This window comes from Neodiprion lecontei, chromosome 1 (assembly GCF_021901455.1).
Source record: "Neodiprion lecontei isolate iyNeoLeco1 chromosome 1, iyNeoLeco1.1, whole genome shotgun sequence".
Lineage (NCBI taxonomy): Eukaryota > Metazoa > Arthropoda > Insecta > Hymenoptera > Diprionidae > Neodiprion > Neodiprion lecontei.
In genome coordinates, this window is record NC_060260.1 from 38,019,287 (window position 1) to 38,278,625 (window position 259,339).

General features: G+C 40.8%; 22 protein-coding genes and 2 long non-coding RNA genes across 59 annotated transcripts; 10 read left to right on the forward strand and 14 right to left on the reverse strand.

The window, feature by feature from the left end:
- The first annotated feature begins 2,989 nt into the window (after positions 1 to 2,989).
- LOC107222491 (GMP synthase [glutamine-hydrolyzing]) lies at positions 2,990 to 10,238 on the forward strand. 5 transcript variants are annotated; one of them, XM_046745342.1, is made up of 9 exons: positions 2,990 to 3,146; positions 5,116 to 5,384; positions 5,511 to 5,723; positions 5,807 to 6,104; positions 6,194 to 6,659; positions 6,775 to 7,016; positions 7,122 to 7,292; positions 7,584 to 8,015; positions 8,257 to 10,238. In XM_046745342.1, the coding sequence occupies exons 2-9, from the start codon at positions 5,164 to 5,166 to the stop codon at positions 8,356 to 8,358; spliced, it is 2,145 nt and encodes a 714-aa protein (XP_046601298.1). In that variant the 5' UTR covers positions 2,990 to 3,146; positions 5,116 to 5,163; the 3' UTR covers positions 8,359 to 10,238. The 5 variants fall into 5 exon arrangements, with proteins under 5 accessions (XP_046601298.1, XP_015517365.1, XP_015517362.1 ...); XM_015661879.2 differs by lacking the exon at positions 2,990 to 3,146 and adding an exon at positions 4,161 to 4,244; XM_015661876.2 differs by lacking the exon at positions 2,990 to 3,146 and adding an exon at positions 4,251 to 4,433.
- LOC107222492 (DNA repair protein REV1) lies at positions 7,681 to 14,748 on the reverse strand. 8 transcript variants are annotated; one of them, XM_046744992.1, is made up of 7 exons: positions 14,054 to 14,542; positions 12,459 to 13,962; positions 11,937 to 12,378; positions 10,423 to 11,857; positions 9,185 to 9,327; positions 8,795 to 8,968; positions 7,681 to 8,078 (listed from the first exon to the last, which is right to left on the reverse strand). In XM_046744992.1, the coding sequence occupies exons 1-6, from the start codon at positions 14,135 to 14,137 to the stop codon at positions 8,812 to 8,814; spliced, it is 3,765 nt and encodes a 1,254-aa protein (XP_046600948.1). In that variant the 5' UTR covers positions 14,138 to 14,542; the 3' UTR covers positions 7,681 to 8,078; positions 8,795 to 8,811. The 8 variants fall into 8 exon arrangements, with proteins under 8 accessions (XP_046600948.1, XP_046600887.1, XP_046600842.1 ...); XM_046744931.1 differs by having other exon boundaries at positions 7,681 to 8,085; XM_046744886.1 differs by lacking the exon at positions 7,681 to 8,078 and adding an exon at positions 14,556 to 14,748 and having other exon boundaries at positions 8,412 to 8,968; positions 14,054 to 14,170.
- Positions 14,365 to 15,554, forward strand: LOC124295467. The gene is made up of 2 exons (XR_006905407.1): positions 14,365 to 14,416; positions 14,507 to 15,554. It is a non-coding gene; the product is annotated as an uncharacterized LOC124295467 (long non-coding RNA).
- Positions 14,893 to 18,556, reverse strand: LOC107222496 (mitochondrial 2-oxoglutarate/malate carrier protein). 2 transcript variants are annotated; one of them, XM_046745503.1, is made up of 7 exons: positions 18,309 to 18,556; positions 18,174 to 18,275; positions 17,421 to 17,636; positions 16,942 to 17,072; positions 16,545 to 16,715; positions 16,080 to 16,179; positions 14,893 to 15,962 (listed from the first exon to the last, which is right to left on the reverse strand). In XM_046745503.1, the coding sequence occupies exons 2-7, from the start codon at positions 18,230 to 18,232 to the stop codon at positions 15,761 to 15,763; spliced, it is 879 nt and encodes a 292-aa protein (XP_046601459.1). In that variant the 5' UTR covers positions 18,233 to 18,275; positions 18,309 to 18,556; the 3' UTR covers positions 14,893 to 15,760. The 2 variants fall into 2 exon arrangements, with proteins under 2 accessions (XP_046601459.1, XP_015517372.1); XM_015661886.2 differs by having other exon boundaries at positions 18,174 to 18,554.
- A 1,179-nt stretch (positions 18,557 to 19,735) lies between these two features.
- On the forward strand, positions 19,736 to 23,154 carry LOC124296625 (IQ motif-containing protein H-like). The gene is made up of 6 exons (XM_046746686.1): positions 19,736 to 19,893; positions 19,990 to 20,448; positions 20,533 to 21,034; positions 21,100 to 22,270; positions 22,341 to 22,792; positions 22,846 to 23,154. The coding sequence occupies exons 1-6, from the start codon at positions 19,736 to 19,738 to the stop codon at positions 23,152 to 23,154; spliced, it is 3,051 nt and encodes a 1,016-aa protein (XP_046602642.1).
- A 185-nt stretch (positions 23,155 to 23,339) lies between these two features.
- On the forward strand, positions 23,340 to 24,823 carry LOC107222484 (mitochondrial 2-oxoglutarate/malate carrier protein-like). The gene is made up of 6 exons (XM_015661869.2): positions 23,340 to 23,419; positions 23,696 to 23,905; positions 23,974 to 24,107; positions 24,206 to 24,376; positions 24,462 to 24,561; positions 24,628 to 24,823. The coding sequence occupies exons 1-6, from the start codon at positions 23,340 to 23,342 to the stop codon at positions 24,821 to 24,823; spliced, it is 891 nt and encodes a 296-aa protein (XP_015517355.2).
- An 89-nt stretch (positions 24,824 to 24,912) lies between these two features.
- Positions 24,913 to 26,583, reverse strand: LOC107222487 (mitochondrial 2-oxoglutarate/malate carrier protein-like). Its single transcript, XM_015661872.2, has 7 exons — positions 26,544 to 26,583; positions 26,351 to 26,469; positions 26,059 to 26,274; positions 25,852 to 25,988; positions 25,583 to 25,753; positions 25,387 to 25,486; positions 24,913 to 25,314 (listed from the first exon to the last, which is right to left on the reverse strand). The coding sequence occupies exons 2-7, from the start codon at positions 26,440 to 26,442 to the stop codon at positions 25,122 to 25,124; spliced, it is 909 nt and encodes a 302-aa protein (XP_015517358.2). The 5' UTR covers positions 26,443 to 26,469; positions 26,544 to 26,583; the 3' UTR covers positions 24,913 to 25,121.
- Positions 26,584 to 26,833: 250 nt separating this feature from the next.
- Positions 26,834 to 29,443, forward strand: LOC124296626 (CAP-Gly domain-containing linker protein 1-like). Its single transcript, XM_046746687.1, has 9 exons — positions 26,834 to 27,058; positions 27,160 to 27,345; positions 27,413 to 27,565; positions 27,640 to 27,738; positions 27,855 to 28,163; positions 28,231 to 28,390; positions 28,452 to 28,912; positions 29,006 to 29,302; positions 29,396 to 29,443. The coding sequence occupies exons 1-9, from the start codon at positions 26,834 to 26,836 to the stop codon at positions 29,441 to 29,443; spliced, it is 1,938 nt and encodes a 645-aa protein (XP_046602643.1).
- Positions 29,444 to 29,736: 293 nt separating this feature from the next.
- On the reverse strand, positions 29,737 to 33,344 carry LOC107222483 (trichohyalin-like). The gene is made up of 9 exons (XM_015661868.2): positions 33,300 to 33,344; positions 32,036 to 32,372; positions 31,737 to 31,910; positions 31,363 to 31,557; positions 31,086 to 31,270; positions 30,892 to 31,012; positions 30,252 to 30,809; positions 29,982 to 30,149; positions 29,737 to 29,892 (listed from the first exon to the last, which is right to left on the reverse strand). The coding sequence occupies exons 2-9, from the start codon at positions 32,117 to 32,119 to the stop codon at positions 29,755 to 29,757; spliced, it is 1,623 nt and encodes a 540-aa protein (XP_015517354.2). The 5' UTR covers positions 32,120 to 32,372; positions 33,300 to 33,344; the 3' UTR covers positions 29,737 to 29,754.
- LOC107222482 (uncharacterized MFS-type transporter C09D4.1) lies at positions 33,330 to 36,232 on the forward strand. Its single transcript, XM_015661866.2, has 6 exons — positions 33,330 to 33,864; positions 34,231 to 34,700; positions 34,832 to 35,043; positions 35,308 to 35,411; positions 35,548 to 35,658; positions 35,765 to 36,232. Exons 1-6 carry the CDS (start codon positions 33,614 to 33,616, stop codon positions 36,096 to 36,098), a joined length of 1,482 nt encoding a protein of 493 aa, XP_015517352.1. The 5' UTR covers positions 33,330 to 33,613; the 3' UTR covers positions 36,099 to 36,232.
- A 934-nt stretch (positions 36,233 to 37,166) lies between these two features.
- LOC107222480 (uncharacterized MFS-type transporter C09D4.1-like) lies at positions 37,167 to 40,235 on the forward strand. The gene is made up of 6 exons (XM_015661864.2): positions 37,167 to 37,679; positions 37,800 to 38,269; positions 38,328 to 38,539; positions 38,725 to 38,828; positions 38,932 to 39,042; positions 39,137 to 40,235. The coding sequence occupies exons 1-6, from the start codon at positions 37,408 to 37,410 to the stop codon at positions 39,447 to 39,449; spliced, it is 1,482 nt and encodes a 493-aa protein (XP_015517350.2). The 5' UTR covers positions 37,167 to 37,407; the 3' UTR covers positions 39,450 to 40,235.
- Positions 40,236 to 41,384: 1,149 nt separating this feature from the next.
- LOC107222493 (mitochondrial carrier protein Rim2) lies at positions 41,385 to 68,238 on the reverse strand. Of its 4 annotated transcripts, none has more exons than XM_015661882.2 (6): positions 67,768 to 68,238; positions 65,307 to 65,492; positions 64,070 to 64,329; positions 54,065 to 54,183; positions 47,291 to 47,513; positions 41,385 to 44,145 (listed from the first exon to the last, which is right to left on the reverse strand). In XM_015661882.2, the coding sequence occupies exons 1-6, from the start codon at positions 67,806 to 67,808 to the stop codon at positions 43,877 to 43,879; spliced, it is 1,098 nt and encodes a 365-aa protein (XP_015517368.1). In that variant the 5' UTR covers positions 67,809 to 68,238; the 3' UTR covers positions 41,385 to 43,876. The 4 variants fall into 4 exon arrangements, with proteins under 4 accessions (XP_015517368.1, XP_046602761.1, XP_046602760.1 ...); XM_046746805.1 differs by having other exon boundaries at positions 65,307 to 65,397; positions 67,768 to 68,231; XM_046746804.1 differs by having other exon boundaries at positions 65,307 to 65,563; positions 67,768 to 68,231.
- LOC107222494 lies at positions 54,537 to 57,084 on the forward strand. Its single transcript, XR_006906426.1, has 3 exons — positions 54,537 to 54,659; positions 55,226 to 55,331; positions 56,854 to 57,084. It is a non-coding gene; the product is annotated as an uncharacterized LOC107222494 (long non-coding RNA).
- Positions 68,239 to 68,698: 460 nt separating the features above from the next.
- LOC107222486 (pachytene checkpoint protein 2 homolog) lies at positions 68,699 to 71,439 on the reverse strand. Of its 2 annotated transcripts, XM_015661871.2 has the most exons (6): positions 70,911 to 71,438; positions 70,571 to 70,727; positions 70,291 to 70,494; positions 69,974 to 70,201; positions 69,485 to 69,832; positions 68,699 to 69,386 (listed from the first exon to the last, which is right to left on the reverse strand). In XM_015661871.2, exons 1-6 carry the CDS (start codon positions 70,952 to 70,954, stop codon positions 69,117 to 69,119), a joined length of 1,251 nt encoding a protein of 416 aa, XP_015517357.1. In that variant the 5' UTR covers positions 70,955 to 71,438; the 3' UTR covers positions 68,699 to 69,116. The 2 variants fall into 2 exon arrangements, with proteins under 2 accessions (XP_015517357.1, XP_046602759.1); XM_046746803.1 differs by lacking the exon at positions 69,974 to 70,201 and having other exon boundaries at positions 70,911 to 71,439.
- Positions 71,440 to 71,484: 45 nt separating this feature from the next.
- LOC107222489 (A-kinase anchor protein 9) lies at positions 71,485 to 88,191 on the forward strand. 8 transcript variants are annotated; one of them, XM_046746789.1, is made up of 23 exons: positions 71,485 to 71,941; positions 72,274 to 72,411; positions 73,208 to 73,975; positions 74,062 to 76,440; positions 77,114 to 77,254; positions 77,625 to 77,932; positions 78,013 to 78,722; positions 78,819 to 78,946; positions 79,350 to 79,406; positions 80,312 to 80,479; positions 80,867 to 80,944; positions 81,635 to 81,949; positions 82,016 to 82,387; positions 82,469 to 82,675; positions 82,843 to 82,995; positions 83,133 to 84,828; positions 84,934 to 85,279; positions 85,361 to 85,511; positions 85,591 to 86,151; positions 86,307 to 86,597; positions 86,680 to 86,847; positions 86,933 to 87,315; positions 87,401 to 88,191. In XM_046746789.1, exons 1-23 carry the CDS (start codon positions 71,891 to 71,893, stop codon positions 87,513 to 87,515), a joined length of 9,684 nt encoding a protein of 3,227 aa, XP_046602745.1. In that variant the 5' UTR covers positions 71,485 to 71,890; the 3' UTR covers positions 87,516 to 88,191. The 8 variants fall into 8 exon arrangements, with proteins under 8 accessions (XP_046602745.1, XP_046602746.1, XP_046602747.1 ...); XM_046746790.1 differs by having other exon boundaries at positions 80,870 to 80,944; XM_046746791.1 differs by having other exon boundaries at positions 79,353 to 79,406.
- Positions 88,192 to 88,338: 147 nt separating this feature from the next.
- Positions 88,339 to 91,990, reverse strand: LOC107222485 (2-phosphoxylose phosphatase 1). 2 transcript variants are annotated; one of them, XM_015661870.2, is made up of 3 exons: positions 91,567 to 91,990; positions 91,241 to 91,408; positions 88,339 to 90,966 (listed from the first exon to the last, which is right to left on the reverse strand). In XM_015661870.2, the coding sequence occupies exons 1-3, from the start codon at positions 91,655 to 91,657 to the stop codon at positions 89,654 to 89,656; spliced, it is 1,572 nt and encodes a 523-aa protein (XP_015517356.1). In that variant the 5' UTR covers positions 91,658 to 91,990; the 3' UTR covers positions 88,339 to 89,653. The 2 variants fall into 2 exon arrangements, with proteins under 2 accessions (XP_015517356.1, XP_046602757.1); XM_046746801.1 differs by having other exon boundaries at positions 91,530 to 91,634.
- A 4,698-nt stretch (positions 91,991 to 96,688) lies between these two features.
- Positions 96,689 to 127,861, forward strand: LOC107222497 (neuropeptide-like 1). 3 transcript variants are annotated; one of them, XR_006906425.1, is made up of 4 exons: positions 96,689 to 96,910; positions 122,195 to 123,491; positions 124,312 to 124,678; positions 125,576 to 125,690. XR_006906425.1 is itself a non-coding variant. In XM_015661887.2 (4 exons), the coding sequence occupies exons 1-4, from the start codon at positions 96,833 to 96,835 to the stop codon at positions 125,772 to 125,774; spliced, it is 1,728 nt and encodes a 575-aa protein (XP_015517373.2). In that variant the 5' UTR covers positions 96,690 to 96,832; the 3' UTR covers positions 125,775 to 127,861. The 3 variants fall into 3 exon arrangements, 2 of the variants coding, with proteins under 2 accessions (XP_015517373.2, XP_015517375.2); XM_015661887.2 differs by having other exon boundaries at positions 96,690 to 96,910; positions 124,312 to 124,465; positions 125,576 to 127,861; XM_015661889.2 differs by lacking the exon at positions 124,312 to 124,678 and having other exon boundaries at positions 96,690 to 96,910; positions 125,576 to 125,783.
- A 284-nt stretch (positions 127,862 to 128,145) lies between these two features.
- Positions 128,146 to 133,256, reverse strand: LOC124296646 (glucose dehydrogenase [FAD, quinone]-like). Of its 3 annotated transcripts, none has more exons than XM_046746800.1 (8): positions 133,163 to 133,240; positions 132,848 to 132,959; positions 132,433 to 132,642; positions 132,177 to 132,306; positions 131,546 to 132,098; positions 129,293 to 129,755; positions 128,818 to 129,188; positions 128,146 to 128,680 (listed from the first exon to the last, which is right to left on the reverse strand). In XM_046746800.1, the coding sequence occupies exons 3-8, from the start codon at positions 132,638 to 132,640 to the stop codon at positions 128,585 to 128,587; spliced, it is 1,821 nt and encodes a 606-aa protein (XP_046602756.1). In that variant the 5' UTR covers positions 132,641 to 132,642; positions 132,848 to 132,959; positions 133,163 to 133,240; the 3' UTR covers positions 128,146 to 128,584. The 3 variants fall into 3 exon arrangements, with proteins under 3 accessions (XP_046602756.1, XP_046602754.1, XP_046602755.1); XM_046746798.1 differs by having other exon boundaries at positions 131,546 to 132,102; positions 132,178 to 132,306; positions 133,163 to 133,238; XM_046746799.1 differs by lacking the exon at positions 132,848 to 132,959 and having other exon boundaries at positions 131,546 to 132,102; positions 132,178 to 132,306; positions 133,163 to 133,256.
- Positions 133,257 to 134,301: 1,045 nt separating this feature from the next.
- On the reverse strand, positions 134,302 to 142,266 carry LOC124294743 (glucose dehydrogenase [FAD, quinone]-like). Of its 3 annotated transcripts, none has more exons than XM_046741645.1 (8): positions 142,136 to 142,266; positions 138,345 to 138,507; positions 137,257 to 137,466; positions 136,994 to 137,122; positions 136,363 to 136,919; positions 135,800 to 136,262; positions 135,325 to 135,695; positions 134,302 to 135,187 (listed from the first exon to the last, which is right to left on the reverse strand). In XM_046741645.1, the coding sequence occupies exons 2-8, from the start codon at positions 138,505 to 138,507 to the stop codon at positions 135,140 to 135,142; spliced, it is 1,941 nt and encodes a 646-aa protein (XP_046597601.1). In that variant the 5' UTR covers positions 142,136 to 142,266; the 3' UTR covers positions 134,302 to 135,139. The 3 variants fall into 3 exon arrangements, with proteins under 3 accessions (XP_046597601.1, XP_046597591.1, XP_046597595.1); XM_046741635.1 differs by lacking the exon at positions 142,136 to 142,266 and adding an exon at positions 138,878 to 138,936; XM_046741639.1 differs by lacking the exon at positions 142,136 to 142,266 and adding an exon at positions 138,878 to 138,936 and having other exon boundaries at positions 138,345 to 138,514.
- Positions 142,267 to 143,335: 1,069 nt separating this feature from the next.
- On the reverse strand, positions 143,336 to 149,728 carry LOC124294742 (glucose dehydrogenase [FAD, quinone]-like). Of its 4 annotated transcripts, none has more exons than XM_046741610.1 (8): positions 149,469 to 149,728; positions 147,373 to 147,535; positions 146,290 to 146,499; positions 146,027 to 146,155; positions 145,396 to 145,952; positions 144,833 to 145,295; positions 144,358 to 144,728; positions 143,336 to 144,220 (listed from the first exon to the last, which is right to left on the reverse strand). In XM_046741610.1, exons 2-8 carry the CDS (start codon positions 147,533 to 147,535, stop codon positions 144,125 to 144,127), a joined length of 1,989 nt encoding a protein of 662 aa, XP_046597566.1. In that variant the 5' UTR covers positions 149,469 to 149,728; the 3' UTR covers positions 143,336 to 144,124. The 4 variants fall into 4 exon arrangements, with proteins under 4 accessions (XP_046597566.1, XP_046597572.1, XP_046597583.1 ...); XM_046741616.1 differs by lacking the exon at positions 149,469 to 149,728 and adding an exon at positions 148,746 to 148,791; XM_046741627.1 differs by lacking the exon at positions 147,373 to 147,535.
- A 589-nt stretch (positions 149,729 to 150,317) lies between these two features.
- On the reverse strand, positions 150,318 to 153,506 carry LOC107227683 (putative uncharacterized protein DDB_G0286901). The gene is made up of 2 exons (XM_015668899.2): positions 153,362 to 153,506; positions 150,318 to 153,241 (listed from the first exon to the last, which is right to left on the reverse strand). Exons 1-2 carry the CDS (start codon positions 153,392 to 153,394, stop codon positions 150,368 to 150,370), a joined length of 2,907 nt encoding a protein of 968 aa, XP_015524385.1. The 5' UTR covers positions 153,395 to 153,506; the 3' UTR covers positions 150,318 to 150,367.
- An 825-nt stretch (positions 153,507 to 154,331) lies between these two features.
- LOC107227678 (protein gooseberry-neuro) lies at positions 154,332 to 176,696 on the reverse strand. Its single transcript, XM_015668894.2, has 6 exons — positions 176,380 to 176,696; positions 173,872 to 174,185; positions 170,285 to 170,396; positions 155,271 to 155,467; positions 154,762 to 155,143; positions 154,332 to 154,676 (listed from the first exon to the last, which is right to left on the reverse strand). The coding sequence occupies exons 1-6, from the start codon at positions 176,429 to 176,431 to the stop codon at positions 154,432 to 154,434; spliced, it is 1,302 nt and encodes a 433-aa protein (XP_015524380.2). The 5' UTR covers positions 176,432 to 176,696; the 3' UTR covers positions 154,332 to 154,431.
- A 22,208-nt stretch (positions 176,697 to 198,904) lies between these two features.
- Positions 198,905 to 211,936, reverse strand: LOC107227676 (protein gooseberry-like). Of its 3 annotated transcripts, none has more exons than XM_046737719.1 (6): positions 211,440 to 211,936; positions 205,371 to 205,684; positions 205,087 to 205,252; positions 201,987 to 202,158; positions 201,603 to 201,890; positions 198,905 to 199,856 (listed from the first exon to the last, which is right to left on the reverse strand). In XM_046737719.1, exons 1-6 carry the CDS (start codon positions 211,492 to 211,494, stop codon positions 199,625 to 199,627), a joined length of 1,227 nt encoding a protein of 408 aa, XP_046593675.1. In that variant the 5' UTR covers positions 211,495 to 211,936; the 3' UTR covers positions 198,905 to 199,624. The 3 variants fall into 3 exon arrangements, with proteins under 3 accessions (XP_046593675.1, XP_046593689.1, XP_015524378.1); XM_046737733.1 differs by having other exon boundaries at positions 198,906 to 199,856; positions 205,087 to 205,213; XM_015668892.2 differs by having other exon boundaries at positions 198,906 to 199,856; positions 205,087 to 205,216.
- Positions 211,937 to 224,194: 12,258 nt separating this feature from the next.
- LOC107227677 (enhancer of split mbeta protein-like) lies at positions 224,195 to 232,560 on the reverse strand. Its single transcript, XM_015668893.2, has 4 exons — positions 232,030 to 232,560; positions 231,447 to 231,536; positions 226,764 to 227,036; positions 224,195 to 226,375 (listed from the first exon to the last, which is right to left on the reverse strand). The coding sequence occupies exons 1-4, from the start codon at positions 232,081 to 232,083 to the stop codon at positions 225,914 to 225,916; spliced, it is 879 nt and encodes a 292-aa protein (XP_015524379.1). The 5' UTR covers positions 232,084 to 232,560; the 3' UTR covers positions 224,195 to 225,913.
- Between the last annotated feature and the right edge of the window lie 26,779 nt (positions 232,561 to 259,339).

Consider the following 259,339-nt stretch of genomic DNA (forward strand, 5'->3'; position numbering starts at 1 on the left):
CGATTTTTAATAATGTCTGTACACGCATGACACGTAGGAAAAATATATATATATACATATTTTTTTTTTTTTTTTAAACGTAGGTTGAAGATATATAATTATTTGTTTGGTATATTCTTGTCGGAAATCTTGCGTTTATTCGGAGTTGACCTTGAGTATCTACGTAGGTTATACAAATTTTTTTCTTCTTCCACCATGTATTTATCCCGCACGGCACTTAAGCGTATAGAAAACAGCTTACTCTCGCCTGATAAAAGGCTTTGCAGATCTTTTGATCAGCGCCTTTTCAAAGCCTCGTCTCTTATTGAGTACCGCACAGCAGCATAAATTTTCAAGGATCGATATACACGCGCGCGGACACGTATACATGCATAACAGTAAGACGTAAACAGGTATGCATCGATTTCCGGTTCTGAAAGAAATAGCTGCTGGATATTTACTTGATTCTTTCACTCAATTATAGATAGCGGCATTAGAGATTCTCGGAATCTGTTTTTTCGTACACGCTGCAGTTTAATCGTATTTTAACTACACCGTGACGTGAGTTGGAAACTACCTGTCGCGCAAACTAGGGACGTTACGATACGACACATTCGAATACCGTGCGATCAGGTGGGTTAGTCACTCCAGGAGATTCGAAAGGCTTTCCAGGAAACTCTTCATTGCAGTAATTCGCCACCGCCGCTACCAATAAGTTTTATACCCTCGGCTGCACAGCGACGCCGAAATCCGATTAGATCTCGTTTTCCGGAATCGGTTACCAGAAATCAGCGATTCGAGGAAAATCCTTGAGCGCTCACGGAGAACGGTTCTGAATCGGTATCGATTGATCGATTTCAGTTTTCTCAGCCGGTAATGTCGCGGAAAAATAGACGCACTCAACAAACACTCGCAGAGGATTAATATCTTGTTCTATCGATGCACGAAAGTTTCTCATTAATTTCACGATACGTGCAGAATTACTTTTGTAACGAAGCTCAAGTTAAACATTAAACTTTCAAACTCTGTACTCGGATTCTGTATCGAACTTTTACCGACCGAATTCGAGAAACCGGGAAACTACTTGGGTAGAACGAGATTAGATTAGGGAACCTGTCGAATAACGTTATTGGCGTTGATTTAGCACGAGAAAAGGCTCCAGAATTAAATTGCATCGTTTGTTTCAGGGGTTTTTCAATTGAGGACAACTTTCAGGTATTGGTACATAATAAACTGAGAATGAATGAAAGTTTTCAAGATAATTGAAACATCGATGTACCGATACACAGAGATTTTTGCCCACACTCGCGGACATAAATTTTGTTTTCATGTCATGCAATGGTTACGTACGAACTACATATAATAACAGCTGCTGAATCCAAATCGATGGATCGTTCCGATGACCAATACAATTTTAATTCTCAACCCGTTCGTAAAGATATACACATAAAATCTTAAACGTTGCCAGCATTGCGATTAGATTTATGGATAGCCTGCTGTACACCTATCTGCATTTTATACTCGTGTATATATTTATACACCGATCGGCTGCAAGCGATATTCCGCAATTCATATCTCATTTGGGCCAAATCCGGGTTGAACGGATTTAAACGTTCACCTTTCTACGGACACTTTGCGAAAGAATTGTGTATAATATTGTAGAGATCGGTTACTTGTGTAAGTTTTGGAAATCTCCAAAGGTCGATCTAGTAGCTACAATCGCGATACATGCCACCGTACACACGTTTTATACACTATATGTCATACATTCGAAGAGCATTCACCCTACACGGTTGTCTTTATGTAAGCATCGCGAACCTCTTAATTGAAAAATTGAACGCCGATACAGTGCGGCAGAGTTCAAAAGTAAGCCGAAGACACGAGTTGTTATCTATAAATGATCTGATAACAGTAATAATCATTAACTATTATCGTAAAAACAGTGGTCAGAGACCGCATGGCAAGTATTTCCTTCTCTCTCATTCTCTCATTCTCTCTCTCTCTCTCGAAAAAAAAAGTAATGGATCAAAGTCCGAATCGAAACAGGTGATAAAATTTGGCAAAATGTAATCAATTTTCGTCATTGGTGAGATAAAGTGATAGTGAAAGATTATCGTTCGAGTTGCGAGGCACATAAGCCAATTACTAAGATTTCTGTAGCAAACAAACGATCCAGTTGAGCAAAGGGGAAGATAAATAGTTTTTTGAAGCGCGATATCGATATTTAATACGCATAATTGTAAAAATTTCTTTCCCACACTGGACCTATGAACAGGTGTTATATAAATATATCATATGTTCAACATTGTACTATGTGGCTGAAATAAATAAATAAATCAATAAGTATAGGCGTCGTTCTTAACTTACCGTAGAAACGTAAATACAACAAACACGCTGTTTGCCTGTAGAAAGATTTGATTAACCAAATGTAAAAATAAAACAGTCAAAAATGCGGTTTGTCCGCTTTTCTCATTATCATAACTGCGCATCAAAAAATTCAAAGCCAGTTTGCGGCATCTGTGGTTTGCGAAATCGCCACTGTGAACGGCATAAATTGATCAAGTTCCTAGCGCCATCTCACAGATAAATCTATAACTACGATCTCATGCTTGAACCGAGGTGCAAGTGGTTTAACACAAAATTACCGACTAATGTTCATAACTTTACAGGATAGTATCCGTCGACTTTTTATATACGTGCTCTCTTAAACGATCAACAATATAAGCAGACAAACATTTTTCTGCAGGAAACAGTGTGGATGGACAAATCTTTAAACAGAAGTAAAAATTTAATCGATTTCACGTGAAATCTAGAGGTCCTATATTTTATTCCATACAAAAGAATTCGATATCAAAAAATAATCAATTTCACGTTCTCTGTTAGCGGTAAATTCGAAAAACTGGAGGAAGAATTGTTTCGGTCGATAATGAAGGCATGCCGCTGAAAGGGTGTCGGCTAACTAAATAGCTAGACAGTGGAAACTCATCTAATGGCGGGATTTTTTTTTTTCGTGTTACGCAGTCGCCCAACTCGGTATGCAAGTAATCATCGCACAGTGCTGAATTAATGGCCGCCTTGTTCCGAGAGTGCATATTCTGTTTTTCTCTGTTTAATTTATCGTTACACAGTGACTCGTGAGTGAAAAACCGAATACTTGAAGACATACGGTGAGTATCGGTTCAACGAAGAAAAATCACTCGACCGCAAACGCCGAGCGCCCGTAGCTCGAGACGTGGGCAATAATAAACGGTTTTCGAAACGTGGTCAAATATTCACGGCCGGTGATTTGTTTTCGTCAATACAATCCAGCGCGTTCCTTCTTTGTACAAAAATTCTACTAATCATCCAACGGAAATTACCCCGATTGAACCAGCATGCCCGACGAAAAATAGCCACGACGCTTGATCGGCACACGTTTTCACCCTGGAACCTCTTGTCAATGATCGGCTGCATCTTACTCCGAAAAAGAAGAACAGAAGAAAGACAAGAAATTACATGCACATAGATTTACGCTATTTTTTCCTCCACGCCGCTCGTTCATTCGAGTCACTTTCCTCGGCGATCTTTCGTTTTTGTCACGATATTCCGTCGAGACTCTGTATTGTTACGAAATGCGTAAACACGGAATTGGCCACATTTTTCCGCGAATTTTTACCACCTCCACACATTCCACCGTCGGCTATGTGTGCGTGAAACTTTTTAGGACGATACCGCGCTCGCCGCGGATTTTCCGAGTATAATAGAAACAAAGCAGAAGAAAACCGACTGGTAAAAGTAGCGAAATTGACGAGACCTCACTTAATCGATATGTCATTCGATTCGAAATTTATCAGTGGGGCAATATTGTCTATGATGAGGCCGACTCTACTCCAGGGACACAATTGTGATAACCTATTGAGCCACAGCTGGTTATCTGATAATGAATATTGTGACTTTTATTAGTTTCATTCACTCCTGACTGACATAGTAAATCTCACGTTTATATATGTGCCATTCAAAATACACTTCACATCCAAGCAGAGTCATTCGTTTAATTTATTAATGTTATAAACTTTTCGTATGATTTTTTACTAAGTAACCAATACTTGGGAACAACGTCAAATGATACCAACATAATTTGTTGCTCGTGTACTTACAGCACTGCATCTCGGTTGAAGATTCAAGTTGCTTAATAATAGCAACTGTGCCGCAAGCTTTCTCGCAAGTCTATTTTTGGACTAGTTAGAGGTAGTATGACGTTTGGTCGGAGTGTCGGAGTTTGACAGGTGTTGAAGAAAATTGCAATTCACTCTAGATTATCCACCTATTACATTTCTTTAAAAACTACTTGGCTTGGTTGTTTCTCTTTTGTTCTCGTTCACGCCATATTTATTCCAAAACATCACACGAGCAAGAATTTTTCAACACGAATCATGCCCAGGGTTGTGAATATATTTGTCGAGGAATGTCTGTCGGTATTTATTTATTAATACACTCTTCATGTTTGTCGTTCCTTACTTTAAACTCGCGTCAAAGTTTCAACACTTGTAATTGCACCGAACGAATTAATTATCATCAGAATTACTTCTGTCGTTATCATTGATTATATACAGCAGTCCAAATTTATATTATTTTTCTATTGATTTAGAAACCTGCAGGGGAATGTTTCTTTCACAATTTAGAGTAAGATAGTAAGACAAATGCACCGAGTGAAATGAGAGCGAGATATAGTTTGTCAACTCATTTGTCTATTTTCTGAGTGATCACTGTAGTCTAGATTAGCAAGTACTATCATTGAAATCTAATCTGAAAACGCAAGCATTTGATGCCGATGATAAGTGGTAGTAAAGTCAGTATCGAAGCATCACATGCTCAAGTGGGGTGTGACATCAGTTTGTCTACAAAAATGCATTTTAAAAATTTGAATAAAGTAAAGTTTCTCGTATCAAACGGATGAAATTCATTCAACCAGAGATAACAATGCAACGAGCAATGCACAAGTGCTATATTCTGGTATAATAACGGAAGAATTATGGGAAAAAATCCCAATTTCATCATATTGTAGAGGATATTTTGTAACTTGCAAAATGATTTCCAACTGCTCGAAATTGTATATACATCATTTTTTACACACTAGTATTTACGCTTTGGTTATAGTGCTGCTGTGGCGATAGCAATAGCGATACCAACAGCGGCAACACCGGCATGGAAAAAAGCGCAGATGGGCTGTTGATTCGCACAGAGAGAAACAACGGAGTCGACGACGGCGTCATGGGGGTGGTGGGGTTTGACGAACGAGTTGCTATTCTCGACGCGGGTGCTCAGTATGGGAAGGTGATCGATCGCAAAGTTCGGGAGCTCTGTGTTCATAGCGAAATAATGCCGCTTGACACGCCTGCATTCACCCTTAAGGAAAAAGGATACAAGTAAGTATCCGCTGCATTCTGTCCACTTTATACTTTGTACCAAATTTGATACGATACCGACCACCAATTATACATTTTTAGTATTTGCGTTGTATTTGTTTTTCATACACCAATTGGATTTTTCAGAGCTATTATTATCTCTGGTGGACCGAGTTCTGTTTATGCCGAAGATGCGCCTCGGTACGATGCGGACATCTTTCGAATAGGTATTCCTGTATTGGGTATATGCTATGGTATGCAGATGATGAATAAAGAATTTGGTGGAACCGTTATTAGAAAAGAGGGACGAGAAGATGGTCAATATTCTATTGAAGTCGATAGCAAGTGCCTTTTGTTCAAGTAAGTATTGGGAGTTCTAAATTTTGTAGCATTTTCTACTATGCTGATTATAAAATATGATGATTCACTATTCGTTTTTTCAGGGGGCTGGAAAAGGAACAAATGGTATTACTCACGCATGGAGATAGCATAGACCGAGTGGCAGACTGCTTCCGATCGACTGCTGTATCGGGAAACGTTGTGGCGAGTATCGCGAGCGACAAGATGAACTTGTATGGCGTGCAGTTCCATCCCGAGGTAGATTTAACACCAAATGGAAAAACTATGCTGCACAACTTTTTATTTGGAATTGCCGGCCTCACAGGGAATTATACTCTTCGAGGTCGCGAAGCGGAGTGCATTCAGTACATCAGGGATACTGTCGGCAACAACAAAGTCTTGGTAAACATACAATAATGCGATTTCGTACGTAATCGAAGAAATTGATTTGGACACTTTGTACTCAAATGAATTTATCTTACTCTTTGCAGTTGCTTGTGAGCGGCGGTGTTGATTCGACGGTGTGTGCGGCGCTACTTCACAAGGCTTTGCGTAAGGAGCAGGTCATCGCTGTGCACATAGACAATGGGTTTATGCGAAAGGGTGAAACACCATTCGTAGAGCAAAGTTTAGCTGAGTTGGGACTTAAGTTAAGAGTAATAAATGCCGCACATCAGTTTTTCGAGGGTACAACGACGGTACCAATGGATAATGTCAATCTAACCAACAGCAGTGCTTCCACTAACAAAGTCTGCTTAGGAGGACCAAGAACCAGACTAACTAAGATGCTGTGCGCCACTGCGCAACCTGAAGAGAAACGTAAAATAATTGGCGACGTTTTCGTAAGGGTTGCTAATGAAGCAATGATGGAAATGGGGCTAAAACCTGAGGAGGTTTTTCTAGGCCAAGGCACTCTCAGGCCCGACCTTATAGAAAGCGCCAGTAGTCTAGTAAGCGGTGAGTTGAAAAAAATAGCCTAAAAATTCCTCAATTTTACAGCTTTTGTCAGCTACCGCTTAGTTTAGTTTTATATCTCATTGGTAAATACATGATTTTTAAAAATTATTCACAGGTAAAGCAGACACGATAAAAACCCATCACAACGATAGTGAATTAGTAAGAGCCTTGAGGACGCAAGGCCGCGTAGTCGAACCCCTAAAGGACTTTCATAAAGACGAAGTTAGGCAGTTAGGATGTGATTTAGGATTACCGTCACCGCTTGTTACACGGCATCCCTTTCCCGGACCAGGATTAGCAATACGAATTCTTTGCACCGACGAACCCTTCATGGATAAAGATTTCTCAGAAACGCAGGTATCATGGCTTGTTTGTGTAACAAAACAATTAGGTATATCTCATTACCTTTCTACTTTGATGGAAGTGCGATAATCTGATTAAATTTTGTACAACGTTACCCAGGTAATAGTGAAAATAATGGCGGAATACGAGCAAATGCTACAAAAAAAACATGCACTGCTTAATCGTGTTGAAGGAGCAACTGGCGAGGCTGAGCGCCAACACTTGAGACGCGTTTCAAGTCGGCATCATGTCGCCGCAACGCTCCTACCTGTTCGTAGCGTTGGCGTTCAGGTATGTTACATAAACAATTGGTTATATTCCTTAAAATGATCTGTTAAAATGATGAAAAACTTTAATTTCGTGATTCATTCATGCGAAAGCAATTCAATTTCTGCCCATGTAGTCCATAACTTATTCGATACCTCAGAAACATCTATTTGTTTTTTTTTTTTTTTTTTGTTTTAGTCTTTATATAGAAGAAAAGTAAGACACATTTTCCAAACTTGGTTTTCTTAACCTAAGTACAATTTGGATATCCTGAAACGGGTTCATTACTAATTTCCACAAATTAAAAATATTTAGGGAGACCGACGAAGTTATAGCTACGTAGTTGGATTATCAGTAAAAGAGACTGCTGGAGAAGGAGTAAACTGGGAGGACATGTTATTTTTGGCAAGACTTATACCGCGCGTTTGTCACAATGTGAATCGTGTTTGCTACATATTTGGTGAGTTGGTTCATCACCCGGTGACAGACATTACCCCAACGTACCTGACTGCCAACGTCGTCGCTACTTTACGACAGGCCGACCACCTAGCCAATCAAATTTTGGCTTCTAACGGATGTTTACAAGCCATCAGTCAGATGCCAGTCGTTCTGATCCCGGTACATTTCGATCGGGATCTCGCACTTCGAGCACCTTCGTGCCAGCGCTCCATAGTCTTAAGGCCATTCTGTTCCAACGATTTTATGACTGGCCATCCAGCAATTCCTGGCAACGAGTTACCCATGCATGTAAGTTCGTCGATTTTAAATATTCATTCGTTACATTGGGATTTTGTAAAACTGTATTCTGATCTGGAAACTTAAGAAACAAAAGATAGCAATTTTAACAGAAAAATGATACAGATCGGTTCGAACATATCAGACCTAAAGAAGAAAGAACTCAATCTTGGAATTGAATTCTTCCCCAAAATCTAGTTTTCCTTTATACAAAATAAAACAGCCAAATAAATATAATGTTTTCTTTTTCTAGGTGGTGAATAAAATGGTAACAGAAATATTAAACGTGCCTGGTATTTCACGAGTTCTTTATGATCTGACGTCTAAACCACCAGCTACAACCGAGTGGGAGTAGCAACGTTGATTCGACTTGAACTTCTACCCCTTTCTATTTTTTCACCACCCTTGCGCGTAACAACAAGAAAAGCAACAAAGAAAGAAAAAAGAAAAAAAAATACTAAGAGAAGAAAGAAATGAAAAAAATCCTATATTTAAAAAAAAATATATATATTACAAAAACATATATACGAAGTTAACAACTTCCTGCCAATACATAGCAAGCAATTCCCGTTTTTCTTTTTTTGTCTTTTAAATTAATATACATGTATAAAAATATCGTTCATTACAATAACTTATGGCTGACAGAATAACGTTATCGCGTTACCTTGAAATTCGTACAGTATTCTGCAAAAATATGCCAGGTAAGTGTTTCTTATGTATATGTTTATATCAAATTTGACTTTCTTTATTAAGATCTATAAGCTACTTTGATTGATCTAATGATAATTCACCTATATTTGACATAATGTTATGTGTCTTCACCGTTACTGCAAGCAACATGTTCACACTCGATTGATGGTACCATTAAACTGCTGTCATAAGTAGCCAACATGTGATGCTGGACATGTTCGACAGTTTTTCTGTATGCTCGGTGCCAAACACAAAGTTTGCTTTTGCTGATGAATCTATGTAAACAAATAGAAGTTTAATCGTTCTAATACATTTTTTTAAATAACTGGACAAAGTTAGTAAATAATATCAAGGCTTAACAGTTTTATTGACAGTAAATTTTTATAGCATCTAAACGCATCGAAATATTTGTAATCTAGATCGGGTGTATCGGAAAAATGTTCGAAATTTCTTTTCAATTGTTAATTTTTTATCCATTTGTTTTTATTTACCTGTGCATGGTCTTCAATAAAACGTGCAAATCTTCAATACGTTTTTCCTTGGGTAGACTGCTGAGAAACGTGGTAAACGCTAAAAAATCTACCTCGTTTACGGAATCTGATTCAGATATCCAATTTTGAATCTGGATCTTGACCTGAAAGATTTTCCTGAATTAGTAATCATCAATAAGTTGAATTAATATTCGATGTTTTACATCATCAAATAATCTGATTGATAAAACGTAAAAGAAATCATCAATAAATGTTGATCATTGGATTAGTCAACTAGATGATGTTTTCATATATCTATTTTTTCCATTTGTGGAGATATTGATTGAAATTTTAAGTTCACGAGCTAAGATGGTGACAAGAAGACTCTAGCAATGAGTGAATTGAGTATTTTATGATGATAACATATTTTTCTCATGTTTTTAAATTTATTTATCGGTTGCTTTACGTTTCCTAGCTAGATCTATGACCGTAATATGGTAATATATAAAGTTTTGTGATAAATTTTTTGGTTTTAATATTATAAATGTGTAGATCGTCAAAGTACGTTTTCCTTTTAGCTTACTAGTTAATTTATATCAATAAAACTGAGTAAGAAATATTTTCACTCAAGCAGTTTCTCTCTTACACACTTACAGAAAAAGCCAGCTGTGTATTGACAGTCGCTTTGATTTTCTTCGAAAACTGTGTTAATAATAAAATAGATAATTGTATGCATGGATGCCTTGATATTTGTATTGCTATTATTACGAAATTATATATTCAACATAGATATTGAACGAGACTTCGAGATGAAAGAAAAAAAACTTGAATATACTACAAATATCTGATAATCCAGTGTAAATATGTAGAAATTGAAGGAAAAAAAAAATAATAATATTTATTATACTGCAACGTAATCCCATTGAATACTGATATAGTCAGGCCAATATTAGAAAAAACAATTTTAACTTATTAATTATTATCTATCACATCACAATTATTGTACCAATATTATTTTTTTTCTGTCATAATGCATTAAACATATTAAAAATAGATGATTATTACTCTTTGTCTAGCCAAGTGTATCTTCTTGTTTACCTCTAAATATCTATCTCCTAAAAAATCTAAAAAATTTAGTTTGAGAAGTTCCTAATGAAAATTTTGAAATTCCTTGAAACAATGCTATTCAAGTTTGAAAAATATTCCCAATAGATACATACTAGTTAAATTATACCTATTCTTATATTATTCATAGTTACCTCTTTTAATGACAAATCCATTAATTCCTCGACTAAAAGTTTCAGCAATGCTTTCTGATCTTCAGGATCTCCAGATTTTGCTGCCATGCTCAATGACATAATATTATCAGTCGCATTTTCCTTAATCTTACTCTCAATGTCCGGTGTATCAAGTTTTAGCAGCTCTGCTGCAGGGCCAGGATCGTTATCTAAAACTTGCTGTTTTGGCTCGGGAGACTTTTTCAAACTTTTAGTATTATTTACTAAGATGTTTTTCTTATTTTTACTAGTCTTACTGCTCTTTCCATTATCACTAACTTTAGATTTAATTGACCGTGTGGCTTTCTGATTCACTGTTGATCTGCTTGTTGCCGTTCCAAACCGTTTAGGAATCAAAACATTCTTGTTATTCATTTGTGCAGACGTCGTATTTTTCTCCAGCTTCTTGGAAGCGCAGTAATCTTTAACGTCATTCTGTATATCTTTTGGCAATGCTGCTAGAACGTCTGGATCAACTTGTGAAATCGATAGATTAGCCTCATCGATTGGTGATTTATCACGAACTTCGTTATTGATTGCGTTTGCACTGCACCCTGGAATTGCAAGTTGTTTAGATTCGTTTGCCTTAGCACGATATTCGTTCAATATTTCATTTCTAATTTCATCTGGAAGCTCAAGCAGGACAGCAAGATCAACTTCTTGAATTGGAGGCATCTCAGATTTCTTCGGTTTTTCTATATTCGGTTTCGACTGCTTAAAATAAGCATCCTGTTTTTTCTGAATTAGAGGAGGATTTTCCCGACTTTTTGGAATCGCGGGTGAATGTTTCTGGATGGGAGGTAAAATCTCTTGCTTATTCTTTACCTTCTTTACAACTCGAGACTTGGCAGCATCCGTTATCTCCCTTTGAATTTCTTCAGGCAGTTCTGCCAGCACAGACTCGTCGATCTCCTGCATCAGCAGATGATCTTCAATATTATTAGGTTTACTTTCAGGCTTACTAGATCTTAACTGTTGATCAATAAACTGATTGCCATTTTCACTGATACTAGAAGTTGCTTGTCGCAGACTTTTATTTTCTTTACTGATCGCAGATCCTCCACTTTCAACTGAGTTGGAAGTTGTAACTGCCTTTTTTTCACTAGAAATTGATGGAGTACTCTGCAAAGAACTAGCTAAGCTTGTTGAATTGACCGTACTCTTAGCAATTGGCGTGCATTGCTTAGAAGTAAGGAGAAAACCATGCAATCTTCCAAGTTTAGATTCTTTTGGGACGTTTTGTATACTCAAAATCTCTGGTTTGTTTTTGGAACCAGGCTGTTGCGTTTTATTAATGAATGCCATTAGATTAGATTTTTCACTACTTTTGGTGGATTCTAATCGAGAAATTTGTATTCCAACTCCCCGAACATCCTCTGGTATTTGTTGAAGTTGATTCCATAGAGTGAGAACTTCTCTACAATAAGAAATATAAAGCTTAATTAGATTCGGGCGGTTTATTACCACGGATTAAATGAAAATTATTTTAAACTTACTTAGCAATGATGGATAAGTCATTAACAGGTGAAATGAGATTTTTAGACCTAGTTATATGATCACAAATTCCATGGCCCATATATTTTGCCGTTTCAACGGGGGCGTTCTTTGATCTAATCATTAGCTTCAAAGTGACGCATCTACCCTTTACATTGGCTTTTATAAGCCTATTGCAAACTTCTTCAGATAATTGTTTCAAAAATTTATCAGCATCTGTCGCACTTTCAAATCTTATTCCGTAATTGACTTCGGCAGAAACTGACTTTCTTACATGCTCCAAATTCAATTTTGTATTATCTATACCACGGCACATATTGTAAACCATTTCTCCAGTTTTTTTACCCAGCTCTTTCTGTAACTCCCGTATGGCTACGCTCTGTAACTCGGCACATGTGAAGACTCCCATTCCATTCAATTTGTGGGTCATTGTAGCGCCAACACCTGAGTGAAAAAAATAAATAAAATAGTGTTGTTATGGTTTTGAAAGATAGAAAGTCACGCTGCATCGTTTTAATACATGCCTGGCAAGTCTCTGATATTAATGGTGCTCATGTATCGTCGAACATCTTTATGCTCTAGGTAAAATTGTCCATTGGGTTTAGCTTTCTTTGTTGCTAGTCTAGCCTGTAATTTATTCCCACCAAATCCAGTAGAAACGGGACATCCAGTTTTTTCAGTAATCTGTTTTCTTATAATCTCAGCAAACTCCAACGGTCGCAGGCCGGACTCAGAGATGATTTTTGTGCAATCGGCATACATTTCATCGCAACTCACCGCCTCGATGTCCAAAGTGTAAGTTGCCACTATGTCGTACAAAGCGTAAGAGACTTCTTTGTAGCCTTCGAAGTCATAAGGAATAGTTTTAAGATCTGGACAGAGTTTTAATGCTTGTCCCAAGAACATTCCATTCTTGAGACCAGCTTTCCTTGCTTCGTAAGAACATGACGCAATTTCAGATAGAGAAGCATTTTCGTAATGTTTATCGGCCACAGTGCTCGACTCCTGATCCTTCTCTTCTATCTTCTGCCCCTTGTTCAATTTCTCTTTAAATCTCTCCTTGTACATTTTCATTTCTATCTCACGCGAGCTTGCATTCTGGGGAGCTTTGTTGCCCTTCGCATGCGTCACGGCCACAGGGAGACCCTTTAATTCAGGCCTATTTCTCAGCCCAACAGAAACAAAGAAGCAGTCCATATCAATGTGCATTATGACTGGTTCCTGCTTCGCAAATTTCTCATCTAAGGATGAGTCGATCAGATCTTCATCAGAGTCTGAATTCATTGGATCCAAAGTCTCTGGTGTTCGATTAGGTCTTTTCAATTTCTTGAGACTCTCAAGTCCCGGGAATGACTTGTCACTCTTATCTCTGAGCTCGTTAATGTAATCCTTAAAGACGGCCCCCATTGTAGAAATATGATGCAGCCTTGAATTATTGTAAAACTCTGATAAGAACTCAGGATTTTTAGTGGAGTTGACGGACCGACTTCCGCCCTCTTTTGTAGGAGAGACTTGTTTAGAAACTGTATTTGGTTTAGAACTCTCTGGACCTACCTCCTTACTCTTCGTACTATTATCATCCAGAATTACTTTGTCTTTGTCGGTATCCAATTCTGGTGCCAATTTGGCAGAAGTTGCTGCAAAGGCCAACTTGGGCTGGGTTTTAGTGTGATTAGAGTACAGGAGATAATCCTGGTAGTTGAGCAGTTTGCCAGCCTTAATGCTGTCTGTGATCCACTCAGGTTTGCAAATTGGCAACGGGTTTTGGCTTTTTTTATACATCATGATCTTTGAATACGGCAAATTTGATGCTATTATATGCGTCGTTATGCGTGGGCGCATGTAGTGGTGATAGACACCGTTGTGCTCCATCATAAGAAGCCGCAGTTCATCAGCAGACGGCTTTGTGTAGCCATTAACGAATATGCAAAGTCCTTGGAAAAGCGTTGAGTTATTTTTGAACTCGACCGCTGCTCTTTCCTGAAACTGTTCTTCCAGCTTCGCCTTTTTAGCTGCCATGTACCCACCCTGAAAAATGTTTGCAAATAATAGATGATGGAAATGTGAAAGGGTTTTTATCGAATAACGGAAAAAATTGACAAAGAATTAGTTTGCTCACCCATTCTTCGAACCCTGTGGGAGCCCAGGCATCCCTATTTTTTCGCTTTGAAGTCATATTCTCGTTTCCAGTGTGATCTAACATGACCCAGCATAACCATAAGCCTGACGGTACATTCTAGTTTTACGAATAATTACAGGATTTGATTAACTTTCCACGCATTCTGTGTGGGTTTATTTATAGCTACGATATTTAATAATTTTAAAGCGTTAATTGCACTAGCGGGAGTAGTTTTATGGTTAGTGGACCTGACCAAACCTGACTTGTTGAAACTAAATTATCTACATAACCTCTTTATTTACAAAGTTTCAGAAACTGGTTATAATACGTCAGGAGGCACAATCCTCAGACGTATTTACACGTGTAGGTGATAATTCGAGTAACTTAGCGCTGAATTCCATCATGCGATAGATTAAATAACATAAATATAACGTACGCATACTTCGTTTCTAGACGCATGACACCTGACAAACTGACGTTTCACGTCTCACTCTGTTCTCACCCTCAGGCAGCTGTTCGTGAAATGAATAACACGACGTAGGAATATGGATCACAATTCTTTTGGGATATCTAATATTTGTTCCTCCGTTTTCCACACCACGTAGAGCAGATCAAAGAGGATGAGGGAGCAGATACCTAATGGAGTTTGATAAATTGATTTATCCACATTTGTCATTCTATTTTATGAAGTGATAAAAAATCGTCCGTAGGATGGAGTAATTGGTAGAAATATGTTAACTTTATCAGTTTACATTCACCCATCATACATTTTAAAGACTTTCTTTACAATTCATAATTTTATTTACGTGGTTGTGCGCCAAATATTAGCATTCACGAGGTTTTCTAAATGAAATATTTATTATATCTTTAACATCCTCCAACATATATGAACATCATGTGTATGCACGCATATAATATATCTGTATATGTACAACAAATGGAAGCCACACGTCTCCCGACTTTTTTTACAACATTGAAATATTTAACATTACATAATATAACGATGAACTAAAAAAATAATCATATACAAAAATTATATCATCGCGTTTTACGCGATATAAATTCTGAGTGGGTAACATTATCACGGGTATATATGTATACATCTAGGCGTTTCTAACACCTAGGCAGTAGCTTATGGTTACAGAATGTATTTGCTTGAAATATATGTGTGCTATAGGATAACAAACATTATATCAGTGTACAGTATATAAATTCAATATGCGTTCACGGAATATAATTGCAACGGGCTTGGAAAATAGTGGATATAAGACGAGTGTGCAACCTTTACCTCCCACCATTCATATCTATGTTGTCAATTGATAAATATATTTGACACTGATTATAAAATCATTGTGTAACTGTATATTATAAAATTCTATTTTTGTGCATAGGAAGTGCAATCTGTATATATATACAGAGAATAGGAGATGATATTGCAAGAAATTAGAATGGAAATCGAAAATCGAGACTGTTTTGTTTCCGTTTTGGTTGTACATCAAATGATCACTTTGAAAAAGGTAATTACAAATGTCATATGGATGTAATGACATGAAACAATCAGCAAAGAATGAGACATGATATTTAAAAACATACGAATTTCAATGTTCTACTCGTTCAGTGTGATCGATAATAACAGGTGAAGAGGAACCGGAGTTTCTAATTTCTGAGTATGTACGATGCACACATACTCAGCTATTAAACACTAAATTACGATAATCTAGATTTGTAGGCAGCAGTCATTTGTTCTAGGAAAATAAACGTTAGAACCGTGTGTGGTCCTAGCCGAGCGTAGTAAGGAAAGAAGCCTTTCCAAAGTGCCAAAGGGCCTTCATTTCGTACAACTTTACCAAGGACATCTAGCGCACCTTTGAATTCCGGCTTGCCATCCACAATCTTCATGTTTTGAATTCTAGAAATAACAAAATATTGAATAAGTTCTGTAAATAACATTAATTAATGTTCATAAATATATCACAGCAAGTAAACTATTGTTATAAGTTCTCCAAAGATTAGATAGATTTTTAACCTGGTTTTCGCTATGTCGACAGGCATCGATGCGGCTGTGGTAACGAGTCCAGAAATCATTGAACTAGCAAAATGAAGCGTAATATTTTCTTGAAAGTAGCCTGGAAAGATTCGGAGAATAAATAAACGTTATTCAAATTATAGTGGCAAAAAAAAAAAAAAAAAGTTTTGAAAAACATAAAGAAATTTGAGAAGTATTATATAATGAAAAAAACAGATTAACTAAAAATAACGTTTCAGGCATTCAACGAGTAGAAGACAAAACTAAAATTAGATTGCCTGAACGTTTCATTCAGCAAACACAATATACTTAAGGTCAAATACTAGTTGAGATAAGTAAATTGATTGGGTAAACTTAAGTTGAACACCTTTGTCAATATAAATATAAATATTGAACCGAATCGCGAAATATCAACACAAAGTGTAAATACACATATGTATTTGCAACGACAGCAAGATCGCTTACCAGTGTCTAGTAAAGCCTGTTTGGCTTGTGAATATGATGCCAGTTGAGCTGCATTTACAACCATAGCTCGCCCCATTGTTGGAATAGCTCCACGCCATAGAGTCAAAATACCTTCGTCTCTGATTATCCGAAACAGAGCATGGAAGACGTTTTTGTAGTTACGTCTTTCGGCTAATGAAAATTTAAGATAGTAAAACAATTATAAATACAACCTAGAATAAAACACTTCAGAAATATATTAATATTACTCTTTTCAACATATATCTCAGTATTACAATCTGAGTCAGGTGCAACATGGACAATTCTAAATCTGTTTCAGGTGATATGATATCAAATTGATATTGAACTTGGAACAGCATTTTGAATTATAGCCTGGGAATCGTTACTAAAGAATTACCTAATGGTAACCTTCCATCAGCAGTCATCCTGATTAAAGCTACTTCAGCAGGTGTTCCAACAAAGGCACCTACGCACCCAGCAGCCATACCCAACGCAGCTTTTGTTACAAAATTTGGTTGACCATCTTTTCTGCAATAGGACGATATTTTTGCTGAGTTGAAAGTCAAAGTTTGTTTAAATGAAAATACTAATATTCCCGCCAAGTGTACTTTGATACAATTATACTTCGATTAAAATACTGTACTAGAAATAGTTTGCAGAGTAGAATGCTGAAAAAAAAGTCATTGAAATAAAGGAAAACAAATAGAATCTAGCACAGCTGATTATCAATAAAAACTTCATTGCAAGTTGTGAGTATATGATTTGTCATTGAGCGTAGACAACAAGTTTTCTGTATCTTTTACTCTCGTGATTAATCAAGCCAGGTATCTTTTATTATCTAATGTTAATCCATCAAGTTTTAATCTCTACACTTACGAGGCTAGTTCAAAAAGCCATGTGTATATACCAAGCCTGGTAGTAGTATAAGTGGCCTGTCTCATTAAACCGGCGGACAGGCCTGCATAGAACGAGAAAAAACCTTCGTTCTTTATAATTCCAGTCACAACTGACATCGTGGAAACTTTTGTGCCGCTTAGCTGCATACGATTTTTAATCAGGTCTAGCGGCTGCACAAAACACGTGGCACCCATTCTGAAATATGAAAATATTACTCAATTTTCTTCATGAACATTCATTTATTATATGAAAATTCAATTAAAGAATTCGAAAAATGAGAAGATGGATTTTAAAACCGAAAAAATAATAGTTGAATAACAGATAATAAGAATAACGATTCCAAATTTTCATAAATATTACGTAAAAACTGAAAATATAAATATAGGATTTATGTTCTGTCCTTGAAAAAAAAAAAAAAAAAGAGTACTGGTTTAACAGTAGTTTTTCAAACATAATATCTTCTTTAGTTCTGTCCAGTCAATTTAAAGTTAAAAAGTTCTTGGCACAGTATTTCATATCAACATAATTGCGTTAACTGAAGCAAAAAACGGTTCTTAGAATATTGTGTAACGTGGAACAGACATATCTGTAGCATTTTGAAGAATACATATTACGTATGAAAAGTTACGAAATCGTACGACGACGATTTGATCTTATAGTTACACGTCACGAGATAATAAAACGTAAGAAGAAAAGATAAGCAGAGAAGCCAAAAAATGAATAAAAGCTAACCCAGAGACACCACCGATTAGGAACTTTATTCCATTCGGTATAGTCTTCTGATCGCCCATATTGATGTGTGAGGTGAAGTATCTCGCTTTAAAAAGGCGAAAACGACGAGTCGCGCAGTAGCGGGAATGCCAAAATAATGCTCGATGGGCACACTCTGTATGTCAATGTGACGTCGGTGGGCAAGACGGAGACGAGACGAAAGGGCCAGGGCCGAGACTCTCACAATCAGGTGCACGGAATTTCTTGTGGAGAAATATTCGACGTGTGAATGTGTAGGTATATGGCAGGGCTATCGGACCATCGCCTTGACTTTCGACACACTCAAAACTACCGGCTGACTGGCTACAAAGCCCGCCCACAACTACTTGCTCGGTAACCGGCAGCACGCGGCTTGCCCACTGAAGTTACGCACACATGCGCAAGCTGATGTGGAAATATGGAATTCAGACCGCCGAGTGGCGCCAGCTTGTTAATACTTTGAGAACTAAAAAAAAAAAAAAACAACTGCCAATTTGAAACGTTCTATTTTCAACGACTCTCATGAATATATGCTTAAATTTTCATTGAATTGAATGTATAATTTGTAGGAAAGAAAATAATAATTAAAGATACAAATAGGTTCCTTCTTTATCTATGTATTATTTCTTTTATTGTTTACCACTACAATTTTACCTTTGTAAATTATTGTACAACATAATGTAGACGCAATAAAAATCTATCTATCTATCTATTCGTGCTCAGAGAGCCAGAACCGTTGCGAATTAACTTGTATCAAGAAAAAAAATTTTTTCACTAGGCTATGCAGGTTATTCTAGAAGGTATTGTACTGAGGAAAAAAAAATCGTTAAGTATCAACGAAGGTTCGAACCTTCTGAAACTAATTTTAGTCGATTGTCCTTCAATTGCTCCATAACCTACTTTTTTGATTATGTACTTGAATAGTTCGTGAAAAAATAATAGCTGATGCGTTGGATAGAAAAAAAACGAGTTTGTGACGTCACCTATGCTAAGAAACATGATCTATTCAGTCGCCTATTGTTACATTCGCAATTGCAACTTTTAATAAAGAAGAAAAGATATGACATATCATTATTTCAACTTGCTCCACCAGATACGCATATTTTCATACATGTTAGGATAAAGGAAAATTAAGTATGAGAAATGTATTTTTTTAAAGATAAAATCCATTAAAGGTTATTGCGCAAAAAAAGACGTATTCATTTCACTCGTTTATTTATCCCTGGTCTACATGCATAGACTTGACGTTTCATAAACGTAATTTGCATGTATTTCCAGTAACGTATTTAATCTACCGTAAGTGATATGTCTGCTGTTTACCGGAACTGGTTCATTGTTTCATATTGTGTTTATAAAAGGCTAAAGTTCATGGCTGTCGGAAACATCACAACTGCAGAGTGCATTTGTTCACTTGGCGAAAATCATTAACCTACTTTACCCTTAACACCGTGTTGGCAAATATATAATTTCGAAATAAAATTATTTTTTTCTCTTCGCTTATTATTTTCCGAGTTTTGAGACCGTGCACTTAAAATTTGTAGAAAATGTTCCGAGATCACGATCGTATCGATGTAACCGAGCTGGAAACGAACGCGGTAGAAATGTTGCTGCAAGTTCTGGAGGTGCTAGATACAGAATTCGTATCATCAAAACAGAACGCGATGGGCCAATGCAAAAAAATGTGCGAAGACTACGAAAAGAGGTAAGTCGATTGGCTCGTAGGCAAAAAAGTCACGATGAAACCGCTTTTGTATAGTCGTAACATCGCTACACGAATCGACTGATTAAATTTTCTCCCACTTGGCAATAGTTGTGAACTTGGCGAGCCTAACACTGCGGTGTACAACACCATCCAAAGATTTTATCGCCAAATAATAAACGATCTCACGGAGATACAGAAATTGTGTGCAGAGTACAAAATCCACGAACAGTTAGACTTGGGTAAGGAGACAGATCTGCGTCAGAAACCGGTCGGCTACAAGGAGTACATCAAAGATCTGAAGAAAATTGGTAGATGCTGGAAACCGCCTGACGAAGATGAAGGGGAATCGATTGGAGAACCTAAAACTTATCAAGCATGTAATTGCAAGTGGACCAACGTCCCGGAATCCGAATTAGAACCCACTCAGGATATTCTGAAGAGACCGATCGTACCGCGAAAAACGGCCTTCGATCTAAGCGATTTGAGATTCAAACAGGAAATGACGGTACTTCGAACAAAATTGTTCACCTTGCCTGAGATGATTCCAAAACGAAGGTAGAGTTAATTGTAATACGCGAAACATGAAACACATCTCGTTAATTACATCATTTATAATTAGTTATAATTCACCTGTTTCAGAAGGATGAGTGGATTCGACCGAGCTTCTTCGCTGCTGGCAGGAATCAAGTCGATGGGTAGTAAGATAGAGTTCAAGGATTCTATCGAGGAATCGGCACCGTGGACAATAGCTAGTGTTGAAGAGGAAGCGGCGAGGATAGGAAGTTTGAAATTCGTCGACGGACAATTTACGCATTGCGAATTATGGAGGAAGCTTCTCGACGTAAGCGGCAATCAACTCAGATCAAAATGGCTTCTGGTACTCTGCCCACAGATGGAAGCGAGGCTAAAAAAGCATATCGTGCCCTCGGCTCACTTCAGTCCCAAAAAAGTCTTCGCTCTGCTCTCTCGGATCCCCGAAAACGGTTCAAAGTACACCCTGTCAAAGGAGGAGATGATCCACATGCTCCACGACGAATCGGAGGTAGCCGAATGGCTCTACGGATGGAAAGTCCAGTTCAAACTACTCGCCGGAATACAGATCGCCGCCACAACGATACAGCGATACTGGAGAGGCTACGCGGTGAATGAGACCAAAAATATTCACCGCCGAGAATATCGAGTAAACGTGTTGATTTCAAACCGCAGGTTCGGAGGGACATCCGCAAATCGGAGTGCAGGTACGTAGCAGCGAGCATAATCTGGATGGCCTGGATGTGCGTGAAAAAACGACGAGACATGCATGCAAAGTACTTGAAAAAGATGTTGGTGACGCTGAACGAGACTGAAGAACTTAACGCGAAACTGGCTGCTGACTATTACGAAATAGTGAAAGAGGCACACGTGGTAATCCACTTGCCATCCATCGGTCATCCGCCTGACGTGAGAAACTCAATATCACCGCCGATATTCCGCATATATCAGAACATCCTGGCGCTGAAGATGTCGTTTTTGAAAAACCGTCACGCCGAGGTGATTTACATCCTGCCCGTGGAGCCCTCGGACAGTCTTCTTCGAATGTATTTTGACATACTAGAATCCGTTAGGCCAAATGAAGGTATACAGAACCGCGTGACTTTCCTCGCGTTGTCAATGAGGCGGGCCTTCAATCAGTGCTCGTTCAATACCGCGAGGACTTTGTACTACTCGAACACCACCGTGACTGCTCTGAAGCAGGCGATCGCTGGAAAACCTGCCTACCTTTTGCCCTGGGTCATGGACGAGTGCGACGTATGGGCCGCTGGTACCCTTCGCGTGCCTTGGCTCGGTTCGTCCATGAGCCTCCAGTCGCGGCTGTTTAACAAATCGGCGAACGCTGAGCTCTTGACGAGTTTGGGTATCGATCAGCCCCCTTACAGTCCGTACGTAAAGGACTACACGACCCTCTGCACGAAGCTGGCGGATCTGATCTGCATGCACAGCGAAGTCTGCTTGTGGCTGATAAAGCTGAACGTTGGTATCGACGGAAATCAGACGGGAGTTTTCTTGATCAATAATGTAAGCGTGCCGTTCATGCTCGAGCTTAGAAACGAGCGAATGAAGTGCGGCGAAGCCTGGACCACTACCGAGGAGCTGAGGAAACCCTACCTCGATCTACTTCTCGAACATCTGCCCAAGGTCGTTTTCACATTGACCAGATTGGCCCCGAACTACAAATGCTGGAAAGACTTTTACGGCAGTCTGACCAAACATGGATGTCTTCTTCAAGCTGTTCCTGACAAAAAGACTTACTCCATACTCAGCGCTGCCATTTTTATCCCGGGACTTCAGTCTCGCCGAAAACCTGTTTGGGTTGGAACCGCGGATCAAATGCACCTGGGTTATAATTCACGCTTGTTTCTTAACCAGCTTCCAGGGATTTTAAACTGGTATCGGTCTTTTTTCTGCAGAAACCCAGTTCACGGCTTTCGGTTTCATGATACCGCAGACTTCTTTTCCCCACGAAAAACTTCGAACGGTTGTCACGACTCTCGCCGAAGCGTTGCAAGAAATGGGGTACTTCGGATACGCGAGTTTCGACCTATTTTGCTACGTTCGAAAGTTCGATGACGTTCCTGTAGCTCTGATCCTTGATCTCGATGCCTATTACGGGAAGGTTCACAACTTTCTGGACTGGTTCTCATTCACGATTAACGGGAAGTATGATCCCGAGAAAAATATCTTCCAAAGCGACGTTAACGTGTCCTCTCAGGCTCGGAAGAAATTTCGACATCCACAGTCGCGAATTGTTCTCTGGGACGAAACGAAGGAAAGATTCGGTATCGCTATGGGACGGCTTCATCACACTGAACTTTATCGCCATCGGTGGCCGAAGTTATATTATTTTTGCAAAAAATGCAAGGTACGCGCCATTCGATCTTTTACATTGCCGTTCTCTTCTTCCTTTACCACAAGGTTGTTAGCTTCAGAGACAAGTCCCTCTTCCAGATCACCTACGACGCGAAAACGAGAGTTGGATCGCATGTTCTTTTCCACGACGGAGAAAGTCGCGCTCACGTAATGATGAGCAATTGTAACGTCACGATGAAACAGTGTCTGGAAATGGTCACAGCGAACTTGAAGAATCTAAGTCAGGCATTGACCATCAGGTACAAAGGTGTTGCCGAGACTAACATATGCGCAGCTGCTTCGTACCTAGCAACATTAACTGCCACTTATCGACCAATGCATAAAGAGATATGTAATCGGTCAAAAATAAATTAACCCATTTGCAAAACTCCATTCGGTCTTACCGATGTGTCAAATTCATACTAGATGCCTTCCAGGCTACTGCAAGTATCTAAAAAACAGATGAAGCTTAATTCGGCATTTCGTAACGTCACAAACCAGCGCTTGGTAGGGTAATTTATGATTCCTGTGTCGGTAGAAAGGTCATTTTGTCAACGGGTATGTCGACAGATGAAAAATCACCTTTGGTCAGGCACCAGGTACCAATCTACGTAAAATTCGGTATTGGAGGTTTGGCTGGGTGAGTGCAAAGCGAAGGGAAGGCTGGAAGTCTAATTGTTTACTTCTTATTTGTCTAGTTACGAAAAACGGTTTATTTAGAGATTTATATGCGCTTTTCGTCGCAACCACGATTCCTTAAATTCATCACCTCAAGCTGCGTTTCATTGTTCCGTTGAAAAATCAAAGAACCAATTCATTACTTTGGCTCTGAAGCTAGACTGGATAACCTTGCGGCAATCTTATTCACACTATCGTGGAATTATGAAATCTGACATTTACATGATGTCCAAGCTAGCGTGACAGGCCAAGCCCTGACGCATCCAATGGACGTCCTAAAGGTTCGGATGCAAGTCTATAAATCTGAATTATTGAGCACGATGAAGCAAACCACCAGAGCGCAAGGCCTTCTTGGACTTTACACAGGATTGTCAGCCTCGCTGTTGAGACAAATCACCTACACCACCACAAGGCTTGGCATTTTCAACACCATGTCAGAAATATGCGAGTAAGTGAAGTTTGTAACGATCGCCTATTTAATCGACCAACAGTTGTATACTCTTATTTTCCTCCCAGAAAACGCTTTGGGCGTCTGAACTACCCAACTCTTATATCCCTGGGGATGTTGGCTGGAATGATTGGAGCTCTAGTTGGAACACCCACGGACGTTGTGATGGTTCGGATGATCGCAGACGTTGGACTGCCACTTGGTTGTTACGATATCGAATTCCACCTTGCACGATCCAAATAATTCATTACACCGATAAGCGTTCTCACAAATATCGAGATGACATTCGTATTTGCCCAGAGAAACGTCGGAGCTACAAACATGCGATTGATGGACTGTTCAGAGTCTTCAAAGAGGAAGGAATTCACACTCTATGGGCCGGAGCAATGGCAACGGTTTGCAGAGCCGCGATTGCTAATGGAGCTCAATTGGGAACGTACTCAAGGTCCAAGACGATGCTCAAGGACACTGGTAAGCCGGAATTCCAATGGTATTCGGATCTCTCAAGTACTCCTCAGTGCGTGGTTAACTACTACAGCATTTGTGATTTGAAAAGGACACTTCGAGGATGGTCTTCCCATGCAATTCGTCGCTGGACTGATGTCCGGGGTAGTAGCAGCGACAGCTTCGTTACCGATGGACATCGCGAAGACGAGGTTGGTGTTTACCGATTGTTAGGAATAATAAAAATCACTGAAATATCCTTTACCCACATGCCATAGAATTCAAAATTGGAAAGAGTCCGACAAACCCCCGGGCACTGGAAAAATGCTTCTCACGATATCCAGGTCCGAAGGTTTCCGATCTCTCTGGCGTGGATTTCTTCCTTATTATGCAAGACTGGCTCCGAATACCGTTATCACCATGGTCGCTATGGACCAATTGACTAGGTTCTACTTAACGCACTTCCAGAGTTGAATCTGTCTTTCTCGTCTTAACATTATGTGAATATATTACATATACCGTTTTACCAAGCCTGAATCTTGTTTACACTGATTTCCACCACTGATACCATCGCGGAAGTATGGAACGAAGTATTAATTTAAGGAGATGAAATTATTTTTCTCGTTCCTTGTACGCATGTATAAGAAAAATGCAAAAACAAGTATAAGCCGAGTATAAATGTGTGTATACTATACACGTACTTGAATATAAAAAGGGTCAAAATTCGTGTTCCGCATTGAACGACTGTTCGGTTGTACGCGGAAAAAACATTTCAGACAAAATATTGCCTCGATAGTTTGGTCAGCTGTTCGTTTATCATGAACGTAAGGACAGTGTGAGGTCCAATCCTGCAGTAGGTTGGCACGAATCCTTTCCACAGAGCAGTTATTCCTTCCTGCTGTGCGGTCTTGGTTATTACACTCATCATTGACGGGGGTTTCACCGATACCTTGAGATTCTGTATTCTAAAAAAGGAGATAAAACAAAAGGCACATTTTAATTAAGACCCATTAATACGCAATCACGTCGTCAACTACCTGGTTTTCGCAATATCGAAAGGCATGGAGTTGAACGATGTAAGAAGTCCAGATACCATGGAAGCCCAAAAATGTAGAGGAATTCCCTCCTTCACGTTCCCTGTGCAATTGAATTAGATGGCAACGTTCTTCCTTGAATACTCCAGACTGGATATCCTATTTTTAGTCTCTGCATATTAACAAGAATGATACAAACATGTTTTCACTATCATTTTCTTTGCTTGGCTGTAAGTCGCCAATTGCGATACATTTACAACAGCTGCCCTGCCCATTGTCGGGATGCAGCCTCTCCACAGCGCAGTGATACCTTCATCCTTGTAAATCCTGAAGAACGCGTCGAAGACGTGTTTGTAGTTTCTCCTGTGATCTATTCTTTGGTAAAAAAAAAGCCATTGAAGTAGCTTTGAACCTCACAGTTCTTCACTCAGACTTGTACGAATTGTCGAAACTTGAATAAACTCATACCTGGTGGCAGCCTTCCATCAGCCGACATTCTCACCAGCGCTATTTCGGCCGGAGTTCCTACGAAGGCTCCGCAAACTCCAGCAGTCATTCCCATTGTACAGAGGACCATAAAACTGGGTGGGGATGCCTTATTCGCTCTGAAAAATTTTCATGCGTGATTGTAGGCATAATTTCAGCTCATTTCCAGTTCTCCATTTACGTACGTACTTCCACATATCCAGCAGATGATTGTAAATCCCCAGTCTTGTGGTGGTGTAAGTCGCTTGTCGAACCAGGCCGGCAGTCAAACCTCGATAAAATTTAGTCAACCCTTCCTCAGCCATGATAGATTTGATCAACATCACGATGGAAGTTCCGTCACGGTTCAATTGCATACGATTTTTCAGCACGTCCATCGGATGCACGACACATGTCGCTAGCATTCTATAATTGAAATATAGCATAAAGTTGAGAGGATTGATAAAGATGCAGGCATTTACTTTTTATCTACAAACCTTACCCTGATAGTCCTCCATTGATAAAGTTGAATACAGGAGGTACGGACTTTTGCTTCGGTGTCGAGGGTTGAGTTGAATTTTTTTGTTCAGTCATTTTCAATCGTCATACGATTATACTTGTCTTCCAACAAATTTGTTTTTTATTTATTTATTTGTTTTTATGTCAACTTTGGCAGAGAGTAAAATTGTTCTTACCAAAGCTCGTGAAGAAATAATATCATCACTGTATTGAAATTATTCACTTCTACTGCCGAAGGACAAGTTTTCTAGAAAGTCAATTACGTTATTCAAACCTCTCGAAAACCGATCGTGTAACGATATTTTATCGGGATGACGTTTGAAGTCGATTCTACGATCTTGTTATTACGAAAATTTACGGACAACTTCATACACCAATATCAAAATATGTGTCGGTCGATTTCTAGCTGAGTGAAGAAATTTGTACGTTTTATTAGTAACTCTAAATTATCTGGTAAGAGCAGGCAATGTCCTGGACTTCTTTGGACGAAGATGGGACGACATCCTCGAGTGACGAGGAAGAAGATCTCGCGAAAGGAGATAATAATCCCGCACGACGTATGAATAGAATGATCGAAAATATAGAGAAGGAAGGTAAAAAGTTACCGGATTCCGGGCTTGGAGAAGGATTGCAGGTCAAAGAATCTCACAGTTATTTCTCTCAGAACCAGGGCCCGAACCCTTTGATCCAAGTATATTATACGTATTACAAATTTAATTCGTAATCTAACCACGAGAACTTCAAAGCAACCACTTCGAAGTCTCGGCACTATCTAATCCACTGTTGGAACAGAACTCGGACAATGAGATTCTCTCGGAAAAAGCGGCCAGATCCCAGCTGGAATTTCAGACGATTTTGACTAGCAAAGACGAGCATATTCGTACCTTGCAGAAACTTGTAAACGGCCAAAGAGAGCAGCTTTACCATTTCCTGAACATGTCTATGAAGAAAGAAACATTACTCGAGCTAAAGAAGACCGTAAGGATCTTAAACCCGAATCTTTAAGGGCTAATACCGATGATTTGGATAATTTCTTTGATTCCAGTGTCGAGAGACGGAGGCACTGAGTCAAAACGAAAACATGTGCATGGCACTGGACAAGTTCAAATACGACAACAATTTGCCCACTGAACAAACACTGGTCCGGAAAGACGTGTCGAAAACTTTGCTCGGTCTAGAAAGACTCATGAGGCATCAGGTGTGACGTGATTTTGCTTCACAGACACGAATTCGGTCGAACGTAACCCTGCAGTTTTGAAATTTTGTGCTTAGGTAAGGCTTGTGAAAGCTATGGGATTGGGCGTGATTGACGAAGATCTCGAAGGCACGAGTAACTCCGTTCAAATTAGCTGTCTTCGTCGTGAGAACGAGGTAAGATGCATGAGTGTGCAGTCGTTGAAACCCTTTCACTATTTCTGGGACGGTCGGTTTACCTTCGGTCAATGGTCCGGTTTTAAATATACAATGAAAAGCAAACTTAACTGCAGTTCACAGACGTTCAAAGGTTGTCAAAAGGCACGAAGAATATTCAACGCAAGATACGCATGCTGAAGATACAGTTAAAGAAGTTGGCTTTGATCGAGGAAGAGCGCATCGATTTGGTGGAACGTGTTTACTCCATTCCACCTGATCAGCGACAGTATTATGCTCACCTGGCGGTGATTGAGCGTGAGAAAAGTCAGCTCCTATGTGAAATCGACAAACTCAGAGAAAATTATAGAAACCACAAACAGAAGTGTTGCTTGCTGGAAGGAACGGATATGGTCCTAAGCGGAAACAACGATAACAAGGTGCTGGTGTGCAGCCAAATTTTCCAACAAATTTCGCTTGTAAGCGTGCAAACAACTGAGAAATAAATTTCAGATCGAAGGTATTGACCCGAACAATATAAAGACTGGTTCCAGGACGCATTTGGAGCTACCGGACATGGTGAAACGGGGGGAACTATCCATGGTCGCGATGACTAAAGTAGAGAAAGAAAAATTGAGCTCAGATTTCGTCAAGTTGTACAATGAAAACGCAGGTTTATTTTCCGAGCTACATTGCGGTTTATCGGCATTGAACACGCTGACGTTCTTTTCTAGAAATTTCCGAACGGCTGAAGAACTTCGACGAGGTAAAACAGGAGCGTGATGACTTGAAACGCGAAATCGAGGTACTCGTGGAGAATTGTCTTCGACTTCAGGGCGAAGTAAAAGCGCTTCGTATGGCCAGCAGGTCGAATGATCTACTAGAGGAACTCCGTCAGGCTTGTCTGGAAAGAGAACAGCTCAGAACGAAGCTCGACCGAGTGACGAAGGAGGGTCCGGGTGTTTTTAGAATTTTCGGTGAAACGACGAGCAAAGTTGCCGAAGAAAGAGACCAGCTTCGTCTGAAGGTTGCGGAGCTTGAGGAAGTTAGAGCAGCGCACATAGCTTTGCTGGACAGGAGTGAAAAAAATCCCAACATAGTCAGTACCCTTGACAGAGACACGTACAAATATATGTCCAAGCAATTACAGCATCTGAGGGAAACGGAAAAGCAAAGAGAGCGGTTGGTTCTCGAAGTGAGTGAATATTTATAATGCAAATTGCAGGAATACGGCAATTTGTTCGGTTTTTCGACCATGATTTATGCCCCATTCACCGTCTTCCTCCAGATATCTAGATACAAGTACGCTCTTCTGAGGCAAGAAGAGGAGGTCAAAGACTTGGTCGATACCGTCGACAAATTGATGGACCACATAAAGACCCTGAGAATTAACACGGATGTCAATCCTGCGAAAGGAACTCCCGAGGGACCGGAAGTAATTGCGGTATTGAACTCTGCTGAGGAAAAACGGCTCGATATGATTCGAAACAGAATACGCTATGATACTTTAAAAACTGCACCGCCAGATGAAGCAACTTTGTCGGAAAGCACTCCTGAAAAAACTACCTTTATCAATTCTTTGAAGGTAATGTTAGGACAACACTTGACGCAAATATAAACTCGTTGATTGATTATATGACTACAAGCTTGTACTTTCGTCGCAATTGTAAATTTTCAGTCTTTCCTGGGATTGGATAATAACTCGATGGCGAAAACGATCGACTAGATACTTCCTCGGTGAAGTGTTGACTGAAACAAGTTCGAGTCACTCGAGTTGTACACGTAATACCGTGCTTTGCATCAATACAGCGTTTTTTTGTTACGTACTTTTGATACTTGTTGTTTTCGCACCAACTTGACGTGAATAAATTTACCACTGTGTCGTGCCGGTGGAACCGCCTTTATGGCCTTAGAGTCTTTTTTTCACGACAGAAAAAAATCGAATACCGACAAGACGTTGAAATACATGCAGAATGTCAGATATGAAAAACATATATTTATACAAGAGACGTCAGGATCTTATACAGAGCCTAAAATTCATATGTAAACAACTTCGTGTTCCGGCACTGGAGCAGAGCAAACGGGCGTACGTTTCCTTGGTTTTCTGGCCGGTGCCAAAACGTTATTTTCGTCGCAAGTTTTCCTTGGTACCAGTCCGTTTTCTATCTTGAATTTCTGTAACGATAATAAAATTACGAGTCTTTAATTTCCGCAGACAAGTAACGGATTGTTAAATATTTGTAAAACTTGAAACGTTATCAAACCTCGATTGTTTTTAGTATAGGATACAGCGGTCTAACGCCTTTGGATTCGTTCAGGATTTGCTGACCGTATTCCAATACTTTTTTATTAGTTTTTTCGATAATTGCCACTGCCGAATTTTCATCATTCTCGTATCGCTTCTCACGGTTTCGTTTCTCCTCGTTCTCGGACTTTAACCAACGAGTGAAATGAAATGAAATGAATTGATTATTGTTAAAAATAAGAATGAATCAAGAAAAGGAAGAATTAGTCAATTCTTAAAACATCATCACCATTTGCTGTCGCAGGTCTCTAGCATTCGTCATTTTCTGTTCCCACTCTCGTTTCCGTTCATTAATTTCAAACTCTTTGTTAAATTCGTCCCTCTTCAGTCTCTGCAGTGTCTCCCAATTGTTGAGCTCCTTCGTCTCGTAATCTCGTCTTCGCTTTTCATTCGCGGCTTCCTCGCCGAGTTTTATGCACTCCATTTTCAACTCCAGTGCTCGTTGCTTCTTAGCCTCAATCATTGCCAATTCTTTCGCTTCGATCTCTTCCCGGGCTTGACGGGTCAGCTCATCTTCGTTGTCCAACCGTTTTTTCGACGTTGCAGCGGCGAACTTTTTTCGTTCCGAACAAAGCTCACCCAAATATTCAGCGTGGCGCATTTTGGCCTGCAACTCCTCCTGCGCCTTGATTTTCCTAATCTGGGCAATCCGCCGTTTTGATCTCTCGAATATCTCGATGGCTCGGTCGCAAAATTCTTTCTCACGCTTCGACTCAATTTCGAATTTTTCCTTCTCTCTAATGGCGTCCGTCACTAACTTCTTCAGCTCGTTCTTGCGATTCAGCTTCTGAAAATCGAATTATGACGCTTCGATGACGAAGTGTTTACAGGCCGGTGGTGTGAAGTGTATAATTATAATTAACTCCCACCTGTTCATCCTCGCATTCTTTTATTTCTCTTATCTCTCGTGCCATATTGATCAGATCTTGTCTTCCCATTAAGTATTCCTCTCTATCAGCCCGTTTCAAATTATTCCTGTCATCGTCGATTCTGAAATCGAGTTTTCAAATTAAAAAACAAAATTCCTCGCGCAGTAATTGATTCGAAAATAGTGAATGATTACTGCTTCTTAAGCTCTTCTCCGTAAGCTCTGTTTTTCTTCTCCCTTTCGGCGGCCTTCCGACGCTCCGCTTCCTCGAAGTCCTCGGCTTCCTGTTTCAGGATTTTCGCGTACTCTTTTTCCTGCTCCTCGTCGACACCTCGAAGAGTTTTCTCAAACGCGAGTTGGGCGTCTCGTTCCCTGAAACACTGCGCGAAATTGCGACAAGTACGAGACGCGTCTTGAGTCGTTTGAAATTTTCCGGCCCATCAAATTAAGGGTTGAAGGAAAAACATTTCACCTCGGAAGTGAGAAGAGCCCCGTTAAGCAGCCTGCACAGAGGCTTTTTATACAGCAACAACCGCCTCGCTTCTTCCACAACTTTTTCCCTCTCCGCCGCGTTTTGCTCGGCAATTTCCTTCGCGAATCGCGCGCGAATTTCGTCTTCCTGTTTTCTTTTGGCCAGGAGCTCGGCCCTCCTGCGCCTCTTCACGTTCTGTCGATACGCACGGATTTCCAATTTTAGTGGATTACTAATTATCCTATCAATTATTAATTATATCATTGATAATTTCATTGGTTCTCGTCTGGGGAATACCAGAGTTTTCCACGTCATTACAAAGAATTAACAGAACCCCGGGCTGATTGGGACGGTAATTTGAGATAGGTATATACCTCGTTTGTGTTGTTCCAATGCTTCGACATTTCGTAGGTTGCCTTCCTAATTGCGGCCAGCTTAGCTCTCTCCTTTTCAGCAACGACCGTCATTCTTTCCGATTGATTCGTGTAGTCGACGAGCCTCTTGTACTCGCTCCGGGGTGCGATAAGCATCAGCTTTCTCTCGGAGATCTTTAACGGTAAGAATTTGCGTTGCAAAGCGAGAAAAATAGAAGTCCAAGTATTTTGGCGGTTTTTTTCAAACATTCGAGTGATCACCTTCGCCTATCTTTCGCAAAATTAAAATCAGATCTCACCTTCGTGCTACTCAGCTTTTGCCCGGGCTCCAGGTAGTATAACGTACGGATTTTCGATTGAACTTGCTGATTTTTATTCACCATCTTAGAATCGACGACGGTGATGTAAACCAGAGGACGGCGAGGTTGGACAAACGTTGTAACCCGAGCGCGCGAACTTGACGGATCGCTTGATATCTTAACCGAAATACCAGGTTAAAACGGAACGAACATTGCTACGTTTCTCAAAACGAGCGGAAGCATGGCGAGGCAATGAATCGAATCGTTGATCGTCTCTTAGTTGCCGTTAGAGATGCCCGGAATTTGTTGAATCGATATTACACGCTGCATGATGTGACTGCGTATCAAGTGACAACCATGTAGTCGATATGAAGCGATCAAACTAACGTTCTAAATTGAAAAAAAGTGATTACCGAAATCCCGGTATTTACTTTTTTATCACATCTTTCGGCTCATTTCGACTTTTGTCACTTGTAACTGAAATTGAGAATACGCGCCAGAGAATGAATTTGTAAAAACAAATCTCGACCATGAATCATTCACGAAAATTCCTATGACACGATCGTACGCGTCGTATTTGTGATCGTTGTTATCACCATATTCAAATATTTTGCTCTCTAGAATTTTGAATATTGAAAACGACGATACATAACCGCGTACCCATGTATTTAAAAATCCCCCTAAGTCTATTAGATAATATTCTGTTTTTCTTATACCCATCCGGTTTTAGACCACTTTCCCCTACTCAATTACCTTATTACATCACGCACTTCGACTCAATGGCTGCTAACTATTTAGCCTTCGTCGATAGCTGACGCTGAGCTTGACATTATTATACAAAAAAATAAGAAGAGAAAAAAAAGAAAAAAAAAACAAAGAAACAAATTAATGAATAAATAAAAATCACATCGAATCCTCATACGCGGATCGTGAAAAACAGTATAATGATTGAACATTTATTGGTAATTAACCGGAGGAAGCTAAAATCGATCTAAAATAAATGAACGCTCCGAGTTAACGATACAAAATGGAATGAAGTAATATTCATACGCTGTCGTAAATAAAAAATCTGATATTTCGCACCTAATCCCATGGTTATGCGTAGATTGCCCTCACTGTCAATTATCTATGCGTACAAATATCATATGTATGTATATATATACATATATATATATGTATATATGCATATATATACATTCGAACACCGTAATTTTTTCCCCTCCACGATTGGCGTACGAGAAGGTTGTATTATAGTCATGTGTACCGGCAGGTTGTTCAGTGGTTGTTGGTCCGCTTGTTAGTGTTTTGGTAGAATTGAGAACTAGTAAGTCCAGAATAAACGACATTTTGACTATCTCGATCATTTTAACGACTGTTCGATAGGTTCGTGCAGGTAGTTAAACGAAAGAGTCAACACGAAGTCAAGTCCGCAGGAGGGACGGTCTCTAGTCGTTAACGAAACCTTGCTTCGCGTCGACCCGGTGAGAAAGCTCTTCTCTGTTTGAAAATAACTGTGCCAAATCGGGTATTGGTCAGATGAGTAGCGGCACGTTTTACACGTAGAAGTGAATAACGAAAATGGTAGCGGCGATAAACGAGGGTTTCGCCAGTGCTCCGGAAGTGATAACAGTGCAGGAGAATGATTTTCGAATGTCGGCTATTCTCGAGAGTGAAAAAACGCTCGGTGAAGACGGTGAGAAAACCGAGTCCGAGGCCGAGATTAAAGTTTACAAACGCCGTTGGCTCCAGCTCGGCCTTTTTTTCATCTACGGTGCATCTAACAACATGCATTGGATACAGTTCACCATCGTTGGAAATATAATTTCCAAGTAAGAAACCCGCAATCATACACCTGCACGATTATGCGTATTCAAAGACGTTCTAACCGATGGAGGATGATTTATTTCTTTTCCCTTCTCTCTCGACGCTTTGGGCATTGTAATTAAACTTCCTCGCTTACCCGCGTAACCGAGGTTCCCGGTAAACGGTTTAATACATTTTATACTTGCAAGGTGTATAATAATATCCTAGTCAAAACGTTGCGGTCGGCAAAAATTCATGAAAGAGGTGTTAACTTGCTTCCGAGAGAGAGAGAGAGGAAAAAAGAAAAAAAGAAACAAAAATATCCTCTCACTTCTCGACGTATTAACGCTTAATCGTGAATAGAAACGTTGTGAATTTTAAAATATACGCAGGTACTACGGCGTTTCACCATTGGCCGTAGATTGGACCTCGACGATCTTCCACGTGATGTACGTAGCCTTGATGCTCCCAGCTTCCTATGTGATGGACCGCGTCGGTCTCCGATGGGCCTGTCTGATCGGTTCTCTGGGTATCTCGATCGGTTCATGGATAAAATTTTTCTCCGCATCGCCGGACCGTTTCGTCGTCGCCTTTGTCGGTCAAACGATCGTCGCATCTGCTCAGGTCTTCGTCTCGACCGGCCCGGTAAGATTGTCGGCCCTCTGGTTTGGCTCTAACCAAGTGGCCACGGCAACATCGATCGGCTGCTTCGGCCCGTTGATGGGCATCAGCACGCTCTTCCTGATCACACCGATGATAGTGAGGGACCACGAGAACATCGAGGACATCGGGAACGACCTGACTCTGCTCTTCCTGGGAATGGCGATACTCTCGACGATTGTAACGGTCGCGTTGTTCTTCTGTGAGTAGCCTTGCAAAGGCTGTGCGTGCATTCGTAATTTGCTTACCAAAGTCTCGCTGTTTACATCATGTCATTACCATGCCACCTCTGTGCGTATTCCATTCGTTCATTAATAATTTATGACTTTACAGTTTTTCGTGATGAACCACGCTTGCCGCCGAGTGAGGCAAGAGCCCTTCAGAAGGCCAACAGCGAAGCCGAGGCCGGACAATTCTGGCCAACGTTGAAGAGAATTCTCAGCAACAAGAGTTTTCTCATGCTGTGGAATTCGTACGGCATCAGCGGCGGGGTTCTGGACATGATATCTGCCCTGGTCAATCCATTTTTGCTATTTCACTTCAAGGTAACTTCAATTACGAATCCAACGATTCGTATTACACGAGGTCTGTGGAGTATAAATAATCGCGGAATGTCTGGTCTCAAGTGCTACGGTTTCTCGAACGAGTTCAACGTGCGTTGGTCACCCGAAATTTTAGTTTCTAATGCCGTTACAAAGGTATATGCGTAGGTATAAATAATTTGAACCCGACATTCCGTGAAAAAAACGAGAAGAAATTTTTAAAAAATTCGCTCTACCTAACCGTACAAATACATCTTCGTCACTTAGAACGGGGAAGAAGACGCAGGTAGGCTCGGTCTGCTAATGTGGTTCACGGGAAGTTTCGCCTCGATAATCTTTGGTATGATATTGGACAAGACGAAAAAGTTCAAGTAAGTATCCATGTATAAAATATATATATGTGTGTGTGTGTGTGTGTACGGTGGATAAATTTGAGCAAGAGATTCGACGGTTCGGTAAATGAAACGTTACCGCACTTTACAAACGCGCGCTCTTTAACGTTTACAGAGCTCTCAACATTTTCATCTACGCTTTTACTCTCGTCGGGGAAATCCTATTCGCCGTTGGACTGTTGATGGAAATAAGATGGGTGGTTTACCTCGCTATTATAGTATTGGGGTAATCGATTTGTCTACGTTAATCACGTCAATTAACCGCAGGCGATAACAACATCCGACTAATTGTTACCGGTGCTGGGTTTTTGACGTTTACATTATGACTCTAGGGTATTCGGCGTCACCTATGGAAGCATCGGGTTTGAACTGGCTGCCGAGAGTACTTATCCAGAACCGGAGAATGTGACATCTGGACTGCTCAGAGTGGCGAACCAGTTATACGGTGCGATAATGGTCGTGATTGCCGGTGCATTACTGAGGACTTACGGGGATGTCGTAGCTCACGGTTGCCTTATCATTGTTGTTGGCGTAGGCTTAGCGCTGGTCGTATTCGTTAAGACCGATCTTAAACGGCTAAACGCCAAGGAGCACTGCGACCCTAAACGGAATCGCGTCGCGGAATCGCAAGTCGTCGAACCCGAGACTATCCAGACAAAACTGTGAGACACGGAACGAGTGTGCTGGTTAAATTTTCTGCCAGTTTTCTGTTTTTCGTAGAAAAAAAAAAAAAAAAAAAAAATACATCCCGACGGATACGTGCTCGATTGTCGTATTGTTGTACCATGACGCTCCTACCCTCGATAATAGCCAATTGTAAGTGCAATTATCTTACGCCTCGGACTTGCAGCGTACCTGAAATGGCTCTCCATCATTGGTTATTTCTCGTCCGAAGCAGCAGCAGCAGAAGCGCGGAATTCTGCGCACGTCGAAAGCAGCGAATTCTACAGCGTATTGTTTGTTTTTTTTATTCCTCGGAAAGTTTATTGTTATTCATACGAGACATACGACTGTTTAGAGAACTTTCGCGGAAGTTATTAGCTATTTCAATACCAGCTGGGCCAACAACGAACTATATAACATTTGTGAAACTCTGACGTGTTAATGAATTTAAACTCAATAAAAGAACGGCAGAACCGTGATTACTTTGCTTGAAGATAGCAGCTCGCGGCAACGTATGAGTTAATTTGTATAAGATTTAGTGAATTTAGATAAAAGTTTTGGTATATTTTTGAAACGGAGGTGGTTGTACAAAGTTTAAAAACTAACCATAATTTTACGTGCCAATATTTGTTTCTACGGTATTATATCTTACGATATAGTTTCGTCATTCGACAACTGTAATTACGGCTATGAATTTTCGGAATTAACAAAGATTGTGAGAAATAACAAGTAACAAACGAAGGAAGAAAATAAAGAAAGAAAAACATATCTGATGATAAGAATTGGAAATAAAAATTTGTCAAAGTCATATCTTGGGACTGAATTCCTGATTTCATCCGCAATCACTTTCCCGCACTCTACGTTAAATTACCTGTTTAAAAATGAATTCGAACCTATCTTGATCTGTATTCGGAACACGGTATCCGAAGCGTTTTCTTAACTCTACCGCAGCCATTCCACACTTGGTGAATATCTGAACGACCTTGATGTTCTCACTTTGCACGATGCCTGAAATATATTATCGTAAATGATATGTGAACAAAGCGCTGAGTAAACCACGCCTGTCTTCTCTCAACATTTTAATCTTCTTTACTTTTCGATGCTTGATAAACTGTCTTCAACAATCCCTTCGGTCAGAGACGTTGCGATTCCTTGTTGCCACTTTGAAATTAACTCTCAGTCAAGCAGCGTCGGCAAGAAGTAAGTTTACTCGGATAAACGAACCGAGACGAAGATCATCTTTCGTAAGATCGTCGGAGAAGCCAATTTCGTTTACAAAAATCATCGCCGAGTATCGTTAAGTTTAAAGAAGATGGTGTCAATGGACGAGGATCCCAGTGCCAGAGAGTTTTTGACAACGTATAACGGCGCTAAAATAACGCCGATTGCGAATCGCGATAAAAGCTTGTTGTCGGAAAAGGACGTGGAGAAAACAAGGAAAGCTGAGGAGGACGCGACTGGAGCAAAAATTGAGCTTAAAGTGTACAAGAGACGTTGGCTCCAGTTGGGACTGTTCTTCATCTACGCATTGTCAAACGACCCGCATTGGACGCAGTTTTCATCTATCGGCAAAACGATTTCCCGGTGAGATCCAACGTCACGATTACACGGGAATTTACAAAGGATACCGATATAAGTTTTCACGCGAATCCTCCCGTCGATTTGCTCCAGCATTTATAGAACTTTGTTATAAATTTTGGGCAGGTACTACAGCGTCTCTCCAACAACGGTTTCCTGGACCTCGTCGATCCTTCAGGTGACCTACGTCGTCATGATCATGCCGGTTTGCTGTATGATAGATCGCGTCGGTCTGCGATGGGCCTGCCTGATCGGTTCGATCGGGATCTCGATCGGCTCCTGGATCATATTCTGGTCTCTGTCACCGGATCGGTTCGTTACGGTTGTCCTTGGTCAGTTGGTGATCACCTTTTCACAAGTCTTCAGCCTGACCGGACCGGTTAAATTGGTAGCTCTTTGGTTCGGTCCGAATCAAGTAGCCACTGCGACGTCGATCGCATTCTTTGGCGGACCGCTTGGCATTGGTCTGTCCTTTTTCGTCACACGGATGATCCTGAGGAATCACGACAACGTCGAAGACATTGGCAGGGAATTGTCGCCCGTCTTCTTGTCCGCGGCAGCTTTTTCCACCGTGGTGACGATTGCTCTGTTTCTTTGTGAGTAGGCTGATGCTCGCCCTTCGACGAACGTTAAAATGTATGCATAATCCGTCAGTTTTTCAGGACGAACCACTCGTACCGCCCAGCAGAGCTACCGCTCTTCAAGTAACTCACAGCAAAGTCGAAGATACAAGATTCTGGTCGACTGTGAAAAGAGTCATGACCAACAAAAGTTTCTTCGCTGTTTGGAACACCTATGGCATGGGTTACGGGTTATTCAGCACCATGTGTTACATGCTAAACCCGTATTTTCTGGATCACTTTGAGGTATAACGTAAAGAGAATCTCTTCCGAATTCAGACCACTTAGGATAAAGTACTTCCGATCCTAAAGTTTGAAGTTCAATTGCTACCGAATTTCATCTTTGGAGGGATTCGGTGCGGTTGACAAAAGTTTTCGGAAATCGCATATTTATTTAACCAATGTTGTCACTTCGTCTTCGTTTTTTTAAGAACGGGGAAGAAGACGTCGGAAGGCTTGGTATCCTGGTTGTAATCGCGGGATACTTTTGTTCCTTCACCTTTGGTATAATCTTGGACAAGACGAAGCAGTTCAAGTATGTTATAGTAAAGACAAGAAAAAGAGATACAGATAAAACGTAGTAGTTTTTTAAAATATTAACAGCAATGTAAATGATACCACGATTATCATTCTTACAGAGAACTCGGTGTCTTCATCTACATCTTTCTTCTTGTCGGAGAAATCCTGTTTGCCGTTGGACTGAGGATGGAAATCAGATGGCTGATGTTAACAGGTTTCATGATTTTCGGGTAAGAAAATATTCGAAATTCGTCAAAAACTGATCGTTACACAAGGGGATCATTTTCTCTGCAATGGTATGATATATTTTTTTTATCATTTCAGTTTGTTTGCGGCCAGTTATGGAAGTCTAGGTTTCGAATTGGTTGGCGAAGTTGTTTATCCTGAATTAGAAGACGCGTATGCGGGGCTTTTAATGTTCGGGAATCAGCTTTACGGCGGGATATTTTCAGTGATCATTAGTAGCTTACTGCGAAACTACGGAGAAATAGTAGTTCATGGATTTGCTATCGCTGTTCTATCTTTGGGCTTGGCAACCTCCGGATTTACCGAAATCGAGCTCAAGCGTCAAAATGTTGAAAAACACCCCAACGAAGGGTACAATGTCGATACGCCGTTGAAACCACTAAAGTCCTGACTGATACATCCGGAGACAAAGACTCACTTACGGTACCTACTATGACAATGTTCCTCTTTTTTTTTTTTTTTTTCAACTCAAATGTGCGACTTATCTGGTAATATCAGAATTCGACAAATCGTTATGTGCCCGAAAATATCCGTGACCTAATAGTTTTCGGTGCATTAATTGCATACAGATATCGAGGCCTAAGGGAATATTGTGCAACGTATTATTCTATTATTTATTAGGAAAATCAGGAGAATGGAACAAAGCACAGTGGTTTTATAAGATAATTTTTCAACACACGTTTCTTTTCTACAAATCACCTCAAAACGTGAAAAAATTGGGACGAATGATTAAGTATACGTATATGTATATTTGTATATTGTCGAAAATTGTTTTTTTTTTTTATACGGAGTGAGAAATAAAGATTCGTGTAAGCTACGTGCTTTGATACTCGCATATTTATATTCATTGAAATCTTTTCGCCTCAATATCAGCATGTACTTGGCATATTTTATAGCGCACATTTAGTGTTAAGCGAGGGATGGTAATGAATAATAATGAAAAGATCGTTAAAATCTTATAATCTCTACAAAAATATTTGAACTCCAATTATTGATTGTTTATTATTTTTCTTCCGTGCCGTCCCCGTTCTACTTAGTACAATACTTTACATACGGATTAAAAGCTAATAGTTTTCGGCGAATAATTAATTGCATACAGATTATCGAGGCCTAAGGGAATTTCGTGCGACGTACCATTCTGTTACTTTATCACACCGAGTGGATGTAAATTAAGAAATGTGTGTCAAAAAGAATAACTATTTGAACCGTCTTGGAGTGTATGGTTCACTTTTATCTACCAGTTTCAGCGATTCATTTCCATATACTGAATTTCCAATAGATAGTTAGGATCGAATGTTTTGATCCAGACGAAGGAGAATGGAAAGAAGCACAGTAGTTATTATTAAGATAATTTTTCAATACACATTTTCTTTTCTATAAATGACCTAAAAACGTAAAACAAGTGGCACGAGTGATTAAGTATACGTATACATATATCTGCATATTGTCGAAATTTTTTTTTTTTCCTCTTCACTTTTGTGGCCAATTATACATACATATTATACATATATGTACACATACACAGGAACACAATCATCGTTATACGTACATACGAGCGATATTTCAAATTGTAGTCTCAAGTTTATGTACCTTGATGTGAAATCTTGTAATAATCTCTGTTACATGCACCGATAAATCGTGACATCATGGAAAACCGAAGATATCTGAATAAACCGATAATATACGGAGTGAGAAAAAAGATTCGTGTAAGCTAGGAGCTTTGATATTCGTATATTTATATTTATTGAAATCTTTTCGCCTCAATACCAACTTGTACTTGGCATATTTTACAGTGCACATTTAGTGTTAAGCGATGGATAATAATCAATTAAAATGAAAAGATTATCAAAATCTTATAATCTTTAAAAAAATATTTGGACTTCAATTAGTGATTTTTTATTATTTTTTCTCGGTGCCGTTCTCGTTCCAATTAGTACAATACTTTACATACAGAGTACAATAGATCAAAAGTTCCGTCATTTTTACTTCAAGTCTCAAATCACATTAAGGCCATTCTCGTAGTACTTCACGTTCTGTACAATAATTACAAACGGAGAAAGGGGGTAAGGTTGAAAAAATCCGAAGGGGGGGGGGGGGGGGGAACTAAAATTTTTTAATCGTCAATCTTTTTCAAACCAGCTTTCAAAAAACTTATCGCATCGACGATAATTTTCTTTTGCTCCCGTAATAACTTCTTGCATAATCCGCATAGATTTTTCATACTTTAATCCAGGTATACAATATACAAACCTATACCGCATATTTGCATATATAATAATAAAGACAGCAATAATCGTAATAATAATAATATGTAACTCAGTCTTTCGTAAACATACTAAATCATACTCTCACATTTTTTTTACAAATTTTTTTTTTTTTTTTTTCTACCATAAGTTTCTCTTCTCGAAGAATGTTAACCATGTGGTTTTCTTTTCAATTTTTTCTGATTACTCGTTACATGGGAGAAAACAAAAAAAAAATTAAAAAAAAATAAATAAATATGATTTACGATCCAACACGTATATTTTTTAAGGTGGAGTCAGACAAAAATTATTAAACCTAATTCGTAGAAGTTCGATTTCTATGCTATAAGCTTCAAAGTTGCGCTTTTATCATTTGGTTCTTAATTTTAATCACCGTTTTTCACGATTATTTTCATATAAATTGTAACCGGTTATTTGGCACCTTTCTATTTATCATGAAAATTATTATAATAATGAAATGAATATATTTCCTCGACATTTTCATATTTTTCTCTCCTTTTTTTTTCTAATAGGTACATTTTTCATTATTTAGTCTTGTTTTTGAATTCGTTTCATTATCAATGTTTTAAATTAACTAATCTCTGATAAACTAAAATCACAGATTCTCGTTCGTCTCGCTATTTATCATACAATTGTAGATAATTAGATATATGTATATATATATATATATATATATATATATAATATATGTTAATAATTATCTGCAACGTATGCATATAATATTACACATTTCAATTCTCGTCGATTCAACTTTTTCATTCATTTCTTTATTCATTTTAGTAATGTTTGCTCAGTTTTCTTCACTACAATTAAAAACAGCTTTTACATGTAACTACGTAAATAATATTATCATTCGAGGGAACTTCGCTATTGTATCTCTTAAGTCTGATTTTTGTTTTACACAAGTACAATACTTATAGAGAAAATAAAGCACAGCGAGTGTTTCGGGCAGTCGAGGGAGAAAATGCAAAAGAATCAATTCAATATCTGTATAACAAAAACCAGCAAATCATTTTAGGCAACGATTTTGATGTATTTAATTCATATACGATGGATTCATTATCAATTGATGACTTTTACATAGCTACAAATTGCTTTTTCTTTTTCTCCCCGAGTCGCCGTACATCAGTTTTTGCAGAATATATTTTTCGCCGCAGATGCATGCTGTATGGTGGGTATATGTACACGTTGTATATACACAAAGTATACTTATCGATATTGTATTTAACTTTTTTTTTTTTATTTTCCTAGTTTTTTGTGTTTCTCGTTTCACGATTACACAGACTATAACAGGATATAATTTTTATAATCATTACAAGTCTACGTTACAAATTATTCGATTTTATTTACAAACGGAAATCCATACGTTGGTAGCTTTCTATTTAGAAACCGTCAGCGGGGAACTCAAGAGTTATCAAGTTGTGCCCAAAAACAGTCTCGAATCAAATCCAAATTTATAGAGTCAAGTGTTCAAAGTATATAAACAACCGAAGAAAAGTAAAGTGGAGATCTAATTTTAGCGGGAAAGAAAAAAAAGTAATCTGAATAGAAAATATTAATTGCTTCTAGCTCGCTAAGTCAGTGCAGATTTTTTCCATTCTATAACCGCCTGTAATAAACATTCCCAAATTGAATTTATTCTCATATACAGTCAGTTTCGGCACTTTGTAACTTGAGACCCATGTAATAATTTTCCTTTTACCTATAACAGCCTAGTTAAGGAATCTATTTACTTTGCGACAGAGTTGTCGTGACACAATTTGCATTAAATTGAGGGAGAAAGTTGCGTAAAAATTCATAATTTCATATATATACATATTTATATATATATACAAAAAAACAACAACTCATTTTCTGTCTTTCCTTTGTTTTCGTACAACTTAATAAACTCCGATGTTATTATTTTCTATCCAACGTAGCAACATTCATCGAAACGAAGTAGAGAAACTGCAATTTCCTCTACGTTAAGAAATGTTGTATATACTTTGAATGAAGTGAATTGTATTTTGTTAAATATTTGCAGATCTACCATGATCATCGTATATTTCATGACTCGTTGAACGATTGTCACAAAGGTACGAAAAAATAGGAAAAGAACAAAGCATTCGAATAGAAAATGAGATGAAAATTGACTAGTGGAAATAAGTTTGGTTGGTATACATACCATAATTTATACATTATTTTACATACTCTCTTTCTCTCTCTCTCAACAGTAATTCAGCGAAATGGATGTATAATGTTCATCGTATAAAAAATTTTTTTCAATATTCATTACATTATACATTAGGTGTTTGTGTCTGCGGTTCGAGTTCTCTGTCGATTAATCTCACTTTTACACCTCATCTCACCGGATATCTAGCTCCATCTAGGCTACGCACGTGAATGGCCACGCGACATGAACCCGGAGCTAAATATCAGCCCTATATTTCTGCGACGTCATTTTCGAACCGAAATTTTTTCGTACATTCGAAACAAGTCGACGCGGATTTTGACGGTCAAAACGCAAGCCCCCGTCACTCCTGTTTCAGGATTAGTCGGGGGTAACCAGCAACTCCTAGGCAAGCTCTCTCTTAGTCTTCGCTTCCGCGTAGAATTGGGTCGTAGACGAAGGGGCCGAAGGTGCCTGGAACTGACGAGTCAACACGTAGACCACCGCTTCATACGTTGCCATCATTATGGCTGTGTTTGGAATTTGTCGCACTAGCTGAGTCGCCAAACCCCTGTACATTCCTCTGGGACCTTCCTCCGCGCACACCGTAGACAATGTCTGCCAGAATGTTCTGTACTTTGTACCTTCCTCTCGAAGACGTGTTCTCGCCACCTCTGCGCAGTCCCAGAAAAAATTTAAATTAACAAATTAGTATATGTATGACAAAGAAAATAGGTCAACAAATCAGAACGGAGCAAGAAAATCAGGGGTATGATTTAAGCTTATTATATAGTTAAACTTTTTTTTTTTTTTCCACTGTTAAAGTTTATCGGTTGCTATAGAGTATACATGTGTTCAATTTTTCTCATATTTCTAATAAAAACTGTTCATGGTTCGTAAAACGTTGTATGATAAAGTGCAGAAATTGGAGAATCAACATAAAAGTTTCGTATTTGGTACCGGTAATAATAATAAACTTAAGAACCTTAGTTATCTAAAAAATGATTAAAATCCTAAATTATTGTAACCCAATTACGAAACACTGACGCAATTATTTTCATTTAATTTGTTTTTTTTTCTACATCTATAATACATGCATAATCGTAAAAGATATTGCTTTTTAATTCGAATTTCCTCCTCGAAAGCAAATTACTTCTGTATATTAAATATTACAACGATTGAGAATAAAGAATGAATATTTTTCAGTCAAGTCGATAATTTCAAATTTATTTTACAATACTCTAAATTTTGTCACAGGCTTAAATGACGTATGGTCGTGTTTCGGAACTTTGCCCCCCCCCCCACACCCCAGACCGATCAGCAAAAACACAAGAGAAAGAAAAAAAATCAACCGATAATTTTACATACGATACATTACAGCAATATACGTAATAGTTGAGAAATAAAACATCTTTATAGTTATCAGTATAAATGTGTGTGGAAGAAAGAGCTTTTTTTCCCCCACGCGAAGACGGCGTGCTGTACAAAGAGGCATTAATTGTTTTACTGCGCTTAATAGTACGCGACTGTAAAAAAAAAAAAAAAAAAAAAAAAAAAAAAAAAAAAAAAAAAAAAAAAAAACGCGGATAAAAGTAAACGGAGCCGTCACATACTTTGACCGCATCTCCAGCTGTCGGGTGTACGAATATCATATGTCTACATTGTGTTTCTTGGTCTAGACTGTGTGCGATAAGATTTGATCCACAGACGATGCAATGGTAAACATCGTTTTTGGAACGTGTGACGTTTCGTCGTTTTATGCGCATATATAATTATTACGATCATAACACCGGGATTGGAAGTATCGAAAGACGCCATCTGAAGACAGAAGATATAACGCTCGCCAACTGCGTCGCATTAAATTATAAATATATCATTTTATCCCGTACTTTATCTCCGCGTTGATTCACAACGTTGAAAAATGTTTGTCTAACATCTTGCGCGGAACTGTTCGTGGATTGTTGTTAACGCATTTCACGTAAGAAAATCAGCTGATAACCCAGTTCGACGCCATCTTGCCCCTGCACACTTTTGACCCCAGCAACATTTATCCTGATTATACCGAAGAAAACTAACGTAGAGATAAATAAAATGTTATAAAAATGTCTTACATTATTTTCACATATTCATCACGAGTCGTTTTTGCCGCGGTGAATCCTAAATTCTATTTTCAACGAGAGATGTTTGCACAGGAAATGAACTACGGACGTCTAAAAAATTTTAAATCTATATCAGGCTGAAGTCAGTAACGTTATTGTAATGATGCATCATTAGAAAAACTCGGTCATTTTACAACTTTGGCTCTACCTGAAATTTAGCAAACCGTTAATAAAGCATCAAAAATCGACTCGGATTTTTTAAATTCAACTTTTTCGGTTGTTCTAAAGGTACAAAATAGTAGTCTTTGTTTCAACGTTCCGAAACGTTCGCGTTACTAACTTCAGCCTGGTGAATTTATCTAACAGCGTTCTTGAACTCGAATTATACATCGAATCCGTTATACGTCGCGAATTAATACTTGAAATTTTTATCACTAGATTAGAAGAAAGAATCGTTTATAGCTAATCGAGGTAAATAATTGTCGCCCATTATGTCAGGCCGCATGAATTATGCATGAATAAATAAACCACGCGTGGAATAGTATAGTTCTGGCTAAGGCGCCACAGATAAATAGCTTAAATCTATCTTTAGATCAACCGGGCGAATATCTACAGGTCTTGTCGTAACGCAAGCCAAGCAGAAGGCATAGAAGAAGGAAGAGGAAGAAAAGACGACGTCCCAAATCATCCAAGTTCCAGTTTCACAAAAGTCATTGGAATTTCATCAACGATTGAATCTTACACAATCAACTCTCCTCCTCGGTCATCAGCTTAGCTCTACGCTAAATGTGCGAATTTTAATAGCAGCGGTTGATTGGTTCAAGGCCAAGATCAAGGTCAATGTTGAACGTGATCCACACCGCGGTTATTCGTTAATTCATGGATCCTCACGTGCTGTATTTTTCGCACATTTCACAAGCGTTGTAACGTTTCGCGTGTTTGCATTGGCAGTCGGATGCAGAGCAGAAATTCGGTTTTCCGAAACCAGATGAAAAATCGCACGCGGCCTTCAGGATACGTTTATTTTTTTATTTCAAATATTTCATTTACAATCAACCTGCGAGTGAAAAATTTAGTATTCGCTATAAATTTCGACTGTCGATTTTTTTTTTCTCGAGAAAATGGTGTCATTGTCGATCGGCGCAGTTTTTTTTCCCAGTAAAATTGGCCAATAAGAATTCCCGAGTTATATGCGAAAGTGTTAATTTTTTTGCTGTCCGAAAAGAACTCAATAACCGATCAGCTGATTCAGATAAGATTTGTTCCATTGGTTCTCGGCTTAATTTAGCTTGCAACTGATCAGATTTTGAATAAAATCGGCCGACGTTCAAGTTTCCCAAGAAAAAATTAACATCTTTCGGTAATAACTTCTTATTCGCATAAATAACGCAAATATACATATCCTTCGTATTTTTCTTCTATTTCCAACCATAACAATACGGAAGTATAAAACTGGTGGACGATTCGAAAAGTATCGAATTTCCCAATCATTGAAAAGCTGTGGTTGCGATGAAATTAAATTTAGTTTAAAACCGTACATAAAAATTCACTATAAATATAAAAGTACATTTTTTACTATACTCCTCTGCTATTCAATCATCGATTGTTAAGTTCGATCAACTTCTGCGGATTTGAGATGCGAATGTGATGTGATTAACGACTGATCACTATCGCACACACACACGCACGTGCAGATCGTTAATCGTCGATAGTTTCTTACCATGCGGATATGCGATACAGGAAGCGATGGTTTTAGAAAATGCTCCGGCAGCCATGAACTCAAGAAAGTCTCGCGACGTCTTCGAGTTGGCGTCGAAATTTCCTGATCGAGTCCGATGCGTCGTCAGCCAGGTTTTGACGGCCTCGTAAATAACGAAGTGTACAACGGTCTCGCTAATGCCCATATAAGAGGCGGTGATTCCCTTGTAGAAGCCGATCAATCCCTGAAAAATAAACGCAAGCGTTTTAGCGATGCTCATTAAGATGAAAATAATCGATTGCTTTTTATTTTTTTTTGAAACGGAGCGTATGGAACCAAAATTTCCTAAACTTCAGTACGTAGTCTTAACAGTGGAAAAGTTTTTCGATAATTTATAGTTTCATTAAAAATATTTTTCAATTTCAGGTGAAAATCTTCATTCGTCTTTCACTTGTCATATCAAATAGGTACTCAGTAAGCAAGACAATGATGATAATTCGTACTTTAATCACATAAATTGATATTTTATCGCGTCGTTTATGGGAGGAAAAAAAAAAAACCGATTGTAAGGAAAAATAATCGATCATACTAGATTGATCGTGAAAAAATAAGGATTTAATCGAAAATTTTTAAAACACCGAGTTTTAGAATTTTGGAAATTTGATGTGTTCAATTTTCCGAACAAAGTCAGAGTATACTTGTAATATTTATCGGACTATTCTTTTCTTTTACCCACATTTCGCAGATGATTGAAAATCACGTGCGAAGGCAGACAGCAAACAATTACCACGGGATTGTATAGCGTGCCGTTACGTAAATTCTAAAGATACAACCGTGCATGATATATTGTTAAATAAACAAACTATCATATGCGTCATTTGCAATTTTTCCGTTCGTTTATTAAAATAAGACCGGTTTTCAACAACACTCTTTTACGAATTTTAAGCGTTATTATAAATCACGAGCTTAAGGATTCGTTGTACTTGTATTCGTATTAATAATTCATACATTTTGCCGTCTCAGCGTTGAAAGTGCTAAATCGATAATACTTCGACTCTTATTGCGCAAACGTTCACGTGATTCAAGGCTGTGCAATTTTCTATGCATAATTTGACGATCTAAGTTAATGAGGGTTAAAAATAGATTTGGCACAGGAATTATATGTGCAATATTTCGCGAACATTGCAGTTGAATTAGGGATAAAGTATTGATTTACTCCGTCGTCCGAACGATCTTGTTACCATGTAATTATCTACCTGATAATAATAACTCTGTAGTATATTATTTCCCGAATTTAAGAATTGAGAATAAAGATAATGTAAAGAAGAAAATGTACAAATCGCAATTGAATCATTGCATTTACTTAGAACTTACTTTCTTAGCAGTTTAATTAACTTCCAACAATCGCAAAATTGTTGTGACGTGGTATGAAAACGAATTTTGTACACAGGGAAAAAAAAAAAAAAAAAAACAAACAATTTAAGACCGATAAATTTTAATTAGAACATCTAAATTGGAGGTGAAAAAAACGCTGCATAATTTTTTTACGCTGACCGTTATTTCAAATTATCGTTATTCAATTGATTTCTGAGAGTTTTTTGCAACTGTGACGTCACTTCAGCAAATAAATATACTCGAACAAGGTACTTCTATTTTTTTTTCTTTCGAAAAATACGAACGCCAAAATTTTCAATACTACGCCTACTTGACTTGTTAGCACCTAAAGAACGCCTAATTATGCTATAATTCACGTTTGGTAATTTTCAACTCCAGGGTGAAGTTAATACGCGTGAATTTAATTATCGCGATTTACCTTCTTACTTCGAACAAATATTTTTTTTTTTTTTTTACATCAGCATAGGAAAAACTCCACGTGATGTTTCGATTTGCTAATATTATTGAGCCCTTACCCATGACAGTGAGAAACATGTGAACCAAGATAAAATTGCAGCGTTTAATATTGTTGTGTAGTGGCGCAGTTCAAGTTCAGAGTTATAAATATCTAAATATAGGTACATGTTATTATAGACTTTACAGAGCAACCGAATTTGCTCGATCATCAAACGCGTGTTTTTTAATTTCCCGTTATTACTGCGCGGCGTTTGTAACTACATAGAACCTTGTTATACGGTCAGCAAAACGCTTAATTTGGTATTCGGAAATCGATAACTCGCGTTACCGGGGTCAACGAAACAATGTTTTTATACATTACCATATTACCGAACTAGTGAGTCAATCTATGTAAAAATTTTCACCGTCAAGTAGATAAAAGAAATGCGAGAGTATAAAATAAAAACTTGCAACAACAGCCAAAACGACAATAATATCCTGATCGATTACTAACGATATAATTTTCACGTGACAAGCGGCTGCACAAATCTTCTTTCTGATTATAATTAATATCATGCGTGTAGAAAATGAGATAAAATAAAATAATCTCGACGGAATTGCATTCGCGTGGGGTTTGTAAATTTCATTTGCATACGCGTATCTGTTCCGTGTGTACGTGTGTTGTACATGTGGTTATGAGATTGAAGCATGTCTGATGTACGATAGAGATAAGAGATAATTCACCTGGCGTGAAGTTCACGTGAATACACATACACAGACGATGAAAGAAAAAAAAATCGGCAACCATGATAAAAGAAATATCAAAATTTTATCAGCGTAAATTCACCATGTAAGCATGTATGATTTTATAATGTATACGTGAAGCCAGAGATTGCGATTGACTGTGTTAATTATTATTAGTACAGGTGATCCGATATTCAACGCTGCTTCTCACTTGATCATTCATATACATACATATATACCGATTAGAATAATCCATCATACTCAATCATGTTATACTTAAAAATTTTTTTTTTAAGATTACAGGATCCCAGTAGTATATAGTTCTAATAGAAACATATCGTAGAAAATATAAGATTCATTCCGTGCCAATTTGATCATATGGTTATAAATATTACAACACAATACTATGGTGAAATCTGTAAAATGAGTAAAACAAATTGTTTCATTTATTTCATTCCTCGGCGTTGTTATTAGTGAACAAATTTTGGGACGTGAGAATTTCGAGATGAAAAGAAAAAAAAAAAACAAAAAAAAAACAAAAAGAAAAGAAACGAGGATTTGAGGGTGAAAAATTTACAATAAAATGAAAATATAACATCTATAAAAAATGACATTGTTGAAGAAATGGCAAGATGGGATAGGATAGGAAAAAAAAAAAAAAAAAATCCGAGAGTTCAAAATAATATTCTTAAATTAACCAGGCAGAATGCCCCATATAAATGAATTGTGCATATCAGTTTTTATCGGTCCTTATATCTCGTGGTAGATTCGATAATACATCATTTCACACGTCCTCGATGCGTATGCGTGAAAAGTTTCTGATCATTCATACGTTAATCATTAAATATTATCTGTGCTCGTAATATATATATATATATATATATATAATATATATATGTATATATATGTATATATATATGTATATATATATATACGAAGAGCGACCAAGTAAGCCAATAAAAAAAAGTTTCACACGCGACTACCGCGTGGTTAGACCGAGGTGGCGAAATTGCGGGGTGCCGGCAGTGTGTGTCACACACGCCGCATATTAAGAAGGACAAGCACGAGGCGACGCAACTCGGTGTACATTTCCATCGTTATACTGTCGCGAGAGCCTCGCGCTCGCCTTTGCCTCTGCAAATTGTCAGGGTATCGCGATGCGATTAGGAGCACCGACCTCGGGACAACATGCTAATTCATTTGATGACCACTTTGTACAGCAATAATAATGACAATAATAGTACCGATAAGAATGCTAATTGGAATTGAAATGCAAGTACTCGCAGAAATACCAAATACTAGCAACAACAACAATAATAGCTATGCTAATACTATAAACAATGCTACTAATACCAATAATAGTACCAAATACTAGCAACAGCAATAATAATAATACAAACACTAGCAGCAATACTTCTACTACCAATACTAGTACCAAATAGCAGCAGCAGCAATAATAATAATAATAATAATAATAATAATGATGATGATGATGATGATGATGATGATGATGATGATGATGATGATGATGATGATGATGATGATGATGATGATGATGATGATGATGATGATGATGATGATGATGATGATGATAGCAGCAATACCAACAATGATACTAACAATACTAAGAACAATACTATTACTAATACTAATAATACTAATAATATTAATAATAATATTAACCTGCGAAGGAGACTTGATGCGGGTAAATCTTGCACGGAATGGAAAGAAAACTGTGAGACTTGATGCAGGCACGATAAGCGCGGAATAAGATTTTTCGTGAAAGCGAGATGAGAATAAGAATTTTCACCAATAAGAGGTCAAGGCATTGAATGAGAAAACAAAAAGAAATCGAATCACAAACGAGAACTTGGATATCAGCGATGCTCCGTTTCGAATCGCTTCAAGTGTTGATAATTCCTAGCAGATTCGTTTAATTTCACTGTACGATTTTTTGTGTTATACACTTAGAAGACTATTTTCTACGAAATCACAGAGTTATTTCTTTTCCATCGAGAGAAAAAAGGTTCGTGGAAAATTTCTCCGCACAATTTATACAAAATGTACCGAATGTACCGATATTCAGGTCGTAAATCAGCGTCGGAGGTGAGTAAATGAAGCGAAAATTAAACACCCGTAGTGTATATTGTAATTGAAAGAAGTTGATACAACCGACATTGTAAGCATACCTATGCCACTTGGCAGTTGAGTATATTCAGGGTAGCGCTTGTTTGCGAGCTTGAATTTCGTTTATTTTTGGAGCAAGCTTTTCTATTCGCGAAGCATTGAGTCCATCTTGGCTTCGCTGGCTGGCACGCAAAGAGAAGAGAAGAAAGAAAATTATGCAGAAAGCGATTATACACGATCATCTTGGAACGGAAATAAAATTTCACCGCCTTTTAACAAGCCTCGAGATAAATTTTTCACGACAAAGTTTTATTCTTAAACAACTGACTCGTTGAAAATACTAAATTCTTAAACTCGGGACAATTATATCATTCGGGTACAATTTCTTCTACAACGTGAATAAGGTTTTAAACATGATCACGGTTCTCGTTATGAGAGCGGTTGCGGGGGCTGTCAGGGAAACTTAAGATCTTAACGATAGAAATGAAATTATATACAACTCTCCTTCCTTAAAAATCAACGGAATGTAATCCTTTTCACGTGGAAATAAATCCTCCTAATTCCGCAATCAATTGTACGATATTTCCAAGCTTCAGCTGCAGAAACAAGTGTTGAAGGGAAAGAGAAAAATATGTACGTTGTAAAAAAGAAAGACATTGGATGAGAAATGGTGAACGAGATAAAAGAAATAAATAAAAAAAAAAATGAAAAATAATATATAACGTCGTACAGAAATAAATATTATTTCTATTCTTAACCTATAACGTTAGAGATAAATATACACGTAAATATATGCGCATGCTGGGTTAATCGATGAATTCATTCAGTCTTCTAGTTGCGATGTGTTCGTATAATCAACGGCGAAAAAGAGAAGAAAAAAAAAAAAAAAACGAAGTAGTAGAAAAATAACAAGAAGAACACGGAGTAGATGTATAAGAAGTAGTATAACTGGTAAGAAGGTTTGCACCAAGCCAGACACAACACGCAGCACGGGGCCAACTATTTAATTACCTATACCTATGCGAAGTACGAAGCACTGTTTGTCATTGATAAGAAAGAGAAAAAAAACACACACACACACACACACACACACACGCTCATACACGCACGCATATACATGATACATGAAGCAATATTATCTTGCGAAACAGCGATCTATAACGTAGATCACGTTATTAGTTCGGGAACAGACGATGATAACTTAGAAATGTAATTGTCTGATCGTTGTTACAGCTTCTATAATATAGACACTATTTACAGAGTGAATTGTTAACGACCAATTGTTCAATGCGCATGCGCTAAAATTTTATAACCGGAGAGCGGTCGCTTTGTCAGGGCGACCAACATTTTTGAGGTTACACACGACGCGGCGATATGCGATATGAATTTATGAACGTTGGCCAACCTGACAAAACAAGCGCTCTCTGGCTATAGAATTTTAGCGCATGCGCGTTAAACCATTCAATCGCACATTTTTCAATTCAATATTTTCGCCTGAATTTTGTTACCAGGGCGTTTTTGGGGTCGCTGATCACGAATCTGAAGTCGGAATTTGATTATTTTCAAATCCAAGATGGCGGAGCCAATATGCCTGATACAAAATCGCAACAGCTATCAAAATACGATGAATCTGGCCGAAACTTGTTACTCGGCGGTTTTTTCGAGTTATATATACGAAGAAACGAAGATCATTTGAAATCCTAAATAAATTCTGATAAAGCCAAGAAATGGACATTTTTTTAGATGGGACGCTGAGCATCTCACCGTGCCCGAAAGTTTTCAACCATTTGGTCGTCGGCAGTTCAATCTGGATATGTAAGATGCAGGGGAAAAACTATTCCAGACTCTTCGCAGATCGTTACTAAGAATGATTTTTATTAGCTACGATTTGGAATCTGTTAATTTATAGAATGTGATGAAATTTCAGGTTTTTCGCCGTTTTTGTTCGCTGATAACAACGCACGACTGATAAAGAAAATGTTACTATTACGGTACTCGACATTTTAAAGGCTGTATGAAACAAGAGTAAAAAAAAAATTTGAAAAAAAAAAAATTAAAAACAAAAGAGTGAAAAAATGTAATCGTAAAACTCACCGATTGCTGATATATCGTTTGAACGCATTTCCACGCGGTTATTCGATTCGTATGGTGATCCAGCTGCAACCTCGTCTTAACGAACCAAATTGGATTCGTTGCCGTGCACGCGACAAAACCTGAAACACAAAACACGCACCACTTTGAAAAAAACGGGCCACACGTGATATTGTAGCATTTCCTTGGGAAGACGCGCAAAAAAAATATTATTATGGAATTAATATAAGTTTATTTATACAGGCTATTATTATTTATTCTTTTGAAAATTGTACAACAATTCTTAGGATATTTGTTATCGTATATTCGGATGAGAATGAAATTCTGTAAAAAAAAAAAAAATATGCGCGAGGTAAGTTCGCAGATACGATACTTTACAGCATCGAAAAACGTGCGGAACGTAGTTGCGGCGATAAAACGCGAACAAACACAATCGTGAAATTTTTGTTTACAGAAACGTCCGTGAAGTGAGTAACTGAATCTCTTCCTTCACAGCCGTCGAGACGCTAAATACACATTACACGCGAAACTTACCGTACATATAACCTAAATTCCTTCCAGTTCGATAATTAGGCTAACTAAAAATGAAAAGATAAAGGTGAGATGAAGAATAAATGAAAAAAAAAAATTAAATTATAATATGCTCGTGATAAAAATGTGCTTTAGATATATTTTTTCTTTCGAACAAGAAAATTTCCCCGGTCTTTGAAAAGACAAAAATTTATGCTCGTATAATTCTACAACTTTTTTCACGTTTCTCAAAGTACGAATACAACGTATGATCGTTGATTTTTGAATAGAAAAACGTAGAAAAAAAACAGGGAGGGGGAATGAAAGATATTAAAAAAAAAAATCTAGAAAATTGATAAAATATCAGTGCGTTGTGTGAAATAAATATGAACCGTATTCAAGTCGGTGAAAAAATACCGAGCGTTATATTGTACGAAGAGATTCCGGACAACGAAATAAACATATCGAATCTCATCGCCGGTAAAAAAGTTATAATATTCGGAGTACCCGGCGCCTTTGTACCCGGATGCTCGCGTGTTCACCTCAGAGGATTCATTGAGAAGTAATAATTTGAAGAACGGATAGAAATATAAATAGGACAAAAAAAGACGACAACGAGCCGAAATAACCGAGAACATTTTTTCACCCATCCAGATCCGACGAACTCAGAGCCAAAGGATACGAGGAAATCATTTGCGTGGCTGTAAACGATCCATTCGTTTTGTCCGCATGGGGATGGTCGAAGGGAGCGAATGAAAAAGTAAGTTTTTGAAATGATTTTTTTTTTTTTTCTTAGATATCTCAAAGATGTCCGAAACGATTAACATACCGCGGTTAAGTTTCTTTCTGCAAAGGTTTGCCGTTTTTTTGTTTTTTGTTTTTAATTCACTTTTTTGTCTCTAACGTGAAACGAAAATTGAAAATAAGAGAGATAAAAAATAGACACAAACAAGCAAAAGTTCAAGGTTGTATTACATTAGATCGGCAGCGTTGCCATAGGCGTATTGCGATAGTGTAAATCGTTGCCAAGTCGCTCTCGTTATTATTGTTATTGTGGTGTCACAATCGCTAGGTGAGGGTAATTTTGTTGATTGGCAAACGATGCAATTTGTTGATCTATTGATTGTAAAAAAATAGACTTCTTGGCTGTAGTAATTATAGATATTTCAAACGTGTCACACATCCGTGCGTTGTGTTGTTCACGTAATTTATAATTACAATCTACAATTGCATTAATTATTAAACGAATATGAATATATGGAAGGGAACTGATCGTCTCTTTGTGAGAAATGAAAATAAATTCAACGACAACAGTTTATAAATAATATGCATAGAGTGTGATTCGCGTGGAATTACTAAAAATAAAGACAAAATTTATTAGATTCTTCAAAGTTCTTGGAAGAAAAAAAAAAAGAAAGAAAGAAAATAAATAAATAAATAAAAACAATCAGGGTTGTTCGATCTTTGTCTTCTATTATCCAAAAATGGGAAAAGTGCCAAAATTACGTCGACGGATGTTTTTTCGTTTCTTCGAGATCAAACGCGGAGATTTCTTACAAATTGTAACGCATAACGGAGGAATATTTTATGAAATATTTGTGATATCGTATATCTATCAAACGTAAGTTGAACGTTACGCGGACTGCTAAGGTCATTTTTCAGCCTCTGCAGGCCTTCGGAGATTATTATGTACGCACAAATGAAGGTTGTTTCATTCGATTGGAAATAACATTTTTTTCACGTTTATGGCACAAATTTGAATTGCCTACAAATTTGTCTAAACTCTGAAATTTTTTTTTTTTTTTTTTTTTGAAGGTGATGGTTTATCAGCTAGACGTTTTGAGATAATTTTTTATCGTACACAATCGAATGTTTGAGAGACACGCAACTTTGGAATCTTTTTTTCGTTTCATCTACGGATTTCGCTCAACGAACATTTGGTTACAGGATTTAATTCTCTGTAAAATTCTTCCAGGATCAAGTCAGTATCATATTAATCGTGCTTGACGTAGCGTCAAGTGACAGTTTACAGAAAAAAAAAAAAACAATTCAAATGGGAAAACATTCGAGTTTCGTGAACGAGTATTTGTTAAAAATTGTATTTAATTAAGAAATTTACTTCGACCAGAATACTTTTGTTACTGTATTTACGAGTTTATCAGATGCCGCGAAGATGAAACCAAAACAAAAAATAAAAAAAAATAAATAAAAAAACAAATTTGCTACGAAAAAAAAAAAATACCCTCAAGTTTTCCTCACTCCTTGCATAATTGAATCGTTAGGTAAGGTTGCTGGCTGATCCCATGGCGAGATTCACCCAGGCTATGGGAATGGGTACCGAAATGCCGGAATTGGGGGGAACGAGGAGCCGACGATACTCGATGGTGACCATCAATGGAATCGTCAGAGAAATATTCACAGACGCTGATAACGTTAAGCTGATGTGCCAAGGGCCGAAATTCTGCATTTGAGTCGCATTTGAGTCGCATATGAGGAAAATTGTAATCATTATTCGAAACGTTATTAAAATATATGTATAATATATAAGAAATGTTTACCTTGTAAAATATAAAACTACAACGATTCGTAAAGTTTGCCTATGTGTCTTATTAAATTACTTTTTTCTTATTATAATGTATTATATCGTAACAAATACATCGACGTTCCATTTAAAGAGAAACAAGAAAAAAAAAAAGACATGGAATTATTTTTTATAGAAATTCTCGAAGGAAGTTTATTTTTTTTAGCAGCATGTTCGTCGCTGGAGATAGAGGGAACATGAATAGCGGAAAAATCGAAAAATCGAAAACGATCGATTTGATAACCGGGAATATTTGTCTAGTCTATTTTTAATTGTCCGATTGCAGGCGAGACAGGCTTGCGTGGCTGTTTGCCATGTGGATAAGCAGCTTTTCCCGAGAGGCGTGTAAACAATTTTTGGCAAGCGCATCGTGAACCAAAATTTTTCGAAAAGTAGGGCAAGGAAAAAAAAAACATTCGATCAATTTAGACATTTTTTTTCCTACATCCGCTAGACGATCGTAAAAAATTTTTCAGTAAGAAGATTACAGCGAAGAATTTACTGATTTGTCTTTTGCTTGGGAATTATTCGTTCCTTTTTGGTTTTTTTTCTTTTTCTTTTTTTTTTTTTTAACGTTTTATTTTCTCACGCGTAACATTATATATAACATATACGCATCTGGCCAGATATATCTAATAGTAAAAGTAAAACAAAAGACGGAAAAAAAAAAGCAAAAACGTTTGTGATTTTAGACAGTGGTACTTTTTTTTAAAATTTATTCATCCCCAACGAAAATGAGATTATCATCATTGCAAAGCGGATGAAAAGTCAGATATTATACGTATATGTATACTATAATATCGTTACAATGCGGTCACACGTTGCATTACAGCTGCTACGTCATATCTTGTCTGTGTATGTAAAAATAGAAAATGTATGGCGAGTCGAACTTTCTTCTATACATAGACTACAACGTGTGCTCTATGCAACATAAAATTGATGAGTTAAAGAAGAAGAAAAAAAAAAAAAGAAATCGATATAAATCCTGCAAACGCGATTGTAGATTTATCGCGATATTTTTTATACAGCGTTCAAATAACAAAGTACAATAATTCAAGAGTCAGCGCGTTACGAAAGTGAAAAAAAAAAAAAGAAAAAATTTTTGAAAAAATGTGTAAACAATGATTGAAAGACCGTCGAGTAAAGATTTTAATTTCTTCCGTAACTTAATCCGTATTTTAATCACCGCTTGCTTAGAGGTGAAAAATCAATGCAAATTGCTTGTCAAATGTTGCGACGAATGAGATTTGAACACAAAAAAAAAAAATAAAAATAGGGGTTTACATCTGTGTACGTTTATGTATAGCCATAAGCAATTTGCAGATCAATCGGCGACTCCCTGGAATGAAGAAAACGGAGAGCGAAGCGAGAAAAAAACAAATATTCAACTCGCTCGAGGTATCGACCTACTTCCGACCCGTCCAAAGCACACGGGCCAATGCACCTTGGCAGTTTCTCTCTCGTGTACATATATATATATATATATATATATATATATATATATATGTAGGTATATACATCCACATATGATAAATTCTCGAGAATGCAGCAGCTGTTTAGCAGAATTGAGTTTCAGTCAAGGAATGGCAGCGTGCTTTGCACATCCGAGACAAATCTCAATTGAAAATCAATCATCAGATACATGCAACGTCTCGTGAAAGTTTTGGACGATAAGTTTATTTGTATTTATCGAGCGGAAAGAAAAATAGGTCAGAAGTGAAAAGAAAAGAAAAATCAAATCGCAAATATCCAAGAAATCGATCATTTGTTTTTTTTATTTTTTTTTTCCCCACAAATTCACATGTTCAATAATTTTAGGAAGAGAAAATGAGACGTCCGTTTTAATTTTGGGCCCTTATTATTAATGTTTAGAGGTTCCTGAACGCAATTTTCCATTTTTCATTTGATGAATGTTAAAAAATAATTTCAGTTATTTCGGAAATTTGTAGCAAAGTAACCAGGGAATGAACACAAATATGCGATGCATATTTTTTTTAGGGAATTTAATGATCTACAAAATAGGTCTCTTGTACTTTTTTTCATAACTAAACTCTTTCAAAAGTTATTCATGGTTAAAGTTGAAATAATGTGAAAAATTCACTTTCTTTCGAGATTCACAGCGAAAATACTAAACTTGTCGTAAAATATTGTGGTTCTTTTTTTTTTTCGCAAAGCATTTCAATCGCTATAAAATCATGTTGTTCCGATTAAGTTTGAACCCAAGCAAATGAATATAATCAGACAGAGTAAAACGACCTTGCATTTTTATAACAGTAAATCGGGCTAAGGGCGTCCAATGTAAACACATATGTATTAACATGTGTACTTACATGTATAATTCGTGATATTTTCATTCTAATATAGTAACACACAATTAGCGTATAGATGTATGTATACTTTTGATTACAACTGTTTAAACAGAAGAGTGAAGAAATGAACAGACGGAAAAAAAAATTGTATATTTAAAAAATTTTTTTAAAAATATTAACTTTGCACATCTCAAGGATAAAACGAACGTTTTTTTTTTATTGCCGTCATTCGTCATTGTACTCCTTCCTGACATAATTATGTTACACGTAACTCGGCATTGATCGTCGTTGGTGTGCAAGAAAAAAAAAAAAAAAATTGCTCAACGAGTGTCTATTTTTGCGTTCAGTTTACAATTTGTTTTTTTTTTTCATCATTTTTTTTTCTTCCCTCTTCATCGTATCGTCTAAGAGGAGAAACGAGAGGCGAGTCAGAAACGTTCGGCCTTGACCTCGATATTTTGCCATTTATACATACACCGAGAGGACAGACATAGATGATACGAGGTAATTAAGGACATATGCATGTATATATAACTCAGATACCTGTGTGTACGATAATTGACGCTGTTATATCAGCAGATAAAATTCTGCTAACAATAACAGCCGGCTGGATTAAGCCTTGACGTGGATTCGTGCAGCAATATTATAAATTACAACGCGTTAATGATACTGTAAAATTGTTCGATCAGGAATTTATAATCAATCGAGTCAACGTACCGACATAATTGTTTTACCTACCACCCTTTATCGTTGCGTACACGCGCATATGGATTATATATGAACGCACACATGGCGTCGCAGAAGGTATTTTGTATAAATTTATATTTATAACTTATCTAACGATTAACCCACATTTTATTTTCATTATCTTCTTACGCACGCGGTTTATATTTATACATTGTTATACATAGGTAAAATAATTATTGTACAGGATAACAACAACGCGGCTGCAACGAGAAGTTCATCATGCTTGTGCACGTAAACGAAAGAAATTCATTGTACTTTGTACAGTAATAATAATAATAATAATAATAATGCAATTAAGGGTTAACAAAAATAGTTGGAGAATTAAAAAAGATGAGAAACTACGAGGGTTATATAAGAGAATTATTCAAACTGTTATGGAACAAAAATTTTCAAATAACATTAGATATTTATATGTTATGGAATTGTAACGCACGGCTGGTCGCATACCTAATATAACATAACGTGCAGCGTAACATTGAATAATAAAATGCATGCAAATGCAGTCTGTGAATAACGATGTCTATGATACAAATAATTGAACTTCACCTGAATACAGGCCCGACAATAAATTTCGTCGGTTAGAGCGAACAAGGCATTGTCATTAAACGGATGTAGTTATACAGTACACGATATATATTTATAGCGTGATTCAAAGCAAGATATTATTAATCAAGTCTGCGGTTGATACAACGTTGATAACAATAACAACGATAAAGTGCTGCAAATTGCTGAACAAATAAAATCACGATACGTATTTACGTACAATATATCTGTATATAATACAGGTTATGAACGTAGTAATAGATACGCTGAAAGAAGATTTCATTGAGCTCGACGATTTGTATAATATCATACTGTTATTGCGATTGAGGAACATCGCTGGCTGTCGCAGATATTAATATGTACACCTGGCCGCAGTGACTCTGAGACGGCTGATTTTTCCGTTGAGTTGGTCACGTCGGTAATGCGGAATCAGCCGGCAGCGCCACCGCCGGCCAGCCGCTAAACGGGCTCTATCTTTGTAAACGTAACATAATCCAATACCGTAAAATCTAGCTCAAAAATACATAATTCGACGGTCACACGGGTTACGTTATGTTCACAAAGATAATCTCACCATAGGATACAAAAGTCAACGGCCATGTGTTAGGTTATATTTACAAAGATAATCTAAAATACAAAATTCTACGGTCATGGGTAGGGCCCGGATAAATATGTGTATTGAAAATCACAAAATATGTACAAATAGTATAAACTTCGTGAAAGAAAATATGGAGTGAAAAATAAAAACTATCGTTGAATAGAATACACTTTATTCTGACATAAATTCGTTAAATAAAGTCTGTTCTACTCGACATTAACTGTTATTTTTGACCCCATATTTTTTCCATGAAGTCTATTTTTCCATGAAGTTATATTTATATATTTTGTAATTTTCAATATACATTTATCTGAATCCTAATAATGGGTTATGTTCCGTTTCCGAAAATGAGCCTGTTTCGCGGCCGGCCGTCGGTGGCGCTGCGGGCTGATTCTGCATTGCCAACGTAACGGACTCGTCGAAAAAATGAACCGTCTCAAAATGACTGCGGCCAAGTGTACGCTGCATATATACCTGTATAAGGCGGCGTACAATAATAACGCGACAGCCAGAGAGGAGGTACATAAATAGACGCAACAACGATCGCGTAATAAGACAACGTTTCATATAGTATGAAACTACGTACATAGTGCTACTGGCACTGAAGCGATAGAGGACTAAACCACCGACAAGCGCCAATCAAGCGCCAATCGGTAGTTGCTTGTGTGACAGCGCACAGATTATACGTGCATACGTATATAGTGGCCGATTGCGCATGTAGAAGTGAAATTATACAACCCTCAAGATACGTAGGCTAAAAATATAACCGGTCGACCAATCGCCGTCGCTTAACAACACAATAATTGTTGTTTCACATTCCTAACATCCTGCATTTGCCATTCGATTTATCGAATAACTGCGTAGGTCGCGATTACGATCTTACTCAGCAGTGTAAAATCTATTTCACCGTATGTATACGTTACAGCATAAATACCGTATCTATGCAATAATTTCTATTATCGAAAAATTTTACGCAATCTATTATTTATCCGAATAATAATTGAACCTTGCAGGTGGTATATTATTTGCTTGGCTGAGTTTAAAATAGATCCGTCCTTGGTGCGCAAAATTTACGAACGTTTGTTGTTTATCGCATAGCATGCAGTGCACTTAAAAATACACCGCGTCTAATATCCTCTCAGATAACAGCGTAATATGAGTTCCGACATACGCGAATACCGCGATAAAAGGTGATTGAATTCCGTTGCGGTGTTGTTATTGTTCTTGTTAATATAAACAATGATCTGTTAATCATTTCCAGATATGATATAACTCATTTTAAAAGTATAGTTTATCTTGCAACTTTGAAATTCTTGTAGTTGGTGCAAATCGAGGATATTTTGAAACAACAACAACAACAACAGCAGCAGCTGCGCTCGGGGCGACAAACTGACATAAGTACCTAAATGTAAAATCGGATCTGTAGGGTCTGAAGGCTGACAATGAATTTTTCACACGCCTACGTGACTCGGTAAACGTGCGTGTGTAGCAGACGACGCTATTAGATGACGAAAAAATCCGGAAATAACGCTGTAACTAAATTTGTGAATTTCTTCGATAAATCACAGTATAGAATTGGGTTCACAGAATGAACAAATACAAAACAGACATGACGAATCTGTTTTTCCTGTTCTGTGTGTATAGTGTTGATTATAAAAAGTGCAACTCGATAATATTGACGTTTGTAAATACCCGCTGTAGAACGTTGAGAGCTGCTAGAATTCAATCTCAAGAAAAAGATGAATAAAAACAGCACATACGTGCATATAATATGTGTATATAAATAGAAAAAAAAAATAAAATAAATAAATTGTGTAACACATGCAGAGGGTTTTTTTTTTTGCATTATTTATTATTAATTAGTTATTATTGCGACGTAAATAAAAGCGTGATATCGACACAGTAAAACTCGGATGGGTATTGGAGGAGGGCAGCTTATCACCACGCGGCGAGCAGCAAAGTGCAAAATCGCGGGATAACAGTGAAACTGGATATTGTACCGAAAACCGGTGAACACTGGAATCGTGACGTAGTAAAAGTCGACCCTATTGCTGTCCGGTTATCGGCAGTCATTCAGTTGCAGCAGTCTAACGGTGCATGTACACAATTATCGCATGTTGTCTGTCATTCGCGCATATTATTTTGTATACACAGGCGAAACAGATGAATAAATAAATAAATAAATAAATAAATGAATAAATAATAATAAACGGTGCGATATTATATGGTTACAGTTTATATACACACGCGCTGCTCATATGAATATCGTAAGCAATTTATTGGCCTTTCTTTTTTCTTCTTTCGATTTTACCCTGACTCGCTGATATTGTATTATTAGTATATAAACGTAATTTATTATCGGCACAACACGCTTTGAGTATGTGTCTGTGTAATTTACGCGTAGTAGAATTTACGCCGAAGTGTTTACTGATACGTTAAAGCGAAATTTCTCAAGTCTTGTCAGGTTTTACAAACGAATCGGATACATTTTCCGCTGCATGTTTTATTGCGCAATAATAGTTTTTCCTCGACATGAATAGTTACAAAAAAGTTACTAACTTCGACACGATTGGTTTGACCCAAAACTATACAGTCAAATACAGGTTTACCAGTTTTTTTTGTTGAACCTAGAAACTCTGTAATCTTTAAGAAAAAAAGGTAGGAAAAAAAAATATATAAGAAAGATGACACAAAAATGATTATCAATCAGCTGCACTTACCGGCGGCCGATGCGGAACAGACGTGAACTATCGGGCTGTCAGGAGGTAAAACCGAATTGAAGAACGACTTGCTTTGCGAGTATGTGCAGAAGTATATCGCTCTGGAAGGTGCGACGCCGACCAAGTTTGGTCCCAGGCCTTTGAAAAGGGCCCGTGGGCCCTCGTTCTCGACAATAAACCTCAGGCACGCAACGAGGCCCGGCGGCCTGTGTGGAGGAGGAGGAGCGACACCGCAATGAGACAGAGCCACCATGGAGTACCTGAAAAAACGTCGTGTTTCCGTTTGTTGTCTTTGTTTTCGGAGAAAAGTACTTGTTTGCTATTACGACGTAATGTTTCACGTGTTTCTTAGTTAAATTCGATTTGATATTCAACAAAACGTGCACTATGTTCATCGGGAAGAAATACACTTTCCAATGTTTAAAGAATCATCGAAACCGGTTGAGCGATCTTTGAAATAATCGATAATAAACAAACAAATGCCCTTCTCTTATAATAGTAGTGTAGGATGGTATAGAATGAAATAAAATATAGCCTATATTTATCAGGACGTAATACACTTTCCAATGGTAAAAGAATCGTCGAAATCGGTTAAGCAGTTTCTCAGATAACCGATAACGAACAAATAATATCTCGGTTCTTTTCTAACGAGGCTGAAGTTAGTAACGTTGTCGTAACGAAACATTGGGAACACATCACTATCATCTTCATTTCACAATGATTTTTAAGGAACTATTAGGTGTTGGAATTAATTCGTAGCGTTTTACACATCTGTTTTCATGAAAAAAAAAAAACCGTTACAAATCAATTTCATCACCTAATAAGATTTCGAAATATGAATGTGTTTTGTTTTATTACGGCTTACTGAATTTCGAATAATTCGAAATTTGCGAAATAACGGTTTTTCCTCTGGATGAATGCGTTACGATATCGTTACTAACTTCAATATGATCTCTCTCTCTGTCTTTTCAAAATAGTAATGCGGATGTAGTAAGAGGCTGAAGTTAGTAACGTTACCGTAACGAAACTTGGGGGGGGGGGGGGGGCAAACAACTATTTCGCAAATTCGCAGTAACTGAGGTAGTTCGAGTTTACAAAACATGAATAGATTTATTCTTGTTATAATTTACCGCATCGTCGGACGTCTTTCTAAAATTGCGAAACAACGATCTTTTCGGACACGTGAATCGTCACAATAACGTTACCAACTTCATCTTCACGATGCAGTTTCATCTACCTTGGATATCCGCCGGTGCATAGTCTCCTCCTTTGCTGGGGCGTCGGGAAACTTTTGCAAGTAACGTGGCCGGATGTCAACTCCTTGTGCCCTGAAGGTGGGTAAAAACCAGAAGAGGATGACTGTAGCCGTGTTTTAACTACTTCCAACGGACAAGTGACTATGGCGCCTACCGTACCGGCCACCCTGCGGGCAGAGTACCATGGGGTGGTTTTCAGTCGTGTTTCTCTCTCAACTCCTTAGCTTTTTTTCTTTCCCTATACACATTACACCCAACTTCTGTACATATGAAACGGATTTGATTCCCGGATAATAATTTTGGGGATTATATTATTTTTCAAAACGAAATTGGAACAATTTTTTGCTGTAAAAAATAAATCTAACTTGCTAAAATACAAGGTGACTCAAAAATTCGTTCAAAATGGCGTCAAGAATTTCTTTGAGGCTGAGTAAATGCTCAAATGTCTTTTAAAAAGATCGTATATCATTATGATCAGCTGGTTGCTGGAATGCGGGCTGTCCTACATACATATACGTATGTATATAAAATACTGCGGGAAACGAGATGGATTGCGAACATCTGTCACTACCAACAACAATGCCGGAATGTCTATAGCTCGATGATAACATACTACGCGTTACGCGTTGTGTTCTGAAAAAACAAACAGGCCGAAGACTTGCGGCGTTTGGAAGCAGAGGAATAAGTGGAAAACATACACGCTTGGAAGATGGAAATGCATAATGATTTTATCGGGTGAAATTGGACGAAGACCCGTGAATTTAAATTGAGAATTGAAATGCTCAGGCAGCAATTTTCGATAGAGATATCATTGATTTACATTCACATTGATCTGTCAACCGAATCTACCAAAACTATTTGCCAAAGTCTTTGCATACTCTGCGTATGTTATACATGGAGTTTGCTATAAACCGGTCCGTGGGCTTCAAAAGTGATGCAACTTGTGTACGCGTCTGACAAGAAAGACGTAGTTCTGTAGAAACTAAAGGGAGAACGAAGACGCCTGAAAAATTTTCGTCTACATTTCTTTTACACGAGTGTGCGGGTTGTTTCAGCTTTGTCGTAAAGGGAAAGGAATCCGGATTTCCTTGCCCGGCTATCTGCGTAGAGTTGTAAATTTAGCACGTGAAATTTTGTAAACAAACAATACATACATGTGTGTTTACAGGTATCAGTTCGCATTCCGCGGCGCGGCGTCTCGCCGCACGGCGAAACCTTTCGAAGTACATTTATTGAACGCTGACTAATTTCTTGAGACGAGAACGCGTCGTCACATTATCTAACTCCCGAGTAACCGCTTTACTTCTTCCTCCGAATATATGTCGAAAAAATTGAAGCTGGGTTCGCTATCTTTGGTAATTTTCCATCGTCCGTGGTTTACGCGTACAGCTCTCTCGAGAAACGAGTTCCGGGCTTCCAGAACATAACAACAGCGATTTGAACTCTAATTGTAACTCGCTACTTCCACCTATGCATTTTACAAACATCGACACCACTTTTTCCCCATCTACGACTCATATTTCTCAAATAAACAAGGCGTTTCCGATTTAGAAAAAAGACCGAAGTTCCGTTCGACTCTATGCAAGATTTGTATGTCAATGACCGAAGAAACAACATCACATCTGGTTCCGTGGCCTTCGCGGTTGCACCCGGCGTATTGCACTTGTTTTTCGATAAGGCTGAAGTTAGTAACGTTAGCGTAACGAAACATCAGTAAAAAAATCCAGGAGTTGGTTTTGCAAAATATGAGCACATTTAATTTACCAATATGTTTACTGAATTTTAGACATTCCGAAAGGTGTGAAGTATCGATTATTTCTCAATGCGCATCGTACAAACACGTTACTAACTTCATTCTCATGTTTTTCGGTCATCACACGCGACCCCGTTCAGGTTTTCACCCGAAACCGGAAATCAGCCGCGGAATCGATGCGACGAGTACTCCTGAACTTCGAGTCAATGATTCGATGATCGAATGTAGGATGCTTCATGGGGTGGGGGGGATCGCGCCGGAATTTTAATGAAAGAGAAGCTATCTTTAGACTCAGCTCTGGTCCCGCAGCGATGATGATATCATAATTTCACCGTTCGTAGACGTGATATTATGAAACGAACATACGCGGATATATGTATTATTTTTCCTACGTCCGTTGCGCACAACCACCACCTACACCCACACGTGCTGCGCGTTTTCATGAAACATACGTTGCATGCATACACGGAGGAAAAGCCAAACGTGTGTGCGCGGTCGCCACAAGTTTTATCCTAGGCTCGGCTTCACTGCGTAGAAATGACACGACGCACGGATGCCACGATGTTATGCACCGGGCGAGATAGAAAAAATACGCCGGCATTCCGGCGTCGCATTTTTCACGTGTAGCTGAGTTTTTTCGAATCAAGAGCGATCGGTGTTGGGATGAATAAATGCAGTGCGGGACCCACCCTCCGGCAACGAGGTGAATTACTGTGTCGCGCTGCGACATTCTTCGTTCCGTCTTCGTCGTCGTCGGTGGACAGAGATGCTAGAATCCTCCGAGACGCATTCACACGCACTTGATCAGCGTATAAGCAGCACTTTACCCCATAAACAAATGAGAAGATCTGACGATGTAGGAATGACAAATAAAAAAATAATAATAATAACGTTGACCTAAACCCCCACGGGCCTCCTCGCCCAGGACACTTGGTTATCTTCTATCTGTCTTTTAGGCACTGCTTTGTCTTCTATTTGATATATTTATATTTTTATTCAGTTAAAAAACAGATATTACACTTTGATACTCGACGCACGACCAACACGCACTAGCCGCTGAAAACAACTGGCTCAAATTCTCGGTTCCTGGTTGGCTCTCGAGGCCTCGTTCATCCACGAACACAACAATCGGCAGATTAAACCGTGAATACTACTCGTTGTAGATGTGAGCTCGCACTGGTACCACAGACCTATAAAAGATAAGCTAAGCGCTCTTATGAGCCGCTTGAAGCAAACATGTAAAGGACAGAAATATGCCGGGAGTACTCCTTACCCTCTCTGACGATATTTGCAGCGGGGATCGAGGCGGTAGAGGAGAATGAGGCGAAATTATGCGCCTACATCTATAGCTGTTTCACTTCCACTGTGCCCTTGTCCGCCGGTGTGAAACAGATTGAAAAGAGAGAGCAGTACTCTCGATATATCTCTGTCCTTTATATGTAAGCTTCAGTACCTCTTATAGGAGCGCTCAGTCTATCTGTATAAGTCTATGATTTTTACGAAGAAGCCTGATGGCAGAGCGCAAAGTGGCGCTTGGCAAAACGCGGGAAAATTCAAAATCAATATTCGTCGTTGTTTGCGTTGACTTGAAGAATATACTGTTGGTTGATTTATATGCCGTTCGGTAGAAATAGGGTTTATTGTGTAAAATAACTTATAACGTTACATTGAACATTAATAAATAATACATGTATGAGGCTACGTAGCATCAATGCACCTGCTGTGGCAATCAATGAATTCTTTTCACTTTGCCCACTACAATCATGCAGAAAAAAACAAAACTTCAGGCACGAATAAGCAGAATGAAAGGTTATTTTGGTATAGAATATATATTAGCTGAATAATCAATGCAGCTTTTCATAAACGTCTAAGCGTAGAGCTAATGTAAGTAAATATTATTTTCTTAAATTGTAATACCTGTGTGTGTTAAAAGTACGTTATCAATTATGATGTAAAACTTTAAAAAAACGTAATTCAATGGTGAGAATAATTATAGAATAATTTCGTGATATAAAAATAGTGTGGGAGTTACGGAGCATTAATACGTTTGTTCCATGGCATCCTCCTTGTGTTTTGTAACCGCTAAATGCATAGCTCTAAGAAATTGCGATAAATTCGCGGTTTTGGTGCGTAGGTATAGACTGTGAGCAAGAAACGGTATTTTTCTCAATGCACGACCGCTTAATCCAACACTTTCACGGCTCAGTTCAAGCAGCCTCAGACTATGCCTTGTGGTAGAATTTTCCTCGTACCCATTTGCTTTCAAATGCGATATGTCAAGTATATCCTCATTTTCTATTATTTGTGCCTAAAACCAACAAGAAAGTAAATGTTTACATGGCTAGTCAATTAAAGACCATCGATGATTGCTGTGTGTTTGAAAATCGTTTATACATCTCAAGTTACCTTGGTCAGCTCTTTGATACACGATTGATAAATTTTGTAGATAGCAATTTCACTGGGGTGCCCTATGTATTGTTTGATGTCTGCTCGGTCTACAAAGGCCAAATCAATTGCCTCAGTCACGTTGCTGGTAGTCAAGATGAGAACATTCTGGTAACGTTTAATGTGGTCCAGCTGGGTGAGTAAGGCATTTACTACACGAATAGAATCGCTCGGCTCTGTTCCAGAGACTGAAGACTTTCGTGCATGTGCCAGAGACTCTACTTCATCGATCAATACGCAAACCAAGGCATCTGGATTTTCGAGTAACTGTTTCAGCTCACCGAACATCTTCATTACTAATTTTCCGCTCTAAAACGTGAAGAATTAATACTCAAATTAAGATTATTATCATTAATTATTGCAGATTTTAAGAAATGAAGATTATCTGCAAAAACAATATTAAAAAGTTGTCTAATGTTTACAACTGGGCAGCAAAAAATATGACCGTACCTCAGAAAACCACTTTGAAAACAAGCTATGGCTATTTATTTCTACCAGAGCAAAGTGAGAATATCGATCATTAAATCTGATTGCCAATTTCTGAGCCAAAGCTTTGCACAAGCTGGTTTTGCCAGTTCCTGGAGGTCCGTGCAAAAGTACAACACGATTCCAGCTTATAATGTTAGCATCTATCTGACGGTCGGAAAATAATATTGTAGTTTCAACAAAACTAAGTAACTGAAACATGAATGATAACGACTATTAGAATAAGGTAATTGAAATAGAAGACAACTCGTCAAAGACTAGGTTTCTATGTCGTCTCTTACATTTTCCTTTATGTCAGAATCATAATACAAACTTTCCCACAAGCCTTTAAAATCTAACGATGGTAAAACCCAGTGAGTAGCGACGGGTAATTCATCTGAGTTGTTGTCGCCATCACATATTGTTTCCATTGCCGGCTCTTCTTCTTGTAATCTATAAACGTGTAGTGCAAGTTCTATCCCATCATTTAAGCTTACATTCGTGCTCTGAAAGTTAATGTTATAAGTTAAATAATATCTGAGACTTTCTAAACAAGGAATGAAAAAATATAATTCTTCATACTTCGTTGATGCTGCGATAAAATGATATGCTTTCAACATGATCCCTCAATACATTGTTAGAGCAATGTTTCCCGATAATTGGTGAGCACAAGTCTAGTGTGTTCAACATTCTCAGCTCATCTTGTACTTCTTTGTTTATTTCCTCGACAGACAATAGACTTGAATGAAAAATTAAATTGATAAATAAGAGGCTTCATGTGCGTTTAAACAAGCAGTTCAAAACATTCTATCATATCCACTCCAACGTCTCAAGACGGGAACAACAGAGCATCTCTAACTGCGTACTGAAATCGGTTCGTCTACGAGTCAGGCAAGAATGGGCATCGAAACATGCAAGTTACCTGTCAATCCGTTGACAGACCTCGATGTGTAGTACGTGACTCATATTTGTGATATGGGGCACGATAACTCGGTGGATGTGAATTGATCTGATTAACGTTACGACGGTTTAGACAGAATATTTGAATATCACGCTTCCGGTTTCTCACTTGTCCTTTCACCTGACAGCTGACTTATTCAATTTGTATTCTTTTTTCCGCACAACATGGCCGACACGTGCTCACGAAGTCGGGCGTTTTGAAGCGCCGAACGTTGGCGCCAATTTCAAGAACACCGATTGGCGATCTCTGTAGTGTTTCGAGTCATGTGGCGCCACTTCTTAGATGCCCTGGTGCCGGGCGGTGTGGGAGGGGGAGGGGAGTCTTAGATCATTCGAGTACACACGGAGTATTTCATCGAGATGAAAACTCATCCAGCGGCAAGAGCGCTCAGCCAATCATGGCGCAGAGCGAGAGAGATGGAGCGTACTTGGATTACCTTTAACCAGTCTCAATTCACGCCACATGCGAGTTTAGGATGCTACCACTATTCAAGGATGGCGCGATGTAGAGCGGGAGGGGGAGTATCGTGTAGGGAGCAGGAGGTAAGAGGGCGCGACGCGACGAAACAAAGATGATCTTCGTGGTCAATAATAAACAAACGCACTATATTCTCGACCGAATTGGACAATTATTTGAATTAACGTGGGCTGTGACATGCAGACGGCGTTGTTCGGCCTGTTAAGAGCATAGTTAAGAGCCCAATGTAGATTGGCTGTCTTGATATAAGGCACCACCTATGCTCAAACTACGCGGACGCTACTTTATCGTAATTTTTGTAAATTACGAACCATCAGCATATCAACGGTCGAGTGTTTAAAGAAAAGTGGTCCGAAATGTAGCGCCGAGAAAGGCATATTTCATTTTTAATTTGTAACGATATTGCATTTTACGTGAGATTTGGACATTTTTTTATTCGCATAACTAACAAGGATTAGGGAATAATGGACGAGGACGAAAAACGGCAACGCGCTTTGGAGGCTGGCCGGGAAATGGTTCGTACCCTAAACTTTTTTTGTATTTATAATTAGTTCTGGTATTTTTAAACCTAATCTCGAGCCGTTAATTCATACGATTTCAAACCCAACTTTAGATCATTGGGGTGCAATTTATTCCGATTCTTACATCTAATCACAGTTTGTCAGTAAAGCAATTACCTCATATCCTAATCTCAATCATTTTTGTTTATCTTCGTTTTTTCACATTTTTTATTACCCCACACCCAAAGCCTTGAGTCGCAGCATCTGCTCTGCCATTCGGTCTAATGTAGCGATATATATGACATTCAATATTCATTTGTTTTATATCTTACATTCATAATTCTCAGCTTGCTAAATACAAAGCGGAACGATTGTACAGTGCTCACAACAGTAGCGGTAATCAATCGGCTGAGCCGTCAGATGCAGAATCTTCACGCAACGAGGCCCAGGTGCGATCTACAGAAACACGGGGTGCTGACGTCAGTGTAAGTAATTCATTTGCTGTGAAGTATATAAGAAAATTTTTAATTGATCATATTTGTCAACAGTCGAGGCAGCTCATCTAATAATAATAATTTTATTTCTTATTTAAACTCTGCTGCAGTATGAAGTGCGCCTGTAATCTGATTATCACCCTGATGAATGATATCAATTTTACCCCAATGAGACACACCTGTACAAATTTTTTGCCATGGCTCCTATACTCTGATCTTGTTGTATCAACGATTTGTAGTTTTATTTTGACGGGTTCATTATAAACAGAATTGAGACATGAATTGTGTGAATAACAATTTGTTTATTCAATGTTTAGTTCATGTATACAGATAGCTGTTCTTTTCAATAGTCTGCGTATGAAAAAAGTTTATTTCTTTATTGAAATTCTAAAAGTTTTATGAATTTTTTAATACACTTTTTCATCCACAATAATACACACGTGTAATCACTTCACTTTTATTAGTCATTCCAATATGACATTTTTTTATTCAAAAAATGTGACAATTTAATATCAATAACTATAGTACTGGTGTCCAAAAATTGCATAAATTTGTGTATAACTTACTTTCAAGGCAATTGAAGTTAATATTAAAATATCTACAAATGATATTTCGGTATTAAGTCAGATTTCTACCTTTTACAGTAGTATTTTTTCTGAAAATTTGGCTGTCGATAGATGTCAAGCAGAAAAACTGAAATGACTGGGGTCGAAGGCCAGATAAATATTATGCAGAAAACTGTTAAAATGGGATTTTACTTTATTTTTTTAATTTTCTACAAAAACAGATGAACGTGTCATTGAGAGATTTAACTCATAGCAGTGTTAGTATGAGCGAAGGAGAGGGTGAAGGTGAATTGGAAGGAATGGCAGGAAGAGTAGCAGAGCTGGAAGAATTACTTGAAGGGAAAGAGGCGGTAGTGGAGGCTCTTAATGCTGAGATTGAAAATTTAAGGGGTGAAGCATCATCTCCAAATTCATCACAAAGTCGTGCTAGTAGTATTAATTATAAGGATCTTGTGCTAACTTATCACGCCAAGCTTCAAGAGTTTGAAAGAGCTGTCAATCAACGTGACAATCTCATTGAAGATTTAACCGCATCTCTGGAACAAACACTTTCAGCTAGAGACTATCTGTTGACTCAGGTAAATACCTTGAATGCAATGCAGTTGGAGCAGCGAACCACTCCAGTTGAAGACATCGAACCATTTCGTGTGAAAATTGAAAAATTAGAGAATGAGTTAGCGAATCAAAAAATGCTAACAGAGGAGTTTAAATTGCAAATGAATAAGTCCAACGAAGATAGGAAGAAGTTGGAAATGGAAAGTGAAACACAGAAGGCTGAAATAAACGACTACAAGCTTCAGATTAATCAGTTGAATGAAAGAATTCGCATCGGAGCAGCAGAAAACAATTTGAACATTACAGAAACATTAGAGCAGCAGAAACAATACGAAGCTCGTGTTGACAAAATTAAACGGGACATGCAAATAATTTTAGAGAAATTTACGACTGAAACTAAGGCAAATGCAGAAAAGCACCAAAATGAGTTGAAGGTAAGTTTATCCGAAATAGGTACTTTTTATGTATATTCTAAATATTTGAATCGTAAGGATTATTCATTAATGATCTTTGATTCCAGGAGTTGTCGTCATCTCATAGCAACGAATTGAGTCGGGTTAAGGAAGATTACAAAAAACAGTTAAAACTAGTGATAGAAGAAAATAGAACCTTGTCCGATCATTTAAACAGAGATTTGCCAGATCTTGAAACTAGACATGCTAAAGAACTATCTGTATTTCAAACACAGCTAACAACCTACAAAAAAACTGTTGAAGCATTGAAATTGGAGTTGGTTAACCACTCCGAAGCACAGAGAACAGCCCAGGCTGAAGTTGTATTGTACAAGTCCCGCGTTGAGGATCTTACCTTACAGATGGAGGCGAATCGTCGTCAGCATTCATTGAAGAGTAAGGCGGAAAAGGAAATGTTGCAGGAGCAAATAAAGCTGCATAAAATTCAGCTTGATGAAATAACTTCGAAATATGTGGCTGCTTCGAGTGTATTAGAATCCAAGGAGAGCATCGAACGATCTCTAGAGCAAGCTCTGACAAATGTAACCGTCCTGAAGCAGGATAATGAGGCACTAAAATTCAAATTGGATGATCTCTCAGCGAAATATTCGGCAGCGCAATCGCTCATAGAGAATAGCCAAGTTCACGAGAGATCTATGAGCAGCAAAATATTTGATTTGGAAAAATCATTGTCAAGATTCAGCGGAGTCAGCTTCAACACAGGAAGCGAGTTCAACGAAACCACCTACCAAACCTTCGACGAAGTCGCTTTACAGTTTCAAATGACGAAACAGAGATTGGAGGAAAAAGCATTGATGGAAAAGCAATTAGTTGAGAGGATCAATGGATTGGAAAATGATGTTTCCAAGACTACTGAAGACTTAGTACAGGCTAATGAGAGATTGGAGAAAACTACTCAAGAGTTGCATAAAGTCAATCAGGAGTTGGAAAAGACTAATCAGGTGAATCGGACGTATGAGAAACAGTTGAACGACTTGAAAAATTCCCAAGACAAAAGTAAGGGCAAGTTGGATCAAGTGGATGAGACAACTCCTGGTTCGACTGAACTTTTCCAAGGTTCGTTGTACTTTGGACAAGATGAGGAATCACCCAAGGAAATTACAGATTTGCCAAAGGGAGCGAAATCCGGCGAAGTGCAACTTTTGAAAGATAAAATTGAGTCGTTCGAACGAGAAAATAAAAACTTACAAAATCAGCTTGATCAATTAAAGAACGATAAACATGAATGCTCTAAAAAAATTATTGCGCTAAATGAAAAATTGAAAGAATCTGAGGAGGAGTCTGCCCAATTGAAGAAAGGACTTGCAGCTGCTTGGGAACAATGTGCAGAGGTTGAGGAAAAGCTGAATCAAACCTTGGCTGCCAACGAAAGTTGCCTTAACGAATCTGCACTGAATATCTCGATTCAGGACAGCAAATTACCAGATCAATTGGAAACTATAAATGACTCTGCTCGGGCACAGGAACTATTAGATAAGATGGATGTCAAGTTGATTGAAAAAGGTGTGCAAGCAGAAGTGACTAATATTCAAGACTTGGAGAAAAAAATTGATGACTTGAACACGGAAAAAGCAGCCATTGTCAAAGAAAATGAAAACCTAATTAGGCTTCAGAGGAATTACGAAGACGTAAGTGAGAAATTGGAGAAATTACAGCAAAATTTCGACAAACTTCAGCAGGAGAGACAGAGGTTAATTGAAGAAAATGAATATTTAACCAATAAGCAATCAAAAGAAGATATAAATAGTCTCCAATTGGAAATAGAAAAATTGACGAAAGAAAAGGAGTCACTTGTAAACGAAAAGATTGCCCTGATTAAGCAGAATGAAGGGTTGATAGAAGAACATGCCAAAGAAATGGATGAAATTAAAGCACAAACAGTAAACGATGTACAGAAATTGAAGTCGCTTTCGCTTGGGACGAGTGACAATGCATTGAGCTTGAGCGATTTGAAAGCCGAACTCGAGACTCGTCATTCCAAGGAAATGGAAGAACTAAGGACATACTTTGAGCAAAAGTGTTTACAGATGGAAAAACAGTATTCTGAAGAGGTATTCAGTCAGCAGTCAAAGAAAATGTCTGACAACGACAGCGAAATAGAAGAATTAACTGACGATCTGTACTTTGGTGGTGGTGGCGACTGTCTAAACGTTTTGGATGTTCCTGGGCGAAGTTCAAAGACAGATAGCGAACTTAAGAGTAAAATTGATTCTAATGAGGATGAGAATATCGCAAAATCAATGGCGGAAGGCTCAGAAAAAGTCGCCTCGATACAGCAGGAGCTGTTCTTGAAAGTTGAGGAACTTGAGAAACTGAAATCAGAGTACGAGGAAAAGCTGGTTGAACAACAAAAACTGCATAACAGCATGGTGCAGAAGCTGTCGGAACGAACCGAAAAACGAGGACTAATCAAAGTGGTCAATCAGGTGAGACCAAATCCTTTTCCATAACATTATGCGCATATTATTTTGGCATGAACATGTGCGTTATAACATTTTTGGTGATGCATGTAGTACTTGCGTACGATCGAAATTTTGCAATCAGAATGGAATTTAATTACCTGCATACGAATTTGTAATTGCCGGTTTGTCAACAGTGGCCATTGTCAATTCAGTCGCTCATTTAATCGTGAGCGTTTCCCTCGATCAACCTTTGACATTTTGTTATCTACATTGATGCGAATATTTTTTATACCAGTGTCTTGGTAAGTCGTTAGTTACGAAGGCGTAACGCGAAGCTTAGTCTTTTAATCTAAGTTATCGCAATTTGATTACCACAAAAAAGGTAAAAAGAAAATGAAAAACAGTAGTACAGTTCACTTGATTCGTGCCGACAGAACTTGGCGGCATATAAATCAACATTTTGAAAAGTTCGACTCATTTTAGTTTCAGTTATTTTCTCCAGTATGCATGCGGTCGATGACTTGGTATTTGAGTCTTATTCTTTTTGTGGGAATAATGTAACTTGTTTGCTTCAGGAATGGGTTGTCTAATAGTTGAACTCATTTTCATCATACAGTATGTGTATGTACCGTTAGATAGTAAATCCCATTCGTAACTAACATATGTGTTGTGTGGACCTGTGAACCTGCGCATGCAGCCATGTCAAACGGACTTGGATCCAATTGCTGTGGAAAGTGGCGAATTGACCGAATTGAGAGCTGCCTACAGTCACCAGTTAGAGGAACAGGTCGCGTTGGCCAAGCTTGACATCGTCAACGCACTCCAGGAACAGATTCAGGTAGCTTATTGCCACCTGCAACCGCTTTTGCACATTTCAGAAGTTAACGCTACTCCAGATTACCTCCGTAATATTTTGATCATTTCATATTTGTGTATTTAACCGAGGAAGAAAATAAAAATTTATAGCTGGCTGTTGTGATTATATCTACTAAGAATTATATTCAATCATTGCTCGTTCAATTCGTTTGAAAATTTCACCCACACAGCTAAACATCCAGAAAGATTAGTGGAGGATTATGGGTGACTCATTCGTTATTGACATTGACACAGTGACTCAAAATCACAATACAAATCGCCTATTCTTTGGTGGAAGGGATGCTTTTCAAACAAATACAAATACCTTTCATTTGAGTGCAATATTTTGATAGCGTGACATCGGCATTATGCAGGCATTGCTGTCAGCTGATGAAACAGATGCTCAGCAGAGTTGGCCTGCAGAACTGCTCGAGCTACGTGACAAATTCACTGATGGTTCTAAACGTGAAATCCAAGAACTCAAAGAGCAGCACATTGCTGAATTAGCCCGGCTTAAGGAAGAACACACACGTCTTTTAAACCGAACTATCGAACGCCATGAAGACGAATTGACGAAAATTAAAGTGGCATCCAGAGGTGGTGGAAAAACGTGTTCAGAAGACGGAAATTTGAGTTCTGAAAATCTTCTGATTAGAGAAAGGTAATATTGACAATTTTATTGCTGTTGTGCATTTGTGATTTTGATCAGTGATTAATGAAATTTATCCATAATTGTTACAGGGACAATTTGCATAAGACCTGTTTGACACTGAAAAATCTTGTAACAGAGTTGATCAATTACTTTACAATGTGCGAAGAAGAGGTAAACAATACTCTAATATCTGAGGTACTGAAAACGCAGTTGTCAAAGTCCATGGAAATGAAAGACGATCAAGAAGAAACGTCGACGAAAGAAACTGGAGATAAAACTGAAGATTTCCAGAACACCACGTGCCCTGCGGAAAAACAGACTCCTTCTAAACCCACAGCTACAAAAATTAAAAGAGTTCATTTTGCGCCTAGGTATTCAGGCATCCAAACGCTGATGAACGACGATAATACCTTGTTCGAATTAATAGAAAGGGATAAAGACGTTACCCACGAGTTGAAAGTTGAGTTGGACAATTGTTTAGATCGACTAAAATCAGAGGCTGCCCAAATATTGGGAGTATCATCGACACCTGAAGAGTCTAAAATCGATATGCTTGCGAAGCAAGTTTTGTGGTCGAGCAAAGTGAACGAAGAGCTTGGTGTGAAATTCGAGGAGGCTGAAAATATGATATTCAACTATGAGCAAGAAAACGAACATCTGAAAGTGAAAATTCACGAGTTACAGCTCAAGTTAACTTCTATAGAAAACAAGAAAGAAATCATCAGCGAAGGTTATGGCGAACATGAGGAGTCGGGTGTCGACGTTACGACGGAGAATTTATCCCAACTTCAAGAAAGAGGTGATGTATTTGTTTCAAATACTTGGACGCTACCTCAGCATTTCCAATTCAATATCGCAGACAATATCAATTATTTAAAATATCATCTACTTTCAGTGAGAACTGTGATATCAAACGGAGGTGGCGAAAATTCCTACCTGTTGCAGTTAATCGAAGATTTGTGCAGACAAGGGGACAAAGCTGCAGATGAAGCGAAGAAGGAGAAAGAAGACTTGCAGTTGCAGGTAATAAAAATTTTATCCGACTGTGTTCAATTGCATGAAAATTGATTATACTTAGCAATAATTGGTATGTGTTGTTAAAAAAACTTTGGTTTATGTGCAAGATGAATGATTACCCGATTCTTAGGTTGTAGAATTGATATTGTTTTATTCTGTAAGTCCAAATCACGGAGAGTTTTCAATCAATTCTCTAAGATTGGTATGATCTTGTACACTTTTTACTCTCTGAACTCTGGTTTTTAAGATTGTTTAAATCTTATTGAATCCATTTTCAATGTTCGTGAAATTATATTCCAAAAGATAGAAAGAGAAAAAAAAAGAACTAATTCCTGGAGCAAAAATTAAACCCCTGTGACTTGGAAGGACAGATTTTTTGAGATTGATTTGCATTATGTTGTCTTGCCAGCAGGTATCTTTTGACCCTACTCCTCCCCCATACATTCACAGGGTTTGCTGCCGAAAGGTAAATCATAGAACTACTAATATTAATACGCATTTGCTGTAGTATCCATAAAGTTTTGCTATTACCCTCTAATTCGAAATTAAAAATTCGTTTGTCATCATCACATACACGGTCATTTAATATTGCTATATAGAACGCTTGTATATCGGATTTTTTATATCTTTGTACAGCTTTGTTGAAACACTAAAAATATGAAAATGCTTATGTGACAATCACATGGGACATAATTGTTGAATTTTCAAGTAACAGACGATGTGGTTACAATGAATTTACGTTATTACGGCCTCAAAAAATCATTTGTTCACCTTCTTATAATTCTGTGCTATTTTCCTAAATCCCGACTGAAATTATTACTAAACATCCTTGCCTGGTTATATGATTGCATGGTGGAATGGGTGGTTGTTATCTAGTTTGTAATTGAGTGTTTTTTTTTTTCTTTTTTTTTGGTTCTGAATTTTTGTAAGATTCGGTTTTTTTTTTCCATTTTCAAATTCCCCAACACTCTCTGCAATGTATCACTGAAATAATGACCTGCTTTGGGTGGTTTCATTTTGGAAAAATCTGCTACGCTGCTTTATTAATTGTAGGGTCCGATCATTAATACAATTTTTGATTAGATCAGTTTAAAAACTGGCAGAATTCATGATTTTAATCTTAATTAATTCTGCTCACTTACTTATAAATTTTCACGGACTGGTACTTCAATTCATTCTTTCAATATAAGATTGATTACAATATTTTGTTAAAAAATAATTAGCATGAATCCATTTTTCTTTTCATCTAGCAGCAAATTAATGAATACTAAAATTTTTTAATGAAATATGTTTATGAACATAGCTTATTAATCACTGCATTTGTATGTATTTTTCAAAGTGATTAAAATGATCTGTAAATCTGATGTTTAGATCGAAGCAGCGGATAAACAGTTGCGTGCTACGCGTAAGTTCCTTGAGGAACAAGCCGGCGAACGAGAAGCTGAAAGAGACGAAGCAGCTCGTAAAATTGAAGTGCTTATTGAGCAGCTTAGAGAAAAGGATCGCGAAAAGGAACGTGATCAACGTATCACCTCAGAGGTAAGTCTTACAATATACATAGTAATGATAGAAATATTTATTTTGGATTCGTTAAAACTGTGCATATTCTTGCCATCTTACGATTAAATAAATATGTACATATTTAATTAATTAATAATAATAATTTTGGTGGTTAGATTTGTTGTGCAGGTTTTGGCTAGCCTAACGATTATTGCAGATGTAATATCACTTTTTCATTAATATATTGTTTAATAATAAATATCATATACATATGTATAAGTATATTATTATAGAAAAGCTTGTAACACGCATCGCCGCATCGTATTTTAAATAACACACGTTTTTGTCATTGTGGTACACATCTATTATTACTTAAATCACGTTTTTCTGCACTGTGGTTTTGGTTTCTCTGTTTGTCACGCAAAGCAGTCTTCGCTATCGCCTGTACCACCATCAACTTATGCAGTCACCCACGTGCTTCGTCCAACTGACATCGAAGCAACCGTGAGTGTTTACTTATCTTTAACAATCAGAATTTCACATCTCTATACAAATACGAATCGCTCAATTATTGCTTGCCAATAATGAAAGTCTGTGCGAATTTCTCCCTTTTTTTTTTACAATTTTACTCGTACTTTCATGTTCTAAATTTTTCATACAAGTTTCGTACTCGTAATCAAACATGGTATTGCGGGTCTGTGTTCGAATAACTAAAATTTATCCGTAAACAAATTAACACAGGCTATGGAAAATGATAAGAGTTCATAATCTAAACGTTTTAAGTAGTTTATTACTTTTCCATCCGTCTTATTTTATTAGTACCCCAAATACATTCTAGAAAATTAATCACTCATCTTTTTTTCCACTGCTGTTGTCATTAATTCTATTTTTTTCAATGTGAATACACTTTATTTGTCACATTTAATATAACTCCATAACCAGAATCTTAATTTCACCATGTAAATTTGTACACATCCCTTAATTCTAGTCGTAGAATTAATAGAAATGACAGTCAGCATTAATAAGTATTAATACTGTAGTGATTAAAAATAAAATAATATTAAAATAGTAATAACATAATTTTCGTGTGCCTTAAATATCTCATAAAAAGCTTAAATATGGTAAAATATGTCACCGTTTGCATGCCCATGTAAATATCACTTTAAAAACATAGATCGATTACGGGAAATATAGGTGGAAGCTCTTGAATCCCAGATGCACGAGATGTCTTCTATGATGTCCGAGGCTGAGGCGCGAAAGTCTGAGGTTGAGAGCGAATTGAAGGCAGCTATTGACAAGATATGGGTATTGCGAGATATTATCACTGACTTGGAACAGCAGGTTCAAGCAAAAACGGAGCGTGAAGATGCTCTGCAGACCCAGATCAATCAGATGGAAGAATTGATTAATGTACAAACTAAAAATCAACAGGAACTTGCCCAAGAATTAGACGCGATTAAAATGGGCAGCGAGAATGTTCATTTGAATGAGCACATCGATCATCTTCAAGTAAGTTTTATTTCAGCGATCGACAACGATAAGTAGAAAATGTGTATTGAATCAACTTGCTTTTAGGAGGAACTTAGAAAGCACAAATTGAGCACCGAACACTTCGACGTTAATTCGTTGGCTATGAAACAGATCAAATTGGAATTACGCGATATGGACGTACAATTAGACAAGAGAATAAAAGATCTGGAAGCACTGCATATGTGCGGTTCTAACTTGAGCCTAAGCCAGCCCAGCGAGGACGTGTCTGTTAGAGAACAGATTGATGCTTCTCGATGCCCAACGCCAGACGATCCTCAATCGCCTCCTACCTTGCCGCTCGATCATATTCTTAAACTGAAAGAAAAAATGATAAAACACGGTAGAGCCGAAGAGGTCGCCTTCAGGAGAATTAAGGACCTGGAAATGCAGATGACGGCTCTGAAAAATCAGAACGAAGTTAGTCCCTCAATCAGCTATAACTTGTTATATGGAATCGCTTGCGAAACGTACAGAGCTGTAATTATGAATAATTTACAGGAACTACAGGCTGAGCAAGAAATATTACAGCAAACTAATTCAGAACAATTGTTCCAAATTGAAGCTATGCGTGGTCGATTGGAACAGCAGAAACAGAGTGCTCCTTTTGCTCAGAGACAGGCTACTTCACGCTTGGAATTACAGTTACATGAAGTGAACGCCAAAGTTCACTCCTTAGAACGCGAAGTAGCTGATAAGGATTTACAGGTAAAAAAGTATTGCCACTTTATATAGATCAGATATTTCAATTTATCCCAAATTTAAGAAATACGAAACGAATCTGAATAAACTCCGTTATTGGAAAGTCTGTTTTAGACACGCAACTTGTTAAGAATTACTGTTGTAGTATAATATCGTAAATTTTAATTCATCAGATAAAAGATACTGAAATGCGATTGGAGAGAGCGAATAAATTGTTGCTTGAAAAAGAAGGTGAGATTGCAAGCGTTGTTCAAGTCGAGAACAATACTATTCAGAAGCTTCGAGATCGTCTAGAAGTCATTGAAGGAGAGAAAAAATTGTTGGAGGTAATTTTAATTTATTTTATCTTGTGTCAACTTAACGTTGAGCATCTTTACTTCACATCAAACGCTTCCTTATGGTCAATACGAAATTCATCTTCATCGTATCTTCATGTCAACTAAAAGTTGATTTTTGTTTCCAGGAAAAAGTTGGATCACAGGAGCGAGTTCAGCAAGAGTTACCACAGTTGCTTGACTCGATGCTGGAGGATAAAAATGAGGAAATTGATCACCTCAAAGATCAACTATCTAAAAAGGAAAAACAATTAGAAATATACTTGTCGTTGAATTTGGATGAAAGTCAGTTGAAAGAATTGATGAAGCAAGCTGAGCCAAAGAATAGCGCTCGTACATTGAGCGATATTCTTTCAATTAATTCAGAGTGCGAAGAATTCCCAGAAGCTATCAGAGAACATGTTAATCTGACGCAAACCTTGCCATACAATATTTCCAATTTACGAACTGCTGGTGATGCTAGCCAGTTGAAATACGTCAGCCAGATATCCCCGATGGTTATGATTGAGCAGAACAAAACTAGCGCTGATGTTCCTCGACTGGAGTTACACTCCCAGTCTCGTAGCTTGTCAGAAAGTTGTATACCTCGTTCTCATAGCTCGACCGGTGTTGAATTAGTTCGCAGTGTATCCGAATCTAAGTCGCCGACAAATGAGGAAAATGATGGTTCGAACCACGAGAATCTGAGATCTCGTAACGTCATAGAGAACGAAGCAAATGATGAAAATCTCTTGGTGGAACGATTGTCCATGGAAACTGGTGAGTCTGGTGTATTCAAGGAGGGCGAAACCTCGGCTGAGGGAATAAACGAAAGTGCTAATCAGTGTCCAAGACATGGGAATAGATCAATCGAGTCGCTGAGTCCACGCAAATCCGGTGAAGAGTCAAATCAGAGACTTATTCAAGACATGGAGAATCAATTAAGGAAAGTGAAAGAAGAACTCGAAATTAAGTCAAAGAAATTGACAGAACGAGAAACGGAATTGAACACCATGCAACATGATCTGCTTGAGCTGCGTACGGAATTGAAAGAAACCATAGAAACCCTGACGTGGGATAAATTTTTCTACAAAGAACAGTTTGAATTGACTCAAGCTTCGGAAAGTAAAATAAAGAGTGACTTGTTGGAAGTTGAAAATAATCTCAAGTTTAAGACAGAGGAACTCATAGAATACAAGGGTAAAATGCAGACAAACGAGAAAATTATCACCGAGCTGAAAAAGGAAAATTCAAGGATGATTGAAGAGTTTGATGAGAAATTAAAGACACAACTCAAGAAGATTGATGTTACCTTGCAGGAAAAAGCTCAAGAGTTGAAAAACTTGAAGGAAATTATTTTCGAGAAAGATATTACCATTGAAACACTTGGGACTCGTAACATTGAGATAGAGAATGAAAACAAACAGTTGTACGAGTACAAAACTAGGTTTGAAACTTGCAGAGAAGAACTATCCAACTGTCAGATCGAAGTTCAAAGATTAACCGAAGGATTAAACAACAGAGATTTGCTTATAAGAAGACTGGAAGATATGGCGAGACGATCAAGCCTCTCTGGTGCTTCTTCACCCAGTGAAAATAAAGACCAAGAAATTCATCATCTGCAAGAGCACCTTAAGGAAAAAGATAAAGTTATCAGACAGATGAGTGACGACAGTAAAAGTTTGCAAAGAGCTTTGGAAACAATACAGAATAAAATGAAGGAGTCCGGAAATGTTGTTGAATTAAGAAAGAAATTGAAAGATGAAAGAAAAATGAATATGGAACTAAAGGAGGTTGTTGTAAAACTACAGGAAGAACTCGAACATTTTAGAATTGCCTCACATCGTAAGTAAATTAACTACTTGTTGGACAAATTATTCTTTTACTTGTACAGAAACAAATAGGTTTCACTTTTGTTATGCTGCTAAACATTAGTATTTAATGTTACAGAAGCATCTGAAGACGAGGGCGATATAGAGGACATGGTTCAAAGAGAATTACAGGTGTCTGCTCGGCTAGACAAACAAATAATGAGCGCTATTGAGAGTGAGACAGAAGAGAGTGGTGGAACCAAAAGGCGAATTGAAAGACACGCTTGCAACTCCTTGGATATAGAGCCGGTTGATCAGGCCAAGCAAGAAAAAATCGCTCAAAAATATAACGACGTCCGTTTAAAACTTAAACAAGCCAACAAATCAAACGAGGAACTAACTAAGTTGAAAGACGATTTAGAAATCGTGGTTGATATGCTTAAATCCCAAGTTACAGAGTATGAAAATCGTATCTTACAAATAAAGTGAGTCAAATTCGGTGAGACTGAAACTTACATGAATATGAAAAACAAATAACAATTGCCAAAAACCTATTTCCATTTCAGAGCTGACTTGGAAGAAGAGTCTGGAACGGTAACAAAACTGAACGAAGAACTTGCGAAAGAAAAAGACATGAGTCGACATTTGAGAATACGATACGAAAGAGAACAAACCGCTAATCACCAGGCTCAGAAGCACGATTCGGAATTGATCACGGTTAGTATAATATATATAAATATTTTTATATATATTTTAATGTTATATTGATTTTTTAATAAACAAAACTCATCTCTAGACGTTAAGAATGAAGATAGAGGCGTCACTGGATGCAGAAGAAAAATTACGCTCGCAGTTATCGGATATCAGACGTGATCATAAGAGAATAGAAACGGAATTGAATACTGTGAAAGAAAAGTTGAAGAATCAGAAGGTGGCTGACACAGTTGGTCTCAAAGAGCAGTACCTTCAAGAAATGATTGAAGCAGAGCAGAAAAAATACGTCACTGTTGCCGAAAAGTGTGAAAAAGAAGAAAGGAAGAACGTCGAACTGGCCGACAGTATACGAAGAATAGTAAATGAGAAAAGTAAATATGAAAGGGAACTCGAAATGCTGAATGATGATAGAGAAAAGTTGGCTAGTAAACTCGCTTTGGTCGAGGGAATCAAAGAACATCTTGAAACAGACTTGAAAAGGACTAGAGATGAGTTGAAAGCAAGAGAAGGGGAATGTGAGTGGCTACAGAAGAGAATCGATACAATCACTGAAGCTGAAGCAAAGAGACAGCAACAAAGAACTGACGAACACAACGAATTGAAGAGCCTCAGGCGAGAAGTTGCCAATGCGCGAGAAGTTATGGTGAGTGAGCCAAAATTTAAAAATAATCTTACTCTGTAAGAACGGGTACTAACGATTCATCCGCATGTAGTATTTCTCTGTTTTGTACGTTCATTCAAAGGATTATCAAAACAGAAAAAAAAATATTTCCATTTTGGAAAATTTCATATTTTTAGGTCGATCTGGAAGCGGACATGTCTCATTTGAAGAAACAATTGGCCAAGTCTCACGAAAAACAAGAGCAATACATTCAATGCATTGAAACACAGCGAGTCACTTTAGCTGATTTAATGAAAAAGTTAACTTCAGCACAAGATGAAGAAAAAAGACTGAAAGATGTAATTAATGATATGCAAAATGACCTGCAAATGAGTGTAAAAAGAGAACTAGAGCTTACCAGTGAATTACAGAGGGAGAGACTTTGTGGCGAGAAAAACGTACCGGTTAAATTTGTACAAAAGATTCAGGTAAGATATTTATACCTATGGTAACTCTGAGTCGATATCATTAAACGGAGTCTTATAAAGAATTTTCATTGTATGATTTCAGGATTTGAACGAGAGTCTGCAGAAGCATTTGAACGAGAAAAGTATCCTCCATGACAAACTAGCAAGAGCTCGAGAAGACAAAGAGCAGCTATTAGCTCGAGTAAGAATTTTGGAACAGAATCAATCGACGAATACCGCAGGTGCCATGAGCGGAGAAATGGTGGAAAAGGTTTGTCGACAATCGCCTTTTTTGCGTTCGGGAAATGGACAGCTGGTTTGCTGCACATGTCTATAACGCTTCTTTTTCTTCCCAGCTTCAACACTTTTACGGAAAATTCCTACGAACTGATAGCCGTCGAAAAGCGTTGGCATACCAGAAGCGTTATCTGCTCTGCGTAGTGGGCGGATATCAGCTTTCGGAGGAAAATACTCTCTCCGTTCTCGCTCAGCTGACGTTAGTACAGCGGGAGCACACCACAAATCGTAACAATAAGAAATCACCAAGGGTGAGATTCAGATGCGCAGCCCTGGCGATAATCAGTATCCGCAGAATGAAGTGGCTGATCGGACGGTGGCGAACGGGGAGAAGAATTGGCGCTAATGCGGTTCTCGGTAATCCTGACCAGTCGTTTATCATGTTGCGAAAAAAATCGTCAAACAATCATTCACCGCCTGTTCGAGACAGGCCGTCCAACCTGTGAGTGGCGGGTTAATTTCTTTCCATTTAAATTCTGCTTCGTATGATCGAATGGTATCAAATAAAGTTTTTTGTAACTTTGTAGGAGGGACGGCGGTCTCGGAGGTTTCCCACTTGAGCACTTCATAGATCGTTTTGTAAGTATTGAAAAGAAGATGGACCATGCTTTGATAGACGTCGGTCAGCTGACCTCGGACTAACAAGAGTTGTCTAACTTTATGCTCACTACCTCAACGTTTTCTTCTTTATCAAGTACAAAGTACCAGTTGTTATTGTATTACGTGTATAACATTGGATTAATTGTGCATCGCACAAATGTCACAACGCAGCCATGCCCACGTATGGCTTGTATGGGATTGCATTCTTCGTCTGAGGGCAGGTTACATTACTTTCGGTTGTTTCTCTGCGTTGGACGGAAATGTCGAGAAAAGAACTGGGCATTCGAACAAGTTTTTTTTAGGTTGTAAATGTAGCTCCATATTCGATTAATTAATTAAGCTGAATGTGTACATACAATGTTTGATATGAAAAATAAGTTCGAAACGTTTTGACTGTTTGCTACTATTATTACTATTAGTCATAAGGTTTTAGTGATAAAAATTTTGTTTGTTCTAATTTTTTTTGTCTGTTTTTTTTTTAAGTGATTGTCGGACAGGTTTGTTTTATTATGGTGTTTTAGAATTTTATGTTTTGTCAGATATCGCGGCCTTCTCCATATCCGGTGGATCACATTGTTTCACTATATACAAATATTAATTTCTAGTGTGTAACATGACCAAAGGATTATCAAGTTTTATGTAATATGTAGCTTTGATGGTAGAAACATGTGCCTTGTACATTGTATTATATATTTATTAAATGCCTGTTTTTATATTATATATGAATAAAACGTTACCACGCCATCGCAATCTGCAATTTACTATAAAAATTATTTACATTTAATTGAAAATTTTAGCGAACTGAGGAAACGCTGTTAACAGTATTCAATGCGAACGTACTGTTGCTGGTAACTTAACTACTGAGAATTGGCATATTTTGTGTAATAAAGAATTAATATTTTTAACAATGTTTTTTTTTAATATATGTATATATAGGTATATAATCTTATAGAATATACATCAAAACAAGATATATTATAGGTATATTGTATCTACTTTGCACACCTAAGGTACTCGACAAGCATAGAATCATGTAAGCTTTTTCATAAATTTAATAGAAATTCATTCAACAATCGTGGGTATTGAAAACTATGCGAAAACTAATGTCGATTTATACATTATACATATATCTGAACATTAAATCTTTCGCTTTAATAATAAACATTGAATTCAGAAAATATTTTTCCAGTTTCGAATGCGCAAAGAAGACTAAACGCAATTTGATCCAATTACAATGATAAATTATCATTGACTGATCTCTAGCAATATTCAAAATTTACATGTACATATATTTGTCGCTTTTCTGAGTATTATATACATATATACATCAGGTATGATAAAAAATATATTACGGCCATCTAAAGCTATTCACCTATTTAACGTTTTTTTTCAAATACACTAATATATGCTAGAAGACTATTTGTTAAGGCTTTCTTGGATAGACTTTATTGTGTGTTGTGTGTAAACTTGTGACTTAAACAACTTCAACATATACGATCATTTGTTAGTTACTATAAAATATTCTATGAAGTTTTGCATAAGATTTGAGGTATATGTAATATGATCAAACCAGCAGAGACAATCTAATACTTGATTGGTACAAATTTGTCATACTATAAACTTTACTTGGATTTTGTCAGAATTGGAGCCTATACACTTTTAATTCGAAACGCAAAACAAGCTCTAGTTGAGTGAATTTTTATCAACGTGTGCAAGTTGGTTGTTTAACACAACTTTCTTCACCCATTATAATCATGGCCTAGATATACTGTACAAATCTTTTGGACCGCAAGAGATTACGAAATTTAAGAATTGGCTTAGTTCGGTTTGGACTTAATTCAAAGGGATGAGATTCGCACCTTTTTATCAATATAAAATTGTTTTGTAACGTTTTCCTCCCAAAAAGCAGAGCTAAGTAAAACAAACACCAGTTTTTTTTCTCATATGAAAGAATTTAAGTATATTGTCATTGGAAGCTCTCAATATCCATTAAATTATTTCAAGTACAACTTTTGTAAACACGAAAATTTTCTTGATATTTTAATAATTGCACAACACAACCCACTGCTTGTGTTCATGAGAAAATACTGGTATAAATTGTACTCATCTTCAGTCCAGTGTCACTAAAAAAGTCAATTCTGTTACAGCAAAGGCAGAGAATCACCCCTCAAACTGAGCGGTTACCCATGTTTTCGTATAGAACATGCATCTTTGAAATTAGTGGCATTAAATGGTGCAAAATAGTCGTCGTGTAATTGTCTGATGATAGCTTCAATCGGACAAAGTTTAGTTTCTGCTTTGATTTTATCAGTTTTATCTGGCCGATTATGAACATTAACACTGAAATAGTTTACGTTTTTGCAGAACGGTATATCCTGGGTAAAATCCTTGCCATTAATGACGACCCGAAAGTAGAAATCGCTCGCTATGTGATTCTCATTCTTCGGATTCATTTTGTACACCTCAATAATGAATCGAGAGGCGTAATGCGACATAGAAAATCGATCGGTGACCAAGCCGAGTGCCGTTGCAAGGTATTCCAAGGTCTTGTCATGTCCCGAATACAAGACTACTTTCGGTTTAGCATCGGAGACGATTCGCAGCATGTGAGACACAATGTCCCTCAGTAAACCATAGGCTCGTAATAAACCGTACTTTCTTTGGCTCCTGCTCTTTGCATGCTGCTTTGCCTCCCATTCCGTATATGCAAAAAGACTCGTGACATGTTCTGTTTTAACGCAAAATTGTTGTACTTCTAGGTCTATACATGGCAGTGGCGCGTTGTGGCAGACATAAGTGAGCAGAGCATCCCTCAGTGAATTTGGATCGGTGCTTTGAGCCTGCTCAGGCATTTCGAAGACAACGTTACCAGCCTGCTTAATGAGGTTTGCCACTGCAGGATGAGACCTCAGATGTTCAGCCATTTCCTTTGAGTGCTGTTTGCTGAATTTATCAGCGGCAGAACAGGCGCAGTCTGTATTGCAGAAGGTGAGACTTTGGCTCTCTTGCAAATTGATTTTGGCAAGGTTGCCAAAATTGTCATACTCCAGAAACGTGTAGAGCAGGGCTACCGCGCTTTGCACTGTTCTCCTGTATCTTGTACTGTAAACTATGACGTCTTTCGAACTTAACGTGCCATTGTTCAAGTTCAGTTTGTTGTAGTAAATATTCCTCAGCAGCAATCCAGTTTTGAGCAGTTGGTTTACACCCAAACCGGTCAACTGAGCTAGTTTACATTCCTTCGAATCTGCCGGGAGCATAGGAAACCCATGAAAAGGTCCCAGAAACTGTGTCCATGCTGTTCTCGAGTAGCTTGATACATTTTGCAGGAAACTTTGGTAAGCCAAGTAAACACTTTCCATCTCGGAACTACCGCCGAAGTCCTTTGCACAGTTCACTGTTGTGATATTCCGCACGTGAGTCAGGGGACCTCTGTCTCCATGTCTAATGAATACCAGAATACCTTCCAGAGTCAGGTTGCCATCAACTTTTCCTGTTAAATAAGAGAAATACATTTGTTAATCAAGTGCAGTTATTTGTAGAACATCAAAGTCTGGATTCGTGCAGTACGTCAGTTGTAACGTCTCTTTAAATGGTATAGATACGAGAATAGATGAAATTTGATACACCAGAGATGATTAGCTGGTGTGAAATGTGAAAGTGGTGCTGAATTGAAAACAAGGTATAGATTTTGTACGTGTGCCAGCGTGTATTTGTACATTTGAATATAAATTGACATTATACTCAAGGTGATAGTAAAACTTTACCTTCAGCTCCGGAATTGATATCATCGGGTGAATTGCAGAATCTGAATATCTTTTTGGTTTTCAGATCGAGCTTGAGGTTCCTTGGAAATTCCCTGAGGGAAATATCGCTCGGAGGACGTCTACCCTGGGTGTAAGTTTTCTCGTCGACTCCGATGTATTTGTACATACCTGGAGAACGAACTAGGATTACCGACGAATAAAACAAGCGTAGCCGCGGCAAAGGTGCGTTGGAATTAAGTTGAACAAATATAAAGGACATGAGATACCATGATTACGAAAAATGATTTACTAGAGAATTGATTATGAAACGTGTCCGTGGTCCTCACCAGCGACCAAAAGGAAGATCCATACGCTGAGTATCACGTAACAATAGAACGCTCGATGCTGATAAGAGAGCCGTAGCATTTCCGGCAGCATCTTAGGACGTTCTTCGGAGGTGGAAAATCAGCGGAACGGCGAAATCGCGGTTCGTGGTGGAGGTCCAGGGAGCGATCAGGCGTTGGGATCAGGAGTGGCAGCGATAAACGCATCGTTGCGTGCTTCGCCCCGTCTGCATACGATGATACGCGTTAGCCGCGCTCGTCTCGACGAGAGTGATACGAATTTCGTTCCGCAGCCATTTTCGCCGACGAGTTTTATGCGACGTCTGACGCGACGACGATGGCGCCGCGCGTCGAACGGCCACTCCAAGAGCCCGCGGCTTTTACACGGGCGTGAAAATGGACTTCTCGACACTCGCACGGATTCTTCTTTATTTGGAAGGGGTTGCGGCCGCCGAGCGACCCTCGATTCGGCGCATGCGTTCTCCGTTCCCTCAATCCTCGTAGCCCACGAGACACCTGAAATTCCAATTTCTCGATTGCACTAATTTCTTTTTCTAATCGTGGGAGGGGGATCCAGATTGGTGGTTTGGATCCGGAGTTTCGAGCGATTAGATTCTGCAGCAGCTTTGACCGTCATCTTGAATTTATCCCTGCCGAAAATGTTCACGTGATAAATCATAAGATGTTATTACATAATTTAGCCTGTGAATTCGAGAAGGTACGGTTGATTACATGATTTTTTATCTAGTATATCCGATGATTCGCGTTTTTGTGACTTCGTTGCGTGATGTTTTATATATTTTTCTAAAATTTACAAGATAAATCGTGTAATAAATTACACGTTGATTTTGGTCATAACGTTATATGATTTAAGACACGGTCATTTTCAGTAGGTATATGTGTTTTAAGTCGAAAAATATCGTTCACAGTTCAAAAATTGCTGTGACCAAAGTTGTAGAGAATTGAATATCCTACCTTGGCTATGAATGTTTTTAGTGAAAAGTTGAAAATGGACAAGTTATTTGACGAAAACAAATTTCGCTATAAATTCAAGATGGCCGCCGAAGCTACCGCAGAATCTGGTCGAAATTCTGGATTTAGACTACAAATTTAGACCATCCCTCCAACGATTGGAAATAGAAAATAACGGTATGGAAAAATAGCGATTTCAAATGTAAATTCCCGATTAAGGGAATTCTATTAGAATATTAATTGACGGTTAGAAATAGATGAAAATTGAAACATGCGTAGCTCAACATGTGAAGATAACTCGGATAAATTTTTGTGATTCGAAGTCGCCTTGGGCCCCAGATATCATTATACATATATATTTCCCATCATTCAACGTGTACTCTTTCAGCAAACTTCTTTTTCATAGTGTTGAAAATGTTCATTAGATATTTAATTCACTATCAAAAATGGTTCCATTGTCATCTAACCGTCAATTCGTTTTATGCGATAGAACTCCCTTAACGCCTTATGATCTGTCCAAACGTAATTTCCAAGTTAACGCGAATAAATTCCACATGGCGGATTGATTTTCATCATTTTGAACAGAACAATATAGTATGCTTCAAATACTATAATATGATACAGTTGCTTGCTAAATCAGAAGTCGAAATTTTTTTTTTACTTCACATTTGTATAACAATGATCATCACTTTCGAGCCTCCGGCTCAGTGAATTGTTTTCAAAGATTCTCATTCTGCGCGTTTAATTTTTCTACAACAAAATTTAATCATCATTTTTGATACATTCGTGGACGAAGCTACGAAATAATTATCTCTTCTACGTCGTAAAAATGTCAAGTCGATACGTATCTCCGTAGTTGATCCGAGGAACAAATGGTCTATAAGAGGTGAACGAGTCCAGATAACGATATTTTATACAGACCATTCCCGTTTTTATATCGCGTTAATAAAACATATAAGTAAAAAACGTGGTGCGATATACATAATTGACTGCAAAAAAAGATTTGCCAATTATTTCCGTGATTTATGTATTTGTGTATGTGTGTAAAATGCAAAATGCATCGCGTCAAGAGAGACTGAAGAAGTTCTTAACAGGAACCTTTTTGTTTGACGACGATATTTTGAATACATTATTGTTTACAGAAATATAAACAATAAGAATACTTATGGTATTATGCTACGATTGTCGCCGTTGGCATCCCAATAGTGCAGAAATTATTAAACGAGCTGGACGACTGACCACGATATAAAAGCTCATCACGAAGTACGATACATATTTTCTGCGTCATTATACGCGTGTAAAGCCAGATTTGCGGGACCTCGCTGACTCGTAGAAAGAACCGATAACGTATAATGAAACCGAATTACGTGTCCGACGAAAAGCCATTTCCCAAAGGAAATGTGTATTTTTTCATGAAAACCGAAGATTCGTACATCCATGGTTAGGGACAGCAGGTTTTTTTTTCATTACCGCGTTACTTGCTCTCCTTTTCGAGAAAATAATTAATTTTTCGCAATTTCATTCACCTTTCTTCACTGAATTTTTTTCTTTGGATTGATAATTAAAATTTAATGAAACAAAGTGAAATAAAATCCCTGGTTCGATATACCCATCGTATAATAGGAAATCATATTATATCGAACTATGACATAATAACGGTCCATTCGGCGTCAAACGAATCATGTCTATAGCCAGTCACGCCGTTAAAATAGGCGAGGTGGATCGAGATGGATGAATAAATTCGGAAATTAAAATTGACAAAGCATATGCAGAAGAGAATCACTTTTAGGATTGATCGGTCGGACCATCTGAATCAAAAGTTAGGAAATTAGATAAAATGAGTAAAAAAATGTCACTGTTGTTATTTGAAGAAATGAATGTGAATTCGAATTGGCTCAAGATTTTTGAATCGGTTTTTCTTTCTTCCGAACTTTTCTGACTGAGACAGTTTGACGGATTAGTTATTGGTTCCTAAAGCGATTTTTGTCATTGCGAAAAGTCGCAAAGCGACGTTCAAGCGTATAAATTACGTCGACATATGCATGCGCGGTATCGTTGGCAATTAGGAAATTTACGAGGTGTTATTTTTACGGTGCGAGTTCCGAGGGTGAAGATTCTATTTCAATTATTCATGACTTATATCCCCAAAAGGCGTATCGATCTCGTACGTCATTTGAGAAACCGACCAGAGGCGCATATCCGATTCATCATCGGACGCCGTCGCGTCATCAAGCTTCCTTTTTCAATCCCCTCGATGCCGGCTCGCAGACTCGAATTTCTTCGTCAGCTCGTCTGATCTGCACTCCGTTTTATAAATAGAAATTTCCATCTCCTTGATTCGGGTATAATAATACCCACCTACGACAAATTCGCGGACACAAAGACGGCTTTCACACGATTCCGATATTGATCGAGAACCAAAAATTTTACAAATGAAAGCAAATCGGCGACTCCCAATCTTCTCAGGACGCTAACGACGTCTCTCTTCCCGAAGTTGTATAACACCTATAAATGTTTTCAAATTTAATTTTTTCCCTAAAGATCGGCAAATGTATTACATAACATGTGTTATTACCACAAGCAATACAAAATTCAAAATAATTCATGTAAACTTTCGATCGAATCTTGCATGTATATAGTATGCATGTATACGATTATATTATATATACCGTTGAATTTTATGTATACTGCGGTATATGCAAGTATCTGAAAATTTTTATTCGGGCCAGTCTGCAGCCTCCGTAAGGGGGTTAAAACGTAAAACGTCCGAGTTGCGTGGGTAGAACAATTCATCAGATTCTGCGGGGGATGAACCATATACGAGAGTAGAATATATTTCGTGACGAGTTATACGCGAAGGGTACTAGAGGTTTGAAAATAGCGGATTTTGTTCGTGTTTTACTATTTTTTTTCTTTTCTTTTTTTTATACTTTTTATCTTTTTACTTTTTACAATTCATTTTTAACTTCCCGTTTCTCTGGTTTCAGAGAAAAAAGGAAGTTATTGTAATCTCCCTGAAAATGAAAAGTTGAATTTTCACTAGATGTCCACGTTTTGAAGTTCAGAGAATCATTTCCAATCGTTTTTACAATTAGATACTTGTGTATGTATTTGATCAATTTTTATTTGTTGGATGATGTCTCGAGAACAAGTTACCGGATTCCAATGATTTTCGTCTCAATTGTCGCGGTTTTTCAGACTTAGAACTGATTAGAATTTGGATTTAGTCGATTCAGTATTTTTCGAATTATTTTAATAGTACGATCTTAAAAAATCAAATAAAAATCATGGTATCTTGAGATCGGATCAATGGATTTTGATAAACCTTGATACCCCGAAGTTTTTCCAATTGCCGACGACGATTGCGAGGTTAGATTACGGATATTCCAAAATGGCGAATCCAATACGGTTGACCAAAATCCAAAGTAAATCGATTTGGCCGAAACTCGGTATTTCGAAGTTTTCGGGATCACTGATCACGAATATGATATTGAATCTTCAAAATTTAAGATGGTGGATCCAATATGGCGGACAAAAAACCAAAACGATGGTCTTTGACCTTGAAATTTCACGTCATTTCATAAACCTTGATACCCCGAAGTTTTTCCAATCGCTGATGACGAATTTGAGGTTACATTACAGATATTCCAAAATGGCGAATCCAATACGGTGGACCAAAATCCAAAGTAAATCGATTTGGCCGAAACTCGGTATTTCGAAGTTTTCGGGATCACTGATCACGAATATGATATTGAATCTTCAAAATTTAAGATGGTGGATCCAACATGGCGGTCAAAAAACCAAAAACATGCTCTTTGGGTTTGAAATTTTATGCCACTAAAGAATTTTCAGGGTGTTGATCAAGAATCCGATACCCAGTTTTTTCGTTCCGTGAACTTGGAACCTGCAGTGTGAAAACGGGAAGTTCGAAGGCTGATGGCTCACGGTCAGCCCAAAGCCGCTTGTTGTACTTTCGAGCGAACTTGCAGGGCAACATGCCGTAATAACCCTGCCGAATATTGCACGGCGAGCAACAGTCCGTGGAAAATTGCTAACTCACACACGGAGAGGGCGAAAACGCGGCGCGAGTGACGCTGAGGACGCTTGCGCCCCGGCCGCAGGGGGTGTCGAAGACGTCGAGCCCCTATATAAGGGCGCGAAACCCGCGAAACCGCTACTCGCAACGGACACCGCGTTCCAGTTTAAAGCCCTATAAGTCTCGAACGAGTCGGGAGGAGTTCTTCCAGTTATTAACAAAGAAAACATCGGCGAGCCGCTCCAGGGAAACCAGGACGCCATGGCATCCTCCGCCAGGAGCTATCTCATCACTCTGCTTCTCTACGTCTCGGTCGTAAACGAGATCAGCCTGCCTCTGGTGAGTTCGATATCATATTTTGTCCCCCGATAATCGTCCCTTTTAATAATTTGATCGAGAGTTTTTTTTTTTCATCTTTTCTTTATTTCCGTAAATTTATCTTGCCAACTTTTTTGCACGGTATTGATGCACGAGAATAGTAAATATAACAATTGTTGGTACGTACCTTGGGGAAAAGAAATTAACGTCGAATTTATTTTGGTTCCGGAATTGGCGATACATAAATTGGCCGCGGGAAAAGAACAAGAAAAAGGTCTTTTTCCGTTCCTCCAGTGTAATTAAAACCGTAATTTTGTCGCAGTACACCATTTATAATGCCTAATTTGGAGTTTTGTAATAACGGTTTTTTTTTTTTTATTGATATAACTTTATACGTTGTAAATTTAACGCGCGGTAAAAAAAAAAAAACTTCCCCGCAGGGCTCAATTATTATTTTTTACCACAACTGAGATCGGGTGTATCGCGATTTATGTCTAAAATAATATCCGTCTCATTAATTTTTGTTTTTGCAATATCACTTTTCTTTTCCGCGAAGAAAAGTTCTACTACGGCGGATTCGCGTGAAAACTTGAGACTACATCAACGTTACGGAAAAACAATAAGAACATGGACCGGAAAGTCCTGACGTCGCACTCAATTTTTCACTATAAATCCTTGCGTTTTGATCCCTCGTATTCGCGGAATAATAACCTGGCCATGCACGGATCAGCGTGTGGAATAAATCGCAAGCTCAGCCGTTTGCAGCAGTGAAGCTGGGATCTCGATTCAAAATCCCTGAAACCGAATCTATAACCGCGCGCATTTTTACTTCGCGAAATCTTTGCGGGAAATATTCGCGAAAGTTGCGTTATAATTCAACGTCTTGACCTGCGGATAATAATTGACCAACAAATGACGCGAAATTGCAAAAATGAAAAATCACTCGCTTATTAAAATGATGGCAGGCGGTTCGCGCTGCGGCCAATTGCAGTCAATGGCAAACAACCATTGAAAACTGCGTCGCGAAATTCAGATCCGCTCTATTCGCCCCCGCAAATGTCGGACTCACGTGCTGTCGTAAATTACACCTACATATGTGTGAAATTCCGTTCCGAATAATTAATTACACACTGTTATGATTGTCGTTGTAGCTACGAAGACCGCTCCACCTAATGTTCGTCGCATTATTATACAATCAGCGTAAAACTGTGATATTTCATGTAATTTCGTCAACCTGGCCATATAAGAGTCTAATTTTGAGTTGCGCGATTTTTTCGCATGTATAATTATAAAACGCTTTTTTCCTGGCTCGTCAGGAGTAGAAAACATAGTTCCTGGAATGCGAAATGCAAGAAAAAATAAATCAAAATTACAATGAAATTCGAGGCGAACGAAAAAAACTAACGTACAACTGGTTTTTTTTTTTTTTTTTTTTTAATTTTAATATTCTCGGTAACGAAAATTTGTGCACACTTTCTCAAGCTAATGTGACATAAACTAGAAAATAAAGGAAGCAATAATATTTTCAGATTCTGATGGTAATACACTGAGAGAAATTTTTAGTTCCGGTTACCGTTCAGTCATTAACTATTTTCATTTTTTATGACAATCGAAAAATATAGTTCTAGGTAGAAAATGAAAATTACTTTTCTAGCCGTTGCCGGAAAGTCTAGTATCCGTTGTTATTCTTTCTCATTACGATCGCTGTTGCTATATTTTCTTGCAACTGTTGCGAAAATTTAATTCTTGTGCAACAATAAATTGACGTTAAATCCTTGTTTAGCTAAAAAAGTAGAGTAAACTTTACAAACTGATTTTGCGTTGCAATCACCAAAAAAGAATCGACAATAACGCAAAATGTTAACGCGTACCTCGTTTTTCGTAATTCCAACAATGTTCAGTTTTTTCAATGATACCTGTTTCACTGAATCTTTCTAGTTGCTGTAAGAAACGAAATTTTTCTCAGAGTATAAAATTGAATAAGTTCACCTTGATCAACAAGTATTTCGAGAATTTAATTATTATATGATTAATAATAACAACAACACAGTGACGGATGAAAATAGAAAGATTTTGCGAAAATATGTTGAAGAATAAAATGAGATGGAAAAATTTGAAGAATATTGCGTCTTATACAGTTATTATTTGTTCACTCGACGAAGGACCGTCGGCTAAGTCCTGCTGATTGGCAGGTCGGTGAAATCTTTACGCGTACTTTGATTTTGGTTTAGTGGAGTCCAATTAGAGGAGACTTTTCGGGGGGAATTCTAAAAGTAGACACAGAAATAGGTATGCATACACAGGTCAGCGTGAAAATATCAATCACCCGAAACGTGCAACGTGGGATCGTTTATACAACTTTCCGCAAACTTTTACCCTTAACAAGATGATCAATTAAAATCCTGTCGTTACCCGTTCGAACGGTTTCGGGATTTGCCATTCGGATTATACGTCAAACCGATAAGAACCTGTAGCTTTGAATAAATGGGAAAAATCTGCCAACGAATGCCGAGTGAATAAACGAGGGGAGAAACGAGTGATAAAAAAAAAAATTAAAGGGGTGAATAAAAGTCAGCTAAACGTTTGCAGATTATACACAAAAATCCGGAACCTTTGCGGTAAAAACGTGCAGGATTTAATATTGCTTGTATTCAATTTATCCGACAGAAGTTTTGATTGATGATCGTAAAATATAACGTTCGCTCCGCTGCGGAGGACTTTTTATCTTTCAAATTGAATCGATCTGTTTTTCAGAATAATTGTTAGTAACTGTATAATTTTGCAAGTTTGTTAAATAAGTACAGAAAAAGTTTCAAATCGATATTGATCGATTTCTTTATTTCCTTCGCTGCAACGGACGTTTTTCTTCATATTGTAAAATTTTTGATCGTACACAGTCGTCAGAAATGGGATGCCGATAAAATGAGGAAAATGCTGAGAATCCAGCGAAATTTAAGCTCGCAAATTGGCTGCAATCGCAACGATGCTTAGACCTACTTACGGTTCTGCGTATACCGTATAACAAATACATGCTTCACTCTGATCCCGGTTAATTACGGGCATTAAGGATTACAGCGAAAAGCTCTGCGAGGCCAAGGCTCGAGCTTTGACATTCTAACGGGGAAATAAAGGCGCGTAATTGTCCCGGTCTGTATAAACAGTTGATCGTTTGATTCTCTTCCAATTTGCCTGTTTATGCACAGTGTGTTTGGATAATTGCGCAAATAGAGCGAATTGCTTCTATCGTAGTTTTCCATGGCAAAGCGATTTCTATTCGGACCATAAAATCCAAACTCACATATTGCGGACGAATTAAGCAAAGAAAACTTTCCGCGATATCAAATCGATATTAATTGCAAAATGAACATACACAGGCACTTAATGTTTTTTTTTTTTTTGTATATCTGAGATACCTTCTTTCCCATGAGTTTGCTAAAAAAAATTTATTAAAAACTGTTGAAATTGTGTATCGATATTTTAACCAGACTCTGATTTTCTTTCAACCGATCAATTATCAGAAAGTCGGTTACGAATTTTCAAAAATTTTCTTCACCTTACGTTAAAAACAAGACTTTCAATTTCGCTAATTTAGTCTAATTTTTTTTTTTTTCGGTATTTAATTCAATAAATAACAACCCTCGGAGAAAAAATTCGCGCGAAATGCGGAAGACAGGTGAAAACGTTCGGACGTTTATTTTTAATTTAGCTTCGGCTGTACTTTAATGAAGAGAAATTTTGTCGCGACATTCCTTTCGCTCAGCGAGCGTGCAGAAAAATTATGCGAAAATTTCTTTGGAGCGGTTTTGGAAAGAGGAATTTTAGCAAAAAATTTCAACCCTCCGAAATCTGACCACCTCTAAATTACGCGTTATTTCTTTACGCAACACGTCTGTTTCGCATCACGCGTCGTTGGATCTTTGCAACGGTTTGCAAATATTCGAGACGAGCAGCTTTTGCCTACCGCAAAGAAGAATTCCAGTGTCGGGTTTAACATTCTCTGGACGGAATATCCTCCGTGGCTTCTTTGACACGGGATCGCCTTACCCAAGACTCAAGTTTGGACTTTAATTATCGCAGGTTTTTTTCAACGGTTTATTTATTTATTTATTATTATTTATTTATTTATTTTTTTTTCTCGCCGCGTTGTTTTGCAAAAAACGAAACTGCGGACAGAAGCACAAGAAATATGAGAAAATGTTGAAATTAAAACGAAAAAGACTGAACGACTCGAAATGTTTTGTCTCAGTTGAGAAATTTAAATTTAAAGATTGAAAAATTCATTTCTGGCATTCAAACATCTCACGAGATTTGAATCGAACGCTGGAGGAAAAGAATATATTGCACCCAGACACAAACCAAAGAATAAAAAAAAGAAGTATTTACCAAACATCAAATAGAAAAAAAAAATAAATAAATAAATGTGATTTCATTCACAATCAGTAACTCGATTAAATTATTGTTTCGGTTGTTCTCTGTTAAATCAAACGATATTTATTATACTCAAAAAATCGATTTTATATATTCACAGCTGATATTATATTACGCTCCTGCCGATTCCGTCTGCGTCGAGTTTTTATTCCATTCGTGTTTCCGACGTTTCACATACAATTTGATTTACCTGGAGATAAAAATGAACGACTAAGAATTTCAGTGGTATATGTAACACACGTGTGGTACAAAATATGAGGATACATTCGGTCACTGTTTTCTCGATTCCCATTTTTGAAAATTGGGTAAAACAAAAACAACTAATAAAATGAATTAACCGTCAATTTTAAGATCCGGTCTGGACTGTAGTTACACGTATGTTTTTTTCAGAGTAATTCCTCTTATTAAAATCCCGTGTTTCACGGTCCTCGCCGATGAATTTGTTCGTTTATTAGTTTCCACGCGGCAGGAGTGCAGCTGAGAGAAGTGAAAAGTTTGAATTTCCAAGGAGCGTAAGGAGAGCGACGATAACGTTAATCAGCAGCCTGCACAGAATTTCTAGTGTCTCTCTCTCTCTCTCTCTCTAACTCTCAGGTGATGGATTAAGTCTATCGATTCGCAAACACAGACGAGCACGCAGAGGTCCCGTATCGTATATGTCGGGTCATCAAGCGAGAGAGAGAAAGAGCGGAGTTAATTAGTTTGATAAGTATATTTTCAACTCGCCATAGACTTGCCGCAATATCAAACACGGAGGTGTGTACACACCGGGATAAGCCTTAATCCGAAGCGATTATCCTCGGCAACGAAATTATGCTAACCGCGAGGTCAAAGTTAATAAAGCTGCGGAGGGGCGGCAAAAAGCTCGGGACGTAAGAGCCCCGAGAGGCAAGATTCGAACTGGAAAAACGTGCCCCACCCCTGATAAATCGGTAGAAATTTTAAACTTCAGACATTCCGACGCGTGTTTTTCCCCGTCCCGAGGACTTTCGCTGCTTTGCTTTATGTCGAAAGCTTTTTAGCTTTTTCCCTGTCTTCGATAAAAGCCTGTGCACGATCTACCCTCAGGGCTATAATCGATTTTAACGAGCCACGGTCCGGAGTTTATACCTACGGTATTCTTTATCAGCGTTTTCACTTTCCGACCTCGAGTGCTTGTCGATTTATTTTTACACTTTTCCCCCTGCGCCTTACACGCGGTATTTCCGAACAATAAACATGAGCCTGAAATCCTGAAGATCGTGACAATTTTTTGAATCTCCATGTCTTTGAATCATTTCACGTATTAGGTATGGAAGCGAAAAACGAAATTCTTTTTTTATAACTCTCACGCCGTGTGATAAAATTATACTTTTTAATGGGAAACGATGTCGCGCTGAGAAAAATTTCATTTTTTACAGTAACTGGAAAAATTCAGTAAAACTGGTATCGTTGAAAAAACTGTTTGAATATCGTTGGAATTAGGAAAAACGAGACACGCCTAACCATTTTGCGCTATCGTCGATCCTTTTTTGGTTATTGCAACGCAAAATCAGTTTCTGAGGCTTACTCTACTTTTTTAGTTAAGCAAGGCTTTAACGTCAATTTATTTTTGCACAAGCGTTAAATTTTCGCAACAGTTGCAAGAAAATATAGCAACAGCGATCGTAATGAGAAAGAATAGTAACGGATACCAGACTTTCCGGTAACAGCTAGAAAACTAATTTTTATTTTCTACCCAGAACTATAACAGAAAATAGTCAAAGACTGAGCGGTAACTGAAACTAAAAATTTCTCTCAGCGCGATACATATTTTATTACTCTGCTATCCCTGCCCATTGAAACACAATCGTACAGAATTCTATAAACAAAAATACAATTGACTACATAGTGAACAAAAAAGAAAATTCATTCCAACGAGTTTGCAAAGAACAGTCTTTGGAATATGTAAAATGAATCATCGTACAGTAAAATCCCAAGAACCTGTTGAATATTCAATCATTTTAAAGCGATTTAAAATGAAAATCCGATACCGATAACGTTTTTTCGTAATTGTATTTATTTTTTTCCCTCTCATAATGTAAAAAAAATTCAAATTACCGAAAAGTATTCATAAATTTCGATCCACCAATCTAATCTTAAAGTATTAATCGATATTAAATATATGTCTATATACGTTTTCACGAATATACAAACACCTCTCTCTCTCTCTCTCTCTCTCTCTCTTTATCTCTCGCTCTCTCTCTCTCCGAATTCAACTTTGCAATCAGGTAAATAATCTCGTTCCCGAAATTATCGAGAGCGAGAAAGGAGAGAAGAAGTTTTCTGTCATCCTCGTCCCCCTCTTTTCCACTTCATGTTTCTCTTCGTTCTTGATGTCATCTGATTATATTTAGTCGGTCGGGTTCCATCGTCGCATCCTTACACACATATATATATATATATATATACACAATAAAAGGGTTGCGCGTCAAAGAGAATCAAACTTTAAACTCATAGAAATTCGAAAAATTTTCTCCGGCGTTGAACGAAGAAGTTGTAATTGCACAAGATCTTCGGTTTCCGGGATCCTGCGAAATCCGATTACGCGAGAAGTTGAAATCAGTGTAATAAAAATGTCTCTCAGATTCGTCGATTGATTATAATTAGCAAAATTGTCAACGATAATTCTACAGGTGTGAAAAATTGTCACGGAAATTTATTTCGCTGACGATGAGTACGGATTATTTTACAACGAGTGGGAAACTTGAAGGAACGCTGTAAAATCTGAAGTGAATTATGTGTAATTTAACCCGTTTTGAAAGTCGAAATTACGCGGCGTACTTTCAGTGACAAAATCGCCCTTCTGCTGACTCCAGATGCGATTTTCCTGCCCAACTTGCGGAATTTAATAAAAATATTTATTTAAATTTTGCGTTTATCATTGCGTGGAATTTTGATCAAGGATTCATTTTTTCGGTTGTATTATATAATTTACACAACTCGGTCTCTCTTTCATACAGTCTTCTTATAATTTTGCGAGTGCCGAAGACGGCGAGGCGTCACTTACAATTAATTTACCCAAATCGTCGTCGGGCTTCCTGCTAAAAAGCGACAGTATTTTAAGGGCTTTTCTACTTCGTGCAGCGTTTAATCAACTTACGACCCTTTCTTACGGCATTTTAATTGAAAAGATCGGTTTCTGTGCCAGAAGCGAATTCCGCGATGCGAAAGTCGTTGGTGAAATTCTTCGTTCAACGGTGAACCAAATTTAGGTATAATTTTTTGAAATTCTCGTAATACAAACTCTTGCGTGAAAAAGTTTTCTCTCGTCGTCGAGCTTTTTCCGCGTTATAAACTCGGCACGTATTTTATTTTCAAACAAAATTGATGCGTTCTATTTACAGAGCGAACTTTAACGTTTGCCGGGTGAGCTTTTTTTTTCTTCCGAAATAGAACTTTTTCGTGACAGAGTCATTTTTCGTTCAGTTGTCGTTTTAGAAAAAATTCATTTCCGTCGGAGAGAATTCTGTTTTTGAGAAAATATTCGCAATGTTTGTTTAACGATCGTTGAAATCAATTTGTTCAATCCTTTCGGTGCTTGAAAGAATATTAATAATTGATCGAGAATTTAGTGTCTCATTGGTCGTTTTACTTGACTACAAATTGTGAAAAGCGAAAGCCAGAATCAAGTTTCCAAGAACGAAAGTCATCCACAGATGATTTAACATTCTACAATTTTTAGCTGCCACCAAAGCTTAACGGAAGCTCAGAGTCATATTGTACGCATGTAAATGTTTCAAGCGCAAACAAAATTCAGCAAAAATCCGTTGTTTCCATGATTCTGCAAGCGTGTAAGCGCTTCTACGTTACACAAAAGCAGCTGGGTTCGTGCAGTTGCATATAAATTAGAGCTTTTTTTTTATGAATTCTGGTTGTCCTGCAGGATGCAAAGCCGTCCAGCAATATTTAAAACTTTCTTCTTTTACAAACCATTAATATCTTTCAACGTTATATATAATACAAGTATACATGTATATGGGGCATTTCATGCCAAATAAAAAACACATCTTACTTCTTTCGATCATTTATCGATTTTCTTTAAATTTTTTCAGTTAGTCAGTCAAATTTCGATACCCGACGAAGGATTTTTTTGATCTATTCCAAATTTTTAAATTGTGTTCATCAATATGTTCGTTATTAAAAATTTTAGATAGTTCGAATCGATTCGCAATATTTTGAAGAAAACATTGAAAAATATTTAATGCCGTTTGAGAGTCAAAACAATCGTGTAAAAAATCGTTAGCCAAATCAGAGAGGTCAAGGGTCGGACTTGGAGAGATTGAGTTGGCACGGAATGCCCTATACATATACGCTATGCGTGGCGACACGCGAGGAGAATACAAATTTCTCCTCTCATCTATCTTGCAATTCCGTGTTTCCGCGGTTTCATCCCTCTTACTTTTGCGATATATTGTAAATTATTATTGTTAGAAATAAATTGATTGAAAAAAATCGTGAAAATTAAAGGATTAATTCATTTCCGAAAAAGTTGCCAATCCACACATATGCTTTTTTTTACATAACTTATAATTGTTTGGGGTCGCTGATTACGAATCTGAACTCAAATTTAAAAATTTCAAGATAACGGATCCAATATGGCGGACAAAAATTCCAAATACGATCGAATTTTTAGAAAAAACACTGTCCAGGGGTTATTGGAGTCGCTGATCACGAATCTGAAATTAGATTATAAAAATTCAGTTTGGCGAGTTCAATCAGCGAGCCCGAAAGTCTCTGCACAGAGTTTTTTGACCGGATTCGATCAAATTTGAGATTTTCGTTCGCCATATCGGTTCCGCCACATCGGATTCGCCATCTTGAATTTTTGAAATTCGATTACAGATTCATCAGAAAATCTTGTTAGAAAAATCGACTCGGCGCAATAACGTGTCACTGAGTGAAAGGGTTGCCACCGTTCGCCGAGCTTTTGTGATGCGAACATGACGCGTGCCAGGCAGCTTCCGGTATCGGGTAGCGCACGCAGCTTTTGTTCGCGTTTCTCACCAGAGCAGAGTGCATACACCTCTATGCATGCGCGTAGACTCGATCAATTTAAGGACAATGGGACGCAGGAACAAGGTGCATTATACCTTACATGTGACCCCCGTTATACGCATGCAATGGAAAACCGATTTACAAGCAGTTTGAACCCGAGGCGATACTCTCTGAACAATTGTTCGGCCATGGATCAATATCGGATCTGAATTGCCCTCGTTTCGTTGCCTCAATTGGTACGCGTGCGGAATTAAGGCGAGATAGGAGAAAATTAACACAGTTGAAAACGGATTTATTTCTTAATCAAAATTCGTTTCACGTTCGGGAAATAATTGGAATAAAAAATTGTGTCGCAAGGATTTTCTCACACCGATAAACCCGATTCGTCTTTTCGATGCCTTGTATCCTATACTGTAAACCATTTCTTAACTTACGAAGATGGAGAATTGGAAAGCAAAATATTTTAACCAAGTCATTTTTCACAAGTTAAGGAATTTTCGTTGATGAAAATTTCGTCAATTTGTTTTTAATTAAAGGATATCAGGCATCGAAAGGATGAATTGGACATCCGTGTGGGAAAATCCTTGTAACGAAATTATTTTTTTCCAAACATTATTTTGATGTGAAATAAATTTTGGTCGAGTAATAAGGCGATTTTTTTACTGTGTTAATGTTTTTTTGAAAGAAGTTCTGCCGGTTCTCTCAATAAGAGAAACTCACCCTTATACCCTGCGGGCGAAATAATTTGATTAAAAAAACCGTTGAAAAGTTCCAAAAAATTTTTGCTATTCCATAATTCAAATAATGACCAAAAATTTCTGGAGATCGTTGAAATGAAAAAAAAAAAAAAAAATAAACAACAATTCTACAGGATTGCAGTAGAGTTTCACGAAAGCAAAGTTAAATATTACAAAATTACAGCAGGAATGAAAGAAAACTACAATACTGAGAGTTTCTTGAGATTAGAAATATTTCACATTAGGTATAAATTCGTAAAAGCTTTTACTATAGAATTTACGAAAGGATGTGTCTGTCAATTATTTCACCTACGATTGTCACAAAAAATCTCAGTGTCTGGTTCGTTTTTAATGCCAAACCATAGTTTTAGTATTTTATGTCGATATCGGATTGAAAGTTGCTCGCAGCAGCTGATTTTCCAAGAGATTCGCTAATTCCTTAGAAAATTTATTCCGTCAACGGTATGTCCTATGTTTTTTTTTTTTTCGTGATGAAATTTAACGAGATCATTGAGCGATTGCACGGTATAATAACCTAACCAAAGAAAAAAAAAAATATCCTGACCGAAAACTTAATTCTATGTAAATTATCCTTGGAACAATATCCATCCTTAGACTAGCTTAAGGGCACAAAATATAATTTGTTGAAACATTCGTAGGGATGAAATTTGTATAAGAACTGAATTGGAGGTCGGTTGTTGGGACTTAATCTTGACGATGAGATCAAGTCCTTGATAATATGATGGAGCGAGGATTTCTCCAGTCTACTCAACCACGAAGCTTCTCGCTCTCTCTCTTTCTTCTTATTTCTCTGTCTTGTATCTCCGATCAGTAATTTCCTACTCCTGGTAGAGCCGCGTCTGTGTAAGGAACATACCGAGAAATTTTATCTCGAGGATTGGCAGCTGGGGCTTTTTGTGAAAAGCTGCACAGCGGGCTGGGTGAAAACACCTCGAGCTATTCGAAGAACGGAACCGAACAGAACGGAACGTTAATGTATATCTAATCGCGCTTGTAAGAGAGTTGGACGAAGTGAAGAAGGAATTAAGCACATCTGTAAAAACGGAAAAAACATTATCATTCTATGTAAAAATAATTCTGACCTTCTCTCAAACGTCTTTCTAACAATTGTTCTACATTTTTTTTTTTTTTTTACTATATCTCGGCGACATTTTCCGATTATCTACATTTTTATAATTATTGGAGGCTCAGAGATCAGTTTCACAGAAATCGCCGAGGCATTATCGACAGGGCGATTTTTCGTGAAGATTACCCAGTTACCGAATAAATCCGCGTGTCCCGAATTTTTCAATACTTTATACAAGCGCTTTTCAGGTTCCCTCGGAACTTTCCGCTAATGGAATTCTTCGCGAGCTTGGAAATACTTTTCTCCTTTTTTATTCTCGAAGTGAACATGCAGCCTCAGTCGAAGGATCGGGCCTGTCAAGCGGAGAACGGACAACGGCGGGTGATAATCCGGAGTTTAGAGAAAGTTTCTGTCAAGGATCGGGACTCGGGTATTTCTCGAAATAAAAATTCTTCCCCCGTCTCCGACTCGACGTATTATGTCAACCCCTGGGTGGATTTGCCTGCTGTTCCAAATTAATTCGAGCCCATGTAATCAGATCAGAAATGCAATCGCGGTTGAATAAGGAGATTCAAAGGACTCGGTATCCACGCGCCAAGTTCTCGCGTATTGTTAATTACGATCCTGTGCTGAGCGATAAGCCGTGTATTTTGGAAAGAAATTTTTCATCCAGATTTAATCTGCGGCGATGGAGAGTCCGGGTTTAGTAGTCCAGTCAAAGTAGTGAAAACATTCAGGATGTGGCTGCATTTTCGTGCAGACGAGTTTTTGACAGTCAGGAATTCAAATCTGACGTCATTTTTTAGCTGCGTATCCGGCGTTTTGAGAAAACAGCAAAAATATGACGTTTTTCACGTTTTCCTTAAAAACCGCCATCGATAGATGAAAAATGACGAATTATGAAAAAAGAAATTGAATCACCAAAATTCCCCAGATGCCGTCGATAAGTAGAATTCCTCTTTTCTAAATTTGTTAATACGACTCCGTTTCCGACATATGAGGTTATAATTCGATGTAGAATTTTCGCACTACACGATGGTCAAGTCATTTTTCATCTAGCGATAGCGGTTTTTAAGGAAAACGCAAAAAACGTCAAGTTTTTGCTGTTTTCTCGCAACGCCGGCTACGCAGCTCAAAAATGACTTCAGACTTGAGTTCCTCAGGGTCGAAAATTCCTCTGCACAAATATGCAGCCGTATCCCGAATATTTTTAATTCAGAAATATTTCAACTGGATTAAAAGGAAAAGAGAATGAATCGAGTTAAAACAGAGTGATTTCAATATGTCTGCCAGTCCAAAAAACTCACTCAGAAAAATCATTTTATGGTACGAAAATCAATTCAAATTATTCATTCCATTGCTTTATATGTGTGTTTAAGAAAAATTCAAGTACTTTCCACTTTGTTATGTTTGAATTGTAAGGCTATTCATTAGTTTCTGTGTTCATTTCCATTCGATTCTTCTGTACAAATTTGAATTTATCTCGAATGAAGTTCAATGCGTCGTAAAAATTAGCGACTTCATTGTTTTTCAGCGGGCTCCTTTATTTCTAAATCCAGTTTAATCCGTGACGAAAACTTCCGAATATTTTCACATCATGCAATACAGATTGACAGACACGAAAAAATGTATCTTTACGTTTCCTTTCAATAAACTTATTCCCCGCTACGTCAAAGAAGTGCAGATTCAACGAAATCTCAAATACCCAGCGATTTTTTCGAGCGGTTATAAGGCGCTTGGTGTATCACAGAATCAGATTTTTGTATACTGTGCATACAATGAATAACATTGTGATAGGCTGAAATTTAAGCACGGATATTCGAATCCGGACGTCTTATATTTGCAACAAACTCCGGAGATTTTGCGTGACTTGTTGTCAGAGGAAAAAAAATTCACACTCGGACGAAAGAGAGAAAGGAGAAAGTGAAAATCTGTCGGCTTATCTGACGCGAAAAAAACCTGACTCTTGCTGCTCGAATTCGAATCGCAATTTCATACAAGTTGAAGCAACGTGTGTTACAAAAGAAAGTCTTCTTCCTTTCTACAGATAATTTTTTTCCATATGAAATAAAATTAACCTTCATTTTATCGTGTTATTCAATTTTAAGTTTGAACGTAAGTAAGTCATAATTTTATGAAATATGTACGTAAAGTTTAAATTAGCTAGATTAGTAATATTAATTATTCTTACTCAACTCGTAGTTTCTACTAGTTTCGACCGGTTCGAGTAGGTACAATTTTCACAGACTCGAAACAAGACGTTAAGATTGCACTCGAATATATTATATACATATATTTCGTTCATCTCTCGTTTGCGAGAAACCGATTCAACAAAATCTCTTTTACAATGAATATGTTCGTGAGGTTTTCTCCGATTATTCGCTGATGCGCTCAACCGATCAGATGGAACGATATTGAACATCTATTCATCAGATGCTGGGATAAGGCGAGGAGAATATCCCGATTATTCCGGCTTTCCAGTTTCAATGAACCCCTCACGTGGATTCTATACGCTGTGATTATTCTCAGAAACAGAATTGTTGTCTGCCGAATAAGTTGAAACTTGAATGAGTAAAATAATTAGGAGCAATTTGAAACTTTGTAAATCTAATCCCGCGGAGAGATCTTGCAGTATTAATACCACGTGTATTATACACCATGAGAAACATGTTTGAGGGGTAAATTTGCGGATATATTGTCTCTAGTTTCGAACCCTTGAAACCGAAGGAATATCACACTCAAATAACACCCGTTGGATTTATTTTGTTCGAGGATTTTCAAAGGGAAAAGTTTTCATTTGTTTTTTCTCTTCACGTATTTTTACCGTTCCTTTTCGATTGAATTTCTGGCACCTTTATCACTGTTTTTTTTTTCTTGATTTGATCGAACAACTTCTCAGCCCTCAGGACTGATTCGAATTTCCCGATTTCCAAAGCCGCGAGGGATGAAATTCCTCGCGAAAAGTAATAATCAAGTTCAATAATTTCGTGGAAATATTTCAGATATTCGACGAGACTTAATTTTTTCGGAAGAAAAACAATATTACAAACCCAATTTTCCGAGATTATAATTCCACGATAAATTTCTTCGGCTGCATCCAAACGTCGAAGGTCATTCGAACCTCCGTCTATGCGAGGTAAATTTAATTATGATCGCGCAGCCCCGATTAATTGTAAAGTTCATTACAACACTGAGTGGTTTTCGATCATGTTAATAGAAACAAACCAAAACCTTGTTATAACGTCAGATATTCGTGCGATGCTCGCAGAAATAAACTAATTTGAACCAATTAAAATTTTAGGTACAAAAAATAGCTCCGGTGTTTTACTCGATTTGTAAATATTTACGATTTAAACTTCGGGTTCAATCCTCAAAATCCATTTTTTCAATTGTCCGCTTTCCCAATTTTTACGAAACGGTGAAATTGACTTTGCAAAAATTAAATTGTTTCGGTAGAATTGAATGAATTCTGTTAAAAAAAATAAAATAAAACTCAACCGTATCGAAATTTCTGCGATTGAAAGTTCGAATGGAAATCCTAGGAGCTTATTCAAACTTGGGACTTTATAGACTCCGAGAATTTCCGCACATCTTCAAAATTTTATCCTTTCCGTAACTATGATTGTTAAATAGAAATAAACCGCTAAGCTTTGTTTCCTGCTTCGTTAAAACGTATAACTTTAAAATTAAATCACTCACGCGATCGATTCGAGGAAACTCTCCTGCATTTTCCGATATTATTTCACGCTGTATCTCCTTTTCAACAGTATTGCAAACTCTAGTCATTGTCTGTACGTGACGGGTTGTCCAGTTTTTCGCGTGACGATTAATTCAACCATCACTCAAACCCACATCACGGTAAATTTTTCAATTACCAACAAGTACCCACATCTGAATTTTATCCACGTTCTGCAGGGTAGTCGAAATATAATCAGTCGGGGGCTGAAGCTCGTCGTATTTATACGCGAACACCCGTACACCGGGAAATCTGATTTATTACCCGGATCTACTTTAAAGACCTCAGAAAATTCCTACCGCGGTTCGAATCCCGCTAAATCCATTCGCGTAGATTTTCTACACGCATGTGTATAACGCGTGTTTGCTCAGGCACGTCGCATTGGGGGAAAATTTATTCGTCTCACCGACCACGTGATTTCGTAATTCTGACGGGTTTCGATCGAAGATATTGCGAGTTTAAGCGCTTGTAACACGTGTCATTCGTTTCTTGATCTGGCCGGGAAATAGAAAACAAATAAAAACAAAAGGACGCGGAGGAAGAAAGGCAAGTAATCCTGTCGTCAGGGTGTGGATATCAGATTTTTCCTACCTGTATGAAATCGCGTATTTGGCCGGAAAATCCGGAAGCTTTGTCGCGTGATCTTACATCCCGGTCCCGTGAGACGCGTGGGATTGAAAACATGTTCCCAAGTTTCTTTCGTTTTCCGTCACGCGGAAAATCGATGGACGGGAAATTTGGCATGTATCGGAGTGTGTATTTATACACGTACCTTGGAGGTGAAACTACAGTGCGAAGAGAGGATTTCGCGGCTTTTGTTATAGGCAGCGACACGAAAAGGGAGAGTCTCATCCTCCCACGCAAACCGCGAACAACAAGTCCTCCGGATGTCTTTCTTCGTCCGATGCTTTCCCGCTTTTCATTCACGCCTCGTTTCCGAAACTCGCTATTTCGATAATTGACCCAGAGTTCCGGAAACCAGAGTTACCCTCAAACTTAACCGAGAGAATCGGTTTTCGGAAATTAGTAATTCGAAGGTTGTGATAGGGGTGAAGGTGAAGAGACTAGAATTTACTTTAGACTTTTCCGGAAATTTGATCGTATTGTTGTACAGTTATCGTAGCAAGTTACCTTTGCGTAAAAAATCCGTCGTCGTAATTTGGGATGCGGTTGAAATGTCAAATTTAAAAAGCTCTGACAGCGCCAAATTCGGAATTATTTTGGTGGCGAATCCTAAAGTCAAGAAATCAAACTGTCACGAAACATCAAAGTTTCGAACGGTTCGAAATCCGACGCTCAAAGTTCCGAAAGTGAACTTGATGAAATTTCACCACCTTGATGTTTCTTTGTTTTGGATTTTCGATAGTTTTACGTTCGGAATTCTGGTAATCCTGATTTTCGATTTTTCCTGATTTTCCACAGCCACTCGTTCAGTAAACTGTGCTCTGTGAGTAAATTTTAATTTTCGTAATTTTACTCCATCGAAACCTTATTTTTCAGAACTTTGCTCTATCGTAACCTGAATTTTGGAACTTTGAGCCGCCTGGTTTCCAAGCATTCGAAACTTTGTCGCATCGTAAAAGTTTGATTTCTTAACTTGACTAAAAGTAAAAGTATTCACACCGTCTCGAACATCGAATAAAAATTCCCAACTCTTGTAAAATGCGGAGCTCGTTAAAGTTCACGAAACAGAAACGAAGTAGAAATAATTTTCACGCTGCACTCGCGAAGTAGATCAATAATTGCCATCCATGGGTGAAAGAGCCCGGTAATTTTCTCCCAGAGAATCGAGAGCCGAGCGATATGACAATGGGAATTTGATTTTCTGCGGAGCGGGTAAAATGATCATTTTTATCAATAGACCAAGCGAGCTTTGTGCAATGCTGGCAGGACCAGCTTTTGCGATCACCGTTCGAGGGGCGGAGATCGGGTGAAATCGGAAGTAAAAATATTGGTAAGTAGCTTCCGCCTTTATTCCCCGCCCTAATTCTGCTCCGGCGTTTTGTCGGAACGAGCTCTTTTACATTATATAACCATACCTATTATAGACGTGACGCGAATCGAGTAATAATACCATGATCGTCGTTGCCTCTGCACGGAGCTTTTGTACAACCGTCTAAATCCGTTCGTCGTGCTTTCAACTCTTCGCCGCACAGACAAAAGCTCTCATCTTTCTCTCTACGTTTGTATTTTCGTTCTCATTGTCCGGAGGTCGGTTCTCCGGCTAGGTATATTCTCAGATATCACAAACACGAGCTCTTTGTGCCCCGCAAATGTGAAGCTTTAACATCAACGCTCCTCTCACGCCTTCGATTTTCTCAGCTCTTGTCGTCTTATTCTTCTACTCCGATTCCCGTTTATTGACCGTTACTTAATCATTTTGGTCAAAACCAAAAATCGAAACTCTCTGTTATTTCTTAATCGCGAGATTATAGTCGTACGTTGTATTTAGATGTCTGAATTATTGTATTCGTAGATTGCAAAAAAAAAAAAACATCAAAATTATAATTCGTACCGGATAATTTGTAGAAAATAGTCCTCCGAGTAAAACGAACCCTCGTAGACTAAAAGCGAACAAATCCATCATACTTTAAACCATTTCGATGTGATTTGAAATTAAAAACATCGATTTCTAAGCTTTCTTTAGTAATTAGAATATTTCGAACAGCTCGCGAACCGTACGAAATGTACGATTCTCTCAGTATAAAATTAATAAAAAGTATGTTTTTTCACGCTGATAAAAAGTTTTGTTTTTCGCAACAATTGAGCCAAAAAATGTATTACTGCAATTGAATTACAATTTATTGCAGGAATACTGAATTTTCTGACGTTATTCTCGCAACGTAAGAAATAATTCGTCTGAAATATTTGTTCGGCATTGAATGTAGAACGTCACTATATTCGGAATATTTCTGTTTCGTCAGCGATGCTTAAGCGTGGCTAATCGTAAAAATGAGCGAAATTTTACTCGGTCGGTAACGAGGAACTATAGCATCCTCTTAAGGACCTGCGGTTGGCGTTTGGGACACGAACATGGAAGCGGTGGAGTACAGCAGCTGTTGTCCGGGAAACATGGGCCCTTCTCCCTTCGCAAAGCGGCGTCAATCGGCGATTTAATTAGCCCCCATCCTCTGATTGTGACTGAGTTCAGAATTTTAGGGAGGGAGATTTTCGGACCGTATTGTATCGTCGATGTGCTTAAGCTGACTTTTAAACGAAAGGTCACGTTTCGTCACACTTATTCTCATCTCGTTGATCGTTTCCCTGCATCATCGGGATTATATAACCAAACATCAATCAGGTTAAGCTTTTGCGCCGCTTCGATATTATTATTATTATTTTTTGATTTTTATTGCTGTGCTATTTAATGTAACTACTTAATCGTTATTCAATTTTCTCGTTTCTACCGCCATATCCGTTGAATTGTTCACTTTCCAAGTTTAGTCTCTAGATAAAAAATATTACCGACCGAGTATTACGTCACTATCGGACTTGGAATGAGATACAACCTTTTTAGCGAAAGCTTGGTTTCGTTAGACGCGTTGCGACTATTTTCTTCGGAATGGGATTTTCCGCATTATATATTCCGTGAATGATGAAGAGGAATCGGTGAATCGGAATGGGCGCAATTCGGAGTTATTATTTTCTGAACAACTATTTTCATGTTTTACCACAATCGAAAAATATAGTTCTAGGTAGAAAATGAGAATTAGTTTTCTAGCTGTTGCCGGAAAGTCTGGTATCCGTTACTGTTCTTTTTCATTACGATCACTGTTGCTATATTTTCTTGCAACTGTTGCGAAAATTTAATGCTTGTGCAACGATAAATTGACGTTGAAGCCTTGTTTAACTAAAAAAGTAGAGTAAACTTCAGAAACTGATTTTGCGTTGCAATTGCTAAAAAAGGATCGACGATAGCGCAAAATGGTTAAGCGTACCTCGTTTTTCGTAATTCCAACGATATTCAAACAGTTTTTTCAATGATACCCGTTTCACTGAATTTTCCTAGCTACTGTCACAAATGAAATTTTTCTCAGTGCTTGAACAAACAATGGGCAATCTCGATCTATACAAACACTGCGAACGCGAGTAGCATTTGGCAAACTGCAGACGTTGGACAAACGCGTGCGAAAAGTAAATCTAAGGGTCTTTCAGAGCATGTGGGCTACTTTTGTTCTTTTGCGGGGATCACTCTTTTCGCTGTTTGATCAGTGGCTCGGTTTGGTTCCCCGACCATGTCTGCAAATAACTCATGTCGAGGGTTTGCTGAACCGAGAGTGCACTGATGGAGAAATTAATTTTTTTACAAACAAATGCATTCACTTGTGTTCTCTGATTTGCAACATTCGTTGAGTAATTTGTGTGGTTCGAATGAAACGCACTTAAATTCGCCAAAATGTCTCAGGATCAAGGTGTTTACTGTTTAATTAAATTTTTTTTTCTCCTAACAGCAACAAATAAATATCGACTGAGAACTATTCAAATCGATCAAGGCTCTTTGAATCACCTTGAAACTGTTCGCTTGATTCGAGGAACGTTTAATCAAGCGATGTAAAATATATCCAGATGGAGAAAATATAAGTCGAATTAGGTAAAGTTGCGTATCCTCGCGGACGAAGGTGAATCAAAACGCTGTCTTTCAGAATGTCCTTTAGCGCAGGGTTAACTGGTCACAGTAGATTTGTCGGAGACCGTTTCGAGGTATGCTGGGAACCAGTTGCTCGACGGAAAATTGAACCCGTGTATGTTGGCGTCAAATCGTGCAGAATCCCGAATGGAATCTGAACCCGACAGAAAGTGGAGCCTGAAAGACGGCGGAGGGAGAGAGAGAGAGAGAGAGAGAGAGAAGAAATGGGAAAGTGGAGGCCTCGGGTTAAACTGACAGTTGCACTCTTCACCTGAATCACGATTTATTCACGCTAATTTGACTCCTTGATCCACAGTTTATATCTCAACCAACGGAACGTTTGACGGTGTAGGAAAAATAGAAACCATGAGCCGTGATCGAGGAAATCTGCGAGTAAAATATCGAGGGTCAAAAATTTCGAGCAAATCACGTAATGTGAGAAATTTACGTCAGACGATGATTAAATTGACCTTAAATTCAGGCGATTCGTCTGATTTCAATTTCTGGATCGAGGAGATATAGTTTTTAGTTTAACGATTTTCATCGCCATCTTGAACTTTGTTATAGGTATAAGGTGGGATCGAAACTCGTAAATAATACGCGACGCTCGTATAATGTATAAACGTAATGCGAACTTTGCTAACGTTTAGTTTTAAAGCCCGACGCTATTTACAACTTTCCAGATTTACGAGGCTTATTTCCGCGGAACAAACGCTTTATCGGCTTTAACAACTCGCAACTCGCGTCTCTGTTTTGGTTGAGAATTCTGCAGTCGATCTCACGTTTTGGTAATGGCTCACTGGCGCAAGCGGTAAACACCGTCAATTTCCGGGTGTAGGAATTTAATGCACATGACACTTCGTACTCAGACTGCAACGAAATTATATAATACAACTGTTCAACAAATTTGATCGTAAAATATTACGGGATTTTCATTTATAGCAGATTCAAATTCAATGCAGCAATTGTTTTATCGTTGTTTTTAAACTAAAACGGCAATTAAGCTTCCAATTATTCTTACAAAAAACTTGCCTTCTTAAAATGAAAAACATTGTGACGTACAAAGTGAAGAAAGCTTACAAAATACACAGTTACGTATAGTTAGGCGACGATACAATTTGTGAAAGGCCGTATCGTCTATCTATGTTGGTCTAACTCTGTTTTAATAAAAATATTATTTTGAATCCTGGAAGAAAAATTAGAATTAAATTCACCGATCTCGAAATTTTCTTCTCAAAGTTTCTCGAACTTGGCGAACAACTTCGATGAACAATTTCTGATATGCGGCATTGTCTAACTGTATCAGTGTAACTCTATTTCAATAAAAATTTATTTTCGAATCCTTGAAAATCAGAATCGAATCGGTCGATCTTGAAATTCTTTTTCATTCCAAAAATTCGAACAAGGCAAAAATTTTTTTATTTCAATGCTTAAAAGAATATTTACGAATGGTGAATTCGATTTCGAAGAGTCTTTTTTTTTTTTAATACATTTTGAATCTTATGTCAAATACAATATCCTTCGAAACACGTCAGTGGCATTTTGGGGCAATTTGAGGATTTCGAGGAAAGCTGCGATAAGGCATAGGGGAGGGGGGTTGGGGCGGATGGACGGATGGTCTGGCAAACAGATATTCGGTAAACGAGGCACGTCACGTCCGTTATACTTGACTGAATCACCGACGCGGAGCAACACTGTATGGGTAGCATGGGACATCCCAGCAAATGAAATTCCCCCTGAATGTGTGCGTGTGTGGATGGGTTTGCTGTATGAGACGTGAGCGAAACGCAAGGACGAGAAAGGACCTTCAAATTAATTCCGGTCTAGGTAAAACCGAGTATTCGTGCATGTCGAACAAACTTTTAGACCCATTCGCCGTGTGAAAAATTTCCGAATCGAAACAGCCGGTGTAAAATTGAGTCTTATCTTTTTGTTTCGAGGCAACTTTTCGATTTTTTTTTCTCACCCCGTGGTCGTGAAATAGATATTGAAATTCGTAACGTACTGAAAAACTGAGCAGCGCTATCGAGAGCGAAAATATTTCAGCTCGAGTAATGAATTAATAACGCAATGACCGAGAGGGTGGGAAAAAAAAAAAAAAAAAAATGAAAAAAAAAAATGAAAAGACTTCGCCGACAAGATAACCGAGTAGATAATTTATTCGACGTGGTTTACCGACATTAATTTACGATTCACGTCATGACCGTTAGACGATTTTTCTTTCTTGTTTCTCGGTTCTCAAAGCTTTCGTTTCTTGTATACTTTTTGCTGTCCTTTGCTTTTACTCCTAGTTTTTTCGACCCGCCAGCGTAAATTGTTCAAACTTTTTCTCCAAGGTGTGCAAAATGAGCCGCGATCATAAAGACGGACGAGAACAAGAGCTCAGTTTCTTTGTTAGATCGTGCGATGAAAAAGTTGACACCAAAAATCGATGGATTAATTCAGCTCTGAAGATGTTTGAAAAATTTTTTTTCAAAACATCAAATTACTAAGAAAACGCAGAAAATTCTCTTGCACTATATTTAATTGAATATTTACAATATCTGCGTTATTTACCGTTTGCAATTTTTGTTTCTCACGGAAACGTGATAAAATTTTTGTCACGTATCGCGATTCAACGAAACGCAAATTCGCTACAGATATTGAATGTTAGGAGAAATGGGTTGCAGGGTAAAACTTGCGTTACTAGAGTGTCGCCGCATTATCATCTCGTCAAACGTTGTTTTATCTTCTTTTTGTCGCTCTTCTTGCGCGGCGATTGTGGACAATTGTTTCTGTGTTTTTCTTTCTTCCTGTTAAAGTACCGTACAAGTTGTAAAGCAAGGTTGGCAGTGGCTGCTGCAGTTTGAAATTTCATTGCGAGGCAGCCCCGTTTATACATACCTATACATATATATACCTTGGTAGCATACATGCATATTAGAATAACTTCTCTTGCGGAAATTTCAGGGCCACTGTAATGTTCACCTTATCCAGAAGTTTCCACCCATTTGAAGTTAATGAACTGCAGGGGTAGTAAAACGGGGAATTCGCGACTCTACACTGGGTTTCGTTTATGATCGTCGAAGGTTTTCGGAAAATATTCAACGAAAGTGTCGAAGATTGTAGCGAGTTTCGCGTGCGGTTCTCTAATTTAGTTTGGTCAAATTGACGGATGACGCGGCCTCGCTTGTCCTGCAGAAATTATCCCGCCTATCTGCATGTAACTAAATTTGGCGAACGCGAAATCGCGTTTCTCGTGATATAACGCGTTCGCGTAATTTGCCTTCGAGTCAATTCGCCCCGTCAGACGTTGTAGCGCGTGTGGCTTTCAGGGTTTTCACAGTAATTGAGACGGAGCTTCGCGACGGCAAATTCGGGGGGAATTATGGCGAATAATACGAAGAGTTGATAATAAATTGGGAAAAATACCCTGGGAAGAATTTTTACCTCGAAATCAAGCGTCGTCGCTTCTCCTATTATGTAAAAAATATACACTTTCCGCCTTCTTTTTCCAACAGCTTTCAATTTACTCTCCGACGTTTCAGTTCTTTTTAATCTCTCTCTCGCTACTCCGCTTACGACTTTTCGCTCTTTGACTTCGTCGAGAATTTCAAAGGATTCCTTTTTCCTGAAGAAGAAGAGATAGAACGTCGAACGCCCAGCTTCTTAGGTATACCTAGGGGAATTACCATAAGACGGGTATTACGTTTACATGGGTAAACGTATTCGCGTTATACATCCTTGGTTAGGTATTAAAATACTCAAACAAACTCACAGCCTCTAGAAATTGCCGGGATTTCTCGAGAGACGGTAATGTCAGTTGATTAAAACCACTCAACAGGTCTGCTGCTTTAATACACGTTATTTTTTCTGCACGGTCGGTTATTGCCAAAGATCGTTTTTCACTAACCGGAAAAAATTACACGCTGCTCATGTTCAAACTGGTGAAATGTCCGTTTATTTAATTCTTCTCCAATTTATACACGCCTAAACACTTTGCATTTCATGTCTTTCTGGCTCGCGCCATGTGTACTTTACGCAAACATACCAAATATCTGAATAATTATCAACATACGGGGCGTTCCATGATCGCAATTGATCGGTCACCGATAATGTGATAGTATCAAATTTGAGAGAAAAGATATTTTCGACGTTGATTCACATTGGTGGTTTGAAAATTTCAAACTCTACTTACTTCGTAAAGATTCAATTGTAGGTGAAAATATTGAGAAAATGAAGTTTTCAATTTTACGTATTATTATTCTGCGAGAAGACATGTTAAACAAAATATTTCATACACCCTGATAAAAATGTGTCAGGAATTTTGTTGATGAAACTTGAAAGTCATCAAAAATTAGGTATTTTTGAACAAGAATAGATATAATTTTGCAGAAATTCCATTATGTTATCTAGGGTAACATTTATTGAACCAAGATCTGTTTCTCTTTTGACGAAAGATTACTTGCTTCATTTTTGTTAAAAATAGAAATCCTGGAATAGCCTATACGTAGAGAGAACCGCATGTGGGAATAATGTGCGCGTGTTCTGGCCCGCAAAAGTATCTATATATCTAATTCAGGTGGTGCTGATCGAGCGTTAACGCAACTCCGATGACATTTCAAAACGTGTTTCCACATTACTTTTCAACTTACAACGTCCTGCATTTTGGACCTTACAATAAAATGAGTTGTAAAATTTTCGCGATATGACAATACATGAATCGTTTGAATTTTTTATTTGCGGATCAGTTTGCCGTTGTATCGTTTATTTGTTCAGTAGTAGAACATTCAATGTCCATGTAATGAGCCCCTTACGATAGGCAATCCATCTGGTTGCGATCGATTCAATTTCATCAACGTAATTTTCCAGTTTTAGGAACTGACGAACGGTGGATTTGCTCTTACAATATTCTTGCCATTACTTAACTTCGTGTGAAACAACGTTCGATGCCTGGTGAATGCTACGACTAATCTAACAGCCGAAAGAAAATGGCAAGTGATTCAGCGAAGGTGGCCATATTGAATTTGTTTGTTAGATATTGAAGAAATCCGTCCTTCGTAACTTCATCAAATCTAGTGGCTGTTCTGTAGGTACGTTCTTCATTTCGATATATGAAGAATTATTTCTGTCCTATCGGGACAAAACTTTATTTCACGTAACGAATTGAATATAATTTATACTCTAAAACATCGACGTCACGTGGAATTGATTTCATACGCTAGGCGGAAGAAAGGGGGTTGAAATTTTTTGAATTCGCATATCTGTATCCGACGTATCCTGTCATGAGAGAGTTTCGTCATACAAAAATCGATGTTCCTGGACGTTCCATCAGTTCGATGACGCGTCGATGCCACGTGGGCACGTGAGGTGCACACTCCTCGAGCTCCGTTAATTCCCCACAATATAATAACCCGGCCGTCACGCGGTATAACCGAACCGCGAAATCGGTAGCACGCATGACACCGTGTGCGGTTATCCTCGTCTAAATTTCACCTGTCGTTTACCGGAGGTTCGTCAAAACCGGGCGTAAATTTCATGCGACGGAACGTCCAATTTAACGCCGAGTAGGTAGGTAAATGCGATGCAGGATCAGAAGCATATCGCTGCCGATACCGGTACCGATGATTCGCTGATTCGCTTCCTCCTGAATAATTCCGCTGCTAGAAAAATATTAATTTTCTTTCGCTTTCAGGTGACGTGCCAGGACGACGAGGGCGAGCAATGCCTACCCCGGAAGACATTCTTCGCCCTGCTACGCCTGCCGGAAGTCAGTTCAAACCTTGCGGCGTACTCGCGAACGGCGCGGATAATCCTCGACGCCAAGAACCGAAACGAGCTCGTTAACCTTAAGACTACGTCAACGGACGACGCGGAGGACGGTGAGGTCTGCCTTCCGGTCGGCGTCTACCTCGAGCTCTTCAGCTACCCAGCTACGAGGGGTCGTCTGGCAGCCATGACCAGTGCTCAGCGGCTCTTCGAGGAGCCGGCAGCATCGAGAATGGACGAGGCCGATGAGGGGGAAGAGGAGGACGAAGTCGACTCGGAGAAACGAAGCATCGCGACCCTCGCGAAAAACGGTGATCTGCCGATATCCATCCAGGACAAGGCGGACGAGGAGGAGGAGGATCAAGAGAAACGAAGCCCCGCGGCTATGTTGAACAGGGATGAGCTCGAGGCGCTCTACCGATACTCGGAGCTCGGGAAGCGCAACGTTGCCGCGCTGGCTCGAGACTTCGCGCTGCCGTCGGGAAAACGGAACGTAGCTGCGCTGGCTCGTGACTTCGCGCTGCCGCCGTCTAGCTCGGGAAAACGGAACGTCGCCGCGCTGGCTCGCGACTTCGCGCTGCCGTCGGGAAAGCGGAACGTCGCTGCTTTGGCGCGTGACTTCGCGCTGCCCTCGGGTAAGCGCAACATCGCCGCGCTGGCTCGGGACTACAGTCTGCCATACGGGAAGCGGTATTTGGACATTTTCTCACGCGGCAGCGCCCCGCGCTTCCAGCCCAGCTACGGCGAGAAACGGAACCTCGCGGCTCTCGTTAGGAACGGCGATATGCCCGTTGGACTTAAGCGCAATATCGCGGCTCTGGCCAGGGGATGGACTCTGCCGACTCAGAACAGGTTCGGACGCTCGTTGGACAACATCGAGGGGAGGGCGAAGGGCCGGATGAAGGATGCTCCGAGACCGGAAGAGCAGCGCAAGAAGGAGGAGGACGCCAATGAGAGGAAATTGGAAGCTTTGGCCAGCTCCGCGGCGGTGGCCGCCAAGATTTCCGGGGATAACGAGAAGCTCAAGCTCGATACCGATATCAATGGCAAGAATAAATCAACGAAGAACGCCAAGCATGCTGGCGAGAAAAGGCCGAAGCGGCAGATCGAATTCTCTGACGAGTATCCTCTGCCCGTTATGCAGAACAACAACGTTCTGGATTATGAGGAATTTATCGAGGCACTTACAGGCGATTATCCCAACGCGGAGAAACGATTCATGGGTATGTAATTATTTCATGGACGTTGACGCGTATCGATTGACGGGTTAGGATTATCATGATATAGGGAAGAAGAAACAACAAATAATTCTTGGTTTTAATTAACGGTTCAATATATTTATCCTCCCATTTCGAACAGAAAAAATTAAATGGGTCTCATAAAAATTTTACCAGTTGATAATTTTTTCTATTTTTTTCTAGTTCATTGTACGGATATACTTAATAAATTTCGATGAGATTGAAACGCAAAGGACATTAGAAAAATTGTTTTATTCAGTAGCGTATAATACTGAAAATATTCGTTGTCATTTCTACTCAAATCATCTTTTCCAATTACGGTCTTTGACACTTGTTTCTTCGATTGTTCAACCATCTGAATAAAAATATAGGCGAAGAAAAAAGAAACCGTTCAAAAAATCTCCAGCAATAATGTAATTATTTCAGCCAATCGACAACGGTCCGGTAAATTCATCCCTAATTCACAAAAACTCGTTTAAAACACGATGAAAACGGTTTCCCTATACTTAAATTGCAATTGCAAAAGTGATAATTAACATATATATATTATATATGCATACAATGTTATACAGCGTTAAGAATACCGTTATATTGTATATAAACACGTTTAAACCGTGAGCTTTTTCATGCATTACATAACAAACTGAAAACAAGGCGCAGGACCGTAACTGATTGTGAGACGAAAGTCTGTTGGCTGATAGAACGGGCAACCGTTACTTGTCATTTAACGAAAAACAAATAATAGAGCAAAGAAAAAGAAAGAAAAAAAGAAAAACAATTCTTGGGTATGAATCTGCACATGTAGCAACGGACCCCAGGGAGATGCAGGAAGGCGAAGAAGCCAGCTTCTACATGTCGCAACCCTCGAAGAAGCACATCGGGGCGCTGGCTCGCCTTGGGTGGCTCCCCTCGTTCAGATCCGCAAGGTTTTCCCGCTCCCCACGGTACCTGGTGAACAGGTCAGCCCAGTAGGATACGCTCCTCCGCGTCCTCTCTCAACTCTTCGTATGTGCTGTCGATGTGTCTCTGTCCCGTAGAAGTCACCCTCAATACCACCACCACCACTGCTACTAACACTACCACCACCACTATGTCTATTTGTCTAACGTCAACCGCATACCCACCGCACAATATTGCGGTCACCGCACCTTTAACGGACGACCGCTTTCACGGTAGTTCGATAGCCGTTTGTTCGATGTACTGTATTCACATATTCCTCGATGTTTTTTCCAAATGTTCGTTATACATATTACACACACGTATAGTTCGCACATAGTGTTAGATTAAATATCGTTGTACACATAGATCAAGTAGTGAGATGGATGTTAATGTGTTGCGGACATAGTCCGCGTTGCAGTAGCCCTCGTTACGTTCACCTCGCAATCAACGCAGTACTCGGTATATTTCGTAACGGATAAGGGAAGAGCCAGAGTTTCTGTAACCGTGCAGCTGATTCGCTGAAACTTATGGTATGCACCAAAAGATGCTGATCCGAAGCTGCGGGCAAGCCTCCAATTCAATCTCGGTGTGAAGTTTTTCATACGTTTCAGCGGAGCTTCCGATTTTCCGGTTCAATTTATCGAAGGGATTCTATAGGATCCGGTATGGAAGACGCTTACAGTGATAATCATGTGTATAAAATAATTCAAGTGGTTTGAATCGATTCGTTTTCTTTACTGTTTACTATACTGTACTTGTTTTGTGTCGGAATAGAAGCTCGAAAGAGAAAACAGAAAATGCACGAGCTTAAAGCCCAACTATCATCGAGGATAAACGCGGTTTTCTGGCAAAAGTGACATTTATGTTGGTGTAAAATCAGCCACGTCATGATTCAGACTTCGACGTGAGGTATTTTCGGTTGTTCGACAATTTCTAGCCGTTTTCGAATCGAGTTGTGAAGTTTCATGGACATTGACTTTGAGTTTGAATCACCGATTGGCCTACTTTTGGCTCTTTGTCGCCTCTTTTTCGCTTCTATTCGTCAATATTCCGCATTATTTTGTTAGATGCAGTCGTTGGTCGTATCAGAAAATACGGCAAATTGTGAACGGTGGGATTTTGTTTTTCAGGGCGAATTCCGCAGATGGGACCTCGGCCGACTACCCCGCCGACTCGGCGTCTAGGACGTTAGGATTCGGCGGCGCGACCCGTTACTCCAGATCCCAGAACTTCGGAGATTGTCGTCACGGTTTCAAGAGATTTCTCCTCTTGCCAGCAGTCGACAAACTTCTACTGCAGAAGCTTTACACGACCCCAAGAACCGTATAGATTATAACATATTCACCCCTTTCCCCAATATACCAGCGTTGATTATACCGCGCAAACAGTAATCAATTAACCCCCATCACCCACTGTCATTATTGGTATACCTATATTAACGTGTTACGATAAGCATGCGATCCGCGAGGGATTGTCAACACTCGAGAAGCAGAAGAAGAAGAAGAAGAAAAGGAAGAAGAAGCATTTATCCTTCGTCAGAACCGATGGAGTATAGTAGTTGCAATATTGGCTTGCTTTTTGGCAAAAGTTGTTGAAGATGAATTTTAGTACTGGCTAATATAACTTATTCGGATTCAAATTTATAGCCGTCTATATTATGGGATTCCAGCAGAAAAAGTAATTATCTGTGTACCTATGCAATGTTTCGCCGAAGTTATAGACTCACGTCCGATCTTCGAAATCCCAGATATTTTAATTCGTCCCCGTGCTTTGATGTATCATGTTTGAATCTATAATAAAGATACTCGTCAAACTTCTTCCAGCAAGTCAGCATGAAAAGGAAACACGAAGAAAGAAAATAAAACCAGGAACAAATGGATGCAAAATTTGCGGAACGTTGGATTTGTAATTTATGCTGATTGCGACGTAGATCGTAGAATTTAAATCCCTAGTTGTTAGTCTGTTCCATGAAATCCTATATTCATCATTTATTCATGCTAAATAACAGAGTGCAGCGGTTTTGTTCTTCATTCCGAACGCGGTGATATACATATGAGAAGGGTAAAAGAAGAAAATAATAAGAGAGTAGAAAGAATAATTAATATCATAACTCTGTATCAAAATATATAGCTATAAGGTGGCTGGAACGGCGGTTTTCTATTGGAGAATTTTTCTCAAATTTCCTATGAGATACCGCCGGCTGAAATTGCTGTGGATGACATATAATTGAAGAAAAAAAAAAAAAAAAAATCAAAGAAAAACAAGAATTAAAATCATGACAATACTATGTAATTATACTAATATAATAATAATTATAACATAAAAAATATAATATATATATATATATACATATATATTATATATACGTATATACTATATACGATATGTGTTTAACTAGACAATAATACTATACGAGTAATATAATGACAATAAAATGATATTAAATATATTGAATTGGAAATTAAAATTATTATTCTCAATGTTTAGCTCAATATCGCGCGTTTAGATCCTTGATTTTACACACGCATGCAGGCGCATAATCATTCCTATATTCATGCGTGTACAACGTATAATAATGCGTGATTGTACCTGTGAAACACGTTTATTTCTATTAAATCTAACTTGAACGCAGTATTATTAATTGTCTTTTTATTCAAACTCGAATGTACGAAAGCAGTTTGAAAAGTCACCACAGGAAACAGAGTTTTGACCATGTGGATTTCTTGCAAACCGATGCAACAGTCGATGCCTTAAATCGACTTTTGCGTCCCGAAATTTTAGGCCTATCACCTAAGTGATTATCTTGAAACTTTTTTTTATTCACCGAATCTCATCTATAATTTCCGAATCAGACAGATGGCGCTACCTAGGCTACACGTTTCAACGTGTGCGATCGATCAGTTTCACAGTATTCCACACGCCAGTAATGCGACGTGGATCTACGAGTAAGCGTGTGGTGCGCAGCTCATATTTAACCGGAAGATGACTGGCAGAGGGTAACTTCAGAAGTTTGACCTGATCCATCGATCGCTGCACACCGGCAGCGTTGCCAACGTACGGTGAGTGAAAAGTTTCGTTATCTTTACAGCTAGTGTTATTCGTAGTGAGTAATTTTTTAACCAGAAAGAATGATTGAATATTAAGGCGTTTGATGGTAAAAATTATTTATCGGCCAACCGGATGCAAAACACAATATATAACATATCTCAAAAGCGACGTTTCTGAAATACTTCTGAAGTATTTCGTGCCGTATGGCTAATATTCATTAATGAGTTCCCAGTGGCTCACTATTTTTCTGAAATTAAAACTGGAACAAGTTTCTTTTTGAAGCAAATTTTATGTGCCAATGACTAGCGACGCGAGTGACAGGATATACAAACGATACGTTGATCAGAGACACATCAAATTTCCATAGATCCGTAGAAAAAAAAAGTGAGCCACTGAAAACCCATTAATTAACATTACATATGTTCGCTTCGGTTTGGTGACTCCTTGATCAAGAATCAAGGCATTTTGATACATCACGGTATATTATAACGATTGTACCTGAGATGTGTGAACACCATTTTGTAAATAATTCTGAACTGCAGAATAAAAGATGTATGTAAGCAAGATTTAAAATTGTCATTGATGTATCTGATTCTGAGCATGAAGCATATAGTGCCGATGAATGTATCCTGGAACATTTTCATTGACGATCAAAAGTAAATTTTTTTTTTATTAGAACAATATTAGTGTGCGTGCACATAAGTTTTAGGGTTATCGTATGGTTGCGAGACAGAAATTCATTATACATTTTAGAAACGTTCGATTGGTTATCGAATTAGATATATCTGCATGACGTTATTTTCATTGTGCTGTTAGTATCAACATCCAAGAGGTGAATTGGAATTCAGGCACAACGGTCACCGACGGTTCTGACATATTCTCGGGCTTGGGAAAATCTGCATTTGACAGCCGATTTTCAGTATGAACGAACGTTCCCATAAGTGCGCTATATTAAATTAGTACGTGATATACGATTGTGGTTAATCCTTTCAAGTGAAGTCGTGTTTTTCCTTTTCAACTGCTAATTATCATAAGGAGTAGGTATATGTATTTTTTTAAATCCGTTTCATTGTACCGAGTTACGCAGAATATTATACTGCATCTGTGTAATTCCAATCTTGCTTGATCATATGCGCAGCTCGCTCTCCAATCATGACGCAAGATGATCCAGTATTAGCTGTAGTCGCCTGTAAGCAAAGTTATCCCATTGTCATTCATCGGCCTGTCAACGGTCTTTATAAATGATTAGCAGGGCTCACAGGCGAGGTATATATTTCATCTTGAAATCAACGAATGAATCGAAGTACGTCATCTCGATACTTACCTGCGGCATAATAGAAGCGTCCGCCACGCGTAGTCCCTGTATTCCGTAGACTCGGAGCCGAGGGTCGACAACTGCCAGTGGGTCCGATGATGGGCCCATTTTGCAGGAGCCTGCGAAGTGGGATTCCCCAGTAACATTGTAATGAGCTGCACACTCCCAATATTTTCTGCTAGCAAAAGTGTAGGTTGAGCAGGGCTCGAAAGGTGTCGCGGCCAAGGTCATGTTATAGGCTTTGAAGGCGGGTGCATCAGCCAATTGCAAAGTATACTCGACGGCTTTTACAACCCCAGCGACGTCATCAGGATGGCAGAGATAGTTTACCGTGATTGAAGGATATTCCAAAGGATCCGATGAAGCCAGACTAATTTTTCCTGGAACAGAAAATATCTGCAGTTGGTTTGCGCGCTTGTAGTTCTCCATTCCTCAATTATGGGTGGTAGAATTTTGTTGCGAGAATTCAGGAAGTCAGGAGTACCTCTGCATTTCGGATGCTCGTAACCGGCCGAAAACTCGATTTCGCGTTTACCGTCGCTGCTAAGTAAGCCGATTCCACCGGGTGCGCAACCAGCAGAGTAACCCATGCCGACTATATGATTGTCCGGAAGGTTAGGCGTCGTTATTCCAGATGGTAGGGCGCCAGCCACTTGACCGAGTCCGGTGTTAGACAAGGGTCCGGTCTGGAAGGCGATATACTCAGCAAGAGCGGCCCAGTTGTTGTCGTAGACGTCAGGCTCGTCTATGGTGAACGAGATCGGGAATACGACATGATCATGGAAATTGCAGCCGACGCCAGGTAAATTTTCGATCACTTCGATTCCGTAGGATTTCAAATCTTCTTCCGGCCCAACTCCAGAGAGGAGTAGAAGATGAGGAGACCGAACGGCACCTGCGGAGAGGATGACTTCCCTGGATGCGCGTACCGTGTACAACTTGCCGTTCTGCTTGTAATTATTGCAAATTCGTTCACTCCTCGTTAACGATATTTCAAACTATAGGCTGGTGGTATGAACGAGTAAACGACCAAGTGAGTGAGATAATTAGGGGTGAGGAAGATAGCGAACGAGAAACGGCAAAGTCAGGGAAAATGTGTTAGATATCAGTCGAGATGTGTTGTGTTGATTCCATGCCTAAGACAAGTGCCCTGTGGCGTTACAATTGTGACCGAGGTAAAATGAATGAATGAATGAGTCATGCAGTTTATCTATGCCCAAGTAAAACTGTAGTAAAGAGAAAATGAGATGTCATACAATCTCTTAAAATTAAGTTTAAACAGCACGCAGGGAGAACGAATCAAGTTGCGGATGGTGAGAGAAACAAAAGATGAAGTTGAGAAGATAAACATAAAGTTTCGAAGAAAAAAGTTATTAACACTGAGCATGGAGAAGCAGAAGAAACAGGAAACATTTTTTTCGATAGTTGAGATTAAGAATTAAGTAAATTAAAATGAAACTGAATTGAATTGAGAGAAGCAAAAACAAAAGAACGAACGTTAAGTAACATACCTAAGAATCAAATTAGAATTAGAATTGAGTCCACACTCTAAAACATAAGATTTAGTTAGTAAGAAATGGAGTTCGATCCCACCGAGGAAGGCAGGGCAGACGGACCAAGGAGGATGACCAGCACTATGGAAAAGTAGTTAGGATTAAGAAAAAAGAGGTACACGAAGCATAGATAGCATAAGCATTACAGCTAAACCAGGATTATGGATACATTGGACAAGAACGGTAAGAACTTCATTCACACCAGAAAACAGACCAGCCACGCGCAGAGGAAATACGAGATAGCTGCTAGAGGATGCGAAGAGAATTCAAGTTGGCGATGCTCCCGGGAGAAAACTGGGTTGACATTGCGACTGACCCGCTTCAAGGTCTGGGAAAACAGCCAACACTTCCGCCTTGAGAGGTGTATGAACGCAGCAGGCCACGATTAAGAAGCCTGACAGATGGGCATCGTCGTCTGATACGTTATAATAGAGCCAAGTCACAGAAATGAAAATGATATGAAAAAAATTTACAGAAAAATGAAGTCTAATGAGATGATTGAGAGACAAAGTGAAGTACCATTGATTTGGCCACAAGCAGGTTTGAGAAATCGAAACCTGAAGTAGGCCGAACTTTGGCGGCAAGGACTGAAAAATAGGGATGATAGAGATGATGATGGTGGTTTATTATGCCGTGGCAAGCCCTGGGAAAGCAGAATTACAGAGTAGAGTTACATGTAGGAAAATGACGAGTGCCAAGCGAAAGCAGCATAAGGAGAGAGAAAGAAAACCAATTGGTTGGACTAAGTATAGGAGATAGAGAGCATAACTCCATACAAGTGCAGGACGAAAAACGTATAGTTGTACTTTTTACTCCCTAGAGACCAATAGCTGAGTTTTATTCCCTAGGAAGTAAAAAGTGCGACCTCGTAGGCGTGTAATGAAATCCAAATGACAAACGGGTGGTGGAGATACTTCCACAAGGTCTTTTTGACTTTTTGTGTTTGCATTACTCGTCTCCAGCCCGTAATGTACTGTAAACTCCACACGCGAGCAAGAAAGGCCCACTTCTTGCCCTTCGTGAATAACATACTAATTCAATCAATTCAAGTTGTAGCTGTGGCGTAATCGAATCTGAATCATCATCCCTACCAGTGTCCCAGAATGAAAAGACTACAAAACAATGAAATTACGGACAGGCTAAATAAGTGATTCAAATTCTGTAGCTCCACGTATCATTATCACCTTGTAATATTCGATGCCAACGGCCCTTCGGTTCTCGATTATGACTCGCGTGCAGGTGGAGTTCAGAGTTATTTGGAGGTTCTTGCGGTGTCTGATTGGCCGCAGATATGCCGCAGCGCTACTGCGTCTCGCACCGCGATGACTCGTTGTTTGGAGTATAGTGAACCCGATAGGATCATCTCCGTTGAGATCATTGCTGAGGCCGAAACCCGCCTCTTTGGCTGCTTCGAGTATTACATTTGCAAAAGGTGGTTTGGACGGAAACCTTTCGACAAAAAGCGGCCCATTCGTGCCGTGATACTTTCGGCCAACACTATCGATATCGCCGTTATTTTCGGACTTCTTGAAAAATGGCAAGACTTCTTCCCACGACCATCCCTCGTTACCCATTGCAGCCCATTGATCGAATATATACGGGCTGCCGCGTAGGTATATCATTGCATTGTGCGACAAGCTTCCACCAAGAGTTTTGGCTTGCGTAATCAAACAGCTACCATTCGAACCTTGACAGGCGTAGGTTTCGTTGGTCGACTGGTATCCCCACTCGTTAGATGATCCTATCACAAATAAGATTTACAGATTTTTTCAACTACTTAACAAAACAGGATTTTTGGATATGCTGGTATACTTACCGGGTACAACATAAGTGAAACCAGGAACGGATGCGGCTACTAGTTCGTCCGGGCCTGCCTCAACAAGCAGAACTTTCCAAGACGGATTTTCACTCAGTCTTGCAGCGACGACAGAACCGGCTGCTCCACCTAAAAACGAAAAAAGCACAAGAGATTGCACTCACGTTCTCTTTACCTTGTTCAACTCGCATAGCATCGATGCGTTTTGAAATCTGTCTGGTGAGTGAAAATTGTTTATTTCATAAGACAACTCACCCCCCACTACGATAAAGTCATACTCGGCATCTGGGATATGGATAGGTGTGATGCGTTCGCAGGTTTGAGCGATTCGTTGTTTTCTTCTTACAAATGTCTCTAGAATCGACAGAAAGAAATAGTACGAGGTGACATTACATACGCTGGCTATACTCTGCCCCAGGTAGTCCGCATTGCAGGTTTCCGGCAAGGCGTAGTTGTACTCCATTCCTGTAACAGATGAGTCGAGGTAAAAGCGGACGAGATTTCCGAGAATAACAATAATTGATTTAAACAATATATAATAATCAGACCGCACAACAATATAAATCTGATTGCAGTACACCGACTATTTTCAGACAAATTATTTTCCATCGAACAACGAACTGTCACGGATCACGTTTTTTTTTTTTACGAACTCCAACTTCTAACGTACTCAGTTTTCCCTGGGTCACAAATGTGACCTTCTTGTCGGTGGAAACTAAATCTCCTCACAACGTAAAAGGCGTCCGTTTTAACACGAAATTTAATTGAGCTTGTTCCTGTATCTGCAAGGTATTTTATTTGTTATCACCATAACGTATATCGGTATTTGTTTACTTCCAAAATCATACTATGGGCCTGAATTAATGTGATCCAGATTTTGGAAGCGATCACCGTAATTCTGGACAACTGATTTCCCAGACTAGGCAAGTGTACGACAATAACTGCCCGCAATTACACGTCGTGTTAAATTTCGAAAAATACTGACTGTTCTTGCAATCTGTGCCACTGTGTGACACTGCTACGGTGCACTAATCTGTATTTGGCGTGCTGAAGATTTGATTTCTGCTCATCGGAAACTACCAACGTTATACGTTCCTCGGATAGTAGTCGAGAAATTTATACTCGATTTGATGGAGGGCGTATCACCCAAAAATATTTGCCTTTCATATTTTCCGCCTACGTAATGATACATCAACATGCACAGGAGATCAGCAGAGCACTACATTCCTGTTCAAATAGAGGATGGGGCCTTGCAACAACATGTGTCTTACGACATATTTTTTCAGCTCGCGTACGGTAGCTTGAGATATTTTAAAGTATATGCGCATAGTTTTCACCTCCATGAAGCTGCTTCATATCGTAATATCGTAAGCCGCCAGACTTTTGGCATAACAAGTTCATATTGAGACAGTCTCAGGCTTTGCGAGTTGTGTGTTCTTGAACACATTTGGACGATTGGCGTACAGATTAGATAATGCGAAAAGTTCTCAAGGCTTTGCGGGTCTCAGACTTATCGATTCGATCGACATAACGATTCCAGTCGGTATATCGCACTGTAAGTTCGACGATCTGCTATAGCATTTGTTAACCGAATATTGTTCACAAATTCCGAATCAGTCAGATGGCGCTACCTAGGCTCCACGTTTCAACGGGTGCGATCGATCAGTTTCACAGTATTCCACACGCCAGTAATGCGACGTGTATCTACGAGTAAGCGTGTGGTGCGCAGCTCATATTTAACCGGAAGACGACTGGCAGAGGGTAACTTCAGAAGTTTGACCTGATCCATCGATCGCTGCACACCGGCAGCGTTGCCAACGTACGGTGAGTAAAAAGTTTCGTTATCTTTACAGCTAGTATTATTCGTAGTGAATCATTTTTTAAACAGAGGGAATGATTGAATATTAGGGCGTTTGATGGTAAAAATTATTTATCGGTCAACCGGATGCGAAACACAATATATAACATATCTCAAAAGCGACGGTTCTGAAATACTTCTGAAGTATTTCGTGCCGTATGACTAATATTCATTAATGAGTTCCCAGTGGCTCACTATTTTTTTGAAATTAAAACTGGAACAAGCTTCTTTTTAAAGCTAATTTTATGTGCCAATGACCAGCGACGCGAGTGACAGGATATACAAACGATACGCTGATCAGAGACACATGAAATTTCCATAGATCCGTAGAAAAAAAAAGTGAGCCACTGAAAATCCATTAATGAACATTACATATGTTCGCTTCGGTTTTGTGACTCCTTGATCAAGAATCAAGGCATTTTGATGCATCACGGTATATTATAACGATTGTACCTGAGATGTGTGTACACGATTTTTTAAATAATTCTGAACAGCAGAATAAAAGATATATGTAAGCAAGATTTAAAATTCTCATTGATGTATCTGATTCTGAGCATGAAGCATATAGTGCCGATGAATGTACTCTGGAACATTTTCTTTGACAGGTGAAAGTAAATTTTTTTTTTAATAGAACAATCTTTGTGTGTGAGCATACAGGTTTTACAGTTATCGTACGATACCGAGACAGAAATTAATACATTTCGGAAATGTTCGACTAGTTATAGAATTGGACATATCTACATGACTTTAGTCTCATTGCGCTGTTAGCGTCAATAACCAAGACGTGACTTGGAATTCAGGCACAACGGTCGTCGGCCATTCTGACATATTCCCGAGTTTAGGAAAATCTGCACTTGACAGCCGATTTTCAGCACGAACGTTCTCATAAGTGCGCTTTATTAAATTGGTACGTGGAATATGATGATGGTTGGTCCTTTCAAATGTAGTTGTTTTTCCCCCTCCAACACCCAATTATCATGAACGGGTAGGTATATATATTTTTTTAAATGCGTCTTTACTGAGGACAGGTTTCATCGTGACGAATTATGAAAAATATTATATCGCATCCGTATAATTCCAATCTTGCTTGATCATGTGCGCAGCTCATTCTCCAATCATGACGCAAGATGCTGCAGTATTGGCGATAGTCACCTGTAAGTAAAGTTATACCACGGTCACTCATCGGCCAGTCAACGGTCTCTATGAATGATTGGCAGTGCTCATAGGTGAGGCATCCACTTCTTTTCAAAATCAACGAATGGATCAAAGTACGTCATCTCGATACTTACCTGCGGCATAATAGAAGCGTCCGCCACGCGTAGTCCCTGTATTCCGTAGACTCGGAGCCGAGGGTCGACAACGGCAAGTGGGTCCGATGACGGACCCATTTTGCAGGAGCCTGAGATGTGGTATTCCCCAATAGCATTGTGATGAACTGCGCACTCCCAGTATTTCGTGCTAGCAAAAGTGTAATTTGAGCAGGCCTCGAGAGGTGTTTCGGCCAAGGTCATGTTGTAGGCCTTTATGGCCGGTGTATCGACCAATTCCAGTGAATACTCGATGGCTCTCACAACCCCAGCAACGTCGTTAGGGTCACAGAGATAGTTGACCCAGATCGAAGGATACTCAAAAGGATCCGATGAAGCCAGACTGATTTTTCCTGGAACAGAAAATATCTGCAGTTGGTTTGCGGGCTTGTAGTTCTCCATTCCTCAATTACGAGTGGTAGAATTTTGTTGCGAGAATTCAGGAAGTCAGGAGTACCTCTGCATTTCGGATGCTCGTAACCTGCCGAAAACACGATTTCGCGTTTACCGTCATTGCTAAGTGCGCCCATTCCACATAGTTCGAAACTGTTACAATAACCTGCAATGACTATATGAATGTCCGGAAGGTCGGGTGTAGTAATCCCGGATGATAGGGCGCCAGCCACTTGAGGGAGTCCGCTGTTAGACAAGGGCCCAGTCTGAAAGCCGATGTACTCAGCAAGAGCAGCCCACTTGCTGTCGTAGACGTCAGGCTCATCAACGGTGAACGCAACCTGGTACATCATATGATCATGGAAATTGCAGCCGACGCCAGGTAAATCTTCGACCACGTCGATTCCCTTGGATTTCAAATCTTCTTCCGGCCCAACTCCAGAAAGCAGTAGAAGATGGGGAGACCCAACCGCACCTGCGGAAACGATGACTTCCTTGGATGCGCGTACCGTGTAGAAATTGCCAACCTAAGGAAAATTTATCGAGATCACCCACTTGCCATTGTTGACGTTTGAAATAAACAAATCAAATGTGAATAAATTCATTAATTTCAATTTCCCAGCTCACTTTGTAATATTCAACTCCAACTGCTTGTCCATTCTCGATTATGACCCTCGTGCAAGTGGAGTTCAGAGTGATGTGGAGATTAGTGCGATGTCTGATTGGCCGCAGAAACGCTGCGGCGCTGCTGCGTCTCGCACCGTGGTGGCTCGTTGTTTGAACTATTGCGAAGCCAATATTATCATTTCCGTTGAGGTCATTGCTGACGCCGAAACCCGCTTCTTCGGCTGCCTCGAGTATTACATTTGCAAGGAGTGGCTTGGACGGAAATCTTTCGACAAAAAGCGGTCCATCCGTGCCGTGATACTCTCGACCAACACTATCGATATCACCGTTATTTTCGGACTTTTTAAAAAACGGTAGGACGTCTTCCCACGACCATCCCTCGTTACCCATTGCAGCCCATTGATCGAATATGAACGGGCCGCCGCGTAGGTATATCATTGCATTCTCCGCCATGCCTCCACCGAGAGCTTTGGCTGCAGGGATCGGACAGCTACCATTCGAACTGAGACAGGCGTAGTTCTCGTTTGTCGACTGGTATCCCCACTCGATAGATGATGCTATCAAAATAAGATTCACAGATTTTTTGAACTTCTCAGCGAAACAGGATTTCTGGATTTGTTGGTACACCTACGAGATATAACAGAAGCAAGACCAGGGATGGATAAACCTACTGGTTCGTCCGGGCCTGCCTCAATAAGCAGAACTTTCCAGAACGGATTCTCACTCAGTCTTGCAGCGATGACAGATCCGGCTGCTCCGCCTGTGAACGATAGAAGCATAGGTCATGTTGCTATTGCACTGGTGTTCTCCCTACTTTATTCAACTCTCGTAGCATCGATGCGTATTGAAATCCTTTCTGTAAGTGAAAACTGTTTATTTTATAAATCAACTCACCTCCCACTACGATGAAGTCATACTCGGCACCCGGGGTATGGATAGGTGTGATGCGTTCGCAGGTTTGAGCGATTGCTTGTTTTCTTCTCGCAAATGTCTCTAGAATCGACAGAAAGAAATAGTACGAGGTGACATTATACAAATTGACCAGACTCGGCCCCAGAAGGCCCGCATTGCAGGTTTCCGGCGAGATGTAGTTGTACTCCATTTCTGTAACAGATAAGTCGAGTTTAAAATTTCTACCTGTTAGCCTTACTACCACATACGGTAACTAATGACAAAATTTTTCATGTACTTGGCAAAAGACTTTTGCAACAGAGGTGCTTTTTGAAGGGATGATGATATACCGGCCGAATATGAATTCCGATTCCTGCCAAAATCGATAGGGGGTTCGAGTTTGATGCCAAATACCTGTGCTTCAAACTTAAACCGCATTCAATCGCAATCGTGTCCACAAGGTGCTCCGGCGTGAAGAAGAAGAAGAAGAGAAAAAATGTCTTTTTCATCATTTTTGACAGTCAACAAATACGGACGACTCGACTCATTTCAATCAGGCTTTAAGACTGAAGTCATTAGGGCCAAGAACACCAGCCATATAATTCTCATTCCAGAATATGCACGCGATCTTGAGATATAAAACCAAGCTTGTACACGGTAAGATAGGGAAGTAGTTGGACTAGGAAAATGATTCTCGGCTAGCTCTCGGCTTTAAGGTAACTTGGCAGTGATTCGTTGCCGCGAATCTTGTTGTAATTCCACTTGTTCGGGGACTCTAAGTTCGGCAGCAAATACCAGTATTTCGGTCAGTATCAGATTCATTTCGAACACCGCCGCCATTCTCAATTCAAACCGTAATTTCTACAGTTTAGTTACGAGGTTGATGAGAACGTACGACGTTAAACAGGTCTGTTCGTCTATGAAAGCCTAGTTTTATTGCTTGTTGAAGTTCGGCACACATGCATGTGGTGTAATAATAATAATAATAATAATAATAATAACCCATGACACAGGGTCCACAATAATTATATTCAACTCCCATAGAAAGGTCTTTGGATGTAATACAATGTGAAAGGTGATTTCATACTTACGTCGAACTGCAATCAAAAATCTATGGAGACGGTTTGGTGTACCGTTCGTTCTGGTTCCGTCCAGAAATGAATATGCTGTCTCGATGTGACTCGTAGTTATACGGCAGCACGATGTGCTCCCTTGACTTTCGCATATGTTTGGCGTATTTGACATGTCCAACATCTTTGTACTTTCAGGTGAGGATTATTAATTTTAAGTTGTATAATAGTCACTGATATTACATTTTCACGATATGGCTGAGCGATTGGAAGCTTTGATGTTTATACAATATAAGTTGAGTATAATGTACGTATATCCTGAAAGATTCTCTTTTTATTATCAGGTACAGTAAATTATGGAGACATTGACTATCCTCTTATGATGTTGAAGACATAGTAACTATGGACGAAACTTTTCATGACAGATCCTTTCCGAGGCTTAGAAAGTTGCGTAGTAGAGAAACTTTACCCAAAAGTAATACTTGTGTGCTGGCTTAGAATTTCTGTTAAAGAATTTTTTCCTGGCTCAATTGAAATCCTTTACAAAAGGATACGATTTGAATTAGCATTTGAGATTATCTGGAATACATGTTGAAAATATTAAATAACCATATCGTCTTCATTGATTTTGATTTTCCTTTACTCCAACTTTAGATTCAGCAACGATCCTTTAGAAGACCAAATGTCCATTTTTCCCCTGTCTTTACCGTGCAATGTCGTTGTGTTTACCGCACATATTTAATCTTAGGTACCTTTCTGACGCTGGGGGTGAAATATTTCTGGAATTGCGTAAGCGATCAGATACTTCGATATAATGATACGTGGTCTTCCTCTACGATCAATTGCATGCATAAGAATATTCTCTACAGTTTAATTTTACATGCACGAAAATTACCACATTATAATGCTTCAGGTGTCTTGAGATGCAAATTGACAGATAAGTTTAATAATTACAATAAAACGTTGGGTTTTCATTTAACCATGATTTTTCTTTTAAAGTTTTCATTGTGCGGGACCAACAACTTCACGTGAGCTAATATAGGGCCACAGTCCATGCGAACATAAAAATTACACTGTTTACCGGATGAAATTTCGACAAATTTTATTTATTTGTTTCTTGGTTTTAATAGGGAAATAGGGCTTGCGTCATTCTTCACATCAACAAGTGACAAAACAATTTTTCAAATACTCCTATAATATTTTCAACCAGTGAATCTATTAAAATCTTGGCCATTTGTTATGCATTTTTGGGATGTGACACATGCAAATGACATGTGTGTGGACGGATGTAAGAACGGATAGAGGAGGTTGTCCTGTTCACAAATATGTTTGTTCGTAGGTTGAATTCAGTCAATGGTGAAAATACGGCCTGAACTCCTTTTCAATGTATATAGAGTACACAAAAGTTCTAAATATGAAAATAGTCGCCAAATCTCAGCCATAATTATCAGCCAATCTCTGGATGCAAGCAAAAAAAAAGTCAACGAATGTTCGCAATATTGTATTTTTTCCTCATCTTGAAAAATAGGATTGATTTTCTATTCATCATTTGTAATAAGAAAGATACTCGAATCTACATATACGAGGACATTTTCACATGAAATTAATGAGAACCAACCAAATTTCATATAAACAAAAAAATATCATCGGCATACGGCATTACTAACGATCGGAGGGTTTATACCACATCGCGTTGGTGCAAAGCTGAGCATGAACCATACAATACAAAAAATTGACACTATTTGAAAATCAGCTAAGACTGGTGATAGCAGAAATTCAACAAATAAAGTAGGAAATCACTGAACAGGGTGCAATGTCGTATTAACAATAAAGTTTCCCCGAATGTGTAACTTTATTCGGTATAAATTAAATTGAACAAATTTCAAAAACGCCAGATAAAATTCATTGATTATAACATCACGTTTCGGAAACGAACGAAATACCTCATCGTTGTTCAGTGGGTAATAGATGTTGTTACGATTTGGCCGCTGTAGAAAAATCTCAAAACGTCGTCTTGAAATATGGAACCCTGAAGAGTCCGAAGAGGTATGCAAACTGCGCGAAGTCATAGAATATTTAGTGCGCATTGCGGATTTCGCGGCAGAAGGATCGATTTGAGACAGAGAATTAGATACTTTTTATAGTGCAGCAAAAGTCGTGGCCACGGGCGAAATCACCTGTAAGCATTTTTTTTTAAGTTTGACAAGGTGGAAACTGCCACCTGTCGATATTTCATGATGTTTCATGTACGAGGCAGATGTATCAAGTTCGAATATTTTATCCGGTGATGCACACTTGAACAAATTTATAATTTTCTAAATTTGACAGCGTGTTCTGAAATGTCTCAAGTATACCAGAGGTACTAATATTTGTCGCATTTATCGAGTCTTGGAATCGCACAATAACCTTGACAGTGTGAATTTGAGTTACGGGAATGGAGTATAGCAGTTCGTATCTACAGAACCAATGATGAAGCTTATTCAAGAGACAGAAAACGTAATAGGACCAGTTAATAAGCATGAAAGGTAGTGCTGTTTAGATATGAATCCGGAAGCACTTAAGCCGCTTCATTCGGAACTTAATCACTTTATCAAAAAATATACTCAACAAAAGGTGTCGGGGATAAAAAAATGCGTAAAGAAGTATCACATATTTATTCTCGTATTTTCGAAAATAAGGGAGAAAATACCGAAAAACCATTTAAACGAGAAGTGAAAACCTCAATGTTTCAAATTGTTATACCCAACCTCACAGAGTATTAACTGATATTTCTGTCTAACGATATCTGGAGAACGAATTATCGGATTTCAATGATTTTGGTCTCAATCGACGCGGCTTTTCCCAACCTTGCTCTTAACTATTTTGACCATGACATTTCAGACTATTATAGAAACATGGATACTTTTTGCCAGAGAAAAAAATTAATCTTGAATAGCCTATATAATTAGAAACGGTAACGAAAATGACACGCAAATTTATCAATTATTTTAGCTGCACTTTTCGACTAGAAAACATACCGAAATGAAGGTGTTTGGTGCACTCAAGGTCGTTTGGATATCGCACCATCGTAGTTTCTCGAGATCGCCGCGATCTCGGCTCGTGGCAGCACTGATGCCTGATTTCTCGCGGACGAGTGAGCAGGCGCGCCTGCGAATTTGGAGTCAGTCGTCGGAACGACGCACTTCGGAAAACACGCTCACGATAAGGCCTAAGGTCGATACACATCCAACCTAACGAGGTTGACGAAAACAGTTCGTGTCATAGAGATCGAGAGAACGGCAACGGCTCGAGATTCTCCGATCCCTTGACAATAAACTTCTGACCGAGGGGACGGCAACGGCTCAAGATCCCCCCCTGTACAGATACACGATAATAATGCGAAAAACAACGTATCATATACGCGAGGTTGCGATGATGTGAGTCAAACGGGCGACGTACGTTTACATTAGGCCTATTTGATATCACATAATGATAGGATTTACACGCAACGATAATATATGTGAAATAAGATCGCTATAACGTCATGGGTTTTTATGCCTCAGGCTTTTCCCATATGAGTAATAAATGATAATTACGATTCGACAGCTCAATCATTGTGAGTTCTCATTTCTAAAATTCATAATAGTCCTAGAACTCACATCCTAGATCATTGAAGTAAATACGAAAATCCGAAGTAACTTCGAATTGAAGAAGCTTCGACCAAACAAAAGGGATAGTTGAAAAAAATTTCTCCATAGGTATTGGAATTGTCGACGAAACCCATACCTTAAAAAACAGTCGGTTGAGTGAAACTTTTCCTCTGAGTCGCTTACCTTTTAATATGAACGCAACGAACGCAACAGTTTCTCTCGATGCTCGTGTTGACGAAAGGGGCCCACTTGAGACCAACGTCTCGCTTTCGGCGACGATCACCCGAGCTGTTTATCTGAGGCGATAAGTGGCTAGGACAAAGGGCTAGTGAGCCCCATGAATCGCTAAGGGATCGACGCTTCGACCAGCAAGGTGACGATTACTTCTGGATAGAGTTCCAAACGAACAACGTCGTCATCTTGAGCTCATTATTACTCGTTGCTCACGACTCTACGTAATTTTGTACTGATTATCAAATATAACTTACTTACGCTGATAAATATTTCGGCATTTCTTTAAGTTTTCTTACAAGTATCCGTTTTAATCACAGCAATGCTTTCTATGCACGCTGTATATTATTTCCGTGATGGCAAAAGTCGTATGGTCGTTATTGTCAAGATGAAGAAAGTCGAAGAATTTAAATGCTGCTCGAGAATTACAGATTCATTGAATTTCCGGATAATTGAATACTGTGATACAACAATCGGATCTCGGTATGCACATCGCACGTATCCAGTGAAGAAATCAACACAAACAAAAAAACCAAAAAGCCACGATGTCGATCATAACGATTCCAGTCGGTATATCGCACTGTAAGTTCGACGATCTGCTATAGCATTTGTTAACCGAATATTGTTCACAAATTCCGAATCAGTCAGATGGCGCTACCTAGGCTAGACGTTTCAACGGGTGCGATCGATCAGTTTCACAGTATTCCACACGCCAGTAATGCGACGTGTATCTACGAGTAAGCGTGTGGTGCGCAGCGCATATTTAACCGGAAGACGACTGGCAGAGGGTAACTTCAGAAGTTTGACCTGATCCATCGATCGCTGCACACCGGCAGCGTTGCCAACGTACGGTGAGTAAAAAGTTTCGTTATCTTTACAGCTAGTATTATTCGTAGTGAATCATTTTTTAAACAGAGGGAATGATTGAATATTAGGGCGTTTGATGGTAAAAATTATTTATCGGCCAACCGGATGCGAAACACAATATATAACATATCTCAAAAGCGACGGTTCTGAAATACTTCTGAAGTATTTCGTGCCGTATGACTAATATTCATTAATGAGTTCCCAGTGGCTCACTATTTTTTTGAAATTAAAACTGGAACAAGCTTCTTTTTAAAGCTAATTTTATGTGCCAATGACCAGCGACGCGAGTGACAGGATATACAAACGATACGCTGATCAGAGACACATGAAATTTCCATAGATCCGTAGAAAAAAAAAGTGAGCCACTGAAAATCCATTAATGAACATTACATATGTTCGCTTCGGTTTTGTGACTCCTTGATCAAGAATCAAGGCATTTTGATGCATCACGGTATATTATAACGATTGTACCTGAGATGTGTGTACACGATTTTTTAAATAATTCTGAACAGCAGAATAAAAGATATATGTAAGCAAGATTTAAAATTCTCATTGATGTATCTGATTCTGAGCATGAAGCATATAGTGCCGATGAATGTACTCTGGAACATTTTCTTTGACAGGTGAAAGTAAATTTTTTTTTTAATAGAACAATCTTTGTGTGTGAGCATACAGGTTTTACAGTTATCGTACGATACCGAGACAGAAATTAATACATTTCGGAAATGTTCGACTAGTTATAGAATTGGACATATCTACATGACTTTAGTCTCATTGCGCTGTTAGCGTCAATAACCAAGACGTGACTTGGAATTCAGGCACAACGGTCGTCGGCCATTCTGACATATTCCCGAGTTTAGGAAAATCTGCACTTGACAGCCGATTTTCAGCACGAACGTTCTCATAAGTGCGCTTTATTAAATTGGTACGTGGAATATGATGATGGTTGGTCCTTTCAAATGTAGTTGTTTTTCCCCCTCCAACACCCAGTTATCATGAACGGGTAGGTATCTATATTTTTTTAAATGCGTCTTTACTGAGGACAGGTTTCATCGTGACGAATTATGAAAAATATTATATCGCATCCGTATAATTCCAATCTTGCTTGATCATGTGCGCAGCTCGTTCTCCAATCATGACGCAAGATGCTGCAGTATTAGCGATAGTCACCTGTAAGTAAAGTTATACCACGGTCACTCATCGGCCAGTCAACGGTCTCTATGAATGATTGGCAGTGCTCATAGGTGAGGCATCCACTTCTTTTCAAAATCAACGAATGGATCAAAGTACGTCATCTCGATACTTACCTGCGGCATAATAGAAGCGTCCGCCACGCGTAGTCCCTGTATTCCGTAGACTCGGAGCCGAGGGTCGACAACGGCAAGTGGGTCCGATGACGGACCCATTTTGCAGGAGCCTGAGATGTGGTATTCCCCAATAGCATTGTGATGAACTGCGCACTCCCAGTATTTCGTGCTAGCAAAAGTGTAATTTGAGCAGGCCTCGAGAGGTGTTTCGGCCAAGGTCATGTTGTAGGCCTTTATGGCCGGTGTATCGACCAATTCCAGTGAATACTCGATGGCTCTCACAACCCCAGCAACGTCGTTAGGGTCACAGAGATAGTTGACCCAGATCGAAGGATACTCAAAAGGATCCGATGAAGCCAGACTGATTTTTCCTGGAACAGAAAATATCTACAGTTGGTTTGCGGGCTTGTAGTTCTCCATTCCTCAATTACGAGTGGTAGAATTTTGTTGCAAGAGTTCAGGGAGTCATAAGTACCTCTGCATTTCGGATGCTCGTAACCTGCCGAAAACACGATTTCGCGTTTACCGTCATTGCTAAGTGCGCCCATTCCACATAGTTCGAAACTGTTACAATAACCTGCAATGACTATATGAATGTCCGGAAGGTCGGGTGTAGTAATCCCGGATGATAGGGCGCCAGCCACTTGAGGGAGTCCGCTGTTAGACAAGGGCCCAGTCTGAAAGCCGATGTACTCAGCAAGAGCAGCCCACTTGCTGTCGTAGACGTCAGGCTCATCAACGGTGAACGCAACCTGGTACATCATATGATCATGGAAATTGCAGCCGACGCCAGGTAAATCTTCGACCACGTCGATTCCCTTGTATTTCAAATCTTCTTCCGGCCCAACTCCAGAAAGCAGTAGAAGATGGGGAGACCCAACCGCACCTGCGGAAACGATGACTTCCTTGGATGCGCGTACCGTGTAGAATTTGCCAACCTAAGGAAAATTTATCGAGATCAGCCACTTGCCATTGTTGACGTTTGGAATAAACAAATCAAATGTGGATAAATTCATTAATTTCAATTTCCCAGCTCACTTTGTAATATTCAACTCCAACTGCTTGTCCATTCTCGATTATGACCCTCGTGCAAGTGGAGTTCAGAGTGATGTGGAGATTAGTGCGATGTCTGATTGGCCGTAGAAACGCTGCGGCGCTGCTGCGTCTCGCACCGTGGTGGCTCGTTGTTTGAACTATTGCGAAACCAATATTATCATTTCCGTTGAGGTCATTGCTGACGCCGAAACCCGCTTCTTCGGCTGCCTCGAGTATTACATTTGCAAGGAGTGGCTTGGACGGAAATCTTTCGACAAAAAGCGGTCCATCCGTGCCGTGATACTCTCGACCAACACTATCGATATCACCGTTATTTTCGGACTTTTTAAAAAACGGTAGGACGTCTTCCCACGACCATCCCTCGTTACCCATTGCAGCCCATTGATCGAATATGAACGGGCCGCCGCGTAGATATATCATTGCATTCTCCGCCATGCCTCCACCGAGAGCTTTGGCTGCAGGGATCGGACAGCTACCATTCGAACTGAGACAGGCGTAGTTCTCGTTTATCGACTGGTATCCCCACTCGATAGAGGATCCTATCAAAATAAGATTCACAGATTTTTTGAACTTCTCAGCGAAACAGGATTTCTGGATTTGTTGGTACACCTACGAGATATAACAGAACCAAGACCAGGGATGGATAGACCTACTGGTTCGTCCGGGCCTGCCTCAATAAGCAGAACTTTCCAGAACGGATTCTCACTCAGTCTTGCAGCGATGACAGATCCGGCTGCTCCGCCTGTGAACGATAGAAGCATAGGTCATGTTGCTATTGCACTGGTGTTCTTCCTACTTTATTCAACTCTCGTAGCATCGATGCGTATTGAAATCCTTTCTGTAAGTGAAAACTGTTTATTTTATAAATCAATTCACCTCCCACTACGATGAAGTCATACTCGGCATCCGGGGTATGGATAGGTGTGATGCGTTCGCAGGTTTGAGCGATTTCTTGTTTTCTTCTCACAAATGTCTCTAGAATCGACAGAAAGAAATAGTACGAGGTGACATTATACAAATTGACCAGACTCGGCCCCAGAAGGCCCGCATTGCAGGTTTCCGGCGAGATGTAGTTGTACTCCATTTCTGTAACAGATAAGTCGAGTTTAAAATTTCTTCCTGTTAGCCTTACTACCACATACGGTAACTAATGACAAAATTTTTCATGTACTTGGCAAAAGACTTTTGCAACAGAGGTGCTTTTTGAAGGGATGATGATATACCGGCCGAATATGAATTCCGATTCCTGCAAAAATCGATAGGGGGCTAGAGTTTGATGCCAAATACCTGTGCTTCAAACTTAAACCGCATTCAATCGCAATCGTGTCCCAAGGTGCTCCGGCGTGAAGAAGAAGAAGAAGAGAAAAAATGTCTTTTTCATCATTTTTGACAGTCAACAAATACGGACGACTTGACTCATTTCAATCAGGCTTTAAGACTGAAGTCATATGGGCCAAGAACACCAGCCATATAATTCTCATTCCAAAATATTCTCGCGATCTTGAGATATAAAACCAAGCTTGTACACGGTAAGATAGGGAAATAGTTGGACTAGGAAAATGATTCTCGGCTAGCTCTCGGCTTTAAGGTAACTTGGCAGTAATTCGTTGTCACGAATCTTGATGTAATTCCACTAGTTCAGGACTCTAAGTTCGGCAGCAAATACCAGTATCGCGGTCAGTATCAGATTCATTTCGAACACCGCCGCCATTCTCAATTTGAACTGTAATTTCTACAGTTTGGTTACGAGGTTGATGAGAACGTACGATGTTAAACAGGTCTGTTCGTCTATGAAAGCCTAGTTTTATTGCTTGTTGAAGTTCGGCACACATGCATGTGTTGTAATAATAATAATAATAATAATAATAACCCATGACACAGGGTCCACAATAATTATATTCAACTCCCATAGAAACGTCTTTGGATGTAATACAATGTGAAAGGTGATTTCATACTTACGTAGAACTGCAATCAAAAATCTATGGAGACGGTTTGGTGTGCCGTTCGTTCTGGTTCCGTCCAGAAATGAATATGCTGTTTCGATGTGACTCGTAGTTATACGGCAGCACGATGTGCTCCCTTGACTTTCGCATATGTTTGGCGTATTTGACATGTCCAACATCTTTGTATTTTCAGGTGAGGATTATTAATTTTAAGTTGTATAATGGTCACTGATATTACATTTTCACGATATGGCTGAGCGATTGGAAGCTTTGATGTTTATACAATATGAGTTGGGTATGATATAAGTATATCCTGAAAGATTCTCTTTTTATTATCAGGTACGGTAAATTATGGAGACATTGACTATCCTCTTATGATGTTAAAGACTAAAATATGGAACCCTGAAGAGTCCGAAGAGGTATGCAAACTGCGCGAAGTCATAGAATATTTAGTGCGCATTGCGGGTTTCGCGGCAGAAGGATTGATTTGAGACAGAGAATTAGATACTTTTTATAGTGCAGCAAAAGTCGTGGCCACGGGCGAAATCACCTGTAAGCATTTTTTTTTAAGTTTGACAAGGTGGAAACTGCCACCTGTCGATATTTCATGATGTTTCATGTACGAGGCAGATGTATCAAGTTCGAATATTTTATCCGGTGATGCACACTTGAACAAATTTATAATTTTCTAAATTTGACAGCGTGTTCTGAAATGTCTCAAGTACACCAGAGGTGCTAATATTTGTCGCATTTATCGAGTCTTGGAATCGCACAATAACCTTGACAGTGTGAATTTGAGTTACGGGAATGGAGTATAGCAGTTCGTATCTACAGAACCAATGATGAAGCTTATTCAAGAGACAGAAAACGTAATAGGACCAGTTAATAAGCATGAAAGGTAGTGCTTTTTAGATATGAATCCGGAAGCACTTAAGTCGCTTCATTCGGAACTTAATCACTTTATCAAAAAATATATCCAACAAAAGGTGTCGGGGATAAAAAATGCGTAAAGAAGTATCACGTGTTTATTCTCGTATTTTCGAAAATAAAGGAGAAAATAGCGAAAAACCATTTAAACGAGGGGTGAAAACCTCAATGTTTCAAATTGTTATACCCAACCTCACGGAGTATTAACTGATATTTCTGTCTAACGATATTTGGAGAACGAATTATCGGATTTCAATGATTTTGGTCTCAATCGACGCGGCTTTTCCCAACTTTGCTCTTAACTATTTTGACCATGACATTTCAGACTATTGTAGAAACATGGATACGTTTTGCCAGAGAAAAAAATTAATCTTGAATAGACTATATAATTAGAAACGGTAACGAAAATGACACGCATATTTATCAATTATTTTAGCTGTACATTTCGACTAGAAAACATACCGAAATGAAGGTGTTCGGTGCACTGAAGGTCGTTTGGATATCGCACCATCGTAGTTTCTCGAGATCGCCGCGATCTCGGCTCGTGGCAGCACTGATGCCTGATTTCTCGCGGACGAGTGAGCAGGCGCGTGTGCGAATTTGAAATCAGTCGTCGGAACGACGCGCTTCGGAAAACACGCTCACGGTAAGGCCTAAGGTCGATAAACATCCAACCTAACGAGGTTGACGAAAACAGTTCGTGTCATAGAGATCGAGAGAACGGCAACGGCTCAAGATCCCTCCGGTACAGATACACGATAATAATGCGAAAAACAACGTATCATATACGCGAGGTTGCGATGATGTGAGTCAAGCGGGCGACGTACGTTTACATTAGGCCTACTTGATATCACATAATGATAGGATTTACACGCAACGATAATATATGTGAAATAAGATCGCTATAACGTCATGGGTTTTTATGCCTCAGGCTTTTCCCATATGAGTCATAAATGATAATTACGATTCGACAGCTCAATCATTGTGAGTTCTCATTTCTAAAATTCATAATAGACGTAGGACTCCCATCCTATATCATTGAAGCAAATACGAAAATCCGAAGCAACTTCGAATTGAAGAAGCTTCGACCAAACAAAAGGAATAGTTTAAAAAAAATTTCTCCATAGCTATTGGAATTCTCGACGAAACCCATACCTTAATTAACTTTTCCTCTGAGTCGCTTACCTTTTATTATCCGTTTTAATCACAGCAATGCTTTCTATGCACGCTGTATATTATTTCCGTGATGGCAAAAGTCGTATGGTCGTTATTGTCAAGATGAAGGAAGTCGAAGAATTTAAATGCCGCTCGAGAATTACAGATTCCATGAATTTCCGGATACCTGAATACTGTGATACAACAATCGGATCTCGGTGTGCACATCGCACGTATCCAGTAAAGAAACCAACACAAACAAAAAAACCAAAAAGCCACGATGACGATCATAACGATTCTAGTCGGTATATCGCACTGTGAGTTCGACGATCTGCTATAGCACTTGTTAACCGAATGTTGTTTACAAATTCCGAATCAGTCAGATGGCGCTACCTAGGCTCCACGTTTCAACGGGTGCGATCGATCAGTTTCACAGTATTCCACACGCCAGTAATGCGACGTGCAACTACGAGTAAGCGTGCGGTGCGCAGCTCATATTTAACCGGTAGATGACTGGCAGATGGTAACTTCTGAAGTTTGACCTGATCCATTGATCGCTGCACACCGGCAGCGTTGCCAACGTACGGTGAGTAAAAGTTTAGTTATCTTTACAGCTAGTATTATTCGTAGTGAGTAATTTGCCAACCGGTAGGATCGATTCAGCATTACTTCTACTATACAACAATAATTACGTCACAGGATAAGCATCTCTATTGTTTTTTTATTGTCTCATTGTAAACAATTTTTTTTTATTTTCTCTTGGTTTCTACATTGCGCTCAGGAGGATGATTTTATTCTGAATCTACATCTACGATCTTAATATTAAAAGAAATAATACATCATGCGCCTCGTTTTATGAAATCATAATTCTTGTGTGTCGTGAAGCGATTGAAGCCTGAGTTAAGGAATGACTCCCGTCTTCTTTGATCCTAAGACTCCGAATCTTCATCCACAATCTCCTCCGTTGGTAACAAGTTTGAAGAATCGCTTTCCGGTGGGTTCCGGTCAGAGATCTTATCTCTCAACCATTCCGCCAGTTTGTGGATCGATTCTAACATACCGGAAGCTTGCTCTTCGGTAATTGATCCTTGGTCTTGATCATCGTTGAATTCTGTGGTCTCGTGATGATGGTTCTCGGAGCCAATATTTCCGGTGTTTGTATTAGCGGAGTTGTTGTTTCCATTAACCAGGTTTCCATTGGAGCTGTCGTCACCGTTCGCAACGTTATTGTCCGCATTATTGTTCCCGGAATTATTGATGCGAGAAATCATTCTGTGCTGATTGCCAGATCCAGTATTCCCGGAATTATGACTGTTCCCGTTGTTGTTTCCGTTGACGAGGTTTCCGCCCACGCTGTCGTTGCCGTTCGCTACCTTGTTGTCCTTGTTGTTGTCCCCCGCGTTATTTATTATCCTCGAAGCAAATCTTCTCTGGTTTCCAGACCCAATGTTTCCGGAATTTCCGTTCTCCGAGTTCCCGTTTCCGTTAACGAGATTTCCGTTGTTGCTGTCATTCCCGTTGGCAACACTGTTGTTCGCGTTGTCGTTTCCGGAATTATTGATGCGAGCGGCGGGTTCATGCTGATTACCGGATCCAGTATTCCCCGAATAATGACTGTTCCCATTGTTGTTGCCGTTGATGAGGTTGCCCACGACGACATCGTCGCCGTTTGTGATATCATTTTTGCTGTTCCTGTCTCCCGAGTTATTTATTATCCTCGAAACCAATTTTCCATGGTTTCCAGTCTCGACGTTCCCATTATTATGATTTCCCGAGTTGCCGTTTCCGTTCACCAGATTACCGTTAGAACTATCGTTGCCATTCGCAATGCTGTTGTTCGCGTTGGTATTCCCCGAATTATTGATCCGAGAAGACGGACCATTTTGGTTACTAGAACTGATATTTCCGTCGTTACTATTCCCCGAGTTGTCGTTACCATTTATGAGGTTACCGTTGCTTTCGTCGTTTCCGTTGACAATGTTGTTGACGCTGTTCTCGTTACCGGAATTATTAATACGGACCAGTACCGATCGGCGGTCACGATTTTCGGTACCAACATTCCCCGAGTTGTTGTTATTCCCATTGTTATTTCCATTCGCGAGATTTCCGGTCACCCTACCATTCCCATTCTCAACCTGATTGTGCCAGTTGTTGCTTCCCGAGTTTTTGATGATTCGAGGTTCAGCCTTGTGCTGATTTCCGGATCCAACGTTTCCGGAGTCCTCACTGTTCCCATTGTTATTACCATTGACGACGTTTCCTATCACTTTATCGTCGCCGTTCTCAACATTGTTCTTAACATTGTTGCTCCCCGAGTTGTTAATAATTCGAGATGCCATTCTATTCTGATTTCCAGTTCCGACGTTTCCCGAACTTTCCTTATTTCCGTTGTTGTTACCGTTCACGAGGTTTCCTGCCACTTTATCGTCACCGTTCTCGACATTGTTCTTCACATTGTTGCTCCCCGAGTTGTTAATAATTCGAGATGCCATTCTATTCTGATTTCCAGTTCCGACGTTTCCCGAACTTTCCTTATTTCCGTTGTTGTTACCGTTCACGAGGTTTCCTGCCACTTTATCGTCACCGTTCTCGACATTGTTCTTAACATTGTTGCTCCCCGAGTTGTTGATGATTCGAGATGCTATCCTATTCTGGTTTCCGGATCCTACATTTTCCGAGTTTACTGAATTTCCGTTGTTGTTACCATTCACGAGATTTCCGCCGACTCTATCGTCACCATTTTCAATACTGTTGTCCGTGTTATTACTCCCCGAGTTGTTGATGATACGAGAAGCAATAACAGACCGACCGGCTGATCCAACGTTTCCGGAATTCGTATTATTCCCGTTACCGTTACCATTGATTAAATTACCGTTCGTGCTGTCATCTCCGTTCGAAACGTTGTTATTACTGTTCGAATTGCCAGAACTGTTGATGCGGAAAGACAGTAACCGCGAACCACCAGCCTCAGCATCGACCTCGTCATCCTCATCCTTTTCGCCGTCCTCATTACCAGCATTACTTTCCTCGCTACCGGATGAAGCGGAGCAAGAAACGCTCGGGCTACACACTTTCTTACCAGTATCGAAGCCTTGGCCAGGTGGACAAGGGAACCTTACGGGTTCCAACTGCCCAATTCCAACCTCAGCACATCTGATGTAGCTACCGCACTCGCCCTCGATCGGCTGGTTCTCAACAGCCCTGCAGATCCTGGAGCATTTCCTGAGGGCGATGTCGTACCGTTCATACTCCTTGCATCGACCCATGATGTAAGCTTTGCCAGCGGCGCAAGTCGCCCAGATGCGATCATCCTCGGGATACAAAATGTCCTCGCCCTCTCTGTGGACGCAGTTGAATTCCACGCAGTCAGACAGCCGTCGGCGAAGCTTGCAGGTCCCTTGACTGTGGTCATAGACGTTCTTCTTCGGACAGACTATCGTCGTATCCTTGCCACCAACGCAGTAGTGGAACCGCCCGCAGTCCTCCGGGTCCGGATAGGTGCCATCCTGGGGCGGACATGGGAACGGTCTCTGTTTCTCCGCGCAGCTCGAGGGCTCCTCAGAGGTGCAAAGACCGTTCTCCGGGTCGCAGAATGGCGTCGAAGGGCTCCAGACGGAGCAATTCACCGTCCCAATCGGCTCGCCATTCGGCAAACACACCTTCGCTTCGGAACAACTTATGCATTCTCGGATCTTCGTGCACTTGTCTTCGTACGCCGGGAAGTCGGTTCTTGAAACGCCATCCTCGCCTCGTACCAAAGCTCGCAGAAAGCTCAGATTCGGATGACCAGCTTCGCAAATTACCTAAGGAATCAACGTGCGAGATGGTTCAAAATTTTGACAAGCTTCTGTGCTTTTTCGAAGCTGCTATATCCGCGGCTTGATCGTCATCAAGAATTTCCGAAGGGACCAACTATAACTTACCAAGAAGGCAGCGACACAGATTAAGGTCTTCATGGCGCCAGTCGACAGTGAAGCGTCGTTTCTCCGTATTTGACTTCCGCGATTCGAGTTGTTGTATATATAACATCAGTATCGCTGGATTTTTATACTCTCATTGATTATGACCCCGTTTTACCACTCGAACAACAAATCACGGGTAAATATTTGTATCGCATTTGACAATCTGCACCGTATACGACAGATAATTCACTACCGGTTGTAAATTAATCTGATAACGTTTTCCAACTGAATTGACATCATCGTTATGCACTACTGCAAGCTTTCAGCTGTTTTAAGGAAAAGATTCGTGACGTTTATACAACAGTTTATACTCCACTTTCACACTTCACGAGTTGATAATACCGGCACGGTGTTCCGTCACGTAAATTATTATATCCAAAATTGTAATTCTGATGGATTTATCTGTTGCGACAATTGTTGTAACGGAAATGACAGAGGTCTTCTTGTTGGTCAGACTGTTTTTATTTCATTGAGAAAAAAAAAAGAAGAAAAATATTCAGCAAGCGAATGAGTTACTAGTTTCATACGACAAGTGTCACAGCCTTTTATCTAAACAATTATCAACACTCAGTCCAGGTTTTTTTCATTAGATTAGAGCTCCCACTTGTTCCGAGAACTGAACAAATAGATAACATGCAGTAATAGCAAACATGTTTTTCTAGTTTCGTCCTCTATCATTATCTATCTATTTGACGCGGAGGTATAAGGTGTATTGCTAAAAAGTCTAGAAGACGTATGCCGTATTGCGCAAAACCATTAGTCGCAGTTAAACTAGCTCAGTAATATGAAAGTCATTCGTTGGTTCATTTTAAGGAATTCAAGGGTTTGAGGAAGGACATAAATCACGGAGTGAAGAATAGTGTTTTCTTTGTTTATATAATAATAAGTATTATTATTATATACACCTATAATGTTTCATATAATTCTGTCTATCTATCTATGTATGCATATATATATGCCATTTACAATATATATAGTATCTGCGATCTCGAACGCGTATACGTCTTATGTACAATGAATTTATTTCTTCGCTAAAATATCCCGCCGACGCTACGATGATAGTTGATTTGGGCCTGAGCCTGGGCCTGAGAATACTCGTATCCCTGATCATAGCCAACCCACTCGCTTGCGACGGATGCTTGAACGCCGTGAGTCACGTGTCCAGGATGGGCAGGTTGGGTGGAGTGATGTCCTCCAGGATGAGCGGAGTACTCGCTGTTTTGAAACTGGTTGAACTGACCCCATCCCAGCTGGGCCCGAGACCAGTCGGAGTTTCCTGATAAACAGAAAACGTAAAGCGGGGCGTAAATTCGATGCTAAGGGTGAAAGTCGGGGAACTTTTCGGTTTTCCCGTAACTCACCTGGATTATGACTGACGGAAGAAGGCGCCGCGTGGGCAGCCGGAGGCTGCAGAGGTGACGAGGACTGGCTCATCTGCATGGAATTGACGTGTCCAGGAAGCGATCCGAGGTGCCCGCTGAGCGATGCCGAGTGTCCCAAAGCCGGGCCCATGCTCGTTGGCACCTGGGGAACCCCGCCGGGGACCTGATGAAGACTAGTCGATGCTTGATGGAGCGAGGTTGGGACCTGGGGAATACCGACCGGCATTTGCGGAACCTGTGGGATCTGCGAGAGCTCGTGTGACCCCGTGTACTGGCATGGTGTCAAAGGCAGACTCGCCACCGAGTGAGCTATGCTTCCAGCGTGCTTCCGGAGACGAGCTCGACGGTTGCTGAACCAGACCTGTGAAGAGGGATCGATGACGTTTATTGAATGGTGAGAAGTTAATGTGCTTCGCGTTTTGAATTACGGTTTCGAACGACGCGGACGTTTCGAAGACCCGTGCAAAATTTATCACTGGAAGACCTGCCTGGATTCGAGCTTCCGTCAGGCCCGTTCTTTGGGCCAGTTCTTCCCTCGCGTAGACGTCTGGATATTGGGCTCTGAGGAAGGCGGCTTCGAGCTGCTCCAACTGATCACCGGTAAAGGTTGTTCTGCTTCTTCGCTGCTTGCGTTTCAAGGGGATACCGGGTTCGCTTTCGGTGTCCGAATCGTCGCCACAACGACCTGGAACAAATAATTATTATGAAACTCTCAGGTGGCCGATTTTTCCCAAAGAGGAGACAATGAGGAAACAGGAATCCAATATTATGTTGGTCCCGGACCCCGGAGTTGCGGTTTGGATTTGAAATCTGTACACCGTTCGGTCAACATCTTGCGGAGCTACTCTAAGGAGGCTCTCAAATAACGGTAATTAATAATCAATAAATCGTTGAGAGTTGCCCGATCATCCGAAGACTCGACGGCCGGTCTGCAGTTGCCGGCGGTGAATGAAGTATTGATGAGCGGACCCATAAGTCACCCATTACCAAAGTTCGAGCGGGTCCTGGGTGGCCTTTGTGTACCCTGATCAAGACCATTTATCACTCGGTTATACGATCGATGACGGTCAATAATACATACTCGATTGTTTCTTCGAACGGCTCCGCGCGATCTTATCGCGATCGGACCTGCTCTACTAACGACGCGAGAATTGAGTCATTACCAAATTAGATCAACGGTACAGTAGTAGATGCAATGACGCAGACTTGAAGCAAAAGCTCCGGATGACGAGTCGAAATTTCCTATGTTATTGTACGACTTCTACTGCAAGTTCCGACGATTTCTCAGCCGTACAAAAATCCCTAATTATGAAATTGTGAATTTTCAGACGGGTGAGGAATCCTTGGAACGATTCTTCGAGCTTCTGGATCACTTCTCTACGAAACTACCAGGAACTGTGATGCCCCAATTTCCAGTCAGGAATACACTTAAGGTGAGTTACATTTTTTTTTTCACTAGTATAACGCGGAACCGGAATCCCGATTTATTTTTTACGTATGTGGCTAAAAATTAGGGAGGGTATGGAGTCTTGAGGCGAGGTGGATTGTGTGAGCTCCATGGAATGGATCGTGGATCATAAAGGACGTTGGAACGTTTGCGGGCCGCGCTTCAAGGCATTTTATCGCTCTCCTAATAACTCCGCATGCGTTCACACGAAATGAAATCCGTATGTGCTCGGTACCTGCATGGCCATTAAGTTATCCATAAAGCCATCGTAAACCCGATCACCATCTTGCGCACTGCGTGAGCCGCGCTTTCTGTCCGCCATTTTGCAGGCATAAAATTATTCCAGATACGTCGATGGTGGTTCATCGCCGTTTGGTAGTTGGCTGGTACATGAACATACCTCGGAACGATTCGTGATGGGCTACGTATAATCTAATGTACTGTTTGCAAGATTTGAAAATTGCCTGAATCTCGTTCGAAATTAAACGGCAATGACGTGCAGACCTTAAAAAAAGGAGAACATTTTTGCCAGAATAGAATCGTCCATGCGTTTTTATGTTAGCGCGTGCAATTGAGCGTGAATACCTATTGTGATTCATGAGATTCCGTGAGAAGGTTTTTCTACACTGCGTTGGAATTGAAGCGAGTATACGCGGAAAGGCACGCGTCTGGAGGATTTGAAAATGTGTCCTATCAAAAGTACAGTATGGTCAAAATGTTGTTTAACAATTCGAGGTTGAAGGATGCAACTTGAGTCAGTGTAGATGTGTCGTAGAAAAAGGGACCGACTACTAAGAAATTTTTGAGAAATTACGCTATTCTACAATTTTGTCGACGAAGGAAATGAATTCTGTGCAATGAATGTATTTTGAACATTAAGCCTTTGCCGTATAGAAAAATCCATGAATATTTCATAATGACATTATTATAGCAATTGGCGTAGAAAATGTTCAGGAGAAAAATGAGTTCCAATTTATAAAATCACGTTCCTTTGACATTGCGAAATATATTGCAATATTTGTGGCTTCCAAAGTTTAAGTAAGTAGGTTTTTGCGTGTAATTTTAGTCGAATTAAACCTGCCGAGCTTCGATTTCAGTCTGTCTAATCTTCAGTTTCTAATTCGTTAGTTCCAATATTTTCCTTTAGCTAGACTGTACGTCTATGGAATATACTTGAAGAGGGCTGATCATCCCCGCGTAAGCCATGTCGATACAAATGTCTCGTTCAATGGAGGTTCGAGGGCTGTTCTTTTCCAGTCGTGGTTACAAGGATTGAGTAGAAATCGAGTGTTTCGAACGCTATTATGTTAGGCGGAGGCCGACGTTAGTGGCCGTTTAATGCCGTTCCCCTTTGTGCCATTTAAATTCGCAGAGAATGTGTCTGTTTCCATTGCGGACGTAGGACGCTTACACGGGCGATTGAGCTTGCGCTGAGCTTACGAGGGCCCGAAAACAGCGAAACGAGATTGGACTACCAATCTCTCCGATATTCCCCGTCCAGCAAATATTTGAGCTAAGTCGACTCCCGGCATTGTGACCGTTTGTCCCTTTATTCCGATGCTCAGTTACACCGGAGCATCCTAGCTATTGTCCAGCCATTGTCGAAGACGCGGACCTGCCTACGGAATTAACCTAAGACAGCTATTGATGCTCGTCGTGCTGTTGCTCCAACCTCTGTTTGGTACACGTTTGATTTCTCACAAAGTGGAATTTGAGGCCATGCTCAATTGCCCCGGTCACAATACGCGCCTCGCAGATTATTGACGTATTCGCAAACATCGCTCAGGCATTGGTAGATAATAGATAATGCACTTCCAAGGATGAATACCGCGCTTATCTTGCCAGTTCGTGTAACAGCTGCTTGAACTCACTGTGATTGAATACAGGCACGAATTAATGAGATTTCGACATCGGATTGTATACTGAGAAAAATTTCATTTGTCATAGTAACTAGAAAAATTGAGTAAAACAGGTATCGTTAAAAAAACTGTTTGAATATTGTCAGAATTACGAAAAACTAGGTACGCCTAACCATTTTGCGCTATTGTCGATCGTTTTTTGGTAATTGCAACGCAAAATCAGATTGTTCGGTTTATTTTACTTTTTTAGTTAAATAAGGCTTCAAAAGTCAATTTATTCTTGCACAAGCATTAAATTTTCGCAACAGTTGCAAGAAAATATAGCAACAGTGATCTTAATGAGAAAGAATAGTAACGGATACTAGACTTTCCGGTAACAGCTAGAAAACTGATTTTCATTTTCTACCTAGAACTATATTTTTCAATTGTCATAAAAAATGAATATATTCAAGGACTGAGAGGTAACCGGAACTAAAAATTTCTCTTAGCGTACACTTGTAACGTGTACGATTTCTCGAAGTAATCGCTCACCGAACAGTAAGAAAACTGAAAAACTGATGAGACTTGAATGAGTGGATACGTGGGTGTTTTTTCATGTTCTTCTCCTTCAATTCCATGTAAGTAAGCAAAAATGTTTAACGCGACAACGAACAGCTGGGAAACGTTGTTGTAAGTGTATAAAATTGGAACTGCGTCAAATGAACGGAAAAATTTCCGCAGCGTGTATTGTTCGGTGAAGGTATAATAGATCGCACGGAGATTACTCGAGGGTATAAATTACGTTGCAAGCACGAGGAGAGGGAGGCCGCACGTCTTGTGATGCAACTGTCGATAGGTGCAGGCTAATGAAAGTCGCCAAACCCGGGCGTGCACCTTTGATCGATGCATAATTCCAGATAAGAGGCCTGAATCGCCCGGGGGTCAAACCGCGGCCATTTTTTCTTCCGCAGCGTTCATCCGCAGGAGTGGCATACCTGTATACGCGATCGATTCTTGCGCGGCGGTTTTCTCAAAGGAGTGCCGAAAGAATTTTCTAAAATCTACGGCGCTCCTAAGGCTCCTGTTTACTTCGTCTCACAGTACTACCTGTTCCGCAGTTGTACAGAATTGACAATGGCCCAGGAGACGGGGGGCCGAAGTTGGGCGCGGGGTTTCCCAGCGGTGAACCTCTTTGAGGTGAAACTTGCTTCTTAAACGACTACACATTTGTCAAAAGTCACGCGGAACTTTGGACCCGCTGAAACGAGCCGCCGCCGCCGCGTTATTATATTGGAATGGAATAAGCCTCGAGTCAGATGAGTTATCCATGTGAAAATAGCCCGAAACTTGCCCATATTGTACGTAACATGCGGTACGGTATAGGTATGTACGTAACGATCGTATATTAGACTTTGCAAAATACACTGGTCGACAAAATTTTGTAACAAGGAAGGTGCTTGATAATTTTTAAATACCCATAATCTATCCTCATTATAAAACCATATTTATTTTGATTCGCTCAGGTCCAGGTTTTGTGTCACAGATACCAGCAGTAAAATTGAATGTTTATCGTTTTGACTTACCTTCTTTGATTCAAGGTGTTTTGTTATTTAGAATAAATACCAGTTGGTTACAATAAATAACAAAAAACCTTGAATCAAAAATGGTAAGTCAAAAGGATAAACATTCAATTTTACTGGTAGTAGCTGTAACGCAAAAATTAGGCCTGATCGAATCAAAATAGGTAAATATGATTTTATAATGAGGACAGATAGGTATTTCAAAATTAGTAATCAGCTGCCTTGTTACAATATTTCATTCACCAGTCTAATGTAACACTATATATAACCTGATTTTTGTTCATAAGAACTGCATATTTGCAAAAAATAAAAAAAAAAAAATAAATAAAAAATCATATTACATTAAAACTATTCGTATCTAAAATATTTCAATATCAATTCTATCGTACTAAACCCTGTTCCTAACATAATCGTTCAAAAGTTTTCACGTTACGTAGAAAAGGTGAATATTTGTTGTCCAGTGTTGTAAATAGCCAGATCTGAAGTAGCTTTCGCGATTTGTAACAAGCGGAGTTCGAGCCCAACGAAATTTGCGAAGAATTTTTGCGCCTGCTTGGTAGGTACGTCATGCGGTACGTTCGAATGTCCGCGGTAGTGTGAAAAAGGAGAATAATGAGAACAAGAACAGGACTGTTGAATAGGTCGGTTACATTGTCGTCGTCGAAACGTGAAAATTAAGGTGAATATAGATAAGAGTAAGAATTGCGCAACTACGCGGTCCGCGATATCAATATGCGGAAACGGACAGGTGTGTCCCGGGTTAGTTCTCTCGGCATCGAACGAAAAACGGCCGGGGTATTGTGAGAGTTGCATAGTACCTCGGTAGGTGAAATATTGCCAAACATCTTTCGGCGTCCTTTGGACTTCACGAGCGAGGAAGTCAAAGTGACAAGAATTTAAAGAGGCCGTCACCTTTATTGAAGACACAACTTGTCTCCCACAACTATTCTTCCATTCTCTCGATTGTCATCCTACAGATGTTGATGCCGCCAAAGATGTGCCGCCCGCCTCCCGCCCGCCGTTATTATTATGGACGAGGAGCCCAAATCTTAACCCTCCGTTTCTACTCCTCTTCTTCTTCGACACACGGCTTCGATCCTACGCACGTCTCTCTGTGTGTTTCCAATGCGTTAAATGTATGCACATACTTCTGCAGCTTTACATTGTGCACGCGCACGTAGATAAGAGGAAACTTTGCCGCGGCTTAGGCAACTCCCGTTTTTCCTTTTTGTTTTTTTTTTTGTTTCTACAATTTTTTTTTTTTTTTTTATTTCATTTTTCTTTTTTCTTCCAATCGTCTCCACCTACCTGTACGACTGTGTGTGTGTGTGCGTATTGCTATGCCGACTGTGCGTGGTTAATGTATTCACGCTGTTCACGCCCTAGAACGGGGGAAACGATGAGCGGGGGAAAAGAGAAGCGGGAAACGGTGTAGCTTCACCGCATCGTATTTGTACGATTTGGATTTTACGCGTGTGTGTGTAACGAAGACTCGTCGAATCTCACATTATAGGTATATATACGCGTATAGACACGTGGGTTATGGGTATTATTTCGATGGAGTTCAGGAATTCGAAGCTCATTATATTTCGGATCCACCGAACTTTGAATTCTGATTAGTCGATCGTCAATCCTCCTCGAAAGCTACTCTACGCTAGGAATTGTCACCGGGGCTTTATAGGCGGCCGGTGTCGATTTGATAAATGGAGAGAAACGGTCGAATCCAGTCACGGTCTCGCAATCGTTTTCTATCATCGGGAACTGATGATACACGATAATGTATCGAAGTGAACAAATGATCTTTCAGAAGAAACTTAGTCGGTTTTCACCCTGTGGCGATAGCCAAGTAAAATATTTTAAATTCAGAATTGACGTCAGATTAAAGATAGAATTTGAACAAACCCCGTTTTTATGAAAAGTGGTAGATGATTTGTTAATTTCTGTCTTGCAATTACGTTATTCAATCAGCTTTCATCCTCAATTTTCATTTGGAATTTTGTCAAGTACGTTTGTTACACTACCAACTGCAAATAATTGCGTTGCAATTTTTCTTCTTCGTTAAAAGTAAGATTTCATTGAGAAAAATTTGTAGTTCCGGTTACCATTCAGTCCTTAACTATTTTCATTTTTTACAACAATCGAAAACTATGGTTCTAGGTAGAAAATGAAAATTAGTTTTCTAGCTGTTACCGGAAAGTCTAGTATCCGTTACTATTCTTTCTCATTATGATCACTGTTACTATATTTTCCTGTAACGGTTGGGAAAATTTAATGCTTGTGCAACAATAAATTGACGTCAAAGTCTTATTTAACTAAAAAAGTAGATTAAACCTCACAAACTGATTTTGCGTTGCAATAACCAAAAAAGGATCGACGATAGCGCAAAATGGTTAAGCGTACCTCGTTTTTCGTAATTCCAACAATATTCAAACAGTTTTTTCAATGATACCTGTTTTACTGAATTTTTCTAGTTACTGTAACAAATGAAATTTTTCTTATTGTTGAAGATCTTATAAGCAGCTAAATTTCACTATTTTTGCTACATGTATACGGATATGCCTTAGGACGGATGACGTAATAACTCTGATAATTTCAATCCATCGAATGAGCTATAAATCAATTGTGCAATTGAAATTAGAAAAAATACGACCTGATAAAAAAGAAAGATAGTATTTGGCCCAATTACCGGTGCTTCTTAAAGTTCCAGAAATCACTGAGCTTTTTCTTCAAACATTTCTACGTATTTCTGATCAAGGTAATTGAATAAGCGAGCAAGAACGTTGTATATTTTTCGCGATGAGTTTGAGCCGGCGGTATCGTTATTACATATATTATCGGTGTAAATTAAAATAGGTGCCCGGAGGTCGGAGCCTAATAAAAGAATACAGAGATAGATATAGAACCCTTTCTCATCTTGAGGGACAAGGCCCCCTGATCCGTGGGCCAGGTGCGCTCCTCCTCGACGTAGTTTCGTGGCAGAGCGTTAGAGAGCAGCGGGGTCCTCAACACCTTCGGCATTCCTTCGCGCGCCCTCTGACACCGGCGGTCCTCTCTGAGTTGGGCCCGCTTCTTCTCCGAGTTGCGTTGCGTTTCCATCGCGCTCCTCCTCCTCTCCCCGAGTCCCGAATCCCGAGTCCCGAGTCCCGACGCCGGGCCGCGATGGGACCCTTGGATCGTTTAGGAGCCCATATGTTGGACTTGTAATGAGAGAACTCTCGGGGGGCGGCACTCGACGAAATGCTTTATAGATTATAATTTCCCCGACTCCCCCGTTCCCTCATCCCGCCGCCATCGCCGCTCCGAGTCGTTTTGCGCCGGGTGTTATTAGCTTGTTAACGCTTTTCGAGGGTGTCAATTAGTCGCGCCTCGCTGCGAGCATCGAGCAGTCCTTGTTTCGTTACTCGCGGGATATTCGCAAGCTCATTCGAGTCTCGGTAACGATCGGCGGTTGGAAAATCCTGGAACACGCATCGGAGAATTCGAGCGCGGGAATTGATACCTGATGCGGCATATAACACAATCAATAAACCCTCGTCGATGGACGGATGAACGGAGCCTGATTGGCTGAATGGGATCGCGTGAAAAGATGCGTGTAATCAATTTGTGGTGGCCTGCGGAGAGCAGAGCAAATATCTCTTTCGGAGCATCGTCATCCCGGAATATGCTCGTCAGCATCCCTGCTGGGAAAACGCTCTTCCCTCTTCGACGGATACTCGAGGCTGAAAATTTTTTTGAAAGAACGAAATCGGTGTTAAGGAAGACTAAGGAAGCTTCGTCGCAGTTATAACTAGCGGTGCGTAAAGTATAAAAAAAGCTAAGGTGGAATCATTTTAGCAAAATACTTGAGTTGAAAAGTAGAATTTCCTCAATCATCTTCACTGAACACATGATTTTCACGTCTAAAGTCATCCGAATTGGTTAGTTGGTTCCCCCGGAAGTTAGGATACAAGCAAACATCATTCCAAAGTAAAAAAAAAAAAATGCTTTCCATGTTCTAATTAGAAGTGATAAATATTCAAAGAAATCCGATGAATCGTTTCCATCAATTACTTGAGTTACCATCAAAAGTTCACCCGAATTGATCGAGTCGTTCTTCAAGTATTTAGGATATTTACGAATATGAATAATCATTCAATGGTTTTATAATCAAAAATAATAGCCGTTTGCAAGTTTTCTTAAATCGTCTTCGTCGAAAACTTCACTCTTCCTTCAACTTCGATGAAATCAGTCTCAGTGTTTTTCTGGGCAAACTTTTGAGGATAAGTGCCAGAAAATGGATTCGTGACTCATAAAACGAGCTTTGAATTTTGTGTACCCTATTATTTAACGGACAAAAAAATGGACACTCCGCTTTGCGATGTTACACTAGAAAATTGGGGAATTAGGGAAAGACGAATGAAGAGGTTGTCGATATTTAGGCGTCAATTTTTGGCTACCAGTTGAACAGAAACTTTGAAACCCGATGAACAAACGAGGAATTAGGATCAGCGAGATTTTCAGATCCGGTTCGGAAACATGGTTTTAAATAAATAGCCGCATCGAGGTACGCGGTGACGTTTCTCGGCTATGAGTTGGAGCGTTGGGTTTCTCGCGTGTCCAATCGGCGTATGAATGGGGGATAGAAAGAAGCCTAGGAGAGTAAAAGTTATAAATCTAGCTCGAGCGTCGGCTCGGCCCTATCTTAGTGGGGGGTTTCCCTTGCCGTGTGAGGTCCTAAATGGTAACAAATGTCTCGAAAGGCGAACAATGCTCACCGGCGTGGTTGACACCGAACCAGGGTGCACAGTGTCCTTCTGTCAACGCCCCGAAGCGACGGATGATGCAGCGAACCATGGACCAGGACATCGCCCACTGTCTGCACTCGCATTTCCCGAGAAGCTGGAGTAGCCGCGGCAAAGTGAATCGGCCACCACTTTCCGAACCCCTAAGAACCCAGCGTCCTGCTACCGGACGAATGGTGGGAAGTACTTTCGAGGTCAGGGGTCTTTAACCAACGCTCACTGTCACCCACGTTGAACTCCAACCGCAACGCTAATGTCCTTTTCACACCGAGTATGCCTGCCGCTGACCATCCGACGGCGTTGGTGGTCTCGTCCTGCGCTTTTCACCATTAATGCATCAGGTGTACCGACGTCTTTCGCAAACTCATTCGCATAATCAGCTTCGTTTCATACCTGAAACACCTTCGGCTTCGAACTCGGAGAAACTGCAATGACGAGTGTTTCCGCATCGATGGTGAGGTTAATTAACATCCGTAAAGGATCGCTAGAGTTCTACAGTGATCGTCGATATGACATTGACTTTCAGGATCTTTTGATCGTGCTGCAAATTACAGGGATTGACGATTCTTTATCTTCTAACGATATTAGGTAGGCACTGTCCTCTTAGATCACGATCTGTCGAATCCTTTCATCCACATTAATGCATCGATAGAGCCAAGAGTTCGACCTTGCTGGTTTCTACGAATGTTGATTATGAAAGATGTGTTCGTCAAATGAACTGTGTTGAACCTTCTGCCACAAGCCTAAAGTCTTGCAAAACTGTCCAAGAGCGATTGAAGTTCACAAGCTTCCTAGTCAATCGAAAAGCTACATCCTGTACTCATCGAGTCGATGATCTGTCTGTATTCGAAATCCGAAGACTTCGAATTCCAGTTAAGCGATACCGACCAGTTTGATGTCAAGATTCTGGTCATCGGTAGGATCCAAAGTGAAATTGCTCAACCGTAGACAGACCTGCGGGTACACGAATAACTAAGTTTGGTACATGATGTCGTGGCTACTTGTACCAGGTTTCAAAGTGAAATTGTGAAAAACCAACGAACGCCGGCGCTTCGGGAATAATTTGCGAATGGTGTCCAACGACGTTGGAGGAGGCATCGATGCCCGAAGATCCCGAGACCTGGTGATTTCGATAGCAGTGCTTTCGTTTTTACTCTTCGTCAAGTTTTTTTTTTTCTCCACCAGGTTTTGCCGCGTGGTTCTAGTTCGGTTGGTCGATTCGATCGAAGATCACACTTCCACGACGAAGATTGCAGCGTTGGGTGTCGCGCATGGTTGACGGATGGACGCCGGTCGGTGTATAAGGAATTTAAGCGGTACGCGATGTTGTACGAGATAGCCGTTCAAGCCGGGATTACCGCGCTCACGTGACAAGGATAACGTTCGGGTAACTGACCGCCTCCTCTCAAGTCGGTCCCGACAACATCCTGCAGGCAAGGCGACTCGCTCGCGTCGAGATACAAGCTGAGATTAGGGACACACCCTCTGGATATCGGGGGAGCGTGAGGGATAAACCGAGGCAAAGAGAACAACAATTTGGAAGATGAAAATACGAGAAACACAACCGCCGTTGCTCGGTTGGATCCGTCGAGAAGTGCTCTGTACAAATCGATTCCCTTCATCTCTGGTAAAAATTTCACCTCACAAACACGTTATGCCATAAATCGGTCAGTTTTTTTTTCTCAACTCGTAACGCATCAACATTTGGTCGGATCGTGATTCGATCAGCTGATCACTGTGACAGCCGACTATGAATAGCGGATAATTATTTCCCAAGCATCCCGATTTAATTGAATCTCGACTATTCTACCAGCCGAGTGAAAGTGTGTACTAGATCGTTGCAAATGCACTCATCCATCAGGCGGCTTCGAATCGCGATGAGTCGACGGACATCGAAGTTGGTAGAAGGCGAGTGACGTACCGTATCCACGTGTGTTCGTCTGCACTATCGGCTGCAGAGATCCGCGTGCATGTGTGTACCTCGAGTCTTCGGATATCTAGGCGAGCGTGTAGTACCAAAGGTTATTATTTACAAGCGAAGTTGACAAGCGAACAATCGTTTAAGTGAATACGAAGCCGGTGACCGTTGAGTGATTAGCATTGAAACCGAGCGTCAAATCGACTCGATCGCACGTGAATAATGTAATACACGACGTATGCGATGCAACGATCATCATCGAACCCGATCCCATACGAACGTTTCACCGTCGCTGATTAATTAACGGGTGTTTAATTACCGTGGGAGTCGATTGCACACGCGTTACAATGCCCCTCACATGCAGCACCTCCGGCAAAGATCGACGCCACGTTAACAATTGTACGGACACAATGCGGTGATCCTTCGTAGCCGAGTCTGTGCACCTGTTCCTCCTCTTGGGGCCTCCGATGAGTTCGAGTGTTTCCGACGTGCCAGCAGTCGCCCATCATCGATACAATCAATAAACCCGATTGTGAATCACTTAGTGTGTCCCTCTGTTCCACAGTCCGTCGAACCGGGCGCTACAGCATCGTTTTTTGGCTGGTTTCACAGACTGGTCCCGCGGTCCTTACTCACACCTGGAAACACGTACCTAATGCGTGTCTCGGAACCGAGTTGCGTGCTCCTGAGGTGAACGAGTATGTGGAAAGTCGTGGGCGCTCGGCTCTGGAGGAGCGGGGAGAGGGAGCCATTAGGCTAATCCCTCGTCGGCGGTCGATGCCGACCAAAGGAAGAGAATGAAAGGAGAGGAGGCGAGACTGAGGGACAGAGAGAGAGAGAGAGAGAGAGATAGAGAGAGAGAGAGAGAGAGAGAGAGAGAGGGCCAGCGGCTACGTGTCATTCCTTTAGCCTGCCCGCCAACACCTATAACCGACACCGTCGAACTCTCGCCCTTCACAGAGGTGCTTCGAGGGAAGTCGGGGCAAACCAGCCTTTAGTTCTTCTTTGCCCCGAGACCAGACCCGATTGACTCCGGATGTCATTTACTCGTTTAGCGTCCGATCCCCTTTTCCCTCCCGCCCCTTCCCACCCTTCCTCCTCAATGATACGATAAAATTGATCCTCCGGTCTCTAAATACCTCTCAATTTAACCGCTGTGTTATTTATGGTCTTTAACAGCTGTACGCGAACCAGATATCTTGCATTTATTATACAAGCTTTGTGGTATGTTTTTTCAATCGGGGACGTTTCTTTGGTAATCGGGTCGACTGGTTCGATGTCCGGATAATTTTTCGGTCAGAGCTTGATCTTGCGGTTTTTTTTTTATTCAAGACAATGTTCCGGACATGTTCTCAGATTTCAACTGGCATCGATTTTTTTTTTTTTTTTTTTACTTTTACCTCCGGATGTAGATGGATATTAATTATTTAAAGTGGCCTACAGAGATCGCGTGAATTTTAAAATTATTCGGTATACAACGGAAATGATTCTATTCTTTGGGGAAAATTGAATACGCTGTTGCGAAAATTAATTACCTCCTTTTTTTTGAAGACTGAAGCGACTGAAGCGCTGAAGGTGGTTTTTGTGCGTGTGGCTAATTGCTGTGTTGAAGTTATTGTCTGAATAAATTAACTTACAGTTTCCATTTTTATTTGACTGTGAACCATGAAAGGTCATATTGAATGATGAAAAGTCTATTTTTCTTATCAAATTTTTCATCACGGTCCCTCTTTTATTACATTTTACCTCAACCAACAGTTGAACTAAAATTCTTCAGACAGAAAATTCTGAGGATGCAGCGAACGAATTTTATCTTACAGTTCAAATATCGCAAAGACTTAAAAAAAGCTCGCGTACCGTTCCCCACGAATTTTCACCCCACTTCACAGATGTATAACCACGCATATATTTCCATTTGAAAACGTACAGCGGTCACAAATGATAATAAACCTGATTAAAAGAATTTTTAAAAAATTCCGCATCACGTATCTGGACTTAAAAATAGCGATAATCGGTTAAGCTTAACCCCTAAGCGTGATGAATGGGATGAATTATGTTACGCAAGGCGTCTCCGAAACGGCGCGCATGAATTTCCTTTGAACATCTCAGAGTTTTGCGCGGCGATTTGAAAAGTCGCGGCGGAGAAATCGGTTGGTTTTAAATCGTTGATGCGCAGGGTGAGAATCGCCGGGGCTGAGCGTCACTGCTGACGTGTGGCAGGCGGCGCTTTTGATCTCCGCGGGGCCTCGTGAGGCCCAGTGAGGTCCGATGAGGCCCTGGTAGAGGCCCTCACGCCCAGCCCAACGCCACTCTCGGCACTGCCAGAGCTCGAGTTGATCGGAGCTGACTTTTCGGCCGGTGAACACCGCACACCTGTACACCAAAGGAAGGATTCCTGACGCGTGTAAATCGCCGGGCGTTTGACGCCCGGTCCGATTAATTGTCCGGGACCCCTCTATACACAGCCACGAAACTCCAAACGAATTAATTTCAAACCACCTATCTACCTGCCTACCTTACACGCCTCCGCTTTACTTGCGAGCTTATTTTCATTCACGAGGCTTTCCTTCTTGATAATCATTTAATCGGGGAAAGTTTCGATTTAACTTACGAGGATAATTATATCGCCCATCTAAAATACCGAACGATCGATCGATGGAATTGCTTCGATGATCGTGGGGAGAGTTGTACGGATATCATAATCTTTGAAACTGTAAGAGATACACCTTTTCAAAATAGATTAAGAATTTTTTTTTAAATCCCACTTCTATCGTTATTTCTTATGAGTTCTGATTTCAAAATTTTTATGTACTACCAGAAACGAATTTTGAATAATCTGTTTTGTAAGATTTTTGACGCCGATTCTAAAAATGAAACCTCCGTTTTTTATGGTTTTTGAAGCGGTTGGTTGGCCAGAAATCGAAGCTTTTCATTAATTTTATCCATAGATGGTCGTTCGTTTTTTGAGTATTTATCAAATCGCTGTACGAATGTCTTTCCATAATTACAAAAAAGAAAATAAGGGAACCAAAAACGAAGGCATTGATATCGAATCGCTTCAAAATGGTTAAAAATCTGATCGATGCGTCCGATTTTACTAAACAATGGTTGAATTTTATTCAGGAGACTGTTATCCACAAATTTACTGTAACACTTTTTTTATCATGATCACACGATGAAATTGATAAAAAGTATCGATTCAAGTTTATTTTTGTCAAGCATAACGATGCTTCAATCCATCTATTCGCCTAAATTTAGAAGAAGGCCATGTTTCAGTCTATGCATCGCTCTGGAATTATGTATTGCAAAATTGAAAAGCGGGAATCTCTTGATCCCGGAGTTAAATCCTACTGCAACAGTCCGCGTTTGCTGGCTTCATTTCCGTAACGAATTATACAGAATTCTTTTCACCGTTCGCGTCACGATCAGGGATAATGCGTGCCCTCTGAGATATTGACACTCCCGTAATCCGTTTGTCGGTCTCCCTCGCGTGGCTTTGCCTCACCGGATACTGGGTGTTCAAATTTTATCCGAGCAGCTGTCATTTGGTTTCAAAGAATCCGGAACCCCGCGTATTAAAAAATTTGTGCATTCGAGTTTAAAGGAGGAAGAATATTTTTTTGGAATATCAATAAAACTGCTCTTAAGTTTTGCGATATCGAAGATTTGACATTTGCTCTTCCCATCTTTTGATCTCTCGCAATCTTCTCAACGGTTATAGTCAAGTCGCATATATCTCAAAGGATTATCGGTATCGACGAAAACAATTTTTAACTTTTTTACCTGAATTCTTTTATTTACCTACATTATATTTGGTATATATAATGCGATATTACGGAAAGCCTGTTTGATTTTTATTTTCTTTGATATCTTAAACAATTGACACATGCATGATTGGGGCTGTGAGTAAGTAGACGTGATATATCTTGTGAACTCACCACCGCCGAGGATCCCGTCGATCGTGTAATCCTTCTTCCCGTCTTCGCCAGGACGTCCGCCTCGTAGAAGTCGGCTGATTGAGCTGACGCTCGGAGGGTCCGAAAATCCCTCCTGGAAAAATGGAATTTAATGCAGATGAGCTAACCTACAACATAATGTATAATTTAACACGATCAGTGTTTCATATTGCAGAGAAGCTGCCTACGTAAGCGACTAATTCCTGCAACACATAAGTTCCGGAGGTTATAAAAACCGTGCGATAGTAAATTAATCGATTAATTAATTTCTATAATAAATTTTATTGTTCTTCATATGGGGTAAAATTTTTGTTTTCTTTTTTCTCTTCTATTTCTTTTTTTCGTTCGGACTCGGTATCATTCTTTTGATCTTGATTAAACCGGCCGCGATTGGATCACAAGTATCGTAACTTCACAAGCCGTTCGGGTTCAATTAATTATCCATCTCGCATTAGGGCGATGGATCAATCGTTTTTTGCGCCTGGAACAGTTCGACTTTGTTCCTGCAGATGCAAGCGAGCGTTGATTGTTCTTCTTCGGCTGTCAGGCCGCTGCAGCTCTACAATTTCATGTCATTAAACTCGCTGCAGGAAATGTGACGCCTAGACCAGTGATCACAGTAATGCCGTTATCCGACCATGCGCGTCATACGCAAACTGAAAATTATACCCTGGGATAAATTGCGCGATCCAGAATCAAGAAACGAGACATAAGACGACTAAACAGGGTTGAAGTTGAAACGAAACTTTTACTTTTTTTTTTTGGCTCGATGAAATTTTTAGTTCCGGTTACCGCTCAGTCCTTAAATACATATTTTCATTTTTTACGACAATCTAAAAATATAGTTCTAGGTAGAAAATGAAAATTACTTTTCTATCCGTTACTGTTCTTTCTCATTACGATCACTGTTGCTGTATTTTCTTGCAACTGTTGCGAATATTTAATGCTTGTGCAACGATAAATTGACGTTAAAGCCTTGTTTAAACCAAACCAAACCTTGTTGAAAACAAATGAAGTTTTTCTCAGCGTTGAGATTGAAAAATAGCCCGGAGGGAATAAACGGAGGGAATATTCTCTCCGAGGTTGGTATTCGGGCTCTCGGAACTCGAGATCGCATCGATCGCTATCTATGAGGTGAATCTTCGATCGCGGATCTCAGAAACAATAACGACCTGGCCGAGCGATGACAGGGAGGCCAGAGAAAGAGCCTCGGGCTCGAGGCACGCCTTCCGCCAGCATTAAATGCCGCATTAATGCCGACCGCGGACCGATGCAACGGCGTAACAAATTTCGATTTTCACTTCGAGTCAATGTTTTTTTATCTTTAAATTTGTATCTTTATTTTCATTCATCGTTTACTGTTTCACTCTTTTGTACTGGCGCTTTTCCGATCCTTAATTTTACGTGCAGTCTTTGATTGTCACGAGTGAAGTTGAATTGTTCGAATTTTTCCTGGTAGTTGGAATTTCTTTCACTTTCTCAAATCCACGCCGTGAGGAAATCAACGCACATATATCATGGAATGAGAAAAAATTTTTAGTATCGTTGAACCTTCTTTCAATTTCTGAAGGTAGGAGTGTGTCACAGTGATAATTTTACCGTCTTTTCTTTTTTATTTCAGATTAAGACGATGAAATGAGGAAGTTGTGAAGTATTCTGTAAAAACGAACGCTCTTTTTAATTTATTCATTCATTTTTTCTTGTAGCGTCTTGAAATTTTACTGAAATATAATCGATATTTTGAATTTTTCGGTTTTACCCAAAAACTTTTTACGCCGAACTTGAAGCTGAACTAAAATATCCGGTCGGTGAAAAATACTTGAAAGTTCTGATTCGTCAAATGGTCGAGAAGCTCAAATGCCTGTTCATAATTTTTCAAACGGAGTCTCAAAGCGATCGCGATGGCCGAGAGGATGATTTATTATTTTATTCTTCGGATTTCTAAAATTTCTCTTCTCTCACGGATTATTTCTATAACCTGTCTTTTGTGGCCACAAATTCGACGCCTTTAGTCTTTCGTTTTTTCCTCAATCACTGTTCCTTCTGCAAGCGAAAGTTACAAATTAATTTCGCCCAGTGTGTCCAAACGACCCCCTTCCTCCCCCCCCCCCCCTAAACAAAAAAATAAAAAAAAATATACAACCATATCCCCTCACGCGTGTAATCTTTCAGCGATTATATCTTGAATCTTGGCGTGGATATAAAAAGAAATAATGAATAAATCGTTGAAAGTCAATAAAAAAAAAAAAAAAATCTGCGAAACGGGGGGTGTAACGGAAATCTCTGCCCCCGCATGATGAAAACCACGGATATTTCACACTCCGCGCCAATGTGGCGTGGGTGAAGCGGCGGCCAGGATCGTATTAGAGGACACGCGAGTCGCCCGAGGGGCTCTTAGGTCCTCCTTGGCAAGGACTGGAACGACGATTGCAGGAGGTCCGAGTTCCGTGGAGAGCCTCCTTTTACCCTCTTCCATTCAGCCCGTGTCTTTTACGTATAATATGTATATATATATATATATATATATAGGTACCGAAGCTACGGGTGGCTCTCAAGCGCCTCTATTATTCTCCTAGGATACCGTAAACTACGTTCGTATACCTCCTCACTGCCCGGTAGGCGCGTGAAAAATTGATCAGGCCCAAAATGTGCAGATATTTGATACCGTGTTCGAAAATTCACTAGGATTTCTCCGAAATCGAATATTTTCGGACCTCGTTGATCGAAACGGCTGCAAAATTATCGAGAATTAAATTTAACTTAAAATTCGGTTTCATTTGTGGATAATCACCGTTTGAGGGTTGCATTTTTTTTTTTTTTTTTTTTTATTTTTTTCTTTTATACTCTTTATTCAGATATATTTATCAGTCGAGCTTAATTTAGACACTCGTTTCACAGTTCTTATTTCTCCTTTTTTCCCCCTGAATATACTGCTCAATTATAAACGGTTATGTGAGAGATTGATTGTTTCGGACGACAAACACTGCCAACGACGAAAATTACAAAAGGAAAACATTCAATTTCAAGTTCAGACTTCGTTTTGTTGCTGACCAATTACGCAACTCTGTAAAGAACTGCGACACGCGTGGAGAATTATTATTGTTTTGGTATTTTTTTTTTTTGTTTTTTTTTTTTTTTTTGTACCGACTAGAATTTATCCTCAAATTCAATGGAACCTGTTCAATTATCTTATAGAAGATTCAATTTTAACAGTAGACGTTTTTAAAATAATGAAACAAATCATATATTATACCTATCTACATTTTACAAATATGTGAATATTTTTCGCCCGAATTGAACTGATATATTTTTTCGCCCAATTTCAATACTGGTTTTGAAATTTGTAGAGATCCATACCTTGAAAAGAAAAAACGGAACACCTTATAGGATCACTTTGTCGTCCGTTTATCAAGACCTGTTTTCTCAGGAACGGGTGGAGGTATCAAGTTGAAATTGATATCAAATACTAAAGTCTACGGTCCCGTGGAGGTGTAAAAAATTCAAGCTTTTAAGTCAACGAAATCAAAAGATGCGGTAATTTTTTTTATATCGGATACAGCGTCACTTACCTTCATAAGCTTGTCCCTTATTTCCCAGGAAAAAATTCCCGGATTCTCCCTCTTCAAGTCTTCGATCCTCGCCTCGACCTCAGGAGTCGCGACTCGCGGTTTGCTGCCGCCAATGACACCCGGCCTTATGGACCCCGTTTCTTGGTAGCGATTCAGGATCTTCGAAACGCATCCGTGAGATACGCGGAGTTGCCGGGAAATGACGCATGGCCTAACACCGGCCGCTGCCATCTCGACAATTTTCAAACGGATGTGATTCGGCAATGGACGACCGTTTATGAAGACCCCACCGAGCTGGTTCATTCGACCCTGGCCTGAAAATCAGAAAATCAACTTCTTTCAGAAATCCTAAAAGCTTATAGCGTGAATCGTGTTGAGAATGATGGAAGATTGAAATTTTTGGTCAACGTTCATCCCCATTATTCATCCCCGTAAACTCGACTTCAGTTTATTACGTATTCTCAAAAACTGCGACTCGAAACGGAGAACCTTAAGACGGATTGGACAACCGGTAAGTCAGCAGAGCATACATTAGTCTCTGGAAGGTGGTTAGTTATACTGATTTGCTTGAAATTAGTAAGCGAGATTCTCTTTTCGCGTTGTAAAAAACTAGACGCGACGGACCGGTTCCGGATGGGCTGCGTGCAGGCGCAAGTAGTTGAAAATTCATGTTAAAACCGCAGTGGAAACGTTTAAGGCGGTGAAATTAGGCCGGAAAAAATTTCGGAGCGAGAAAAAAAATTTGTAAAAAGTAGTAAAGTAAGACGAATAACGCGTCTGGGGGCGTTAAGTTTTAGCTGCAGCGAAAGTTATACTACTAACCAAGAGTTTGGTTATAGGCGTTCCCATAACTAACGAGGGGACAGACAGTAGCAACCAGTCGTTAACGGAATTACCCTCCGCGTCCATTTCGTGCTCCAACTCTGCATTCTGGATAACGGATGCAGAGAAATTATTTCCGTGTTTGGTGCATTTTTATTCGTGGATTTTGAGAAATTGATCATTGCAAGACTCGATGAAGGGGATCAGAAAATTTTTCACACAATGCAGGCAAAACTGCAGTCACGAAGAAAGGATTTGTGGAAGATGGGAAAGTTTTTTTTTTTCCTTTTTTTTTATTTATCAATAAAAATATCATTGGTGCAAAAAAAAAAAAATCTCGCGTGTGAAGTGAAATCACGTTCAAGTATTTGAATCAACGAAACATATCATTCGGTATTGTATACTTTTTAATTTAACACAATGTTGTTTTTTTTTTTTTTTTTTGTGTGTGCGGTAAATTTAGAATTTCGTCAGTATTGAATTTTGCTGGAAAAATGAGAAAATATGCGATGCAGAAAAAGACATTTCGAATTGTAATTCTGCGGAGACTGGAGTAGTCAAACAGATTATTCATTTACACGAGTAGATTGGAGAAAAAAGTTTACAATGGAATTTCTGTCGAGAGTGAAAGTTTCGTTTGGATTACATCGGAAAATTACTTTCGGAAAAGTTATCTTTTGTCAAATAAAATCGCCCCGTCTTCAGTCTTGTTTTTGTAACGTATAACCAGCTGTTGATCAGAGAGCGAAAAGCTCCAGTTATACGTGTCGTAATCTTAGCGGATTTCATCAAGTTTTTAATTATCAATCTTCCAAGTGTAGGTACCTGAGGTATAACGTTACGGAAGGAAATAGAATCTACTAGGTACTAATTGTAACTCGGTGAAATGATTTCACGGCTGTTAGGTATATTCACTTTGACGAATCGTATAAATCCGCCCACGATTATAACGGGCTTACTTCTGAGTTATTAATACAGCCATAAATTAATCATACCTTATATTCTGTAACTGCAATCATAGTTATCCTTTCGGAGAAAACAAAAAATGATGATGGTTGTAGACGCATCATTCTGTCATTTTCAACCGAAAAAATTTTGTTTGCACAAAACCAATTGGATCACTTCGCTTTTTTAGTTTTGTTAGATTGGAAAAAATGCTTCAACAGTTTTCAGCTACTCTGCGTGGAAACGATGCTGTATTTATTAATACAGACTTCACGTGCAGTTCATTCATCTCTGCATGTATTATCGTAGCTTAATAAATAAAAATTACGTCAATGATCCGGCGCTCCAGGGTAATTAACATTCAATCGGTGAGTCGTGAATCATTATAATAAACTTCCGGAGGTTTGAGTTAAAACCGGTATACGTAACTACTGCTGGAGGCCAATGAGTTGACCGTTGCTTTGGAATTGGGTATCAGTTTTTTGTAATTTCAGCTTGTGTCAATACATATCTGCACAGTTTCATAATCTCTTCAGAATTATTGATACTAATCGATAAACACCCATCACAGTCAATGATTGCCATTGCGAAAACGAGACAGAATCGACTTTGACGTCGATTCAGAACCAACGCTGAGATGCTGCTGCCAGGAACTGCAGGTTGCATGCTTGCGGCATGATCCAAATACCAGATGCACACTCAAAACCCAAGATTAATCCACAAGACGTCCACTGCACGTACCTTGAAAAGGATATCCGCCAAAAATGGGCCTCATTCCACCAGCAACGTCCATGTTCCGCCGGGCGAAGGGTGTAAGTGTAAATATCCAGAATGGTCACTAACTGGTGATCATCGGCACTGCGCGTGTGAGACAAAAGAATTTCGCCTTTCGGTGGGCGAACGAGGGTGAAAAAACGGCAAAACAAACCAAAACGCCAACGAAAAAGGGCCCGCGGTGAATCCGTTCGCGATATTTCGGCCTGCAGGGCGAGGCTAGGCGAGGCCTGGCGGCTCGACGGATTGACAACAAGAAAAGCAAATAACGCGCTGCTTTCGTTCCAAGGTATTGGAGAGGAGTTGCCTCCGGATCGTCGGCGAAGAACACGCGGCCGTCGTCGCTGTGCTGGATGGGCGATGGTGGTGGTGGTGGTGGTGGTCACGGGGTCATCCGTTGGGCCCACGGTTGGTCCCGCCCGTTCGTTCCGATTGGGTTCCAGACGCTTCGGAACGCCCCGCATTCTCGCGCATGCGCGTATCGGATTCGGAAGAATCGGAACTCCCGGCTTTCGAGACCCTCTGACACGCTATATTTCCGAACATAAAGCCCCTTTAAACCGTCCGTAAAACCGAACCGCTTACGTAAATGCAAAATACTCACCCATCGCCGCGATTCTGATTACGCCAAGCCAACATGGCGCCCGGTACGATCCCTCAACCCTAACTACGCGTCCTTTTAAACCATTCAAGAACTTTTGTAACTCCCGTCACAGTTCGTACCTGGATGAACAGTGTGCTTTGCAAGCTCTTTTTTCATCTGTTTGTTATTCGTTTTTGTGATGCGTTTTCGTTCCGATTAGGTACCGCAGTCATTCTGACCATCGACTTGTTGTACTCGTTACCTTAGATTTAATTTTTTCTTTTACGTCAGGATGTCAAACTCTTGGATCGTTTACGTCAAGCTACATAAGCCAACGTTCACTTCAATATATCGAAATCTACAGCATCACTCAATTTCTTAACACTCCAAGACTGTGAAGCAATTTAAGCTAGTCCAGTGGCTGGGATTCATTACCGCAGTCGGATTGTCGTCACATGTATTTGAACTCTGTTATTTCACATTTCCGCAATTTTGAGCTTACCGATGAGCCAGCCGAAGAGGAATTCCCGTGAGCTGAACGATGACGAAGGTTCACTACACGAGGGTTGTCAGTCGCACCATATTTTCCTCTATTTACAAGTTTTAATCGTACATCGTGGAGTTCAAATATTCTTAGAATATTGCTGACACATGGAATGGGGTTTATAAATTTTTGAAACTTAAGGTTCGACTCGTTCGAACCCGACGTAACTCAACCTTTCCGTTGAACTTTCAATCGAACCTATAAACTTGTGTTTCAAGATGGTTCAACAATGATTCGATAAGGTCAACTGGTAGTTAAAAATACCGCATACCACTCATCGAGTGTTCTTAACAGACGAGCTTTGTCCATCCTGCGCTCAGTTTCCTAGATCCGAAAACCTGATCCTACCTCCAACCAATGACACGAGTGCTAGTTCACATGAAAAAGCTCAAACACTGGGAAATAAGAATGAAGATAGGCGTGACGATCGTCAATTTACGGCAATTCCTGTATATTTTCACTGAATGGATAGCTAGGACGATAGACAAAGGTTATATTTTAGTGTCCTTGACAATGTCTACTAAGCTTTGGAAATATTTACCAACAAATACAATAATATCCCGACGAGAACGAGGTGTGAAGGATTGTGAAAGAGCGAAGCATCAGGCTCTGCCTCTTGTCGACCCTCGAAATGACTTTAACGTGCAGAACAGGCGACCCCCTGCAGGAGGAACGAGAAGACGAGGAGCACGCTGAAACGTCTCGAATTGCATGAAAGGCTGATGGGGCTAGTCAGTGAGCCGAGTTCGTCGAAGAATATTTACAGCGCTACTGTCCGTGAGTAAAATCATAATGAATGTATGATGGGGGTACATAAAGTTTACGGGGCCCTATAAACCGGCGGGGTCTGAGCGAGCTGTAAATCTTTCCGGTACGCACGGTAGCGCAAGACGTGGCCAGACTTCGGGCCGCGTTTTCCGGGGCCCGGAACGACTCTGGGGGGTCCTCGTGGTCCTCGACCAGTCTGACAGAAGGATCTCTCAGTGACGACAGCCGATATCGCGGAGCGTCTAGCTTCTGGCTGCGCGTCGTGACGAGAGCATAAAGGAACCGTTGGAGACTGCTGCAAATATTGTACCGAGCTTTCTGCGGGCGGCCTGCAGGTCGCTTTCTAGACTGAATGCCTCAAGATTTAGGGTCCAGGGTACAGAGGCAGATACTCCGGCTACGGCCGAGAAGAATGGATCCGTCGTCAGGATTTCAGCTTGAAAAGCCTCCGGGAGATAATTATCTACTATACGTATAGTACCAGGCGTCAGTAGCTTCCAATGGCTAGTCTTCTCGACGTTCTTGGACTGATAACGCGGTGTGAAGGTCGCCTCTCGATCCCCGCGGCGTGTAGGGTTATACCGTGACGGTGTGAACCGCCTTACCCAAAATTTGCTACCGGCATTCCCAAGGACGGTAACATTTATACCTAGATGTATTACTTAGAAGAGAAGAAACGTCAAATCCCGAGTCTGCAATAGTGGAACAATTGTCCTCCAACGTTAGTACATTCATCATCGGAAGAATGAGTTGCGTTCCAAACCTTGCTTGCACCATTCAATCGATATCTGCTGAACGTAAGAAGGCGACTGAAATGAACAACTTGCATCTGGAATCTTGCGTAGGCACATCGGCATTACGTGGCGTTCTCAGAGTTCTGTGGTTGCTAAATGGACGAATAAAACGAAGTTAGTCGTGGCTCTCAACCGCTGTACCCTTTCAGCCATGGATGTGAAATCACCGGGCGATGGTGACCACATTGACCACGATGTCATGATCAGTGCAAATGTGCAAAAGAGATGTAAAACTTGAGGTAACCTCAACTCCAACTTTCAATCTTTATCTTCTGCATTTTCTCACAATGTTCCCATTGACCTGCTCAAGGAACAAGTACCGCGACAATTTCGGTTAGAAGAGGATCGACGAGGATCGTCTCGGTCTAACATTACCGTCACTAACATTTTTCGACGCGGATATTGGCACGCGTGATCTGTGACATTGGCGTTCCTGTGCAAGGTACTACGCTTCGAATCTTACGATTCATTGGTAACCGGTCAAAATCTCGTATTGACGAATCTCCTCGATAAAATCTCAGGACCAAATTCCCCCAAGAGATCTGTTTCTTCCAATCCTCTTGCAAAAAATCACCCCTGACAAGAATGAAATAGAAAAATATAGATAAAAATAAATAAAATAAAATAAAAACGTGTGATATTGACGATTCGATGAAAATCTGGGTGAAAATATAAAATTCTGCAGAGGGGAATTTTTTTAATGGGAGATTTTTGCAGGGGAGATTTTTAAAACGGATATTGTGGGTTGTTTGAAGCTGTAGGAAAGTCTCGCGACTCGTGAGACAAAATGGCGGCGGTGTTCGAGATGGAGAAAATTCTTCTCTGGTAATATTTCGGTGGCGGCGGCGGTAATTAGGAGCTCCGTACGCGGGACCATCATGCTCGCTTGCCGGCAGCGATGGGCATTAAAGTCTCTCTCTCTCTCTCTCTCTCTCTCTCTCTTTCGCTCTCTATTTTTCGTCCTCGACGACTAAACGCCCGCATTAAAAATTCTAATGGACCGCAACCCTAGTTCTCACCTAGTTTAACATAACAACGACACGCCGCCCATTACTCAAAACACGGACCGCTCTCAAAAATCTTTGCTGCGGGGCCTCGAGTGGTGTGGGGTCCGTTGGGCCTGCCGCCGTGAGCCTTTGACAACGACTGATGCGATCGTATCACTCACAAAGATTTATTGGGACTTGGACTAATTGCTACTTTTAATAGAAAAATTTTCAGGGGGTGCTCATTTGGCCTATGCGCGCGATGTTGTACAAGTAACGTATTCGTAACGCGTGCGAAATTAGGATTGACAAGCAGCAGGAAAATTTTAATCCCTTAAAAAATGGAGAGCCGCGGTTTCAATTGCAGACCTTTCGTCGAGTGGAAAAAGTTTCCCGCACGCGACTCGCCGTAAAAACGATCGTCACATCTCGGCTTACTTACTACATTATTATTGTTATTTATTTGTTTTTTGTCCATTTATCGTCATATCGAGTGAGCACCACCCATCGGAAAGCTCATTACCGCAGGGCGCCGTGAATGCGAAAGAACTATGAATTTCACCCTCAAGTCTTGCGCGTCTTCTTCATTATACTACCAAATGCTCCAAATATCTTTCTGATTGCCTTATTGAGCGGAAGAATGCATCCTTTGCATAACTTTGGGGCCCCACAACTGGGCCACCCACTGAAAGGAAGGGAACAAGAGCAGGTTGGGTTAGTACGGGCCGGGTGGAGGACGCTTCTCGAGCGAATGCCGCGGGACGCTCGCCCGGAATGTTTGAAATTATGCAAAAATTCCTATTTACAAAGTGTGACATTTAACCTTTGGTTTCCGAGGGCTTCTAAGCCGTTTACCAAACCGCAGCGCGGTGTAAAAAGCGGCTTATTCGATCCTTCGCCTCGACTTTTCATCGTATTTCGAGTAATTTTCTATACTCTTTCAGATTGTCAAAATGAACGACAATCGAAATTACGAGAACCGGTGACGGTAAACAGTGTTCGACGGTAATTTCACCTCCGTCCCTTCTCTAGCATTTGTTCATTTTACGTTCGCTCACAAATTGTTCCTCTAACGACTGCCGCAGATCCGACCTTTTGGTACCAAGGTGAAGCGCCGCTTTGTCGCTGACGCTTCAGACGACAATTGCTGGGTATTGTGTCGATGCGGAGCGGGACACCGATTAGTCTTATTTGTGGTAACACAGAGGTGCTGTTTGTGCGCCTATTCTAACTATCGAGTGACGTTGCTTCGCGTCTCGTGGTATCGGACGAATAAATACAACGAGTACAACACGACAGATCTTATCTCGGAATTTGACGGAAGTCGCGTCGTCGCGTCTGCGATCCAGGCCGAAATTTATCCCATTATGAACACAAGCCAGGGTCACTTTATCCTGCATCAAATTATCCAAATTGTCAATTGTTGAAAACCATCGGCCGACGTCCGCGGCATTCATTCGTCTTTTGGGACTGATCTTTGTGCAGTCTGTGTCAGCAATAAGACGGTTCGATTTATCAGTCGGGGCGCGTGTTTCCGTCCCGACATTCTTCGCCTCTTCGTCGACGTCCAGAGGCGTAAAATAATTTTCTATCCAAATTCTGCAGCAATATTTATAAGTCTCGGTCCCGCGGTACCTTTGACCGAATTAGTCTTATTGGGCACAAAATTGGAACAGAGGGCCCTCTGACCCTGCCCTAAAACTGCACCCATTCCCACTCCTGTGCTGCATCGGCATGCGGAGAGCAACGTTGTGACTTATGCGTTTTTACCTAACGCCTTGCCGAATACCATGCCTGGCTGCAGGAAGGCCACAAATAGTTCAGCTGAGTCTCCTTTTTGCTCTTGTCCATTTCTGTCCGCTCCTTTTCTTTTGTTTTTTTTTTTTCTTTACTTATATTCCGATTTCTCAAAGGAACCGGGGTTGATTGGACATGCAGCCTGATACGCAATTACGGTTGTTACGCGTACTCGAAGCGCAATTTTTGTTCCTTTTCTGTTTGACTTGATCCGAACCTGTCGAATAAGTCAAACATCAACACCGACGATATCGTGAGAAATGAATTACAACACTGAGAGAAATTTTTAGTTCCGGTTACCGCTCAGTCCTTAACTATTTTCATTTTTTACAACAATCGTAAAATATAGTTCTAGGTAGAAAATGAAAATTAGTTTTCTAGCTGTTACCGGAAAGTCTGGTATCTGTTAATATTTTTTCTCATTACGATCACTGTTGCTATATTTTTTTGTAACTGTTGCAAAAATTTAATGCTTGTGCAACGATAAATTGACGTTAAAGCCTTGTTTAACTAAAAAAGTATGGTTAAAATGGTTAGGCGTACCTCGTTTTTCCTAATTCCAACAATGTTTCAACAGTTTTTTTAACGATACGCGTTTAACTGAATTTTTGAATTTACTATAACGAATGAAATTTTTCTCATCGTCAGTGAACCTTCGATGCTGGGATTTGGCTGTTTCTTCTCTGCCTCAGTGACTTCATTTCCACGGGTACACTCCGCTCTACTTTTCCATTCCTCTAGACTGTCCGTTTTTTCTTCGAGTCTAAACCTAGGCGGAACGATTGCTATCAGTGCCAGATGAAAATTGGCAACGAAGCGAGAAGCTCGTTTTGCATGAGGTTAGTCTGGCGCAGTTCCGAAGACGTTCGGTAGCCGGCCAGATGAGCATAACATTGCAGTAAATGTTACACCTTCTCTCGGTGATGCGAACAGGATATATGTGGCGTCTTTTGACCCCATCCTAACAGTGGATATGCAATCCTGCCGCGATATTACCGAGTGGTTTACGTATCTTTAGTGCAGTGCATCCGGTGCGTTAAATGGGTTTTCAGAGAACGTGCACATAACGTGATTCACAATTGCTTTTTCAAATTTAAAACCGAGAGGCCGGGATCCTCTTTTATCTGTGTATTTTTATTTTTTTTTACGCTTCTCGATGAGAGGTGGGATAGACGTACTTCGCTTTGAGAATCGGACGATCCTCCTAATTAACGAAGCATGTTTTGTAGAAATTAACCTCGGGCCCAAACGTCCCAAGTGAAAACTAAACAATATCGTGTCATTTTTCCATGTCACCTGCTCGCTATAGGAGGCTGGGCCAATAACTCACGCTGTGCCATGCCCACGGGAGGTCTTCTTTTCTTTGTGGATTGTTTGGTAACGCGTTTCCTCCGTGCAGTCGGACCTGGCCACCATCCCTTGGATGGTGAAAAAAGGAACGGGCTACACGAGAACGATAAAAAAAAAAAAAAAACGTGACAGATTGTCGTTTAATTGTTCGCCGTCAGTCCGGAATTGCTTATAGTTTACTTAAGAAAGATCATCAATTTTGCTGCTGAAACAAAGAGGGCTTCGCAAATCTGTTGCAAAAACTTGTTTAAAACAATCTCGGGACTGCGATAACTCGCGGTAGCACGAAATTCAGATCGTGTCACAATGAGGAGGGGGAAAAAAAACGACGGATTTAAATTATCAAGCGCTGGTTCATAACGATATTCAGAACGGACGTGAAATATTTTTGGCATCCATTGAGGGTGTATGAAAATGTATGTAGGATGTACGTGTATCATGTATATGTGCGCGTGTAGGCACGAGTGTATAAAATAGTAAGTCAGCATATCGGCACACGAAGCTATAAAGGTACTTGGCTAATGGGCTCGACAGGCCGACAAAGGGTTTATTTAAATAGCAAGCTGCACCGTCAAGCCATTCTGAAATCCAAAGACGTGCGCGCGATATTGGTCCGCACTGTACCGTATGCAAGCTGCATACCTCAGCATGTTCGCTAAGGCATTTTTAAATCATTTACGGCACCTTGACGTCACCTAAACTCACTTAAAACCACGCGAAGTTGTTTGAAATCAAGGACTATTTGAAATATTGTTATCAAGGACAAAGTGTTTGGCCGCATATCCATTTGATGTCATTTAAAGTGACTTGATATCGTCTGAGGTTATTTAAAAGTTGATGCTATCGAATGATTGAAGTTAAAGCTATTCCCCTTGAACTGTTCTGGAAAGTGCGCAGAAAAACAGATCAACCGAGGTCTTATGACATCGCCGATTTCAGATAAATCGCAACGACACTGCATTAATTCTTAATGTCCGATAATTAAACTACGGCGAGTTCTTGATTCCGTCTAGAATTCGAAATCCGTTTCGGAGTTTTGAGTTCGATGATTGATACATGCACAGGATATACCTTCGCACGCACACGCGCATAGACACGGAAAGAAGAACTCATTAGAGGAGTTACATATAGTAGCAGTCCTTAACTGGCGGAAGAGATGTATATGCATACATACACATAGGTATATACATGCATACATACACTAAATAGTTATTAAAGATGGAGGAGCGGGTTATGCCGATGACAAACGTTGCTGGGGGATCGGTTAGGAAGATCGAATGGGAGGCGTTATATTATAGTTCGGCCTAACAGCGCGACCGGCCCACGTAGTAATTAACTTTGTCGTATAATCTCTCACTGCTCCAACGATGCGCTTCGCCGGCTGCACACACCGCCTGCGCTGCAGTCTGTTTCTCTTGGCGTATGTGGGCGGTTCTGTCTCATTTGTACTCAATTTTATTCTATATCTCTTTTTTTTCCCCGACCCTCGGTTACGGATACGTTTGTACTATACCATCCACTTCAAACACCTTCGAACCACTGGGAAGTCCTTAATCGCATCGTTGGCTATGTTAAGCAAGAACATCTTCCAGCGTGATCGAGTTGAATTCGAACGCAGATAAAGCCATGTTATTATTTCCAGATGATTCTTGGTTCCAGCTTGTTCTAAAGATGTGTTCCCAGACACTGTTGCGTCATTTTTCTTCCGAGTTGTATTCTGGCATAGCTACATCGTATTTCGTCGGTTTTTTTGTTTTTTTACGACAAATAGTATACAGTGGATGGCAAAACGGATGATTGACACAAAAAATTTTTGTCACAACCGGCGGTAACGAAAATCGATCCCTAAACCCACGTCGATTATAAAAGCTCTCCATTTTGCGGTGGCATTAATGAGGCACACCAAGAGTATAATTAAAAAACGACGCTGTCGTTCCGGCTGCTGCGGAGGGTTCGACGAGCAAAGGGAACGACGAAGTGTGACCGTGCAACGGCACGCTCAATACCAACGTCGCTGTATTGCAAACTCGAGGCTCGTATTTTCTCCCAGCCACACCGTCGAAACGGTTATGCATCGTTTCCAAATACCGTCTTTTATTTTTTATTTTTACTCTTTCTTGGGACTCAGTCAAATTTCTATCCGGGGGCTATTCACTTACGGAAATTAAACGAATGATTTCACGTACCATTTATTAAATACTCCTTTAGAGCGATTTTTATTCATTGAAATGGAAATCAGAAATACTGGAAAAGACGAGGAACGCTGGAAAATCGTTGGAAATTACTTTCGTAAGCTGTAAATTATTGAAAGCGCATGATAAAAAAGATACAGTAAAATTTTAATAAATGAAAATCACTTGACGTTTACCGTAAGACTTGAAACGATTTGCATCTTTTCAGTACTATCATGTGATTGCAAGTGATTCCAAGTGAGTTCCAATAATTTTAGTCATCTTCATTGACTCATCAGTATCTCAAAGACTACTTCAATCATCCAAGATTTTTTGAGTTTCAATTTCACTTCGAGTTTTCGAATTTACTACTTCGTTTGATAAATTATCTCTAGTTTTGATCAAATGAATTTCATAACGACTATCATGGATTATTTTTTCAGAACACAGCTAACGTAACAAATTGACGATGCAGACACTGGTTTTACTTTTGCTTTTCATTATGTATATAGCATCGAACTTTCTACTTAATTGTTATTACTTTTATCGTCATGTTCATTAACATCATTATTATATAAATAAAAGGTTGCAGAAGTAGATGGGACTGCTCTACTATCGAAAGTTGGTGTGTCAGAATGGAGAATAATTAATGTTACGAATAACTCTGGCGAACCTTATATCAATCAGTACGTACTACGTTCATTAATTCTGACGAAACATTTAACTGCCCGCATTTGTGCAAGCAAATACAACGAAAGACTTCATCGTATAAGAGGTATCGAGCCCAATCCGAGCGTGAAGCAAATTGAATTAAAAGCAACAGTCTAAAACCTGCAACACGTCGATGATACAGAAAAAAAAGAAATGCAGTGCTCGATTCAATTACAATTTGCCAAATTATTGCGTCAAGTATCATTTATCAAATTCACCCGACAAATGCTTCATCCATGGAATTTTTTTGACCAACTGTAAATATATTTTGAAATTTGTGCTCGCGCAACGATCTTGAATCATATGCGCTATTGTATTTTTCTTTAGAGAAGAAAGAAACTTATAATTGTAATCACCAGAGCTCCTTAACTATTTTCATATTTTATCGTAACCAAAAGAAAAAGAAAAAAAAAAAAACACACACACAGTTTCGAGTACAGAATGATAATGAGTTTTCTAGACTTAACCAGAAAGTTAGGTATACGTTACTATTCTTTTTGATCATTGTTACCCGAACCACATTTACTTGCGTCTCTAACAATATGAAAATTGTTACAACGATATCCGTTTCAAATTTTTCTCAGCGATGGGTGAAAACACGATTAGAGTTAGCAGCAGCTTGATCGGACCAAGGTTATTAATAACGATTGATAATTTCGAATCGAGGTGAGAACAGGTCGAATTCCGTGTGTCGGTCTTCGGGCGGTCGAAGGTGAGGTCTAATCCAAGGCACGCGTATAGTCTCTGACGGGTTGGGCGTGAGAATAAAATAATTAACCCGGAGCCTCACAGCCTGGGAGAAAATGAGGAATCGAGAGAGAGAGAGAGAGAGAGAGTGAGAGAGAGAAGGAAAGAGAGAGAGAGTGATACGGAGCCCGAGAGGCGGCGGCGCGGCGGACCGAAGGTGCGAAAGAAAGATGGCGCGGGCGGCCAGGTGCGTCGTAAACTCCTAGAATGATGCTCTAATAAATCGCGGTGAAAAATTGCGAGCTACACGAGCAGCGCTGCTGCTGCTGCTGGTGCTGCTCCTGCCGCCGAGATATCTTCAGCGTTATTTTCAAAGCCCGCACTCTGCGGCATGGCAGCCGAGGCGCAAGGTACTAGAAATAAATTGTGCGCCGGTACCGTGCAGAGGCCGCTTCTCCGATCGAATATCCAGCTTCGGAACGGCCGTAAGCCTACGTCGTAAACGGGCAAGCCAAGGCTTTAACCCCGCCGGGGTCTTGGGTCAGGTGTTAACATATTGTAGGTCGAATCACTCCCGCTGGTATACCCTTCTCCCCGTCTTTCCTCGCCTGCGAGAATCCGGAGGCGCCGTCGCCATCTGTCGGCGGTTTTCCGAGACCGCCGATTTTCGACACCGTGACGTTCGATTCGCGTCTAAAGGATGCGGGCTTGGCATTCGTCATAATTCTGCCGATTACAATGATGAGAGAAGTGTTTCTTCGGGTGTAAGAAATTCGATGTTTTTTAAAATTCAGGGGTGTTTCGGACGAATTGGACGAATATTGTGTCAAAGATGCCTTTGTATCATGGGAGTCGGTGACTGCAGAGGAGGAAGTGCGCCGGGAATAGAGAAGAGAAACTGTGAGGGGCTTCGAAGGGTTATACAACAAACTGGCGGTGCAGCCTCTCTAAATGCTAATAAGCGAATCATCGGATGAACTTGAAACTTCAAAGTCCAGACTCGTCTTCCAGCCCGACAAACTGCGGCTTCTTTCTCCTTTTCTCTCCTCTTCTCTTTTCTCTACCTCCACTTCTCGAGCTCTCCTGCCGAAGTTTATGCATGTGTATAAGGTACGCCTGCTGCAGTGTATTATAATACACTACCGCGTTCCACGCACGAGTTAATTAATGTTGTGATAAATTCTTCTTAGTTGCCCTTAAATTTATAAACTGACTCTTAAACAACATTTTAAAGCACGGTTTCCCTTCTTACCTCTCCCAGGCATTATACATCTATACATGCATACTACACATGCTATTCGTATATAACAACAATAATATCAGCTGGTATTAGACGTAGTAATATACGCATGATCGCAGGTATATACATATTTATAATTACGTTTTCGGTTAAGTACTTTCGTCTCTTGGTTACAATTTATTCAATCGATATTGTTATGTGTTACAGGATTAAAGAATGAAGCATTCAAAGGTCCCTAATAACCTTTCTCATCCTCTTCCAAAAATCTGATAAAAATTTTTCGAACCCGAAGTAATCCTCGTCCGGTTTTTTTTTTTTTTACTGGGAATTGTATTGACGGAACAAAGAAATCCGCAACCAAATATGGGTGAGCAAAAAATTGTCCATTTTCACGCCCCGTGAGCGGAAGAAAAATCGACGGCTAGGTACTTCTCGTACATAGCTGGATGCAGCGGGTGAAATTTATGAGCTCTTTTTCATCCTTTATGCACACGAGCCATCGTCGCCATTGTCGAGGTATCCGAGTCTAAACAAGCGAAAGTGCCACGGATCTTTGCGGCCAGGGTAGCGGAGGATTTCGTCACAGTACCGCGGTCTCCTCGGACTTCTAAGGCCCATCGGAGGGCCTCTATGGGGCCCCATTGGTCGCGGCCCGGTGCCGAAGCTTCTCGTCGCGATTCCGTCTTCTGACCGAGATGGAGTCTCTCTTCAAAAACTCGCGGCGTGTCCTCCGGCCATAGAGCGGCAGGATTCGGTCATCCAGCTTTTGGCTGCGTCAGGGGGCCGATATTCCGGCGATCTGGTAATTTCACTATTTTGTCAGAGATCGGCTCTGTCGCACCTGGCCAAAGCCGTTGCGAATCTATTCACCGATGTTCGATTCGTTGCGACCGTCGCGAGGACGCGTCGTCGTCTGAACCAAAAAGAGTCCTCTGAGATTTCCTACCAAATCGGGGAATTTTTCGCCCGCGTTTTTTCCTCGGGGAATAACTTTACTCCTCCGAAGGCTCTTCGTTTTTTGAACCTCTCTGCGTCCGGGGAATTACTTATGCGTGGATAACGTTGCAACTTTTTTTTTCTCCCGATATTCTCGAATGGATACGAGTGCCGTAAAAATCTTTGACAACTTTTCCAGTCTTCCGATCACGGCCTCGAGTGTCGGCGGGATTGTGCAAACTGTCCGTCTTTTTCATTCTATAGATCTTATGCACTCGAGTTGCTGAATGCTTTTGATCGTTTGGTGGTACATCAAAAGGTGAGCAACAGCTTCAGACGCTTTACACTCATCAAATGCATATGGAGGAACAGGCCAATGAACAACCAAACATTTTGAAGACAGGTTATTTGACCTAAATAAATGACCAAATCTTCTGTTTTTATGCCAGAACTCGAATCATGCTGTCAATGAAACGATCTCTTTTGATTGTTTCAGTCTAAATCGGAATGAGCAATGTTCCAGAAACACAGTTTTAAGTTCCTCCGATGCGAAATGCTGACTGAGTTACACTGGCATCGATAAGGAGACATACAAAAGTGAATCACGCCTCCTGCAGGTGAAGTGAAAGCTTAATTCCAGGTTGCTTCAGCGGCAGTGTATCATGGATTTGTGTACCTGCGAGCCTAAAGCAACATAGAATGATGTGTTATTAAACGCGTACCTGGAGGAGGTTCGTAGAAAAAAACATTCACAGAGCCGGTTAAACATACTAATCCAAACCAATTTCTACAGTAGATACATCAATTCCTGACAGAAATGAGTTTTTCTAAGTTGGCTTAGGGATCGAGCTCACGCGGCGAACGCGGCACGTGAGCAAACCTAAATAATCAAACATTTGCCCACGCACTTGTTTGAGGAAATATTATTTTTTCCCTTCCTTCTATCAGAGCTATTGTTATAGTCTGGTATCTTAACTTTTCCACTATAGCCACACCACATGGAGTTGAGATTATCTCGCGCCTTGGGAATTGTATCGAAGGGATGAGACCGACAGCTTCCGCAGTTGCAGCCAACCTTGCTGGTCCAAGTGCGACGAGATTATCTCGAGCTAATCTCACTTGCTGTTCACCACCCGTCGCCTCTTAGGTCCAGCAGCTAACCTCGAATAAGCTACAGGCTTGACACTAACCCCGTTAATCGTTAATCTTCCGGGCACATAGTGCCATGACTTTTTAAACCATTGTTTGTTTACCATCTAAGCTGCTTCTGATCTCGACTTCGGGGATGGAGTCTCTTCGGGAACCGGCTGAAAGGTGACAAGATTGAAGAAGGGTTGACGTCCGACACCTTGAAAACTGTTTTCATTTCGCTTGCTGGTTTTACGTGCAGGTCGAAAAGTGTCGTACATTCTGATCATCGCCAACTAGATTGACCAATCAAGGATCCATCCGTGCGACGGGGAAAGTACCGGGACGAAACGGGGGATGATCAGTGTGTCCATGTCGAAATCGGCTCAAGGACGAATCGAAACTAATTCATGACCGTCTTAACTAGCTTAACTAAAGCAACAAACAAGGAGTGGTTGGTTCGCTTCAGCCCCTCGTCCGCTGGCTGGTCTCGCTTTCGATAGGGCTCATTAGGGGATGCACGCTTCCTGACCTGTTTCCTATGCTTTCACGGATCACCCGCCACTCGCTTCTCAAATCAAACTTTCTCCTTGCTCTCAGCTTCACCCTTCACTGCTTGCATCTTCATCTCTCTAAAGGGTGAATTTCATCTTTTTCTTTCGCAGTTCTTAATTCAGCAGTGCAACTCTTTCAAGTGGGTGTCGTAATTTCGGTGAACCGTTTCTTCCTACTTGCGACCCACCAGAAAAGACAGATAATCAATGAACAACCCTATCGCATCGATCGGATTCAGTATCATCCACCTCGACGTTAGGTTAAAAAATGAACATGGATGACGGACGACGGGGCGTCGTTGCGAGGTGGAAACAATGGATTCAAGGAGGACGTTTTCCGCTCTGATGACTCTGTCGACCAGCTCGTGTCCGATTTGTGAAGAGGTTTGAGCTGTGTCCCAAACACTCTGAAGCGGACATCCTAATTTGAGGTTCGACCAGTAGTAGCGAGAAAATTCCTGAAAGTGTATTTGCATGCCAATTCATAGAGAATATTCGCACCGAGTAAATTTTCAAGGAAATTATCTCCATTCTGTCCCTAAGACCCAGTGACCCTTTTTCCCCTGGGAATGCTGCGCGCAGAAAAAAATAACCATGGGATCCCCACTGGGTAGAACAAAATTATTTTCAAATCAGGCGGCTCAGTGTCAACACAATGGGTAACAATTTTGACACGAATCGTGGATAATCTCCGGGCTTAACTCTAGTTTGCAATCCTTTTCTCGGGCCCCCGAGTGCGCCGCCCACTCGATGTTTTCACCCCATCGCGTCACCCGGAGCAAAGGCTTAAACTTGGGGCTTTGGGGCTCGCTCCACACGCTGCTCACAATATTTTATGGATTTTTCTGCCTCGCAGACCTAGATCTTCTTCCAAGCAGATCAGCAACTGGCTTCATCTTTGTTTCATGCCACCCGGGAAGCTGCGCGTTCTTGCCGGATTAGCCGCAGATTTTTAAGTCACTTCGTTCAAAGGCGATTTCAAAGTCAGCAGATTCAGTGAGAGGAAGCTGGAGATGGCTTGTGAAGTTGACGAGGGATCTTTGGGGTGAAAATTTTGTCTGCACTATTTGTATAAAAACTGGCTTCTCTGATATTTAGCTTTTACCGGATAAAAAATTGTGAAGCAGGTAACTGAAATTGCATGAACATTATTGACTTCCTAGTCTATTTAAAAGTCAACATTACAACCCCCATATCACCTGACCATGTTCTGCTAATTCTCGATTGAGCCACCAATCGGCGTTCCGCCGATTCACGTTGAAGGGCCGACAGTACAGCAAAGAAATTCAACGCAGCAAGTCTAGCAGCGAAAAATTGGATTTTGCGCCGACATTACGGGGCTTATTATCTCCGTAGTGCTATTGTTATTATTCGGCTTACCCCAGCGCGTTAGGGAGAAACGCTGATGGCGCTGGGAACCCGACTAACTGGTTGGCCGTGGGGCACCAGGGGACTTGGGGTTCCTCGACGCTGCAAGCTCTGCAAGAGTGATGGTGCAGGGTGTATAACCTACTGGTAGCAGAAGGGAGACGCAGGGTGTGCCGCGCGAGACGGTCGGGCTTTCGGCTTTTCGGGCCCCGAGCGTTTCGCAACGCGTCACGCGTCTTTCGCCCGTACATCTGTAAATAAGCAAGCAAACACCCGTCCGTGGAGCTTCACGCACTTTGCAGCAGGTATAGGGTGCCGCCAACGTTGTGCTCATGAGCCTGCCGTCTGCCTTCGGCCAGTTCCAAACGACGTGCCACTCCTCGGTGGAGAATTTGATTAGGACAATTACCCGCGGTTACGTGATCGACCCCGTCCCTGCGTCTAATCCAATTCGCCACGTCACTTAGCACACGAATTACACTTTCATTCCAGCTTCTTTTCGGGTTGTTGAAATTCTACTCGATATTTTTACCTCCGTCAATGCGTCCTAATGTATTCTTATACCCCTTACGAATTAACGCTTTGATTATAATTGTATTGCCAGAGTTTCGAGCACTGGACTTCAACTCCATTGACACACTTCCACACACTGAAGTATTCGACCATTGTAAGAGTGCTGGTCTTGAATTACGGTACCGCTGTACTAGACACCAAACAATATTTTCCATAAAGTAATTTCAATGTTGTGGAAGTATTTGAGGTGCTTGTTGGAACGAAGAGAAAAGAAAAGAAAGTAGATCTAATAAATTGACTCCTAGAAATGATAAGCTTCATGCATACTCTGAAATCGAGGACTCTTCACATCGACTTCCTAATCATTTCTCGGGAGTGAAATAGTATATTGTGGAAGAAGTAGGTGACAATAACGATCCTGATTGAGTGCGGATATCAAACGCACACATATTTTACCCAATCAAAATGTAAAATTAGGAGATTTTGGCTGTCTGCTGAAAATGAAGAAAAGACAGTATTTCTCAACGAATGAGTACTAGTTGGGAAATGGCGAATTATTTCGCCACTAGTGGGAAAGAACCGTTTTTGAACTGAATATTTGAAAGTGGCTAATCCACAACTGGTACAAATCAAAGTCAGTTTCAGTCAAAACAGTTTTTGCCCACTAGTGGAGAATGGTTCACCATTTCCCAACTAGCGCTCATTCACCGAGGAATAGCGTACTTTGTTCATTTTCAGCAAGCGGCCAAAATCCCCTATTTTTACGTTCGAGTTGCGAAAAATTAGTACCTATGGGTTAGTGACTTTGCTTTGTACCAGTTGCAGATTAGCCGCTTTCAAATCTTCAATTCGTAACCTAAATCCGAGTCTTCAAAGTGTTCCTTCTGCTTCTTCACGGCTGAAATATCTGCATTCAACACAAGCCAGACGAAGGCCATAGTTTCCAAAGCAGTTCAACAAGCGTGAACATCACCGTGCGGTATCAACAAGGCTTGGCGAGTTTCAGATTTGGCAAAACTGCACCCTCGCGACGGTGGCCTTGACTCAATGATGACCGTGCTCTTGTTTGGCGTGGCGCGGGGGATCCACGCTACCCTCTCGGTACAATCAAATTTTAACGGACATTTATGACGCGGGGTGAGTCCAGGGTGGTCCAACTCTCGGCGTATAACCAGGGCCGTGATGAATGAACCGGGCCCCTGCTTGAGGCCGCCTCGACTCACCGCTTCCAGGTTTTGGGCCCGACAGCTGGCCCGGCGGGTACCCGCGCGCGTTTTCGCCGATTGGTCGCGCATCACGCCGCGTTTTCGGTTCCTTGCAAACCCGCTGCACCGCTGCTCACGCACACCTCGTGCATCGCACGTTATTATGCCCCGCTCAGCCGTACGAATCACGGGGTGGGGTGCGGGCCATGTGCCCCATGGAATCCAGGCACCAACCCCTAGCTCCCCGCCATTGGGCTCAGGTTCTCCTCTCCGCATGCGTTGGAGAACCCGAACACGCATGTCTGCACGGTGGGTAAATGTTTGACTAGTTGTTTTCTACTAGAAACCATTTCCGTCGGGACCGATGACAATGGGGATTCACCGTGACGATGATTAGCAGCTGTTTCGAATCTGTGAAATACCACTGTGTTCAGTTTTTTCTTAATTCATTTGATTCCCTATCATTTTACTTCCAGTTATATTGCGCACTCGGGAGCACATCAATTCTCGATCGTAAGTGCTATGGGAAAATGGAATTAATCAATCGTTGAGGACGTATCTTCGATATTCATCAACGCTAGGTAATAATTTATTGGTTTATTGCAATTTATTCAACTGCCAACAGTGGAGAATGTTTCTTACTTCCGCTTTTCAATCACGTATTATATTAGCGTATTTTATGATAACTACGAAGAATCCTTACAAAGCTTAACTCTCAAGTACCGAATTTCTCCAATTCGAGAGATTAAATAAAAAAAGACGCTCGTTCCCTCTTGCAAGATTCAACCCGAGATCGTAATTCAGATCAGTCGTCAAATTCGCAACAGTCAACGGCGTCGAGCTTCGGAAGGGCGCACGCGTCGCGACGCCTTTCCCATCGATGCCCCTTTGATAGAACATGCAGAACTGCATGTGTCGGTCGGAAACGAACATGGGAACCTCTGCGGGGATTTGCACGGTTTTCATTGGTTCAGTTAAACTTTGATTAATCTGTCCTGCGAAGCGGGTATTATTGTCCGAGGAATCCCCTCGGCGGCACTTCTCATTGGCTGCACCCTTCATGGGTCGAAGCGATTCGGAAAGAGGGAGCATCGCGTCCTCCACTGTGTGAACTGGATTCGTCTGTTTGTCGTCGTCGGCTTAGCCTGGCCATTTTGCGACGAATATTTAACCGGCGATGATTTGTAAGCCCTTTCGTTTCATGCCCTGCATGCAGGCTACGAAATGCGACTGGGGAGTAAATCACACCGAGTGTCACAGAAGCAGAATTTTATTTTGTACCGGATGTTTATATAAAAATTTAAATCACGGTGGAAAACTTTCTTCGTGCAAATCAAAAAATACGAAAAATCATTCTCTGGATCGATTTAAATCGAATATACAGGTATTCCAAATTTTCACAAGGTCGAGAAGTAAGCGCGATATGGTCGAAAAACCGAACGCGTAACGTTGCTCACGATGTTCAGCAGGGGAAAGCTTGCTCGTTGTGCTTTTGTCTCGTTTTGGTGGGCTGGCTTTTGCCATTTTAATTACAATAAATTAACTCAAGAGTCCTAACCGGTCCCGGTCACGGCTCGTAATACTGGTGGTCCAGGCACTGTGTGCTTGCAGATCGTGTGCATCGGTATCGCGGAGCAGAGATGGAGAGAGAAAAAGAGAGAGAGTAGGAGAGAAGGAGAATTTTTTTCCACTGTACGTTCTTCATTTGTTACCTCGAGGCGGCGTGAAATACGAGCTGGGGGCCCAAGCCAAACAAACGCCATTTTGCGACTCTTCTTTCACTTTTTTCGCACCAGCCTGTCGCTCACCTTTTTATCCTAACAACCTAATCGGCTTCGGCTTGTTCCATTACACACGTCTAGGCCGCCATTGCACTCCATGATCCAGCTTCTGAGTATGAAGGCTGCACCCTTCTATCTCCGGTTGCTCCAATACTCGAATCGACCAGCTTTCGTTGGGTAAACTCAAATCGCATGATCGAGAGGATTCTTGCTGTTTCATGGAGAAATTTTGATCGTTTTTGGACCTGCAGACTACATCGCTGAATTCACTAAACGTCTTAGTAAGTTCAAGTCACCAAACGTTGATGCTACGATTGATCAGATAGTACCGTACAAAAAAGTTGCAGTCAACTTGAACATCAAAAATGTGCTCTTTGCAAAATCAGTAAATGCACGACAGGAATATTCTCGTCCGTATACAATTTTGAAGCCCTTTACACCGTTGTTTGAACTCGTTTTTATAGTTCTTGGTACCAGTTTGAGCCAACCAACTAATTTCAAAAAGCGTAGAGTTCAAGTTATACGATCTACTCCCGATCTTCCCCGAAATTGGCCTGTACTTTACGAGGTTTGCGGAGGAATTTTCACGCCTGAGAAAAATATCTGGACCATTTACTACTGCAAGTAGAACGATTCTAGTCCGAATGCTTATCAAGATTGTGCGGGAGGTGGTGAGCTCTTTCGTCTGTTTCTTTATCCCAATTTTCCGCAAAGAAACGCCGCCGGATCGGAAACCAGGGGCATTTCAGGGCCACCCGGTCGGCAGGCAGCAGTGGATGCTGGTACATCAGTGGCCCTTCGAAAACAGGGGATCATGGGTTTCTGGGCGCGGTCGGCGTTTGGGAGGTCGACACGCTTATCACGGTTAGGCCTGCCTTGCCAACGCACACATCTGCCTGCGGAACGGTGAATAGGTGGTACGTATCCGTCTAACGAAACTGGCACAATAAACGTTCGCCGTTGCTTCCGAGGTTCTTATTATTTATTTTTATTTTTCAATTACCCTATGTTTTGGTGCCGATGATTAACGACGTGTAGTGTGGTAAATTTACTTGTGGCGGGATTAAAAGAAAGATAAAAAAAAAAAACACATCAAGCCTCCCTCCCTCCCTCTCCCTCTCGACGAACGCGAATGGTAATTTTTACCTTCTTTTTAATTTCATAATCTTGATCATCGTCGTTACAGACCCTGTTTACTGCCTCTTTCACAATACGCGAGTTTTAATGTACCTATCTAATGTGAGTATGCTTTAAGCGCGCCACGTGAAAGTCGAGATTTTGGAAAGGGCGATCGGCCATACGGTACTACGATAATTTAAAAATTCAGCGTGAAGCGGTGGGGCTAATATACGGGTCCAAGGCCCCGATCGGAGGGGGCCGGTTTGGTTTAGTGCCGGTGCGTAACTAAGAGTAGTTTTGACCCGACAGAAGCCACCTGGCAGCTTAATTACATACCTAATGTTACTAATTAGTAAATTGGGAAATTATCAGCGTCACCAATTTGCTTATCTATCGCGCCCATCGCTCGCTGCCCACACGATACTGCTGTGCATTAAGGTTATACATATTTAGTTACGGGAAGAAATATCCGGGGATAATTAATACCTTGATGTACTAATTAATACAAAATTAGTGGTGTGCCGCTCGTAAACGGGCGGTGTTTAGAGCTAATCGCTCTAGCTGCTGTTCCTCGGCCTACGCGCATCATTTTTCAGGCTCCGATACTCGATTTCACTTGATATCTGTGTACAGAAATTGTACCGCGCTACTTGACGCGATGGGAAAACAGGATTTCGTTCTTTTTTTTACAGTTTGGAGGAGCCGCTTTGAACTGTCGTAAGACTCAATCCACCTTCGGACCGTTCGACTCGTGTACGCATGGTTCGAAGGATTCAAAGGACCCGAAGACCGGACCCCCCACATGCACGATCGCTCGAATCGTCTTCCTCTGTCCCATGATTCGCCATTGAGCGAGACCCGCCCCTGAGGCCCCTCCGAGTCCTATTTTAGCGGCCCCTTTGTGAAGACCCTCCGCACTCTCCGCATCCCAATCTGGCCCAAACTGCCCTGAACGGGCCCAATCTGTCAGTTCCGAATGCAGCAATGCGCGTCGATCGGCTATCCGCACGCCAGCTTCGCTCGAAACAATTCCTGGTCCGATGCACGGCTTTGCGGTAGGTCAAGCAAATAAAAAATCTCCGATTCGTCTTAGTTTCAAATTCGAGCCGTGATCGATCGTGGGAAGTCGGTGATTCGTGGGACCGATTTGGTCAAGTGTTTCGCGGCGTGATTTTCATCGTCGTGAAAAGTCTCCTTCACTTCCCGTTCATCGAGAGCGTGTAAAAGTGCTTCAGGCTTCGTTCATCAGAGTCTGCACTTAACCCCGCGAGTCCGTGATCACTGAGCTAATTCCGGTCCCCAAGCGTCGCGAATCACAACGTGAAATGATCAAAGTGCGCGTTTGAACGAAGCGTAGAATCATGTCTCCGGTGCCCTTGTATTCCACCCTAGGATCGTAATGCGAGAGACATGCGGTGCGGCAGTGATCGGCGCAATTAACCGTCCGCAGGGATCGAGATTGGGCCCGCAGAGCTAGGCGGCGCGGCGATTCCCCCGCGGTTTTCATCCTCTTTTTGTGCTCAGCACCGCTAGATGAAACCCGCCGCAAGCGAAGGTGTAGACTGGTTGCTCTTGGCGTCCGGCTCTTCCACGGGGACACAATGGGACACAAATGCGTGGTGACAGTGGCGGCAGATATACGGCGGCCTGATTGCCGCGTTGTCAGTTGGGCCCCGTTTCTGGGCCCCGCTCGGGGACCGAGGTAACGCGGTAGGCGCTACGGCACCGCGAACAACCCGGTAATAGTAGCCCTCCGGGGCACGAGGGCCATTGTCCAACGCCTGGAACGCCACGCCCCGGTCAAAGTGCCCACATTCAGGCCCCGTCGGGCCCACACTCGTGGTCGCTGTCACTCGAGCCCGGTGGGTTTTGCCGCCTGTTGCACCTGCATCGGGGCCTTCGAGGGCCGACTGGCCGAATTTTCGGACCACCGGGGTATTTATTTTGCGGATAAATCATTCCACGACGCTTATTTCCGGCTATTTTTCGACCTGGAAAGCGATTTTCCTGCGAAGAAGTACGAATTTCAGATGGAAAATGCACGAGACATGATCAACGATTTTTTTGATTGAACTGGGATATGAACCTGAGCCTTCCACTCCACAGGCCACCCCTCTAGCCGCTTCGCTGTTCAAATTAATATTTTCCGATCGATCGTAGATTGCAATCACGGCAGTTTCCTATGCGGAAAGAATGAGATTTACACGTTCGAAATATGCGGGGAATTTATATGAAACATCATTTATTGCATATTGTACATAATAACATTGAACGATCTAGATTATCGGATGTAATGCTCTATATATATATACACGTATAAGATGTAGTACATTATATAGTGTCAGAGAAGATAATATTACATATACGTGAACATATAATAGGTGTAATTATTTATAATCTATTTACAACTGGCCAATTAAATAGAGAACAACTTGTTTTTACTTTCTTTAATATATCACATTTGAACAATGATACCTTCTACAGCTTATAAATACAATTTTTATATCCAATTTAATTCCAAGTTTTATATCATATATATTTACAATTACAGCACGAGCTTAGACAGTGCTCAGGACGAACGCAGTGTTACCCAATTTGAAGGCAAGATGAACGCCTTAGGCGGCTCTTATTATACGGGTGATCCAACATCATATATAAATACTATACTTTCATATATCTATAATAAGATTGTGTACATATTATAAATAATTTATTAATCAGTAAAATCTAACGTCACTGGGAAATTAACGAATCGCAAAGAATGCAACCCGATCTAAATATATCTAAGAGAATGAAGGATAAAAAAAAAAAAAAATTGAGAAAGCACTACTTACAACGATAAATCGCTGTTGTCTGATGGATATAAAATATAATATTATATCTGTGTATGTACATTAGCACGCACAAACATCGCTGACAACGCAGTTGCTGTACAAGCACCGGAGAACCGGATTCGAAAATCGTTAACTAAATCGGTTTAATGAACTCTGCCGCAAACTTGTGACTCGATGCCTCCGAGATAAGGATATCCGCTTTTTGCCTCGCTCGGGCTGTGAGGAGTGACGTGATGGGCCATTCCGGAGGGCGGAACGCCAGCGGCGGCACCCTGGACCATGCATGCGCTCATGTTGGAGGCGGTGGGACTTACGCCACCGCTGAGGGTGCCGAGGTTCAGGTTCCCTCCGCCGTAGTGCGAGGTGTTGAATAGCCTGAGAGGACAGAGAGCAGAGGAAAATCGTTTAGAGGTTACAAATATCGGAGACCGCCGACGCAACGCGGACGAATTAGCGTGCTGAAAATTGTTCAAGGTTAATTCGCGGGCCCGGTCGTTGTGCATGGGAAAAAGGCCCGCGTTCAATGGCCTCGACTCGCATACGCCTGTGCAGGTTTCGGCTCGGCACGCAATCAAAACCGCGTGTTTCACCTCCGTGGCAGCAGCGATATCCAATACCCCCGAACCCGGGCGCAGAAATCGGTTAAGGCGTGTCGCCCAACCCCGGTGTTAGGGCCCCGCGGGGTCCTTTGACCGTTTCGAAACACCAAAACGTTTAAACGAGTCGTAATGTCCGGCAGATCGCGTTAAGAGGTACGTGGATACTGTAGTACAGACGGTTGAAGAAATGGGTGAATTTCGGCTATTTATAACTCGACAGAGAATTATTCAAGTACATTGGGGTTCGCTTTATTCAAAAGTATGCCGATCGAGCTCCGTTTGAATACTTTTTCAAGTGTTTGGAATCATTTGATAAGAAACATTGTTATTGACAATAACGTCAACCATTTTGATATGTTATATATGACGTCTTGCGGTGTCCACGATATCTTTGAAACGACTCAACCGATTCACTTGAAATTTACAGACAGTATTCTCGAATGCTTCATCCTTCCCCGCCTCCCCAAGGTTCAAATGATTGTTTGAATTCGACATTCAATTTTTCGACCGAGGATTTACGACTTTTTTTATTTTGATAACAAAAGAATATGACAGTTGAAAAAAGAAACAAGGAAAGGTGGGATCCCGTCGTGTGCATATAAACTGCCTCCGTATTTAAAGTAAATCGCTCAGAAAATCATGTCACCGAAAGCAAATATTAATATTATTGTCAAAAAAAAAAATGTTTACGATTAATCCATTGATAAAGAAAAAGAAAAAAAAAAATCGAATGCGAATAAAGTCCGAACTACGTTAGTTTGAATAAAGCGAACCCCAATTGGATGAAAGCGGCGATCAGCACAGGCCTCCAACCGCGACTCGGTCGGTAACGATGGAAAATTTGCGCGCGGATTTTATACCGAACAATGCCCGCATCGCAGGCCCCGGAATTCCTGGCCGTGTCACCTCGATTACTGCGCAGGCGTCGATCACCGAGTTGCGCACTGCACGTGCGTGCGCTGCGCCCGTTCGCAATGCTTGTGTGTAGGTACATTCACGGCGTCACAACGTCGGTCGGACGAACGGTGGGAGTGGATTATTAGCCGGTAGCGTTTCATTACCGGGGCCAGCTATACGTAATTGCGGACCACACCGAGTTGGACTTCGCCGCGGCAGCAGAAGCAGCAGCAAAAGCAGAAGCAGAAGCAGCGGCAGACCTAACTCAACTTTACCGAGATATCCGAGGCCCGATGCAGTTGAGGCCCCGATCAACCGCGGATCTTGCTGCTGGGCACCGACCGACGCCCGTATTTCCCAACGGCGAGAACTCACGGCACCCAGGAAGGCCCCGGACCAACCTGTTATTATCCTCACAATGGCCGAATTAATTGTTCGAAACACCTGGGCATGGATTTCAACCGCATGCCGCGCCGATCGTCCGTCGTATTCCAAAAACCGGTGGCTAACTCTCTAGGCCCGATATCGGATCGATAAGAACATGCCCGCGGAGAAGAAAGCGCGAAGGAAGAATCTTTAGCGAGCGATAACAGTGCAGTTCATGATGCGATTTCTCAACACTCACCCGTAGTTCTCGGCGCTGGTTCGAGGCCACTGTTGTTGCGCTGCGGCGTAATAGTTTTCGCCGTAGTTGTAATGCTGCGTGTAGCCTCCGGTACTCGCGGCCGCGGCTGCGGCCGAGGCTTGTCCATAACTCTGGTAGCCTTCTGCGCCGGTAGCGTAGTGCTGGGTTTGGAAGGACTGCAGGCCCATGCTGTTGAACGCGTTCAGCTGCTGGCTGTTGAGCTGCTTTCGCAGACGGGCCCTTCGGTTGCTGAACCAGACCTGAACGCGCGCTTCGGTCAGCTTGGTTCTGCGGCAGGAAACAAGGAGGAAGGATATCGGTTAGTTTCGATCGGCCCAAAACTCAGGGGGCGCGTTGTTTGCCCTTGTAAATATCGCTCCTTACTTTTGGGCCAGTTCTTCCCTCGTGTAGACATCGGGATACTGAGTCCGGTGAAAGGCGGCTTCCAATTGCTCGAGCTGCTCCCCCGTGAAGGTGGTTCGACTCCGTCGCTGTTTCCGCTTCAGCGCGATTCCCGGCTCGCTTTCGGTGTCCGAATCGTCGCCACTGCTGCCACCTGTAACGACACGAAAACGGTCCGATGTTAAACTTGGGTCTTGAACGTCTTCCGCTATTTTTTTTTTTTTGTTAAATTTCATCCGAAAAGAGCGCTGGTCGATCGAGATCAACCGTCGGGGAATTGGACAGTCGCTGATTGCCCCGGGATCCCCCGGATGAGACAAAAAGCGCGCCCGCAAGAACCGTGGGCATCGATGCGAGTAGACGGCAGAGGATGCCGAGCACGCGCGGGACGTCAGATCCTGAAGATAGGAAGCAAGAAGCGGCACCGCCCACAGTTCACACGGCTGACTCCACGGACCTGGTATTAAGTTCCCCCCTGATTACAGGTGAGCTCGCCTAACCCAACCTCGACTTTGGAAGGGTGGCCCGGGCCCGGTCCCCGCTTGTCGAGGGCGAGGCACTTAAAAATATCATCGGAAATAACTTCTTTACGCCTATCTCTCTCTTTCTCCAGTCTCGAAATAGCGACAGCCTAGTCTGCAAACTTTTCTGACATTGTTTTTTTTTTTTGTTTGTTTTCCTTTGGGTTGTTGGATGTTACGGTGGGTGCCGAACTAATAATTGAGCTCTTTTTTAATCCAAGCAATCTTACAGAGTGTTATAACAATCTATAAATCATTACTAAAAGCACTCAGCAGCGTGAATTAACTACCGCAAAAAGTGGTCGGTTCTCCGTTACTGCGAGTAGAAAAAATATACGACGGACCTTCGATGTGTTTGCAATTTTCGTGATGACTGGTCTTAAATATTGAAGCGTGCTGCTCGCCTCGATACAGGCAATGCAGTAAATATTCGAAGCGGCAAAAAAACATGCAAAAGGCATTAACGTCACGACTTTAATTAAATTATGTAACTACACTGGAGTGAGTTATCAAGACATTCTGCCATGCGAACAGACTACGTTGTCATATTTCGGCTTTTGAATTTTGAATATCAAACTGCGAATGCCGCGAAGTGGGGAGAGACTGAATCTTTCGAAACGTTAGAAAAAATTGTGGAAATTTTTCATCCACATAGCAACGCAGCGTGCAGATCTCTGAAAGTTGACTCAGTAAGACCCGTCGCGGCAGACTGAAAACGTCTAAATCAATATCGTAATTGCGATTTCAATTGTCTACCAATTGCTGGATCACTTCGGTCCCGCGGAGCTGTCTGTTCAAGACCGACTGGCAATGGCGGTTTGTGGCTGGCGGTTTCAAGATTAGAGGCTCCGCGTGCTCGTGGGACCACACGCCACGCGGCGAGGTGCCTGTGTGTATATTGCGGCGAGGCGCGCTCGTCCCGGGGCCTTAAGGCCCCCGTCCAATGCAGTGGCGGACGCTCCGTGCCGCGGCGCTCCACGCGAGTGCTCTGTGGTTATGCCTACACCCAACCCATAACTCGCTAGAACCGCATGAAACTGCCACAATTGCCTCGCTAGGCTTCGAGAAAGTTGCAAAGCCAACTTGGTACGGTACCGTTGGAGTTAATTTTAACCACGAAACTGCAAAATGCTCTACCAAAACTGTCGGTATTCGAAAAAGGGGCAAAATTTAAGCGCAATATGGTGCCTGGCAGAGAAATCACCTGAGCGTTTTAAGGAATATATATATGTGAATGTATCGGGTCATAGAAAACTTCGCGCACGCTGTAAGGCGTTTATTTTTTTCAATTGAATTGACGTGGAGTGAAAATGTTGATGGAAAACTACGTTTATACTTGAATACGAATAAGAGGAAAGAGTATAACCTAACGAAATCTGCGTTCTCTGCTACCAGATGCCACCGCAATTGGATTAGGTGAATTCCGATACCGAGGGGATATAAAAGTCACAAAGCGCGATGAGGAAACGAAAGAATCGAAGAGAAGTGGCTTGTAATTTACCCCCTGAATTTGTACCGACTCGGCGAGCGACGCCGCGTGTCTAATAAAAAGCTAAATCTTTCTCGACAAGATAATAAACTCGACACATCTCGTAGCGCGCCAGGGAGTCCGTCCGTATAATATTTCTTGACTGCAGCAGCCGAAGCTGAGCTCTTTCCGCGGCAATAAAGGTAAAAGAAAGAGTTCCCTTTCAGAATTGCCGACCGCAAGGCTTATTTCTGCAACTCTTTCGCATGGCAAGAAAGGAGAGAAGAAAAATAATAGATAGGGAGGGAGAGTAAGAGAAATAAGGACGAAGATAGAGGCGATGAACGAGAAACAAAGAGAAGTGCGGACCGTGAGGAAAAATTAGAAAAGTATAAAAAGAGAGTTAAAAATGAACGATTATGTGGTATGTATGTTAAAAGCAGACCAAGGTGCAAAATGTCCAACAAAAGGCATGTGTCGGGGGATGAGTAGTTACTCCTCGCGGGTTTTTGAATAAGAACCTTCGTGCTAATCTTGAGAAACACTCCGCGAGAAGAGCCGAGCGAACGGCTCGCTCGCGTTCCTTTATGACCCAACTGCCGGGCCCGCTCGCTTCTTCCCGGTCCCACTTACGCGTCCAAGCCACCCAGCGAGCGGTCCGAATGATCTATCGCTTCGTTTTAAACGTTCACCTAATTGAATGTTGCACTTACACTGGCGGTATATATTCCGTACCCCTTCTTCTCACCGCCGATTCAATTGAGACCGCGAAGACGTCAGAAATTAAGACGCCAAGGAAAGAGGCTCGCACACCGCGTTCTGCGCTGCGCATACACGGGATCGTCGCTCGGGTTATGCCTGTGTAATGATCGATGAGTAACCGAACCCAGAAATCCTCGATTCCTGGTTGATTTTACGCCCCGTCGCGTAATTACCGGGTTCAGGAACCTACGACTACGCGCAGAGGATGTTTATGGTACCGACCCGCGGCTTCGTTGACATGGAAATGGCCGTGCGGCATCGGATCGTGAGTTTTCACCCATCGAAACGTTCCCGAACACTAGCGATACGTGATAAACGTTCATAAACTTACCGAGGATTCCATCTATCGAGTGATTTCGCCGAGGATCATCGCCTGGTCGGGTCTGATTCGTGGGTCCTCGAAGTAGCCGGGATATGCTGGATACGGAAGGCGCTGAAGCCTTGTCGCAAACTCCGTCCTGCTGGCAGAACCACGTTGGACAAGTTAATACCTTGTCCTGGATAGCGAGATCAGGATGAATTACAGTCGCAATTATAACGAAGACGAGTCTCTGGTTATACCAGAATTTTCTTATTCTATACATAATGGTTTCAACTCTGCGGACATCAACAGACCTTGATCAGTTTGTCCCGAATTTCCCAGCTGAAGATCCCGGGGTTCTGACGTTTGAGGTCCTCGATCCTTGCCTCGACCTCCGGGGTGGCAACGCGCGGTTTACTGCCCCCGATTACGCCGGGCCTTATGGACCCCGTCTCCTGGTACCGGTTGAGAATTTTCGAAACGCATCCGTGAGAGACGCGGAGCTGTCTCGATATAACGCAGGGCCTTACGCCGGCGGCAGCCAATTCGACGATCTTGAGACGGATGTGATTGGGCAGTGGGCGACCGTTGATGAAGACTCCACCGAGCTGATTGACTCGACCCTGTCCTGCAAAATAGATAAATAGAGGAAACGATGAGCAGGTGAGTGAATCCATGAGCTTTCACGTTCCGCGAGGAAGAGAACCGCGGGATCTTCGTCACGCGGGATGGTTTTGTTTTTCTGAGGAGCCTCGGGGAAGGATCGGTTCGGCTGAGCGAGGGGCTAAAAGGTCGTTCATTACGCGAGCCGCGGAGATGAGGCACTTTGCAAAGGCTCGACTCGGTCCGGAGCAAAAACGGTGGTCTGCAGGCGGTGCTCAGAACGCGGGGACATCTCGTAGGGAGGTAATGAAAAATAGAAATGACAGGGTAACGTGCGCTGGCGTATGCGGTCTGTGTACGTCCCGGAGATCGGCCGCTCTGTGGACAAAACCGGGACACGCAAGGTGCCGCTCAAACGCTCGTAATTACCGGTAATTAGTGCCTCTTAATTATCCTAATTATAACTATGAAGTCAAACAAATATTATATGGCTAACCACACGGCAAAGAAGCGAATGAGATACGGTATGCCGCCGCAGTCCATCGCGTGCTGCACATCCTCCCAACATACTCGAAACCTCACGATGTGATGCGAAGCGACGCGACGCGACGCCCTCCCGACGGATGCCATGCCAGAGTTACGGTCCCCGTGGTTTTGCAACAAGCAGTTAACTCTCCGACTCTTTTTCACAGTCGCCGTTCTCTTACAGCTGACTCTTTCTTCGTATTACCTGAGACTTCGTTTCCATTCATATCTCGAAATCTCTCTCTCTCGCTGCATTCTCTTACGCGACTTGAATTTGATGGTCAGTACACAGGATCCTCCGAAAAGAATCAATGATATGATTATTACGTGTATGAAAAAAAATTGGAACCGAAATTCTCAACGAGAGTCTTTGATTTACTTGTACCCCCAGATGGAAAAAGATTGAAATTGCAACGGAGAAAGCCTTTGTCCTATTCACTTTCTTTGAATCAGTAGAGTCTTCAACATTGAAACATTCCAGATAATTGATTCAAATCTCACTTGATCCATCAGATCCTTTCGGCTTAAAGCCTGAAGTTGGACTCTTCGAACGGGAATGTAGATATGGTCAGTGTTCATAACAAGAAGTAGAACTGTACCTTCAGTAAAAAGTTTTTAACGACTGAAACTTCCAAGAAGAGCGAAAATTGGAATTACACCTGATAGAGTAACATGGCGGTTCATCAGCTATTGCTGCTGTAAGAAGTCTCTGTAAAGCATTGAGCATTGATTCGCATTGATGTTGGTCAAGTTTTGGTTTAATCCAAGATCTCACTGTCAGAGAACAAGTCTTACAGTAAATTTATTCGCGTTTGATCGATAATTAGTTGTTGAACTCATTGATGCGATGAATTTCTGGAAAGCAACATGACAGAGAAACCTCTTCAAATAGTCAGCGACTATGTAAGTTCTTCAAAAATTATTGAAATTATTAAATTTTGTTGAGGGTGCTTCAGGAACGTTTCAGTGCTCATTTTTAGGGTGAAATATAAAGCCAACAAGAACTGGTGACATTATTGAGCATTAAATATTAATCTCGGATTATCGTGCATAATCGATCAATCCGATCTGATTGGTCTCACCAACCGTGAACGGATAAAAACCCATCAACATCAACACCCTCATAGTGGGGTACGCTGAAATGCCTCCACACGCAACCGACTGTGTGAACAGGACAAACGGCCAGCGCACGCACATCGGATATCGGAAACAGAGTTGCCCGTTCCATGCAACATTGTTGAAATTTTTCACATTTTGTACAGCGAAAAGAGGATACTTTAAGGATCCCTAAGTCGGTGAAGAATTCCGGGAGGAAATGAAACGTACGAGGATCAACTCTGGATGTTTTCTACTGCTAGTGTAGACGGTGAGTTGCTGGATTGAGAAAGCAGCGTGTGCGATGTGATTTCTTTCGCAGAACTTGTGCAGAGACAAACCTATTGTGCAGGTAAATGTGCTTTACGAGACCATGCATGGAGTATAAATTGGATGTGATAAAGAGGCATTGTTCACTCGCAGCCTACACTCGCCGCGCGTTAATCTCGTCCTGCGTGCAAAGCGAGTCCTGTAAAGAGTTGTGGAAAAAAAAAATGCGTAAGTTCGAAACTACGGGGGAGGGATAATTTTGGGCGGGAAAAAATGATGATTAGCCTTTCATTTGAACTTGGGAACAAAACGATTTTCTCGACACGTGGAATTCCCTGCGCGAGACTTCAGGGTCCTTGTATTCCTTCCCGCGTTCCTGCAGCGTTCTCTACCTGGCGGGACACCTCGGGTGTGACGTCACTGGGCCGGAGGGCCCGACGGGATTACAGACGAGATCAAAAGGCGCCGCCACGCACGTGGACCCCGGCGCAAAGGGGACTAACTCCGTCCGGCTAAGGCCCCGTCCACACAACGCTGACTTCAAGTCGTAATAAACAACGCCGGGCACCGCCGGTATGTGGCATAGAGTATATATGTGCCTGCTGATCAAGTTCCTGCCGTGCAGCGGGGTGTCCGAAATGTCGGAAACGGTCGTATAAGTCCTTGATCTCGGCATTGATTTAGTCCGCGAATTCAATTGGGTATCGGTAATAACGGACGGAAGGGTTGATGCTCGTACCGTGCAGAGGACCCAAACCGTGCAGGCCCCGAGTAAGAAGTGGAACACGGCTGCGAAAAAGGGCATAAAGAAGAAACCGGCATCATAATCGCACGAATACCGCACGAGCTGCATGCCGCGGTGCAGATTGGCGTGGAGGAAATTATGAGGGAAATAATTTCGAGCATGAATTATTGATAACGGTTGATTGAATGTTGAACGATCATGTTAATTCGGCTGATTGGCCCGATTGTGAGGCCGATACAGCAGCTCGACACGTAGCTGAGTTTTTGAATGGATTTAAATTTCCTCCTCGGGATGATTTTCAGGTGGTCAGGCTGGCCGAAGGCGGACGGCCAGGTAGGAAGGTTATAATGATTGGCCCAAAGCGAGACTCTCCGAGGGGCTGATTACGCGATAAACGGAAGCCCTCGGATCAGGGCGACTTATAAGGTGAATACGCGACGCCGCGTTCAACAGCCGAAGAACAAAAATTCACCGTCTAAAAACTTGGCGCTGGTTAGCCAGTCGTTTCAAAGTCATCTTTACACGCACTCCCCGTCCAGGAGGCGAGATCCGTGTAATTATGATAATTGGATCGCTAAATGACGCGCGCGCCTCCACCGGAAGTCTCTTCTGTTTATGGCCTCACGCCTCGGGAATTACGCCCGAATCCGTTCACCGGATATACTCGTATATCACACTAGGTATGTGTATGAGAAAAACTACGGTAGTCAGCCGCTTGCTCTGTCATCATAAGACGGTGCAATAATTTGTCCGACAAATGTTCTATCCGCTTATACTAATTTTGACATTTGTTGTTTTTCACCGACGTGGACGGAAGCCAAAAACTACATCGGTCTTATCCTTCTCTTCCTCCTCCGCCTCCTCCTTTGACGGCTGTTCTTTTGCAATCGTGAAACTCGTACAGTAACAATTCCCTAAATGCAGACGGACGAAATGTCTTAAAACTGATTGTCCAGCGAATTTTCGTATGCAAGATCAGTTTATTCTATACTTAAGGGATTGCTATATCTCTTGTAATTTTTTTAGGAAACATTCTAAACATCATTGCATATATTCTTTATTCAATTGTTTTGCAGTGAACGTATTTAAAAACTGATTTCCCGCCTTAGGCCGAGGCCGCGTGATGAAACGAAGATGCATGATACCAATGGACTCTGGGGTTTTTTGTGACCGTAGTGTTAAACGCCGATGGTATCAGCTGACCAAGGATGCCGCCCACCGCGAACCGTGACGGACAGTTTGGTGCCCGTTTTCCGTCGGGGCATTGGTCCCATTCCGAAGCGACGGACGCGGATCGGCGAAACGGCGATGGTTTTTGGCATCACCGAATCGGAGTTCATTCTTCGTCAAGAATCACGTGGGTATAAAATCGTTGCAGACGATACGCGGTATTTTTGAATAGCGGAATCGGTCTCTGACGCCTGGACTCGAACCGCGATCGACGAGGCCGACTCCTGCTGTACCCACAAGGTGTTTTTTCCGATATTGCAAAAAAGTGGGCATCGTCGAAAGAAGACGCGGCGATCCACCCTTTCGGTCCCCTTCAAGTGCGCCGCATAGTCGGCTTGATCCCGGCTTGCGAGGGCTTCAATCATCGCGCCGTCGCCCGAGGCTCATCCGATATCAGACATTAGGTGCCCACGTTCACCGCCTGAGCCTTCTTCAACGCCCACCGACCGACGAAGCGCAGCGTGCGCCTCCTTCGAGCGTCTTCTTCTTCCCTGACGCGGAGAGCCGGTCTGTCCTGCACGTTTTTACCTTTTGGACCTTTTAAAGGAGGCGATTTGCTCCTTTCTCCGATGCTTGTCTCGACTCTTTACCCCGCGGTTCTCTCGCCGTGTTCCTTTTGCCCTCTCTTTATCTTCCTGGATTTTCTTCAACCAAGAGCTGCGGATGCTAATTCAACTCCTCGCGAAGTCTTCTTTGCCAGAACAATTACTTTCCTTTATTACAGATGCAGAATGTACTCTTTGCGGGACACCGAGGACGAGCCTCTTTTACATGCGTCGGAGTCTCTCTCGTTTATTTCCATTCGCATGACATACTTGTATAATTGTCCACATCCTCGATTCAACTGTGAATCTTTCTACATTCTTCCTTCACTCGTATACATATACCAACAGGCCCAATCTGTATCCCAATGACTCGAGTTCCCTTGAGAAGGATTATGAACGGATTAAATGATTGCAGGGATTATATTCGTTGACTGAGAGCAGCGTAGAATAATGAAAAACGAGGGGAAAATTATTCGTCGGAAAATTCGATACTTCTACTTCCGCCGAAATCTCTGAATAGAAATTTAAGATATTCCGGGACACCAACGAAGTAGTCTACGCGAAAATAGGAGGTCAATTAACCACCGGATACAAGAGAATGACTTTCAAGGCCGGAGGCGATTGCTTCTCTTTGGGGCTGCTTTCAACCCAAGGAATTTTTCGCCGAGAAGTATTTGGGGCTGCTGTCAGGAAGAAAGCGAGAAAGCCGCCCGTAGAATATACGGGGTCCGTAACAAATTTCAGCGAACGGTTTAACGTCCGAGGGTTCCCGCTTCCCAAGTCCCGTATATAGTAACCAGAGCGAACTGAAGCCTGGGTCTGCTGGACCCATTTTATGGGTCGACGTTATTGTTTTATGACTGGCAGTTTCGTTTACGACGCTGTACGGCGTAATGCCCAGTGTTGATTTCGAATGCACCGGGCGAACGAACAATTAATTCGTCACCTAGATCATTTGAGGCCCAAATTTTCTGCCCCCGAACTGCCTTTAGGCCTTTGTTGCGTAATATCCGCATTCTGCACGCCGATATTAGATGGCGTAGTTTAGAAATCCAGGGTATTGGAGTCCATCGGTAATAAGTGAGCAGTGCAATATCGCTGACAATTTACCTTCTTCATGTAATTCGTAGGGTATGATGCACCGATTTTTCAAACCGCACAGCCATTGGAAGTTGGAATAAAATTAGGCCTAGATGCGTTCGCGAAATTTTAAAGACGGCGAACACTCCGCCTGGGGGGGTTAAGGGACGTTGGGAACCTGATGGAAGGGACGAAGACCGTGCAGGCTTTTTGAGTGATTTGAGGAGGTCCATGAATTGGCTATTGCAGGCTAAAATCGAGAATAGTAATTACGGGGCTGATCAACGCACCTTGGAATGGGTATCCAGTGAAATAAGGTGCCATGTTCAGAGTGCTGACAGCCATCTATGGAAGCGTTTTCTTCCGTTGATCAGTTTCACACACTGCGACTTTATCCGTATATCAGCTATTCTCCGGGCGACAGGATAGTTTTTTAATTTGCAGCGCCGATTGCACTTGTTTATCATTAACTGTACCGAACTTTGACACACAATCGGTTCGAGTGCACCGGTAACAAGAGCGGCTAGTCTCTGGTGGAATACGAACTCCGACTTCTCGTTGGAAACCGTCCCTTTTGAAGAAATCTGCGAATATCGTTTACCGATCTCACAAACAATTCCCACCAATAAGAAAGTGGACAACTACTGTTTTATTTCACGCGCCGAGGCCCTCGAAGATGTCCTTGAAGTATTGCGGAGCACCGATTGCGGGCGGCAGGTGAAAATCTGCCGCAGTGACAGGGGTTCTACTCTTCGAAGCGATGAATACTGAACGCGCACCTACAGCTTCGGGGGTTCGGCTCAAACTGCTTCTTGAAGGGAGCCGCGATCTTGTCGGCGATCGGTTCAGGTCGCCGCAACCTTTCAGGCTCCACCTTTTTGAGTGGGGCTCTCCGGGCTCGCCTTGGTTAATGCGACCATCGGTTTTCTTGCATTGGTTCGAGGCGAACCTCGGAGAAGGTGTGCTTCCAGCTCGCTCCGCCCTCGCCAAGACGCAGATCGCAGCCGCACACCGCGCCTCCTTATCTTCCCTTATTACCGGCTGCAGGGTTCCCCTTTGATCTCGATTTCACGCTCCGGCAGTGCTCGGTTTCCACGATTTTTACATTCCTCTCCTCCCTTTGCCGGTGCTTCGCTATTTTTCCCTCCTCGGATAATCGCCCGCGATGTCGACGGACGCTCCTCCCGCTAATCGGTGCGGAAAATGAAATCGGGAATAATTTCCGGGCGTGAACCGTGAAACACGATGATCGGGAAATTCAACAACTCTTTATCCTAGTGCGGATTGGGTCCGGGGATGGGGCAAGAATGGCGTGCGTGATGCGGACGCAGATCTTCGCGGTGCCGATGAGATCGTTCAGACCTCGGTGAATCAAGACTCGAACCCCAGACTCGCCTCGAGCGTAACCGACCGGCCAACCAACGCTCGTCTTCAATTTCGCTGAGATTGTTAATTATAATTAATTACATTTACAGAGCGAATACCAAGTTAATTAACTCTGCCCCTCAGAATATTGCTTTCTCTTCGGTCGATCGGTATTATACAGGTATACGATTTATATTGTATCATCCGACTATTACTCTCTGCATGCTGCACAGTGCTTACCACCATCATCATCTTATATAAAAATGATTAATTAACTGACATAATAACGCCAATTCTAAGGTGAAACTCGTTCACTTGGTGTACAGTTAGGTACGCGAAATGTTTACAACTCGATGAAACTATTCTTTAAACTTACTAATCATGAATTTCAAGCTCATTTAAAACATATCTTCTCGCGGCAAATATAATTGAACTACATTTTGCTTTGTACAAAAACACAACAGCAATTCGAACGATATGAGGTAGATCGTGTAGTTTCTCTCGGTTTTGTTAAAAGATTGACAAAATTGCAAGTCATAATTGATAAAGGAATTATCAATTTTCTCCGGCGTCTCCTGCAAACTGTGTCAGGACAATAAACAAATTCACGTAACTACGACATTATTCCTGGTGAATTGACTTAATCTTTTGCCTGATTAATAATTGATTACAAGCATCTGTTCACCCATCGCTAAACGAGTATTATTAAGGGATTCGAGCGATGACCTGTGGCGGCTAAAAGGTGGTAGGCAGTACGCTGCAGAGAGAAAATTACACACGGGGAGTGGATGGAAGTCCGGGGGGATGACACGTGTCGTGATTGTTGTTTACGAGGGACTGATTGCGTCGGCGTGGGTTGAATTCAGGGTGTCCGATGCTCGGTGTTAACGGCGGTAATGGAACAAAGCGGTTCAGGGCGCCGTTCCTCTCTTACCGCAGAAAATCATTAAGATATGCATTACCGCACGGCCATGGGGAGCGGATGTCGATGTCAAAAAAACGGGAATCGTAGAACAGAAAAAGGGAGAACAAAACCACGGTTACGAGAAGAATAAAGATATCAAGCGCGCGACGTTCAATTTACGACTTCATTGGAATCAAATTTTTCCACGACATTAACGATTTCTATTCACGCAGATGATTCTACGACTTGTGATTCATCGTCGAGTCTAGATATCAAAACTTGCTGTAGCAGTTTAGAAGTACTTTACTATAAACCTGAGTGTAATAATGTACTTTGCAGAAACGTTATCATCCCTGTCTCCTCAACTCTGAAGATGTGATCAAACTGTGACGGATGTTCACTTCCGGGTACTTTGGCCGTCACTTTCTGTTCTGCAGGGCACGATTAATCCTCGGATTATCACCGACTGCGACGGCATCGCAGCGCCTTAGTCCGGTTCTTTCTGGCTGCCTCGGCTCTTGACTCGAAGATGCATTGATCGCTGCAGGAGTGCGCGATCTATTATACGATCTATCCTTGGACGGCGCTCCGTCATCCGGAATATCTGATTTATACGGCCAATTTCACGTTACACGTGTCCGGATTAAGCATCCGTAAAACCCGGACGCGTGCAACGGAGAAGATTAAACACTAACTGATTAACGATCAATGATTAGAATTTGGTCGAGGTAATAGAATATTTACTCAATGCCGAGTCATTCCGTTCGCGGGGTGGTTATCTTCGAGGTGATGCTTGGTCACGGATGCAGCAGTGATAAAAAAATGGTAACTACTTTGCGACGTGTGCTTCAGGTGCGTATTGAAATTCAACTCGTTACTCCCGCGGAGGAAAGTTAATGCTTCAATTCTCCTTTGTTGACTAAAACGTCGAGTTTTACTCGCGTTCCGATTGTGCAAAGATCCGGGTACGCATTACCAACACTAATTCTCTGGGTGGACCTATAATAGGTACTACACCTGTGTAACGGACTAGGTGCAAGCAGTGCCTGGGTCCCGTTTGTCATTATGATTTCCGCGGAGAAACGAAATTACAATAAATTATAACGAAACGTTGTGCGTTCGCCGGATTTGAATGCGGTTGTCCATTGAAGGACGATAATAGGACGGCGCCGAAAATGGTTGACGAAAGTCACCGGCATGTGTGTGGGCAGGACAAATCCAGCAAGAGAAATACCTACACCTCCGAGGCAAAGACGTGAGCCTAGACGACACTCTTTACCTACCCATTCAGCTTCGACTCGCTTCAATACATCATACGCACCACAAGTCCTCGCTGTGCACCTTCCGAAGTGACAGAAAGAGAGAGAGAGGTAGGGAGAGTGAGAAGGAGACACGTGGGCGCGGTTGAACCGAGGAGAAGACTCAATCCACGACTACCGATTCCCCAGAGTCGCGATATTCGCCGGCGACTGCTCAGCGGGTGCTAAACGTTGCGGATGACGGATCGAGGCTCGTTGAGATGGTGACAATCGAACATCGTTACGAAAGGATTGCTGGGCTCCGATTGACCCTTGATCCTTTTCCCTTTCACTTCTCGTTCGCGAGCGACGCAGACATCGCGGTATCAATTAGAATGACGAAAAGCGCCCCTGGGAGAAATCCGACCTCGCATTCCTCGGAAGCTGAGACTAGACCAGGTGAGACCCGAACTTTTGAATCGGCAGGATGGGAATCCCTCAGGGATCGATAGTTCCTAATTGTTCGCATTGACCTTTTTGCGCGGGGGCGCGGCGAATATTTGTTGCTGTTTCCAACCACTTCGCTATTACTCAACCCCGGCCCCCTATTTTGACAGCGGAGTTTACCCACCTCCAGCAGCTTCTTATTCAGCTCACCCACTCTTCCGGGAGCGTGAGTGGCACCGCAAAGATTAAATTTCTTTCTATCGAGATTCTTACGCAGATAGAAGAATCGGCATGACTGTTAGTAGTCAGCTTTGTTCCATAGAAACTTTAGGCATAGGTTTGTATTACATAGATTCTGAGTACCATTCGGGCAGTTGAAGGACGATTAATTCACTATTAATTATCAGTGCAGGATGATCAACATGATCATTAAAATGGTTTCCAGCCATTTCTGACATGTTCAGATCCAGACCAATTAAAATTACTATTTTCCATCTTCGATACACGTCATACTTGACAGTCACATCATCATTCTTGCTACTAGCCATCGGAATCTTTCCAAACTGAAAGAAATCCACGACAATGAAACTTGATCACGTTACTATATAGAAATTTAATCTTTGAGAATATCGTTTGTCTACGCGAAAGCTCGACGAACCATCATACCCATCCTCACTTTCCTAATCCAATAGCATGCAAAATCTGAAATTTGTAAAACTAACTTTCCTTTGGATTTCACAGGCATGGTTCCATACTTGAGGACGAGGAACGGATCAAGCGCCCGTTGTGGTGGAAAGGAACTGACAGATCAACCGCTCGTGGGTCCCCAGTGCCGAACTGGTTTACATTTACACCTTTGGAGGCCGTGAGCTCGGAGCAACAGGCGAGGCTCAACCTGGCCCGCAGTTAATTGCCAGCATTTAATGAGGACTCTTTGACGGGCCGCGCACCGCCACGTTGCCTCCTGTGCCAGACCCGAACACTCCGAGCATCTCGCATCCGCGCACAACGTATCCCCCCGGCATTTCAGTGGGAGCAAGATGCATCCAAGACCTCCGTGCATCGGGACTCTATAGTTAAATAACAGGAGATGATGAGGCTAAACTGAACTGATCAACTGGGACAAGGATTGAGATGTCGTTACTGAAAGTTACGGTGTGAAGAAGTTAATGGTACAATGATACTTCCTACGAGAATGAACTATCTTGTTAAATAACACGCCGCTTAGTCGACTGAATTCGCAGTAATACTGAACGTTCATTTTTAGATCTTTTCACTCTCGTAATGCTCATTTGCTGCTAAATCAAGTTCAAGACTTTTTACTGTTTACAAATTGACTGACTTGATCTTATCCCGATCAGAACATCTTTCGCACTGGTATCATCTTTCAGCGGTACTTTTCGATGATTTTGATTGACCGTAAGACTATCACAAAGTACCTAACTGTGCAGTGCGTGTTTTACAGGTTGCACAGTTAGTCTTTGACCATCTGTGAAGCAAGGGTTCGGGGAACCCGTCGCAGTTCAGGTATAAAGGCAAGCTGTGAAGTGACCTGTCGTAAACGGAGTTGGGATACTGTAGCTATGCACGTACTCAACGGGTATAGGTATCCGTAAAGCATCGCGGTTGACAAAAAGCTAGGCGAATTAATGTGCAAACAAGTTTTCAGCATGATTTATGCTGATTGAATGCAATTAAACGAAAATTACGATCATCATCTTCGCGGCTCTAGCACTTATATCTGACACGCTCCAGCTTGTAATATGTGCTACTAAACGGGCAACGGGAAGTCCGCTTTTTACTCCCGAGGAAACGCGCTTCATACAATTATACCTCCGAGAGAAAAACAACCCTCAGCTGGATGCTAACGCGTAAAGCGAAGCAGAGCTTCTCTCTCTCTCTCTCTCTCTCTGTGCATTTTCTATTGCAGTCCTTCTCGCAGGATGTGCTCGCAACGGACCGCAAAAAGATTTGAAGAATTTCTTACTGGTAAAAGAATGTTACTCACACTAAAGTTTATCGCTTTTGAAACCAGAGGAACCCGAGATCCAAATATTTTGTTATTTATTTATTATTTCATTAATTTTTGTTAAACTAATTGTAAAATGAAATTCAGATCACGTTGAAGAATATTTACGTAACAGTTTTTAGTCCTTCTTCGTCAGTGCTACGCAAAATTAAACTCAACCAATCCCATGGATATTTTGCTTTTTGCGGATAAACGGAACGTTGAATCGGGTAACTTTATTAATTCCGAAAAAGCTTCATCAGAATGTTTTCCGGATTCGAGTCATTATTTTACTCCGAAAATCGCATGTCGGTGAGAAAAATCTGTAAAACCAGCAAAAGAAGGAATGGTAATCAATTCGCCTCCGGGGTCCCAGAACCATTATAGGAGCGTGGCGGCACGGACCTTCCGCAGGACCAGGAGCAAGGAATCGATGTTGACATGCCGGTCAATTTTCCGGGATATGTTCCGCGACAAATCCATTCCTTACGTAATCAATTCCGCCCCTGCAGCCCCTCCGATCCGATATGCTGGAAATCTGCGGTTTCCGGTCAGCCTCGAAGCTTCCTGCTTAGAAGAGATTCTTAGAACCCTCATAAATCGTTAGGCAAAAGTGTCGATGGACAGGCATTAATGGTCTTTCCCCAACCTTCCGACCGACGTTCAACAAACAGGATATGTTATTTTGATCGTCATAGATCGAGCACTTTTAAAAAAGCCCAATTTTACGTATGCGGCATTATCGAAGTCGTGCACAATTCTTTCCTCCTGTTTTGGTGAAAATTTCAGACGAGAATGAGCGGGGCGCTTCGGGGTGGCCTGGCCGCGGTACTTTTGAAACTTGCGAACCTTTATTTTCTTTGTCGTTCTTATTGTCACCTTCGTGTTCGAATCCACTCAAATCGACCTTCCGTACAATGCGGTCGGCGAGGGTACAAAGCCTCTGAGAAACCTGCCGCCATTTTGAGCTCGCCGACAAAAGAGCCGCCATTTTGATTTAGTGGCGGCGATTGTCAATGGTTCGATTGTTGGCAAACTACGAGCGTTTCACCCCTCGAGCCCTTCCACTCCGTCGCACAATCTCAGATCTGACAAGCTGCGGCTGCACTGACTTTCCCATTCGCGTTGCCGCCATTCGACGCCCAACGAATGCGTTCTGTGACACTGGTTTGATATTTATATGCAACGCATTGTGATTGGTACAGAAGGGGTGCCAGCGATACCTGCGTGTGGTCCAGATTTTACTTACATTCGTTTTTTCCTTCACCACTTTTATACCAAATTGTGGGAAATACTGACGCGACCAAATTCTTTCCGATATGACCTTACGGAGATGGATGAATGAATGCGACCCCCTCACGTTAAGAGCTTCGAAAGAGATTCAGGACACCGGAAAAAGTCTAACCTCACCACTTAACGATCCTTAAACCGGTTCAACACGTATGTGAATCCCCACTATGCACGTTTTATGGTTCTGAGGTTTTTGTTAGATATTCTTTTTCGCATTGCTACATGGCTTTTTATTCTTAAACCGTTAGCGGTTAGTCAATCGGAGGATGCTGAGTCGCCATTAATATTTATTTGTATCAATAGTTTGTTATGCGATCTTGGAGTTCTAACTGAAGGATGTACGGGCGTGTAGGTCGAAATCGTGCTAGGTCAACGAAAATTACACAAATTATTCTCATCTTTATTTTAGAATCCTGTCTAATATTAGGAAGTGATTGTCTGTACCGGACTTATTTTACTTTCAATTTTGGGTGATTTTCCTGATTTGATCCTTATCAAAAACTGTCAGACTCAATGTAAAATCATGAAAAATTAAAAGTAAAGTAACTCCGTTATGAATTAAACAATCGCTTCCAAATTTTTCACAGGTATTTAAAATCAAAGTAAAAACAATTTGCATAATTTTTATCGACTTAACAGGAATTCGATCTACGTCCCTATACATCTTTAATTATGCAACAGCATTATAACGAGTATTACATGTGTTGAAAATTATATATTATAAGCAATATTGGGTTGCCTCATTTTTCCTTTTGCAGGAAAATTAAGGCTTCCTAATATCGTTTCGTATTTTCAGATATGTATCTATATACTTTTTGAAATGATTTCACACAGTTCTAGAATTTTTACAAAAGTATGAACATTACCATACAAACATGCAGAGTTGTGAGCAATTTGAACTTACTCCTGAGATAAGAGTAGTAAGTAGAATTGTCACGCTCAGGCGAGTGGCGCCACTTTATGGATACAGTGTATACAGTTGCTCGTGGATGACTTACGTGCAAATTGCAGGTTAGCAGGCGCAGTCTCGCGTTTCTCTAGCGCCTTTAAGGAGGCTTTTGAGTTGACATCACAGTATTCGGGTTGCCTAAATAGCAAGCTGAAAATTGTCATGTTTGATATCTTCTAATAAGGTTTCAGCATTGTGAAAAATTGAATTTCAAACTAATGAATTTTCAATGAGTAAGATAAAACATACTATGGTGAATATTATTCTACATGTATAAAACTTTTTGTCTCTAATTCTAGTCATACGACTCTTCCTACACAAAACGGATCTGAAGCAATCCAAGACAAAAGACATTCCAATCGTCGTGGGACCGAAAGCTGAAAAATGCGACTAGAATGTGGAGAATCAATGATTTATTCATTTCAATCCAGATTACATGTAGAAGTAACAATACATCATCATACATGATATATCGTATACTGCAGTGGTGAGTTGCGCTTGTACTCAAGCCGAAAGTTGGACTACACTTACTGACTACGACAATCACTATCTGATATACTATTTTTCATATTTTGCTTTTAAGATAATGTATACTGCATTACTTTATTCTGTTATAGTATTTAAACTAATTATGTAATGTTCAATCATACTGTTGCATTCCGTTTTGTCTTTCACTTTTATATTATTGATATCAAGTTGAATTTCTACACACTGACACCTAACACTTGTACTAGAATTAAGACATATTAAATAAACGGCTAAAAATTGGCAGCTATAAGGTTATGCTTTTTTTCCCCCAACTTTTCAGCAACCCGGTCAGGATTTCATGTGTTTTGGCCGGAGCTCGTGCTTCATTCTTGCTTTTTTTGCAATTTTTGGACGACGAAGTTTTCCTAGCTGGAAAAGATTTCTACGATTGTTCGTAGAATATTTGTGCCCTAAGATATACGAAGAAGACATATAGAACAGCGTTGGACCTACGATTGAAAGAATACTAAGGAAGTTACTCATTTTTTGGTTGCCACTATACATTCGATTTTTACAGCGCGTTCAAGCTATACGTAATCAATTCTTCTTCAAAATCACGCTGCGACAGTGAATACAAGAATCAATTCCAGCATTATTCAAAATTGGACAATTTTCGAATAAAAAATTAGAAGGGGTTAGAATTCCTATTATGACGATTTTTGTGAAAAATGTGAAAAACACAGGTTCTCGTTTTTCGGCTGTAACTGTTGATCCGTTGCTCGCAGCGTATTGGGACTGCGCTTAATCGATTCCTTTCGCAAAATTACGTCGGAATAGTGCCGCAAAGACTTTATTCCAGCCCTTCTCAAAATCGCGAAAATTTTCGTCAAAAATACAAAGGGGTTAACCTTCCTTTTTTTTTGACCAAAAAATCTTTCGTCTCAGAATTGATTTGTATGACTATTTCCCGACCAATTGGGACCCCAGGAACTCAAAAAACGCAGCGAAAAGAGCCTGGGACCAACAGCAGAGGGATGACGACGAAAAGATGTTCAGCTGAAAAATGTGAAAAACACAGGTTCTCGTTTTTCGGCTGTAACTTTTGATCCGATGCTCGCAGCGTATTGGGACTGCGCTTAATCGATTCCTTTCGCAAAATTACGTCGGAATAGTGCCGCAAAGACTTTATTCCAGCCCTTTTCAAAATCGCGAAAATTTTCGCCAAAAATACAAAGGGGTTAACCTTCCTTTTTTTTTGACCAAAAAACTTTTCGTCTCAGAATTGATTTGTATGACTCTTTCCCGACCAATTGGACCCCCAGAAACTCAAAAAACGCAGCGAAAAGAGCCTGGGACCAACAGCAGAGGGATGACGACGAAAAGATGTTCAGCTGAAAAATGTGAAAAACACAGGTTCTCGTTTTTCGGCTGTAACTTTTGATCCGATGCTCGCAGCGTATTGGGACTGCGCTTAATCGATTCCTTTCGCAAAATTACGTCGGAATAGTGCCGCAAAGATTTTATTCCAGCCCTTTTCAAAATCGCGAAAATTTTCGCCAAAAATACAAAGGGGTTAACCTTCCTTTTTTTTTGACCAAAAAATCTTTCGTCTCAGAATTGATTTGTGTGACGCTTTCCCGACCAATTGGACCCCCAGGAACCCAGAAAACGCAGCGAAAAGTACGTGGGATCATCAGCAGAGAAATTACGATGCAGAAAGCAGCAATTGGAAAATGTCCAAAACACAGGTTCTCCTTTTTGGCTGTAACTTTTGATCCGATGCTCGCAGCGTATTGGGACTGCGCTTAATCGATTCCTTTCGCAAAATTACGTCGGAATAGTGCCGCAAAGACTTTATTCCAGCCCTTCTCAAAATCGCGAAAATTTTCGTCAAAAATACAAAGGGGTTAACCTTCCTTTTTTTTTGACCAAAAAATCTTTCGTCTCAGAATTGATTTGTATGACTATTTCCCGACCAATTGGGACCCCAGGAACTCAAAAAACGCAGCGAAAAGAGCCTGGGACCAACAGCAGAGGGATGACGACGAAAAGATGTTCAGCTGAAAAATGTGAAAAACACAGGTTCTCGTTTTTAGGCTGTAACTTTTGATCCGATGCTCGCAGCGTATTGGGACTGCGCTTAATCGATTCCTTTCGCAAAATTACGTCGGAATAGTGCCGCAAAGACTTTATTCCAGCCCTTTTCAAAATCGCGAAAATTTTCGCCAAAAATACAAAGGGGTTAACCTTCCTTTTTTTTTGACCAAAAAACTTTTCGTCTCAGAATTGATTTGTATGACTCTTTCCCGACCAATTGGACCCCCAGAAACTCAAAAAACGCAGCGAAAAGAGCCTGGGACCAACAGCAGAGGGATGACGACGAAAAGATGTTCAGCTGAAAAATGTGAAAAACACAGGTTCTCGTTTTTCGGCTGTAACTTTTGATCCGATGCTCGCAGCGTATTGGGACTGCGCTTAATCGATTCCTTTCGCAAAATTACGTCGGAATAGTGCCGCAAAGACTTTATTCCAGCCCTTTTCAAAATCGCGAAAATTTTCGCCAAAAATACAAAGGGGTTAACCTTCCTTTTTTTTTGACCAAAAAACTTTTCGTCTCAGAATTGATTTGTATGACTCTTTCCCGACCAATTGGACCCCCAGAAACTCAAAAAACGCAGCGAAAAGAGCCTGGGACCAACAGCAGAGGGATGACGACGAAAAGATGTTCAGCTGAAAAATGTGAAAAACACAGGTTCTCGTTTTTCGGCTGTAACTTTTGATCCGATGCTCGCAGCGTATTGGGACTGCGCTTAATCGATTCCTTTCGCAAAATTACGTCGGAATAGTGCCGCAAAGACTTTATTCCAGCCCTTTTCAAAATCGCGAAAATTTTCGCCAAAAATACAAAGGGGTTAACCTTCCTTTTTTTTTGACCAAAAAACTTTTCGTCTCAGAATTGATTTGTATGACTCTTTCCCGACCAATTGGACCCCCAGAAACTCAAAAAACGCAGCGAAAAGAGCCTGGGACCAACAGCAGAGGGATGACGACGAAAAGATGTTCAGCTGAAAAATGTGAAAAACACAGGTTCTCGTTTTTCGGCTGTAACTTTTGATCCGATGCTCGCAGCGTATTGGGACTGCGCTTAATCGATTCCTTTCGCAAAATTACGTCGGAATAGTGCCGCAAAGATTTTATTCCAGCCCTTTTCAAAATCGCGAAAATTTTCGCCAAAAATACAAAGGGGTTAACCTTCCTTTTTTTTTGACCAAAAAATCTTTCGTCTCAGAATTGATTTGTATGACTATTTCCCGACCAATTGGGACCCCAGGAACTCAAAAAACGCAGCGAAAAGAGCCTGGGACCAACAGCAGAGGGATGACGACGAAAAGATGTTCAGCTGAAAAATGTGAAAAACACAGGTTCTCGTTTTTCGGCTGTAACTTTTGATCCGATGCTCGCAGCGTATTGGGACTGCACTTAATCGATTCCTTTCGCAAAATTACGTCGGAATAGTGCCGCAAAGACTTTATTCCAGCCCTTCTCAAAATCGCGAAAATTCTCGTCAAAAATACAAAGGGGTTAACCTTCCTTTTTTTTTGATAAAAAAATCTTTCGTCTCAGAATTGATTTGTATGACTATTTCCCGACCAATTGGACCCCCAGGAACTCAAAAAACGCAGCGAAAAGGGCCTGGGACCAACGGCAGAGGAATGACGACGAAAAGATGTTCAGCTGAAAAATGTGAAAAACACAGGTTCTCGTTTTTCGGCTGTAACTGTTGATCCGTTGCTCGCAGCGTATTGGGACTGCGCTTAATCTTTTCCTTTCGCAAAATTACGTCGGAATAGTGCCGCAAAGACTTTATTCCAGCCCTTTTCAAAATCGCGAAAATTTTCGCCAAAAATACAAAGGGGTTAACCTTCCTTTTTTTTTGACCAAAAAATCTTTCGTCTCAGAATTGATTTGTGTGACGCTTTCCCGACCAATTGGACCCCCAGGAACCCAGAAAACGCAGCGAAAAGTACGTGGGATCATCAGCAGAGAAATTACGATGTAGAAAGCAGCAATTGGAAAATGTCCAAAACACAGGTTCTCCTTTTTGGCTGTAACTTTTGATCCGATGCTCGCAGCGTATTGGGACTGCGCTTAATCGATTCCTTTCGCAAAATTACGTCGGAATAGTGCCACAAAGAGTTTTTTCCAGCACTTTTCAAAATCGCGAAAATTTTTGCCAAAAAAAACACAAAGGGATTTTGTGCATGTCCTTCCAATAATACATGTTTGCATAGGAGTCTGTCACAACCGTTCCCCTTCTGTAGATTGCAACTAACAGAAAATTGTTACAAAAAGAATAAATATATTTATTTCATGGATAATGTTACAAACTTCATGACAAATGCAACCAACATAATAATGAGATTAAATTCATTCGCGACTGTGTGTCACAAAAAAAGGAACGAATAGAAAGGCTTTTCATGTGGATCCCGACGATAATTAATGATCTTCGTCCTTCTTCATGCTTAAAAATTTAATTGCTTTGAGTGAACGTCTTGAATTTTCGATTACAGCAATAATACCTCGAGTGGATCAGAGATGAAATCTTGCGAGAACTGATACGAATGAGACGTATTACAATTATAGTATATAAATAAAGTTTGTTCAATTCGTAAGTCTAGCATTCATAACTATATAATAGATTTCTCCTTATAAATATTAACAGCAATAATCTACGAATAAAATTAACTAATCATTCACATTAGTTTGACGTAATACTATATATATATGTATATATATATACATACATATACATACATACTGTATTTGTAGATCTACAAAGTAACAGAATAATAATGATAACCTGGGATACATTCGTATGAATTCTACAAACTACTACATTAAAGCCACGTACCAAAATCATCAACATTATCGTACATGTGTGTTCTATAGTGAATAAAGTTTTGTTTCCGCTTTGTACAAAAATAGATGTAGCAGTATTAAAATCATTGCAGATTTGAAAGATCACTTATTCATCGTGTACAGCCTCATCGATATTCACCTATACCTGCAGATGATTTCCTTCGGTTAATTCAAAAACGAGAATAGCTGCATCTATTCTATGCGGTTAGAGTCAAGGCTATTTGTAGTATAATCATTACCGTATCGATGTTAAAATTAACAATTAATAATCGTAAGGTGTCATATAATATTAATATAAATACATTACGCTTTAGAATAAAATAAACAATCACAGATTATTTTGTTTCTAATATAACTCGTGAGGTATTCTACCCTGAATTTGATTTTTGAACCTAAATCGGATACGAGTAGTTCCTATAACGATCAATCAACCTGTAGGAATGTAGAAAGGGGCCTTGCCGGTTAATTATGTTTTATATTGCAACTCTCAACTCGAATAAATATGATATCAAGACGACAATAAGACAATTTTTGTGGAATTATTGCATACTTTTCATGAATCATAAGCTATAGGAGAACAACTCAGGGGAATAGGATTAAGCGACAACTTAAACTAACATACAGTATTCGTACAAGTCATAAGAAAAAATCTTACTGTATCGCTAAATTAATTTAAAAAGAACTAACATGAAGCAAATATGTATCACATTGTCATCGCAGATGAATATATAATTATTTCGAATCACGAAATGAACCCGTTAAATAATCTATGTATATATATTAAATGAACGAGTAGGCTTATGATAAAAAAAATGTACGGAAAAATAATGCGTTCTGCATATTGAAGCGATGACACGATTGCGAAAATTGATCGAATAGTCGACGAAAAGGGTGCTGTAGATTCTTTAACAAAATCAAGAACGGGAGTACTATATTGATTACCATTTGAAAAACAATATATATCGAAACGAATGTATGTGCAATTAAAATAATTGGTTTCTGTTTTTTTGATTGTAATTCTCAATCATTATTTCAAATATAGAATTTAATAAATTTATTCGAATGTAAGCATGGGAAACAAAAATTCAAAATCTGCTACCGTCAACGCGATTGCAGTCGGTTAAGTAGGGCTTCACCTACCATCGCCCGAAGCATGAAGAACGATGTTGGCCTGACTACCAGGGTCTCCACATCGGATCACCATCGTCAACATTCTCGACGTCGATCTCTTCGTCGTCATCGGCAACTGGTTGAGCGTTATGATCGGTTCTGGCCTGACGATCGACCGTCGGTAACCGATTATCGGGGGAGAGATCGATGGAGCATCCAGCCCGAGGGATCGAGATCTGTGTTTCTTTACCGACGAGGCTCGGCGGCGCCAATTCCTTACCGACTTGACAAGGAGGAGTGTGCGGCCGTTCGGTAACGTTAACCTTGTCACCACGGTAGGGATGCAGCGTTACCCGTGGAGACGAATTCTGTCTCGGGGGTGGTGAACCCCTGGTGCTACTGCCGGCAGGGCTTACCGACCTCACCAAAAGCTTCGCCGTTTTGTCCAAGCTCCCTAAGGTTGGCGAAACCAGCGATGATCTTGACGTCATCGGAGACGAAGGAGGGGAATTCGCTCTTTGCGGGACCTGCGCGAAAAGGAAACGATCGATCAATAGCGTGAAAATTGCTAAAGATCACGAATTTCTGACACAGGGGAAGTGCGATAAAGAAACTTGATTAGACGTTTCATTGGTCTAGACGAATTTCAGTGACTTTCGTTAGTCAGAATTTGATATTGTAAAGAGCAAATGAATGAAAATATAAATTTTCAAAGGAGTACCAATAAGAACTTCCCTTTCATGGCATTTTACGAGACGGTAGTTAAATATTAGCGATTTTTGCATTTGATGGAATAACCGAGGTTTCGCTTCATCAGTCAATAAAATTAGACAAAATTCTAATACCGGCTTTCTCACGGATTCTGAGAAAATTGAAGTGATCAAAGTGACAAAAGTAACAACGTAAATATTTGACCTGGATCTCTATTTGCCTGGTGGCTTGAAGACCCGAAGCAAGATGTCGAGCAAGCCGATCGGCAGCTTCTCCAGGAAGAGCGGTGAGAAATCTACAAGCCTCAGCAGCGCAGTGTCCAAAGCCTGATCGCCACCGGCTCTCCGACGAATCTTCACCTGGGACAGCGACTGTCGACAATCCGGAGGGTCGCGAGGCCTGAAGACGTTGAAGGTGCCGTACAGTCAGCTCTAAAATGTCGGCCTTTTCGAGCTTGCTGATGTTCTCTCCTTCTGTCTGTAAAAACGAAGCAAATGTGAACTATTTTTCGTTCAATTACTTCACGATTTTACATCATAGATGACTTAGGGATCAGAGAAGAGAGTGAGATCTAGATCTCGGTTCCATAAATCGTTTGCAGCAGTCGCGTTTTATTGGGAGCTTGTTAATCTACTTATTCAATTAAAGGCAAACTGGGATTATTTTCTCCACTTTTTTGCAGACTCCAGTGACCGGACACCAATCGCACTTGCTTCACGGTATTGCGTGAAGTGAAGCATAAAGTCGATTTCAACACAAGCCTTGAACTACGATCGTTCCGACGATACAAGGAATGTTTGTGATCTCTGGCCCCGGTACCGGAAATCCAAGATCAAAATCTCGTGCTCGTGGTTTACACTCGCTGGAGATAATGACGATACTGAAATGCTCTACAAATTTGAACCTGATCGCCTGACTAGTTCCTGAGATATCGTCCGCGGTGTGCGTAGGTCTAAAGAACCATCTCGATCAACGCCTACGCGGAGAATAGGATTAGTTACACTACACGGAGTGCTATCATCAAGTCACCACGTTGTATGAGGACCATATAACAAGTTTTTGGAGTATATCGCCCTCATTGCTGTACAATAAAATAAACTCAATAAAACTGCGATTATCAGGGTTCTCGTAAGTTTCATCAACCTGAGCCAGGTAAAAAAACCTGTCGAGTTTTTTGGCGCCCTGCAATTTCTTTCGAATCTCGTAAGGAAATCAATTATAGGTTGATGAAAGGATACCAATTTATCATCAATGTATCGTATAAATTTACACATAAATAATACCGACTCCGAAGATCAAGTTGTCTCGTGAGTTTTGAGCAACCGATGGAGAAGAGATTTTATAGAGAGGAAACTCGATGCGGTATTTTGGCACAACCTCTAGCGAGTCGCGTCCAAGCTACACGATAGAAATTTCAATGAAAAAAGCTTATCCCGAAGAGAGATAAGCCCAGATAAATGTTCGCGAACCTTACAACAGTTTCGGGACAAATCGTCGGTACGAAAATCTACTCAATGACAGTAGCGCGGAATTCTCTCTACCACAAACAAACTCCGTGCGTGAGAATGGCCAACTTATAATAAGAAATCGATTAATTACGTCGCGACTCGTTGGATGGCGCCATAAAAAGAGAGCTGAACCTAGACTGGCGTCTCGTTGGTAGATCTCTCAAAGCACGTTGAAGTTGTCTGCAACACGAAAGGCGGCAAGTTACGCCGTTCTGGTTGGCGTTGCGCGTTCTTGTATTCAAATTCCGGCAATGAAATTGAATCGCTCCACGGTCTGGTGGCGCGAGGTCGGTTCACACGGAATCTTCGACGGCTAGAAACGCGTACCGAAGCAACCGGGCAACGTTGCAGGGCCGATACAGGAGGAGGTCGGAAGCGCGTCGAAGCGAGGATCGTGCGCGACCGAATCCTCGGCTCCGTGGCGCCTTTTTTAACCCGCTCCAAGGCCCGGAGACGATGCTGCTAATACCGTTTTTATTACTTGTGTGGGTTTTCGAGGTTTTGTCAGACTTGTTCGCTCACCGGGGATTGTTTGCTTTGTCTCGAGCGCGGCGAATTCGGGTTAAAAGTCGACATCACCTCCGATGGCATCGTGCCGGGTACGTTGGAGTATCCTGGACGTTTGCTACACCCGCAGCATCCGGCAGATATCGACTCTGAACTCGTTTCAATTAACAGAAATCTGGTTTTAACTGACCACGTTTTATATTCTTAATTTTTTTATTGCTATTTATAATATTACTTGTCAAAGGTTGCTTCGTATTCGCCAAGTTTTAGTCGTCTTTAGATTATTTTATCTATGACTGTTTTTCTTGAGTCTGACAAGATCTTTTTTACCACGCTTACGAACAAAAGCAAAAATCAAAAAAGTTACCATTTTTCAAATATGTAATTTAATCTTATTTTTCCAATAAACCTGCGACTCTAATCAAAAAAAAAATCAATTTTGCTTTTTACCCACACGAATTGCATTAGAGTAAAATAAACAGGAAATTTTCCGAAAGTTCATAACTCAAAAACAATTTGAGATAAATATTTTCACAAAGTTACGAATTTTCTATTTTCGACAGGTAGAATGAAATTGAAAAAAATAACCAAAACAAAGATTCGACCGCAACATCTTACCCTATATTATCAAAAATATTTTCAGTTTTTTTATTCTTTCTCTCTACACTTGCGCATATATATATATATATATAATCGTATTCAAATTATCGATTTTACTTTTATATAAGATTTGCCATTTCGAAGATTGAATTTCACGCAACTCTGTTTGCTGCGAAATATTTTTTTACCGCGAACATCCAACCGAATTAAATAAATTTCCTAGTTCAAATCCTTCGCGTTTCCCAAGCGACGAAGGGTGCAATTTTCACTGATCATGGCTCGTTACGTAAATTGTTATTTACGTAGCAACTGTAATATTACACATGGATAGGTAGAATATGTATATCGACGATGAATAAATATCTCAGATTTGCGGAATTTGCTTCCTGGCGGTCAGCCTGCGTTAAATTATACAACCATTACTGCCACGCTGTTGAAAGGATCCGCAAAGAGCACATCAAGAGGCGATCGTCGAAGCACGAAATATCACGATTTACTCCGCTGTTATACTTAATTCGAAACAAAACGCGACCCGCGTTTCTCGGCTGCAGCGATGCGTTTCCTGCAGCGCACATCGGACGAATATAATTTTTATTTTATTTTTTTTCAAAAATGGCTCCAGTTCCCGCATCGAAGCTGCATAACGTATATAGATATATGTATTTCACGTTACGACACCGCATCAACGTCGTCGAACGCGTATAATTAAATTTTGTATACAAGAGAGTTTCTGAGAAGAAAATTACCCCGGTCAAAATTCAATGGGACATTAAACACACCCGTCTTTCTAATTTATGAATCCTTAAACTCCGGCTTTACCACAATTTATGCCGCTCTCATCCTCAGCGCTTTGCGTTACGCTGCGCTTAAACGCTCCTGAGCTTTCGGTATTATATAATATACTTCACACACGAAAAAGTACTGCAATAATTCGTTAAGTTCGCGAATGGTAACCAAAAATTATTCACTTATCTCGATCACGTCACCGATTAGAAGTGAAAGAAAGAGAAACTTATTACCGTCGATAGAAATTTCGACGATATTCCATGTTTCGGAAGTCTCGCAGTTTTTCTCCAGCCCCCCCCCCCCCCCCCCCATTTCTTCTTCATTCACGTCGAAATCCTGCAGACGTTTCAACAACTGGAACTTGTAGTGAGAAATTGAATCGTATTCTACGCACATAATAAATTATATCCCATAGCGAAGATGTTTTCAATAAATACCGCGATGCGAAAATTTCTCGCTCGCGGCAGTCAGGGGCTCGTTTTCTAATTTCTAACTACCGTAGGTGCAGTCTTACGAGATGTTCGCTCCGATATTATCGAAGAACGGTCCGTCCGTCGGGTTCCCGCATCCCTTTGGCGCCGTCGGTTTACGACGACCCGTTGAAGAGAGTATAATGAAAGGAAAGATTTTTAAACACGCGCCAAAGCCGTTGATACGTACATACATATAATATAAACGGGTTTTACTCCCCGCCAATCTTGCGGATCCTTTATGTATGCAAAGTCGATAAAAATTCTGTGCGAAACGGCGCGTCCGATCAAAACCCTCGGCCCAATAAACTTTATTATACGCGCAATTTATACTCTCAGACACCTGTTAAAGCCCCGCTGAGGCCTTGATATTGCAATGAAATTGCCCCGTCGCACCTTGGAACGACGATCCGAATTCACAATAAGACGAGAAAAATTTCGGACAAATTTAAAGCCGTTCAAACTTCGGTTCGAAAAGTCACGCGAAGATCGGCAAAACCGTTATATCGTTATCGAATTATCGAGTCAAGGGTTGAACACTGATTTACGTCCGAAAAGAGAATCGATCGACTCGTTTCCTTATTTCAAAGCACCCAAGAAACGCGATGCTGTGTCATTGAGCAGCAAATATTATAGCTATTCTGGATTAGGTTTTAAATTATATCCACGTACAGGTATACAATATTTTTATAACACGTCAGGAAATAGAACTGATTTCTAATTATTTTTACTTATGATTGTGAAATTGAATCGGTGATTCGGATCAAGAAGTTTGGTGATTTACTTTGAATGTCGAAATGCGGAGGTTCGGCAAACGAGTTTTATTCAAAACGTGATTCCGTTTTTCCACAGTTTAGAAGGTTGAAATTCATATCAAGAACCATTCCACAATAATTTACTGATTTTGAGAAATATCCTAAGCATTATTCCACCTCAATGTTAAAATTTGATCTGCCCACTCTTCGCCAATCTCCATAAATGCACAATCAAATCTATAGAACGTCGATGATGCTTACCTCCAAAGCGTCGACCATGAGATCCTTGAGTTCGTCAAGGCACCGGTTGATACGAGCACGCCGTTTCCGTTCCAGAAGAGGTTTGGTTATCTAACGAATCACAGTAGGAGAATTAGGATATACCCTTAATTGTCACTTCTCTCTCCAACTCTCCGAGGCGGCTTGGAGTTTCATTGAATCAAGTTGTCAGATTGAAATTAATCTCAACCGCAGCGTATCAACGCACGCGTGTAGGTATCTTTATTATATCCGTGCTTTTTGAGCCAACACCTTTTCGTACAAGGATAAATCGACGTTGAACCAATAGAAAATAATCAAAAATATCTTCCAAATGCAAACAGTTTCCACAGACAAATCATGGACGCACGAATTTGAAACTAAATTTTTTATCACATTATTACCGATACCGAATGGGTGATATCTTCGACTTTAAGAATAATCGGTTGCCGATTTACTCCGATTTTCCAAATTGAAACAGCGTTGTGACGAAATAATTTCAGATTGCGAAAAATCAGAACGTCATAACATCGTGACAGAAAAAAATCTAAACACCGGTATGTAAATATACTGTCCAAGTTCTTACCTTTTTGTATTGATAAGTCCTGGAAACCGGATGCGGATAATCGTACGACATCATTGCAGAATGACGTCTAATTCTCTGAGTTGCGTTCGGATAATGAGGCAATTAAAACACGGATGGGAACTGGGATTGAAGAACGACGTTCGCAAAAATTTCAGAAAATTCACACACTAAAAGACGAAAAAATTTCGCGGCCGCAACGAGATCGGCAAAGCAAAGGTCAGCCCAAACCGTTCCGAACCGTTGAGCGCATTCCGTAAACCGAGTGCAATGACAGCTGTGGCAAAAGCTGAGCGATCCCAGTTGGAAAAATCGTCGCACATACACGTGACGTTCGCTACTCGAGGTCTGCCGACGGACTGGATGGCAGTGCGACGGCAGCGGCGGCCATGCCGATAGACAGACCTTCAGCCACTTCAAAGGCCGGAGAGCTTTACCACCACCGCCACCGACGCTCTCAACAACGATCATCATCGTCACACCGTGCAGTTGGCGTTTCGGATACACCGACACAGATGCACCGATCTTCCTGGTTCTCCGCTGCACTTTTAACCCTGCACTCTAATCTTTCACCCCGTGTGCATGTGCACGCCGAATTGTACACTCGGGGACAATGAATCTAAACAGTTATGTTGGCAGCCCTGAGAAACCTACAGCGCCATATTCGGCCGAGCGCGAAACTAACTCAATCTCAGTAAACGTAACGTAACCCATGACCCTCGAATCTAACCTTAAAATATCGCAGGGATAATGACTTGTTGGATTGAGACGTATTCTGAGGTTAGATTCGACGGTCATGGGTTACGTTACGCTTATTGAGATTGAGTTTGTTTCGCGCACGGCCGACTGTGGCGCTGTAGGTTTTTCTGTGGTGCCAACGTAACTGTCTGGTGTAAAGAATTAGCCGTCTCAGATTCATTGTCTCCAAGTGTACATATAACACATACGTCGTTTGTTTCGTCGTCGACGCGGCACTTGACGAATCGTTATCGCCGGTTTAGGTACGCACTTGTTGGTTCACACCGACTAAATTGACTCAAATTTCTACCTCGTATATCGGCTTCGAGAGAGGCATGAGATGTTACAGAGGATAAGAATTGGTCGATCTCGTTGTATTTTATAAGAATATGAATAAAGATGTTTTCTGTTAGATCGGTTTGGCAGTTCTTATCGCCAAATTATTCCACTCACATTTCACCGTACCAATTTTCAATTTACAATAATATGGTCAATTAATACAAGCCTGTAATATGAATTTATCGAGCATTTCTTAGCGCTTGGTTGATAATTGTTTTACTAAATTCCCGATCATATGTGTAGGAAAAATGTCGGAGAATTGAGACAGGAATAATTGATATTTGTTCTATCCCGCGCAGTATCAAATAAACAATTCATTTTGCCCGATAAAATCTGCCTCCTTTAATTAGCGTTTAAAATTACGAGTAGGTATTAAAAAGATCAGAGGGTGCGGAAGGAGAAGAGAAAAATTTAGGGCAACCTGGCAGTTCCTTGAGGAATTTTCAATTCCCGTAAACTCGAGCCCCTTTTATTTACGCGCTCGTTTTCTTAATATTTATCTTGGGCTGGGAGGATCGAGTGTGCACGGTGTTTTGGGAATGCGTGGGTATATAATAAACCATCCGAGCCTGGAGAGAGTAAAAAATATCAAGAGAGACGAAGAAGCGCCTGGTCCGTTCCTGTCGACTTTTCCACGTCTGGATATCTTTCTCACATTCATAAACCGCGTATGGCTAATGGACTCACTTTGTCACGAGCGAGCATCAGAGCCTAGGTGCAAGGCTTTTTTCCTGACCTCGTCACGTGTCAGCTGCGATCGGCGCAATCAGAAACGGGCAAGGGGACCTCGGCCCAATTGAACTAAACGCATGAATGAAACGACATCGATGTTCCCAGAGTGTATAGATGTAACTCGGGAATTCGGAGCGGAAGGTGTGTCTGAGTGTTTGTTGCGAAAATAAAGAAAATAAAAAAAAATTTGAAAAGAAGTATAAATTGATTGTAATAAACATTGACACCTGTATTGAGGGATTGTTAAAAAGCTTTGGCGGGTGATTTCTTCACCGAGTTTGTAAGGCTCGATCATTGATTTTGGAAATCTAACGAGTTCTCAATCACAGTTGCCGAATTTTCAATCCCTCAAGACCCGAGTACAGTACACCATGAAATAAAATCTTTACTTTTTGAAAATCGTTTCAATAATAAATAATTCGCCACACTGTGAGAAATTTTTAGTTCCAGTTACCGCTCGGTCCTTGACTATTTTCATTTTTTACCAAAATCGAAAAATACAGTTCTAGGTAGAAAATGAAAATTAGTTTTCTAACTGTTACCGGAAAGCCTAGTATCCGTTACTATTCTTTCTCGTTACGATCACTGTTGCTACAACATTTTCTTCCAACTGTTGCGAAAATTTAACGCTCGTGCAACGATAAATTGACGTTAAAGCCTTATTTAACTAGAAAAGTAGAGTAAACCTTACAAACTGATTTTGCGTTGCAATAACCAAAAAAGGATCGACAATAGCGCAAAATGTTAACGCGTACCTCGTTTTTCGTAATTCCAACGATGTATTCAAACAGTTTTCTTTAACGATACCCGTTTCACTGAATTTTTCTAGTTACTACAACAAGAGCCCCTCGAATTCCGGGTCTGCGGCTCGGGCGTCTCACGTTTTTGACTCCGCCACGGCGTCTTTCGTTGCAGATAAGGGTGACTCGACACCGCGGTTCGGATCGACCGCAGGAGATGCTGCCCGGCGAATTCCTCCACCTGAGTTCACGCTTGGATTCGCGGGCGTCGGGTTGTTTTGATTCTTGCGGTCGCCTCGCGAGTCTTTCAAGACTCCCACAGATCTCCAGTGACTTTCGAGGGATTCACGTCGGGTCGCTTACCGGCTTGCTCTCACTCGGTAACTTCGGCCTGCGCAACCCCGAGTACCGGGAACCTAAACAATAATCAATTGCGTCACCAGGACGTGGGTTCGATTAAAAAACACCGCCACGGGTAACCCGACACCAAAGAATTTTGATTCTTGTTTCATATCGCGTCACGACTCGCCCTCGATTCGAGATCTGCACCGTAATTCGTTGCTCGAAAATCTCTGCCATGGTAGAAACTTGGAACTTTTCGGTGATCGAGGGCTTGCAGGGATTTGGATTAGAAGAAAGCCCGATGCGGTTAGAGGCGACGAAAATAATGAAGAAAGTGGAAACTCCAACCTGAGCAAAGTCACCTTGATCGTTTCCAAGAAAATTTCAACTATTCTAGGATAATCTCTGATGATTATTTTATAAACGAATTCTTATCTTCTTACCGCAATTCATCCCAAGATATTAATTACGCATCTGTACCTGATATTTTACAATTTAGAAAATTATTCCCGACTAATTCTCAAACGATGAATCATTTACAAGAATTTTTCGCACGATGATATTCTTTAGTGCTTAGAAACAGGATGGAACGATCGAACAGTGATGATACAACGACTTGCAATATCTATCTCCCTGTATTAAAGTAAAAACGACGAAAAAAGTTGATCAATCAACTTTATAGACCGCGATTTTTATAATCGTGTACAATATAATATATAATTGGCGTAAGATTAAAAAAATACACCCTGGATTTTGCAAAAAAAAAAAAAGAGAGGTTCGCCTTTGCGTCTAGTTATTTTTATTTTAATTTTTTATATCTTTAAATCTGACAAGCAGCCAGTGTTCTTTTCTCTCTCTCTCTCTCTTTCTCTCTCTCTCTCCCACTTTTTTTGCTCTCTTTTCTCCGCTATCGTGTTTAACGGCCCTTGGGCGTTATCGGGCGTCAAGACCCGACGTACGTGCGTCGAGTCGAGAACTTGGGCCCGAGGGCCCGGGGGCCCGGGGGCCCAGGGGGTGCGACCAGTGGAGAAACGGGCCTCGGCTGAATGAACGAATGAATGAACCCGTGGCGCATGCGCCCGTTCCCGTCTAAATATCACGTGTAACCGATACGCGACTGCGGCTCCGGGTACGGATGGGTTATGGCTATACCTTGAAGCCGCTGCGTACGTATCAAACTCCCTAATAACCAACGGACCGAGAAAATACGCGTATATGTTGATAGGTGCGTGCCTCGAGTGACCACGTGTGAATACCTGCACCTCCATACGTGTACACTCGATCGCGCGAGTAACGATTTCTCATTTTCCATGCTTCGGTGTAGCTTGCAGCTTCATGTGTGATACGTGATTTTCCGCGATTCTTTTTGAAATTGTGCCGAGCTCTTTATGATGATGAATTTGCAAATTCCTTTTCACGCCATTCCTTAGGGTTCCGTACCTCAATAGGGAAAAACGGAACCCTTATAGGATTATTTCGTTGTCCGTCCGTCTGTTAAGACCCTTTTTTTCAGGAACGGGTGGAGGTATCAATTGATTCGATTTAAATTGAAATCAATATTGAATACCGAGGGTTACGTTCCCTTGGGCATGTGAAAAATTCGAGCTTCTGAGTGAACGCAATCAAAAGGTACTGCCATTTGTGCCACATATTTTGAAACTTGCAAACTCACAAATCAAAACCTGTAGGGTACTTCGCGTTGACCTGGAATGATGAAATTTGGAGAGAAGCAAGGTTTCGCAAAATAAGTAAATGAAAAAGTTTGAAAATAGTTGATTTGTAGTTATATCACATAAAAAAAAAAAATTATTAAGATTGCACGGAACTCTCAGGGCGCGAGTTCTAATCCCACTTGTTCGGTTCTTTTTAATCTAGATACTCGAGTATCGCAGTTTGAGCAAGAAGTGGCTAAACTGTCGTATCAAAAGTTGGAGAGAAAGAGGCAAACGGTTTCAGCGATCTCTAATAATCTCTACAGCGAACAACATAAACATAAAAATATTAGAACCCGATCAGAAACGCAAGAGTATCATTTCGAACCTTTCAATTATAAAACCTTTTCTCAAGGTGCTGGTTTAGCTAATTAGCTTGTGTACTTGAATTTGCTTGGATTTATTCCTGTCTCAAACTATAGGGATGCTGTTTCATTCGTGCTTACTATTATCATCGCAAATAACATTGGTGGTAATATTTCAAACGGTTTTTTCGCATTTTCCAACCGTTAGCGGAATAACGCATAAATAAGATTACCCTTTTAACCTGGACTTGAGAACGTCCGAAAAATGACCTGAATAAAATTTCATGCGTCACAAATGGTTATGAAATTTTACTTTCACAGGTAATAGATCCAAAAAGAAAGAAACAAAAAAAAAACAAAAAAAAAAAAAAAAAAAACGGGATCAAATATTACACGAAACACAGAATACCTGCCCAATCAAACTAGGCAAACGATAAGGATAATGAGAATAATCGGAGACCGACGACGAGAGAAGTACGTTAAACGGTGCCGTACGACGAAGCAGAAGGATACGAAATCTGAACTCGAGGTGAAAAAAAATGTTGGAGAAAAAGTACCTACTTGGAGATAAAAAAGAAAAAAAAAAAAAAAAAGAAGAAAAAAAGAAAAAGGAAACAAAAAGTCAAAGAAAGAAACGAGAGCGGGATTGGGCCCGCGCTGGACGTGTGCGGGTCGCGTGTGAGGCTCGCGCCTACGTCCTTTCCTTTCCTTCCTCTCCCTATCTTCCCGTTCGCGCAGCGGGGCCTCAGGTCGGTCGGGCGACTCGGCCGGTGCCCGTGCCAGGCGGCCGAGGGGCCCACAGTTTACCGACCGACCGTCGACGAACCGACGAACCGACGAACCAACGAACCAACGAATGTCCCGTGTGGGACGCGGGGCCTCGGTTCGTTCTCACGGTAGCCTCCTCGGCCCGGCTGGGCCCTACAGAGGGGCCTTGCTTCCACTTGCTTCCTTCGTTCGCTTCTACGCTAATACGTCCCCCCCCCTTTCTTCCCCCCCTCCTCCTGCTCCTCCTCCTCCTCCTCCTCGCACACGCACGATCCGGCGCTCGCGTTCCCTCTCCATCTTTCGGCATAAAACTCCTTTCCAAAACGCAGGCGGAGGAGAAGAAGGGAGCAAAAAAGGGAGGGAGAGAGAGAGAGAGAGAGAAGCGAAGGGGGACCTCCGACACTTGGACCCAGAGAAAAGCAGATGCGTCTCGGTCAATCGACTCCATCTTTCTTTCTTTCTTTCTTTCTTTCTTTTCCTCGCTTTCATTCGCTTCTTCTCTTTTCATATTTTTCACCCCCCCGCCCCTCTTTTTTTCTCTCGTATCTCTCATTGTAGGCACGAAGGGTTTGAGGATTTTCGTCGTGTGTCGCTATTTGCTTACCGAGTGGTTGAACCTCGATGCAGGTTGACAGTTTCTTTCTTTGATATCTTGACCATTTTTTGCAATGAAATTAGTCGTTTGAAAATCGATACCTTTAGTTCAATTGATTGCCCTATTGAGGGATACATTTTTTACAATTTATCAAATCGATGTGCGGTGATTTTCTTGGATACATACAACTCTGTAATAACTAATAAAAGTGAAAAAAAAAACCAAAACAAAATGGGAAAATGAAAAACTAAAGCTCACGAGGCAATGACCTTTAGTTACAAATCCTTTAAAAATATTGAATAAGATTGGACAGATTGGATAGGGACGTGTCCTCTCCCCTTAAGGTGTGAATACATAATTTTTATCCAAATCATTTTCATTCCTTGTTTGATTTTCTCCATAAAGTATCGCGTTTGGAGTGAGAAAATGCAATTTATTATCTTGCATATAATTTTCCATATTTCAGTTTTTCAAGTCTACATTGTACGCACACATTTTCTAATTTTGAATAAACTTTCATCCGAACCATACTTGCGAATTGTATTAATTTAATACGAAGAATATCGAAGGTGCACGTCTGCCTGCAATCTGCACAGCCATGACGAACCGCATCGTCATCGTGTGAAAAAAAGATATTGGCAACAAAATTTCGTGAACAATTACGCGATGCAGCGAAGCGAGGAGGCCGTTCAACGTCCCGTGAGTTCGAACACGCGAGATCGTGACGCCAAAATTGAGGGGGCCCCGTGTTTTCCCTTGACTCATTCAGCCGGCCAGATTGGCCAGAATTTCTGATATCCGGTGGACGGACTTTATCGTTTTAGGGGCGTGAGGGAGTCTTTTATTTGTTTGATCGCGGCTCCGCCGGCTTAAACAATGCCCCCGATGGCAACCTGTAACATTTTTGCGGCGATTCATGCCCCGATAAATTCGTCCCTTCCATTCATCCGTTATTCATTCTGTTTCGTATATCCGCGTGCGTGCGTATACGTGATTATTATGCACACGTAATAAATAATAGGAAATCGGAAGCAAACAATGCCCGCGACAGTTGGCGTACGATAATGGGCCTCGATTTCATGAATGAAACTCTCAAAATCCGGCTCGTCTCATCGATATTGCTTATAATATATCAGCTCCGAAAATGCTTTGTACGAATTCAAGTGTCCATCTCCTCATTCAAGCCACTCTTTTGTGCTTATGCGGTTATACAAAAATGTAATTTCGATTTAACATGTGTTCGTTAATGTATATTGGGTGGATGTTATATGCAAATATTTTACGAGATACACTGTTATTTCACCTGAATACATCCGTTAACGAGATCCATAACTTCCGTTGAAAAAAAAAAGAAGAAGAATAAAAAATACCCTACATACGATCCATTCAAGAATTTTTATGCACACGGGATTGAAGCTGACAGATCGAGGAGATGAAACAGAGATAAAATATTCGCATTTGTGTTTGATTTCTTTTGAAAATTATAAAATGACGCGAAAAATCAGTAATTTCTATGAATGGGTATACACTGAGAAAAATTTCATACAGTAACTAGAAAAATTCAGGAAAACGGTATTGAAACTTCTTGAATAAAATTCACTCTATTCTTGGAGATGAAATAATTAGTTTTCGTTTCACGGGTTTCTTTAACCGCGTCTCATTCAACGTTATCCCGAGAGTCATGCGTCGAGCGTAATAAAGGCTGCAGAAGAGAGGTGTATAAACACATGAATTAAACAGCGAGTAGTTCATAGTAACTATGCGTTATAGTCGCGGAATAATGTTCAGTCGAGGCAGCTACAAACTCGATCGCGTCCCGTTTTGATGATGCAAAAATCGGCTCGGAGCCCCCGTATCATATCCGTACGAAGAGTATCTCTTATTATATACACCGGGGATAATTATACCACGCGGGATGCAATTATTCCCGCAGGAGCTGCGGGAGTCTCGGCAAAACGCTCGATGGACGTGACCGAGGAGGCATGGAAGGAATCGTGCTTGTGCCGCATATCCGTACAGGATTCAATGTACGGCAACTCGTCAGTCAGGTTCAGCGAGTTGCGATGCTTCTGCAGGAGAAGGGGGGACAAGATCGTTACATTTGTTTTCAGAATACGCACGTGACGAAAGTGCCTTAATATCACGAGGGACCTTCTCTTTCGTCCGCGTGCGAATTGCCGAATAAGGACCGACCCTTTTACCCAAAGCAGATAAAAGTATATACGTAAAATTTTAAGGGGGAAAAAATTGCGGCAGCCTCAACGGCGGATAAAAGTTGAGTAGCGTTTGATAAACAGCGATATTTTTCTTTTATTTTTTTTTGGTGTGGGAGGGAGGTGAGGGAAAATTTTTTTTCCCCCGAGTATATAGCCTGAAACGAATAATCGTATGATCGAAAATATCAGACTCTATTAAATTCAAGATACCTCGAAGCAATTTTTCATCGAGAGATTAAAGGGATACGATTAAAATCGATCTGTTCAAAGTAGAAACATAGATCACCGAAGTTTCTCCTAAACCGTGAAAGTTATAGGTATGAAACTTGCATGATTTTTGCATCTCGGTACGTAGTCGAAGGGATGAAAATTGCAGGCAAATAAAAAAAAAAAAAAAAATACAAACATTTTCGCCCCGTATGGTTTACGGATAATTGTCGGGACTGCCCTCGGGCACACGCACACAAGGTTCGAACGTTCAAAGGCCCGGGCAACTGATTCTGAAATCACTTCGTCGGTCCGAGGAGCGCCGGAATTCTCACGGTATAGGATCTATGTACTCGTCACGCGTGGCAGACACGAGAACTCCGACAATACAAAGCCACCTGCAATTCTTTGCCGCGAAGAATAACCCGGTCGGAGTTTCGATTCGCCAACAACTTCCTTGAGGATTCCCACGGCAAGGAAGGAAGAATCAGGTGCCCCGGACCCAGGGGTGTAGAAAATAAACGGTTCGGTCCCCCGTATTTACGTGTTATATGTACCTATTTTTGTCTGCGTGGCCTATATTTTCTTTTTAAACCTTACCTTAGCCCGTCCGGCTAAACTCCTTTGGCCAACGAACCGTTCGCGGGTTAATTCCGCTTTACGCGTCAGGTGGGCAACTCGCAGGTGAAATTAGGCGGCTCGATTTACTTCAAGTTCCCGTTTAGTTTTATTAAAAGGTGGTCAGAAGTTACTTGGAAATATGTCGAGCTCGACGAAGATACTTGAATATTTGTGCGAAATTACTAGAAGACGAATTAACTAACTCGATGTTATACCGTGAAACGGTTGAATTATCTAAATTCTCTTCTATGTTTATTTTCGGTTACTTGAGGACGCGAGAAGTCATCCAAATTTGACAAATCTCTAAACTAGATTCTCTGCGTCAAAAAACTGCAATTATAATGTAAAATTTCTTGAATATTTTTTTCTACGAATGAAGACGATTCGCAGGGTCCGGTTGGCGAGCAAAGTGATCCTAAAACCTCTTGACTAAGATCCGAAGCACCAAAGTTCAACTATTTTTACTGTTCCAATAATTATTAACATTTCGTCTTATACTGTATAATCGAATTTGTTCAAAGTAATTTTCAACACTTCGTAGAGATGTTGTTTTATTCCCATTTTGCAGGATCATTGTTGCGTAAATTACGTTGCTGAACACTTTTCGAATGTTTTTTTATTAATTTTCCTAACCACATATTTACACCGTTGTCCCATTCATCCTTAAGACACACACCGAGTAAATAAACTGAATACTAATTTGAAGAAAATCCCGGCACAATAACATCGCGAGGTTCTTATGGTATTCCAAGCTTTCTGGTCTCGAAGTTATTATATGCCTTAGGAAGATTAGGAAGAGTGTTTTTCGGGTGCCGGCATGCAGCAGTGCGGTACATTCAACAAAATTAGGGATGCACGTAGCGTGGATTAGAGTATAATGATTATAGGAGAGAATATTCGTCAAACTTTTTGTGTCGAAGCAGGACGGTGGACCGGATGAAGAAGAATATCGTGAGAATGACGGGATCCGTTGTGGCGGCTGCAGAAGCTGCTTCGAGTAAAACGAAGAGAGCAATCAGTCGTCGGGCGCAGCCGGAGGCGCCCGTGTGCCTCGAATCTCTCTCTCTCTCTTCTTCGCTAGCGCGCGGCGATAAAATTTTATAAGAGGCATCTTGGGGGGGGGGGGGGGGGGGGTTGAAAAAAAATAAAAAATTGAAAAAACAATAAAAAAAAACACACAATCCACGCACGCGAGATGAAAACGGGCGAAAGAAGCGGCGAGACGGAGTCTGAGAATCAGGCAGGGTGGGGGGAGTAGGAAGTAAACAAACAAAGATAAACGAACGAATAAGCAAATAAATAAACGACGCGAAAAAAAAAGCGAAGGGGACTTCCTTGTCCAACATCGACGAAACTTTTAACGCCTCGACCGACTTTCGGATTCGTGACGGAAGCGGACAAGGATGTACCTAATCTGAAAAACGTCAGCCACTCGGCTGATGTGTTACACATGCATACCGTTCACTATCCGCATTGTATGAATCATTCTCGCACACGTGTTGTACGTAATACGTATGCGATCTATAGGAAATGGTTAGGCGTTAATATATGGCGGTTTGTTCGGGCATGTGCCTCGGTATTACCGTTCAAGGACCGTAATTTGTGGCAACGAGTTTCATTCCGGGTTCGTTGGAGTTTAGTGAGTTGATCATATAGGTGCGCCGATGCATTTTATTGCGCCTCGGCACAGCCGGCTGGTTATATAAAATTCACCAGGTATATAATATCGTGTCACTCGCCTCCGATGGCTGAAACTCTCTTACTGCACACTGCACGGTCTAATTAACGATCGTTTCTACGTAAGTTGTAACTTCGTTAGTTGTTTCTTACTTTATTTTCCGACTTTTTTATAACCCCGTGCTCAGGATCATTAGATCTAAATAAGAAAGCATCGCCGATTTAACCGTCTTGATGAGGTGGGTTCTTCGATAAAAAAAAAAAAAAAAAAGAAATACTCCACTGTTTTCTACAAATTTACTGAAGCACTTTTTTCTTGGCATCGGTGAATATTTAATATTGCAGCATGTCGCACCGATATTAGAGAAAAATATCATTTTTTATAGTAACTAGAAAAATTCAGTAAGACAGGTATCGTTGAAGAAACTGTTTGAATATCGTTGGAATTACGAAAAACGAGGTACGCTTAACCATTTTGCGCTATCGTCGATCCTTTTTTGGCAATTGCAACGCAAAATCAGTTTCTGAGGTTTACTCTACTTTTTTAAATAAGGCTTTAACGTCAATTTACTCTTGCAAAAGCATTAAATTTTCATTTTCTACCTAGAACTATATTTTTCGATTGTGGTAAAAAATGAAAATAGTTAAGGACTGAGCGGTGACCGGAACGAAAAATTTCTCTCACAATCAGTGTGATGCTGAATTTGATTACTGAAAAGAACAGAAAATACTGTTCCGAATAAAAATGAGCATCCAACGAGTGAAGACGAACAAATTTCACCACTCCATACACGAGTGTATTTTAAAGCGATGTTAAATGAAGCATCGATATTTAAACTCTCGTTTACAATCTCATTATCATTCATTTTCACATTTTGAAATATATCTTCGTTGATACAAGCTTGCGATTGCGACAACGCACGGAGACTAAAAAGAGTACAAAGTATCGAAGTATCGAGTCAAGCACCTCGCTTCCCTCTGAAAACCGTCGTGCAAACAACGAAGAGCGAAGACTCGGACTTCGAGGAACGATCGTAAAATGAAAAAATCTGCTACCAATTCGCTCTCGCTTCGGTATTCGCGTAGTTCGCGAGGCAAACGATCCGTGGTTTAGGTATCGAGGCATAAGGCAAGCAGGCAGTCCTAGAGCACTCAGGACCTGCGAGACAGCGGAACATAGCGTGCTTCCTGTAATGGTTGGGTGGCGCCGTCCGAGGATTATTCCCACGCTGTGCTCACCCGGCCCTCTGGGCTCTCTGTCATGGACACCGGCTTCTTATCCGCCCCACCATCAACCTCGACGTAAGCGTGTCCGACGCGTGTTCTTAACGGTGGCTGCGGCTTGGCTGGACCAAAAGCTCGAGGAGCGATCGGGACATCCGAATAATTTTAGTGACCACGCGAGAATTTTACTTCTCTTTCTTGCGCGTCTACTTGGCGTAACGACGAGTCTGCGAGTCGAAGAGTTTCACAGTTGGTAGATTCGACTTCGAATCTTGTGACACCTTAAGATTCGTTTAAGATTAAAAAAATTCGAGGAAAAAGTAGATAGTGAGAGATTTGTTTGTTTAGATTGATTGTAGAAATATTTTTATTTATCGGTAGTGTTTTTTTTTTTTTTTTTTTTTTACCATCATCGTTTCAACGCAGCTTCCAATAGCTCCAGTTTTTTTATGCAAAAGCGTCTGCGCTGCTCCTTATCAACTGGAACCCAAACTACACCACTGCATTTATCCCCCCTCAAAATTTTGGCTTGTACGATTCGTGTATGAGCATTTTTTTTTTATTCATCACGAGGTCGATGGTTTTATGCTATATCGATAAGGTATTAGGAGAAATATTGGAATTGAGAAGTAAAGCCGAAGATGGAAAACAGGAATTGATCGGTATGACTTCATGCTTGAATATTGAACGAAAGGTATAAATTGATACGATCATCGTGAGGAGACTCGAGAATTAAACCTACAGGGAATCGATTATACAGTTTACTAGTAAACGCTCAATTTTTCTATCTGAGATAATATGTTTTGGAAACGATTTTTTGGTAAATTGGTTATTATAAAAATTTCAGAACAAGCTTTCCCATCATTTCCCAAATCTTGCAGTGTCTTTGTGATCTTGTTTGTACCAGAGATGCCATTTTTTATCATTTTTATCGACATTTTTTGCTTAGTATTTGGTAGGGCTGAAAATTGTCTATTTCTCGGTTTGAAGTACTCGGATTCAAATTTCTATCAATGGGTGAAACTCGAAGATGACTCGAAGAAAACTTGCTCCAATTTTGACCGTCAGCCCGAATTGCTGAGCAGTGACTGACTCTTTTAATCGGGACAAAATCGAAACCCGATTAACCGACACGAATTAGCAACAATTCGTAACTAATTATCGTCCTCCACCTGCCGCGTGAATTCAGCCTCGATCCTATTAACACCGCGTGATTCTCGACCTCGTCGGCTCAAGTTTCTCCCCGAAGCGTGTCTCGGCGTGCGGTAATTGTATATTTTCGGTAAGCGTTGACTAGCCTACACTGGCAAAGCAGTGTACGCAAGAAGAAACTACGGGCGCATTGTGTCCGAGTGTCGAGAGGATCGCAGGAGGAGGATGAAGAGGATGAGGATGATGCGGAGGAGGAGGAGGAGGAGGAGGAGGAGGAGGAGGAGGAGGAGAGGAAATTGAAGCGTGGCTGTCGCGTGGTCAGGTTGGTTTACCTGCCCGCCACATCGGGTGACTCACGGAGGCGTAACTCTAGGAGCTCTGCAACGGATCCGGTGAAGGAGAAGAAGAAGAAGAAGAAGAGGACGAAGTAGAAGAAGAAACTGCCCGAGCTGATCCTCCGTCATTCCCACGGTTTTCAAACCGAGTGCTCGAGAGCGTGTCCGTCGCGTGGCCGCCTACCTGGCACACCGCAGGGCAGCGAAATCGCACCGTAACCAGGTGGACTCCACGTTGGATTACGCCGAACGCTTATCTCCGCCCATTTTATTATTCATTCCCACGATGTTAAGTCGGTCTCACTTTTACGGATTTTCGCCGAGATATCGATCCTCTTTTTCCGAATTTGCCCGCACTAAGAAAAATATCATTTGTCATAGTAACTAGAAAAATTCGGTCAAGCAGATATCGTTGAAAAAACTGTTTGAATATTGTTGGAATTACGAAAAACGAGGTGCGCCTAACCATTTTACGCTATTGTCAATCCTTTTTTGGTAACTGCAACGCAAAATCAGTTTCTGAGGTTTACTCTACTTTTTTAGTTAAACAAGGTTTTAACGTCAATTTATTCTTGCACAAGCATTAAATTTTCGCAACAGTTGCGAGAAAATATAGTAACAGTGATCGTAGTGAGAAAGAACAGTAACGGATACTAGACTTTCCGGTAACAGCTAGAAAACTAATTTACATTTGCTACCTGGAACTATATTTTTCGATTGTGGTAAAAAGTGAAAATAGTTAAGGACTGAGCGGTAACCGGGACTAAAAATTTCTCTCAGTGCAATCCGTGGACTCGATCCATGATCCTGACAACGGAGATCACGCGACGTCGGATTGTTGGAAAGAAGACCGTTAAGGGGATGCTGCGGTCAGTCCTTACCGACCGAGGTAAATCAAGGTGGCCGCAAATTTTTTGCAAAAAAATTCCATCGAATATCCAAGTTTTCCAAGACCTAAGACTCAGTTTATTAACTCTATATTCTGTTCAAATTCAATTCGATTTGAAGAAAAACATAATACAAGTATAAAAAAGTTAGCTTACGCGAGTTTGTTTTCTCGACGAAAAACAGTAAACTTTTTGTTCACCTCAAAAAATGATTTCCAATTCCCAAGATAAAAAACTGATGTTTTCAGTTTTTGCCATGACCAAATAAAAAATTCCTTGATATTTCCAGGTTTTTCAGGTTTTCCAGGTGCGTTGCCACCCTGTAAATGAATCAACACTTGTTGCACCATTACATTTCCTGGACTTATTTTCGCATAAAACGTAAAAAATTTCAGATAGTTTTGTTGAATTTCGCTGACTGCCATTTTCGCATCGGTACTGCATGCAGGGCTTTCATAATATCCGGAATAAGTAAAATTTTACTCAGTCGGTAAAGACTGACTACACTATCCTCTAAATTGATATTCGTGTGATTGATGAAACTTGAAAAATTTTCGCGCGGAGGGTAAACCATATTTTTGCATTTTCGAAAACTCCTAATTTCTAATCTTTCTACATTTTTACTCTCATTTCACCCGAAAATTCTTCCTCACTTGATCCGCTAACGTCGATCCTTTGAATCAGTTTTCATTCCCTGCAATAATTCCGCTGTGTATAACCGATTTCGACGGATCATATTACAGTATGTGTGGTCGTGATACAAACCTGCTTCCTTCTCGACGCGTAATATCAGAATATCTTGAAGTGTGCCAATTGCACGGTTCGATCAGTTTCCATCCAGTTTCTCCGAGTCACCGAAAAATCCTCCTCCCCACCTCTTCGAAAAACAAAACCGTGTCCCGTTCCGACCGTTATGTTCGTTGGACAAGGAGCGTGGGAAGGCCTGACCGAAGAAGGCGCGTCTAGATTATACGCGAATCCTTGCAGCTAGAGGAACCACCGCTGCACTTCCGTAGAGCGGCATGACGGCGACAGAAGTTGAAGAGGCGGATCAAAGTTTACACCTGACGCTCTGCCGTGAGAACCAAGCTCACGTTGGAGGCGTATAGCGTCAAAAGACGTTCTCGACGGCGGGTTGCTTAGGGGGATAAAGCAGCCCTATACCTGGCCCCGACGCATTCAAAATATCAAAATCCGTTGGAAGTAAATAAATTGGAAATAACATCGGGAAATCAGGTGTCCGATATACAGGTACATGTCGGTACGTGAAAACCGTCGGATGTCGGTAAAAATTCATGAGAACTCGTCAAGAATCATAAGCTATAATATACTTGGATGAAACCGATGTTCACCATCCCTTGAAATCGAAACTGCATCAGAATAAGTTGGGTAGGTACATGAATTTAATTAGTTAATCGTTAGGTCGTAACTTTAAACAGCTTGCAGGTTAGCTGTGTGTCTAGTGTCAAATTACCAACGAGCTTTTTCAACGGCACAAATTCTCGAGTCAAAGTCGTGTAAACTTTAAATCTAGAATATATAAAAGCACACTGACCAAACGAAATCAATCCAAGTACGCGGAAAAATACTTATTTAGTAAAACTCTGGTGATATTTGAAGTTTCACGTTAATCGAAAAGTGCCTGGAGTTTCTCTCATATCGTATCCCCCGACAGTCTTGAAATTATGAAAACCGCCCTAAGTCACGGATTCGATGTATTCGTCGCATTAGATTCAATCTGATTTAATCACTCGAAACCTACAATCACTCCGAGACCCAACAAGTGAACAGTCGTTCGTCTCAGACGCTGAAAGACCAAAATCTCGACGGAGAGTCGACGGGATCGCCACGTGATCGGCACACTTTTCTACACCAGCTCCCGCGTTCAACAACAGCGTAGAAAAAGTAAAGAAAAAAAAAAAAAAACACTGTAACGCAGGGAGCGGTTTCGCATCTACACCCTCACAAAATCCGCGCACAATGTGCAAGCTCCGTCCGATTGTGTCCGCAGGGCTGAAATCGTGCACAATAACACACGAATGCTCGCTAACTTCCACCTGTTGCTGGCTGTACAGGCATGACGTGTGTATGGAGGTATGTACCTGACGACCCGGGAATCCGGGAGGAGAAAAGGGATGTGGGTACGGGGCACTCAGCGACCCTCACACATGCTGAATGCATCGGGGTGCCTCGACAAGGGTGGATAGGCTTCGGTAGAAGCCAGCGGCACCTGTCTCACACCGTGGGAATCGGTCCCGATTCCGGTACAGATTTATCTACCTGTCCACGTGGCCCGCTAATCATTTCAATTTTTTTTTATTTTATTTTTTTCTTCTTCTTCCTTTCTCTTTTTCACTTTACGTTTCCTTTATCCTATTACTCGTACTTTCTGTGAATGATCGACCCGGCAATGCGGTTTCTGGGCTTTAGGTGAAGCAATTATCGAAGCTTCCGTTGGGCTGGTTTGAATGATTCCAGGTTTGTTAGGCGGAGTAGTAAGATCTACATATATTTTGTCAGATAACTTGACAATCTCTGTTCTTCGAATTTGTCAAAGTTGAACGGTAGGAATTGGTCTCCTTTGTAGGTATGACACTGTCGCAAACTTGCGAAAGTTAAAAGGCAAAGAAAAATGCCGTTTATTCGCAAAACGTGTTTCCAGTTGGAAGTCAGAAACAAGAATGCTTTTACGATAATTGGGGTGGATGCAACAACCTTATTTACTTGATAAATGTTTCATTACTTTTACGCGTCTTTTATCCACGATGACTACTAGATCGGAAAAGGGAGGCATTAGGGGTGATTTCATTTATGCTGTTAAATCATGAGAGTATTCATAAAGCCCGACTGCGAAAGATGTCGGAGATGGTTCGAGTTTTAACAAACCGCGGACGGTTCTTAGCTGGTTTATGGTATATACATATTGTAACGTTATAGAGAAGTTGATACCGCGGTAGGTATAGCGGAGAGAGTGGAGAGAGAGAGAGAGAGAGAGCTGAGGTGAATAGAAAAAACAAGGGAAATCAAAAAAAGAAGAGAGGTTTGTGTGAAAAAGCGAAGGAGGAGGAGGAGGAGGAGCGCGTCGGGTCCTTTTTTTTTCATTTGGTGAATTTCGTCCCGTGGGAATGCTCCCCCACGTTGGTGACACAAGCCTTTTAATTCAGCGGCGGTAAAAACGAGTCTGCCGTTTCTGCTGCTGCTGCTGCTGCTGTTGCTGATGATGATGATGATGACGATGCTGGATGCCTGGCTGGCTGCTGGAACCGAAATGGCGAGACGCGTGTGAGAATTATACATATATCTATACGCGATGCATAGACTGAGAGGCGGAAGATAAAAAAAAAAATAATAAAGAATAAAAAAAGAAGCCAGAGACTTGGGTAACTCGAACAATTCGTTACATTTTTGACGATCCCGCTGCGGCAAAATGTCATGCGCGTCTCGCCGGTGCGACGACAGCCTTTTTATCATCCCGCGGATTACGGATCATCCTTTATATATGTTCCTAGAAATTTCGCACACGTAATAGAATTCGTCGTTACGCTTCGCGGAGCGCCGAGTCTTCTGGCTGCGCGGGTTTTTTAATTGAAAAACGCGATGTTCGGTTCTAATTATGGCGCAGCTTCGCCCGTATCGTCGCCTTGAACATCGGACGCATCCGGCACCGTCCTCATCACACGGGTCAGACACGTGTCAGGACAAATTCAATCACCTGTGAACGACCCGCTAATAAGGGAAATCGGATGGACGATCGGTCCCCGAAATCTCTGGTGAAAAAAGTTTCTAACTTCGCGCTTGTGCGCAGATTGTTTGTTATTATTCTTATCATTATTGTAGTGTAATTATTGTAATTGGTGGTCCGTTCGAATAGAGATATTGTAATAACGTCGAACTTTCGGACGAAATTATCTACCTTCGCAATTTCGTACCAAACGATTATACATGGGTATATGGGTACATAATGACGAGGGAACTTCGGAGTTTGTATAGATGATGGCCAACCTTGTTCTGTGATCTTTGCTTGGAAATGCGCATCGTATATAATGAAATATTTACGGGAAACCGAAAATAAATGAGCAATTGTTAGCGGTGATTTATGATCCGATGATAATTATATGGTCGAGTGCAGGTCGGGCGATTTATAAAAAACCACAAAGAGATGTAGCTGAGGAATTGCTGCTACAAATTGCACAGAATTCACAAATATGACGAATCACAAATCTAAATTGTCTCGGAAGAATCGACGGTGCAACTGGACGAGAATTACGAAACTTAAAACGCAAAGAAGCCCGACAAAACCGCAAGGAAAGTAAATGGAAGACGAATCTTGAAATTCGTCTTGCCGTTTCTTTGGGTCATCAAATAAAAGTGAAAGTCTTGTACCTCTAATCGAAGGTTTTCTGTAATACCGAGAGTCTCCTGGATCTTCGTCACAGCCTGTAATTCCGGATCGATAATTTTTAATTCCGAAATTACAACTCCAAGCTCGTCGTCAAAGATCTTTATCCCGCAGTCGAGTCAAACGGATCAAATTCGACGTGTCGGTTCTTTCAACTCGGAGACATGTTCCGTTCCTATGAATTGAAGTATCTTAAAAGATTACTCAGCTTATAACAAGTTTTTCTCAAAATTTTTAATCTCTTGACAGTGACTTTATGATTATCCTACAACGGTACTAACTGCAGTTATTTTCTGTAGAATTTTTACTATCATTCTTTATGTACTAAACTATACCATGATCGATTATTCATCATCGAACACGCCAGAAAAATTCATTTCGTTAAAGTATATTTGCAAGAAATGTCTGTTTCTCAGCTTGAACAATCGTCCGCTAGTGTAACTGGACTAAGGTCAAGCTTACCCTCGAACCGATCATTATTCGCGTTGCCAGCAAAGCCTCGACGAATCGGTGCATTAGGTAACGAACTAAAACGGTCCCTCTCTTTCCGCCCCCAAGTCCTCCTGACTCTTCTTTTACTCCAGGGCCCAAAAAAGGGTGATAAAAAAAACAAGAAATCTCCAACGAGCACTAACAGTTTCGACCTTCAGCCCTGAAGCCTCGGTCACGTGACCGGGTGTGCGGAGGCATGTCCCCGACCATAAGCGCCTGCGAGATTGGATTCCGCTGGATGTATGAGGCCCCGACTGCACGCACACGAGGCCCCTGAATGTACGGTGGTTTTTCGTTCCCACGGCCGGGTCGCGTCAGGTGGTTGGCGCGGGGTGCCTCGGCCTCAAACACCCGTGCTCGTTTCTTCACCCCGCACGCACACCCGCCCCGGAAAATAGACCACTAAGCGCCGCTGCAGTCGCGTTCCAGGCGAGTTAGCCTCCGCGCATGCGCTCTTTGACGCACCCTTGAGTCGCTTCGCCGTTCATCCCCCCCCACCGCCCCCCCACCTCACCCGCCGCGCCCTCTTCGTGACGAACGGTATTCGTCTCTGATTATGAGCGGGAAACGTGTTGCGCGCATCGTTCCAATAGGAATTCGCGCAACTAGAGGGTATGAAATTTTAATTGTTACTGTGCGGTGAGCCCCGAGGGGATTGAATCGCCAGACTCTGGGACGTGCTCAGTGAACGATGCCTGTTGATCGTAAAAAAAAAAAAACTTGACAGACTCGTCGGGTTTTATGCCTTGTAGGTGTGTACACTAGGGATGTTAGATTGAATATTTTTAGGTGATTTCTTTGCAAAATAATACGGCACGAGGGTCAGCTCTCGATACCGAAACACTGAAATATCGAATACGTTGATATTCCTGATTATAAAGTTACTCGAGCTTGATTGCGTGGATTTCCTTGATATGATGTACTATGTCAAGATATTCGATCAGCATTTTACACACGTGTATTGAAATTTCGGCGTTCAGTAGGAATCGGCTTTTTCTTGTTTGAAATTACGGTTTTAACCGAAACAACGGTATTTTGGTATAACGGGAGTAGCGATGGAAAAATTCTTGCGGGAAATCGGTATAGAATTTTCGATACCGAACACCTATATGTATACCAGATTCGAAAATCGCACGATTTCAAACGAATATTTTATCACATGATTTCAAAGCTTTCAGGATATTCAAAAGATCTCAGGAATTTGACGTGATTTCAAAAACTTGTCACCAGAGGATTTCGTGCGCTTGAATATTATAGTTGAAATTTTGTACGAATTCAATGAATTGTCTTTTTCCGTGTACTTACAACGCGAGTTAATTGATCGAAGCTACAGTCAGAGAGAGAAGAAGACCCAAGAATGCTGCTACACTGTCTATATCAGTTAGTCATTAGTCGTAGACTATTGTCAATTCTTTGCAGCCTATTTTTATACTTCATCGTTGATTTGGCACTAATTTCGTTTTGCTCTGTTTCGATCCATGAAATCAAAGTTATTCTGTAATTTTTTTTATCTCATTTAAACTTTCACTGGCTTACAACTTATCTACAGATCTATACGAATTTACACTTCGTGTCCTATTTATCCTTTTTACGTGACGTATAAGACTGATCCCATTCTAAGCGTCATTTTGGAACGACGTTACGATTCTGGATATGTTTTATTTACCGTCGGCTGATCGCTAATGAATAAATAAGTCAGTGAGCAGTTGTAATATTAAGAATAGATTTACTGTGTCAACAGCGAATCTTCAGTTTCGTAAAAAATATCCGAAAATCATTTTATAATACCGTAGCATAGTACAATCATACTTGTTTGATGATAATTATAACAATAACGAAATGACAATAAACAAAACACATCATGCAGTAAATTGAAGAAATTTTCTTTGTTGTGCTTATCGCAAGTTCAACTGCAAAGCAACAGGTGGATGAGATTTTATGACCTATTGATCAGAATGCCAGAAACAATATATATGTAATAGGGAAAACTTATGCATGCTAGATTAGTATGCATATGCACAGCTCACGCGATCATTTCATAGGTACACAAACAATAGTAAACACGAAATATATGCGTTTCGATATATACGTATCCAATCACGGATCCTATCAATTATAGACTGTACAATATCGCAAATTAAAAAAATGCAGCACGATGTTTCAACTGAGTCGTTATATCTCATTATCACCTAGGATACCTATATGGATGACGCTATTTTTTCCGCAATCATTGATGGGCCATATCAGATGATTTCTTTCGTAACTGTAAAGAAACAATTAACACGTGACTGATCAATTGATTCTAATACATTGTTTTTGATATCTGCGATGTCACAGGTGTAACGAAAAACGAAAAGTTCTGAGGTATGACTAATTCAGCTACAAAGTCTGTTGATTTTGTATTGAGTTTTCTTAAGTTTTTACTTACACTTTTGACGATGCGAAAATTTCATTGATTTCAGATGTCTAAAAGCTGGTATATTATCGAAATAAATAGCATCAGACAAATTGCAAATGTGCACAAAGCTCGCAAGGCACAATTTATGACAAAAACGGGTCGAGGTTTCTGTCAGAATATTACACAGGAGAAGGTGAGTTCCTGACAGATGAGTCAGTGACCTCGAAGAAAGAAGAACGACTGCTGATAGATTGGAATCACGTGTGAGAGAGAGAGAGAAAAAAAAGTATTTTGACATACTTAAGATACATTGAAACAGGGTTACATTAAAAGAGTACGTAAGTCCCGAATCACAATGAATTGATTGCAATTGCGGCATCGCTAATTACGCTCACCTATAATAACTTCAAGACCATAAACCAAAAAGTATACGAGGAGATCGCTCGCTTAAGGCGCGGTAAAGTGGAAGAATTAAAATAAACGAGTTACCGTGCATATATAGCATACGAATCAGGAGAATTGTATGCGAAAGAAAAAACGTACGTGTGAAATATGAGGCGTCATGTCGACTGTTTCGAGCAACGATTCCATGATTGCGTTCACGATTACGAGCTCGTATATACACGTACACCTCTACGTAGACTTGCAATTAGACTGTAGATACGTATAACTACTAAATACACGCGATCAGACATAAATATATGTCATACGGTGTTACCCACTGCATACGAATAATGCGAAGTTGACAATCATGGTCTGCTAATTACGTCACTAATACATTTTACACTGTACTTTTCCGATCATCATTATTATTATTATCAGGATCATTGCCGCTGTTATTCACGTTACTTTTACACATCGTAATAATGTAATTATCAAATAATAATTATCATCGTCCTCGTCACCATGACCGTCGATGCATATTATACGGAGACAATTTCTTGAAACTTGAAAATCAACCGCGCATGCGCGAGTTCGTGCAGGCCGGCCATCCCGAGTTTTCAGCCATCAAACTTTGTTACTGGCGGCGATGTAGTTGATACGAATTTTCGAGGTTAGAATCTTAAATAATTGCGGCAGTGACTCGAAAGGTTTGGGGAAGCATTTGTTATCGGGTCTGAAAGTTGATTTTTCAAAGAACGGTCGGAATTTAATACTTGCGCGCTTTGAAAATTTAAACGTACACATTTTGCGTACGTTGGCCCTTCTGCATCGCAGACAAAATTATCGTTGTGGGAAGATTTCGCCGACCAATGAGATTGAATTACTTGGCGCATGCGCGGTTGATTTTCAAATTTCAAGAGATTGTCCCGGTACATATACACGGTATATAAGCCATACACCATGTAGCCTCTCCGATACCTGTACAAAGGAGGCTCGTGCGTTACGATGCATTTATATGGGAATAAAGTGCGTGATAATATCCAGCGACGTCGACGAGGGGTGACGGAGGGGGCGGCGGGGGTGGGGAACACATAAAAACTGTTAAAGAGAATCAAGGTGGCGTGATTCTATGCAGCTAGAAACCCGTCGACATTGTGATTCAAGGGAGGAGATGCACGACACGCCGCGCGGTCTCGCATTGAGCACGTAGTCGCGCGTCTACGTAACGCCCGTTTCTATGCCTGAGCAGGGACGCTGCTTCCGCCGTGAAGATATAAAAGAAAATAAAAGAATACGGATAATATCGTACTTTCGTAATTTCTCTTATTCTTGTATCAAGGGGAAACGGTGAAACCTGGCAGATCGAACGTCGAGTGCCTCCGCACGCGCGAGTTTTGTCCTTTTTTCATGCAGGTTTGCCACCCCAACAACTCGTTGAAATTCTGTAGTTGATGCGAATTCTTACAGGTTAATGGGACATCAACTAGTTGATGTCTATTAGCGATTCGGGAATGCTAGGCAAACTTTATCGCTGACTGATTGACGACCGATGACTGATAGCGAGGCATCGAAACAACGTTGTTTAAATTCGCTATTCGACGCAGGGAATCGATTATGCAATTTCACTTTTCACGTTTCCCAGCATCCAAGCTTTCTGATTGGTTTGCAAAGTTTAGTCAATACTTGGACGGTGAAAAATGTGAAAAGTGAAATTACATACTCGACCCCGAGGAGAGTTCCTCGATTAAGTTGGCTACCCTGCTTTCCGGACACAAATATAAATCGCCAAGTACGATCTCGCCGACCAATAGAGCTCAACCATTCCTCGCGCATGCGCGGTCGGTAACTCGGTTTTATATAAATTTCAGCGTTTTCTCCCGGTGCGTTAATTAGTAGGTATACGACGAGTCCTGCAGACTTGCGCGTTGCACTTATAATAGCCCCCGCATCACTGGAAAGGACCGATCGAGCCGACGTGTAGACCATAAAACGCTCGTTGACTGAGCCGTGCCCCCGGGCTCAAGGTATGGGGGGGGGGGGGGGGCAACGATAGCGTGCCACCGAGCGCACGAGCGTAGCGTGTGTCTCGCGCGAGCTGAAACGCGGTAAGTACAGGCGGTGACAAAACCGAGCGAGCGAGTTTCCTCTCTGCAGGGACTCTAAGGTCATCGGCGGCGCGCAGCCGCGGTTGCTGCGTGCTTTTGCACGCACACGCGTGCCTCGCGTCACATTCGCCGCGAACCTCTCAATTGGCAAACTGCGCGTTCCAACCGACTCCATCCGCGTCGCTATACATATGACGCCTGGCGGAAGAAGAGATGCCGCGGCCGTGGGAACCCGACGCTTTGACTCTTCCCAAAACAAAACGCGGGCGCGGGGCACGCGACGCGCGTATCGTTACGCATACTCGCGCGACTTTTAAAACTCGAAGACGCGCTCGTTACGGACTCACAAGAACGATTCAGAGGTTATTCGTGTAGCCGTGCTACTGCGGAATTCATGCGGACGGGAATCCCCGACAGATTCTCGAATTTATTCTTTCTTCTTTTTGCTCGTCCTGCTTTCGTTGCGTCATCGTTTGTCCACCTTGCGTCGATGACACGCGATTTTTCAATTCTCGTCAAGTTCCAACCTGCACAATTTTTTTCATCATTGTTACATCACAACAGACCTTGCCAAGAAGCATTATTGAACGTTGATACTAGGGCCGCGCGCGTGATTCACTCGTGTCTTCCCGAAACGAAGTATTTTCATTTGCAAACGGCGTTTTTAGACCATTTCAGAATTTTAGTGACACGATGAAAAAAAAAAGATTCAATTACAAATATCGCTGGTTATACAAAGTATAACGGTTGTACGGTAATTTGGAAATCTTTTAAGCGAATGAAAAACACCAGGGAAGCGAGTGACCCATGTGCGTGTTTTACGTGTTCCAAAAAATAGTGCGGGTGACTAGGATTAATTTATCTGTCTTTCAATATTGAAACTAAATCCAGTTTTCTCATTTTTAACATCTGGGTTGGTGAAAATTATTTTCAAGAAGCACAAGCTCCGTATACTTTGGTTTGCAATCTTCTAAAATCAAAAACCTGTCGACTACAAAATTATTGTAAAAAATCTAAACTTCTGACTCGGCAAACATTTTTGAGAATATTTGCACAAGCCGCCAATATTCGTCTTACATGAGTTCGTTTCGCCGTGACACGATTCATTGGATCTCGGTGAATGGATGAATTCGGGACGAACCCGTTAATTGGGGGCAAGGAAGTATAAATAAGCATATCGGCGGACAGCTTCCGAGGTAATGTACTAGCCTGTCCGAGAAGTATATGGGAAACAAAAAACTAAATTGATTGTAAATTACGTACCTCGCAAAGTATCGCGTCAGAACAAAATGGCTCGGGTTAAGCGTCGGACCGTTAATTAAGCAGAGACTAGTTAAAGCATCCGGTCGATTCGAACTTACATTACATACATAACCTGTGTATCTATCAATATGTGTGTATACGTACACGCTGTGAAATGTTGTTTTACAATAACTGTTACCCACTATACAAGACTGTTAATCGAAGTAGACGTTGAGTAACGAGATTTGAGGTCTCGGCGGAACGGATATTGTAACACCGCGTCTCGGTGTAATTAAGCTCGGTTATTCCGACGTAGAGCAGGAAAAATAATATAAAAGGAAACAGGCGATAGCGACGTCCATAACGCATTTTTTTCGTTGTTGTTTTTTTTTTTTTGTAATTTTTTCTTTGTCAGGAAAAATAAGGGAGAAATAAATAATGGAAGGTTGGAAAGTTACAATCCACATTGTAGGATTACACCAATTCATTTTCCGAAAGATTTTTACAACAGCTTTTTTTTATGGGTAAACTACTGTAAAGAAGTGTGTGGAAAAAAAAAAACCGTACCTGAAGGGCAAAAACTTTCAACAGGATATTTAATTTTGATAAATCTTTTCGCGACCAACCTTCGTCTCTTCCTCTCCGATGAAGATTTCCAAGTTTGCCAGATCTTCGCAGCGTTTAAATTATATCACTGTGTACACATATATAGAATCTTGGCGGAAGCGATATATTATAGAATAATTAAGATATTACATTCTATATCGGGAATGGAAGAACGGATTGAAATGATTCGACGCAGAAACAGAAAAATACGTGATGTAATGTAAAAAAGAAAAAATAATAAGAAATAAAAAAAAAAAAAAAAAACAACCACAACAAATGTCAGGAAACATTCAGCGTTCGAATAAATTGACGAGCTGCAGGTTGTATTTTTATACGAACAGTGACGAGGACGGACAGAGGCGCGCCCGACTGTCCGGCAGGCCTTATTCACTGCTGGACCCTGTGTGTATAACATAGCAGCCCCCTAGGGTTACATAATACGCTCACATCGGGCTCGTATGAATGAATCCATTCATAAAGCCTGCACTGCCAACGCATACACGAGCTAACGCCGAGCCGAGTCAAGCCGAGCCGAGCCGCGCCGCGCCGCGCCGCGCCGCGCAGTGCGGACACCCAACTCTCAATAAGAAAATATCTCTATTATGTTGTTACAATAACGATATCAATCCATTGACTCGTGACATCTCTCCGCTGCAGCGTGTATACACACCGCATCGTTCATTGTCTTCAAACGACGTTTATAACGCAGAGATTCGGACACACGCTCAATCGCGTTTCATTTATTTATTTATTCATACGTTCGTTTAGTTTAACTACACGAACAGCGAGTGATTTGACTTAGCTCGAAATGCCGATTTTTTCTTGATTTTTTTATCAGGATGACTAAAAAGGGTTTCGCGGAATCGACGACTCGACGAAAACGATATTATGTTTGTGAAAATAAAATACTCGTACCAAATGTAGGAAATACGGTTGGACGTGACACTGATAGCCGGGTGTCTCGGGTAATATTATACGTGATCTGCGGTCGACTGGTTGTTTCTGGATAATAATTGATATATGATTCTTTAAGTGACGAAACAGATTTAGTAATTGAATTTGAAGGGCGGAAGCGAAGAAATCCGAGCCACGGTATA

Coding starts and splice junctions, on each gene's coding strand:
- LOC107222491 (XM_015661877.2), top strand. CDS start 4,912: ATGAAATTCATTCAACCAGAGATAACAATGCAACGAGCAATGCACAAG. Junction 5,385..5,510: donor CTTAAGGAAAAAGGATACAA/GTAAGTATCCGC, acceptor TGGATTTTTCAG/AGCTATTATTATCTCTGGTG. Junction 6,105..6,193: donor TCGGCAACAACAAAGTCTTG/GTAAACATACAA, acceptor TACTCTTTGCAG/TTGCTTGTGAGCGGCGGTGT.
- LOC107222492 (XM_046744992.1), bottom strand. CDS start 14,137: ATGTTAGATCACACTGGAAACGAGAATATGACTTCAAAGCGAAAAAAT. Junction 12,379..12,458: donor TAATATCAGAGACTTGCCAG/GCATGTATTAAA, acceptor TTTTTCACTCAG/GTGTTGGCGCTACAATGACC. Junction 8,969..9,184: donor TTATTGAAGACCATGCACAG/GTAAATAAAAAC, acceptor TTGTTTACATAG/ATTCATCAGCAAAAGCAAAC.
- LOC107222496 (XM_046745503.1), bottom strand. CDS start 18,232: ATGGGCGATCAGAAGACTATACCGAATGGAATAAAGTTCCTAATCGGT. Junction 16,716..16,941: donor TGATGGAAGGTTACCATTAG/GTAATTCTTTAG, acceptor AATTTTCATTAG/CCGAAAGACGTAACTACAAA. Junction 15,963..16,079: donor GTCGACATAGCGAAAACCAG/GTTAAAAATCTA, acceptor TGTTATTTCTAG/AATTCAAAACATGAAGATTG.
- LOC124296625 (XM_046746686.1), top strand. CDS start 19,736: ATGTTCCGAGATCACGATCGTATCGATGTAACCGAGCTGGAAACGAAC. Junction 19,894..19,989: donor TGCGAAGACTACGAAAAGAG/GTAAGTCGATTG, acceptor AAATTTTCTCCC/ACTTGGCAATAGTTGTGAAC. Junction 22,271..22,340: donor CGCGGATCAAATGCACCTGG/GTTATAATTCAC, acceptor TTTTTTCTGCAG/AAACCCAGTTCACGGCTTTC.
- LOC107222484 (XM_015661869.2), top strand. CDS start 23,340: ATGTCGACAGATGAAAAATCACCTTTGGTCAGGCACCAGGTACCAATC. Junction 24,108..24,205: donor AGACGTTGGACTGCCACTTG/GTTGTTACGATA, acceptor GTATTTGCCCAG/AGAAACGTCGGAGCTACAAA. Junction 24,562..24,627: donor ATGGACATCGCGAAGACGAG/GTTGGTGTTTAC, acceptor CACATGCCATAG/AATTCAAAATTGGAAAGAGT.
- LOC107222487 (XM_015661872.2), bottom strand. CDS start 26,442: ATGACTGAACAAAAAAATTCAACTCAACCCTCGACACCGAAGCAAAAG. Junction 26,275..26,350: donor ATCAATGGAGGACTATCAGG/GTAAGGTTTGTA, acceptor TTTCAATTATAG/AATGCTAGCGACATGTGTCG. Junction 25,754..25,851: donor TGATGGAAGGCTGCCACCAG/GTATGAGTTTAT, acceptor ACCAAAGAATAG/ATCACAGGAGAAACTACAAA.
- LOC124296626 (XM_046746687.1), top strand. CDS start 26,834: ATGTCCTGGACTTCTTTGGACGAAGATGGGACGACATCCTCGAGTGAC. Junction 28,913..29,005: donor GAGAGCGGTTGGTTCTCGAA/GTGAGTGAATAT, acceptor GTCTTCCTCCAG/ATATCTAGATACAAGTACGC. Junction 29,303..29,395: donor CCTTTATCAATTCTTTGAAG/GTAATGTTAGGA, acceptor GTAAATTTTCAG/TCTTTCCTGGGATTGGATAA.
- LOC107222483 (XM_015661868.2), bottom strand. CDS start 32,119: ATGGTGAATAAAAATCAGCAAGTTCAATCGAAAATCCGTACGTTATAC. Junction 31,911..32,035: donor AAAAGCTGAGTAGCACGAAG/GTGAGATCTGAT, acceptor TTACCGTTAAAG/ATCTCCGAGAGAAAGCTGAT. Junction 31,271..31,362: donor GGGCTCTTCTCACTTCCGAG/GTGAAATGTTTT, acceptor AATTTCGCGCAG/TGTTTCAGGGAACGAGACGC.
- LOC107222482 (XM_015661866.2), top strand. CDS start 33,614: ATGGTAGCGGCGATAAACGAGGGTTTCGCCAGTGCTCCGGAAGTGATA. Junction 35,412..35,547: donor GACAAGACGAAAAAGTTCAA/GTAAGTATCCAT, acceptor TAACGTTTACAG/AGCTCTCAACATTTTCATCT. Junction 35,659..35,764: donor CTCGCTATTATAGTATTGGG/GTAATCGATTTG, acceptor TTATGACTCTAG/GGTATTCGGCGTCACCTATG.
- LOC107222480 (XM_015661864.2), top strand. CDS start 37,408: ATGGTGTCAATGGACGAGGATCCCAGTGCCAGAGAGTTTTTGACAACG. Junction 38,270..38,327: donor GACGATTGCTCTGTTTCTTT/GTGAGTAGGCTG, acceptor ATAATCCGTCAG/TTTTTCAGGACGAACCACTC. Junction 38,540..38,724: donor ATTTTCTGGATCACTTTGAG/GTATAACGTAAA, acceptor CGTTTTTTTAAG/AACGGGGAAGAAGACGTCGG.
- LOC107222493 (XM_015661882.2), bottom strand. CDS start 67,808: ATGTCGCAGCGCGACACAGTAATTCACCTCGTTGCCGGAGG. Junction 65,493..67,767: donor ATTCACCTCGTTGCCGGAGG/GTGGGTCCCGCA, acceptor CTCTGCCCGCAG/GGTGGCCGGTACGGTAGGCG. Junction 54,184..64,069: donor CTGTTCCGCATCGGCCGCCG/GTAAGTGCAGCT, acceptor TTTGTGTTTCAG/GTTTTGTCGCGTGCACGGCA.
- LOC107222486 (XM_015661871.2), bottom strand. CDS start 70,954: ATGAGTCACGTACTACACATCGAGGTCTGTCAACGGATTGACAG. Junction 70,728..70,910: donor GTCTGTCAACGGATTGACAG/GTAACTTGCATG, acceptor TTTTCATTCAAG/TCTATTGTCTGTCGAGGAAA. Junction 69,833..69,973: donor TTTCAAAGTGGTTTTCTGAG/GTACGGTCATAT, acceptor TTCACGTTTTAG/AGCGGAAAATTAGTAATGAA.
- LOC107222489 (XM_046746789.1), top strand. CDS start 71,891: ATGGACGAGGACGAAAAACGGCAACGCGCTTTGGAGGCTGGCCGGGAA. Junction 82,388..82,468: donor CTCTGAAAAATCAGAACGAA/GTTAGTCCCTCA, acceptor AATAATTTACAG/GAACTACAGGCTGAGCAAGA. Junction 86,598..86,679: donor AATTTGTACAAAAGATTCAG/GTAAGATATTTA, acceptor GTATGATTTCAG/GATTTGAACGAGAGTCTGCA.
- LOC107222485 (XM_015661870.2), bottom strand. CDS start 91,657: ATGCTGCCGGAAATGCTACGGCTCTCTTATCAGCATCGAGCGTTCTAT. Junction 91,409..91,566: donor GATCTTCCTTTTGGTCGCTG/GTGAGGACCACG, acceptor TTCGTTCTCCAG/GTATGTACAAATACATCGGA. Junction 90,967..91,240: donor TATCAATTCCGGAGCTGAAG/GTAAAGTTTTAC, acceptor CTTATTTAACAG/GAAAAGTTGATGGCAACCTG.
- LOC107222497 (XM_015661887.2), top strand. CDS start 96,833: ATGGCATCCTCCGCCAGGAGCTATCTCATCACTCTGCTTCTCTACGTC. Junction 123,492..124,311: donor CGCGGAGAAACGATTCATGG/GTATGTAATTAT, acceptor CTGCACATGTAG/CAACGGACCCCAGGGAGATG. Junction 124,466..125,575: donor CCACGGTACCTGGTGAACAG/GTCAGCCCAGTA, acceptor TTTGTTTTTCAG/GGCGAATTCCGCAGATGGGA.
- LOC124296646 (XM_046746799.1), bottom strand. CDS start 132,640: ATGGAGTACAACTACGCCTTGCCGGAAACCTGCAATGCGGACTACCTG. Junction 132,103..132,177: donor TTTCACTTATGTTGTACCCG/GTAAGTATACCA, acceptor TATTTGTGATAG/GATCATCTAACGAGTGGGGA. Junction 129,756..131,545: donor TTGGCATCGAATATTACAAG/GTGATAATGATA, acceptor AATTACAAGCAG/AACGGCAAGTTGTACACGGT.
- LOC124294743 (XM_046741635.1), bottom strand. Junction 136,263..136,362: donor TTGGAGTTGAATATTACAAA/GTGAGCTGGGAA, acceptor AATTTTCCTTAG/GTTGGCAATTTCTACACGGT. Junction 135,188..135,324: donor ACGCTTCTATTATGCCGCAG/GTAAGTATCGAG, acceptor CTTTACTTACAG/GTGACTATCGCCAATACTGC.
- LOC124294742 (XM_046741610.1), bottom strand. CDS start 147,535: ATGTTGGACATGTCAAATACGCCAAACATATGCGAAAGTCAAGGGAGC. Junction 146,500..147,372: donor ATTTTTGATTGCAGTTCTAC/GTAAGTATGAAA, acceptor TATCTGTTACAG/AAATGGAGTACAACTACATC. Junction 145,953..146,026: donor TCTTGGTTCTGTTATATCTC/GTAGGTGTACCA, acceptor TTATTTTGATAG/GATCCTCTATCGAGTGGGGA.
- LOC107227683 (XM_015668899.2), bottom strand. CDS start 153,394: ATGAAGACCTTAATCTGTGTCGCTGCCTTCTTG. Junction 153,242..153,361: donor TCTGTGTCGCTGCCTTCTTG/GTAAGTTATAGT, acceptor TTGATTCCTTAG/GTAATTTGCGAAGCTGGTCA.
- LOC107227678 (XM_015668894.2), bottom strand. CDS start 176,431: ATGGACGTTGCTGGTGGAATGAGGCCCATTTTTGGCGGATATCCTTTT. Junction 155,144..155,270: donor TGACGGAAGCTCGAATCCAG/GCAGGTCTTCCA, acceptor CCCTCTTCACAG/GTCTGGTTCAGCAACCGTCG. Junction 154,677..154,761: donor TTCCGTCAGTCATAATCCAG/GTGAGTTACGGG, acceptor TCTGTTTATCAG/GAAACTCCGACTGGTCTCGG.
- LOC107227676 (XM_046737719.1), bottom strand. CDS start 211,494: ATGGCTGTCAGCACTCTGAACATGGCACCTTATTTCACTGGATACCCA. Junction 205,685..211,439: donor CACTGGATACCCATTCCAAG/GTGCGTTGATCA, acceptor TCTATTTTGCAG/GACAGGGTCGAGTCAATCAG. Junction 205,253..205,370: donor TTCGGGACAAACTGATCAAG/GTCTGTTGATGT, acceptor CTCGCTATCCAG/GACAAGGTATTAACTTGTCC.
- LOC107227677 (XM_015668893.2), bottom strand. CDS start 232,083: ATGATGTCGTACGATTATCCGCATCCGGTTTCCAGGACTTATCAATAC. Junction 227,037..231,446: donor TCATGGTCGACGCTTTGGAG/GTAAGCATCATC, acceptor TCGTTTTTACAG/ACAGAAGGAGAGAACATCAG. Junction 226,376..226,763: donor CCAGGCAAATAGAGATCCAG/GTCAAATATTTA, acceptor CTTTTCGCGCAG/GTCCCGCAAAGAGCGAATTC.